We start from the raw sequence: 288,358 nt of genomic DNA on the forward strand, positions 1-288,358 counted from the left end.
AATTTAGATTTGGGTGGCATACTTGGAAGCAGTGTATCCTGGAGCAGGAAGGTAATGGTTTGTCTAACATAGCTGTAAGCAGACTGTGCAGCACTTTATTTGTGGACAGCCAACACAGTCCTTCAAACCTGGTGGTGGACCAAACATCAATACTCCCAAGTAATTAATTCTGCCCTACAAATGGAGGTCATACAGTAGCCCGGACATAAAATATAAATGCTTCATCCACACTCTTTACAACCATGTCTGGAAATCACAAATGTGTTCTAGGCATATTACAAGAAAGATCTATGCAAATTGGATGGAATTCACATAAAAATAATAAAAATTCTTTAGGAGCTGGAAAGAATCAAAAGGAAATGTTACAAGCCTAAACAAATGTTACTTTACTTAGCTTAAGCTAAGCAAGTAAAAAGTTCAAAATGCTTTTTTCTTAACATTCAGTTTGATCAGGAAAATTACTTCAAAGGAATAAACCCCAAAAGGAAAAATAATTATTTGAGGTGATAAAAGCTTATATATATACTTATTTAGGAACTCAGAGAAAGCATATACTGAATTCTAAACTAGAGGTAATTGTCCTAACAGAAAAAAATATAGCAGGCATCTGAAGCTTCAGTATAATGTATACATTCATATATGACAGCGACCAACAGAGATGGACAAAATATTTAATGGAGCTCTGCCATCTCTAAGTTAATCTTAAAACATTTTAAGTTTACTCTTATAGCAACATTCCTCTTTCCTTCTGAATAACAGATGGCTGTTTGTGATCTACATATGTGCTGGGGCTTCTTTCACTTTGTCTGATGCATGAACGAGGAATGCCTCCCATAAGTCAGACTACATGGCAGAAAAAAATGGAGCATCTAAAATTAAATGGCTTTCACTCCTTACCATCCAGCCCCATTTCTGTGATTCATTCACAGAAACCCATTTCCCATTTTAAAACAACAAAAATTCAAATAATAACCACATTCTCATGTGTATTTGGCTACAGAAGTTATAGAAGAATGATAGGGCTTTTGGCAGTTATAGTACTTGAAAATTTTCCATTATGACATCCTTCTAATTACTTATTATTTGAACCATTTGAGCTAACGGTTTTCACACCAGACATATTTCTCAATGGAGACTTTCAACTAAATGCTTCAGCTATTCATAAAAACTAGAATATTAAAAATTATGTTTCACTTGCCTGTTTAAAAGCAATTCTTACAATCATCTACCTGAGCTGCATTGTGTGGAACAGAAATTTCAGAGTACGGAGGGATTGGTAGCTCTTCCTGTAAAAATAAACCTATTACTTTGATTTTTTTAAAAGTTATTCAAATGTTCAACCACTTTTCTTTGTATACTCCACTACTTGCCAGTAACTCTGTTGAACATACCATTTCCCAGAATAGTAGTAATGCTCAAATGTTATATGTCATTACACACTGTTTTCTCTTTTGAGTCCATTCCCCACTTATACAGTCATTAGTGCAAAGCAATAGGCAAAAGGTCTTTAAATTACGCTGGTTCAGCAATGCAAACAACTCTAGCACTATCCCTCAATTATCTAAGACTTAATCAGTTCATCTTAATTAAATTTCATCTATGAAATTCTCACTGTCATATATGCAATCTCTAAATACCACTTAATGCTATACTGTTAACTGCTTCTCAACAATGTGTGCTCTTGTTACACTAAAGTGAATTCCTTATGCAATCCTGTAATTATTTCAGTCTTGACAATAGGTCATTTTCCAAGCATGGAAGGGAACCACAATCACTTCTTGACATATAGAATTCTGTCAGCTAAGAGCAGATCAGAAATCTCATCTTTACAATTAAGTGTTTACTGGGCCTTTTCTTACATAATGCATATGCTGCTTCTCAATTAACTACACTTTCTCAATTTTTTAAAAAAGTGGCATAGTCCTACATTATTACACATTATTTATTTATTAAGTTTTATGCTTAAATTTATATAATTTTCTTGAATACTTATGCATTTTCCTGTAGGCACATTCAGCAGTAGGGTTTTCTGATACAGGGCAACAGCAAGACCTGAAAATATTAGAAAAAAATATTAAAAAAAACCAAAGAAAAGCATAACTTTCAATGAAAACCATTTGAAATATAAATTGCTAAATGGAAACAGGAAACAAAAATGGTCAAAGGTAGTTTGCATTTTCATATAAAGATTATATATATGAGTTTGTACATACAACTCATTTACAGATAGGAACATATACATAAGGCCACAACATATGTTGGAAGGGTTGTCTTTTACACTGCTGTCCAGATTTTTTGAAACAGAAAGCTGTACCATCTTCATGGTACACAATGGGTTTTGTACAATGATGATGAGAACTCATTTATCCTAATGGCGAAAGTGTCTGCATTGATTAGAGGAACCCTTTATTAAAATGTTCAGGGATATACATGCAGTCCTTCTAGAATTTTGATAATCAGGTGCAGTCATGTGCAATAACCAGCAAACATCATATAACCTTTTCCATAATCTCATCAATCTCCATAGTAAAATTTACAAATATGCTCTGTCCTGCTGCTTTCACTGAGAGAAGAAATCCATCTGTCCATTCGATAGAAACTTTCTTTCATGGAAAGTTCATTTCCAGTTTATGTCTAGTCATTCTACATTGAGAGTGTTCTTTGGCTTAAATATTTTTTTCTTCTTTCTTAACTCCAAAGTTTTAGATCTTATCTGTCTCCTTCAAATTTAAGGTTATTAGCAACTTCTATTTATATGCTAACTAGGACTCTATTAAAGGCATTAAATGGGCAGACTCCACCTGGACCCAACTTCCAGTTTTATAGTCCTTCTCTCAAAACAATCCACCAGAACTTCTCATCAGTGATTCTTTATGCTATGCATCTTCCTTTTTTCTCATATGACACTATACTGAATCTTTATATGAAACACAGATTAAATCTGATTATGCTGGTGCTTGGATGACAGTTGGACTGGCTGATCCTGAATGTCTCTTTCAGTCTTGATGATTTTGTGAAATTGATTTAATTTTGGAAAATAATTATTTTATTTTAAAAATACACAGTTATCCAAAAAGAATTTAATGTTTCTACACCAAATATATATATCTTTTTTTTACCTCTATGCCTTTGCATATCCTATGTCATAATTAATTTCCTATGTTCCATACAATGCCCATGGACTCTCATTCAAGCACATTTGTGATTTTCCAATCACATGGCACTGTTCTTGCCCTGAGAGGTTTATTAAGAGTCCTTGCTAGAAGACTTTTTTGATACTTCTAATATTTTCATAATTGAGACCTAGTTTCATTGTCTCATCAGGTTTCCAGGGACAAAACACTGATAGTAATCCCACTGACTACACCTCAGAGCCTACTGCCTAGCCTGTAGCTAGTAACTGAGAATTAAAACAAACAAATACATGTCATTAATTAGGATCTTAAGCATTTTTTCCAAAATACTGTTACCCCTACAAATTAATTCAGCAGCCTAAGAGCCACTTTGAGGCAGTTCGGTATTCACAGGTTGCTTAATTCCTTGCTGTTCATACACTGTCTTTAGATTTATATCCAGTAATATCCAGAGAGTAACTGACTTTCAGTTGGTCTGATGCACATGCATGGTATTGCTTCACATTTTGGCTTTAGTGGGTTTAACTACCTGGAGTGTAAGCAAGGCTTGTCAGAACCCTGAAATGAGGATTTCTTGCACTGGGTGTGTACAGAGCCTCAGAGTCTAAAAAGACTATGGACTGTCACACATGACAAAACAAGTATGCATCTGGCAGGGCAGAGCTATACAGCACAGCACTACATATTTCAGCACGAAGATTTATATCTTCTTCATTCACTTAGGCAGTGGGGCCACACTGGAAAATAACCTTCCTGTGTAATGCAAACAGTCTGACTGTCTAGGCCGGGATACCAACTGGATAGATCACATATCACTCTTTATCCATGCGTCCAGGTTTTCTCCCTGCAGAAACTGTGTTTATGTCACCTGCAAAAACAGCACCCAAGAACATGAGCCCAACTCAGCTCTCATTCTGAAATAACAGCTTGGATAAATCCCCTGACTGAGAGGCCCCTGACTCCAAGATTTTAGATCACAGACCTCAGAAACACTGAACATCCTTGAAATCAACAGGAACTCAAACATGACTGACAAAGTGGGTTTTGAAGTTAAGATGTACTGCTGGAAATTTTACCTTTGTGTATAGTCTAAACTCTTATCATCAAATTTTGTTGCACTCGGCTACTATAAAATAGATATTTGAAAATGTGGATTTTCCCTTGGCCTCCATCATGTGTAGTCACTACATGTGTCTATTTATATTTGCATTTATAATTTTTTGTGAACTGCAGATATCATTTTGTGACCAGTTTTTTTAAGTAGCTACAAAGTAGGCATTAAACAAAAATAAAAACTGACATGTCTTTTGTTTTAGAAAACAGGGCAAACCTTTATTGATTTTACTCTATGGAGAAATTATGACTTAAAAGACAGCCATCAGTTATGCTGATAAATAATACTATTAATACTCAAATTTTGATTGTACAGCTGTTTAGCTGTGCATGATTAGAACCAGTTATATATTCAAGAGTGATTATTTTCATGCAAATACTTGGCTGGCTAATGGGGAGAACAGCTGCTGCTTAGCAACTAGAGGAACAGAGAAAGGGGGTGACTTGCTTTGTAACAGAAAATGGCTTGAAACCTTAAGAGAGAGAACATACAGTGTTTGGAGGTACCAGAGAAAATTAGTGGTAGTGCTGTTTACAAGGATGTTTCCTTTTACAATTACTGACACCCTAGGCAAGCAGCATTTTCAGGTAATGAAGTGTAAACTATAAGAAAATTTGTATATCATATATGCATAACACATGTGTGAGTGAACAACAAATAAAACAACTCCTAAAAACAAATACTGACACACAAATTGAAATGTAGGAAACCTAGAAAGAGATTTTGTGTCTGTCATCTATTGAAAGGGTTAAACCAATTTTCAGACTTCAACAACTTAAAACCATCACAAACCAAGCTTTCTGGAAGAAGTGCTCTTTATTTCTGCTGCTCAATCTCAGTCCCTGCACTGCCTCCTCCTCTGTGCAAGCACAGGTTTTCACACCCCTACATAATGAAGCAGATCAAGGACCTGAGTGAGGTTAAAACTAACCCATATTTCTTAGTGGGATTGCTTTTATCTGGCTCATTTTCCAAGTCAAGTTTCTTGTGCAGCTATTCAAATGTTTGCACTGACATGAGGAGGAGGGCAGGGGACCTCCTGTGACAGCGCTGACTCAAACCTTTACTGAAAATACAGTCTTACCTTGGTGCAACCCTGCAGACAAACCTACTGACTTGACTGCAAGACAAAACTGAAAGCAGAAGTGAGCTGCAGGAAACTAGGGAAACTGAAAAGGCACCACTCAGAAAGCATGCAAGTTCCACAAAAGTGTCTGCACAGGTCTAATGTACACGTGGATTACACTATTTATATCAAAAAGGATATTTTTCAAAAAGGATACTTCCTTTTTTTTTTTTTTTTCTGAGTAACATTCAACATTTTCAGAAATCAAATTAATACCTCATATGAACAAGAAACTGGCTCTAGGTTAGGGATCAATTTTTCTTTCTGATTTCAAAACACGGTTCTCCCAGATTTAATAAACAACATAAAAAATGCTGTAATTTTAAATAGAAGACTCTGCATTACATGCTTTAGCAAATCCTGCTTTATGCTTCCAAGAAGTTAGTTATCTCAGCTGTCTACACTGTTTTACTGTGGGCAACTGTTTCTCTTCAGCAGGACTCCCAGGTATGAACTTGTGCTACATCTCACACACCACACTCATTTAGGAGAAACCAGAATCCACCGGTGGCAAATGTTTTGGTTTATCCACCAGCCCAGTGGAGGGACAGATACAACATCATGTTCTCCTGCCTGTGCAGATGACAAAATACAGCAGTGGACTGGTACACCCCAGCACAGAGGAGGACTGCTGATCTACCTTCAGCTCATGCAGACATCAGACCACATCTGCCAGTGTTCAAAGATATTAACCTGTCAGTGAAATGCACAGTGGTGGGAAGACACATTGCTCAGCAAGTTAAGAAGATCATGTGAACAGAAAGAAAACAGAGCATGGAATGGAGTAACACAAGAACTGTTACTGTCGCTACCAAAGTTCTACAGAAAATTAAGGAACTGGATTAGTGAGGGAGCAGTACAAAATGTATTGAAATAACAACAGTTAGAGATGCTGTTTGTTAACATGCCCCACCAGTAAGCTCCTAGTGATTTATCAGCCTTTGTGAAATCTAAGTATTCATAAGAGTATTTTTGCAGTTCCAAAGGTTTTCCAAATATTAGCTTTGCAGATGTAAACCATTGTCAAAAACTGAAGCTGTAGCTCAGTTATTCTTTAGATACAATGAAAATAATTTGGATTTTAACCCTATTTTAACCACTTCTCTAACACAAGATTTCTTGATCACTAGGCAGTTGGATTTTCTTTTTCTGTTCACATAAAAATGAGTTTAAGGAGGAAAACAGATGTGAGCTAGAGAAAATAAACAGCTTACAAAGAAAGAGTAGGAAACCAGTTACCCTTGAGTAGACAGGCAAGCTTCCTGTTCATTACAATGAAAAAATGAAGGGTAGCAACTGCCTGACCTGTCTTTTGTTCAAATCTAAACCCGAAACACATGTAAGCAAATGCAAAACACGTGTTCTACATATTGGACGTTTGTCAGGTTTTATAGATTTGCACATTTGTCTCATATCATCCAGTCCTGCACGCACATGTATCAGCATCACTCTGAGCGCGTTTGAGAGCATTTGGCCTTTTAACTGGCTCATCTCCCACTCCACAAACTCTTTGGATATTTGCTATGTTTGGGGGTTTTTACCCCCGGATCTGCAGCTCTCAGACAAAGAGATTGCAACAGGAACCTTAAACCTAAACACAAGGTTTTTTCAGCGCCTCAGCCTAAAGTCAATCCTGTTTTATGGTTTTCAATAAAAACCTGCACGAGAGCGCTGCAAACCGCAAAGTAAGCGCTCATAAAGGGCGGAGGAGGAGGAGGAGGAGGCAGCAGGAGCGATGGGGGGACGCGGCCGCTGCGGGGCCGAGCCGCCCGCGGGGACGCGGGACGCGACCCCGCCCCCGCCGCTCCGCCGCAGCGCGCCCGGCCCCGCCCGCCCCCTCCGCGCGCCCGGCCCCGCCGCCAATCGCCGCCGGCCCTCCGCAGCCCCGGCCCCGCCCCCTCCGCGCGCCCGGCCCCGCCGCCAATCGCCGCCGGCCCTCCGCAGCCCCGGCCCCGCCCCCTCCGCGCGCCCGGCCCCGCCGCCAATCGCCGCCGGCCCTCCGCAGCCCCGGCCCCGCCCCCTCCGCGCCGCGCGCTCACCCTCACAGCCCGACGGCGCGCGGGCGCCCCATCCCCTCCTCCCGGTCCCGTCCCCGTCCTCGCCCTCATCTTCTTAGGGTGTTTTTTTTCTTTTTGGCTGGCCCCTGCGGCGTGGGGAGACTCACCTCCCCGCCATTCAAAATGGCGGTCGACCCAGCTTAACCCCGTCGTGTTCCGGCAGCGCTGCCTCTCCCGCCCCATCCGCGGCTCGGGATTCCGCAGCCTCACCCCCAGCCCGCGCGGCCGATCGCCGAATCACCGAGGCCGTCCCTCTCTCCCTCCCTGCCTCGTCCCTCGCCACCAGGGGAGGCGATACAAAGATTTTTTCCCCCGCTCCCACGCGCGCTCCCGCCCAGCCTGCCGAGCCCAACCGAAAGGTGGGAGCGGGGGAGCGCGCGTGCGTGTCGGGAGTGACGGACACCTCCTCCGCTCGTTGAGCCCCTTTCCCCCCCAACACATGGCCCGTCCGCCCCCGTCCCCATCCTCCCAGTGGTTGCATCCGTGACGACATCATCATGGCAACAGCAGCTGCAGCCCGGGGCCGGGGCGCCGCCGTCGCCGCCGGGGCGTCCGCGGGGCACGAGCCCGCGCTGTCCCTGAGGGGCGCGCGGCCGCACGGGCTGTAGGAGCGCGCGGGGGGGCGCGCCGCCGCGCACGCGCCCAGAGCGGCGGCGTCGGGCGGGGGGAGCAGAGACACAGACAAGGCGCGCGCGGGGCTGCGCGCGCTCCCGCGGGCGGGCGAGGAACGGCAGGCGCGGGGAGTGCTGCGCTCGCGCGCGCGCTCGCTGCGGCGGCGGCGGCGGCGGCGGCGGGCGGGGGGAGCCGTGCGGGCTCCGCGCTCGCTCCGCGCTCGCTCCGCGCTCGCTCGCTCGGTGCTGTGCTGGTGCCTCGGCGGCGGCCAACAAACATGTTCTCAGTGCGGATCGTGACTGCCGACTACTACATGGGCAGCCCGCTGCCCGGCCTGGACCCCTGCCAGTCCCGCTTCCGAGAGGCCCCGGCCAAACGGGTGCCCGTCGTGAGAGTCTTCGGCGCCACCCCTGCAGGTAAGGGATGACCCCCGCCGCCGCCACCGACGGGCGGGAGGGGACGTCCCCCCGCTGCGGCGCCGCGGGTCGCGCTGGCGCCGGCCCCGCCGCCGCCCACTCCGCTCCCGCTCTTTGTGGCTGGGTCGCGCCCCCCCTCTCCGCGCCCGGCGCCGCCGCTGCGGCGCGTCTCACCTGCCAGCGGCGGCCGCGGCGGCGGCAGGGCAGCGGCGAGGAGCGGGGACCTGCCCCGGGTGCCGCACCGCGCCCGCCGGTGGCCGCGGGGGCTGCGGGCCGCCGGGGCTTTGTGCGGGGCTGCCCCGGGAGAGCCGCGCGGCTGTGCAAACACCGGGAGCGGCCCGTGCCGCCCTCGCTCCCGGTGCCCACCGCCGCTCTCCTGCCCTTGCCGGGAGCTCTCGCTGCGAGAGGGCGAGCGGACGAGGGGAAGCCGCTGAGCGCGGGCACAAGCGGGACTTGTGCGGCACTTGGGAAGTGCGGGCTCGTGTCGCGGCACGGATCGCGCGCGGCCGGAGGCACCGGTGCTGCACTGCAGAGAGGAGCGTCCTGAGCGCCGGCCACATGTTGCCCCCGAGACTCCCGAATGTCACATGCCACTTCACTGCCTCTTCGCCGTGTGGCCTTGTGCCTACAGCCGTCCCGCGTCTCAGATGTGTTTCTGACCAATGCAGACAATACATTCTCAGAACAAATTCTAACAAAGTAAATACTTAGGAAAATTAATTTTATATGTATTGTAGTTTGCCCATACGTTAAATATTAAATTGGAAAAAACCCTTGGCTTTTGAGATACTCGACATAGTAAGCATCATTGCCTGTGATCTCTACACTTAACGCTGTGTAATACTGACCTTGGGAATTAAGGTATTTCTACATATTTTATTGACTGGCTCGGTGAAAATTATCTATTGATGCACATACAATAAATCTTATTCAAGACAAAAAACATGTAATAAAAGAGCATAGCAGAGGTGTCTTTCCCTTCAGGCAGTTATTATAGTAGAGCAGTTATTTTGTTGTATTTTTTGTCAGCTTGGTTTTTTTTTTTTTTTTTTAATCCAGAATTAACTGTCTTCTCTGTTTAAGCACAGAGGAATGTGACATATTCAAGCTGTTGTGTTCTGATGCAACTACAGCTCCAAATTATTAAGTGAATGAGTGGGATTAATAGATACAACATTGAAATAGTGGGACCTATTTTATTGTAGCTCTAATTCTGCATACAAAGGAGATATTATGTAATAATATTTATGTAATGGCAGGAGTAACTATTTCATGATTAAAGAATGTGGAGCCTGAGGTTGTTGGCAGGTAGCAGGATTTTTGTGCATGCATGTGGTTAACTCATTAAGGCTTATTTGCTTTTAAGAAAATGTTTAGGCTATGCCATATCATGAATGTGGCATCATAAAGTAAACAGTGAAGTAGTTTAGTTGTCCAGCTATTAGGAATACTGTAGGAAATCCCTGGCTTCCCCAACCATAAACTTTAGTGTCAGTTTGCATAATAGAAGTGTTTCTAATTTGTCTTTGTTAGAGAAACAATTCACTAGAGTCTGCAAAAGCAGTGTTACTTGTCTATCCTATTTATTTCCTTTTTAAACTTTTAAATTTTTTTATGTTTTGTACCTTTAGTAATGTTTGCTATTAAGCTTCATGAGCTTCTTACTGCATCTCTGCATCATTTTTTTTTTCCTTTTTAGAAAAGCAGACGTGTAATTCTCCCTCTTCAGAGGTGTTGGACCTAAGCACTCCTTGTCAGAAGTACTCTGACAGTGATTTTCAGGCTATTTCTTGAAAGCTGAAATTTAAAGTGAAGTGTAATCACTTACATCTGCACCGACATTTTCTTTGAGGAAAAAGAAATAGTGAAAACAACTTTTAGCATACTGTCTAAGACAATGGGATGTCCTTATTGTTTGTCTTACAGGCAGTGTGATGCTTTTCTTCACTTGAGTTGGTCTGTGTGGGAGCAATCCTTTCTCATTGGGTTTAATGTGTGTGCCTTGCCTCCAGGAAAGGTACTCAGTTGCCTTGTTTCCTGCATGGCAGCAACCTATTATGGCTGTATTGGCTGTTCCACCTCTATCATGATTAACTTTGCACGACTCTTAGTGTGTTTATAGCTGTGTGCCCAAGCTATGCAGGTAATTGGGAGTCAGGTTCAGAACAGACTCCAAATGTCGCCTGCTGAGTGAAGGGGGTTTGATTGGAATGTGGCAGTGGCTTATGCAGACGTTCAGAAAGTCAAACGTTTGGCACTGCTGTATCCTTATGTCCACCAGCAACTAAGGACAGTGGTCCTGAAGGCACGCACCTGTTCTTGCTGCCCCATCTTCTGCACTCAGTGAAGTGTGAGAATGACAGGGATTGCCAGTGTTACCTTTGAAGGTTTTTATGTAATCTAGGACTCAATAACTTGTAAAGGTTTACTGGTACAATCTATAAAATGAAAATGGCTTGTGGTTGGGAGAAGAAAAAGCCAGACTTTTAATTAAGAGTAATGGAAGGATCAGCTTCTAGAATAGACTGCGCTGGCAATAACATTTGACAACTTCTTTATGTCTTTTGAGGAAGAAATCTTGTATTTGGTAAGACTATGCAAATTCTGTCTTGATGTCCTATATCTTTGCATAGTGAGAACTTGAAAGACGAGGAATCAAAATTTTCTTTAAGCCAAAAGATCTGCCTGCTATATTCTGCTATTTTGTGAAATAAAGAGTAAAATTCTGATTACAGTAGCAAAAGGTAAAGTGAGCTGATTGAGCCATTTCATTCAGTTTTAGCTGTTTAAGCAGACTGGCATGTCTGTTGACATAGTGATGTGGACAAAAGTATAATTTCAGAAATGCTGCAACACTGCCATGGTGGTAATACAATGAAAGCAGTGTTGAATTCATGCTTTATTGTACAAGAGAATAGATATTATCTGATACACCAGTGTTTGTATCTCTAAGGGAGTCTCATAATATTGCTGCTTTTACATAAAAATAATAGGTTTTAATTCACTAGGTAATGCTCAAGTATGAAACAAAGTCACATTCTATTCTCAGGCAGTATGGTCTGCTAACTAGTACTTTTGTAAATGCTCTTTATAAAAATAGAAAAAAACTGAAAAATTGTTTAGAGTGAAATCATAATGAACATTTATTTTGCTGTTACTGAATTGTCAATTCTTGAATTGTCATTCCTGTTGCTAATCTGAATCTTGTTAAGATTTTTGCAACCACATAAATACCTGAATTTATAGCTTCAACATAGATATATTTAAGGTAAGACATATCTGTAATCATAAGTGTATAGTTTTGTTTGGGAAGAGGTAAATTCGATAGATCTTAGTCATTGGATCATGAAAGCTGTGTTGGAAGGGACCCATCAGGATCATCGAGTCCAACTCCTGGCCCTGTGCAGGACACTCCAAGAGTCACACTGTGTGCCTGAGCGTGTTGTCCAAATTCTTCCTGAACTCTGTCAGGCTTGGTGCTGCAACCACTTACCTAGGGAACCTGTTCCTAGGCAAGGAAAACCTTTTTCCTGATACCAAACCTAAACCTTCCTCAATGCAGCTTCATGCCACTTCCTCGAATCCTATCACTGGTCACGAGGGTGAAGAGATCTGTACCTGCACCTCCTTCATAAGGAAGATATAAGACTGCAGTGAGGTCTCCCCTCAGTCTCCTCCAGGCTGAACAGACCAAGCAGATCTCTGTTGCTTCCCATGTGGCTTCCCGTCAGGACCTTTCACCATCCCTGTGGCCCTCCTTTGGATGCTTTCTAATAGCTTAATGACTCTTGTTCAATTTCCTGTTGTCCGGAACCCCCAGGTCCCTATCTGCACTGCTGCTCTCCACCTCCTTTTTTCCTCATCTAGAGACAGAACCAGGATTGCTCCATCCCTGGTGCAGAATCCAGCGCTTGACCTTGTTAAACCTCTTGTGGTGGATGGTTGCCCATCTCACCTATTTGTCAAGGTCTCTCTGCAGGGCCTGTCTGCCCTTGAGGGAGTCAGCAGCTCCTCCCAGTTGAGTGTAGCCACAAACTTACTTAGCCTTCTTTCAAATCCTTTTTCTGAATCGTTGCAAATCAAGCACTGTAAGTCACCCTAAGCCTCATTCCAAATCTATATTAAATTTAGATGGTCTCAGAAGAAGATTGCTATCTCATCTGCTTCCATTTAGCTGGTACCGTGAAGATTTATTTACTGTGAGGTCTGTTGTGGTGTATGGGGGTATTCAAGCTTTGTTTTGTTTCTGACCAGTTCTTGTCTATTTCAAGCTCTTGGAATCTGTCCTCAAGATTTCAGTGACCACTTCAGAACATGTACGTGAATGCTCAGTTAAGTGTTTCTGTCAGGTGCTTATTCAGCTGAGAAAGAACCAAGCCGTAAATCCATTCATAAAAAAAATCAGGGAGACTAGATGAACTGGGTGTCATTTTAGAAGAGACATTAATAAGCACGTTGAGCTTGCTAAATTATCACTTCACATAACAAGATGAGCACAAGTAGCTGAGTATACCACTCATAAACCACATAGGAAATACCTGTTGGTGTGTGATGATGAGTATGGCCAAACAGATAATTGAAATATTAGCAAAAAAAAAATTCATTTTGATGTGAGTGTGATTTGAGGCTGTTATGTGATAAATTTTACAAAAATAGGTTCACATTTTTAAATTGCTTTTGAAGGATGTTAGGCTGAAAAATGAGTGTTCAGTTGACAGGAGGGCATTTGGAGAAGGCAGATTAGGAATTTACATAGGAAAAAGCAGTGTGTCATTTGAGGAGTAATATAACTGCTGTCCTCAACTGCCTCTTTATGTATTTGTCTTGTTTGCAGGGGTTTTGTATTTTACATTATGAAATTGCTGATCCAAGAAAGAATCTTACTCAGGGCATATAAACCCAGTCAAAAAAAATGTTTTTAAGTTACTCTTGTATGTTTCTGATTACAAGTTTTTCTGAGGCTAAATGTAATACAGAGTAGGGGCTTACAGTCAGCAAAATCTGAGTGTATTTCAGGTAGACATCTAAGTTTGGTGCTTTCAGTTCTTGGTTTTCTGAGAGGGGGGAAGAAAAGCAGAGGCAAAAGCTCCAGCTAAAATCTGGCTCCCTTCCAGCAGCAGTAGCTCTGGTATGACTCAGTGAAGGGGCCTGCTTATCTTCTTTCTTCTGTTCTTCCCCCTCCCCTTTCCCCCTTCACTGACCTGGCTAGGCTGTATATCTGATCCCATCCAGTGTCTGTATCTTTCTGTACTCTTGTTATTGCTCATTTGAGAAGGACTGAATTCATTGCAGGATCTTGCTGCTTTCCACACTCACCTCATGATGAACTTTTCCTCTCCCCATTTTCACTACCATTTCATACACTGTCCCCCATAGTGGTCATTCCCTGTAGCTTCTTTAGTTTAGTGTTCACAGATGAGCATCGTTCCAGTTGCTGCTACTTCCCATATTCTGTTTCCCAGAAGCCGGTACTACTTCTTGCTAAGACTTCCACTTTCTTCTGTGGCTTCACAGTGAGAGGATGCAAATGAGGATATAGCCATTGTGGTGAGGCTTGTGCCTTTGCATTACATTTCTACAGCCTTTCCCAAAACATAGCAGGGTGCAACTCTTGATAAAGGGTTGTTTTGTGGGCTACAGCATGGGCTAAAAGATTTTTGTGTTGTACAGTTTAGCTTCACTTCCAGCATAACATTTCTGCATCTTGCACTGACAGGCTTCTCATACTTCTGAAGAACTGTTTGAAAAAATGTCTCATGTATTAAAAGTTTAAAATTTCTAAATTGTTGGATTTTGGTGGAGATGGGGGTTTGGTGGGGTTGCGGGGTTTGGTTGGTTTTTTTTAAGAACCTTCTGGATTTTTTTGTTGGTTTTTTTGTTTGGGTTTTTTTTTTTTTTTTTTTTAAGAGGCATTTGTTACATCCTTTGTATAGATGGCCTGCTGAGTTTTTTGAGCATCAGAGGCTGTCTGAATAAACTGAGATTCTGCTTCACTAGTATGGAACTTAAGTAGCCAGTTTCATACTTGCCTGTATACAACTCACTAAAATTCTGTTTCTTAAATAAACTTTTTAATACTGTGAAAAAATTAATGTTCTAAATAGAATCCAGATACTAGGTTCTTAACCAATATTTTGCTTCCTATTGTAGAGTACCTCTTGGTCAAGTCAATGAATATTTTTGTGCTGATGTAATTCAGTGGAAAAAATACATGCATAACTGACCCTATATGCTTAGAACTCAATCAGCTGCAGACTTCAAAGGGTCCCACAAAGTAGTTGCATCTATATTGAATCTGGGATTGGTTTTTACGATTAGTGTCCCTGGAAGTAGACCAGGAGCTTATCTATCTCAGCTATAATTTCCAGTTCTGTTACATATTTCTTAAGGGTGCTTTTCAGCTGCTGGTTGAAATATATTCTTTTTCAGTGTGTAAAATGAACCTCCTCAAAATAGCACACTAGTCTGAAAATAGTTGTCTGTCTTAATTTTACCAGAGAAGCACATGCATATCACAACTGAGGTTGGCAGGATGAGATGATGTGTAAACACTCAGTGAGAAACAGCTCCTGCTTAGTAATTTTTGCAGTCTGAGTAGACAAGATAAATCTCTGAAAGAAGGAAGCAGGTGTGATAATACCATGCTATCAATTTCTTCTCAGTCTCTCATATTCAGAGTTTCAGTATTGATCATATAATAATACCCTCTGCTACTACTAACTGTTGTCATTACCTTGGTTTTGTCCTTTACCCTTGGTTGACTTGATTGACCTCTGTGTTCAGTGGACCTTTGAGAAGCATGATGGTGAACATATAACCATTTGGAAGGAGGCAATATGAACACTCATACTAAAAGATTTATAGTCAATGTTCTATCACACAGATGAAGCAGCTAAAATTTTTAATAATGATTGGACAGAGTCACTAAAGATTCAGTCTCATGTCACAGAAGACCTGCTCATCAAAATCTCAGGACAATTAGAAGTTGAAAATTTTTTTTCTTCTTTAATTACACCTGAAAGAGGCTCTGTTATCTCCAGCTATTGCAAAGCCAGTATCTCAGCCTCCTGGTCTGTCATCACTGGATATTGAGATGATGACTGATGAACTTGCTTCTTTGCCTTTTCTTCACTGTCTGCTCCTTTATGTTACAGTTGTGTGCATTTTTTAAGTTCCTGCATATATCTCCTCTGCATCACATTTATTCTGTGGGGAAAATTGTTTCACTATATTGAATTATCTCACATTTCAGGAGCATGTTCTTGACAGACAGCAAGGTATACTTGTGTAAAGAAAAGGGTCCCACATCAAATAAATAGCAGAACTGTTAGTACAGTGAAGAAGCTGGTGTCTACAAGCAGTGTTATTTCTGCTACTACACTGCCCAATAACAAAATAATGTGAACAGTAAATTAAGGTTCTTTTATATGTTGACCAAAGTTACAGTTGTGGTAACAATTATAATGTTAAGGCATAGGCTTGGTTAATAAGGGCCAGGGATTGATTGCAAAGATCTGCTGTGAAATATGTATAGTTACACGTAATCACACTATTATTTCCAATACCTATATGTATTCTGGTGAAACTAATAATTCTGAAGAATACAGTGGAATAATCAAGTATGTGAACTTGCAAACAGGCAGTATTTTTCTGCCAGTGATACAGTTAAGACTAAGAATAGAGCCCAAAATATACAAGAACCTCAACAAATACCAGAAAAGTTTGTACCAGATATAAGGACTGTGTGAAATGTCACTTCTTGCATAGGCTTCATTCATGCATGTTTGTTAAGGCTCTTTTCTTTCAAGAGCTGCTTTTTATTGCAGGGGAGTTATAAGGTATGCAGAAGTTTGTGTATTTTTTGGCAGGGCATTTAAATAAAACTTCACACTTGCTGGCTGGGCTGAGCCATATGGCTTATTAAGGAACCATTTGATGTCTGTATGTTGCAGCCTTCCTGTGATCAGTATGCAGACAGCCATTTCAGAGAGCTTCTTCCCCAACTCATATATTTGCAGTCTGTCATGTTGACTGCATGTTTATGAGTTCATGTTATGTTACTTTTGTGTATATGTACATGCCTTCTCTGGTTTCAGGCTGGGGAGTCATCGTCCTTGGAGGCACTAAAAGTTCTTGGGCTGTGGTCCTGGGCAGCCAGCTCTAGGTGGCCCTGCTTGGGCAGGGAAATTGGTCCAGGTGACCTCCAGAGGTCTCTTCTAACCTCAACCATTCTGTGATTACAGAGGTTACTCTTGTCAGTAGTGAGTATCCAGGTGCTCTGTACAGCCTGTTTGTGTTTCCAGGTAAGCACAGTTGCATTCAGAGGATGTGGAAAGGTTGCTGTCTTTAAGCTGATTGCCCTACGGCTTACTGGAAGGTTTTGGTGTTGGTGAAAACTGATTAAGATTTGGAAAGAGGAAGAAAAGAGAATATTCAGTACAGAGGCCATTGCTAACCTGTGTTTGTCTTTTAGTGACATGTTTTTTTCCTAAAAATTAGAGAAAAAGTAGGAGCAGCCCTGCTTATTTATATTCAGGTTGTGCCTCTGTGCTGTTTGCTGACTAAACCAGTGTTTACCACAGAAAAGTTGTGTGTCCTATTTTAGGAGCAATATCAACATGTGGTACTCAGTATGAATATTGAAAGGACTGTGGAATGTTGCACCTAATCCATAATACCTGACACTACACCTCAGGGGAGGTTTACAATAGAAGTTTTCCGAGTTTTATATAATGAGATGTATAATGAGTCTTTCATTTTGTGTTTGAAACTACCTAGGTGGGTTTCTGCATAGCACAGATCTTATTAAGCAGTGAGAATTGGAAACTGAGTCAGCCCTCATGTTGGCAGGTACTGCCTTCAAATCAATAATGAACAAATTTTTATTTCTACCACCCCTATTATGCTTATTAACCAGATTACAGGGCTATTTTCTGGAGTTTTTGGTACAGAAACTTCTGTATTTTTTTTAGAAAAGTTACATATTTAAGCTAGCTAAAATGTTACAAAATACTTGATGAATCATTCTTTATGTTTTTATATGTCTTTGTCCATTGATCATTAAGCAGATGGATTTGTGGCATTCACATTTGTAATCAGTGAAACCTATTTTGCTGTCTGTAGGAAATCAGAAGAGACTACAGGCAGGTTCTTATGCTGAGGTAAAATGAATCTATGGTATCAAATATTTTAGTGTTTGAGGTGTTTGAATTAGCTTTGTGGAACTGACACTTAGCCATCTTTACTGGGGATGACCTGTTTATCTATTTCTTACATTAGAAGTGTGTTTTCACTCTCAGATTAATGTTCATGTCAGAAGGGGACATCTCTGGAGATTGTCTGGTTAGTCCAAGCACCATGCACAAAGCAGGACTTTCTAGAAAATGCCACAATCTAAGTGACTTGCAGTGTTTGACCACACTCACAACACACCAAACCAAACAAATAAAGAAAACCACCAGACTTTTTTTAAAGTTTCTTGTGTTTTAGTTTATGCTCATTGCTTCTTGTCCATTCATTGAGTGACACTGAGAAATCAGACTCACTCTTCTTTAGTACTTCCTATACACATCAATAAGATCTTCCCACTTTGTCTTCCTGAGGCTACAAAATCCTGACTTACTCAGCCTTCCCTTGTATGTCCAGTGTTCCCAGTCCTTAATTGTCTTTATGGCCTGACTCCAGTATGTCCATGTATAGTGCTGGAAAACCCAGACTGCATCCCACTCCAGGATGCATCCCACCAATGCTGAGTAGAGGAGAAACACCTCAACCTGCTGGTGTTACTCTTCCTAATGTTGCTCAGGACACTCTTTGGCCTTATTTGTGGCTGCTTGTTTACATTTAGGACCCTGGGTCCTTTTTATCAGCTGCTTTCCAGACAGTCTGCCTCCAGCCCCTCCCCTGGTTAAGACTTTTCATTTCTCCATGTGGGGCTTGATGGAGTTCTTCCTATTTCTTCAGCCGGTTATGAATGTCAGCATGACCCTCTGGTGTGTAAGGCACTCCTCCAGATTTTATCATATGCAAACTTGCTGAGGTACACCTGTTCAATGTCTAGGTCCTTAATGAAGATGTTGAACAACATTGACCTGAATTTTGACCTCTAAAGTACACATGTGTACTAAAGTACAATGACTGGCCTCTGTGATCCATTATTGCAAGGCTGCTTCTCCACACTTAAATTTCATTCCTTGCTGCATAACAGTCAAATCTGTTTTAGATATCTCCAGTGTTTGTCTTGTTGTCCCTTCTTTCTTTAACATGCCATCCTATGAGATGAAAGTATAAGCACTGCATCTCAATTCTGATTACAGCAAGATTTGTTTTGTAGCATTTATAAAACCTCTATAAATATCTTGGATATGTTATGACTGTGTAACATTAATAAATCCTGGATCTGGATTTTCTGGGTTTTGATGGTATGTTTTACCTGACAGAAAACGAGAGAATTTTGTAAAATAGCTAAATATAAGTCATCATGTGACTATAAAGGTGTTCTGTATTGGAAATACAGTTTTAAATTGTCCCGTGTTTCTCATACTTCAGAAGAGTGACGTATGTTGTACATTTATGCCATGGTAATTCAGGTCATTCTTTTTTCTGTTTTTTTTAGGTTGTGTTTTTTTGTTGGTGGTGATTTTTTTGATGTACCATTCTTGAGGAATTGTGCATTGACATGTACATTTGTAAACCTGCAATTCCCATGCAGAAATTAATTTAGTGTCTTTACAGTACAGAATCCTGTTTTCAGTCTGATGCATTAAAAAATCCACAAGACAAGCCAAAAAAAAACCCAGAAAAAACCCATCAAGACACTTTCAGATAGATGGGAAGAACAGAATAAAGTACTGCTAAGCATTTACAGATTGTGCCAGCATGTCAGGTTTTGGTGAATTTGTGTTCTTATGCCAGCAGTTTGAAATCTAATCAAGGAAATAAATAGTCACTTTTAACCACTGCAATATTAAAGATGAAAGATTTAAGAATCAAAACCAGTTGTCTCAGGCAGGGTACAGATGATAGTGGGGTAGTCCTCACTCCAGAAAAGTTATGTTCTATATAAATGGGGCGTTAAAAGGTGTAGAAAGAATGGTATGTTATAAAAACAGATGGCATGGCAATATTGTTAAGTCATTATTTTGAAGTGGAATTTAGTAGGAGGGATATCCTGAATGGAAAAACAAGGGAAGGGTAGGATGTGTTGAAAGGAAGCCTGGGATCAGAAAGGAATACGTATAGCATGTGAGGTGAGCTGTGGGGTGGGGGAGGTTGGAGGCAGGAGAGTGCTGAGAGCCAAGATTGTGGAAAATATTGATGTTGGAGTTGCAGTAACAGGGACCAGTTATCTAGGGCTTCTCCCTTTTGGATTTGCTTGCTTTGGCTCATGGGGCTGACTGGTCCCCTGAAATTTATCTCTGGACTTGTGGCTGGAGGTACATGAGATGTTGCATAAGGTTTATTACTGCATAAGGTGCAGTGGAAGAGAGAAAAACAAAGTACCCTGGCTGAGAACTGTCCAAGAGGTGTAGAACATAGTGAAGAGCTACAGTATTCTCATCAGTGCTATACAGTTTGTGAACACCTTTTGTATTGCCTACTTTCTTGAAAATTTATATTATTTTTAGGTCAAAGGAAAATGTGAATAAAACAAATAAATATCTGGTGTTCATCTTCCCAGTGTATCAAGAGAAATAAACTAAAACCAGCCAGACTTCAAGCCAGATTTTGCTGTGATGGGTGCAAAAAAAAATGCATCTCTTGCTGGCTGAGTAAGATAGGTGGGCCTGCATAATCTTAGGTGCATATGTAGCAGGTTTCAGAAACAGAACAAAAACACAAATGCTGTGAAAAACAACACATTTCTTCAACCTGATTATCTCTTCTTTGGTGCCAATGGGCTTCTTGTAGCCTGTTTGTTATGTTACTGGGTTACTTCCACAAGAAACTTATGTTGTGTAAGTTTGATATATTGATTAAGAAAACCATAGTAATATCTTGTATTTTCCAGGTTAATCTTTGACCTTTTCAGAATGTTTTCCTCTTATGGAAACCACTAGCAATGCAGTGTTTTATGTTTATTAGTAATTTGCTTCTGTAGCCATCTGACTCATAGTAAGCCATTTAATTACAGTGAATATTTCAATTTTACTTTTTAAAGGATGAGTAACTGCATTTTTTACTTGTAGTACCCAATGACTTGGTATTTGGTATTTTGACAGCAGAACATGTAATGGTGAGAGGCTGAAGATTATGTGTTTGGCAGTAAAGTTGTGGAGATAAAATGGTGGTGGAAAAATAACAGTAGATTAAGAGTGGAACTGGCCAGAGAAACAGGAGTAAGAAACTGATTTAGGAGAAAACCTGGTGACTTAAGATTGTATGGCAGTGCTTTTATTGTCTGAAGATTCATAATTTGGCATACAAGGGTCAGGAGAAGCATATGTAATGCTTAAAACAGTAGTACAAAACTTGTGTATAAAACAGTAGTACAAAACTTGTGTATTGTTACAGCTGCTTTTCAGAAGGCATCAGTTGAAACTTAAAAACTTGACCATACAGTTGAATCTCTACATCAGATAACTTGATGAGTTTCCAATCCAGTGGTTTGCATTTTCTCTCTTCTATATTTAGCTAATGATTTAAAATGTTTTATTGTGTGCAGTATTGAACAAGAGTTTCTTAGTCCCAGAATTTGATACAGTAACCATAACAGTGAATAACTATTGCTTTCTGAAACCTTCTGATTTTGTTTGGCTTGTGTTATGACAAGTGAATGGTCATGTGTGGTTATTTTTTAGTGCTTTTAATCTAGACAATCACTTAGAATTTCAGGGAAGAGACAAGAGAGAGGGGAAAGGACTCATTCAACTCATGCTTGCTGAGCTGAGGAGGCTTTTGCAGGGTGTTCTTGGTATTCTGTTTTTTTGATGAAGGTCGACTCAATCTGTTGTCCTCAAGTAATTGGGTTCATTGTTAGCACAGTGTAATTGAGGTTTCAGCTGTTCTAGAGCTGAAAATAACTACAGCTTCAGACTGTTTTGTGAGCTGCATATTGATGCTGTAATGAGTAACTGAGAAAGGCAGATGATTTTCTACTGGCTGTGTTCTGAATTACTGCACACACTGAAGCTTTGCAGAAGTGTGCTGTTTGGGTTCATCAGAACAGTACAAGAGGATACTTCTAGTACTAGAGGTGGCATATTCCTGTGAGGATAACAGGAGGAGAAACAGATGAAGAAAAAAGAGGAAAAAAAAATCCTTGAGAATTCAAAGTCCATTCCATCTTCATTAATGAACGAATTTCAACTTTTTTCCATCTATACTGTTTTTTTCCGTATTAAAATGGTTTCTTTATTTCTTCAAATGTGAACTGTTCTGTTACAGATACCAGCCATTCCTTAAGGCAACTAGATGTAATGTAATCAGATATATTCTGCTACTCTGAATATAATCTGAGCTCTTCAATGTCTCTAAATTGTATTTAAGTGCACACCCAGAACCATAGTCTTTTTGACTGAGTAGAACCTCGTATAGCAGTTACAAATGTTATGAATACAGTTTTGAACGAAATTTTGCACGTTTAAATTAGATATTATTAATTTTTCATTTTTTCTTTTTTTTTTTTTACATTTAAGTAATATTTGGAAAACTTTCCAGCTGTTGTATTGATGCCCTTCATTTTCTTAGCATTTTCAGAAGAGTAGAGAAGGAATATGTGATAGGGAAATGCGTTCACTAAATCTTTGTGTCAATACCAGAGTGATTGGATATGATAGCAGTCCCATGTCTTTATAGTTCGAAGTGTGTGTTTCATTTGTTAGTGTGAATTTTTCTAGGGAGAATTCAAATGTTTGGGAAAACATTGTTTAGAAATCAGTTCAAGGATGACATTTTTAATTAAGGATTATATTGTCATCGATACAAAATAAATGACTTCTGGTAAACTTCTGTGGAAGTGATGGCAGTTCTTTTTTTTTGTGTGTGTTGGTTTTCTAAACATTCTTAAATATTATTGTTACTGGTGCCACCCAGAATCTCTCAGTGTCACTTTGTTACTTCTTTCTGTGAAACCTAGAGTGCTGGTGAAAGAGAAGGCATGTTGTGCTTTTCATAGTTGTAGTGAATTGAACCTTAATTGCAATTCCAGAAATTCTTTCCAGTGTTCCAGCCAAGGAATAAACAATCAAGTCCTAGTTGTTATTACTATTTGAGTACTAATCAGCTACTTTTTAAAGTAAAATGTTTCTTTTTTTCCTTGTAGCTCTTTATCCTTTAAATTCTGTGTAAAATCTTTAAAAGGACCAATGAGTAAAGTGGATTTTTAAAAATCTACATATGTTCTAGTAGCTGCAACATTGAGAACAAGGAAATCTCCAAACTGACACTGGCGGCTAGCCATGTGAAAGGACAAGGTGCCAACTGCATGAATTATTTGTTTTTCTGGAAAATAGCATCTATATATACTCATCCTGAAGTCAGAAGTAAATCTGGCCTGAGGTAATTTCTGCTTTTATGAGTTAGTTCAAGTTTAGTTCTGAAGTCATGAAGCATAGGTCACATCTGTAGTGAAAATTGCTGCTCTTTGACCATTTTTGTAGTTGCACTGTGGGGTCAAAAGCGCTTTTGCTATTCAGGAATTTCAGTCACATTTGAAAAGAAATTCAGTTGCAACGGGACATCATTTTCTCTCATTACCAAGTTGTGTGTTGAAGTGTTTAGCTTTAAAAAGGCTTCTAAAGATCACCTGTCTTGAGGTTTAGTGGTATTTCTGCATAGGCCCATTAATAAACAAAAGGCTTTACTCCTGACAAGAATAGTTGGAATTGTTGTAGTTTTGTATTAGAATTTGCTCAAGCAGTTAAAAAATATGTTAAAAAAAAAAGAGGGCAAACAGATGTTTTGTGCTATTAGTAAAGAATGTGATGAAAATGGAGTGATCTTTTCCAGAGAAATAAAGTGAAACAAAAGAAATTTTGGATTGAATTAAGACTCAAAATTGCCATTGTGAAAATTTCAAATGAAAGAAAAAAAAAAAAAAAAGAAATGCAGTAGATTATTATTATAATTAATATATATTTAGAAATGGCTTGCACCTTTTTCAGTGAGGCAAATATTTATGTTCTGTAATTGTTTGTTAATGGAATTCTTGATCCCCAGCTATTGAACAGTGGCAGCCACAATAACAGAATCGATGTGTCCAAACAAATGTCACATTTGCAGACTTTTTTTGTTAACACACCACTGTTGTAAGAAACCATGTGTTAGATCTTTCTTTGTTTTAAAAGTTTCTTAATACGTGAGACATCAAGATTTCAGTGGACAATTCATCAGTTGGGTACAAGAAAATTTGTCAGTAGATGATCTGGTTGATATAACTTGATTTTTCAGTAGTATCTAAGAATCACAGTTCCTATACATCTAATATATTTCTGGCTGTCTCTAGGAATTCCATTCTTACAGTTTTTTGGTTGGTTGGTTGTTTTAATAGAAATGTGCTGCAGATGTTTTTATTTAGAACCAGTAATTGGAGTCCTGTGGGGTTTTTTAATGCATAATTGTCACTGGTAGTTGCTTACTTGTAGGAGAGAATAAAGAAAACCCACAGTCTCATTTGTGATTTGTGTATGAGGTTAAGTTTTTAGTTCTTTTTGACCATAATTTTGAAGTGACTGCTATTTTTCATGTAGTCATATCTTAAGGTTTTTGTCTCTGCCACAGCTTCCCAGTTTACATCCTAAACAGAATTTTATACATCAAGACTTGAAAACCTGGTAATAGCAAGATAAATCAAAGTACTTACCATATCAAACCACTGCCCGTTTAAGCAGTATCGCTGTTATTTGGTCATTACTTCGTACATTTACATATTACAGTTATTTTCAATTGGATTCAACTATTGCAAGATAATATTTCCTTCAAGTTGGCCTTGCAGAATTATGCTCAGATTGAAAGCTGAAAGTAATGTGCAGAATCTTTGCAAAGACATTTGAATTTTCTTTCTTTTAATTCAACTCCTGCAAAGAGTGGATTTTGAGTGTTTATCACATACATAAATTGCTTTTTTCTCTGAATGCCGTGTATGTGGTTAGTGGATGACTTTGTCCTTTAAGATGTTTAATCAATTATTAATTTGGTTATTACAGATGTAGAATCAAGTCTGAGGGATTGAATGACTTTTGTACAAGGTCATGGTAGATTTGAAGTGGGATTCATCCTCCTTTTCATGCCACTAAGTATTTTAATCACGAGACCATTATTTAAGATAATGATATGCACTAGTGCTTCTAAGAATTCCTCATGAGATTTGTGCCTTTATGCCATAGTATTTTGTGCAGATTTGTACAGCAATCTAATGAGCAATAGACTGGATACAAGACATTGTAGAATACATATTTTGGAATGTCACTAAACAGAAGGTTTTATTAAAATATTGCATTTTGATGGGAATTAAGGAAGACCCATTTCATTAAAGTTTATGGTTTTTTTATCATGTGCTAAGAATGATTTTGAGGATTCTTTATTGAGAAGTGATTTTCAAGACTCACAGCATAGCATTTTGTGCTCTGAAAATTGAAGTTTTGACTATGCTGTGTTTCCTAATGTTCTTGAACCATATTCAAGTGTAAGTCTACATATATGATAGTGCACTTCCACTTTCTGAAAGAACTGCTTGAAGGATAGTCCCTGACATAGTTTGGCTCACATAGGTCCTTTATTAAGAAAAAAAAAATCCTGGACAGGGAAACTTGGCAGGCAGTCCTATTGGAAAATAATAAACATGCCTCTGCCAGAAGTGTTTGAATTTGATGCAGTCATCTGGTCAGGACTAGTAGCTGCTTAGAGAACTATGAATAGCAACAGTAAAGGCAGAGGAACAATTTTCCTGCAGGCATAGGGTTTAAATGATGCTTATTTGGAAGACTGCCTTTGTCATCAAAGAGTTGGAAACATAGGGGATTTTTCTCTTAAAGTTTTTTTCCTGACGATTAAAATCTCTTTATACTACATATAATTAAAAGGTTTTGAACATTGATTTTAGAACTGTGCAAAAACACTGCAGTGAAAGCAGTGAATTATTGTTCTGGCCAAAGCCAAGACAGAAAATAAATAACTTTACCTGTGTTTCTGTATTTCAAGGTCTTCTGGTGGTTTGGGGCCACCATTCTTTTCTGGTTTTTCAAGAGGAAGTTTTTTAGCTTTGAACAGGCTAGAGCCCTGGAAGTTTTAATTGTCACATTTTCTTTAAGCTTGCACATGACTTATTATTATATTTTCTCTCAACAGGAGGGCTTCAGGTTGTTTTCCCAGTCCACAGACATAATTGTTAATACCATGATGTAGCAGTCACCTGTGTGAGAAGTTCTGCTGGGTCAGTGCTTTGCTGTTGATTAACTTTGTATCAAAAGTAAAATAAGTACATTCAAGTTACTTGACTTGGATTCCAAAGAATCAACAGCATGTTGGTCCCAGTCATATAAAATATTTTTTAAGCACAGATTTTTCATTCTGATTATGGTCCATTTCTTCCAGTTGTCCAATTATTTGAATGCTCACTGGAAAACTAAGAGCAGTCTCATGGCTAGGGTGCTAGAGTTCAGATTTTGTTTCTTCTGTCAGTTTCCTGTGAGGCTTTGGAAAATGTTTCTAATATCTATAAAAATATAATTAGAAGTAAAGTATTGATTTATAAACAGGCACAGTGCTGCACTGGTAATCTAACCTGAATAATTTGAATCTACATTGTCCTGTTTCCACCTTTTGGCCTAATTGCAAATAAGAACATTTTCTTCATTGTCCTGAACTTCGCTATCAGTACTTCCAGTTTCTTCTGTTTTGCATGCCTGAGCGAGTTCAAGTGTGTCAGTTGTTTCTTAAACTCATTATTCATAATTTCATCAGTATTGTTGAAAGGATTGAGTTAAACCTTTCTCTCAAAAGGACCAGGAGCTGAGACAGTGAAATAAATATCATTGTCCAGAATAGAAGTGAAACCACTAGTACTGGAAATAAAATGTGCATAATTTCAATTCTGAAACATGAGAATGGGAAAATTTCTGTTCTGTGGTACTGGTGTTCTCAAGAGATTTTTCTAGACTTGAACTGGGGTCTCTAGTTGAGTAGTGCTCATTGCTTTACGAAACTGTACATTTTGAGAAATGTTTTACTTCTTCTTTAAAAGAGCAAGAGATGATGGCAACTTTATACTTCAACAGCCTAAAGCCATTTACTAATCAGTAATCTTTACAGAGTGGGAGTTAACTGCAGCAGTAACTTTCCAACAGACCTCAGGGACAAAAAAACCTGGAGCTGTGATCCCTCAGTGTACTTCTGAACTTGTATAAACTTCATCATCAGTCTCCTGATACAAGATCATTATTGTAAAGTTGTTGCATGGCTTCAAGAACATGGTCTTTCTTTTCAAATCTTGGAAATTAAATAATTGCTTCTGAGGAAGACTCTTATGTACTCATTTAAGGTGTGTCTTCATTAAGCAGTTAGCAATTAGTGCTCCTTTCGTTCTTCACCAGAAGTGTATTGTATAGTTTCCTTTAACAACCTACCTGTATTTTCAGATTTGGTCAAGCTTACTGATTTTAGGAGAAATCATAGATTGGAATTCAAGCACATTTCTTATTCAAGCTTGTTGTGACTGTGCAGCTAAAATTATTTTTGGGGCTTGTAGTCCTCCAGTCCTCTGGTTGTAGTTCTCAAGGGACATGTAAACTGACAGTATGTGCTAGTAAACGCTCTTGGAGGATCTCAGCATGAAAAGTAGAACATACCACTAGAGGTACATGGATGAACAAAGAGTAGTGAAGATGCGCAGTCATTACAAACACCTGCTAGGTGCATCTGAACACATGTGAATAAAGCAAAAGCTATTTTCGAAGAGATAAAGACTATTGCTTCTCTGACAACAAAAAGAAAAATATGTTCAGTCGCTTCTAGTTCTCTCTGCTTTCTTTTATGGCTAACTTCTACTATTCCAGGAGCTGTAGCATGAAGAAACAATGGTTTGAGAAGGTTACCATATGTGTATTCTGCCACCAGCTGAAATAAAGACCTAATAATAAATGCTTTTTTCCCCAAGTTCTTGGGTAAAACAATCAATCCAGTACAGAACAAGTACGGAATAAACTGATTTCAGATATTTAATAATTTCATCAAAATTTTATTAAAAGCATAAAAATTATATCAATTATAATTAAAATTATATTAAATTACCTTTCATAGCTAGTCTGTAGTGTTATTTGCAAGTTTTGCCTGTTAGTATGGTAAGGAGACTTTATCCTGTTTACTTACTAAGTGTACAGTGTCCTGAGAATTCTTCTCCTGTCCACATTACTCCTGCTTTTAGCTAACATTTAATCATAAATTCTGCACCATTCTTTTTGTTATTTTGGTTTCTTCATATGTATACTAGCCCTGTTTTTTTATGAAAACCCTTAGTCTACATGGACCTTTCATTAATGCAATGAGATGTCTGTATTTGGTTTGGATGTTGCTATTCCAGTTACCAGTTCTACTGAGGAGCTTAATTAAGTCCTCTGGGTGTCTTAAATGTAGATGGCCTCCATCCTATTATTAAAATATGCAACTTTCAAACAGATTACAGATCAGAATTGAGGATTTACTTTGATGCAACTGGATAGTAATGATTATTTTCTCCGTGCATTGGAAATGCAAGTTCTTTGTGTTCTTTACGCATGATCCATTGATGATCTGTTAATCTCAATGGCTTAATATAATAATATGTGAAATTTTTGTATTAAGCTTGTAAAGGTATTTGATACCTTTTTGCAATAATGGTAATTACTAGACATACATTTTCAAAACCTGAATCAATAAAGTTCTGCTAGTGCAACTTTGTATACAGTTTTGTATAATACAAGCTGTTCCTTGCCATCTTCAATTTAAGAATTTTTTTGCAAAGTCAAACTTCTGAGAATAATTGCAGCAATCCAGGAGACATAAGAGAAAGCTTCTTGGAAGCCCTTGTTTTGTGATTTGTCATTTTAACTTTATTTTCAAATGAGATCCAATTCTGTAGTAGTAGTTGCAAGGAAGCATTCAACACGAGAATTAAGTCAATGTAGTTGACTAGAGCTGTCAGAGATCCTGAAACAATAGCTCCTAAAACTGTACCAACCTAAATGCCAGTAGTAGTGGTCCAGAGTACTTTACTGTTTGATTGTTCATTGCACTCTAGAAAGTAATACCATGTTTATGTACATATCACTTGCATTCTGAAAAATGTAGAGCCCATACAAGCTGCTAATCAATAAAAAGAGTGAAAGAGCATACATACGTAAATATTAAAATGAACAGCAGCGAACTTTCAGATTTAGAATCTCTTTTCTGAAACAACTTTTGTAAAACTTTAGACTTGCTAACATAATTAATGTCAAATAGGGATATTTCATGCACATTATAATTATTTTCTTGAAGAAAAACTACCCCACTGCTTTTTCTATTGTTTCATTTTTTGTTGGGCTTAAGGCTAATTGTGGTTGCGATTGGGTGGCTTAAACATTTGTTAAAATACATTTGTGTAGAAATTGGAGTCAAATGGACAAAAACCCCCTTAACTAAAGTACTAGACATTGCCATAGATCACCTGCTTTAGATTACTCTGCTTTGAGCAGGGAGGTTGGATTAGATGGTGTCCAGGGTGCCTTCCAACCTCAACTGTTCTGCCAATCTGTTATATGACAGAAGAATTGCATTTAATATACCTACATTAAAAATGGGTTTATCCAACTAGTTTGTATTTCAGATTTTCTTCTTTGTTTTGTTGAAGTATTTTATCTCATTCTATTGTCTTGAATTAAAATAAATAATACTTAAGTCATTTTTATGTGGTATTTATTAATGGAGCTGTTTCTCAGTTCTGAAGGAATATTATCTATATATATAAATTTCATCAAACTTAAGATATTTGTTCTGCACCTACTTGAAAAAAAAGTGGTCTGTGTTACAAGATCTATTTAGAAAAACTTCTTAGTTCTAGGTCACCACTTTACCTTTTCCATGGTTTGGTTTTCTTCTAATGTCTTCATCAGGCCACTACACACTGACATATGATTTGTGATTCCCTAAAAATGGAAGTGTAATAGTTATTCTATTTGGATAAAGGAGCATTATTTTATCCAGGTAATATAAGGAGAAGCTCAGTACAGCTAATGGTGATGCGCTGTAGTTGCTCATGATGAAGCGTTACAGACTTGTAAAAACCGAGCTGCAGGAGAGACTGGATATTGTGTGAGTAAGTGCTTAAATCTTCAATCATGGAACAAAGGCAAACAGCCAACACTTAGTAAAATTTGCATAGTTCAGATTAGGTTGCATTTGATTGCTGACATTTAACAGCGCACTTAGCTGGCAGAGTATCCCTTCAGAACATTTAAACTGTCAGCTTTGGTGGTCAAAATGAGTAAAATTAAACTAGGAGTACTACAACACAATTGAAAAGGAGAAAAAAGTAAGTAAGTAAATAAATCTGAGCTTGACAGAGCTTTTTTAGTCCCACAAGTAAAATTTTAGAATCAAGACATTTCAAGCATTTTTCCTTATTTGAATGAACACACCCACATGCTCTAACTACTATATATATAGATAAAATGTCTGTAGTTAGAAATGTTACCATGCTTCTGATAGACAGTGTATCTTGTTTTCAGTTGGACTCGTTTTGAGCTCTATGGTAAACATACTCTTGCATATTTTTTGGCATTCTTATTGACACATTTTTAGGTTTTTGTTCTTGTGCTGCTTGTTTAATTGATTGCTCCTTAGCTGTATGCCATGAAATACAAGCATACTGGCTCTTTCTGGCCTGTTAAACAATATCCCTTATAACTGTAGTAAAACTTACTAAAGTAATTTATGGAGAGTAAAGGACACAGGAGAGAACTGCTTGAGAATTTTTTGTTTAATTCTCAGTGCAATGTAAAATTCAAGGTAAAAGTTTTCTGATAGCTGTGTCACGTGATGCCATATGTTTTCATTTGATTTGAATTACATATATTTCAGAGTAAGAGCTGGAGCTTGGTCTTTAGAAAAGCTCAATAACTTTGGCAGTTTCATCTCTTTAAGGAGCATAAATCTTTCACCTGAGAAGCTACTGATAATAATACTTATTTATAGCGAACTGTTTTAGTGCAAGTTGATAATTCAATTTGTTTGTATAAGTAAAATGCAATGTTCATAGAATTCAAGAAAGATGAAGAATAGTGGCAGTCATACATAGTTATGTAGATCACACGGTAGAATTTGAGTGTTCAGACAAAGTGTGGTGTTGTATGTAAGAACAAAGAATGTAAACAAAGTCCCTGGTATGGAAAACAGCGACTGTGAAAAGAATTTCAGGTCATTGCAGACAACGCCTGGGCTAATGTCATTTTTGGTTACGAGAGAATGCCAGCGTTGAAGGTAGCATTTGTGAAACAGATGTGCTAAACAGTGTGATTCGGTGGCATTGCATTTTAAATTATGTAGGAAAAATATAGGAGGCTTTGAAGAATGCTCAAAACATTTTTTCCCCTCTAGAGGATATTACAATAAAATTTTATTAGATGGTATCAGGAGCTTGTGAAGAAGTGATGAGTTCTAGCTTATTAAGAAAATTACACGGAAAAAAACCCTAAAATTCAGGCTAGTGAAATTCAAACAAACACATAGGCAATGAAGAATTCTAGAGAGAGGAATTTAAAGACTTCTGAGCTGCCTGTTAAAAGAAAGTAGTAGCCACATATTCTCCTAAAGATAGATATAGATCTTTCTAGAATGGCTGCTTTTGTCACGTAAGCACTGGACAACCAGGTCTGTAATGTCCTGGAATACAGACAGATTGAAAAAGTCTTCCCCCATAACTTAGAAAAAAAGAACATTAAATATCAGTCCACTGCATCAGTATGATTCAGTGCTGTATCAGTGCAGGGTTGCTTCTGGTTGGGAAATACTGCTTGTAGTTCAGTCTCAGCAATATGGAGTACTAACTACAGGTGCGTGAAGTAGAAAAATTTAAGTTCCAGCTCCCCATTAGGCTCCTTGTGTTACTTCAGAGTTCACTAACCTGAGCTGTGTGTAAACAGCTGACCTCAAATACTGGGAATTTAGATAAAATACATGGGTAGGATAGTGCTTTCTCTATCTTGGAGCTCATGAGAGAACTCACTAGCTTTGCAGCACCACTTTGATGGTGTTACCCTGTAGTAACAGCTCTGCAAACTGTCATAGCAGGAGCAGCTGATATGCTGTAAATTTATGTGCTGGTTCAACCTGCTGTAACTTGTGCATGTGCTCATACTTCCAGGGATGACAGGCAAAACATCTTGCCTGTGCTTTCAAAGCATTTGAGCAATCTGTTACAGTGTCTTCAGCTGGTGTCACTGCCACAGCGGAATCAGAATTTGAAGCTAAATGTAACTGTTCCATGAAATGTGTCCATGGCTAATCAGGGTCTCTGCCATTTTCTTACTATGGGAGAGGGAGATTAGTGTCATAGAGCAGAGGCCTTTGTTGTCTTCCAAAAGCGGCTGTTAAATGCATAATTTGAGTAAATTTTAGCTTGATAAATCAGTTCTTGAGATGTCCTTGTCCTTAGAAATGTATCTGATTAATAATTCAGCATGTGCAGGATTGTATTCTTCTGACTGCTTGTGACTTAAAAGAGAGAATTGCCAATACTGAGTGCTCTCACACGTAGCTCAGGGCATAAAGGGCAAGTGGCTTCTACCTCCTGTCTGCTCTTTCTGGTTCTAAGAGAGAATCCTGTAGTGAATACATGCCTTATAAAATAAATGTGATGTGACTAGAATTTATTTGCTACTTGTTTCTTTCTCCTGTTCAAACAAGATAAGCCATGTGTGGTAGCATTTTGGCCAGTGGCAAAAGCACAGTGTTTCAATTCATAGGATCATTGGGCTTTACTATTTATCCATGATTGGTAAACATTTGTGATACTTAGTATTTTGGCACATGGCTATTTTCTTGCTTCCTTTGTGTGAGGAAACAACTACTTCTCAGGTAGTGCTGGATCTGTTTAGATCTACTGAAAGATTGGGCAAGTGCATTGGTGTAAAAAAGCCACTGTTTAGTAAATACAAGTGTAGTTTGGCAAGCCCAGTCTGTTTTTATTCAACCTTCTTTCTAGCATATAAAAAGTAATGCTGTAAAAAGCATCTTCAGAAGAGCACAGCATCAGGCCAGATGTGGTTTGCTTCTGTAGTGTGTGAAATAGAAAGAGAAAGCCTCAGCTGTTCATTTCTGAATCAGTTGGGTTTTTGTCCTGTTAGTGTTAAGCACTTCAACATTGAGTGTTCTGATCATCATAATAGTCTTTGAAACAGTTATCTTTATTTCTAGACAGATTGAGTTATTTATGGCAATACAGGTATTTCACTGGTATTGATTTAATTTATGGCATTAGGAGACCTTTCCTGGCATTGCCATTGCCCTCATCTCTTTTTGAGCATGTGAGCGCTCATTGCAAAATATGACTCAGTATTGTTTTGGAAACAAATGTTTCCAAATAGTCAGACCCATCCACTGAAAGAAGCTTCCATGGCTTTGGAGATTTCTTATTCAGTCTACTTTGCCCAACCCATGTTGATGAAATACAAGTTAGAATTAATCACTGGAGAATTTTTCAAGTGGAATTGAGAGATAATTGTTGTAAAAGGAGCAGCTGATGTCATCACATTTTGTGCAGGATCCTTACCAGTTACAGAAGGATTGGATCTCTTCCAGACAATGGGCTTCATTTGTTGAAAGTAGATGTCCTTCACTGAATATTCACCAGATTCAGTATTACTCATTTATGTCTATCACAGGGTAACTTCTCCAGCTTGAGTGAATATTGTCCTGGTTAAAGCCCAGTTTTTAAAAGGAGAACTAAGAGAGGAAGAGAGTATTTTTTAGATCACTGCTTTCTGGCAAATGCAGCTATGGGCTTAGTAGAGAGGACTTTCTAGTGACAAACTGTCAAGCACTCTGCACTGTATTTCTCATAACACTTAATAGCATGGAATCAGTACTATTTGCTTGGCAGTGTAAGTTGTATGTGATACTTCTGATTTAACATCACTGGCTTTGATTATTTAAGCTGAACATGCTCCTAATAAGACTTTAAGGACGTGATGTCTATTGACCATTCCTCTGTTTAAGAAAGATGGTGAAATGTATAATTTCATTTAAAATTTTAAAAATATCACAAAGATGTGATTCTCTTTGTCTTTTTTGCTTTGTGTTACACATTGCTGTAAAGTTTCATCATGGATGGTAATAGGAGGAAACCTAATTTATCTGGTGACTATATGACAGGTAAAAAGCAAGGAAACATAGAACATGGTAGAATATATTGGGAGTTTCTTAGAAAATGCATCTCATGATGACAGCTTGAAATTTCCTCCAACTTACTCAAACTTGAGTGCATATAACATGCTCCTGTAAAATGTATTTCTAAATATACATGGCAGGGAATAGTTTTTTTGCTTTCTTGCAGTTTCTGGAAGTAGTTGTGCCTCTGAAACACTGGAGAGATGTTGTCTATCAAACTGCTGTCTTAATGTAGGATGAATTACCTGTTGAAGTGGTCCAGTCTGCTGCTAGTCCCCTTTGAAGCAAGCTGGTGCTTAACTCATTAGACTGCATGAATCGCATGCTTTAAAAAAAAAGTTGGCTCTCTGGACCAAGAAAAAAGATCCGTCTGATTCGTAATAGGTCTGTTCTGACAGCTAGACACATGGAAATAAAATACTTTATTTTTCCCCTCCCTCTCTTCAAGGAACAGCAGTACAGAGAAGCATCTTTATGTCGTCAATGTTACCACAAAATATGTGATACAAGTTTTGGATTGAAGTATACATAGTGAAATGAGTCAAGGTAGGAAAATGCAAATAAAGAGGCTTCCACATATAGACAGAGGATTCATGGGCCCCAAAATACAGGCAGGTAACAAGACAGCTCACGTTGTTTAAACATGGTGTGATAAATACATGAACAGTACTAATTTTGCCCATCTAATATCTGCTAATTTTTGCAGTGATTCTTCTTTTGCTGGAATAATTTACTTGGGACCAGGAATGTTTTAAAAATAATTTTGACTGTATTAGCTCAGTTTGAAGTTAGACAGTCCCTTATTATATGTGGTTCCATTAGAAAAAAGGAAGTTACATTATGCATGTTTGTAGTGTACACAGGGGGCTTGTCTACACAATTTTTTTATAAGCAATGAACTACAAATGGGACTTTAAAGCACTTTTTAAAACTAGAATAAAGGTACTTTAGAAAATAGCCTGTTTTGTAATACACATCCCTAGAGCTATATATTTTCCAGTTAAGTGCAGATGTTAATTATTAGTTGGTTAACCTCAAACTTCTTTGGAGCAAAAATGTAAACCTGGTCACATGGCAAGCCCTAGTGTTGAATTCTATCACCAGTACTTCTTAAAAGTTTTCTTAACAATAGTCTTACTTCTTTCCAAATGTTTAAGTAAGTCTACATTCTTTTGCATGCCTAACTGCAGATTGTGGTGGGTGTGTCTTGAATCCTGTATTGGGTGTATTCCAGTTAGATTGCTTTTGTTCCACTTTTGAATGTGATTTGGTAAATCATAATTCTGACACAGTAACTTTGTGCAGATTTGTTTGAATCTCCAATGCTGAGCCAATTTCTTCTGCTATAAATTCTTTGTGAACTTTCATGCATATTTTTTTTCCTTACGTAGATTTTTATTTATAAGTATAATTACCAAAACTGACATAGTTTCACTTATGGTGGAAAGACCATTTATTGCTGTATGACACTGTCATGTTTTTGGTTTTTTTTAATTGTTTTAATCAGGTTGGGAATCACAGCTGTATTCTGACTAGTAGCTATGATGCAGTAAATCTGTCTTAAAATGGTGCCCTTCAAACTTTACTGATTTTTTTTTATTAATTTCTTTTATATTGTGATCCCATAGTCTTATAGTGTGAACGCATGATTACACATTGGTCTCTTATTCTGCCCATTTATGTTGTCCAGCAAATAACTGCAAAGTATATAAAACTTTACTGGTACATTTCTTGATTGTGAACATCACCACCATCCCCTATTTTTTTTTAATGACAAAAAGGGCAGAAATGTGACTTCTACCATTCAATAGCCATTGTCCTAACTGATACAATTTTAGTAACATTAATATAATTGCTCTAGTTTTAGAAATAATTTGTTTTACACTCTGGATTAATTAGTTCTTTTTCTCCACATGAAACTCAAGTCATGTGATGTAGTTTACTAGTGATAAGAAAAATAGAATTTGTGTCTTGAAAATGTAGACTGAATCCTTTTCTGTTTCTGTTTGGAAGCTACTTGCTTTCTCAGTCTAGTTTGCCAAAAAGACTGTAAAATACTGTCTGTCCAGCTTGCTTTAGTAGTAAGAAACATTTAGAGCCGTTGTTTACTTAAATACATTAGAGCAGTTAGTTAACTGATATTTTCTTCTATTTGCAGAAAAGAATTGCTTTTTATCTCTCTGTGGAAGGGGCACAACATAAAAGCTCTATGAGTGTACCAGCCATTCCTTCCCACTTGTAAGAATGTGGCATTACAGGAATTATTTTGCCTTGCCTTTTAAAGTAGCTAACAATTAGATTATAGTTTGGGATGCTGCATATGCTGTCTATTAGCTGACATTGATACTGTATGAAGCAAGAAGTGTGCACAACTGTCCTTTGTGGTTTTGTGTCCATGTGTGCTGGCACAGTAAGTTGTGCAGTTGTGGTGAACCTGGGGAGCTGATATGTGGTGAAAGGGTAATTGTTTTGCAGGATGAGTTTTTAGCCAGGTCAGTGTTCCAGTTCAGTTCCTAGTGCAGATTTCCAGTCTTGTTCAGTCTCAAAAGAGAAGTGGAGAGCAAGACCAGATGACTTGGACAGCTTAGATTTAATCTGATTTTGTCTCTACTGTATAGCCAAATTGCTTTTTCTAAAGAATGACTTCTCAATGTTATTTCTCTCTGCATAAACACCTGGAAGATGTTTTTGTATTAAAATGCATGGAGTGCGTTTTAATCTCAAAGAAGATTTTAAGATTTTTTTTGTTTCTTTGTTTCCTTATGCTGTATTTTGGTTTTTTTTCATTCCCTTATCTTTCTTTGAGAAATAAAAGGACAAATATTAAAAACTGAGGAACATGAATAGCGAATTTCCAAGTTTGTAAAACTGTTATTTCACTTCTTCCAAGGTATTGTTAAGGTTAAAAGTGGGTGGGGGAAAGAGTAGTATCTAAACATTGAAATGTTTTCCATTTCACTGTGTCCTAGTTTGAAAAGCAAAACCAGTGAGAGGCTCTCAGTCAGAAATGCAATTTATTAGGAAAAGGAAACAAAGAACCAAATACATACAATAGCACAAAAGAAGGACCACAGACAGAGTTAGAGATACAACCTGACACTTGCTGGCTAGGGCGGTGGTAGCAGATATGGTTCTGTCCAAGCAGTGGTCCTGTAGACTGATGTAGTTTCCCTCTGGAGGTCCAGTGTAGAGAAGGTCTCAGCTGTTCCTCTTGGAAGAGGGGCTCTACTTGCTGTCTGCACAACCCCGCTTATATCCTTGATGGCATCGTTTGGCTCCTCCCTCTGGGCAGAGCATCTCACAATAGAATGCTGTGATTTTATCAGTCATGTGGCTAAAAGAACAGGTCCTCCTGGAGGGACTTATCTCTGAGTCACCAGATAAGGAAAGAAAGGGATTGCAGCTCAAGGTGGTAATGGAATACACCCCAATATTATAACCTAAGACACACTGTAATCTGAAAACTTAAACATCTAAATGGACAGCTGTACTATTTGCACTCAAACTCCACTCATAATCTCACCTTTTGATATGCTTGCTGAAGTTGATGTGTGCAGATGCTGAACATGCAGTACTTTCGTAAAACTGGTTTTAAATTAAAGTTTATAAGGAATCTAGTACATTATTCATTCCAGCCACAAGGTGACTTGTACAGTTGTTGCTCTTACAGAGCTGGAATTAGATGAGAAAGTATATATTCGCTACAAAGGACAGTATACAGCACTAGCTAACTCAAAGGTGGTTTGTTTGCCAGGTTTGCTCTTTTTGGCCTGGGCTGATCTTGATTGAGAAGGTTAAATAGTGTGATGGATGTCACTTATGCTGAGGCCAAATGTTGGTCAGTTGTGTTTGGTCGATAGTTGTTCTCAGAACTATTATGTTAGAGCTGATGTTATTCCTATAATAGCAAAGCCTATGGTCATGATACCATTAATGATTTTTTTCTGTATGTTTTGGTAATTTATTGCAGTTTTCTGTAGTTTTAGCAGCAACCTTAAATTTCATTAAATTGATGCTTTCATCTTCAACAGATTTACTTTTTATGTATCTCAAACTTTTTCATTATTCAGTGCCTTACTGTTAATTGGCTTGCTTCTTTATATTGTTTATCAAATTGTAGTAAATCATTGGGGGTTTTAACTGAAATATGAGCTACACCTAAGCAACAAATGAGAAATACGGCTTTATATATGTAAATTTTGATACAGACTTTTGGTCCTTCTGTGAGCTGAGACAAGAAACAAATGACTTTAGATCTTGATCTAGATCAGCAAAGTCTTCCAAGTGGCATCAACTGGTCAATTCATATTGGTTTTTCACCTTCAGAGAAGCATCGACTGGTTTGGTTTGGAAGGGACTTTTAAAGGTAATTTAGTCTAACCCGCTTGCAATGAACAAGGATATCTTCAGAGTTACCAAATTTTAACTAGTTCCCATCTCATCTTTTCCTCATCTGCTGTAGGAATTCTGGAGCCCCTGTTTATCAGTGTTCCATATAAATTCTTGGTTAAAAGTACACCAGGGTTGCAGTCACTAAAAAGAGTAAAAATATGCCAGAAATATTTTTCTTGGTGTGAAACATTAGGATGATTTTCAATAACATGATAAAACACTATATTTTCTCATTTTCCCTAGTAATTAGCACAAGGTGCTCAGTGACTCTAACCAATTATTCGGTGAGTAGGCATAATCTTTTTTATAATTTCCAGTCAAAAATTCAATCCAAATTACACATTCACTCTGAGAGGGTTTTTTCATTGTAATACCAATGTATTTATAAATTTTTTTTGGAAATTATCTGCAAATATGAGCTATGGTAATGATAGTAACTTGTATATGAAAAACTGAGATTTCAAAATGAAAATACTATATTTTAATTTTTTAAGCTTTTGTGGGGTTTCAACAGAAAGTTATTATGGATGTGACAATCTGGTCAGAGAGCAAGAAAGCTAGATAAGTTTTCCCAGAATCAGCCTGGGAGACTTTAGGGAGTTGAAGATAAACAATGTTTATTATTATAAACAACCTGCAGGTGTTGTTTTTCCTACTGTCTGTTTTCTTGTTATTCTCATAAGATTATTTATAAAAGGGCTTCTTGTTAAATTAGCCAATCAGGTAAAATGTATTGTTTAATACATTAAATACACATGTTCTGATACAGGTAGACCTGTATCAGAACAGTGTATAAAAAGAAGCAGTCCGAAGTAAATGGGCATGATATACCACTCAGCCTTCTGATGACTTTGTATTATTTCTTACTAAACAGTGACAACTTACTGTTTAAATTTCTGTAGCATTAGAGTGCTTAATGATTTAATTAAGCATAGAACTACTTTGCCATTTACTAAACCATTTTACCTGTCTCAATGTAATAGAGGCTCCCTCTGCCTTTTTAACATATGACCTACTCAGCATCACAGTAGAATTCCGAGGGAGAGGTGAGAATGCTCTCTGTTTACTACAGTGATACTCATCTGCCTCAATGATGAACCTTTCTGTATGCATTGGTGTCTGCTTCATTGGCATAAATTTCTAACTGCTGTGACAAATGAGATATGCATTATGCAAGTAGATCATTCAGCATGTTGTTCTGACTTGCAGATTTCAGGTCTTTACTCTGTATCCTATGTAGCTAAGATTTTATGAGAGAGTCGCTATCAGTTATACAAATACACTTTAATAATACATGTGAGGAGTCAAAGGCATAACTAATAGCACTTTGTTCTGGCGCTTACTAAGCTTTTTATCAATAGATTGGCCCTGTTCTCCTCCAACACCAATACATCCCACTCTGTGTTTTGTTTTTAATCTCTGTTTTTCTTTTTGCACCGCCTCTTCATGCAGTGTATTTTTGTTTTGGTTTAGTTATGTTGTGGTGGTGGCGGTTTTTAGGGGATTTTATTTGCATTTTTGTTGTTTTCTGTGTTCACTGGATACTGACCATAGAGGTAATGAGAACCTAGGGAGGGGGAATCTTTGTGTTTTAATGCAGTTATTTTTGCTATTAATGCACACATTATTAATGCTTTTAGACAAAACCATCCTATTATTGCTCAAGCATTATTTTTATATTTATTGAAAAACTTGCGTATTATCTCAGTCAGAAAGGATATAGTCTTAAGGCTGCACCACGGGAGGTTTAGGTTGGACATTAGGAGGAAATGTTTTCACAGAAGGGGGGGTGGTTGGGCATTGCATTGGACTTGCCTAGGGTGGTGGAGGAGTCACTGTCCCAGGAGGTGTTTAAGAAAAGACTGGATGTGGCATTCAGTGCCATGGTTTAGTTGACATGGTAATGTTTGGTCATAGGTTGGAGTTGGTCTGGGAGGCCTTTTTCAGCCTAATTCTATGATTCTGTGACACTGCCAGTGTATCGCTGCTATCGTAGATTTGGGGAAAGGGAGAAAGGATGGTAAGAGACAATTCAGATCTTAACAGAGCAATGGAGAGATTAAGTAATCCTTCAGCACATTTTGACATTAGTTTAAAATTGGAAACTAGGTTGCTGGCTGATTTTTTGAAGGAGATCCTTTGTTTTCAGTGCAGAAAGGTAGTCACTAGTTAGTTGTGCTGTGCACAGAATTTCAGCATTTTAAAATATAACAGCCAGCAAGATTACCTTGTAAAATAGGACTGTTTGGACTGGTGACACTACATCTGCAACAGATACTTCTGAGTAATACATCAAAACATTTTTTAAAGAATACAGATACTGCTATAAATACATTGCCTTGGCAAGTGAGGCATCCAATCTACACAGTTTTTCCAGCCACTCTGAAGGGCAGAGAATATACAAGGCAACCACATGAAATAATATGTACAAGACAAGTAGTCTTTGGATACACACTTTCTGTAGAGTGCTCAGATGTTTAATTTTTTTTTGCTGTAGCACTGAAACAGAAAAAGATTTTGTAGTTGTAATCATATGAAGAAGTAGAACAGTGTGTGGGTTCTTAATCATGGTGACAAGCCTAAGATAAGGATGCTACAAAGTCTGGGCATTCTTTGCAGAGACAACAGCCTACTGCAGGCAAATAGCCATGAAAGCCTTCCAGTGCTGCCAAAAGACACTAGACTTTACAGAAGATGAAAAGAGGGGGATGGATGCCAAATTCAGGCTGAGGAAGGAAAATAGTATGTTAAAAAAAACCCTAAAAGAGGAATTAAGATACTTGATAGTATTGCAAAATGTGTAGAATAAAATAATAGCATTGACTGTATTACTGAAAGAGCATTCATTTACATATTTTGTAAAACATGAAAGAAGACAGCATAAAAATAGCACATTTAAAGAATGACAAATGCTGTGCCTGCATTTAGCATCTATAGACTTCAGTGTGCTTTAGTGGATGTTAAGGTCTTTGTTCACCTGGAAACGAATCAATAAAGACCCTGCTTGTTAGAACCGCAGCTGAGGGTGTGGCAGATACCTGAAGACTGTATATGCAGTAGAAACCAAAAAGCTAGAATGTAGATTCTTTTAAAATACCTTGGAAAAGTCCAAAAAGAGCTCATTTCATTTACTTTTGGTTTCAAGGACTTTTCTTCTATAAGACTCTTACTCTATCATGTCTTTTGTAAAGCAAGGAGGCTATTTAATATATTGACAGGCAAAATAAAATAAAACATTACTGTAGTGTGATTTCCATATACTGTGCTCTTTAGTGTGAAGGAAAACAATTTTAAAAAATACTGAAGAATGTTGTAATCTGACTTTTTTCTAATGCTGCTGTTGTTTCCACTGTTCAAAATGGTTGTATTTACACTTGCACAGTACCTCTCAAATTAATCCTCAGTATCTGTTGATGATAAGTATAATTATTGAACAACTCCAAAATTGGAGTGAAGTTTAAAAATTATATGAACAAAAAAGGAGTGGTAACATTTTTGTGTATGTGTGTGATACAAACTTTAGAATTGCTCAGGATTTACAATTCTATTAGATAAATCCAGATTCAAACCATCAGTTTTCAAGAATATGGTTTCTCTAAGTCATGTATGGAACTGCTCCCTCCGTAACTGCATTACAGAATTGACTTTGGCTGAGGATGGGTTCATGGCACACCTGGTGCTGCTGTTGCCAGATGAAAATTGTTTCCTCTGTGTAGCTGTTTGAAAGATCCTGTCATGAGAATCTTTAGGAAAAACTATAATAAGGATTGGAGGTATGTGCAATCTCAACTTTAAAAGCTTGAATGGATCCAGAGCACTTTATCTTTCTGTTTGCTTGCTGTAGTTTCTCCCTGACATAGAAATGTGTTGCATGTTCTGCACCTTCATGCACAACCTTTTTTAGAAGACTCGTGAGCAGGCGTATCTTTCACTAATACGTTTTTAAGTAAGTTTGTTGTAAAGGATAATACTGTCTCCCACATTGCTTAATTATGTAGTAATACAACAAATGGACAATATTTAGGCCATTACATCACTTAATGTGAGCTATGGTAATAGGACTACTTGATTTTAGTCAAGTTTGTGATTAAATATATTAATGTTGCACTGAAAGGTTTTGTTACTTTGGTGATTGAGGCTGTATATTTTTTTTATTAAGTTAAAATGACTTTGTTACCTTTAGTGTCTGACATAGTATGTTTTAGAGGTTGACATCCAGAGAATATCTGTTAATTTGTGTGTGCTGAGCCAGATTTAGCCAACAGCAAAATTTCCATCCAGCTGCTTGCTTGTGCAACCCACCACCCCCAGTCTGGTAATGCAAGGGAGTAAAATAGGAAAAACAGAAACAGTAAAACAATAGGTTGAAATAACAACAGGGAAATTGCTTACCAATTACCATTGCAGGCAAAACAAACTGTTTGGGAAAAAACAGCTGATTTATTGCCAACTAAAATTGATTCAGGTAGTGAGAAACAAACTCAAAACAGCACACCTTTCCTCCCCCTTCCCCCAGGCTCAGCTCTATTTCTAATATCCCTACCCTTGCCATGCAAGCTTACATGGAGAATGGCAGGGGGGTTGCAGCCACTACATAATGGTGTCTGTCTGCCTTCTTCCTCATCATGTCTTTGCTCTGATGTGGGCTCTCCATGGGCTTCAGTTCCTTCAGGAATATCCTTGTGCTCCACTGTGGCATCCTCCATGCACTGCAGGGAATATCTGCTGTTCCATGGAGATGTTCCTCCTCCACTTTCCTCTGACTTTGGTGTTCCCTTTCTTAACCATTTTGTCCACGTGTGTCCGCAGCTTGGCTGAGGGACTCAGCTGTGCTCTGCAGTGTGTCTGTTGGGTCTGGCTGTGTCCTGCACAGGGCCTCTGGCCTCTTCCCACAGCAACCTCTCCTCTGTCAACCACTTGCCACATAAACTTGCAACACAGTTAGTAAGATATTAAAGAACACAGTTTATTTCCTGGGTCATTAGATTCTGTCCCTTACTATTACTGTCACACATGTAGTAATTTCAAAAGCTTACACAGAAATTTGGAGGGTGTCTGTAGTAAGGAAGTACTTCCTTGTAATTTGCTGCTTGTCCAAAAAGAAAAAAAAAGCCTAAAACAAAAAATATGTTAATAATTTCTTTATTGGAATAAAATGTGTGATGAGGATTACCAAGTGTTGCATATTTTCTTATGGGTAGCCTTAGAGCAGTGTTTGTATTTGTGGAGTACATTGTCTAGCTTTCAGCAGCTCAAGGAGTGGGCTAAAATGACAGTTACCTGCAAGTGAGAGATCTTAATGCAAATACAAAACCAAACATTTCAGGAAATATTTATAGAATTATTTAGTTCTGTTTGAAGAATACAGAATGATAAAACAAACAGTATGTGATGTCATTTAGTTGTTACCATAAACTGATGTGACTCATGAGAGTGTGTATACTCTACAGTGTGTAATTTTGGGGAGATTACACAAGCTTGATGTTGTCCAGGAATTTATAGTCAACATTTCTGAAAAGTGGTTATGAAAGATTGTACTGACGAAAAGACTGAAAACCTTATCACAAGGCCAGAGCCAAGGGTTTTTGCCTGCAGTTCAGAATAACAAATAAATTTTGGCAATAATTTGTGGTGCTTTTTCTCTAACTAGCTCTGCAGCTGACAGAAAAATACCTGTTGAGCAAAAATGTTTCAGTAGATGTTGTAGTTCAGGCAAAGAGATGAGTTGTGGCTGGAGCAGTGTACACACATTGCAGTATTTAAATAGGCAGATGACCCTCCTGTAGAAGTGAAAGTTCAGTTACCACAAAGATTTTTTCTTCGAATATCTGTCTGTACACCATTCTCCATTTACATGTGACTTGTGTTACTTGCACCAGGAAAGACCAGTAAGATAGACTTGTGTGGCAGTGTCAGTCTTTAATGAATGGTTGTGGAGGGAAATGGAAACCAAAAGCTGTGTGACTACTCTGCTCCCCCTTTTTACTACTGACTTGTTTTTGCATATTTTGCAAGATGTGGTGAAGTACACCTCCTAAGTTTACCTGAGACTAGTAAATATACTCTTTTATGTTCAGCTATGCTTTGGTCAGTGTGGTCTAACATAGTCTGCCTGTGTTGCTTTCATATGGTTGTGTTTCTTACCAGAATAGCAGCTTGGACTGGGCTGCCAGCCTGTGAGTGCCAAGAGCTCGATATGATAGCTAAAATCTGTAGTTGGGGCCAACTGCATTCACCTCCTTTGTATGTTTTAGCTCATTTTAGCTGGCTTCATAGTGATTTTTGACACTCATTCTAGAAATAGTTCCTGATATTGTCCAGCTGCTTACATGAGTAATCTGTCAATAGAGGAAGCAAAAATAATATTTTGTGTGGGGTTCATTTTATAGATGGGTCCTTAATAAGCAAGTACTTGACCTCACCTTGTGTGTCTTAAGAAAAGAAGAAAATACTATGACTGTTTTTGGTAACTCAGTCATCAGCTTAAATAATGGTTTGTATATAGCTTATCTTTGCTTTTTGAGATATTTACCTTCTTTAGTCTCCATTATTTCTGGAGATACTTTGAAATTGTCTTATCAAACTTTGGACTTTCCTGGTTTTAGTTGGACTGCATAACAATAAATTTTTTGAGTTATATTTCAGTTATTTTTGGTTGGTGATAACAGTAGGGAATAGATGTTCCTTTCTGATGATGTACCTTTGCATCCTGTAAATGGCTAGGCTTATCAGTGGTACTTCTGAGATGGTTTTCTAATGTCTCAGCAGGAATTCAAAAAAGATCCATCCTAATCAATTGCAGTCAGGAGGAGGTAGTTTTATGGATATAATCAGAATATATTTGTTAAATTGATGTATTAAATAAACTGATTCAACTTTTGTGCTTCTTCTTGGGGTTTGCTCATTGTTTATGTGTAAAAAAAAACCAGTGCCTTTCTTACATATTGGACTAAAAAATATATGTTAAAAATTCTCAGTAAGACAAAGATAGCAGCCTTGCTTTTGGAACTTATCATTGATATGTTCCATCACCAGTAATTCCCAATGTAAATTCTAGCCTGAGAGATCTCAAAGGTCTTCTTTAGATACTTCATGGTTCAAAGTATCTAATGGTCTTCAGTTTCGTGTGACTATTGCATTGCTTGCTAGACTGGAGAAGACAGGATTTGGTAAACACATGGTCTCTTAGGCCTAATATTTCAAATGATTAAGACAGCTTATGCTTGATGTAAAAGCTGTCAGTGAGCAAATTAATTGCATGGATGTCAGTTGGAGATGTCAGTAAAAATCAGTGTTTCAGATATAATTTAGCTTGATGTTACCTTAACCTGAGAGGAGTTTGGCCTTTGGAAGATAGCAAATTCAAGGAAGCTTGTGGGATTCTTGTTCAAATCTCCATACTGCCCAGAGATCTGCTTTTCTTTAATCTTTGTTCCCCACCATAGCTTAGGGTGTCACACCAATGTGCATCTAGTTATACAGAGATTTCTAATTTTAAATTAAAGACAAAAAAACCCAGCTCTTCTCCTTCACTAAGGATCCCTGCAACAAGGCTGAGGAACAATCTAATTGCAGTGAGTCAAAGGCCTCATCTTCCTAGTGGTGGGGTTTGTTTGTTTGTTTGGTTGGTGTTTTGAGTTTTTTTGTTTGGTTGGTTTGGGTTGGGTTTTTTGGGGTTTTTTTGTCTTCATAAGAGTTAGAGATATGACATGTTACAAGGAACAGTTACTGGCTAAATAATTATAAATAACCAAACACTCCATTTGGATTTCAACAAATGTAAGGAAAATATTTTTTGGTCCCTTTTACAGGTGTTACTGAAATAAGTGTTTTCCCACACCCTAGGGAAAAACTGAAAGTGTTGGCACAAATATTTAATGTATGTGAAATAAGGTCTTTGCACCCTGTTCTTGATTATGTTTTGAGGATATCTTGCTGCTGCGAGGCCTAATTTCATTATTCTTGTTTCTCTGACATTGAGTATTCTGTAGTATCCAGGTCTGCAACGTGTGTAGTTCTCCCTTTCTTCTCAGTAGTTGTGAAAAAGCTGACTTGTTTAATGACTCTGGGAGAAGATTGAAAGTTTTATTTCATAATTGAAGAATTTACATTAATGTAATATACTACTGAAGAACTCTTTGAGATTAAAAGCATGAACTCTTATATTTCTGAATGACTTAGCAAGAGTCTTAAGGGGGAAAGATCTTCCCAAGTTTTGTTAGGAAAGGGATTTGTCTTCATTAAAGCATTACCTTACTTACCAGTCCATGTATGCTATTTGTTTGCTTTGTGTTAGAGGGAAGGAAGGGTGGCTATAGTTTCATAAGCTATGTTAGCACTAGAAAGTAACTGAGACCTGTGCCTTTTCAGTAGCTCTTTTCTGGTGGTATTCAGTGAGACAGGCTTGACAAGCCCACCCCAGTGAGCAGCATAGCTTAGACTGAAAGCACCATCTGAACTGTGCTCAGGATGCCCGTGTTGTACCTACCAAACAGGGTAGATGATGTACTCCTGTTACAACCTGATGTTGCTCTCTGAAGCCTCTTCCTGGAGAAAGGGTGAGATTGGCCAAGGCACAGGAACTTTTATTGCATGAGGAAATTACTTTGAAATTGAATAATTGAATTCTAATAATATTCCACTTTAAAAAAAATCATTTTGGAATTGTTTTTACAAGAGGATTGTTAGTTTTCCAATTCTCTGTAGGTGTCACTATTCACAGTTCATTTTTCAAGTGTTTTTGAATGTAAGTGGTTCAACAGTTGGTTGAAAATACCAATTTTCTTTTTAAGATGGTAGTGTCATGTCTTTTGATTTCTAATTATTTTGCTTTACTGTTAAAGGAAAGAAATCCCTTATGATTTTTTTTCTGCATCCTGTAGTGATGCGTGATGTGTTTGTGTGCATTCTTCTTCTAATACTTGTCCATGCTTAGTTAGTCCTTCCACTTTAAAAAATTGTACTTAAAGTACTTCTAATAGATTGCAAGTGTATGAAAAGCCATTTGTCTTCCATCTTCTGCATCTCTTTATTAATTCCCAGCCCAAATTTCCTAAAATCTCAGAGTTTTGGCATGCTTCTAAATGCTGCTGTAGTCTCTATATTACTCCCACACCATTGTTACCCAGGGCTTTGCTTAGCTTCTTCTAATGGGATCAGCTTGTTCTGTAGCAGAAGTATCACAGCAAAATATGACTCCATGTAGACCAGCATTGAACTGTTCTCTGAAGTCATATTTATCTAGATTTTGATTTAGTTTTTGTTTTCTAAATATAAAGAAAACATCTATTCAAAATGTTTCCAGCATTGAGTTCAGTTTATGAGAGTTCTGTAGTCAGTTTCTAAATTAAGAATTGCAGCAGTTTGGAACATCATTTATGAAAAGTTAGGTGTACTGTATCACAACTGTAGAACATGTTCTCATTCATTATTGGAAATTAGAGTAGTCAGAATGGATTCACTCAAGGTAAATCATTCTTAGCCAACCTGATTGCCTTCTGTGATCATCTACATGCTTTGTTCAGACAGTTTTCCCATGAGATTGTAAGTCTTCTAGAGGAAATAAATGGAAGCAGTATCTATAGAAGCTCTCCCCTTGATGGAATATGAGCCAACAGGTAGTCATGTATGAGTGGAATTCCATCTGGAACAGATTCTGTTTTCTCTTGGAATATATACACAGACATTCATGTGCTCCTTTTCTATCTTGTTTGCAAGCTTTATTCCTGGACTGGACAATTAAATAAGTTCCCTTATTAATAATGTTCATATTTTTATTTTGTACAGAAATTTGTCCAATTTGATCTTGGTGGGAGAAAGTTTTTAGAAGTTTAAATCAAAGTCAGTGTTTACAAATGATGAAAAAGCACTTCTCTGAGGAGCTTGAATAATAATTCTCACATTGTCTAACTTGTACTGTGAAATTAGGTTCGTAAGTTTGGGCAAGGGGCTGGAGAAGATGAGTTTCAGAGGTCCCTTCCAGCTTCAGCATTCTGTGTAGACTACATCTCAGTTTTATCCCTATCATTCTGCATGGCTGAGCATTCTGGTTGTCAGAAGACATAAGTTCCTGTATCTTTTCATTACTTTATCATTCTGGTTTCAGTTCTCTTCTGATAATATTGAAGTTTTCTATCTTGGGGTTGCTACAAATTTTTCTTGTAATAGGAAAAAATAGAGAGTAACTGAAGGATTATGCTTGGTATATGCTCCTAATAGTAATGTATGGCAACCATCTTCCTAACAGTAAGATGGCAACCATCTTCCAGAAGAAATACCAGACTGACTTTCTTAATATCTCTTTCATTGGTCAAGTATGAAAAATGCTTTATTTTAATACTTCAGTATCATTTATGCCACTTGCTTTTAGAAGTATGGGTTTTGCAGGTGAGCTTTCTTTCTATACTGTGTGAAAATACTCCATTTCTGTTATTTTTGAAGTACTGATTTTTTTTTTTATTATTATTATTATTATTATTATTATTATTAATAATAATAATAATAATCTATAGTGATGTTTAATTGGCAGTGTCTTCTTTTCAGAGAGAATGGCCAATTTGCTCACTGAGTATCCAATAATATCTCAAGGCTTTGTGTGCTGCCTTTTTTCTGTGTTAAAGCAACAATTTTTGTGTTCTTTCATTTACCACTTCATTCAGTGCCTTACAAATACTTGTGACTGAGCCTCAGCTTTACTTGTAGGTGCTTTAATTAGCAGTCTCCTTGAGTCATACTGGGATGCTTGACCTGCAGATTATTAAGCCAGTGCGGACCTCATTCTTTCAGGTCCATGAAGAGGGCACAGAACAAAAACATTTCAGTTGTCTCTGCCATCAGTGGCCAATTTTGTATCCAGAAATTCTGTGGAGAGTGGTCATATGCAGAATCTGCTGTTGAGCACCACTTCCACTGGTTCTACAGATGTGAAGAAACTGATGAACAATTATTAAAATCACATAATCTGTAAGTGGTTGCAGTAGCAGTGCTGTTCTAGTGGTACAAATTTGTTTCTCTGTATCTCCAAAAAGAAACAGGAACAAAAGATTAACATGTTTAAACCATGAAACTCACTAACCTTTTCCCAAGCCAAGTTTTTAATTCATGTAAAATGGCAGGTCTGTGTAGCCTGAAATCCTCAGTGGGTAGATATTTTTTTTCTCCTTGTGACTCTATTGGAAAGAATCTACTAGAATTTTTAATGGGTTAGTGCAAACCATGGTTGCTGTTACTGGAGTCTGGGCTTCAAACTCAATACCGTGATATGTGGTGCACTTTAATGATTTTGCCTAAATGATGGAAATACACGACTGTTCTTAACAGTTAGCAGGATCAGACTTGTAATAATGTCAGTTTTAAGTAAAAATAGCAGTATAACCAAATATCACAATAAATAAATCAATACTATCAAGGATCAAAGTAAGTAGCTGTGTAAACCATGTAACTGAGCAGCTGTTAGCCTAATTGGAGTCTTAGCTCAGCAGTAACTTGTTTGCTTTCTTGGAATCAAAAATGAAAAGCAGCTCAGAATGTGTGTTCTATAAGATTTCCCTGGAGTTAAGTGGTAAGTTGACTCCGCTCAGTCAAAAGCCATAGTGTTTTTTACAGGGTTTTTTGCACATAAAGGAGAGTACAGGGAAAGGGAACAGAAGGAAATAGAAGGAAACTCTGTTTGTACATGTTCTCTTTTTCATTCAACAATAAAATTACATTTTCAGTTCAGCAAGAACTGTTAAATAGCTGTTTAACTTGAAAGGAACCTGAATTTAAGTACAATAAATTTAGATTGTGTCACTGTTCTGTTTATTCTGGTGCTTTGCAATTTTGTCATAAATTACGACATAAAAAACCAAAAGGATTATAAATTAACTATAACTTAGAATACCTGGACAACCATTAAAGCTAAGGTATTTTTTAAATGCGAAAAAACTCATGCTTTTGAAAGGAGTCCATAGCTAGTAGTGCATATAAAAAGTGTAAGTTCAGAACTGATTCTGACTGTCAAATTCTAGGAAGCAAACATCTGAATTTATAAAATTCATGGGGGGATAAACATGTATATTTGTATATACAGAAATTCAGTCTGTATTCCAATTTCAAATTTAGCTTGGATTGACTTGGTTTGTTCACTTGTTTGTTTTTTTTTTTAAGCTGCAGTGAGCATTCAGGCAAATTACTTCATGAACTAGTTTAAGTTTCCCCCTGAACATGATCCTGTGATACATTTTAAAAAAACCTACAACCCACTTTTTCCAACTTAGCAACAAAAATAATTTAAAAAAACCCCAAACGCAAATCTTTCCCAAAACCGACCAACCAAACTTGAATAGAGAAACCGTAGAACTTTAAACAACTATAATAGTAATAGTACTATAATATTAGTTTTCTGATAATTATATTTGGATGGGGGACTCCTTTATTCAAAATTGATCCTAAGTACAGCCATCAGTATACACTCAAATTTGTTGGTGACTTGGTATAGAAAATAAATGGTTTGCTGCCGCTGCACAAATCAGTCCTCTCAGTCCACATGCTACTAATATATGACTTTTTTGACCTTAGGGGGTGAAGAGGTTTCCTGCCATATGAAGTTTATACTGTCCTTTATTTTTACCTTTTAAAAACCTCTCAAACCCGTAGTTCTTAGTTTCTTTAGTTTACCCTTTCTCTTAAGGAATTATTGTTTGAAAAACTTGGTACATAAATAATAAATTTATTCTCCTGAAATATCTTAAAAGACATGGGCAGAATCCGTAGATGATGACTTCAACATTAAGAATGCATATATAGATTGTATTTCAACGCTGATGAGGAGAAATGATGGAGTTGACCTGCAAGAAGAGTAAAATTCACCTTGGAAAATGGACTTGTAGTACCATTTTTTTGAGCAATTACTTTACTTCTAAACATAAATGAAGAACAATACATCTGACCCCAATTTTGAAAAAGAGGCAAAAAAAGCTGTGCTGTTAGTGGGATTTTTGGGCATGCTTTTCATGGGTGTAAAAGATTTGCAGGCAGTCCTCAGTCTGAGGATCTTGTTACTGCTGCGCTTTAATGGACATAAGCTGTCTTCACTAGGTGGCCACTGGGATGTGATTGAGTGTAAATACTTCAGGCAAGCTCCACCAGCTGAGAAATAACCTCAGTTTGAAAGAGTGGAGTTTTGGAAGTCTTTTCATTGGTCTCGTGGACCAGTAAAGTTGTGTTCTGTTCTTGTAGCATTCATCTCTTGGGTGATGACAGCACAGCCAGTTTTGCTGTCCTCATGCACGGAGTTCATCCAAACAAAATGCAAAAGGACATGTACTGCCTATCATTGTGGTGGTGGTTGTTAATCAGAAGCACACGCTTCCTCTACTTTTCTGTGAAAGTTTTTCATTGGCCACTGAGAAGTCATGAATTATTTTGGGGACTGAAAAGGTGGCAAATGGATGGATATGTTGTTGCATTGTGGTGAGAAAAGAACAGATCTCATGCACTGTAGTTGAGACTAGTCTCTCAAAAAATGTATTGGGTTTGGGAGGTCCCAGTCTGTATTACTGTGCTGCCTTGTGTGAATGAGAAGCTCAGACTGGTCTAGCACAAAGGTTTCACGGTGTGTCCTTTCACTGCTCTTGCTGCAGACTCACAGAAGCTAATGCTGAGAAGTAAGCATATTGTAAGAAGTCTAGAAATTTGCATATACAGTAGAAATCTGTGAGGGATTACAGATTTTAGAAGTTGAAAGTTGCCTGGTTTTTTTTTCCACATCCCAACTTATGTCTTAATAACTAGAATACTGAATGGCCTCATAGGTGCTCTGGATGTACTTTTTAATTTCTGAGAGGTTGTGTGATTGATACTGAAACTTTACACAAAAGCTGAGAAACTATTAAGCATCCAACACTTATTCAGTATGCAAAGTTAGTCTTAGATGTTGTGTTATTTCTATAAAGAAAATAATTAGTAGTGAATTCTGTTTTAACACAGGAGTAATCATATCTATGTCACGTAACCACATCTGTTCTGTATTTGTTTTGTCAATGAATCAAGTGTGAGATTTGCTCTACATTAGTACCTTTTGTTTGAAACACACCTGCACTTGCATCATAAATTTATTCTGTCTGAAAAACCTGAAAGTAATATGAAAAAATGTGGCGCCTATTTAGAAAAAGAAAAAGTAGTAATTAGAAAATAAATGTTTACCTTTTATTTTTAGGTCAGAAGACTTGTCTCCACTTGCATGGTATCTTTCCTTACCTCTATGTACCATATGATGGTTTTGGACAGCATCCAGAATGCTACCTTCGTCAGGTGGCATTCAGCATTGACAGAGCACTCAATGTGGCTTTAGGCAATCCATCTTCTACTGTTCAACATGTTTTCAAAGTATCATTAGTATCTGGAATGTAAGTATGACCTGTCAGGAGTTTTGGTTGTTTGTTTTGAATAATTTTTTGCTGTTGTAACTACATAAAAGTACTTTGGTCTTGGATGATTACAGTTCTAATCCTTTTTCATTCCCCACCCATGTATATCTTCATACAGGGCTGTACAACTTTTAAATGACTCTTCTCACTTGCTTTGACCTTAACATAGTTAACAGGTTTTCCCAAAAAACCTTCTTGACACAACCATTTTTTGCTAAATTGTATCCTAGTGTCTATAATTTTGTAAAATCTGTTTTTAGCTTTTTCTGTCTCTGTTGTTAGAGCAGTACTTTCCATGCAACATTTTCTACCTCTGGAATATTCTGTGTTCCCTGAGACTAGGCATGTCTTGTAGGAGCCTGATTCTAGGTGTTCTATTTTTTTTTTTTTGGTTCATGTAAAATTGCCCTCATCGAGACCCTCGAGTCATGTTTATCCGTCTGATTCTTACAGCAGTACAGACTAGGAAGTGGAGGCTCTTAAATATACATTTATTAATCTGTCAAGATGACCATTGTGTTTTATTTGTGTAGCTTTCTATATTGAATGTTGGCATTTTAAGGATTCTTTTAGTTAATTTTTAACTTGTATAACTAAGGGTTGAAAAATAAGTCAAATCATAATGAGTAATAGGAAAATATCCTGGAAAAACACAGGTAATCAAGATACATGCATTCAGTTTTTCATCTTCAAAACAATGTAAATTATAAATTTCAGTATTGTGGAACACTATGTTTTATTTGCTTTTTTTCATGCATTTCTGAAATACATTCTTTCTAATTGTTTAAGTTTAGGAAGATAATACTTCTGTTCCCAGCCAGTTTTGGTGGTTTCTAGCTATTGTAAGTAAATTGGCTGCAATAACTTGTTTTTATTTTCAATCAAAACTTTCTGATGTTTTTACAGTAACAAAGAAGGTCACCTACCAAGTTTCTTGATATTGTTCTTTTTGTGAGAACTATATAAAATGTAATATATAAGTTGTAGTTCAACTCAATAGTGAAAGCTGCACAGAGTAAACAGTTGACAATATTTATTTGAATAAGTGAGAAAAGAACAGGTGGAAATTAGGTGAACCTGCCTCTTTTTCACCTCTCTTGCCTTAGAATTTCAGAGCAGTTGTTACTGAAAGTCAGCTGCTCATTGCCTCAAAGCAGCATAAGAGTGTTTCAGGTGTTTTGTTGGTTTGCATAAGAGGTAATGGGGAAGACCTAAGTGATACACATCTTCATCTTTACCTGGGTAGATAGACATGCTTATTTAAATACTGGCTAGCTTCTTGCTTTTATTTCTTTCTCTTCAGGCCTTTTTATGGTTACCATGAAAAGGAGAGACAGTTTATGAAGATTTATCTTTACAATCCTGCAATGGTAAAAAGGTAAGGATGCAGAAGTGTGAAGTTCTGTCTGATTTCCTTATATTTTGAACTAAAAAGTCAGGTTTGAAACAAGATTCACCTGTAACCTAAAATCTCCAAAATTATTGTCTCATGGTTTTCAAAAACTCTTTAAAATTTACCAATTTTAAACACACCAATAATCTTTTAAAGGAGTAGAGTGTTGTTAGGAAGGCAGTACCAAAACATACTTGCCTTTAGTTGTTTTATGTTTCCTGTAATTTGTGAACATGTAAACAAATTAACATCAGCTTACATTTCCTGTAACTTTTAAGGAAAACAATGTAGCTGTTTTCTTTCATATAGCTTTGTTTCATTTGTTATGAAATAAATTTAGGTAGGCTTTAATTCCAATAAAAATGACTAAATTTAAGATTTACTTGGAAAACTGAATAACTTTTGTTATTTGACAGGTTCTGTTTCTCAATAGAGTTATGTTCTGTTGTATGAAAGTACTGTTGATTTCAATCTTAGTGTCAAAGTAGCTGCAGTAAATTCAGGAATAAATAAGGAGGAATTATTTCCCAAGCATAAACTGAAATCTCTTGAGTGTGTGCTATTACATACTGTAACGTTTTTTAAAAAGGTCCCATACATGAACATAAGATAGGATTGTCTGATTTTTCTTCTAGGCAAGTGAAGTTTTGCATGGTTTAAAATTTCTGTATTAATGGATGACAGGACAGTTGTTTCAAAATTTGAAGCTTCTTATGTTTGAATTACTCCTATCCAAATAAGGACTGACACTTCACTTAAATTATTCTTTTTCTTTTTCAGTATAAAACTTTATTTTTAATCCCAGTTTTTTTGCATTTAGAAATTCGTAGTGCTTTTCTTTGTTGTATAGTTTTATGCTGTTAATTTGAGAAAAACTTTCTGTACCAGTTTATAGTTATCGGAATACTTGCAATTATTTTTTAATGTGTAGCTGTTTAAAAGAGAGGATTTGTCCTTATGCAGAGTTTTAAAATATTGCTTCAGAGTATACAGTATATAGCTTGAAAACATGGAGGACATTTTATGTATCATATATATGTCAACGAGAACTAGAGAGACTTTCAGACTTATTACTGCTGAGTAAGCATACAACTGCCACAGGTCTGTTGAAAGATTTCCATGGCCTATAGTGTTTTTTGGTTCACTTGCAGGAAGAGGATATTGTAGGATTTTTTTTTTTTTCAGAGAATTTGTAGTTTTTTCAGCTGAAGGATTCAAGTCTCTTTTGCCAGTAACACACAAATATTGTATCATTATTAGCAGAGATAATTTTTGTTCATCTGTTATTGCAAAAACACAGTTCTTAAGTTAAAAATGCAACTGAGGCAAAATTTAAAATGTCTAAGTATTCTATATTTTGATAAAGTCAAATACAAATATTTGTATTGTATTTGTATATTTGTTGTACTGAAATAATATTTTATTTCTGTCCCAATTTGTCTTTTAGAGTTTGTGAGCTTCTGCAAGGTGGAGCCATAATGAACAAGTCTTACCAGCCTCATGAAGCCCATATTCCCTACCTCCTCCAACTCTTTATAGACTACAATTTATATGGAATGAATTTAATAAACCTGGCTGCTGTCAAATTCAGAAAAGCAAGAAGAAAAGGTAGGGTGTTTATTTCTTAAGACCAAATAATTGTTTTGAAGGCTAAAAGCTGCCATTATGAACAAGACATCACTAGCTGTCAAGCTTTTGCTTTATTTTGGCTGATGAGTATCATGTTGTTTCCCTGAAGTTTGCTTTCTGTGTCAAAACAAAGTCCATATGTAGCTTTTTTTGCCTCTGTGTGGGGAGTGAGGAAGAGCTTGCTTCCTGAAATGAGATGCTGTGTATCAAGAAATATGTGTTCTGTCAGCAGTGCGGCTGTGACCATTTCACAAGATGACCACACCTCTTTTCTAGAAGATGAAAAATTGTTGATGTTTAGTTGAAGAATTTACATGAAAGATAAAATAATAGCATTGTTGCTTTATTTTCTTGTGGTTTTGATTCTTAAATCAGTTCAAATTCTTTTTTTTTTTGTTGCAGTAGTGTCTTTACAAAATTATGGCTAATGATTTTGCTGTGATGACAATGTTCTGTTCTAAATTAAAATGCTTGAGTTTGTGCTAAAAGTCATTTGCTCTAAGGTAAAATTTGAATTATTAGTGTATGAGCAAAGGAATAATTTTGAGAAATTAATTTGGCATTTCAGATTTACCATTGACATAAAATTAAGTTGGTGAAAACATCCCTAATTCTTCTAAATTCTTCATTATAAAGGAGAGATTACAGTAGGAAAAGTATACCTATGATACATAGTGTTTAGTAAAATAAGTATTGTTTACTTAAATCATAATAGTTCCTACAGCTGAAGCAAAAGTTGAAAGCAACGGTGAAATATCCTTCTGTAAAAACAGAGCAATAATCATGCTGAATTTCCTCCTTGTTTTTATGCATGTATATTCATATGGCAATAGGTTAGCCTATTATACTAGTTGTAACTAATTCTTGTTTGAAAGAAAATACTCTTTTCATACCCAACAATAGGCCACACTTTTTTCTCGTGTCAGAACTGTAGGAAGGCAAAAGCTCTGCCATGGACAGAGCATCTTCAGGAATTTCAGTCCTGAGGAAATACAGTCAGGTACCTTTAATCTTCCAGATGTTCAAATCAGTCTTTTGGAAACATGCAATGTAATTGTATCAAATAGTTGCTTCCATTCTTTTTTCATAGCTGTTTTTTTTCCCTCTTTCAGATGGTAGATGAAAAACATAAGCTGTTTATATTCTTCTTCATAATTTATTTAAGGATGAGAGATCTAAGTCTTGAATGGGAACAAGGGGGTGGAAGAGGAGCATGGGCTGAGACCAGTGGACTTTTAGCTATTCTTACAGGGGAAGAATCCAATAAAATAAAGGGAGAAAAATGACACTACCTTGTCTGGCTTGAACAGATGCTGGCTGCAGTGCTCCTAGGAAGATTCATTCTGCTTTGCATGGCTCCACAGCACACATGCATCAGTAGCCTAAGCTCAGTCTGTTGGAGTCCCCAGGCACAGGATCACTGTTTATTGCTCCTGGCACAGCAGCCAAGTGACAAATGGTTTGTCCCTGATGCAGCTTTACAGAGGCACTGCTGTCAAGAGCCTGTCCTTGTATGGCAGCCCTCTCTGAGCTCAGGCTGTTGGAGTAGTGCAGAAGCACAGCCTCTGCTTACACCTGACACACTTTACCTACCTCTTCCTCAGCCTCTGTGTTGTGTAAGTTCCTTTCAGTCAGGTACAGCTGTATCACACAGGCCAGGCCAGACATTGTTTCTTAGACAACAGTAAAGGCCTTTACCAAAAGATGTGCAGCAAACACTTACCTTACTTCCCTTGCAGATGATGATAATAAAAATGAGTCTGGCAATTAATGTGTTTGTCAGTGTAAGCAAGCAAGCCTCAGGAGCCTGTTCATAGTGGTATTTTTCTCACTGAGATAAGTCAGTGTTTTTGAAGGCTGACAGAGGTCAGTATGCAGATTTCTTGTAGCAGGAACATTCTGCCTTCATCAGCTTGTATCCAGAAGGTGCAGCAATTAATTTCCTCAAATCCTTGTCTTTATGGGCCGTGAAGAAGGCTGCCTATTCATTCATGCACCACATACCACTGTAACTGTTGCAAAACTTCTATTTTCAGTAGCTGAATCTGCTTCTGTATTATGCCTCTGAAAGACCTTGATGTGTCATTGCTACTGTATTTAAAGATCTTTATATCAAGAGTACTGTATTTAAAGATCTTTATATCAAGAGAAGGAATATTTGAGTATCCTTAAATTCCTATCCCTATGATTAATTTTACTGAATAAACAAACTAATGCAGGAATTTGAGCCTCAATTTTTAGAAATATATGAAAACAGCAATGATAGAGAATAAGAAAGGGAATAATCCACTGAAACTGGTATTTGAAATGCATATAATTTTTAAAAATAATAGTATATATTTTACCTATTGGTCTATAATCTTGCATAGATTATCAGATGTATTTTCCTTTAAAATATACAACTATTCAGTCCCATTTCATCAACTATTTCAAGTTGCAGATAAAAAATAGTAAGAGTTGTTTCCATGCATAGTCAGCTTACATTTTAATATGGAGAATTAGCTGATGTGCCACCCAGTAAAAACATGTCTGTGTTTCTTCCTGGACTAGCTGCCCAGGACAAGTCATCAGTTTTGAGCAGCACAGACAGTAAGGTGTGCTAGGTTTCAGCTGGATCTGTGCAAATGGGATCAGACATTCTGTGTTGTCTTTCCAGAATCAGCTGCTTAGGCATGGAATGCACAGACTGTAACAGCACAGGTGTGGCTGAAACGTGAGCTGGCTCTGCATAAGCACAGGAGTGTCTTCACCCCACTTGAATGCCACATCTTTGTGCCATCTCAGTACACTTAAAGAGTCTGATGTAGGGGCAGGGTTTGCAGGAACCTAGTCTGAGTGCAGTAAGCTGGAATATATGGTCTGGAATATATGGAATTGTTCCAGACCAAAGGAAGCTACTGCTCGTAGGTTCTTTTTGTAGCTTCTAAGGTTCTTTTGGCATGGTGCCTGCCAGTTGCTTCTGTAGTAACTTAGGGCTTTTTGCTGCAATGACGTATCCCTAAACCTTATATTCCAAGTAGTGGAATTCACATTGGAAAGACTATTACGGAATTTTTAGAATAAAAATACATGTTCTAATAAATATTTAATTACTGAAGACCTCTGACAATTGAATTAATTGGTGTAACTTTAACAAATGCAGGAGTGTTTGCTATGGCTGAAAAGCAAATTTAATACCCAAAAATTGCTAGTGCGTGACACCACCATAGCTTAGAAAATTCAAGGTTCAAGCTGGTCTTTCAGGTAGAAGTGGGAGACTGAGTAATTTTCAAGCTCTTCTCCCATTCTACCTTCTTCCAACTCAATTCCTGGGCCTTTTTCTGTCTCATGCTATATCTTGTGTATGTTGTCTTTCCTTTCTCTGGAGACTGAGGGTTCAGGTGGAGACCTCAAGGAAGGTAGGAATTCTTCAGAGAGGACTTTACGAGCATGATTTTGGAGCACACTTCCTTATGTGGAGGCCTCTGAGCAAACTTAGTGTTTTCTTTATTTGTAGGTCAGACAATGTCTGCCTTCATTTCAGGTTTCCACTTACTGCTACTACAATTGTATCTGGAATGTATTGTATATTCCCTTCCAGTTCACAAATAAGAAAAACTATCAAGTAGAATTTAGTGTTTTCTTTGGCTTCTAATTTCCATTGAGATTGGAACTGTGGACTCAGGAAATCCTGAAGTTTGCATCAAAGTGTATGATTTCTTTTGGAATTTTCACAAATAGAAGATTGAATTTAGGCTAAGATATGACTAGATTGCAGCAAATGTAGTTCAAATAATGTCAGTGTGTTGGAAGTATACTTTTCTTTCCTATAAGTGTGTCTATGTGTTAGATATAAAATTAGATCATTTATATGATAGCATAGTTAATGGGTGAAGATGATATCATGCAGTGCTATTTCTTCTTTAGGAGCAGGTGGATTGGTAATATTAAATAATAAATGCAGTTATACAATGATATTTGTAAAAAATATTGCCACAATAATTAATTTCTCATTCTACTTTTTCCCTAGGTGACACGTCAGGTGTAAGTAAACATCACAGAACTCATTTGCCAGAAAATTCAAGCAATGTATCTTTCATTGAATGGGAAGAAGATGAAATACCAAGGTCAGCATCCCAGATTTTTCTGTTGCATGCTGTATGTTGCTATATACATTAATTTGCACATAATGGAGTTCCAGTCTCTCATATAAAGGACCCTTATATGCTTTACATGTTAAAAAAAATAAGTAATTATGTGACACAAATTATCATTATTTAGTTTCTCTGTATAGTCTTGGTCACCTGATGCTTTGTGGTTTATGGTTGTAAAAATCCAGCTAGGAAATAATGGGAAAAATTCTACTTTCTGGGTTTTGGAATTATGACTTGGATGAAGCAAGCTTAATAGTTATAGAGAATATTTACACATCAGTTCACAGATTGTGTTTTTCTAATCCTCCTTAACTGACGTGACTTCACTGGTGTGGTCACATCTCAAATCTCCGTTCAGTTCTGGGCCCCTCAGTGCAAGAAGGACATTGAGGGGCTGGAGCGAGTCCAGAGAAGGGCAATGCAGCTGGTGAAGGGTCTGGAGCACAAGTCCTGTGAGGAGCAGCTGAGGGAGCTGGGCGTGTTTAGCCTGGAGAAAAGGAGGATCAGGACTGACCTTATTGCTCTCCGTTACTGCCTGAAAGGAGGTTTTAGGCACGTGAGGGTCAGTCTTTTCTTGCAGGTAACAAGTGGGTCGACAAAATAAAATGGTCTGATGAAAGGGGAGTAATAAATAATAATAAGAATAAATAGGAAGTAAAATAATGTACATAAATTTACAATAATTTACAATAATTAAAATAATAAACAATAAAAGTGCCAGAAAAGTTTAGATTGAATATTAGTTACTTCACTGAAGGGTGGTCAGGTATTGGAATAGACTGCCCAGGAAGTGGTGGAATCTCCTGGTGCTGTTAAAAAAATACTTGCATGTGGTGCTTGGGGGACATGGTTTAGTAGTGTTAGATTAATAGCTGGATGTGATGATCTTAGAGGACTTCTCCAACCTTAATGACTCTATGATTCTATGAATAGTGTGTTACTAGAGAATTTCAGTTTGTCCATTTCAAATGGTAGCTACATAAGAAACTCAGCTTAGAATTTCCATCTCTGTCTCCCATGCTTTTCCTTTTTCCTAGGCATTTTTACTCTACAGTTTGTAATTTGTAATAATTTTACTTCTATAAGAAAATGAAATATTTCTGAAATTTTGGGGGTTTTGGGCCAAAGTTGGGGAGGGGAGAGAAACTTCCAGTATGTGAAGCTACTTTGATTTGTATAGTTTATCTACAGCAAGTTAATTCTTTATGCTATTTGCTAATGATTCGGCAGGTCCTTCTGTCATCTGGTAATCTTCTCAGTCTTTGGGTGGATCCTGTCATTCTTCTCTGAAGAGCTTATTGGGCTCAATATGCCAGACTTCCTGCTACTGTTATGTACTGGGAGAATTTGCTTCCCTAATAGAAAATGTGTGCATTAAACCATACTTCAGGCTTTTCTAGCATGCAAAACTATGAGCTTGTGTTGATTATATCCGATTTTCTGGTTCTATTACTGCTTTAAGGGGATTTTGCAACAACATTCATCTGACAACTTCTGGTCACTTTATGTGCAGTTGTTCTTGGGCTGTTTCTTCTTTTTGGCTGCATATTTCATTCACAGTGCATTTCAACTTCTATTTGGCTTGGTTCCACAAGCCAGCTTACTTAAACATTAAAGGCTGGATCATAAGTTAGACCAGGATTATCTGATGTTGCTTTACACAGATCTGGGGAAGGTAGATAAAAAGAAAGCAAAGTGGTACTTCCTGGCTGTCAAAACTAGAGTGGGATAAGCTCAGCAGAGCAGGAACCAAGGATGCCTCCTCATGGCTGTAACCACAAGTCTTCTTTCCTCCTTCCACACTTCCATGTATACAGCCAGGGTGCAGCACCTCATTTGTACCAGTCCTCCTTCAGCACTCACATATGTTCCAGAAGTGGGATGTTAACAATAATGGGGAAAATACCAAGGCTCTCCATTTCCTTGGTATTTGTTTGCTGTACTTCTACCAGCAGGAATTTATTTCTTGAATGTAAAGCCTGAATACTACATAATATGCCGCACAAATTCTCTGTACACCATATGCAACGATAATGGTAGTTCCCAATACAGTTTCATTTATCATGCCAGTTTGGCTTGTGAGCATTTTGGGATTTATTAGTACAAGATGTTTCTCTTCTCATCCTCTTACTGTTCTACTCCTGAGTTATCCTGCTTTAGTTTTCTGCTGCTAAGATCTGGTTATGTATCCAGTATGTGTACTGGCTTGCCTTATCAGGATATTTCATTACTACACTGCTGTATTAATGAGATGTGACGTAAGCTCAGTCACAGAAACTGGTCTATATTGAGTTCTACACATTTTGTATCAATGCTCTGTCCTTTTTATATAAGCAAGAGGAATTTCACATTTAGTTAGCTCTTAAAATACTTTAATAAATCAGGTACTCATTTATGATTCCTGCAACTGAAATAGTTTACATTTGATACTGTGTTAAATGTTTTTTTTTGTCTAGAAAAATAGTTTTTTTCTTAAGGTGTTCTAGCATGACTGTCTTCCCCATGCTGTAGGACCTACATGCTATAGCCAAGCAAAAAGCCTAAACTTTTCCAGTCCTGATTTTACTCTGTTCTGTATCTGCACAAATTTATTTGCCTGTTAAAATTTCTCCTGGATTATTTGTGGGACTCATCAAGTTAAAACTGTGTTCTTGTAATCAAATCCATACTGTAGTGCCACTTTCATATTGCCTTCCTACTTCCTTTCAAATTTTGAAAACTTGCTTCTAGGTTGGCTTAATGGATCTATAAGTGTCATGATCAGCCTTACTGAGGGTAAATTTAACCCAGACAGTATGAGATACCTATCCCTTTTAATTGTTTCCTGGAATGATTGTTACTCAACTGTTTATATTTTTGCAGGCTACAGCATTACTTAGTATCTGTAAAGCTGCCTTTCTTCCTTTATTTCTCTTTTCTTAAAAAAGTATGCTCTCTATTCCCAACATACGTACTTACTTATCAACAGCTGTATTCATTTCTAGCATCATGTGCAATACCTGCACAGTCCTCTCACTTTATTGTGTAGTCCTTCAAGTTCTGTCCGGTTCAAGTTGAGATACTTAAATGTTTTGTTAATGGTTTAGCAAAATTTTTTTTGCTTGCTGTAATTTTACCTACTGTACTTACTGTAATTTGTCTGCTCTTTTCAGTAGCATCTGGAGTTTCTTCTAAATATCACTGAACTTCTAAATTTCTTTGCTTGTCCTTTATATCAGATATGAAGATCACATCAGTCTTTCCCTACCTTTCAGCTGTATACTTAATACTTGTTCTCTCAAGAAAAAGCAAGAAGGGAAAAGAGACTCAAATGTTGTTTGAGACCACAAAATTTCTAGGCCTGTCTTGTATTCTTAGTGACTAGGATGTCTGTTTGGACTCATTATTCTTTGTGTACATTAAGAATACATTATAGGGATAGTCTAACACGTATCTGCCAAGTCCTTGCTGTAAGTGGCACTTAACAAGTTCTCTTGTTTAAGCAAGCAGTGACAGTGATTGGACATTTCTTGACTTTGAACACAGTATATCACTTGGCTGAAATACAATTCTGGATACCTGGAAGGTAATATGCAAAGTTTAAAAGTTGCATGTGTAACATGAGCGGCATTTTGCTGAGTAAATGCTAGTGATGGCTCCTTATTTCAAAAAGCATTTGAGAACTTTGTCAAATTTTCTTGGTAACTGAACTCCTTTCATGCTAGAGAGCACCTTGCTACTCAGCCTCTTACCGAGAATAGCATTCAACCTGACCATGTCCTGTCTTGCTCCTGGCAAATCTCCAAATTATTGATTCACTGCTATGATAAGTGCGCTGTATTAAGCCAGAGACATTTTTTAAAATGTAATTCTAGAATGATTTTGTTAGACAAACAAGTAGACAAATGTCCGAAATCTCTGCTGCCCAGGAATCCCTGATGTTGAAAGGCTTTTAGGTATAATACTTGCCAGTGTTATTGCACTGAAAACCTACAAAGCCTATCCTAAAATGAGCAGCAGTCACCTGAACCTAGTAGTGCTATCCAACTGTTTGACATCAGGAGTTCTGGACATGAGACACATTTTGTTATCCCACTCAGGCAGCTGATAATAAATGATGAAACACTTCTGTGAGTTCCATTGAGAAAACTTTCTGGTAAGCATCAGACTTAGAGTATCTGCCAGTCAAGTCTACCACTTGGACATGATGTGTTAAAAGCAGAATGATTGGTAGAATGCTTTTGAGAAACACTTTCTTTTTTTAAATCCTAGATTTGCTATTAGACACTAGTTTATATGGAAGTGGAGAGATCTGACAAATAACACTTCTGCACAGTCTAGCAGATATATAACATTACAGATTTTTTGCTAGGCTTGTGACTGTCATAATTGCTTTTCTCGCTTGTCAGCCTGTGCATGTTTTTATTTAGCTGTTTCATTTTTTAATACAATGTGCACATTATTTAAGTAATTTGAACATCCTGAAAACAATGACGTGTTTTCTGCCATGAACAGAGTATGGAAAATCATTATGTGAAATTTTTGAGTCCTTATCAGCACAGTTGAATAATAACACCTTTTAGATACTCCATGGAGTTAATTTTTTTCTCTTGTGTTCCGTTTAACATTACAAATACCTCAAATGCAGTCATTTCAGAACTTGTTTCCTTAGGCTGTCATTAATATTGGTGAATTAAGATATTGACCTTGTTGATTATTTCTCAAGGTTTTTAAGGGCTTTGATCTACCTAGCTGTATGTAGTGAGCATGAGCACTTTTTTAAAAAAGTGTTGAATGTAGCCTTAATTCATTGTCTCAACATCTGAGAAACCAAACAAACCTTGGTAGTTTCTTTGAGCACAAGTTTCATCTGAAACTATAGTTTTTATCTCAGTGGATAGTGTGAACAAACTCTTACATTCTTCAAAAATAAGCACCATTTTCTCTGTTCTCAAAATAATGTATTTGGAGCTTTTAATACAAAAGTAAAATGATTTTGTATTGCAGTTTTTCTCCTAGTGTGTAGGTATAAAAAGCAATTTAAAATTAACTAGTATTAGTATCCCAAATAGCCTAGCCATGGTAACTCAGTGTTGTACAACCCTGATTTATCTTGCTTCTTCAGAGAGAAAATTTCTTTTCATCTGCAGCTGGGTTCCTTCTACACTAACTCACTTAACCCTGTCTTTCATATACCTGTATTACAAGGTTTATCTTGTGAACAAGTCTCTTTACATTCCTTCTTACAAAATGGAACATAGATGCTGTGAAAAGCTTTGCCTGGGACTTGGTAATTTGTCTTTTCTAACCTTGTTCTAGTACAGACACTCTCAAATCATGGTTTTGGCATTACCTAAACCACTACTTTTCTTTGCAAAACTGATGCAAGCAATGTGAGGCAGGTGATTAGTCTGTTGTATGAAGCAATTTGTATTGAACAGGCCACTTCTGAATATCTTCCAAGGCATTACAACTACTAATGACATGAAATAGTTCATATTTTCAATTAACTACCACTGGGAAACTAGACATGTTCTGACTACTTCATGCTGTCTTCTCACCTGCTAAAAACAGCACTGTAGCTGCTGAGGAAATGTGTCAGGGAGAATGGGAAATACGATTACTTTGTGTTTTTTACCAGTATATTGCACACATTTGTTTTAGGTGGGCAAAAGCACCAAACCTAACAGCTGACCAAGCTATTGGCAATACTCAGATGAACCAGTTCCCAACGCAGCATGTAACCATGTTAAATAACTCTACTTCAGGGCAGTTTGTACTTCCCCCTCAGCACCTCATGTTTTTGTTTTAATCAACAAAATTAAAATGTTAGAAGGGGCAGTTAAAGCTGCTCTACTTTCCTATGCCCTTCAAGGGTTTTCCTGAAGTGGGAACAAATGACTTCTTGGCCTTTGTGGCTTAGCTGAATGTTGCAGAAGCTTGTAGTGCTACCGTCATGATTTCAGCTAGTGCAAGTGCCTAGCAGCTCGCCATGACGAGGATGTTAAATGCCAAGCTAATGAACCAGTGGTATTGGGAAGACATTCTCCCAAGTCTAATGAAGAATTTACTGTGTGTCAGGTGTCTTTATTAGCTTCCACATAATTCTTCAGAGTGTGCAGTTTTGACTGCCAGCCCTGCCTTCAGCATGGAAGTGTTAATGGCAACTATAATGATAAATCCTAGATTTGTTTCAGAAAAGGCCTGTTATTATCTCAGTGTTTTTAATTTGAATAATATGCCATGTAAATTGAAATACTGAAGTTTTTGACAGAAAGGCTCCTCATCTTTCTCTCCAACCCTCATTAGCTTTTGGATTCTTTTATTGTCTTTTAAAAGAGGAAATCAGTGAAAGTGGGAAGCTCAGATCTTTGATTTTGTGTCCTCCAGACAAGTCAAGACAAGTCTTTCCCACATTTCTGATGTTACTGACCGTTCTGTATCATGGTCCTTTTTGCTTGTTCCCAGAAGTGTTTTGGTTTTGTAAAGGGAGCTAGCAATTCTTGCAGCCTCTTCTCTCAGTCTTGTTTCCTAGTGCTCTTGCAGTTGTTTGTTACTGTGGGATCAAAATAAAATGTTCAGCTTGCCTCCTGTTCCTGTTGCCCCCTGTGCAGGCAAAGCTCTGTTTGAATCCTTTGATGAGTGAACACCCAAAGTGTGTGACATGAAAAGTATGCATTTTGAGCATATTGTGGGCTTGTTTCCTAGCTGATGGCATGACTGGGAACAGAGGGATGTGATGGCAGTGAATTGTCTTTAAAAGTGTGCATACAATCATCATTAAATGTCATCTAGTTCAGCCCTCCTGCAGTGAACACCTGAAGGAAAACCTTCAATTACTTTAGGTTTCTTAGAGCCCTGTAAACTGACATTGAATGTTTCCAGATATGGGACTTCTCCCACCTCCTATGACAGCTTGTTCCAGCATTTTATCACCTTCATCATACATCACCTTCATCATCACCCTTCTTATGTCTAGTCTAAATTTACTCTCTTTCAGTTTAAAACCATTACCTCTTGTCCTATTGCTATAAGCTCTACTTGAAAGTTGAAGAGCTTGGAGTGGATTTTCAGTGTTGCCCTAAAAGATTTTAAAGGGTAAATGGACTTTAACAAGATGGTTTCTGTTTATTACCTTCCTCCATGGACTCCTTAAAATTTGTTCACTGACAGCAACGGGTGGAATGTCACTGACATTTGCAGATCTGGAAAGGCACAGCAGGAAGGTGATCAGATAATTGTACAGCAATCTTGAATCTGTTTCTAGTATTTCAAGTCTTCATCCAGCCAGCTGTCCTTAGTCCAGCAAGTATTTGGGTTGTTAATATTCCCTTTCTTATTCACCAGGCTAAATAAAGAAAAAACTCTAGAAAAATGAATTTTAAATGTTAAAGTACTTCTGAACTGTGTATGAGAAAGAAAAATCCTTGCCACTGTGTTTTTTGGGTGTATGATCCTGCCTACACACCTAGTCCTATTGGCTGAGTTCTATAGAACATTTCGTCTTGTATTTGAGGAGAAGAACATTATTGTAATTGCTTTAGTACTCAGAGTTATCTACCAACTCTTCTCACAAAAGAAAAAGCTAAACCCTTTAAGTTGAAGGTACAGAGTTCTTATCTAATTAGATTTGAATATGATCATTAGTTTAAGGACTTGCAAGTGAGGATGGGAAATGATAATTCTGCATTCAGTCACTCCTAAATAACTTTAGATATTAATCCAGTGAAAAAACGATGATGCATGTTTCAAACTCAGTGTATTGATAAAATTAATCTGTGGTATTTATGTTGTCACAGCTCTTTAATGTTGAAAGGTGTTGAGCCACAAAGTACCTGTGAATTGGAGGTGGATGCAGTAGCTGCTGACATTTTGAATCAACTCGATATTGAAGGTGAAGTGTTAATAACTTTCCATGTAAAATGGTTTTAGAACAGAAACCATGTTGTCATAGTTCACTCTTCTTTCAAAGCTCAGCTAAATCACAATCCATATTTCAGTGTAAGTGAATCGTTGATCTCCAAATTTATAAAGTTTTAAAAAAATAACTAACTCTAAAAGAAAAGAGTTTATAAAAATAGTGCCTTATCAGAGCGATATAAAGAGGTTTTTGTTAATGCATAATAGAAGGTTTCAGACCTATAGGAAAAATACTAATGGAAATACTAACAACATAATGTGTGCATGTATGCATATATATGTACATACACCTCTATATACATATATACACTACTTGGTGGGAAGACAAGAAAAAGCCAAAGATCTAGATCACAAATAGGAGATCTGGAAAACAAATTAATTTACACCTTAACTTTTACATAATACCAAATCCTAGAGTAAGGCAGGAATGGCAATTAAAAAACAACAGACTAGAATGACAAAGAGATGAAGAAAAGTGTCAGAATCCAGTATGGGGAAAGAATGCTTTGTCATTTTGGCAGATTTCCCTTAATGTATAATTGCATATTTCAGCCCAGATTGGCAGGAACCCTGGTTTGCAAGCTATATGGGAAGATGAAAAGCAGCGACGGAGGCAGAAATGTGAATCTTCTCAGATTAAGCCACCTGAGTCACAAGGTAAAAAAAAAAAAATCCAATAGTGAAACTGTTAATCCAAAACTTGGAATGAAAAGCAAGCAAGAGGACAGAATTTAAATTGGTGTATCATGTTTGGGGGATTTTTAGATATACTGGGGTTTTTTACTTCCAAGCTTAGTGATGGTCCAGTATGTGTTTTCCTGTTTTTAAAGCAAGATGATGTAACCTCGCCTAACAACATCATGATTCAGCTGTCTGCAAAACAATCTAGACAGAATGAGTGATAATGGTAGTTAAGATTGTATACTTTATGATGGAAAGGATTTAAATATCAACAAAACTAAATCTCTTTATCTTGAAGGTTTCCATTGTAGTTTATGCACAAGGGCAGTCCCACTGAATTTCTGCAGAATTATAGCTAAGGTGGTATTAGATTAAAATTCTAATAGGATAGACAAATCCCTGTCTTTATGTCCCGTTTTTATGTAAAATTCATTACACGGGGAAGACTGTGCTCTGCAATGTCATTGCAGAGTGAACAGGCTATTCTCCATAGAACCTAGGCCATATTTCATTTAAAATATGAATATTTGGCAAGTAAGACAGAGGATTGAAAGAAGAAAAGAGGCAGGTTCCTGGCTATGGCAGACTACTTTCTGAATTACTTTTTTCCTGTGTTTCTGTGTAATGTTATTGAGGCTGCATAAGCCAGACTTCTCAAAAGTGTTCACTGATTTTTCTTGGATGCTCACCTTGGGGTAATTGCATTGTGATTTGTAAATCCTGTCAATACTCACAGTTGCGAATGAGATCAGTTGGGAGTATGTGAAGTATTTTAAAGTTTTTTTTAATACACTTGGAAAGTCAGCCCTCGGATTTGGCACTGAAAATTAGCAGGCACTTCAACTTTGAGCCTTTTTCTAATAAAATCAGTAATTTTAGCTGCTCTCTGTGTTGAGAGGTCAAGTAAAACTGAATAACAAATATTTTTCAAATTTTAAAGACCGTGGATTTGTGCCAGCAACAGAGAGTGAAAAATTTTTTCAGAAGAGACTTAAAGAAATTCTCAAGCAAAATGACTTCTCTGTGTAAGTGTTTAGCCATTTGTCATAAAATATAGTATTCTATGCAAACCTTAAATATGCATTTAAAACTTGCTTTTCAATTAACTAGAACGTTGTCAGGATCATTAGACTACAGTAATGGATCAGAGGAGTTCTCTGCTGAGCTAACACTGCATTCTGAGGTACTTTCTCCTGAAGCCTTTCCATGTACACCAGCTAATACAGTAGAAGTGCATGACGATAAACAGATGAGCAAAGGTGAGTTTTTTAATATCCTAATTGTTTAGGCATAAGTCTACATCATAGTTTGGCTGTTCATACTATTAACAGAAGTAAGCCAAGGAAGTTGTGACTGTTAGTTATGAAAAACCAAAAACTAGTTTAGGTTTTTGTTATTGTTAGAGTAAATATTTTTAAAATTGTTACAGCAAATAATGGAAATATACTTGGATAGTAAAATCCATTCTGAAGCGGCTTGCTTATAATGTATTGATGTCTCTGACTCTGAAGTTTTATGCGTTCTCTTCTTTTTTTTCTTTTAAAGACTCCAAGAGCATGCATACTGATAAAGAAGAGGAAGCACTTATTAATGAAGAAGCAATTTTAAACATTGTGGAGAATAGTCAGAGCTTTCAGCCTTTGTCTCAAAGACTGAATCAGACTACAGTTTTTAGTGAGTATGACTGGACTCTCTTTTCTTCCAAACTATTTTATTGTTCCACAGCCTTGTGCTCCATTAGGCTACCCTAAGTAAGAAGAAAGTAAGTAATTTATCTCAGGGAGTTTTCTTAAACAGGTTGAGACATCACATACACAGACACATACCCTACCACCACCAATACATACCTTATGTTTTCTAAGGAATGTCACCAGGACTGTATTTGTAGAGGCTGCTGTGTTTGGTTCAGTAAGCCCTGTCCTCTTGCCAGGTCAGCTCAATGCAGTCTCTTGTGGGTATTGCTCTTCCTTATGCTCCTAGGGCTATAAGGCTAAAACTATCAGAATGAAGATGATTTTGACTGTCTGTCCATGATACTCTTGCAGTTACTGACTGCATCTTTCATACAGTTAAGGTAGAAAACATGCATGTGATCTTTCTTCAGAACCTCAGCTGTCTGGAGATACTGGCCAATAGTAGGTTGATAATGAGAGGCAAGTTGCAACAGTGTTTCCCAATATTTTTACATACAAAGAATGGTTGAAGGCTAAGAAACAAGAAGCAGAATATTTAAGAGGAGGAGAGAAAAACCATTGCAAGGCACAAGGGGGAAACAACCATAAAATAACCAAGAAAGAAACTTGTATGAAAAACTATGAGGTAGAAATAGTTCAAATACTGTAAAGGAGATGAAAAGCACATAGTTCATGCTATATCTCTATGTATGTTCTTTTGTAAACATAATGTATAATGTTAATGTGAACCACACAGTGTGGAGCAGGGAGTATTTAAAACCCATAGTAGTCTCCATTTTTTTTGATGCCTATAGGGTACAAATATGTGCTTGGGCAACAGTATATGTCTGTGGGTAATACAACTTTGAAATCTGTTCTTGCTAAGAAGGGAAGAGCAGATGATGTTAGATTAAGAGTGTAGTGTTCTTTTATTTTGCAGAGATTAGGCAAGATTTTGATTATAGAAGTTTTATAAGCAAGGATTTGGATTTATTGAAAGAATTATAAGAAATTCTTTGGGAGCTGGCAAGCATAAACAGACCTGAGAGGATAAAAAATGACTAAAATAGTATGTAGGGTATGCCTTATGACTTAGGCCCTATGCCCCTATTGATTTGCTCAACCAAATTGAAGTGTTGAAATGGTCTTTTTTTTCCACTGGCTAGGTAATCAAATTGAGATTATATGACTTTTTTTTTCTCTTTCTTTGTCTCCTCCCTTCTTGTCATGCTGATTCCTGGTGTCTTGTGTGACTATGAGTAACATGCTGCATATTTGGGTCTCTTATGCTCTCCCATAGTGAACCAGTGTTCACTATTCCTCTAGTAAAGTTGTAGTGCCACAGGGACTGTGAACCACATGACTTCTGCTCTTCAGTGTGAATTACATCCCCAAGGTTCATATTAACATGAAGTAGATGTTGGAGTTCAATGATGAGCCTCACAAAGGGCAAAGGAGCCAAGAATAGAAAGTATAATTGAAAGTGGGTTAATTCAAAAACTCTGGAAAAGAGGATGGTATCTATTGTAAAGGGTTGCATGGTATCTTGTGAAGCCTTTGGAAAATATAAAAAATGCCTTTTTCACCAATGTTGAGATCTGTTTTATATAACTCTCAAGATCATTATAATCAAATGATGCTTCCTGAGGAAAGAAATTAGAGATTGTAGTTCTTCAACCAGAGAAGGAGAGAGAAGTAATAAAGATGCCTGGTAGACTGGAGGTCATAAATTGGAGGTCAGATGATAGGTAAGTAGGAAGAGAGTGAGAAAAAATTGTGACCTGGAAGGACTTTTAAGGAAAAAAAAAAAAAAAAAAAAAGAGCAGGGACATGCATAAATTACTGTAAGCTTGGGTCAAATAAAAGAAAGATAAAATTTATGTGAGGAGTGAAATCAGGTAAGCTTTCAGTGTTTAGAGAAACCTTGGAATAGAACAGCTTATAGTGACATGAAAAGGGAGCCGAAGCTGAGCATTATATTTAAGAACAGAAGGAAGAAGAGCTGGTCAAAGTCAGCATCCCTTTTCACAAGATGTAGTGACTGAAAGTCCTCAAGTGATACAGAAAAAAGTGCTCAAAGCTAATGCAGCTATTGAGCAAGAGAAGGCAGTGATGCTTCAGAAGCTGGCACTCAAGCTGAAATTAAAGGGGAGAGTGAAGCTTTACTGAATATGAGGAAGTAATAGGAGAGTGGAGAGAAAGAAGTGCATCCACTGAATCTGGTACAATCAGAAGAGTAGGGCAGAAAGAAAGAAAGTTGTCAAAGTTCTAGATATACAGAGCTAGAAATAAATAATAAAATTTGAAAAAACAAGATATGAAAAGAGCTTTATTTCTGTAGTATGCCTTGCCTTAGACATTAAAAAACTAGTAGATTTTAAAATTGTGAGGGGCTTTTTTGTTTGGTTTGGTTGATTTTGTTTTTCTACTGGTAGACTGTAACTAGTCATTTACAAGTAGAACAAAATATAGATTCTACTTGTATGGGCTTTTTCTGCAGTGGGCAGTAGTGCTGATGAGGCCATGATTGATCTGTTGGCTGGACTGGAGAATGATGGATATCAGATGGGACATCAAAAAACACTCTCTCACCATCGTTCTCTTGGAAGCTGGCGAACTTCTCAGAACAGTGATGATGAAGAAAATGAGCCACAGTGTGAGAAAGAAGAAATGGAACTTAGCTTACTAATGTCCCAGAGGTGGGACAGTGGTATGGAAGAGCCTGGGCAAAAAAGGAGGTATATATTTTCTTTTCTAAATATGTTTTTTTTTTCTGCCAGATCTTTCCTTCCTCCCACCTTGTTTTCAAGTATGCTGTGAGCCCAATGAGATGTAAAGAGGTCTTTGTTAACAACATGGAAAAATATGTGCAGATCTTGGGATGGAATGCACATTGTTTAGATGATGATGTGACTCATCAGTGTTATCTGGAAATAAAGACTAAGTGTTTAAGTTTGGCCAAACATAAGCTTCTAGTTTGCTCTTTGAGGAAGAATTAAGTAGACTTTTTGTTCTACAAGTCCAAATTAAAAAAAAACTTTAGCAGTAACTTGCTTGTAAGGTGACACAAATGTTAAGGTGTATTTTGTACATCTTTTACTAAAGTCAATATTTAAGAAGTATTAATATGAAGATTAACCAAGCAACCTGAGGAAAAAACATCCATTTGTTTCCATGTTCAAAGCTTAAATCAAAACATGAATGTTGCTCACTCAGCTTGGCTGCTGAAGGTCAGCAACTTCATTATATATATAAGACCAAGATTCTTGGAACACCTTCTCAGGTTGTAATGACCTTTTGTACAGTCTGCACTGACAGGCATTGAAAGCAGCTATATCCAGTTTCTCTTGACCCCTGCTTTTGGCACACCTTCTGATATTTATAATTTTGTTTGAAGTATGAGGAACTTCACAGACATAATATTTTTATATTTGGGGTTCTTTCCTACATGAGAAATTGCAATCATACTATGTTTCAGAGAACCAGAGAGGTATAGAAATGCTTCTTTTATTTCCCAAACACACATTAAAGTTGTAAGAGAACCAGAAGTTAGGTCATTAGTCTCCTAGTTCTAGAGATAATTGATCTCTAAAGCTAGTTTTCCTATATGACCTTGGATTTTCTATGTTTTTTTCCCTCCAGTAGTCTGGAAAGTTGAAATTTCCATCCAAAACACTTAACATCAAACTTCAGTTTAGTGGTAGTTGCTGTGAAAACCTGTATCTTGCAGAACTCATTAGCTCAGGCACAACTCTGTATAGGCTTGACTGTACAACTTCAGGAGTCAGGTAGATCCAGAATCAATTAACTGCATTCATGCAGTAAAGAATCCTATTTAAAAAGTCAAGAGACTTGATGAGCTATCTCACTAGTATCTTAACTCGCATATGCCTACACCTTAATCCCAGACAGAAAACACTAGGGAAAATGTACATACCATGTGCTTCCACAGGTAGTGAACTTATGTTCAGAGGGAATTACAAGTTCTGTTTCACAGAGATATCTACAGAATTTGGACTGATTTCAGACACAAGCCATGGGTATCTTTTCCCTCCTGCATGATTCTGCTCATGTGTGAAGAACCAGTTTGAGTCTAATGATAGATCTGACTTTGCTCAGGCTCATTCCATCTGTGTGACTTCCTAATGCATCCTTCCATATCCATACTAAGGCTTTTCTGTTAGTGAGTATTTACCAGTCTTACATTATCTTAGAAAATCTATTGAGCTAATGAGGAGTAACCACACCCTTTTGAATTAATTAAATGGCTTGGGTTTGATTTGTATTGAACTGGAGAAAAAAGCCCATCAGGAGAAAAAAGCCTATCAAGACCTGGACTAGTTCATGTATGGTGGTATCATGTGCGTTACATAAATTTTCCTGGAATCCAAACTGATGGGCTTGAATGAGGAGAAATCTGAGTTACCTGCAGAAGTCATCTCCAGTCTGATTTGGTTTACTAAAGTTGACAAAGATTTACCTGGGATTACAGCATGATTCAGGTTGGAAGGAACATCCCCAGTTTTATATTAATTTGCATATCTCACTTAGATGATGGAGACTGTACCTAGCTGTGTTTGTTACTTGATTCTCCAAGTCATACTTTCAGACCTGAGTAGAAATGGTGTGGTTACATTTGAGCCTGTTGTTTCTGAGCTAGCAAATCTGTCCTGATTTAAATTAGCTCTGTTCTGACATTCAGATGTCTGAGGTGGTACCATACACATGATTCATGTGGTCTAACTCCAGTCATAAAAGAGTTCTGCAAAAGTAAACTGTATTTAGGTTATTGTGGATTTTCCTTCCAGTAAATTCAAAACATTTGTGTTTATAGTTTTTAAGGTATTACACAAACTTAAACAAACAACAAACAAATTAAAAAACCCCAAATTTCAGTTCTTTAATATGTATCTAGATTTCTTTTGTGTAGCCACAGAACAGCTTATTTCTGGTAAGAGCTTTGTCCATCTCACACTTTATTTTAAAGAAGAAATCAAATTCCTAAGTGGTTCTAGAGTTATAATATACTGGAGGATTTGTTCTTTGTGGTTTTCTATGATATTCTATAATATTCTTCCTTCCCCTATGCCCCCATAAAGCAAGCACAGAAAATTCATGTAACCTTTTCTTTGTAGATTTGCTTCTTTTTTTTTCCAGTGAATTTATGACCGTAAACATGGCAGTTAACTTAGTAAAAGCAGCTTAAGTATTAACAACAGCTGCTTCAGAATATTCAATGAGAGGTGGAATGAAGCATGGTTTTGTTGGTCATGATTTAGTTAAGCCTGCCAAGAGACATAATTGTTATAATACAGTAAAGACTTCTTAACAAAAAAAGAAACCACAAAAAAGTAAACATCTGTTTGCTAACAGCTAAACTGAAGTAATTTTGCATAGTTGGTTTAGTCTTCAGATTTCAAGCACTTTGAAGCAATGAAATTAAAACGCAGTAAAATTGACCTAAAATTGAACATTGAAATGCTTTCTCTGTATCTTCTTTAGTGAATCCTGCTGTTTAAAATGGTTGGCTACCACTGTTGCCTCTTAAAATAGTAGCATTGAATAATATTTTTACTTTCTCAGTGAGAAATGTGACAAAATTTTTGTTTCTTTCCTTTTGCTCCCCGAAATTACACAGCCACATAGCACCACACTCCACTGAGTTTCATGTTCCCTGTGACTCATGGTGTTTCTAATAGAAGTATTCTGCATCAATTAGTTCCTTCACTTTCCTCCAGGTCAGCTGGCAAAAATATGCATCGAAGTTCAACAGAAGAGGATTCATCTTCGGAGGAAGAAATGGAGTGGAGCAGTAACAGTATGCTCCTAACTAATCTTTCAATACCTCAGTTAGATGGAACTGCAGATGAAAATGGTGGTAAGTAAATAGAAAATCAGCTTTGGAAGTTAAGTCATAGTTCATTTTCATACCAAATTGCTAGTTCTCAAAAGTGCTGACTATTTTCAGTCCTTGTTTCAATTGGAAGGAAAAGTTCTCAACAAAAGGGCCTTGCAGAAGCAGGCCCTTAACATCTTCCTTAAAAAGCAATTGCATTTTGATCTCAATGCCCTCTGTGAATTACCAGAATCTGTTTTTCGTATTGTATCAATGATCCAAAAAAAGACATAGTTTAATTAGTTCTTTGGAAAAAAACAAATATGATATTAAAAGTAATGATTCTGTGGGATCATTTAGCCTCCTAGGATTATTGTAAATAATGAATGTATTTTACTGTATGGATTTAGATGGTTCTTTGCAAGTATTTGCCACACATGCTAAACTACAGTGAGCTTTTGTTTGGGCCTGTGTTTCATTCTGCAGCTTGCATATTCACATTTGGGATTGCATGAGTTTAAACTATGCTGTGGCAAAGCCACTGCAGAAGGAACTGCCTTTCAAAATCTGTAAAAAAATTAATTAATCTGTAGAGATCTCTTGCCATCTTTATAACATGCTGTCCTTGATCAAATAACATTAGTCAATAGAATGCACACTTTGAAGTTAGGGAAATATATAAATAATATAATTTGTTTCATTAGAAAATCTGCAAGTCACATTATAATGTTCTGTTGAGAAAGTGAATTATATGATCTTATTATAGATAACCACAGCTATTCTTTTTTGTTCAGTGGTTAAAACAGAGTTTGTGTTTTCTTTTGTTTTTATAGGTATAATGGTAGGATTAATAAATGATTTTATGTACTGCTAGTATGATATCCTTTTGTCAGATATAAATTGTAATTTCCTTATTTGCCATACGTTCTAATTTATTGTAGTAAGAGATGCTGCTGGCTAAAGAGACTGTTCTTAAGTAATTGTTGAAGCATATTTTAAGTATGTGAAATATCATGTCAGCTTAGAAAGTGTATTACTGTCAACTTTTACACTGATTTCTTGTAATAGAAGATACAGAAAATTCAAAACAGATCTCAGTCCAGATAGTCTAAATTAGAAAGTGCCTATGCACACATGAACCTGTGTCCATATAATCTGACTGACTGACAAGTATTTTTGCAGTTTTTATATCTGAGTAGTCAGATATTTTCCAGGTCTTTGTTGACACTGCCAAACTCCCATTTTCTGAGTTTTCAGTTAATCATCCTCATTCCTTCTGTGGACTCCTACCTTCAAAGAATAATAGGCAGTGTCTCCCATCTGTGTTTCACAGCTCAGGGACTCTCTGTATGCCTTACAAAATGTTATTAGAAACAGACTGGGACTTCCTTTTATTTTTCTCAGCCAGCAGCAAATAAATTGCTAAGCTGAAGGCAGCATGAATCTAAGATGATCTTCAAATTGGTTGAGACTTAGAGTGAAGGCCCAAAGAATCCCCAGTCTAGTACATCAATGTGCAGCACATGCTTCCAGGTCATGTAGCATGTTTCATAACTCCTATCCCCCTTCAGCAATTCAGCTAAAGAGGTGGATACATGAACAAATTTCTGTGTGCGGGGTGCTCTGTGGTACTGCCTCTTTGAAGTGGTATAACCTCTGTCAAACTACTTGTTCAACAAGGTTATGAGCAAGCACACACTTGTTAATTTCCTGCCATATCTCTACATAGTTACCCTCCAATAAATGTGGGGAAAGGATCATTGAAAGAGATGAAAATCAGATACCGTGTGATGAGTCTGCACAGGACAATTTACCACAGCACCTGCTGGTCTCAGAATATGTGGGAACATTGATTCTGGATATAAATCCAGAATCAAACTAACTGGTGCAAGCTTCTTGCATGAACACCTGAATGGGTGCTATATTGCTCTCCTATATGGAAGTGAAGGAAACTACCTATGTTTAGTGCACAGCACAGTTCATACGAAGTCCTTGCCATTTTGTGAAACTTTAGCTACTCTAGCTTTCTGTGCAATGACCTTTCTGTGTGGGGAAGGTCATCTAAATAAGATTTTTGGTTTTCAGAGCCAATGAATATACATACTTCTCAGGGACAAAGCAGGATATAAACTTTTCTAAAAATCAGTCTGTTTTTATATAATTGTCTGAAAGTGATTGTGAAGCCTTCTTTCAGAAAGCCAACATGAAATCTCTGACAATTGTATGCAAGTCTGCCATTAAGGAATAACTGACAAAATGCTTGAGACAAATGTACTGACAAAGTGATTGTGATAAGTAACTCATGTAGTCAGGGTCTCTAGTTGTCATGATGATAAATGTAATATAATTTGCAAGAGTTTTGTTTCTTATTTGGATGGGAAGGCTTTCAGGAAAATACTATTACAATTTTTAATGCCTTAGGATATTTTTTTACAGGAAAACTAGAATAAAATTGCTTTTCTTCCATTTCAGACAATCCTTTGAATAATGAGAGTTCTCGAACTCACTCATCCGTCATTGCAACAAGCAAAATGTCTGTAAAGACCTCAATTTTTCACAAAGATGCTGCTACACTAGAACCCCCATCTTCTGCTAAAATTACTTTTCAGTGTAAACACACAAGTGCCCTTTCTAACCATGTTTTGAATAATGAAGATTTTGTAGAAGACCTCTCACAGCCAAACACAGAAACAAGACCTGAACTTTCAGTCCATTCTCTTACAAAGGAAAGCACTTACTCAGCCAAGTACCCAACTCCATTCAGCAATAGTACCCATGCAGAAAACTCTCACAAAGAGAGTAACAAGAAAGATACTCTCCCAGTTCCTTCATGTGGAAATAATATTTTTGACTATGAAGATGATATTTCATCAGTGAACAGACCAATACCTAGTAGGAAGTACATTAGCATTAGAAAGGCTGAAAAGGATGTCTCTTTTATGCATGTGGGCCGCCATATTGGTGACAACATGTTGAATAAAAATTTATATAACTTTTCTGACATGAGCCACTCCAAAGGTAAAATGTCCTCTGAAGTAAATGAAAAATCTAGCAGTGCAAGTGTAAATAGTTTTTTTCCAGCAACAGCTACAGAAAATTGTGAATTGGTATCTTGTTCAGGAGGCAGTCGAACTGTGGTACATTCACTTGAAAGTAACACTGATGAAGGTGGCCTTAATAAGCTTAAAATTAGGTATGAAGAATTTAAGGAGCACAAGGCAGAAAAGCCAAGCCTCAGTCAACAAGCAGCACATTATATGTTCTTTCCTAGTGTTGTTCTTTCTAATTGTCTCAGTCGACCACAGAAGTTAGCTCCCGTGACATATAAATTACAGCAGGGCAATAAACAGTCCAGGCTGAAACTGAGTAAAAAGAAGCATAGTTTTATCAATCGCCAGGAGCCTGCAACTGCAAATGATGTTGCATCAGTGAAGGAAGTCTGCTATACACAAGGTAATGCTTGTAGTAACATTCCTGATAAGGATAGTGCTTTACCTAGTGATTTAGTTCAAGTTCCTCTTGAGGCTTTTGCAAACAAAATGCCTACAAGTACTGCTAATTACACGGACTGCCAGTTTGGAGATGGATCTCTTGAAACTGAGCAGTCATTTGGACTGTGTGGGAATAAATACACGCTACGAACGAAACGGAAGGTAAATTATGAGACTGAAGACAGTGAATCGAGCTTCGTCGCACACAACTCAAAAATCAATCTACCTCAACCAATAGAAAGTGTTGAAAGTTTGGATGGGTCTCAGAAGTCTCGAAAGCGTAGAAAACTTTCTAAAAAATTGCCACCTGTTATTATTAAATATATTATCATCAATAGATTTAGAGGGAGAAAAAATATGCTTGTTAAATTGGGTAAAGTAGATTCTAGTGAGGAAAGAGTGGTACTTACAGAGGAAAAGATGAATTTATATAAAAAGCTTGCACCTTTAAAGGACTTTTGGCCAAAAGTTCCTGACTCTCCTGCAACCAAATATCCTATTTATCCACTAACACCAAAGAAAAGTCACAAAAGGAAAGCAAAACATAAGTCAACCAAGAAAAAAGCTGGAAAACCACAAAAAACAGGTAGTACAAATATTAAAAGAACTTTATCTTTCAGAAAAAGGACTCATGCAATTCTTTCTCCTCCTTCGCCCTCCTACAGTGCTGAAGCTGAAGACTGTGATTATAACTATAGTGATGTTATGTCGAAGTTAGGTTTTCTTTCTGAGAGAAGCACAAGCCCAGTAAACACATCTCCACCTCGCTGCTGGTCTCCCACTGATCCAAAAGCAGAAGAAATTTTGACCAACCTGGACAGAGAAGCTTTATTTAGTAGGGGGCCCAATATCTACAACAGCAAGACTGTTAATACTAGTGTAGGAAAAACTAGTAGAGCAAAAACTCAGGTTAAGAAGTGTAAAAAGAAATTTTCTAGCCCCACTGTATCTACCAAGAAAAAGAAAAAGATTAATCAGGTTGATAAAACACCAGATGATGGAAAGAAGAAACCTAGAACAAAACAAAAAACGGCCGAAAAAGCGTCCTCAAGAAAACGCGTTGTATTTAAAGATGAAAAAGGAAGTAGTCGCTCTACTACGGAAGTCAAGTTTGTGCTGAAACATCAAGATCCTCATGAGATTTCTTACAACTCTGTCTGCTCTCAGCCACTTCACAACCTCAAAGACAGTCCTCTTCCTGGCTATTCAGCTGGATATCTGCCATCGGCACAGCTCCCTTCAGCTGATGCACAAGGTAATTTGTCAGGCTGTTTTCACTCACTGATGGAAATTGATAAGCCTGTAGATGCACAGTGTTTGCCTGCTCCACGGGAAGACCCTCATTCATCTTTCGCATCTACTCCCATGGCATCTGGAAGGGAAGTACCAAAAATGAGCGCTCAAAAGTCCAGGACTCAGAGTGCTATATTTAGAATGAAGGACTCTGCTCTCATTCAAAACATATTTGATCCATCTAATCACTCAACTCACATGACACAGAATGCTCATATCTCAAAAGATAAGACTTCTCCGAAAGCAGAAGAGATAAAAAATTTGCAAATCAGATATTTGCCACCAGCTGGGAAATTAAATGAAACTCGTGACTCTCTGGACACAGCAAAGATGGATCAGTTACATACCACTAACTATTTGCATTGTAAGGACAGTAATCAACAGCAGGTTTTTTGTTTACCAGAGGCATACAAGCATTCTGATCCTTGTTCTTCTATTCTTAAGCCATCTGAGGAAAACCCTGGGCCACTTCAACTGCCTAAGACCTGTTTTGTAACGTCTTTGAAGAGTCCAGTGAAACAGTTAAATTGCGATCAAAACCAGAGAGGATTTATTTTGGATATGTCACATTTTAAACCAGAAACCACAAAACAAAGGCCTCTGTCAGAAGCAACCATGCAACCAAAGCCCATCTCCCAGTATAAAAACAGGAATATAGTGGCCCCATCAGCCTTTGCTGAAGGACAGTCTGGTCTGGCTGTTTTGAAAGAGTTGCTCCAGAAGAGACAGCAGAAAGCTCAGAATGCCAGTATTGCACAGGAGCCAGACAAACCACAGCTGAGCAAGGGCATACCATGTCCTCTTGAACAGAATAAAGCCATCAAAAGGTCACGGCCAGTCACATTATCAAGAAAATCTCGTTCTCCCAGGAGCACAAAACCTAAAGAAAAAACAGCAAAACTTGCAAAAATGGAATCTTCAAGCCAGCCGATTACTAATCGCATTGATCATTCTGTATCTAATGACAGCCCCATTTTTTTTTCAGACCCTGGTTTTGAAAGCTGTTACTCACTTGAAGACAGTTTATCTCCAGACCACAATTACAACTTTGATATTAATACTATAGGACAAAGTGGATTTTGCAGTTTTTATTCTGCAAGCCAGTTTGTCCCAGCAGATCAAAATTTGCCCCAGAAATTCTTGAGTGATGCAGTTCAGGATCTTGGTTCTGGACAAACAGCAGAAAGTGACTTTCTGTGTCATAATGACCAAAAATCTGAGGAAGAAAAGCAACATTCTTCAAGCACAAATAAATGGATGCGGTCTGGTTCCCTGAGCCCTGAGCTTTTTGAGAAGACCTCACTAGAGAATAGTGAGAACCACTGCCATAGTCAATGGAGGAAAACCATTCATTCTTCAGCTACTAGATCTAGTTTTATTGATACCTCTTGTACCCAAGAGACTGAAGTCTGTTTAAATGAAAAATTCAAATTGAATAGAAATACAGTTAATAAAGAAAGATTTCTTAATCTTTCTCAGCCAACCTGCTCAGACTGGATTCAAAGCCACATTAGAAAGGAAACCACTTTTGAACCCTGTCAACCACTTGATTCAATTAATACCTCTTTTACGTCTTTATTGTCATCACCTGATGGTGAACTTCTAGATGCAGCTTCTGAGGATTTAGAATTTCATGTTTCAGGAAATAATGAAGCATTAACTCCAACTCCAGATAGTTCACCAAGATCAACCAGTTCTCCTTCACAATCAAAGAATGGAAGCTTTACACCTCGTACTGCTCACATTCTTAAGCCTCTAATGTCCCCACCCAGTCGTGAAGAAATCATGGCAACTTTGCTGGATCATGATCTCGCAGAAACAGTTTATCAGGAACCATTTTGCAGCAATCCTTCAGATGCTCCAGAAAAGCCAAGGTACTGTGTTGAATGCATTTCTGTCTACATGTGATTGTGATTATATTAAATTTAATTTTTTCCAGTAAACAATTTTATGCTGTTATGTGGCACAGATACATGAAAGATCCCATCTGATATACATCCATTTGAAGTTGAAAATTACTGTGCTTCCAGTCCAAATACCCATTTTCTTTCATGATACTTCGGATTTTTTATTGCATATTGTTGTAGTAAGTGGGAATGTGCCTTCATGGTTTGTAAAATAAAAATACTGCCCATGGGAATTGCATAGTGAGAAAACTAGTTAGTAATAGTCTGCTTTTCTGTCATCTGGAGGACTGCCTGCAGTGCAGTTTCGAGTAAAACAGAAATTCAAACTCTTTTTCTTCACAGGGAGATTGGAGGGCGACTTCTCACAGTGGAAACCAGACTTCCAAATGACCTCCTCGAGTTTGAGGGGGACTTCTCATTAGAAGGTCTACAACTTTGGAAGACTGCATTTTCAGCAATGACAGAAAGTCCTAGACCAGGATCTCCTCCTCATTATGGTCACTCTACTGTTAATAAAAGAGAAAGTAATAGCCATAAAACTAGCGAAGACAAAAAAATAGTCATAATGCCATGCAAGTGTGCTCCAAGCCAACAGCAAGTTCAGATGTGGCTTCATGCCAAAGAAGAGTATGAACATTACAAGAAATTGCCTAAGAGTCATTCTGCTGAGCTGGCAAAGGCAGATGAGAATTTCAGCTCTGCAGTATTGTCTGAAGAGAAATCTATAGAAGTAATAAAAGCAGCTAAAGGTTTGAATTTGTCTAGCCTGGAAGATGAAAGACCTATAGTGCCTACAAAGAATTCTCCTGCTTCTGTGGCAGAAAATACAAAAATGCAAACCAAGGATACCTGTGATAAGTCTATAAGCACCATAGGAGCTTCTGTAAATACTAAAAATGACACAGACTCTAATAAAACTTCATGTGCAAGCAAGACACACACTACTTCAGCTCTAGAACATGATAAGGAGGAGGAGGAGGAGGAGGAAGATTATTATGTCAGTTACAGTTCACCAGATTCTCCAGTGCTTCCTCCTTGGCAGCAGGTGGCATCTCCAGATCCTAAACAGTCTAGTTTAGAAGACACAGATTGGAAAAATCAGGATATTTTGTCTTCTGTGGAAGGAAATGATGATGGAAGTGCACAAAATTCTCCATGCACCCAAGAGAATATTAGGACATCCTTTGACACATCCCCGTTTCCAGTTAATGAAGATCCTGGAAATTCTGAATCAGTTTGTCTACATAGTACACCCATTGTGCACAGAAAAAGCCAAGATGGAATGCCTGAAATTCTTGGTTTTACTCCTTTATCTGCAGGTAAATCCATAAAGTGATTCTAATAATGATTCGGTAACATTGCAATGTTCAAGACAGTAATGATGTGAGGCTTCGTATCTTACTTATGTAACATTTAAATGTCCATAAATACCAAATTGTAGTAATTGTGCTTTGGATTTGATAAAGAATAAAGGTGTATTTGCTTATATATGTAATATTTCCTTGAAATTGTTAATGAATAGCTCTCTTGTTTCTTGCACGTTGTTTAATGCCCTGACAATGCTATTGAGGCTAAGTAGTCTATCACTGATATGTTTACAGAACCAAAAGCTCAGAAACTGAGCCACAAGAGGGGAAGTAATACTGATGGTCTTCGAAGAGTACTTCTGACCACACAAATGAAGGTACATCTGTACAGAAAATGTTAATTTATTTTATTTTGCGACATATACGCATTTCCATTCTTCCTTCTTTCTTGTTTTTGTCTTTTGCTGTTAAGATCTTGGAAATACATTTAAAATGATGTGGCACAAATGTTGTAGAATCAGAGCACGCTCAAAGTTAGGAAGAAATTTATGAGTTCAATCTGGGGGAAGCGGATGTAAGTTGGAGATCAAGGATGCTGCTCTAGGGTAGTGATATACTAATGAAACACTAAAGAGACACCATGTAAAGATGTTTTTCTATTTGAGTTACAATATCCTTTTTAAGTTCTACTGTGATTTCCCTTTTTTATATACTAATTCCCAGACCTGTGTATATTTATGTGTTTCCATGTGTATTAGTTTTCAGACAATGTTCTAAGCATTTTCTGAAAACAAGGAGGGCAGTTTGTGGTATGCCAGCAGAGGAGAAAGAGGTTGGACTAGTTTTACTTAAACAGTGTTTCTGCTCTCCCTGTTGGAACAGAATGGAAGACTAGCTGCATTACTGGAGTGACCCAATAGTTTTTTCTTCTAAGTTTACTCATATTCACCTGTTTCATAGAGGTACTTAATGTACCTTTAATTCAGTACCTTAAAAAGTAATGACTGAAACAGGGTTTTTTGACAAATTGTTGCTCAAGAGGTAACAGAGAATTGCTGGTATCCGTATCCTCAGAATTCCAAGAAAGCCAGTGTGTATGAAGTTGGGTTTTTTTGTTGGGTTTTGGTTTTTTTTGGTTTTTTTTTTTTTTTTTTTTTGGTTTTTTTTTTTGTAGAATTCTGGGAGTTTTTGGTTGTTTGGAAGGTTTTTTAAGTATTTCAAACTGGCTCTTGCTTTGCTATAAATTTAAATTATTCCTAAAAGGCAGAAAGATATAGCAGTTGTTTGCATGCTGAAAAATGAAATGAGGCAATACTAAAAAGTTGGGGACGTTTTAGTAATTTGCAGTGTAGCATTTGCATTTTCATTGATGAATTTGTATTTAATATTGCCTGTTATATAATACTACATGTTACTCTGTTATATAATACTACATAATACTCTGTTTTCTCACTATCCTATGCCTTTTTTCTTCCCCTACCTGATAAGAATCAATTTGCTGCCCTTGGTGCTCCAAAGAAAGAGACTTCCCAGATTGAAGGACCGTCTTTAAATAATACTTATGGTTTTAAAGTCAGTGTGGAAAACCTGCAGGAAGCAAAATCTTTACATGAGGTAACTTTACTCTTACATGTCACTTTATAAAATTATAATTTATCAAGCTGATTTTATACTGAAATTAAAAATCTTTTTCTCTTGGGTCCCTAAGTGACTTAAAAATTTTATTAGTGTGTGATGTCTGCAGCTTATAAGTAGTTGATCTTCCAGTTTCAGCTTGATGTCCAATGTCTCTAACAGTATTGAACTAGACTTTGCAGTATCTTGGTTGAGAACATGGTAAACCTCCTTTTAAAAAGAAAAATAAGGGAAAAATCAGAAGGAAGAAATACCCTCCTGGTATTTCTCTACTTATTACCTTCTGAACCTGTTTGACAGTTTCTACATTTAACTAAAGAAGAACTTTGCCTATCTCAAAGAAGGTCTCTATATATTTAATGTAGGTGAGTGTTTGGTATGAGGAGAGGAATCAAAAGTGCTGGAGAGAGGAAAGCAATGAAAATACAGTAATGCTGTGTTTGGCTGCTGACATGGTAAGCACTCTGTGTACATATGTGCTCCTAGACAGTCTGCACACCTGGAATTAGCTGTTGGCCAGTTTATAGAGGAGGTAGGGAGGATAGCACTGAGTAAAGGACAAAGGAGAAGCCACAAGAAACCAGTGATCCTTAGGAAAATGGAGATGGAGCTTTGGTAGCAAAATTTCACTCAGTGATGTTTGTAGCGATTTAGCATGCAAATCTAGAGGAAATCTGGCTGCTCCCAGAGCACCTTATGTACACAGAAATACTTCTGATTTTTCCTTTATAATCTGTCCAACCTGTCTATTAATCCATATTAAGAGAAATATTATGCAAGAGAACAGAGCAGCAACATAGTGTTGAAACAGTATTAAATAATACTGTCTTTACTGCAGAGTCAAAACTTGACTGTATGTAGGGGTTAGCATTTTCTAAATGTAAACCATTCTGCAAAAAGCTCTGGCAGTATGATGTGGAAGTTCATTAATGCACTTTGAAAGCAAAGTTAGGTGTTTTCCCACCTTCTTGTAAGACTTAGTCTTCATGCTTGTCTTGTGTGAGGAGGGGAAGTGAAAAGAAAGACCAAGAGTGATTCTTTGTTCTTGATCAGTTCAGAAAAGTGATTCAGCTCAATATACAAAGGTGTTTGAAAACACTACAGGATTTACAATTGTTGAACATCATCTGGTTTTTGTCTTACTTTCTGCTTTTAATAGAAGTATACAGTACTCAGAAACACACTGAATTTTCAAAACTGAGTATAAAGCTGTGTTGAATGATGAGTCTTAGCTTTCCCTATTTGCAAAAAAGTGAGATCCAAAGATGCATGGTTAATCACTTCTGTTAATTTTCAGGTGGAACCTTTTAGTTACAATGTAATACCACCATATAAATGTCTGCATTGTTCACATTTGCACTGACAGTCTTCTCTTAATTTTTTTTTAAGAAACCTGCATAGCAAACTAACATACTTTCTTTATTTGTTGCTAGGTCCAGCACCTTACCCTCATCAGTATGGAGTTACATGCTCGAACAAGACGAGATTTGGAACCAGACCCAGAGTTTGATCCGATCTGTGCTTTATTCTATTGCATCTCATCAGACTCAGCACTGCCAAATACTGATAAAAAAGAAATCACTGGTGCTATAGTGATTGATAAAGGCAGAACACTCTCAAGCCAAGGTTCCTATTTCTTTTTTTCATATTATATTTTACAAAAATGCGATTTCATAGTAATCAAACAGTAGCAAGCAAAATGTAATAGAGTATCTATATTACTACGTATCTCATTTAATTTTGTGTTGTTGAATGGTCATATTAATATGGAGTTTTCCTGCTTATATCTTCCAAAGAACTATTGCATGGGCTGTAAACCACAAATGGCATTTGCGTGTGCAAAATATCCATGTTTGCGTGCTTGTGGACAAGCTCCTGCAGTGTTCTAAAAGTGTAAAGAGGAAAACCTGCCTTTAGTTTCCTACTCAAGTTGCTGGATAGCTGCAAGTAGAAAATGTTAAAAGCAAGACAGTATGTTTTATATTTTACTTAAGGGTTATTTTTGTGGTTTTATCTGATCCTTTTAGGATCTAAACAGGGGCCCTTATTCTATTGTACCTTTTTGGCTTTGTTTAGACCAGTGATACTCAACCTGTGGCTCTAGAGCCGGATGTGGCTCTTCATGGCCCTACAGGCGGCTCTCGCAATGTAGGCATCTGATCGGCGCTCCACTCTATCAGGCAGCGCGGGGAGCACTGAGCAAATGGACCAGCAGTGTGGGAGTCGCTGAAGTTCCCCCTCCCATAGGGGGAAAGAAAAGGAGCTGCTGGGATCCCCCCACAGGTAAGAGTAGAGATCACCTCCCACCCAGCAGCTGTGGGGCAGAATGGGGAAAAACTTGCCCTTTTGCCCCTTCCACCCCTCCACCCCACTCCTTCCTAGCAGCCAGAAGGGATTGAAGACAGAATGCTGCTGGGAGAGAGGATGCTGATGTGTCATGTCGTGATGTATCAATGTGTGGTGGCATTAAGGCAGCATTGTCACACATTGAAGTGTCATGATGGGAAAAAAATCACACCGTTGATACTTGATTTTTATGGTGCTCTACAACTCCATTTTATTAAGAAGTGGCTCTCCAGCTGTTAAAGGTTGAGTACCACTGGTTTAGGCTAGTAAAAAAAAAACCCCAACCAAAAAAAACCTCAAATCAAAAAACATCCCCAAAGTAGTCCTCTTCCTTTCAGGGTTTCTTTGGCAATGTGAATGTGTATCAAACCACAAAATACTGTCTAAAATTTTAAGTGTGGACAAAAACCTACCAAAAAAAAATTAGCAATAAGGCAACAGTTTCTTCTTTTACCAGTGTATTTTTCAAAGTATTGTAGTTACTATATCATGTTAAGCTAAGTTCTTATTATTCTCAGTGAATTTTATTCTGGTATTATATGCTTGTTACTATTTTTAAAAAAATATATTTCTATTACCGTACTGAGATTTTTCCACAGTATAGCCACTATGGCTCCCTAGGCGTGTGTGCCACTGATAGTTTATCAAGAAAAAGCTTTCTGTAAAAGGTCCAATGATACTTTGAAAAAACAAAGGTTCGGATCTGCTTTTGTTAGTGAAATAAAATGATGTGTTTAAATGTTATTGTGACATTCGTTGCTTTAATTGATGTGTGCTGTCAATACTTTCTTGGTTAGAACTTTTTGAGTTCCTGTGGAGTGACTTGACATTGAGATACATCTTTTTTTTCCCCCTTTTGTGTTATTTCTTTGTAAGTCACAGTACTCATTTTAACATTTATTTCTGAAAGCACACTTTTCTTAATTCTTAAGTTCTTAAGAATGTGTCAAAGTAGAATGCCTTTTAAAAACTCCAGTTCCTAAAATCTACATCGTCACAGACATCATACTACCTGTTGTGTAGAGAAAACAGAGTATGTGTTGTGCATTATTCATTTAAAGAGAGTATTTTTAATATGGAAGGCAAATGCTGAGTTCCTACATGCATACAAATTTAGATATTACTCAGACATTATCAATGCGGACACTCTTAATGTACACTAAGTGAGCAGTTACTCATGTTTTTCCATTTCTGTCAGTAACTTAGTGTACTTTAAAAAAAGAACTATACTGTTATATAGCATTTTCATTCTGTAAGGCATTTTGCAAAGCACTACTCTGAGATAGCAATTAAAATTATGTTTTGCGTAAAAACAGTGTGTGAGCTGTCATATAGTCATTTAATATTTCTTATTAAAAGTAATTTCCCAGGAGTTGGACTCCTGTGCATTAAAATAGTGCAATTTCTTGTGAATCAGGTTTGTTTCTAGCTGAGAATCTGTGCAAGATAACTTCTATGGAGAATTTTACAAAGTGAAAAGAGAAAATTATTCCACCCAAGAGAAACAAAATAAATCCATGTGATAATTACTAAAGATACAAATAAGTTGTTTTCCATACTTATTTTTCGTTATATGTTTTATGCTAAAGCAGTATTGTTGACTGAAGTAATGAAATTCCTTCTAAATTGTAACAGGTTTTTTTTACTTTTATTTTCTAGGGAGCAGAGACCAAGCCCCCTTGCTTACAAGATCTGGAGTTACAGGACTAGAAGTCAGTTACGCTACTGATGAAAGAACTCTTTTCCAGGAAGTAGTGAATATTGTAAAAAGGTAGCATATCTGTACGTTCTGCTTTTATTTTTCAGGCTTGGAACAGCAGATTTAGTTCCTTCAACCCTTGCCAGTCTTTCAAATACTGATTTTTTTGTTGTTGTTGTTTCCCTCAAAGGCTTGCTTCTAGAGTGGACAAGCATGGTGGTCTTTGAAATAAAAATACTTTTTGCTTTTCCTTTTCTCTGACAGCAAGAACATTCAGATCCTCTTAAGCAGCTGAGTTACAGTCTTGAAACTTACCAGCCATATAAGTTTCTTATACAACTTTCCTGTTAACCCCAGAATTCATTACACATCTCTTTCTGAAACTCTCAGAGCAGTAGATATTAGGAGTGCTGAGAGCTATAGAAAACTCCTCAGACAAGGAAGAGTTTTCTAGGAACTCTGAGGCAAGACAGGAAAAAACGTGCATGGTACTGAAAGTGCTGCAGTTTAAAATAAGGGTTCGTTGAAAAACCAGTTTCCTTCATTAGTTTTGTCTTCTCTGAATGGAAATCCCCTGCTCCATCAAACTTGGAAAACTGCTGGTTTTCCCCATCTCTACCAAGGCTGGGAAGCCTGTCAGGGAGCCCTCTCGCCTGGTGTGTAGGTGGAACCACAGACGTCTCTCCAGACCTTACTGACAGGTGCAAAGCTGTAAAATTTAAAGGAAAACAAACAGATTTAAACTCTGAGTCACCCTGCTGGAATAGAGGCACAAGAGAAAAAACAAACTAGGCAGAGTACATTTGCAATTCTTTCTCTCTCCAACCAGAGAACCTCTGATGAGAAAGGCTTTGACCAACCCCATGAAGCCAGAATACAAAAAAGTTGCTGAATGCAACCAGCACAGGGTGGGTCCTGACAAAGCAGCAGATCCCTGTTCAGAGAAGACAAAATTCAGGTAAGGAATATAATATTATTCTTCTCTTTCTTGGAAATCTAGTGCTCCATCAAACTTACGAAGATTACTCAGAATGAGAAAATGCCAATAAATGAAGAATTCTCCACCAGTTATGTGGAAGTCTAAAAAGTGACAGGACAGAAAGAATACAGTAGAGAGAACTCAGCAGTTAAAATGTATGTTTATCACTGCAGATCAGAAGTCTTCTCTATCTGTACATGCTTGAAGGCATTACAGAACAAAAAAAAACCATGCAATTTTGGTGTACTTTACGACGGAATGCACCAGGTTGCTGTCTGAGAAATCTGTGCTTATGAGATCTTCTCTAGCATGTGCTAGCATATCTTTTTGATGCAGCAACTTCATCCATGAAGTTAGTTGACGTTTATTCCTGGAAGAGAAAAGGTTTGGTCTATTAATGGAGAGACAGTCTACCATCATCATCTTAGTCTACTTCCCTCACAACTCTAAAATAGCACCTCAGCTACCAGACTTCTGATGGACTCTCAAAAAACTTGGACCACATCTATAGTTGGCTGCTCTTTTTCCCCCTTTATTTTCTGTAGCCTGGGCAAAAAAAGGAGAAATTTCATTGGAGTTAATGTTTTGTATTTCTTAAGCACAAAACAAGTGTCTAGGCCCAGAATAGCTTTAGCTGAAGTATGGTAAAACCATGTAATTAAGAAGTAGTGGACTGCAAAAACTTCCTCAATGAGAAATGAACAAGCAAGCAGCTTTAATGAAAATTAGTAATTATTTTTTTAAACAATCTTCTGTTTATCTTTTTAGTGTTATTTTTATCCAGCACAAGCTAGGTACTTTGGCTGTTCTGGTAGATGCACTTAAAAGTAGGTCTGATAGATTAGAGAAAGAAAACTATCACACCATATTTAAGAAACATTACCACTTGAACTTCATGGATCAACACTCAAAATCACCTCGATTTTCAAGCTGATAATTGTATCAGTATCTTATATTCTGATACGTGCTTTAGGCTCGACAGTAATAGGCTCTTGTGACTGAACAGCATGCCAAGCATGACTGCAGCCTACTTTTGGTTCATGTTCTTGGCCTCCTGGGTGGTTGGAGGGAAAGGTGGAAAACTGAAATTGCAGATTCCTGGTATAATGAATGACATACTGTCTATTCCTGCTTGATTGTCAATATCATGAACAGACTATATCAACTTGTTGGAGCACAGAACAGGAAGGATCTCAGCTGTAGGAGGAATTATCTTACACAGTCCAGTTTAAGAATTCTTGTTCCTATTTCTAGTCATTCTCTTAGTAGTTGGCATGATTCTTCCTCTTGTTCCATATATGTGAAATTGTGGAACATACTTACTTGTTTCAATTTCCAGCCTTCTACTTCTTTGTTTAGACCGTTTGTTTTTGTTCCATCCTGGCTATTGAAAATAAATAATGGTTGATTCTGTAACTTTTTGTCAATACGTGTAAACTCTGGAAGAGCCCAGTAGAAAATTCTGGGTCATTGTTTCCAGCATACAGGTGAAGGACAGGTCATTCCTGAAAAATTTATAACTTTTGCAATATTCATGGCTCATCAGCGTCTTTGACTAGGTTTCTGTCATTGAAAAGTGTTTCTGAAACTTTTTGTAGCAGAGCTAAAGTTATTCTGTCATCACTGAAGATGAGTATTGCTACAGAAAGTTCTCTGGAATAGATGAAGTTGGATTCAGTTAATACCTTCACTGGAAGGTTGTTTAGGCTGTGCTAGGTCTGAATACCACAGTATGGTTAACACCTTGGCATCCATGAAGTAAATACCAGATTAAATGTTCTTCTGTGGATTAGTAGATGTTGTCTCTGATTAACTCTGAGCCCTTGGTGAACAGGAATAAGTCATCTTGTGTTCTAGTAGACCAGAAGAAGACCTGTTTTTTTCTCTGAAATTGTGATCTGTGATTTCATCTATACTGAAAATTCACAGTTTTGTCCAAATACTGAGAAGAATAAGCACCTCTGTTTCATAGAAGTACTTACAAGTGTGAGTACCAAAGTCTATACAGAGACAACTTTAATTTTGAAGGGTATTGGAATACTGAGGTAGGGGGTTGAGAGTCAGGAAAGAGACAGAAAGGAAGAGCAATAAATATGAGTTTGGAGGAGGGAGAGAAGAACAAAAAGCACATATTTGTAAAAAATAAAAGCATCATTAGATTGGTTTTTGGTACCCTGTCTTACGACTGTCTTGGACTTTGAGAGGGAGCTGCAGCTCATTGGTCCAAATTTCCCTTCTTTGGTAAGCTGTCCTCTGGCTGTAAACAAAAAAAAAGGGCTTCAGCTCAAACCTGGCATAAAGCAGCTGAGAGGTAACATCCTTCTAATCCTGTGCAGCTGCTGGGGATGGCCTAGAAGAAGAGACCTCCAAGTTGTAGGCCCTCTGGAGCTGTCAAGAGGGGATTTTTTTTTTCTTGAAATGGAGCCTGAATATGTATTGCTGTCCTAAAGCATTCTGTTGTACTGCCTGAGGTGCTTTCTTGAATAGATCCTCTGCTGATTGTAAGGTGTCAGCTGCACTGAAATGGGAGAAAAAATGGAAGAGTCTTTCTGCTTGAGGAAGTAAGACAACCATCTCTCTGAACCTAAAGGCAGGAAAAAGAGTAAACACATTTACATACTTCCCTAACACAGGAAAGCTGACTGAGGAGGAGAAGGTGAAAGGGAATGCTACAAGAATGTTTGTATGGGGATTTAAAACTAGATAGGAAAACTAGAGATGTGCAAGCCTGATGGAGCAGTGGATTCCCATGAAAGAGAAATTAAACGTCTGGGCCTCTTCTTCACTTTTAGGGCAAATTGTTCTGCTTCTCTTTAAGGTCAGATGCTAGCAGATAATAGAAAAGGGCTGGTCCTGCAGGTGTGAGACAAGCAAAATTTGGGGAATTCATGTGGGAGTGCACAGTCCCCATCTCTCAGACACACAGATGTGAAAACAGGGTGGGCTTGAAACAGAGAGTAGTAGATTCATTGCACCTTGAAACTTACCAGACATGCACAGCTCCTTGTCTCCACTGAAGCAGTTTTTGATACAATTACATGAACAGAGTATAATATAAGATTTTACATAAACATTTTGGGGATAACATTAATGTATTAAACTGTTAATGCTTAATTTCATGTTTTTCTTGTAAGGCATAATGCTAATGAATTTTTTTATTTGGATACAGTGCGTTATATTTCTTCTTCTGTAAATGCTCTAGCAACGACTTCTTCTTAAAATAGAGATATGCTAATCTAACCTTCTTTTTCCAGGCCAGTATCATCTTCATCAGTGACATTTTCCTGTAGAAATCTGTATCTAATGTCCTGTATCAGCTTTATGGATTTTAGTTGTCTAAGGCAAACTGGAAAAATGTTTTCAAAGATTTCAGTTACATGTTTGAGTCACCAAGCATTCTGTTGCTATGCACAGTTACTGCTTTTGTCTGTATCATAGGTCTGGCATGGTTCCCCTCCCCCCCTCTTTTTCTCTTAATCATAGCTGGAAGAAAAATAGCAGTCAGGAAACGCAGACACATAATAAAAGGGAAGGTATTACTGGGAGCTTTAGTGTTCATTCATGAAATTGTCAAATGAGAAAGAGGAAGAGATGTCATAGCAGCATATACAACTTAGCTGGAAAGGAAAATAATTGCCTTTCTTCTCTCTGCAGCATGTATGAGTTGAATGTTAATGCTGTTGTGTTTAAATCCTGCCAGCATAAATGCTGCTTTTCATCTTTGCAGAAAGTGTGGCAACAGCATGCAAAGCAATATCAAGGCCCATCCTTTTAACAAAAGAGCATATGCTGGCAAGCACACCTCTTATTCCTGTCGTGTTACTCCTAGCCAGCAGCTTTCAAATATCAGTATTACAGTTTACTAGTTTCTTGCAGGTGTAGCAGCTGGTCTCATTACAATTTCTTCTAAATAAATAGCTTGAACTGATATCAAAGACCAGTTTCATAGTATACTGTAAAAATTGTGAGGCAGGAGAATGAAACATAAAACTTGTCCTCTTAGCTCACGGCCTGTTGTCTTTGTGGCACCACATGAAAAGGAGAGAGAGAAAGTGAGAGAGACTCACACTTCAGTTAAGCTCACATCAGCTAAACTTTGGGTTTGCCTGTTCATTTTCCCATGTGGAATAATGTACTCTTTTAGCTCCAGACATCTCTTCTTCTCTAATAACAAATAAAATACCATGGTCTCAGCAAGTGCCACACTGGTTCGTTGGTACCACTGGTACACAAGATTGGACTACAGGAGAGGACATTGCTGCATAAATTGGGATGTAATTCATCAGCAAGCAGTATAGAAGCAAGAAACAACAGTGTCTCTTACTAGGTGCATGAAATTTGATGGGCCTCTTAAACCTGTTGCATAAGGTAGATCTTATGCATATGTAGTGCAGGAGTTCAGGGTTATAAATGTTACTTAGTAGAAAGGAGTTCTTCAGTTTACTATTACTTTGTTTTTTTCTTCTGGGATAATTCAGAGATACACTTGTGAATGCATACAGATATACATACAAAATATATATATGTGTGTAACTTACTACACTATCTGAGCAACTCAGTTGCCAGTACTACATTTATTGGTTTTCATGCTTTTAGAAGGATACCACTTGAATCCAAGTTTGAAATACAGACCAGCTGACATTAAAGGACTGTGATTACAGGAAATTCACAGTAAGATTTGACCTCACCATTTACTAGCTACTCTACCTGGATTTTCCATTTAGATAGCTTTGTATAAGTCATATGACTGAAACTTAAACATCTGTATTCCACAATCAGTGTCTAATTAGCTATCCTTATCACCAGAAGGGTTAAACAGAACAGGATCTTGGTCTGCAAGAGGTGGCTAAAAATACAAAAAATGGTTCACCCAAAGAGGCTTTTTTGTTCAATGACAATAGAGACCAGTTTAGAAAACTTGAGATGCCAAAATTAGCTGAAATTAGACACTCCCCTTAATACATGGGTGGTATCTAGTTGGGATGGAAAAGCAAAGTAATGTGCTGTAAAGTGATAACCTGTAAGTCAGTAGTGTGCAATTACAGGTGATCCCTAATGGCCTGGACAAGCAATACTGAATTAGAGACTAGCACACTGCTTTTTTAAAAAATCTTTTGATTAATAAGCTTTCCAAGCTATCTGTAGGTTTACATGAAATTGTGCTAAAATATGTGATACTTAAGTTAGATACAATTTATTTATAGAAGAAAAGGCATGTATCTGAAAACATCATAAACTAAAGGGCTTTTATGTCTTGTCCTATAAAAACACCTTCACATCTCAAGGATACTAGAGAAACAGTTCTTGAGATTATATGCAGATAGATTACAGAGGTCATTTTGTTCATCAGGTTAAAAGGTAATGGGAAGACTACCTCCAGAATTGATAAAATATATTCAGTTGCAGTTAATATAATAGCCCACTAATTTTGTTAAAGTAGGAAGTGAGAAAGGTAATGCCCTGCTTGGGCAAGTTACAACCCAAAACAACTGTCCTTCATCAGTTGATGAAGGACAAACTGCACCAACTCGCTGCACAGTTCTTATTTCTGTTCAGAACAGGTTTATAAGAGAAAGCAAATTTCTGGCATAATGAATATTGTTTTATATACCACTTAAAGAATTCTTCACGAGTTTCTGCTTTACATTTGCATCTGTCATGGAATCCGTCTGTGTCCCGTGTAAAATCTACAAGTATTCTCCATTTTGAATTATGTGATGCCAGTTTTCAAATATGATAACGAATGACTACTTCCCTCATTTTAATTAATCAGTTCTGTTTTGCAACATGCTAGGACCAGGATAGTTTACTTACAAGAATTAATTTGAAAATTTGTTAATTTTTGTAATGTTTATTCTACGCCTATATAAAACATGGCATAATTCCTTTTTATTTCAAAGCTGAAATTGAGCTAGTAATAATTTTGGAGCATCATTTCACAATCATTGTATGTTGTGCAGAGCAGCAAGCAGTCATAACTCTTTTTGGCGCTGATTCCGCTGCTGGAATGAACTGCAGGCTAGCTTCAGTCATTTGTCCATAAATTGTTCCAAGTATCTTTGGGGTTGTACCATTGTCGTAATCCATATTGAGTAAATTTATTCCTTGCACTCCTGATGATCATTTCCACCTCCAAAACCAAATAATTCTTCTTTCAACATGAACACCAGATAGCAAAATACCCCCCAAATTCAAAGTGCTAGTTCTTTTACTTTCTGTAGAATGCTAGAAATAAAAAACTTACTTTAGAATTGCCTGCTTTAGGTAAAAACTGTATCAAAACCATTCCCTCACAAGTAAAAGTAGATGATAAAGGGGATTTTTGCAAATTCTGGCAGGTGCAAAAGCCCAAACTGTAATAAAGAGAGAGCCATGCTGAGTAACAGCATTCAACTATTTTTCACAGAAAGTCAGTGTCCATGGCAGAAGTGTGGAGAAACTCTATTTTGGAGCTGTTCTCAGAGTAATTAGCATCTTCAAAGTGAGTTGTCATTGCCTTTGGCTAGGACACATAAGCAAGGAAGGCAGTCTCCTGATAAAGTCTGAAGTTTCATTTGTAATGTCTGTGATACAAGTAACTCAGTATTCAGGGAAAGGGTGTTCTGTATTCAACGGTCAGGAAATGTTTGTATTTTTTTTGTGTGTTTATAGATGCAAGGACTACAGAGTTCCTGTTCATAATCCAAGGCCTCTGCCCATCCCCTCCATAAACTAATATCTGCAAGCCTGCATTCTGTTGTAGGGTTGGGCATAGACTATGATACAGGATTATCAGCTCATCATCCATCCTCTACCTCCTGACAGCTGCCCTGATGTCATTCAGTTGTATTGAATGCTGCCTACTCTCAAAACCCTTTAGCTGCATTGAAAGAATTACAGAATCATTGAGGTTGGAAAATACACTAAAAGTGATTCAGTCTAACCAAGAAGCACCTATTCATCCCACTGAAACTTCCTTTCTTTTTTTTTTGCTATAAAAATAACAGATATCTTATGTTACTTTGTCTGGTCTCTTCCTGCCCAACAAAATCATTCTTAGGCTATTGAGCAAATCAACAGATTATGACTTGTGGTTTTAATAGTGCCTACTCAAAACTTAGGTGATACTGGATCCTCTGAGCTAACTCCTACCTGTGCTTTGTCTTTAAAGCCACATTTTTTGTCCTTCTGTGTAGTGAGCTCTACTCTGAGCCTGATTGGACATGATTGTGTCAGAAGTCAATTCTGACTTTTTTGTCATACTTGAGCCAGTCAGCTTTTCCAGCTGGAAAGAGATACAGCAGAAAATAAGTTTTTCTTGTGTGTTTTCTAGAAAGAAGGCCATCTTAAATAAAGAGGTTATTTCAGGAGAACTGGTAGATACAGTTGCTTTTCTCTGTTTCAGTATAGATTTCTCTCATCTACAAATTGTAACTCCCAATAAAGGGTCATCATTTGGGACCCGAAGTTCCCTCTGATTACTCAAAGTTACACTGCAGTGTGTGTGACACATTATCTGTAAACATTCCAGTTAACCTTCTGGCAAATTCTGTTCCAATAGTCATGGCTATATTTCACTGCACATCTTTCTTGTGCCAGTAGCAAAGTTTCAGTTTATGCTTCATACTTCCTGATGCCATCAATAAAACCTGATAAGACCTCAGTTTTGTTCTTTATTTGTAAAGACTGAAATAATAGAAGTATGCAAAAAAAATTCCAGTGAAAATATCCTTTCTAAATATTTTTGCCATTGAACGTTACTAAAAATCTTAAGAGATTGCCTGTTTAAATATTGTCTTCTAGTCCAGGTGCTGCTTTCATAGAAACCGATTGTGACTGCATCTTTTTTAAACTCAACATAATTTGAATGCGATCCTGTTTATACTTTGTTCATGGAAAATATTTTTGTAAATTATACAAAACTCATTTTTTTCTTTTCCCCCTGCCTCTCTAGATATGACCCAGACATTTTGCTAGGCTATGAAGTCCAGATGCATTCCTGGGGTTATCTCTTACAGAGGGCTGAGGCACTGAATGTTGATTTATGCCAGATGATTTCTCGTGTGCCAGGTAAGTTATTTTTTTAGGACTTCAGTTCCAGTAGAAGCAAGTGAACAGATTTAAAAAATAAATGCAGAGTATTTCTTCAGAAAGACTTTGTTTGTTTTTCTTACTCCTGTGTTGTTGATAGTATAATCACACACACCCCTTGTGTTTTCCAAATTTTCAAATTTGTGGCATATTCCACTTCTGTGTGTGTCCTGTATCCATGAACCTGGACTTATATTCTGTAATTGTATGTTAAGTTTCAGTTCTTGCAGGTGCTTCTGCTACCAAAGCTTCTTTTGCTTTCCTTGGATTCAGTCATTCAGAGTGCCTACCATCATTTGTGGTTTCTCTGGCTGGAATGCAAGATCATTAAACTTCTCCTGAGCAGCAATTGTTCTGGACAGCTTTGTAATAAAATCCTCACTTTCAATGATCATTCTTTTAGTTTGGGCAAATTTGATTTGGCCCAAGTGCTGATGCTTTCCTCCAGCATTTGTAAAAAAGTCTGTTTAGACAAGAAAACTTGGATGGGAATGGTAAGCCTAGTGCCTCTACTTAGCCAGTCAATAGAAGCCGTCATTCTGAAGAATAATGAACAACTAAACAAATGTACTGTCACATCTAAGAAGTCAGGATGACTTTGTAAAATGAAAAGCTGTCTCAAAAATTTGTTTTAGCTCTTCGAAGTCATCAGGGTGGTGTGGATGAGGAAGATTTTAAAAATCAAAACAGTTGAAAAGGCTGTTTTTACAAGCTTGTACAGAAAAAAACATCTGTACATAAGTTAAATTGCTATGAAGTAAGAAGTCCATTCTTGGTTCTTCTGTTAAAACTTGAGCCTGTTGCTTTCTAATGGTTGCAAAAGCAAATGTTAGGAATTATGGAGCAAGGAAAATACAAAGCAATGAATAAAAATGTAAAAATCTGTAGTGTGCCTGTACCTCAAACACTGAGGTTGTAGCCTCCTCATATCCTTCCCCCCATCAAAGTGAATATAGGGGAACTGGTAAAGATGAGAAGGGTTATCCAAATGTGTCTAGTAATTTAGAAATTTGGGATTCCAGAAGAGACAAAACAGTGTAGGAAAGGTAAAAGCCTGTGAAATATTGAGGGATGTGAAGGAAATTAGAGATTGGATTTTCATGGTCATTTCCAATGCAAGAACTAGAAATGAAGTGAAGCTAGCAAGTGGCAACTACAGAATAGAAGTTGATTTTTAATGTCAGCATTGCTGAATTCTTGAGTTCCTTGTACAAGATAGCACAAATGCTTAAAATGTACATTGCTTTAAAAGGAGATAAATTCTTTTAAGAAGAATCCTTTGGGAGCTATATATATGTGAAATAGATATATGTGAAAATAATATCTGGCCCAAGATGCTGTAAATGGTTGAAAGCTGGAAGAGTTGTAGAAAGAGTGTCAATAACTGCTTCCCCCATTTTGAAATATCTGCCTTTGAGTACGTGACAGAACATGATACTGGGCTACTTGAATCTTTGAGCATACCCAGCACAGGAATCATCTTTTATGTAGTTGTCCTGTGTGCCTGGCCAGGAAAATATGATGTTTTAGAAGCACTATGTTGGCAAAATCCTTCCTGGAGGTTTGAATATTTGTATACTCTTGATGCTTTCAATAAGAAAGCACCAAGAACTGAGTTATAGAGTCCTCCCAGAGACAAGATAACACAAGAAAAAATGTGTAGCTTCAGCTGAAAGTTGTTGGCAGTTGAACTGTGGTGAATTTTTAAATACTTTATGTATGAAAACAGGATCACTTGATAGTTTAAATATGGACAGACCATCAATGTTCATAAGTTTCTTTCTTCAGCACAAAGCTCTCAAATTTATTCTTCGGGAATAATAATGGATTGCATGAACTTGTTATTCAGTTTCCCTTATGGCTCAAGTTGAGATGATACACTAGTTGCAGAATAATGCCTCTGGGTACAGTCTTCAGAAATACCAAAGGTACCGGTACATCTCAAGACTTGCAATGACTGTAGTAAGAGGAACAGTGTTGTAGTCAAAGGTTTTTTAAAACCTCCAAATATCGCAAAGATTTACTGCTCTCCTGTAGAAGTATGGTTGAACAATCTTCAGTTTGGGATGTGTGCCTCTTTCTCAAAGGCTGAGTCACAGTTCATGTCTTGCAGGACAGCTCTGTCTTCACTGTAGTTGATGCAGAACCAAACAATTAGCAAAGCTATTAATAGTACTCATCTTCCTGACACAAGCTCTTTCTCAAGTTACTGATTTTGGCATACACATGAATGGGTCCTCAAAGAAGAAGAGGAACTGTGTGGTTCCTATTGGTAGCCTCTCCGTGTATTTCACAGTCAGGTTTCCTTCCCTACAACTATCAAGTCCCACACAATGCAGGTTTAGTTCTAGTGAAGGAAGTCAGGATTGTAGCCCTTACCATTTTTGTACATGAAGGTCAAGTGGGCATGCAGAGTATAGGCACGATCTGCACAGCACTGATGTTTGTAATGCAGGTGTTCCTGTGCCAGCTGGTAGATGTGTACTCAGAAATTGAATGTATAGCACTTAAAAATGTTTCTAAGAACTGCTATTATTTTAAGGTAAATGTTTAGTTTCTTTTGAAAGAATTGCAGCAGAAAGATGAGAAAATGTTTACACTGATGAGCTCTTCCCAGAAATGTCATGTCGTAAATGTCTTGCATGCATGATCTGTCCAAGTTGTTGTGTTCTCTGTTGCTTTGTGATCTCCTTGTCCATGGTTTTGACCCCATCTGTCTTCCTCTTGCTTTTCCAACCCCTGTGCTTTGTATTTCCCTCCCTTCTTCATGTGCTGTATTTTCAGAACAGAAAGTGCTCCTTTAAGAAGTATGCTTCTCTTTCCTTCTGTTGAAATAAATATGGAAGGGACTTCTCCTTTCCTGTGATTTCAGCTTAACAAAAAGAAAGCTGGACTTCTCTCTGGTTTTGCTTTATTGGCTGAGTCTGGTGCTGCTTCTGCCCTTTACAAGTGAACTATTTATAAGTTATAGGACACATCACAAGACAAGTGCATGCCATGCCTGTGTGTGGTGGCATTTTTTGTGTGGCCTCCTGTTTCCTCCTTTGCATCACAGCTCAAAGTTAGGGAGTGGATAAGAGAGGATGAGAGGAGACTTCTTTTTATTTTGTCTCATGCACTCAAAAGATAGGAGGAATGTCCTGTTCTGCTTCTTACCAGCATAGTTCCCAAAGAGGCTTACCTAGTTCTGGTGATACATTTCCCACACCAGTTGTAAAGTAGAGCAGGTTTTTGTAATACAGTGGTTCTCATCACAGGCAGAGTTCATCAGATGGTGGGTCTCTCTCTTGTTATCACAATAGACTTTGCTGTCTGTTTTTAACCAGCAAGACAATGAAGCAAACTTAATACAGGAAATCTCTTAAACAAGTCAAAAAAGAATTAGGATGACACTGAAGAAAGTAGAACTAACCAATAGTTTCTGCTTCCAGTAAAAAAAAAAAATGGAGGGGGAAGAGGGGGGAAAAAATGCAAGTTCCTCACTTTGACAGGAGATCCAGCATGTGGAAATGAAGAAAAGCAGAAGAAAAAATGTTGCTAGTTGGTGGGGCATTTTTTCCATCCAAACATGGAAAGAGAAGTTGCTGGTTCTCCTCCTTAAAAATCTGAAACAATAAGGAGGTTAAAAAGACAGTGTGCATTTTGTTGAAGTGTACAAAAGGTCTGCTAAATTTTGCCAAGGATCTGTGATTTACCAATAAGGTCAGTAAATGGCGAATGGGTTTTCTTAATGATTTTTTAATTGATATGGCACACATTTGAAGATCAAGATACAAAATTCGTCTGTATTATGTTGTTTCATAGCTGTTCTGCAGCATTTCAGGCAATTTTTACTTCTGTTGTCAAGGGTAAATGTGCTTCATGACTGTCTGAGGATCTAATTGTTCAGTTCTGATCATTATTGTGAAGCAGTGTGTATCCACACTTCTACACTCTCTGTCCAAAATGTTCTGCTCTATTAGCAGGGTACTGTACAGACTGTGCTGTACCTGATAAAGGAGTGGTGGCAGAATACAAAGCAACCAGCAGTTAAAAAATGGGTATGGATTTAGAATTGTGGATGAATTGCCTTAAAGTAATTTCTCTTCCATTAAACTAATAAGAAATAAAGCTGAGGATCAGTGTGTTTTCATAATGGATTTTAGTTTGTGTGGTCCACTTTAAAAAAAAAAAATCTATGTAAACTCTGGAAAAAACACCAGAACTGTAAACTTACAATGACTGAAAAAAAGATAGTTTAACAAAATGTATGCCAAAAAGACTGTCTTCTCTTGTGCTGCAGTATTCCAAAGCATGACAAAAATCAGGGATGGCAAAAGAGGACATATTTCTCTACTTTGTGAGACACTTCTGTCTCACAAAAAGATTTAGAGTACTGCTTCTGCATCTGTATTGGTTCCTTCCTATTTCCTTCTCCCTGTGCTATCCAGAACTCGTGTCTACTTGCTCCCAGTGCAGTGAGTTTGCTTATGAAAGGGACTGAATTTTCTCTCCCATTACCTAGTTCAGACTGTGTAAGATCATTGCAAGTAAAGCCTTGAGTTATAAATTCATTAGGGCAGAAACCACTTTTTTTAAATTTTTTTTTTTTTTTTTTAATGTTGTGCACTACTGCATGCACAGGTGACTCTCAAGTAACATTCAGCAGTGCATAACCAATATATTCACTATGGAGAATATATTGCCTTGGACACTATTTCAGTGAAACCAAAGTAAGAGTTCTCTGCAAAGGGCAAGAGCAAAAAAAAAATGGGGGAGTTTAATTTAGAGATTGTGTGGACTGGTAAATAAATAATTTTGTAGAATCAGCAGTAGTCTTTATGAATTCTTATTTTTCTAGAGAGAAAATTTGAAGAGAGATGGTTTGATCTGGTCTTGACTGTCTAATAACTTGTCTAAATATAGTCTCCTTTAATGTCTTTAGATGAAAGTAAAGAGAACAGATTCGCCACCGAGCTGGATGAATACGGAGCAGATACAATGAGTGAAATAAATATTGTTGGGCGAATTGTCTTGAATATTTGGAGAATGATGAGACATGAGGTAAATTTTTTTAAAGATTCGTGTTTTGGTTTACTGGGTTTTCTAATTATTGCAGACCTTGTTGAAAGTTTCATATAACTTGCACAATTTCTTTCTTTATACACCTTTTCAAATAGAATAGTTTGCCAGTTTGTGAGAATGAGTTTTGTACATCTCTAAACTGTAAAGTACTGAAGCCTTTATTTTTCAGTAGTATTTCTTAATGATTCTCCTTTTCACTGATTTGTGGGTTTTGAGAACAACTTATTTGTTTTAGGAATTTGTCTAGTATACTGCTTTTAGCACATTAAGTATTTTAAACTGTCAGATTTATATTTTTTTCTTTTGTTCCATTTATAACTTTCCATTTAATACTTAATACTTAGCCCAGTCTTTAGAAATCTTGTTCTGACCAAGTTCAGACTTGATCTTTATGAACTACCTAATTTTGCATACTTTTTTCAATTGATAAGGGATGCTTTTTCCTGATTTGTAAATAGCAATTTCTAAGAATAAATAGTAACCTTTTTAACAAAGTGCTAATAAAAAGTTAATAAATTTATTTCTTGCTGTTTTTGAAAAGTAGAGATTTTTAGATTTTGAAAGCAGTCATGCATCTTGACATGTCCACTGTGTTTTTTCTAGGTGAATCTGACAAACTACACTTTCGAAAATGTGGGCTTTCATGTTCTTCATCATCGTTTTCCTTTATTTACGTTCCGAGTTCTGTCTGATTGGTTTGACAATAAGGCAGATGTCTACAGGTAATGATCTATTAATCCATTTTGTTTGCTGATTTTAAGGCCAGATTCGTAACATTGGACAAGTGTAAGGTAAAGTCACAAGAGGAAGAAATAATCAATTTAGCTCAGGCACTAGAGCAGTGTAAATGCAGCAACATGAGTTTATTTACTTGGATGTTCTGTTGTATAGCTATACCCTCAATATTGCAACAAAATATTTTCAGTTACATTTTCAACATACCTGAATAGGTGTACTGTTTGGAAGTTCTGTAGTCTTTATTTTATTTTGTATATACTCATCAGAAGGGCTTTTAATGAACTGCCAGGCTTTTGTTTCACTTCAAGTGCATGTCAAGCAGGCTAGGCTTAAAAGTACTACAAAACAGCACACAAGATGTTAAGATGCTTAAGCTATAGCTGCTTAAAAATACCTTCATGTGACACGTATCACATTCGGCTTTACTCTTCTTGAAGCAATTTGGTATTGTGTGATATGAGCAATTAATGAAACTGAGTACTATCTGCACATTGTTTGTGACATTCATAAAATTGCTGTAAATGTTTCTGTAGCTAAGTGGAAAGGTGGTTTATACAGAAATTATGAATTTATGTTCAGCTGTGGTAGGCATTCTTAATACAGAAAGATTTTTCCACAAAGGTCCACTCAGTTAAAAAACATGTAAAGATAAGAGGAGGTAGTTGTGTCTGTTTTGATAATCCTTTGGGGCAGTGAGGAAAACAGGATATAGTAAGTCATTGCAAGATGCCTTAACAGTAGCTTGCTGTAACACAATGTGTGTATGTCTTTAGAATACCTAAGTGTATATTTATATATGCCACGCTTTTGGAAGAGTTGTATGAAAATGTTCTAGAGGAAAATTATATTTGCTGGTTTGCTACAAGTTACCATAAAAATATATTTGTCTTAAAGAGCAGCACTCTTTGGTTTGTTTATAATGAGGTGTTCACTCTCACAGATGGAAAATGGTTGATCATTATGTTAGCCGTGTTCGTGGGAATCTCCTGTTGTTAGAGAAACTGGATTTGATTGACAGAACAAGTGAAATGGCAAGACTTTTTGGCATTCAGTTCTTACATGTATTAACAAGAGGCTCCCAGGTAAGACATCATTCTCCTTATACTTCACAAAACCAGAATAGTTTTTACAAAATGTTCTAGTTCTTCAGTTTCTTCTCAGTCCATATGTGTATTTTCATAGGGTCACAGAAAGCTGTTAACATGAATTAACATGAAATTGAAACGTAAAGAATAGCCTTCAATCTATTATTGCTGCTTTTTTATCACCTAGTCTCAGAGGTTAAAAATAGGTGTTAAAAATAGAGTTCCCCAAATGTAATCACACCAGTGAATCTCTTCTACTGCCTTCAGGAGCACTAAGCTTTCCCTTTGAGTTAGTATTGTTCACTCTTACATGAGACTGAAAATAAGTGTTTTCTAAAACATTAAGAAATATAATTAATTGTGTTTTAGAAAGAGGAGATTAGTTTCTTTCAGGGCAGACAAAGCAGCATTGAATATCTTCTAAGTGCCATTTCTGGTGCAGCAGACCTGTGGATGAGATTTTACAAGACAAGAGGGGCTCTGGCTTTATCAAGTACATGTCATGCAAGATGTTTGTGGCTCTATTATTTTGATATCAGCATCAGAGGGAAAAGGGAGCAGAACAGAGCAAGACGTGCACTTTGTTTGGGAGCCCAGCAGTCTCCAGTAATACCAAAAGCTTTACTTGCCCAGGTTGTGAGGGATTAGGCTAACTGAACCACTTGCATGGCTACATGTGAGACCTGAGCAGCACCTGAAATGAGTCAGATACTCTGTCATGTGTTACAGCTCTTCTGTTATCATAAGCCAGCCAGGTATGGGAGTATCTGCAGCTGCAGTTTCCTTAACAATTCAATGTTGTTAAAAAAACTTTTGCCAGCTTTTTTCATTGGACTGCAGTTGCCTGTGTCATCTCTTGACCCAGAGCACGTTCTTGTTGCTCTTTCTGGTAATGACCCTATATTTGAGGAAAAGGGGAGCAGGCTGGCAGGCAACATCGGCAGAACCATGGCAGTGTTCAGGAGGTATTTGTCAGTTTAACTCCCCAATCTGGTTTACCATATTATCAGAAAATACCACTGTTGGAGCAAGGCAAGAGAAATGCACAGTTAGGGACAGGGAGTGTGGGGCTGGCATACTGCCAGCATAGATATGCTTGAGCTGTCATGATTGCAGCCCACAAAGACTGTTCTGCCTGTCATTTTCTCAGATGTCTGTGAGTGGGAGTGAGCAACAGAAGCATGCTGCATTTTATGTCCTGACTGTTCTTTTCTCTTCCCTTCTGTGCATGTATGTTCTGTTTCCATTGAAACTTTCTAGATCACAAAAATGGCACTTGCAACAATCCCCAGCTACCCCAAATAATTTTTTTTCACATAGAAGAGTCACTACCCTTTATGAAGATACTTCCCCTTAGCTGAAAAATATGTTAAAATGGAATAGTAATAAGAGCAGATTTCAGATATTTTATTTTTTCCATGTTTGTATTTCTCATTGAGTTTTACAATAACTTTTTAAAATTATTTTTGTTTATTTTATTAAGCCATCTTGAACATTTCTTAGAAGACCAAACAAAATCTAACAAGAGATGATCACAGGTATATATGCATATAATTAGTCATAGATATTTTAAGACCTTGCTGGTTTTTGCACAGAAGTCAGTAGGGCTCACTGAGACAGCTATAAACTCGATTTGAAGGGGAAAGGAATAAGATCAGGCTCTCTAAAGATAAACCTGGGAGCATCACACCAGTGTTTGAGAAAGAGTGTCCTAGAAAAGTCCTTTAGCCTGCTGTCTCAGTGGAGGTAGGGGCTGTAGGTCTACATGGGAGCAAAGACAAAAGGATTATTGATGTGTTGGGAAGCACAGATGCACCTGAAAATGGTCTTGCAGGGATTAGAGCTTTTCCCCCTGCCTAAAAAATGGTGGTAGGATCAATAGCCGAACTGAGGTGCATCTGCACTGGTGCATTCAGCGTGGGCATCAAACAGGAGGCCAGTCCTGGTTTGTATCGTACTGATGATCTGTACAATGGGCTCAAGTGCTCCCTTAGTCAGTTTGCAGACAGCTCCAAGTTGGGAGGGAGTGTTGCTCTGCTAGAGGGTAATAAGGCTCTAGAGAGGGATCTGGACAGGCTGGGTTTATGTGCTGAGGCCACTTGTGTGAGGGTTCTGCCCTTGGCTCCCAACAGCCCCATGCAAGGTTACAGGCCACAGGAAGAATGGCTGGAAAGCCGCCCAGGGGAAAAGGACCTGGGAGTGCTGGTCAACAGCTGGACATGAGGCAGTGTGTGCCCAGGTGGCCAAAAAGGCCAGTGGCACCTTGACCTCTGTCAGAAATAATGTGGCCAGCACCACCAGGTTGTCCCTCTGTACTCAGCACTGGTGAGGCCACACCTCAAATCCTGTGTTCAGTTCTGGGCCCATCACTACAAGAAGGACATTGAGGGGCTGGAGCAAGTCCAGAGAAGGGCAATGCAGCTGGTGAAGGGTCTGGAGCACAAGTCTATGAGGAGCAGCTGAAGGATGTGGGGAATCCTTTACCCTGGAGGAAAGGAGGCTAAGGGCTGACCTTACTGCTCTCTAAGACTCCCTGAAAGGAGGCTGTAGTGAGGTGGGGGTCAGTCTCCCAAGCACCAATAGAACAAGAGGAAATTGTCTCAATTTGTTCTATGGCTGGTTTACATTGGGTATTAAAAAATTTTGTTCTCCAAGAGGATAGTCAGACATCGGAACAGGCTGTCCAGGGTCACCATCCCTGGAGTTAAGAGATGTGTAGATGTGGTGCTTGGCAGCATTGGGTTAACAGTTTGATTTGGTTGATCTTAGAGGTCTTTTCCAACCTAAATTCTACAATGCTCCGAAAACTAGGGAAAAAAAACCCAAAATCTACCTCTTGCCACAACCAGTCCCTGACCACCTTGTCATACATCCAAGTTTATCACTGGACACAAATTAATGTGCAATTAGTGCAAGGCAGCAGTGGCAATTTATGTTGCTCCCTAATTTAACATCATACCCCAACCTCTGTTTAAAGTGCAGGGTCTTGTTAAGTCTGTTGGTTCTGTAAGCTCATGAATAACTTCAAGGTTAAAGAAATTATGTCTAATCCATTCAGTACAATGATTGAATACATAGTGTGTCAGGCAGATGGTCTTTAATAGTGATTTAGTTGCTTACAAAGCACAGGATTTTATAATTACATAGACTTGTTCTTTGATATTTCATGATTTTTCAGTCCCTTGCCACCCATGTATGTAGTTTTCACACCATGTATGTATGTTTTCAGCTGTTTTGGTTTTTATTCTGAATGGACACAGTGCATACCTGCCCATTTGTACTTGTAAAGACTTTACTAAAGCATTGAGTAATACACAGATAAATAGGGCTGGGATTTCTTTCTCTTGTTGCCAGCTACACATATAATATTTTGTGGTATCTTGAACAGGGTGTTTGTTGTTTTATGCTTTCTGTATTGTTTGTGGTATCAGGGAGAAAGCATGACACCCAGTCCATTTACTGCATATTATACTGTGTTTTCTTTGGTGATCTGCAGGTCTGACATTAGTACAGTTTAGCAAATACTCATTCACTGACAGTAGCATGGCCATCCACATATATTGTTGAAGCCTGTTGGATTATTCTTTTTTCCATATATAAAAAGTACTCTGTTTCAATGATAAGGGCTAAATGAAGAGGATACACATGGAAAAGTTCTACTCTATGTAATACAGAGTACAGAATAATAGAACAGTTAGGGTTGGAAGGGACCTAAAGATGATCTAGTGATACAAAATACAATTAAAATATACATTAAGAGCACCGCTGTTTATTTTGGAAAAGTAGTTATTTGTACTTTAAATTTGGGAAATGTAGGTGTGTGTTTGCACTAGTTAATACAGGTCTGTTCTGCACTTTTGATGGTAATGGTTATATCCAAATTATTTTGGAAAAGTAGTTATTTGTACTTTAAATTTGGGAAATGTAGGTGTGTGTTTGCACTAGTTAATACAGGTCTGTTCTGCACTTTTGATGGTAACGGTTATATCCAAACTGTTGTGCAGTACCGTGTGGAGTCGGTGATGCTGCGCATTGCAAAGCCCATGAACTACATTGCTGTGACTCCCAGTGTCCAGCAGCGAGCTCAGATGAAAGCCCCACAGTGTGTTCCCTTGATAATGGAGCCAGAATCCCGCTTCTACAGCAACGCTGTTCTTGTCTTGGATTTCCAGTCCTTGTATCCTTCCATTGTCATAGCATACAACTACTGCTTTTCCACCTGCCTGGGACATGTTGAAAACTTAGGAAAGTAAGTTGTTACTCTTTTTTCATGATCTTTGATTCTGTAGATACTTGAGTGTCTTTTCTAAGGTACTGAGAACCCCTGGTTGCCATTGGAAACGGTGGGCATGTATGAATGACACCATTTTCTGTTACACAATACAGATGATAAAAATCTACCATGTGGGTGTGTGCACATGTAATACACATACATATACAAATCAATTTGTATTTTTAATTAAATGCACTATTAGACTGTTCCTCTTAAAAACCCCTGGAAACAGCTCTGTGCGTGTAACACCTCTTTGATAATTGTGGTGATGCTGGTTTTTAATACTGCTTCAGAATAAATTAAAATTACTATAAATCCACCATCTGTCTTCAAAACTAGACTGGGGCTATTCCTTATTGAACTGTGATTGTTTCTGTATCACTTGTAATTCACTCGAGTTCTGATTACTAAAAATTAAAAGGTAAATTGTGTTATTCTTTGTAGCATCTTTTATTGAGCTTAACAGTTACTCTGTTAATTGGAAAAAGATCTCACTGCTCATTATAATTACCTCTATAAAACAGTATTTTGAAGAATGGAAAAATGCCTGCAATAATTGCTAGGTGTCATCATCAGGTTTTCAAGTTCCTAATTTGAAATTCTGAATTTTTAGGAAGAAAGTGCAGTGTGGTACTTGGTAAACATGGATGGTTTCCATAGGGGATTACAGAATTGAGTACATGCCTCCACTAACTCAGTATTTGGTAATAATTCATAACACAGAGCAAAATTGATAAATAATGCATACATTGGAATTCAGCTATTTATTACTACTTTGTTCTTAGAACCTTCTGTATGTAGCTAAAAAAAATGAAATTATGTTATGTTTGTTTATACCTGAGATTATTCTGTCCTTGCTGGCATTATTAGCATTTTAATGTGCACTGGTGTTTTCGCTTGATTAGTCTGTAAATGAATGAATTGTCTTCATATTTAAATTTTGTCTTTATTAGGTATGATGCATTCAAATTTGGCTGTACATCTCTGAGAGTACCTCCTGACTTACTCTACCAGATTAGACATGATATCACAGTGTCACCCAGTGGAGTAGCTTTTGTCAAGGTAATGATATTAGTACTCTGTGACAGCATTTTTACTGCCTGTTGGCTGACTTAAGATCAAATTGATATTGTAGTTGATATTTTGCTGCAGTGAGAGTAGACAGAAAGGGAAGGTTCATTCTCTCATTTCACAGTGTTTCTGATATTTGTCAAAGTGCTGAACTTCTGGCATCTCAGGAAGTAAAATGTCTTTATGCTTTCCTTCATACTGAAGGCTTATTTCATCTATAATTAAACTGTATTTTACGTGTGCAGTTTAGGGATCAAACAGTAATTATTTGTGTGTAACAATTCATTTTTCTCCTGCCTGTGTAGCAGAAAGCTTTCTTAGACAAAGGGTAATGATTTGGGAAATGAGACTCCCTGGCTTGCTTTCTATTGTTCTCATTTTGTAATGTGTCCTGCTGGCTGGTGTGTGATGAATATGGCCTGGAGCTGTTAAAAATACTTAGGCAATCACCAGCATACCTGTGTTTAATGCAAAACAAAAACTTTAAGTAAAGAATACTTGCAGAATTTTTAAAAGATAATGTTCCTTCAGCATTTAATACTTAAAAAGTTAACAGCTAAATATTGAAGTCCTATTTTAGTTAATAAGGTTATCTAAACATTATCTAAACATTGCATCAGCAGGGCTGATGAATACAAAGAACAAAAAGCTATTTCTTTTGCCTTTAAGAGCCTTGCCTGTACAAATATTACAAGGTTACGTGTAATATTTGTGAGAAAAGCCAAACTGCTAGTAGCTGGGGCATCTTGCTATTTAATTTGTCTTCCTATCAGTGGTTAACTAACAGTTCTCGGGTTTGATTTTACTCTTAACTGTTTATGTTGGGCTTTCTAACACCACGTTTTTCTTTGTTCCCTTTACGGCAGCCTTCAGTAAGAAAGGGTGTGCTGCCAAGGATGCTAGAAGAAATCTTGAAGACCAGGATAATGGTGAAGCAGTCAATGAAGGCTTATAAGCATGACAAGGCTGTGACTCGAATGCTTGAAGCTCGTCAGTTGGGTCTTAAATACATAGCTAATTTTACTTTTGGCTATACTGCTGCTAATTTTTCTGGAAGAATGCCATGCACTGAGGTAAGGGTTGCAGGTAAAAATGTATAAAAATGTTTGAAAGACACTAGTCAGATAACATAATATTATTATTTGAAACAATCTAAATACCTTCAGAAAAGCTGCTTTTATTTGTAGTACTGAAAAGCAGCCACTTAGGATTTATTTGTGATCTTCCAGAAAAATAAAAATGTTGGTTGTCTTCTTCCTGTAGAGAAGCGTTTGGAGTTGGCATCACTATAGAACTGTTTCCAAAGGTAGATTGGATTACAGTTCTTACAGTGGAAATAAAACAAAGCATTGCAGCTTTTTCTTAGTTTTCATAGGAATCAGCAGAATCCAAAAACTAGAAAAAATGATCCTAGCAGTCTTGTCTTCCTCCATAGATTTTTTAATATGTATTATAAACTTCTAAGAAGTTTAAAACAAATTCTTCTTTATTTTAATACTTAATAATTTTTGATCATTTTTCTTTTAGTTCTTGTTATTTTGGGGTAAATTAAATGACCTTTTTATTTATTTTATGCATTTAAACCATGAAAGAAAATATATCATCTCAATACAGTGATTTTCATAACAAGATCGAGCATGGTTAGACTGTGTTTACCAAGAGCTAGTATTTGGTTTAGCAGTAGAATAAAGATTTCCAATCTAACTTTGCAGATTGGAGACAGCATTGTCCACAAAGCCAGAGAAACATTGGAGCGTGCCATTAAACTGGTGAATGATACAAAAAAATGGGGTGCTCACGTTGTATATGGTGATACAGACAGGTAATTAAAGATCTGCTTCTTAAAGTGTTTTAAAATCATAATAGTTCTTCATAGATAGATTTTGCTTTTTTCTCAACAAGGCAAATTTATTATGCTGAAAAGGGTATGTGGATCTTCTTTGGATGTTGCAAAGTGAATAATACCGAGTTTGCTCATGTTTCTTTAAGTGCTTTAAAGGTTTCCTTTTGAAAATTACGTGGAACAGAAAGAGGGGGTGAACTATTTCTTCAGTTGTGAATTAATATAAATCTAATTTACCAAATTATTATTATTTTTGTGCCTGTTTCTGATGCCATTTTTATTTTTGAAAATAGAGTAGTAGGCATTGCACTTTGGGGAAGTCACTGTTTTAAGCTTCAGAAGTGGATACAATTCAAAAGCAGCCTCCAGAGAATGCAAAGATATTATTAGGCTGCCTGACATACATTTTCTCAGTCAGTCTTTCATCTGAATAATAGCCATGCTCTAGGCATATCCATCTCTGTTCCACACACTTCCACACTTGGATAATTTTTCAGCCATTGGGAAACAAAGCTTGTCTGGCTGTCTTTTATTAATAACTTAGGAATCCAGTGACTGATTTTAGCTAGATCTGATAAAAGACTTGACATTTCAAAGATACTGAATTCATAGTGGTTTCATTAAAAAAAAAAAATTGCTGCTGCCCATAGTGGGGGAAAAATGGTATACCAAAGCTCTTTACAATTCTTTCCTGGGAGCTCCAGTTTTGCAGTGCGTGGGAGTGGTCCATTCCCTGCCTCTTCAGACAGTCACAGCATTCATTAGCCCTTTGGCACTCCTCATCTCATGCTGAACACTGAAGTCTCTCAGATTTTTGGTTTTTCTAGCTGAAGAAAGGGAGTACAGCTCATAATGACATCCCTGCCTTGCTACCAGGAAACTATAGCATATGATTTTCAGGAGCTGTGTTGAATAGATTTCCACTCACTTCCTATGTCTGATTTCTTGTAGCATGTTTGTACTCTTGAAAGGAGCCACAAAGGAGCAGTCTTTTAAGATTGGTCAAGAAATTGCTGAAGCTGTAACAGCAACAAATCCCAAGCCTGTTAAACTGAAGTTTGAAAAGGTAAAAGGAAAATAATTTGCTTGAAATATGTCAGGTGTTATCAAAACAACATCAACAAAACAAAAACCAAACAAAAGAAAAGCCCATTAAAAAAGTTGAGGGTAAAAGAGTTTTCTAAACCGTAATGTACATAAGGATAAACAAGTCAGGTGCTGTTTCTGTAGCTATATTGCAAGCTCCTTAATGCTTCAGGGACCTTTTCAGAGGAGCACTACAGTGTGAACAACAAAAAGAAATATTCTTAAGTTCACATCAGTGGCTTGTTGTCCTGGCAGCATCAGGCAGTTTGAATTCCTATCTCATCACTTTTTGGAAATATCTCCCTCAGTTTGGCATTGTATACCTACAGTTGAATCACTGTGTGCAACTTAGCAGAGGAAATGTTCACCGTCCCCAGTTCCATTGCGTTAATTACAAGCCTGATATTTTTCAGCCAGCCTTAGCACAGTTCAGCATATGTCCATGTGATACATACACCTATAAAATGAAAAGTCATAAAAATCCATTCATTAGGCTTTTGGAAGAAATATTAACCACAACAGATCTTTTTTAGAAGAGTAAGGCAATACGTTACTGATTTTGCTGGAAGTTTGTCACTGTAAAGTCATTAGCAAGGTGTTCAGGTCAGTTAGCATTAGTTCAGGTGGTCTGGATATTTCCAAAGTACATACCTGACTCAACAAGGTCCGTCAAAATTTGTAAGCCTGAGGCAGCCTAAACTCACTGCTTCCTCTTCCATGAGAGTCAGGAAGATGTGGTGTTATCCCAGTAACACTCCAAAGAAGAAATTGTTCTCCATTCTTTCATTTGAAAGTAGTCAAGGAATACTTACTACAATCAAGAATAAAATAAGAGGTTGGAGAAAAAGCAAAAGAGACCATGACCCTAAATTTATGTCCGTTCCTGAGAAAACTCTTCTCCAAGCACAGGCATTTAAAAAGCATATTTTCTCCAAATGGAGGTACTAGCAGATTTTTGGCATCTCCTTAAGTTTGCAAACAGAAAGTTCTAAGCCAATACTTTTGCTGGGAGCATTTTCTTCTCTGGTGTTTAAAATGAAGTTGTCTTTATAAGAAAGAAAGATAATAGAGTTACGTTAGAAATGGTGACAGGTGCAATCCAGAAAAGTAAAGGTACTTGCAACAATTTATACTGTGTGTCACTTTCCATCTGAGCTTCAGCTAAATGAAATGTAAAGTGATTTAAGAATGGAACACCACAGAATCCCAACTTCCTCAGCTATCCTTTAAGAGTGCTTTGATCTATTTTATCAGTTGTAGTGATTTAAGAAAAAAAAAAAAAATGCAAGCCAAAAAAAGCCCAACAAACAATCCAACAAAGCACACTATTCCTTAGGAAGCCTTCTATGTTCCCAACACATTCCAGACTGGTCTGTCTTCTTTCTAAACATTCCAGGTCTATTTGCCATGTGTCTTGCAAACTAAAAAGAGATATGTGGGTTACATGTATGAAACACTGGACCAGAAGGACCCAGTATTTGATGCAAAAGGCATAGAGACAGTCCGAAGGGACTCCTGTCCTGCTGTTTCCAAGGTAAAATATTAATAGTTTTCTTCCTGAATGAAATTATAATCTTCTGTTATTTCAGTTCTTATTTGTCCTTTCTCAAAGTTTCTAGTCCTTTAGATTAAGAGTTGCTTTAATTAATCTTCATCTGCTTTTCTTGTGTGAGCTATTTGAAAGATAAATTGAAGAGCTTTTACAGCATTACAAGGATTTATATTTTGCAGTTTATCTTTCATCCCATAAAAAGCCCTTGGCCCATGTAAGCCCTCTCATAGACAATTCTTGATCCAGTTCACTTCAAATGGAATTATTACTGCCAGTAATAATGCAGTTAAGTGAGACACATTGATCTGTCTTCCAAATAGCTCATTTACATAATTCTAGTTCAGCTAAGAATTCCCTTTTTTTCGCCTGTTTATTTTAAGCTGTGTATTGAGAAGTTAAAAAAATTAGGAAATCTTGTTCTTAGCCAAATTAAAAGAAATTTATGCCAGTAAAAAAGGTAATGACATAGAATGGTTTACTAAAGTCATGGCAAAATATTTTAGATGGCAGGGAAAAACATCTTCTCTCATACGTTGGAAACTTCTATAATTGTTGAAAAAAGCACTGGAGTATGGATGTCATGAAAGATGTGGCAAACTGAGGAAAGAGTTGTCCAATAATGTGTTTCTGAATGTCTTTGAGTGGAAGACATCGCAACCTGTTGTACTATCAATATCCTAGCTCACCATTAGTACTTTTTTCAAAGCACTGTATTTGTATTTCCATATAATTTACTGAATTAATTGCAATTAATTATTTCTTATTCAAACATACATGTTTTTATCACCTTTCTCTTTTGGTTGTACAGATTCTTGAGTGTTCTATCAAGCTGCTGTTTGAAACACGGGACATAAGTCAGATCAAGCAGTATGTTCAGAATCAATGCATGAAGTTACTGGAAGGAAAAGCCAGCATGCAGGACTTCATCTTTGCAAAAGAGTACAGAGGAAGCTCAGCATACAAACCTGGAGCCTGTGTACCTGCTCTGGAAATCACCAGGTAATGAGATCAAGAAGTGCTAATCATAGATATTTCTTATCTTGACCTTTATGCTGACAGGTTATGGGTAGGAGCTCATATTTTTTTTTGTCTTGATCTTTGTATTGACACATTAAATAGCAGACTATGGATATTTTTTTCTCTTGACCTTTGTACTGTCAAGTTACAGGTAGCAGTCAGATGTCTTCTTCATATACTGTTGAAGCAGTTGTCCCTGGTTTTCTTCTGTGTGTGAAAAGAGATGGTCCTGTAAAGAGCCACACGTTCAAGAGGAAAGTCTTGTCAGAACACTGTAATAGTGTGTTCACTTCTGTTACTTACAGTTTGGGTTTTGTACAAGGGCTGGACTCTGCAAGATTATTCATCACTCAGGGTTATTAGATATGTTACAGATGGTGGTGGTGATGTCTTTTAGTGCTGTGAAATGCATTACCAGGCATAGTTTTTCGTTTTTAATAAAGTACCTTACTTAAAGTTAATATTTCATCCTGTTAATATCCTTGATCAGTAATAAGACAATGTTCCAGCTTACATTATCTACAAAAGTAGATAATGGAAGCTGGAACATTTTTTCACCTTGCTTAATACAAAAGATCTTCCAATTAAGCTATGCTTCTGTAATAAAACATTGTCAAAGTCCAAAACTGATACCTACTTCAAACTGAATTGTCCTTTGCTTTCTAAGTAAAGGATAATTCAATTTGTAGCAGGTACCATTCTACTGAGCAAGCAGTCTCAGAAAGCAAAGGACCAGAATTTGACCAGAAAGCAAATTGTACTTGAGCTCCTTTTAGTACCCTGGCTGTTCTTTATTAAAATATTTCTTTAAGGAAGTGGTAGCTAGAAAACATGCAAATCCAAGTGACCTGAAACAGACCGTGTTTAGGGTTTGTGTCCCAAGTTCTAAAATTTAGGTCTAATCGCAAGGCAAATTAAAAATGAAACATTTTGGTCCTGTGCTTCATAATAGGCACTGACTCCAGTTGTCTGGAGAGCAGCCCATCTAATCAGATGGGGAAGGTTACAGGCAAATGAACTATGAATCTGCCTCTGGACGCATTCTCAAGGCTGTGTTTTGACAGGAGAATGCTTGCCTATGACCGTCGCTCTGAGCCGCGCGTCGGGGAGCGCGTGCCCTACGTCATCGTGTACGGCACGCCCGGCCTGCCCCTCATCCAGCTCGTCCGGCGGCCCCTCGAAGTGCTGCAGGACCCCAGCCTGAGGCTCAACGCCACCTACTACATCACCAAGCAGATCCTGCCTCCCCTGGCCAGGGTGTTCTCGCTCATTGGCATAGACGTGTTCAGTTGGTACCACGAGCTGCCCCGGGTGAGTGCTTTTGAACAAGTGTCAGCAAGCGCAGTGCGTCTGCGTGCAGTGTTTGCCCTTGTGACTTTCAGTGGAATGAGGTTAATAGGAGGCAACGGCAAAGGTTATTTTGTAAAACAGTGTTTGATGCTCAAATATGTATGATTCTTAGATCTTCTGCATGGTTTTTTTTTTCCACATAGCAGATCAATTTTTTCATCCCTTCTCTGTAGGGTTGATCACAGTCATCTTCTGTTTCCTGATCCCTTCTATAGTTTAGGAGAATATTTTGCCATAACTCTGTATTTTTAGCAGTATATGTATGTGCATCTGTTTGGCCATACCACCTTTTAAATATCTCTATGTTAGATATTAGAACTCCTGTTTTTCCAAAATGTTCTGAAGATCTTTCCTCTGTATACAAAAGGTAGCGTGCCCCAACAGCAGGAACACTTTAAAAATTTGTATCACCAGAAATTTAAAACCAATAATATTCAAACATGACTTCTCTAAAAGAAGTCATTGAGATGCAGGAAAAGAAGCATTAGATAGCTGGATTTTAGTTTGTGATTCCCCTGACAAAAAAGGATGGTGAAAGACAGTGTATTTGCGTAGTTTGGTTATTCTGCTCTGAATAGACTTCAGCAGCATAGTAATACATCATGTTCCCACTGCAATATAGCAGTATAGCTGTATTTCCCAATACAGCCTTGATTGACTTCAATTCTCCTTTTCTTTACCTTTCCAATGGCACCATGGCAGTCACCTTAAGTATCTCCAAACAAGCTGTTCTAAAAAGGTAAAAAGAGCCCTGGCTTTCTGCAAGGCCAAGGAGCAGTGAGGAAGTCACAGGGAGCAGAGCAGCAGGAGAGTGAAGGATAGCACAGAGCAAAAGTAATGCAGCAGCAGGAGTAAGTGCAGAGAACGAACTTCCCAGGGTGATGGGCCAGTGGTGGGGCCTTGTCCAAGGAAATCAGAGCATGAGCTAGTGCCATGGATCAAAGCACCATGGCAGAGCTGTGCCCAGAACTGCCCGGCACAGACACTCAGATGAGGGCAGGCAGCATCCAGAAGGCAGACACTGGAGCTGCAGCCAGGGCACAGATCACAGCTGCAGGAGCAGAGTTTGAGGTGAAATCAGGAGTTAAGCATGTGTGACCAAGGATTTTTCTGGTTACAGTTCCCTGTGAAATAGGGGTTGGGGAGGGTTCTGTTCAGTGTATCATTTCAGGGCTTGTGCTGCACTCTTCAGTGTACTGTGATCTGTGTTCATATTTGTATATGAACCCAGGCCCTGCAGGCCATCTTGCACTTCCTTACTCCTTTGGGAAAAAAAAAGAGTATGTAATCTAGGAATAAGGCAAGCTGCTCTCTTGGAAGTTCATTACCTTTTAATTATTTTTCTTGACAGATTCAGAAGGCTGCCTCAGCTGCCCACACTGAGCTAGAAGGACGCAAAGGCACCATCTCCCAGTATTTCACGACCTTACACTGTCCTGTGTGTGATGAACTGACCCAGTATGGGATCTGTAATAAATGCAGAAGCCAGCCACAGCATGTGGCAGTGATTCTCAACCAAGAAATCCGAGAGTTGGAGCGTAAACAAGAACAGCTGGTCCAGGTATGATTAAAGCATTATCAGATGTCTGTCAGCAAGACAGGGGCTGAAATTTCAAAGCAGTGCATTACTGAATACACCAAACAGAAATTGGAAGTATGGTCCGGGTGTTAAATGTGCTGCAGCTGGTTTGCTTTACCCATTGCTATTGAAGGTGTTACTCTCCTAGACTTTGTGGAAAGCTAAGGCAAAGAAGGGGATCAGAACAGAAGATGCTTTTCTAATTTTCTTTTGATTTTTTTAAGAGTACCTTATATGGTTTGTAGCTTCCTTTTTTTAATGACTTCAATGACAGAGAACTGTGAGAGTGTAAAAGATTCACTCTTTTTTTTTTTTTGCATTAAAATAACAGATGATGTTCTAGAAACAAAAATGTTTGGGTCAGAAAATTTATTTATTTATATGTAAAACATCGATGTGGTTTAGCTTGGAGATTTTCTTGTTACCTTTCCACTCAATAGGAATTTTCCAACTGCTTTTCCCCTTGAGCTAGAAGTCAATTAAGAGGGTAGCTGACTGTGCTCATGAATATATGACTGCAAAACACAATGCCTCCCCTCGTAGAAACATATGCATACACTCACCTAATTTTCATACTGTTATATTTTATAAATAATAAATATTTTAGTTAAAATTTATTTTTAGCTCTAGCACGTGAACCTTTTAAAGACTTGTCTGAATGTCAGTGATATAAATGTCCCTAAATCTAAGCATTGATTTGATAGGTTCTCATGGGGTTGCTAAAAATGCACTTTAATTCACTTTATAAATATTTAATTTCTAAGGTGTGGACTTCTTGCTGTATTTTGTAATATTTGCCCTTATCTGCATTGTGAATGGCAGAAATGAGAAAATGCATGTTCTGGTGTTTTCCTGTGGTACTTTGAACCCTTTGCATTGCTCTTGTTCTGAAGTAAAGCAGAAAGTGGGCAGGCTGGTCCAGCCTCACAGAAGGATCCGTGAGTTTGAGTAGAACATTCTCTTGTCCCTGCAACACACAACAGCTCAGCACGGCCTGGGATCCTGTCCCAAGCAGTGTTTGATGTCTCTGTAAGAGCATCTGTCTTATTTTAGTATGAAGGCATAAATATCCTTCACATCTTAAATTTTTAGCCCTTTGAGATTACAAACTTGCTGGAGCCAGCAGAAAACTGATACAGCATTGAGCTGTACATTATTTTAAACTGCACTCAAAAATTACATGCTCTAAGTTAAAACCATAGACTTCTCCCTTCAACACAAACTGAACTTAGGACTCACCTCAAGCACCATTTAGTTTGGTCCCTTGCATTTAAACCAGTCACAGCCTCTTTCAGAAGAACTAGGATAGATGTAGTTCTGAGATTACAAGCCTGGAACCAGCTGTTAAAATCCTGTTCCTTCTGGAGACAGTTGCAGGCCAGAGGATTGGTATCCCTAAGGTGCCACCCGTGGGACTGGGCCAGGAGGGGCTGCCCCTCTCCAGCTGTTGTCAGCCTGCAGGGATTTGGTGCTGATGCCGCCCTGGCATCAGCATGGAACATGGAAAGGAAAAGCAGAGGGATACAGTTTTTGTTTGTTTATTGATCAGGCTAGGCAAGTGATAGGATAAACTGTGTAATATATTAATGTTACAAAATACAGGTGTTGGAATCATATTTCTAAGATTTTGAGAGAAGTGTTGGAGGCGGTAAATGCTGTAAAAGTTCAAAATAAAATAGCAAAGTAGGGGCCTTTAGTTTCCTAAAGGTGTCTACCTTTGGAAAAACTGTGCCTGCTGCTATTTTATTCCAATATCTTTATTCTTTTATTCATTTTATTTTATTATTGTTCATGTTAAAAGTACTTTCAAGCCGCATTAACAAGTAGTTCCTTGAACAAGGAGAGCAGTGCGACTGCTGTGGCCTGTGTATTTCTGTGTTGGGATTGATTGACTGTGACTAGATCAAACTCCAATTAAAGCTTATCTTGAAATGAGTAATTTATTTTTAGTCCCTTTTCTCTGCAGAGAATAACTGCAGGACAAGAGTTCTGTCTTTTTTTCACTAGGAGACTTTTACAGACAGTAAGATTATCACAAATAGAACACACTGCCCTGCTTAAACCCATCAACTTGTTTACCTTGTTTTTTCAAGTGCCACCACATGCAAGTAAAACTTAATTAGCAGGATTGAAACCCAAGCTGTAGATTCCTGCTGTTGCTCTCTGCCAAGTTCAGTGGGTGATGCTGCCAGCCCCGCACCAGCCGCCAAGTGAGCTGTCTGGCAGCAGCCCAAGAGGCTGAAGCAGAGAAGGGAGCTGCTGTGGGTCCCTCTGTGCAGAAGGGCTGTGCCTATTCTGCTGATACAGGCTTGAGGATTTTAGTAGTCCCTAGTGGTTTATGCCTCGCTTGTGTCATTTTAAATAATTGTTTTGCTTTTTCTCCTGTAATCTAGATATGCAAGAACTGCACAGGCTGCTTCGATCGGCAGATCCAGTGTGTCTCCCTCAACTGCCCAGTACTTTTCAAGCTCTCCAGAGTGAGCAGAGAACTGTCAAAGGCACCCTATCTGCGCCAGCTGCTTGACCAGTTTTAAATGATCTGTGTTACAGGATTCCAGGTGCTATTTTTTTTTTCGTCAGTGTTTACCACACTAAGACTATTGTGCATGGTGCTTTTTCAATTCTCACCTAGTCCAGGATTTCCATTTTAACTGTTGGGTTTATTACCTGGAGAATAAGGAACATTTACCATAGCTAAATTGAAAAAAAAAAAAACCCAACCCATTTGTTGATCTATGAATAGCTCACTTTTTAAGATGTAAAAATTTCTTCTTCATGTTTCTAACATAATGTTTTATAATGCTGATGTTGAAATAGCTCTGTGTAACATCTTGTAAATCCATTTCAAAGTAGAAGTCAAGTTTACTTCCTGGAGGAAGGAGCACTGAAAACCTCTTGAAATGATAAAACCATTTGTGTGTGTTCTTGAACTGTCAGTATCAAGACGTGTTACTTATATATTATCCATTCACTTTATAATTTTGTCTGCGAAATATTTTGTAAATACACTTTTTTACTTTTCAAACAACTGAGTAAAATAATGTGCAATGACTTTTATACAGATAATTTTAAAGTTGGTTGGTATATCTCCTCCTAAGTTTTGCTTGATTCCAAGTAGATTGTTATTTTGATCAGACTGTGCAAACAGTAGTACCATGTGTAGCATTTTGAAACATTATTTTCTAAAAATTGCTGTCTTGCTTTAGCTATTAATGGGGCATTGTGAGGAACTGTGCAAAGACATTTTTGTTACAAACCTGTGGGACTGTTGCAATACTTTAAATATAAAATTTTATTCCATTTTTGCTTGTTTTGTATAGACATTTCTATTGCTTCTAAATATGCTTAAAATATTTTCTTTCCTTATGTACTGTACAGTTAAATCTTATTTGCCACCATCTTGACAAAATGTGTATTTAGAATATTTGTATAACTGTATAAAATGGAAAAGGAATTATGTGGTCAGTGCATTGTTTTCTAAACTGGAAATCATTTTGTTTTAGAAGTTAATAATGGAAACCATATTAAAGTTGAATAAAATGATATGGTAAAAAATTATATGGGTTTTTTTTAATATTTACCCTCAATTTGTTTCCTTCTCTGGCACACACAATAATGTAAAAACAAGACTGCTCAAATCAAAGTTAAATCCAGCTTAAACTTTGGGATCTAAAGCATCAGTACCTTCTCCAAACCAGAAGAGAAACATTTCCAGTTTTACATCAGTCAGAAAAGGACCAAGTTTTAAATTTAAAAGTCCAGAGAAGGTCTGAAAAATAGAAGAAAACTTTATTTACACCAAGGAACCTGAGTGCCTTCTCCAGATAAGAATTTATTACAGTCAAGACACCAGTCAGTCTATGAAATATCACATTACACAGTACAATGTAAAACCCACACCAAGCAAAATAAAAACTATTACATATATAATAGAAAATCCACAGATTGTGATGCACTTGTATGTAAAATAACTCTTAAAAAAACAAAACATCAAGGCATAAAACTTTACCTGGTCTTGCATTCAAGCATTGGTCACGTACAGAATGAAAGTGCTAATGCCAGGATTAAGTGCTTGTAGTACAGTCCAGTACTTGGCAGTGCCTCAGGATAAATAAAGTATTAAATGACACTTAGCTGCAGGAGGTTACCTTTCACACTGGAGCAGAGCACTCAAACTATTCCTGGGTTTGTGGACAAAAATAGGAGTCTTATAAAATTCAGGTATCTAATTCATTGATTAAAATTCCTGTCCTCAACAGAGGAATGGCTTTTCTAGCATAAGCAGGGCAGTAGTAATTTAATACAGCCAAGTAATTTCAACCCCCAACATGTAAGTTCTTGAGCTTTCTGGACAACCTGTAACTTAAAATAGATCTGCATTGTAAATAGATCCCCACTTCAGCTGTATATGCCAGGAAGCAATTTACTTTGAAAGGAAATATAAACATTTGAAAACTGATGTTCATTGTCTGAAAACAAGCTTTGAAGAACACCAAAATCCAAGAGCAGGGAGCTAAGCCTTGGCCATCGAAGGTACCTAGAACTGTTATGAGCTGGACTCATCCTTGGAAATGTACTAGATCTTGTTTTAAACTTAAATTGCTTCAAGCATTTAATTTTCAGTCAGGGGCAGCTCCTGCTATTAAAAGCAAGCTGGTTAGGGGATAAGGAGAACACTTCTGTCCATCTATCCCAGTTCAAGTTTAAGACCAGAACTAAAACAACTGAAGGCTCCAAGTCCTCATTAAGATGACTCTAAATTTAGGCAGGCCTGGAAAGTGACTCTACATAGATAATTCTTCAGCTTCCACTCATACAGCCACTGCTTTTTGGATCCTTTATTTGTGGAAAAGGCTGCTCTTACCTTGGCATTCCAGCCTGTTGCTCCATTCCTACTACATAGGAAATGTAAAAAGCAGGCCTCTTGCTTTTTAAGGAGGAAATGAGTATGAATTGAAGTTATTCACACAGGAGTTAATACAGGCAGTAAAAAAAATTAAATATTTGTTTTGTGCAACATTTTTACATTTGCTGTGAAAATGCTGGTCAGAAACACAAATAAGTGTCCGTATATATGCAGTAGATAAGCTTCTAAGAGGTTACAGCATATTTCCCAATGCAGCTTTGATTTAATTTTCTGTGTTTTTTTAGTACTTGATTATGCAAATGATACAAAGTAAACTATCCATGTAAACTATCCCTGAGAACAGTCTTATATGTAGGACATTCCAATCTGGAATTTCATCAAAACTTAGCATATGAATTTTGGGAGTTTAGAATCTTCCTGGTTGCCCAGTATCTTTATTTAAATAATTTTCTTCTGGCACCATGATCTTGGGTACGGGGAAGCTTTTCTATAGCGACATCAACCCAGGTGAAGGCAGGGGATGGCAGCTCCAGCAGGGAGCTGCCACAGAACAGTTTCCATCCTTTCACTGTGTGTCCTGCGCCTTCTCCCTCCTTCCACCCGTGGGATTTGTCCTCCCCAGCAGCTGGCAGCCCCTACCTCCCACACACATGGAGCAGCGTGCAGGAGGACCATTCCTGTAAGCAAACAGAACCCTTGTGCCACAAGTGACACAAGGCTTCATTCTAAAGTGCGGGTTCATGCATTGCACTGGAAAAAGATACCACAGAAGGAACCCATCAAAAACACAGTGGCATTTAAGTGCCAGTAGCAGGAGAGGGAGGCTCTGCAACATGGCAAGATATTAACAAAAATATTTTCATTACAAGTTGATTCTGGCTTCTTACTAACTTCTCAGAAGAAAAGAAAAAGCCATTCATGTCTAGGTTGCATACTTGTAGGACAAGAGAGAAAACAAAAGCAGACCTGAAAATCCAGGGAGCATCTAACATTCTGTGCTGTTACACCTAGAGTCCTTTTTTTATTAAATGAAACCTCCTAGCAAGAAAAATACTAATAAAAATGCAAAGTTAAAAACCCCAAACAAGAGTACATTCTTATCACACAGTCTTAAAAAATACTTAACTGATTTGGAGTTCCAAGCTGACAAATGGGAAGATTACTGTTCAGAGGCAGATTTTGCCATTTGCTGCTACTTTTTTTTTTTTTTTTACTTTTTTTTTTTTTTTTCCCCTCTTACTGGGAGGGCTCCCTGGCATGGCTGCACCTCCTCAGGGCTTCCTGCTTAGCAGCAATGAATCTTCACATACAACCACTACTTCTCCACTAGGGAGAAGTCCACTATGGAGAGTCCATCTCCATGTAATCCCACAGAGAAAAAACCCAAATGTCACCAATCCAACTGGCCAGGAGCAAGTAGCCAAAGAAAGAATTGTCTCATTGATAATTCCTCTCCTTCTCAAATCTTCATTGTAACACATTGCCCTGTTAAGTCTTGGCACAGGAAACCAGAGAAGTTGTTATAACCTTAATTTAAACAACTGGCTTAAAAATTCCATATATTAAGTAATCTCTTTTACCTGAAGGGAGCCAGCAAGAAAGGTGGAGTGGGACTTTTTACAAGAGCGTGTAGTGATAGAACAAGGGTGAATGGCTTCAAACTGAAAGAGAGTAGGTTTAGATTAGATATCAGGGGGAAAAATCTTTCCTGTGAGGGTGGTGAGGCACTGAAACAGGTTGCCCTGAGAAGTTGTGGATGTCCCATCCCTGGAAGTTTTCAAGGCCAGTCTGGATAGAGTTCTGAGCAACTTTCTCCAGTGGAAGGTTTTCCCTGCCATGTCAGCAGGTTGCTACTGGATGATCTTTAAAGGTCCCTTCCAACTCAAACCATTCAAAGATTACGTGATAATTTTATCATCTTCTGTGTACATTTGTTGATTTCAGTGGCAGTGCCATAATTAAAATCAGAAATGCTTTAGATTATTTAGATTTGTTGCCACTGTTTAGCAGGTTGGAGTTGTGCATTTGAGCAGATAAACAACAGCCCATTTTGTGCCCTTTCTCATAAACTGCTTTTAAATGACCCAAAGGCATGGTTTCATTTGTAGGAAACAACTTCCAGTTTTCTCTTGTCTTTGTCTCAGAACCAAAAATTCCTACAGTTTTGGCAAAAGGTTATTCAATTTAGTGCTGCTGGGCATCACCAGAAATTTTAACTGAACTGATCACACACAACTTTCAAATGCAGTAGAAACATTCCACCTTCACAAGGTAAGAAAATTCAGCACTACTGGTAACAAATGTCTCTCTTCTCATGAAATCATTTTGTGACAAAGCATCTCAGACCTGCACCTTTCACCCACCTCAAAAAACTGAGTAGTCTGAGTAGTCCCCTTCTTTCCCAGTTATTACAGCATCTCTTCCTGGGATGCATGCCTCATATTTAGAGAACAACTCATACATTTTAACAGTTTTGGCCTAGCCAAACATTTAGCATGTTGCCCCTATCACATCACTGACAACCTTCCTAACTCCAAGACATATCCCTGCAGGCTGAAAATGAAAGAGGAGAAAGAATTGGGAAAATCAACATGCTGAGCTCTGCACCACTGTGAAAGGATACCTGAATCACTTGACAACAGCTAAAATTCAACTGCATTTCCATTTTAAAAAAAGCTTTGACTATTCACTCTTCTCCCAGTCAACACTCCCATTTTATTCCCCAGGGGAGCCATCAGCAATCACTGGAGAATTGCCCAATGCATCGTCCAGATGAGGCTGGAGAGAGATTTCAGCTGGAGAATCCCCTGGTATCCTACAGGAGGTGTCTGTCAGAGAGTTTTTTTGCTTGCCATTCATTTCTATTACCTCAAAGTCCACATCGTTCCGCTCTCTCACATGCTCCTCCTCCTCCTCGTCCTCAGGAAGCCTCGAGTTTGACAACAAAGTTTTCCGGGTCTCCCTGTCACTCACTTCTTGCAAGTCACGCTGCTGGGGCCAGTTGGCCAGTTTGTACATGGCAGGGAAGAGCAGCACTGTCACTATGGAAGTGACGAAGGCAGTGTACATAACGACAGGAACGTGGTGGTACCTGCCTTGGAGATAGCCCACCACGACAGGAATGCACATTTCGCCCAGCGCCGCGCCCACCACAAACAGAGACGCCGTTTTTCCTCCCACAGCCGTGTGCTGCTCTATCCAGGCAATGCCGCTGGGGAAGATGGTGGCCATGGATGCTCCGTACACGGCGGTTCCCACCCACAGCGCGGCTCGGTGATGCACGAAGGCCAGGGCTGCCGAGGAGGCAGCAGAGCACAGGAGGCTCGCCACGATCATGGTGGCAGGGGACAGTAAAGCAGCACCGAATATCGCCGCTCCTCTGCACACAGCAAACGTGCCCCAGAAGAGAGAATTCAAAGCAGCTGCTTGACTTTCCATCATCTCGGCAAAGACCATTGCATAAGTAAATACGTAGGAGCCATAAGTGACCTCAGCTCCCACATAGAAGAAGAAGAATACAAACAGGAGACCAACTAGAGGCCAGTGGTATTTGGCAAGTCTGTCCTGCGCAGGAGCCTTTGATTTGTCTCTAGCTGAGCTGCTCTTTGAATACAAAACAAAAAACAAGAAGGAAACGAAGAGAATATAGGTCCCTATGAAAATATAGGACCACAAAAAGCCTTCATTGTGATGGTCATTCAGTGCTGGTGTAGTTGATGCAGCTGACGCTGTCGGCACCAACTTGAGGACAGACTGGTTTGTCTTTTCAGCCCCTGCAAGTTCTTCAGGTTCAGAACTCCTCGAGTCCATTTGAGCCACGATAGGAGCCAGAAATGCACCAGCAGCAAAACTGAAGTGCAAAGCCTGCAAGTGTGGCCCAGCCTCTGATCCCCAGGTATACAGTGCCAGTACATTGCCACCTGCAGATCAGAGAGAAAAAGATTCATTTTAGTCCGAGACCAGACATCATTTAAAAAAACACCAAAAAACAACAAAAAAAAAAAAAAAAAAAAAAAAAAAAAAAAAAACATAACCTATATTACTAATTCACTATACAATAATGCCAGGCTTAGCAAATACAATGTGTAAAACAAAAATTAACTGAAACTCTGCCTTAAATCCATGTGATTACTTGAGCTTTAGGAGGATATTCAGAGCAGTCAGTCAAAACAAAGAGTCACACAGTGGCTTTATCCAGCAGCAATGGACAGACATAACTGTACCAGGGGAGGTTTCAATGGGGTGTTAGGAAAAACTTTTTCATGGGAAAGGATTGCTAAGCATTAGAACAGGATGTCCAGGGAAGCAGTTAAGTCACCATCCCTGGAGCTATTTAAAAGACATGTGGATGTGGCATTAGGGACATGGTTTAGGGCTGGACTCAGCAGTGCTGGGTTAAGGGCTGGACCCGATGACCTTAAGGATATTTTCCCACTTAGGGATCCTATGATTTTATGGTTCTAATTACCCTACTTGACCATTTGCAGCATTTTTCAGCCTTTTTTAAAAAAGGATATTTAACTGCTTCTCATTTCACAATTTATCAAAAGCAACAATGCCCAATGCTAAGAATCAGAGGAACAAAAACAACATTTAAAACTCATTTAACAACATACCAGGAAAAACAACAATTCACTTGCTCCTGATGTGCTGGGCCCACCCCACTGTGTTCAAATGACTTTCCAGAAACAGAAGGGTTTACATCAATACCACTGTAAACACCAAACTATACCACCACTAGATCAACAATAATGGTAGGAAGTAAGATCTCAGAGAGGTGTTTTGAAGTAGTCCTTCAGAAGAATGCAGGAAAACAAACAGTAATCAAATTCCTGTGCTGCAGTACAGCAGCCCTGGTCACTCAGCACTTTTCCAAATCAATTCAGCTTTGCTTTACTGCCTTGCTGTGAGTTTCTTCTGCTACTCCTGCTCAGCATGGGAAGCCTCCCTGGCTCTGAGGTCTGATCCAAGCAGTACACTCACTGCAGGTGTTTTTACCACTGGCTGACAAGATTTTTCCCATACAAAGAACTTTTAAACCAGGTATAACAATCTTACTGGAGGCTCTGCACGCCGTTTATTTAACATGACCTGTGCCACGCAAAAACATCTCTTCACTACAGGATCCTGTGCCGTGCTCTTTTTACATCTTAGCAGAGCTCCCTCAGATCCTACAGCATTAAGGCAGACATTTCACATGTGCAGCCATCACTTTGTTGCCAACCAGCCAGGCCACCCTAGCCAGGCCCTGGCTGGGATGCTTGCAGAGCTGTTTGGATGGCTAAGCTAACACATGAGTCAGCTCTCTCTCAGCAATAACCCTGCCCTGCAGGTGATCAAGTAGTACTCCAGTAGTACCTTGCTGGTCAGTAAGCACCCCCAGGCTCCTGCAGCAGGGCAGCAGAGTCAGCACACGCTGCTGGGACATCACTGGAGAGGTGCCAGGAGTGGCTGCCTGGTGTTGCTTCACCGCACGTGCTACAGCAATGCCAGAACGCTCTGCTGACTGAGGCACTTTTGGGCAGTTCCTAATCTCCATTTGCAAGTATGCCAGCATTTCCTAGGCATCTCTAAGCACCCTTTGCCATGGCCTTGCCTCCTGGTGCAAACTGCCTGCTAAAGCCAGCCCTCCCTAACCCACCCTGTCTAAGCCGTGCCCTGGGACTCGTTCTTCATACCTCCGGTGTAAGTGACCTTTCTGACCACACCTACACTTGCTCTGCAACTTCACCAACACATCTCAGGATCATAGAATCATTTAGGTTGGAAAATATCCCTGAGATCATCTTCCTCCAAGAATAAACCTCTGCTAAGAAACTGGGTTTGAACAGCTTTCCAGCAAAAGTGCTGGATTTGGGGATTTTTGGCCAGGCCATTTGCAGTATGCACATGCCACAGACTTAGAATCTAAGGGACAGAACGAATTTGTATTCCCAGCCACCTAAGCATGGCTGGCCAAAGGTGGAAAACATCCCTTAATTCAGGGAGATGGGCACCATGGTCCTGTGAACTCCCAGCTGCTGCTGAGGCAGCTGTAGGTGGGCAGCTCTGCCAACAGCAGTGTAAGAATCTCAAACACCAAGGCTTTGCTCAGGACAGCTTAGGCCCAGCTAATGCTAATGAACTATATCCTGAACAGCTTCATGTAATGAGCAATTTAAAACAAAACATTGCTTAAAGAGCACAGGGCACTTTATTTATGCCTGTAATGGCCCACTGAACTGCAAATTTATCTTCTCCAGGAAGTAAGAGATACCCCACTCTCCAACCCCTAAAGGAAGTCCTGTCACACACACACACACACACTGGAAGCCTCAGGACCAGATTAACCCGAGAACCACAGCCAGGTAAAACAGCTCCCCTCTTTTAATTCAAGATGTATCACAAGAAAAAGCAGCAACTGTTTTGGTATGCTTGAAGTTTCCAATTCTTTTGCCGAAAGAACCTGGGTCTCCTACCTGTGTCCAGAATTCCCAGGGAACCTCCAATGACTGACATCAAGATTGTCAATAGCAGGGATTCCTTGCACCAGGGTATCGCATAAAGACCAGACATTGTTCCAAGCATGGATAACGCTGGAAAGGTTAAAAAACAACAAAAAACTCATATAATACAGTTTCCATTTAAATAACACAGAAGAACAAGAAATACAATTAAATTAATGAATATTAAAGTTACAGATAATCCTAACAAGTGATGCAATGTAAATACCCCAATCCGTGGTTAGCAGTAGCAGCTAGAAAGTTCAACAAATCATTTTTTAGTTGAAAAAAAATGAATTTCATCAGGACATAAGCCCTGCACGACACATTTCTTTGGCTAAAGCAAAGAGACACTAAGAAGTGTCCTCCTGCTAGGACAATAAGAAGTCTTCTGCAAACTTCTGATTTAGAAATGTGACTTCAGTGTGAAACCAGCAAAACATTGGGTTTGAACAGTGTCAAGCCAGTTCTCTGAGAACTGCACTACATTTAATTTGGCTCCATTTTTAAAAGAACCCAAATAACTAAGCTCTTAAAAATCCTATAAAGTAATTTTACCTTGTCCACTAAGTGATCTTCATATAACGATGCTGACTTCTATTCACATTTTGTTCTCACATGAGAGATGTATTCCAAGGGAATTCTGGAGTTTTAGACAGAACTACAAAATTTCTCATAAATAAATTTAGCAGCAAGTCATTAACTGTATTTGTTTTGCCATTACACTTACAACACACCATTTCAAAAAATATTTTTAGCAGATGGAAATTGTTTTATTACCAGTTGGGAGGAAGTTAAGCAGTTCAATTCAATGCTTATAATTGCCTCCATAATAAAACAACCTGCAATTAATATCTTGAACAGACAGTATTAGGTTCTTAGAAATCTTGTACCAGTTAAGCTGTCTCTATTATTTTTTAAATCAATAGATACAGCAGATACTTAAAACATCAATGGGGCCCAATGTATTTAAGAATTTAGGTTGATAAAAAAAAAAACAAACAACAGCAACAATGTCCAGAACCTTAAAGACCTAAGCAAGATACTTGGAATACATGCCTCAAAACATTTTTGAAGGTGGTGTGCATGCTGAGGTGCATGAGGAAAACACTAGAGATTGGGAATACTAAGTGCAGCTCCTCAGGTGCCACTCTCAAACCTGAAAAGTAACTTCTCAGCAAGGGCTCAGCTGTCCACTTCAGCTCTATGCCTGCTGTTCATGTGCACTTTAAAATCTCCTTGACAAACACAATGATGGTTTCAATTTTTCCTCTATACAGAATTCTTCTCTGTAGCAGTGTTCCAGCAGTTGAAAGATGGGAGGCAAAACTACACAAGCCAAAATCTGTTACAGGCAGTGCTCAGGTGATAAAAATGAGAACAGGTTCAGTAGTTCAAATTGTGGCCTTGCCATAAGCACTACCAAACTGGAAAGGATTAGGAGATCCATCATTTCCCAAGTATTGTTAACAGACAACATTTCTACAGGTGTGTGCACTGATTCCATTACAGAAGGCCAAGTCTGACTTGGCCAGGTGCACAAGGAGGAGGTTAAAGGAAACCCACTCCACAACTGCACTAGCAATGGAAATAGGGATCTCATCTGAGTGACCACATGATTACAGCACGGTCCTTATGGGAGGCACAGTTCCTTGAACTAAGGAGAAGAATAAGCCCTGGTACACATTTTAATCCCTAACTTGGAGCACAAAGGCACTTGAAAGTAAGAAAGACAGGGCTTTACTATTTTTGGTGTGTTCTGAGAACCTCAGTGGGAATGAGACACTAGCACAACTGTAAAAGGAGCCTCTCCTTTCTGGATGCTGAGTGTGGCTCCTGGATGGCTGAATAGCATCGCTCCGCCTGGACAAAGCTGGTCCTGTGCTCCTACAGGAGCAAGTCTCCACCAGAAATCCAGAAAACTGTAAAAATCATCAACTGTGCTTCCTACAGTTTAAATGTTTTCACCATTACAGACAGTAATTAATGTTTCCCACTGTAAGTAAGTTAAAATTTGGCTACGGCCCTCCAGTCAAAAGCCACAGACTTTTGTCCAGTACACAAAAATGATCGTGAATGGTGACTATTAAGTAAGGGAAGGGGAAGCTCCTCACATAGAAATGCGCCTCAGCGAGACTGCTGGAGGTTTCTGCTGCACACGGCAGCCAAAAGAGCTTCCTGTTCCACATGTTCTACAGCCTCGCTAAGAAGCCTGTTACGTTCCTAGAGCACCTACACTGTGCACATTACTTGAGCAAATTTAAAGAAATGCGGTTGTTCTCTTCAGTGGGAACCATTGGTCAATCCATGCGCGTTTTGTCCGCTCGATCCCAGTTCCGGCTGCGGACGTGCCCGGCGGGCCCGGGCTCTGGGCAGCGATGCTGCAGTGCCCGGGGCCAGCGGCACCACCACCGCGGCCACCGGGGGGAACAGCACCGCATCCCTCGCCCCCCCCGTTCCCGGGGCTCGGCACCGCTCCGCAAAAGGCGGCGCATCTCCCGCGGGGCTGCGCTCGCTGCGGAGAAGCACAAGCGTCCAGAGGGCGATGCGCCGTCCGGCGGGGCAGCACTCACCGAGCAGCAGAGAGGCGTTCATGCAGTCGAGGAGCACCCCGCCGACCACCGACCCGCCCAGGGAGCCCAGGGACCGGCCCACGAAGATGTAGTAGATGTCGCTGACGTTCTTGCCGACATTGGCGGCCAGGGTGGGGAAGGTGGGACCCAGCACCGCGATGCTCAACCCCTGCAGGGGAGAGTGCGGGGTCACCTCGCCCGTCCCGCGGAAGCGCCCGCAGCGCCGCGCAGCCCCGGGGCCGCCCTGGCTCGCTCATGCACTCACCAGCCCCAGGAAGGAGGCGCAGAGCGTCCCGGAGATGCACCAGCGCAGCGCCGCGCCGCCGCGCCGCCCGCCGCCCGCCGCCGCCTCCCCCGCCGGGATGAAGGGAACCCGCGGCTCCCGGCCGGCCGCGGCCATCGCTCCCGCCGCCGGCCCCGGGGCCCGCTCCGGGCCCGAGCAGCGCCGCCCCGCCCCGCGCACGGCGCCGGCGGGCGGAGGAGCGGGCGGAGGAGCGGGCGGAGGAGCGGGCGGAGGAGCGGGCGGAGGAGCGGGCGGAGGAGCGGGCGGAGGAGCGGGCGGAGGAGCGGGCTCCGAGCCGGGGGGCGACATCGCCGCTTCCTCCCCCGCCGGGGACTCCTCCTGGGAGCGGGGCTCCCCGCTGGGGAGCGACATTCCCGAAGAGCTGACACGCCACACCGCTGCAAGGCTGTGCCACAGTGCCCGAGGAAGCGCCCTTACAAACCAGCATTTATTTTTATCTGTGTTATCACTCAAACTGCACTCGACCTTTCAGTCAACCGATCATAAACGGTCTTTGACTTCCACAAGGACTGCGTTATGGCACGGTGATAAAGCTTCTCAGAAGAGAGAGCTGCTGGGTCTGCTGAGCACAGGTATTAACACATGCCTGGCATTAAAAGTTTTAAGCATGAAAGCGACATAAATTCCTACCACTCACGTGGAGCAGCTCACAGACTGTGCAACAGGTCTCAGTGCGTGCTCCCTGTCTGGCACTGAGCTGATGTTCCCTGTAAGAAAGGCCCTGAATTTCACCGTACTTAGTAAGTTTAACAAACAACTCAAAAGATAATTCCAAACCGCGCTGCTTTGTTTTGCGAGTTGTTTCTAACAAGAAGATACTGGGATATAGCAGTGCACGGACAGTGAACAACGCATTCCCTTTCTCCTGGCACTGGCAAGCATGTTCAAGTCCCTTGCTGTTCAGGGTAGCCTGGGTGCGTTGAGACATTAAAAGAGTGCCTTGCTACAAGTGCTTGCTACAAGTAATACAAGTAACACTGACAGATATTATTTAAACCTGATCTATCCCACATTCCTACCTTTGGAGGAGTGCAGTCTGTACCATGAGGTATATGCAGAAAACTGCTGAGTTTCTGTTCATATGTCCAGCAGTAGAGACAATTCCAGACAAAAATAATTTCAACTGTAATAGTAGTCACACACAAGTCAAACCATATTTCTACATGTCAGTATTTTATCTTGTTTGAAAAATGCCCAGGCTTCTCACTGTTGTTTTACACACTTACAAATAAGCTTTCTACATTGAGAGTGTAGAAATGGCAACGGCACCCAGGCACTTTATAAAGGTTTTGGGCATCTTTTTCAAATTTTAATTTGAGCTACAAGCAATCTAGGGAATAACCCCAGGTGAAAAGGGAGTATTTAACCCATATAATCAGATATATTTATTTAAAAAATAAATATTTGGCTCTACTACAAAGGAAAGGTGAATGAATTTCTGAGACTTACTGAAGCTGCCAATGAGGAAACACTTCATGTTTCAGGAAGTGAAAGTCTAGGGAAGGTAAGGATAGTCAAGGTAAGTCAAAGGGAAATTGGTAGCAGGCCAGTAAATGATTAAAGGTCCCACTGACTTACACTGGCAGTTCATGGAGCAAAATCAGAATTATTTTAAAACACCACTCAAGCTCATTGTACCGGTTTCCCTCCCTCCCTCAATTTTCCTTCTGCCTTTTTTGAATTCAACTGCTTCCATAAGTTTGATATTAAGCCCCAGAAAATAGAGAACGTAATTTTTTCACAAACAAAGCACCTCAGTAGCTTAGGTTTTTAAATCATTAGTCTTATAATGGGTTGTCAGTGCAATTAGAATGAAATGGGTTGCACCATATATTAATGTAGGATCAAATGTAATGGGGACATTTCAGTCAGACCACAGTGGCAATAAAAGCTGTAAAGACTTTTTGTATAAAAGTCTTCACAGTAGATTCAATAATTATCAGAGTACAACAAAATTACATTTCAAAATGACAGTTTTTACACAAGAGTGTCCTAGGGTGATGTTATGGTGCTTGTATCCCCAATTGTGTGTTCTGTTTATGTTTGGTATTATGTTCTGTGCTTTCAGAACTGATTCTGAAAGTGAAGGTGTGTTTTGCCTTGTTATCAGCCGGTTCACCTCCCCCCATGGTCTGCTGTCTAGAAGAGGCCAGTGCTGGCTGGCTTGCTTTTGCTTACTTGCTTGCTCGCTCGTGCTCCTGCTTCTGCCTTTGCTTATTAGATAGTTTAGCTAAGCAGTCCAAATTTTTTCCCCTGGACCAGGGTTTTTTATTTTTTCCCTTTCCCGAGTATCATGCCAACCTGCTCCGGACTGGGACCTGGGAAACACTGAGGAGCACCAGGAGCCTGCGCTCTGTGATCTGCAGCAGCCATCCCCAGCGCCCAGACCCGGGCGACCACTCTCAGGAAAGACTTTCTGGATTTATTCATCTCTTCAGAGTGGTGAAAGAGTTTTGTTGTCATCTGGTGTTGTAAATTTTTTTTTGGTGCTGGGGAGTGCTTTGTTTGTTAAATAAACAGGCTCTTTTCCACTTCTCTCAGAGAAAACTCTTCCCGAACCAGGTGGGGGGGAAGGGCCGTGAGGGTTTGTTTTCTGGGGTATCCTTCCAGAGGTTTTTCTCCCAAATTTGCCCTAACTAGGACAAAGAGTAAGACTAAAAATGATGCATGCAGTAACAAATGGGGCACTTACCAACTACCATCTTTATTCTGAATAATTTGAGACTGATCACAGTTACTTTAGCACCACAAAAAAACATTAAACATTCATTCTTACCCTTCTAACAAAGCAGAACTTGAAAGACTGGAGTTAAGGCTAGCAAAATGTGCACCCTTTAATATCAAACACAACATACAAAATATGATGTCTATAAAGATACTTAAACATGTCAGTGTTGTCAATATTAGCAAACTTTTTAGTGTAACATCACTCTACTCTTAGCATATGCACTTCCAAAACATTACAATTGTTGACACAAGATATATATAGACTAGAAGGCATACTGCACATATGCCAAAGCTTACATGACTAGAAACTCACTGGCTGGCTGGAACTCCGCTGGTGCTCTGCTTGTCAACAAGGAGGCATGCAAACAAAGGGATCACTTTTTCCTCAGCCATCTCTCCCATTTCAGAACTACACCTCCTCTAGTGAGAAGCAGACTGTTTGTGCATGCCCTGGTGTCATGGTTTGACACTGGCACAATGCCAGGGCCCCCATGAAAATGCAACCTCTCAATTGAATGCTGTGAAATGCGATCAGGAACAGAGCAGAGCAGGCCCAAGCTTAATAACAAAGGAGAAACTTTATTAAACTACTACTACCATAAGAGGGGAAAAAAAAAAAAATTAAAAAAACAACACTAAAACCAAAATGAAAACCTTCCAAAACATTCCTCTTCCCCGTCCCCAATTCCAACAAACCACAATGAGACATAACTTGGACCCCCAGTCAGGTTTCCACCCTTCAGATAATCAATACTCAGTCCATCAAAGGAGAGAGGAGTCTCTCCTGTGCCACAGACCCCCCAAGAAACACAGCTGCCACTTCTTATGTTTCCATGTCACACATGGCACCGCCCGGAGAAGAATTTGCCATGGTGACAACTCTCCTTTCCATGCACAGTGCTCTCACCACAGTGCATGGATGGCTCTTAAGATTTTTCTCTTCAAGGATGCTTTGCAAAGAGGGAAAAAACAACAGTTCAGTTTTTTCATTTTTTGGGACCGCAGTCCCCCCCCATTTCCCCTTGGGGTCGAGGGTCTCGGGAACAGAGATCTTCTTCTCTTCTCTTCTCTTCTTTGAGGACAGGAGCACCACCACAAACCTCCCTAACTTTTTTCTGTTCGCTCCACTTCTGTCTTTTCCCAGCTGAAGCAGGTCTCTTGGCACACTGGCATCCTCCTAAAATACAGTCTCTCTTGGAGAAGATTGGTTCAGTCTATGACTAACAAGAAAAGTCCAGCCAAAAGCCACTCCATCATCTTCCCCCCACAATCTTCTTTTCCTAACATCCCAGGTCCCAGGCTGTCTCTCTTCCTCTCTTTCAAGCTGAGGAGGCGTAGTATTTTCACAGTTTTCATTTCTCAAGGAAGGGTTCTCTGGGGGAACGCAGATTTCTCCACCCTTCCATCTGCAGGGAGCCAGTCCGATTCCAGTCCCTCTACCCTTTGGCCCACCTCAAGCTGGGCCGTATGGGTCCCCTTCACCACCCAGCCACGGCCGGGCAGGGGAGAGGCTGCACTGCACCCTGACTGGAACCAAAGAGAACGAGTTCTCCTGGGAATTCTGCTTTTAACCCCTCTGTGTCCTCAGAGGCGTGTCCACCTTCAATTGGTCACCCCAAAGTGCCAATATCCAACCCTGACCCCTGACTGGATCGACCTCTTCCTTCCGAGAAAATTCCATTCCGTGTCAAACCACGACACCTGGTCAAAATACATTGTATTTATAGATACACACACTCTCTTAATAGCAGAGGGTCCTTTCTGACTTGTGTAACACTTCCAGCTCTCCAAAGGGGAATCCTGGCCCCAGACCAGGCATCGCCCCTGCCCAGAGGGCACGGCTGAGCCCTGTGCAAGCAGCGAGGCTGGGACCTGCCCTGTGCCAGCACAGGGAGAGCCCGCTCTGCGTCAGCCAGCCCCCGTGGATGGCCTGAAGGATTGCAGCACTGATTCCCAACCTGACACAGACCCGCTGGGGCTGCAAGAAAGCACCTCCTGTCCCTTTGGCATGTACTACCCGAGGCAAGGAACTGAGCAGGGCGCTTCTGCTTTACAATGGCAGCGTCCTTTTCTTACACCATGAGCCTGTGATCAAAGCACTCATCTGGTACCTGCGGGAGCTGCCTTCTCTCGCAAGGGCGATGCAGCCTCACACCTCCCACCGCTCCCAAACCTCACTGCTCTGCCAGGCTGAGCCTGCTCAAAGGTTTTATCCAGGGAAGGCTGGAAAGCAGCACCCATTTCCAATGTGATGGGTATCAGCTTGACAAGCCAGTGTCTCTGCTGGGAAGGGGGAAGGTATGTGCCCACACATCGTGCATGAAGGGCCAAAGGAGAACACTGTCAGTTGTCTACCTCACCCGATGCCAAATACACCCTGAAGAAAGGCCACAGAACAGCTACAGCATCTTTGGCTCATGGGGGCAATTTTCAGGGACAATAAATTGTCACTGGAAATAAAATCAGAAAAAGAATTTAAATGCTAATTCTGAACAGACGAAGGCTTGGATGCAAGAAATTCTAACTACATTAAAATTTGAAATCTTGGTCTGAGACATGTACAGGTCTTCAAAAGTAGCCAGGACAAATCCAACAATACTTTACTAGTTACACATTGGATACTGTTGCATAGCTGAGATGTAATTAAGAATCCAAAGGGTTTCCATTATTTCAGACTCTATGCTGAACAATTTTCTTAAGATTAAAAGAATCTCATACCTACTGAAAAAGTATGAAACCAATAAAATCTTGCTCAGAATTAGCATTGGTTTTAAGATCTGGTGTATTAAATAACAGCATTACATAGGACTGGAAATTTCACACTGCCATTTTAAGTGAACCTGTTTCTATCCATTTTCTTCTGAAGATTTACCCTGAGAAAATTAAATGAAAAGAGGATTACTTAGTTTATAGGATACAAGAATAATGTCTATACAAAGTACTCTATGAACTGTTCTCAAGAGAGGAATACATCAGAGTATTTTAAGGATCTTCTTGAATTAAGCTACTATTTTAATTTTAGAATCAACCCCTGTCAGATTAAGGCTTGCATGATTTGAGTCATCAAAATAAGATTTCAGCAGGTTTCCCATGAACCTATTTTCACACCTAAAATTAAATTGCTACAAAATCTTATTTGCATTTATTCAGTTAAAATAAAATTGAATATTCAGTCCTTTTCTCCACTTCTACAATATTAAATATTTTTTAAAATAATTTTACTAAATAGTTGCTATTTGTGTAGGGTTTTTCATGTCTTAGTTTGTTGGGTTTTTTAATAATCGAGTCACCTAATCTAATTTTTAAAACCCCAGGGCATACAAAATCTTTTATTTCTCTCAATAAATTTCTCAGTGGTTAGTCAGCCTCAGCACAAGCAATCTGAGCTTGTTTGTCATCTTACCTAGCTTTAGGACATCAACACTTCATGCTTTTGTCCAAAAAAGAGCATTTGCTACTGGACATTTCCCCCATAGATACAAACTAACAGAAAAGATGCTAACAGAGTTCTTAAACAGTTATTTACTTTATCTTCTCTGAAAAGCCCTTCCCATTTTAGCATTGCTGCAAAACAAGCACTGCATCAGAAACAGGTTTGTTATTCCACCGCCATCACACCAGCACAGCTTCCTTCCCTGTAAATTTTGCTTCTCTCTCATCCCTCATACCACTCACTAGCTGGTTCTACCACAGGAATCACTCCTAAGCAATTAGTCATTGCACCCTTCTCACAGAGGCCACGATTTTTGTGGTTTTGTAGTTTGTTGGTTTGGGATTTTCATAAATTTTATGCAAATATGAGAGTTTGGATTTTTTTAACAGCATGGCAATAATTAATTCATACTATTGATATACCATTTCCATGCAATTTATATATCTTTACAATTATTTTATATACTCTCCCAGATAATTTAGAGATGAAGAGCAGCAAGTTGGAAAGATGCCATAATTACACCAAGATACCTGGTCATAATCCTTTCAAATTGCACCAGTGATAAAAAAAAGCAGCAGCTTTGGTTTTGGTATAAAACTCAGGGCTAAAAATACATGAAATGCAATATCTATGATGAACACTAATTCTTCATAACAGAACAACAGGAAACGAAAGTCTTTTAACACACTTAGCCAACATCATATTCTGCTTTGCCCAAATGGAAAATAATACTGAATAACACATTCTACAGAAACACTCCAGACAAGAGCAGCATTGGCTGTCAGCATCACCTTAGTAATGAAGGCAGTAATTTTAATTAACACTACTATGCATATTTCAATGACATTTTTAGAAGTACTTACAATGTGCCAAAGCAAAAGTCCCAGTGAACCTGAAGGGACCTTGGTTTTCCAGATTGGCTTTTTTCCCCTCCCACCTCCAAGTCCCTCCCCATATGTCTTGCTAACATTTTAATTTTCAATTCTTTTAGACCTCACTCATGCAAAGTAGGGATTGAGATTCTGCAATATAAAAAAAAGCCTGAGCTTTGGTCTACAAATATTTAGAATGCTTTGCATTATTATATTTAATGAACTTCTGTCAGTTGCTAGATGTAAACATTAAATGCAATAGTATTGCTGTTTTATATGGGTTTTCTGAGCAATTTACTACAACACTGGAAAACGAAGAATGAAAATAAAAAATATTATAAAGGCTATTACAAAAAAAAAAAACAAAAAAAAAACAAACAAACAAAAAAAAAAAAACCAGTGTGCCTCCATGGTTTATGTAAAGAACAGTTACTAATTAAAAAAGTACTTAAACACATGTTTTGTCCAGATCACATTTAGTTTACTCTTTGCTATGACAGTTTTAAGTGAGGCAACAAAAATTATTGGTATTAAATGGACCTGAAATAAAAAATGATTAAGTATTCCAGTGATTGCTGAACCATATCCATAGATAAGCAGTGTGCTTATTAGTGTTTTATGATAAACTTAAAAGCAGTGTTTTAATTTCAAAGAATTATGCTTTTAAACATTTTTCAGAAAGATGTTACTTCCTTGACAAATAGTGTATAATACCTAAGAATACATAAGCAATGGGACCATTTGTTTAGGGTGTTAAGCAAGAAATAGGACATGCAAAGACATTTCTTTATATTTGGAAAAAATATGGAGCCATATAATCTACAGGCAATTGAGCACAGCTATAAAGACCTGTAATAAACCTGCATGTTCACTTAGTGCAAAAATCTTTAAATGCTGAATATTGTTTTAATAGCTCGTGTATTTTTCCACATTAAAAATAACTTGGTATTGCACTTAGAAAGTATCCTTTAAAGCTGTCTTGGTTTTACAAACAAACAAACAAACAAATCCTAACAAGTACAACAAAACAATTTGAAATTTAGTCTAATTCACAATACTGCTCCAAAGAATTAGTCAGTACAGTTTCAAAACTATCTACTACTCTGAGGTTTGGCTGAAAAAAGATTTATGAACATACATCTTAAGGGTATTGCCTTCACCAAATAATAATAATAATAATCTATTATACAGCAGCTTAACTTCTGAACGTGTTTGCACTTGGAGCTTGGTTTGAACATATTCAAAACCTGAGCCCATCAAAAATGTCATCCTCAATGTTCTTAGGGCTACTGCGAAAGATGAATGCAAACACAAGTGAGTGTTTCAAAAGTTGTATAATAATTTAGCTTTCTAATGAAACAATCATTTCATATTTCATATTTGTGTTCATGATAGAGAATTACAGAAGACTGTAAACAGCATGATAATCTTCAAAAAACCAGATCAGTCATAAGAGCTACTATATTATCCAGTATAAACACCCAAGGGTGTGCCTGCAGAGGATGGACAATAGACATCACTGAAGAATCCTGGGTCAGTGAAGGAAAAACAGCTTTCACATTTCCAGAAATCAGTTCTGATGGATTATAAAAATATGCTCTTCACACGCAGAATCACTACGCACATACACACTAAAGCTACAAAACTTCAAATACCTTAAAAATGTGGCTTGAAATCAAATTCAAAGACTTGTCAAAAAAGTTCAATGGTATAAAAGGTTCTTGTAGCAGTTTTGTAATTTGAGCAATAGTTCAAGACTTCAGTATTGTATAGTATCTTCAGCCAAAAAAAAAATCTGGTTTCAGTAGGAGGAGGTCAGGATGGTATAGGGAAAAGAAAAGAGCATCAAAAGCCAGAATCCAGTTCTTTGACTGGCTTTTCTGTCATGTCTGACACCAAAGTGCTTTCATTTTCCAGCATTTTCTCAGTAGTTTCTCCATCAACAGGTTTTGTTCTCTCTTTCAACTTCTGCCGTTCATGGACCCAGGGGATGAAACACAAAATAGCTCCTCCAATGAGGGGAGGGACTCCAGCCAGGTAAAATGCCACATCATAGTCACCAAGCTTATCCCGCAGCAAACCTGGGAAGGCAGAAAGTGACCACTCATAAATAAAGGGGCTTCAGGAATCTACAGAAAACAGGTGTGGCTTTGGGTTCAGAAACCCAAGAGCTGGCACAGATTATAACCACTAGAACCTAACAACCTGATGGCCAAACAGAGGTGTACATGGAGGCAGAAAGGTTCCACAGTTGACTTGGAGCAGTAATGGAGAGCGCAGTATGTCACCCCTCAACCAATTAAAAATTGCTTAATTAACATCTATCAAAAATATGCACCATCTTTCCCGCTTGAAAGTTGCTCATTTGAGCTTCTCCAGCACCTGTATCTTGCCATGACTTAAGAGAAATTCTCCTTCCTTTTGATAACAGGTACCTTTGATCAATACGCCCATTTTTCTAATTCTAGATATATTCCATATATTGCATTCCTCGTGGCCTCTTATTAAGAAGTGTGTTTCCCAATAATTCACTCTAATTACTCGCTCCAAATTCCTCCCATTAGTCAAATTCTATTTAAATATTAATAGCTGTGATAGTAGGAAGCCCCAAGTCTGTGCTGTTCTAGCATGCAAATTTTGTCTTTTATAATATTGCATAGTTCAATTATGTCTTATGAAGTACCCTTCACTCACCAAACCTCAGGGTAAATTACCACTAAAAATCATCAGTGGTGAGGATTACAGCTTTAGCTATTTCTATCTCCCAAGAACTTCCAAGTTTTCCTCTTCAAAACCTGTACACCTTGTCAGTCTCCCACCAAAGGATGAATAAAGCCAGCATTCTTACTTATAAAGACCAATTAAAGTGACTGGAGCCTTTATCCTCACAATGATTTTAACATGAGCAAAATTTTGGAATCAAGTTCATTTTCAGGTTTTAATTTGGAGGCCCTCTGTAATACAAGCAACCAATAGGCTGTCACTTGTACAAACTGGAAAATGTCAGGTCCTAAATCCAACTGGAAACTTCTCTATCTTTCTTTTGAGGAATGTTTTACACCTGTGTAACAATGAAGAAGACTGAGCAAACTTTGAAGAGTGCGGTAAATTAATAACCGATGAGCAGCAGGTAAATTTGCTTTATCTTCTCAAGCACACACAGAGAAAATCTCCAATGTCAAAGCTCTGCATGTGGTGCAGGAATGGGAAACATGGCCTAAAAGGTATGCAAACACAGCAACACATTTACAGCTACAAACCCTGCCTACACTCACCTGCAATGGGTGGACCAACTGTCATAGGCACTGACATGAGTCCAAGCAGAAATCCGATGGCCTGGGAGACATCCTGAGCCCCAACGAGCTCGAAGGCAATAGGAGCCATAATGCAAATGAAGCACCCATCAAACAGGCCCATGAAGAGACAGACAGCAACGAGAGCTCCAAAGACATGGCACAATGGAATCATCATAGACATCAGCCCAATAAAAAAAAATGAGGCCACCTAAGTATGAACAAGGAAAAAAATATAAAAATGCATTGCATCAAATTTGCAAATTGTAAGGGACCAGATGAACCTCCTTGCATTTGCAGTGAATTAGATTGCCTGCCTGTATTTACTTTAAAATAATCAGTCTCCATGGATTACCACCAGAAGTTACATACTAATATAAAACAAACATAACTATGACAGGCAAAGAAATTCCACCACCCATTTTGCAAGCATTGAAAATGCAATTATTATCCACTAACCTACAGTGATTGTGTATGATCATTTCTCATACACTAATATGTTTTTGAGAAGTAAGTCACAGAAATATTAAAAGTTTAAGATAGTTGGAATATTGTAATTAAGACTCCTCACTGTTGTAAGTAAAAAATATCAATATTATGAATGGCTATTTCAAGGTCCTTATATTCAACAGAAGTGAAAACATTTAATTTTTATATTAAAAAATATCCTAAGGTACTGCTATAGTCATGCATACTTACAAAGATTTTCTAATACAATCTTAGATAATCTATTTGTTTCAACATAAAAGAATAAAACTGTCTTTCAGCAAAATGAAGCAGAATTAAAAAGAAAATAAAAGTGGTAATAGTTTTGCCTGTGCACCATTCATATGTAAGCACTGGAAACCAATGTTCCACCTAACTGCAATAAAACATCAAGGAATCTAAATGTATCCATGACAACAAATACTCCAGCAGAACGGTAATTCTTTCCTAAGAATTTTTGATTTCCATAAAGCAGTGCAGACAATCCCCACTAGATGCCTCCCTTGCTATTCATTTTAAGAGGCCAAATGAAGGACTCAAAGCTGCCAATATGAAAGTGGATTAAAGCTTTTCCAAAATCCCACACTAACACTGCTAGTTTCTCAAAAAAAAAATATAAGTGTGGAGGGAACGATGTGTATATCCTCCTTCCTCTCCAAGCTTCAGCATTTCTGGAAGCCCAGACTCTTTCTTCAAAATCTCCTTAACTAAACACCTCTTGTATTGCCATGGCCATACCCTTGTGTACTATGCACAGAACTTATTTGACACCAAATTAGTGCCTGTCAAAGATCAAGAAATCCAAAATCCTTACTAAAAAAACACGACTTAATTTTTTCCCTATCTGGGGAAAGCCATTATGAAATCATAATGTGGGATAAAACAGAGAAAGCAGAATGTACAGAATCCCCAAAGGCTCCCAGCCACATGGTAATGAACAGTAATTTCTTTCATTCTCAACTGAAAACAGCCAGCAGGAACTAGATCTTTTCGTAGCATGAAAAACAAAAATTATTGATTCATAAGCTTTGCACCAAAGGTTCCTAGTATCAAAAGCCATACACTGAGTTTCCTACAGTTTTGAAACTTCTGAAATTTGAATCTCCATTCAGTTAATTCTGCTTACTTAATAGTACCCAAAACCAAATCCTTTGCAATCCACAGTTCAGAAGGAATATAGAAACAATAAACACATACCTGTAGATAAATTTTTTTTGCACCAGGAATATAATCTGCCACTCTGCCAAAAACCAATCTACCAACTCCTGAAGTAATGCCCAGACACAGCAGAAGCACTTCTTCTGGCACACTGTCACGAAATCTCTCTTTTACATGATTCATCTGTTTGAAAAGAGAAAATAAATTTGCTTTAGAATTAAAAAGATAGACCTTGGAAAACCTGAGTCAAGTAGAAGTAATCTGTCAATCACTTACAAACTCAGTTACAAATGGTCATCTGACTTACTCTGGTTTTACAGATTTTAAAATGCAGTATTTAGTGCAACACAATAAAAACAATCTGAAATGTGTTGCTGCTTTATCCACAACTAATGAAGTTAAATCAGGAAAACAAGAAAGCTCTAATTAAGAAATAATAAAAACCAAATTAACTTAGACATGTTCTTTCCACCCACTCTTAAGTTCCTAGTGATAGATTCTAAGTAACACAGAAGCCACAAGGGCTACCAAGCTTGCAACACAGCTCAGGCCAGGCAGAGAGCTGGAGGCAAGACAGTGCAAGTAGGAGGGGCCCTTTGGCAGGTCACATCCCAGCATCCATGATGTCCAGGGGCAAGGAGGAAGCGGGCAGAAGCAAACTGCAGTGCCAAGCACAACAGCAAACGCTCCCACGAGAGGGAGCAGCTTCAGCAGCAATGAACAGGGAAGACTGGAAGAATGATTTACCAACCACTTCAGCCTGAAGAACTAAAGCAATTGACCATCGACCACAACAGGGTGAACAATCAGTGTCAGTAATTCCAACTTTTCAAGTCATGGTTAAAAAGAAAATACATACATACATATATATATATATATATATATATATATATGTGTGTGTGTATGTACGTATGTGTATGTATATGTATACATACACCTATATCACCAGGCTGGCTTGATGGATTTGGATTCTCTCTACTTGCACAGTGTTTCTGGTTTGTGTTTTTTACTGTGATTTTTAGTGTTTTTGCTTTTGTTTTTATTTCTTATTCATCCCCAAAGACCAGAAAATTACCCACAAGAGATTTTTTGCTCATTGCTTTTTGGAACGTGCTTGGCAATACCAAATATGCCAAAATGGGCACTAGAAGATGTAGCAATCATTTGCACAATCCTGCAATCTCCATGTTCATAAGTAGTTTTGAACAAGAAAAGTAAACAAGTGAAAGTTCAGGGATGTAAAAAACCAAACAGAAGAAACTGTTTTTAAGTAAAGATGTAGTAAAAACATTTGAGGGACAAGGTAAGCAAAGGCTGATATCACTTCAAACTAGAGAACCCTTAATTTTTTATCTATAAAATGAAAATGCTCTATTTTAGTAAATACTTCTAGAGCAAAATAGCATAAATTCTTTCCTAGCCAGAATGTTAATATACAAGCAGAGCCCTTTTTTTCAACAGGAAAATAGGACTTGCTGAGTAAAATCAATTTTATTAAGCATAAAATCTGTTGGGGTTTTTTTACATGTCATGGAAAGCCTATTAAATCTAATATTAATTTGTGCAATGTAACTGATTTTGTAAGAAAGAAAAAAAACCAAGGAAGTCTATTCTAGTTTTAAAGAAAAACTTCTAACTTAAATTAAAGACAGGTGCTTGCTCTTTCTGTTTTTTCCTTTGCTTTGTAAGACACATCTGGAAACAGAATCTGATGAAATTTTTCATCTGAAATAACATTTAAACATAAAAGAGAAGCTGTTCTACTTACGCCCTTTCTGCCAAAGGAAAAGCTGACAGTTTCCCTACCCCTACCTTTATGGTTTGTCAGCATCTGCTGGCCCAGCTGGCGAGAGAAGCCAAGGTGCTCTTTGCAATTTTTGTCACCTGTTCCAGGTTTCTGCAGCCTCTAGATTGTTTAATTAGCAGGCCTGATCCATCCACTCCCTGGAGGCTTTTCAAGAGGCAAGATAAAGCTCTGTATCTAGATAACTATTAACCCTGCACCTGCAACTGGAGTTACTGGATTTCTCAAAGCAGTGCAGGGGGTGAAATGCTGCCACTCTTTGATCAAGAAGGGAAAATACAGATTCAATTAACTTCTTAAGCAAGAAAGTAACCACTACTCATCCCAAATTTAAAATATCTAAATTAGTTGTTGGTTTAGGGTTTTTTTTGTTTGTTTGTGGGGTTGTTTTGTTGCTGGTTTTGGTGTGTTTTTTGTTTTTTGTTTTTTTTTTTTTTGCTTCCACTACTCTTAAGCATATGATAACCTTAAAAAAAGCTTCCAACTAGTTATAAGGAGAATTTTTTCCCTTAGGAAGGCAGAGGCATAGGCTTCCTTGGAGGTTTTTCAGGACTAAGTGCACAAAGCCTTGAGTAACCAGGCCTGATCTCTCAGAGCTGATGCTCAGATCCTAAACAGCATATTCAATCTTCAGTGACACAGACACTGAAGTTAGCAGCAGCAGTATTAACTGTCTGGAAATACAGTGATTCAGGCCTAATTCAGCACTGTAAGTGTAACCCTAGGTTAAATATAGTCATGAAGTAGCTCAAGCAAGATTCAGATTTCCACTGTTTTTCTACTTTTTACTATTAGAACGACTCAAAAATCCCATGATGAGAAATTACTTGTGAATATTCTCAAGGCATTAATGCTCTCCTCACTGCAGAACTATACAGAATTATATGCCTCTTCAGGCATTGTCTGCAGCAGCCAAACAGGGACCCAGCCACATAAAGGCCAAAGCATTTCAATGTGTGTTGTGCCTTTTCTCAGTAATGTAGCAGCTCCTTCACTCAGGGCTGTGTGCATGCTGAATTTCAGGTCTGATTTTTCCAAATGTAGAAAAGACCTAGTTAGCTCAGGCATAATTATAGCCCAGAGTAGTACAGTTTCTTCATTAGTTAAAAATATAATTCATCCTTGTACAATCCAGTTTTCCAAATAAAGATATATAGACAGTGAAGACCAGAACTGAATGCATCCTTGGCATCAGCACTCTCCTTTATATCTCTCTACTATCAGGGTGACACACACAGATTTTCTTGTCCAAATTCTCATTACTGTTAGAATGAGACTAGAAGACAAAAGCCACTTGGTAGTGGCTACAATGCTTTCTGATACACAGTTCTGGTTGACCTCTCTCCAACCAGCCAAGATCCAGGTTTGTCTGAGCCCTCCCCTTCACTGCACATACACTTCAGCTACATTCACACAGTGAATCAAAGACATTAATCTGAGCAAAGCTGTAGCTCCGTTTTTTCCAAACACAAAGAACCTGAATCTGAAAGAAGTAGTTATGAAATAGTAAGAAATAACTCTGCCAACCACTTTCTTCCCATGTTTATTCCATTTTGGGGATTCCCAATCAAGCAAAGCTTTAGTAGGCTAAATGCAATAGTCTCTCTGACCAAAAGAGACGGCCAATGGCAGCACATAATCTAGAAAACTCTGAACGCATTAAAACCACCATTTTCTTCAATTACTGATGCAAGTCCTGCTGCCTGACACATCACTGAAAACAAGCATAAGGATAGAAGGAAAAGCTTAGGGAGTACTGCTGGTACCATTTGTATACTAGAAATACTATTAACTGCTCCAAATTAAGTTTCCTGAAAGAGTTGAGGGGGTGTAGAAGCCTAGAAGATAAGGTGGCTCATGTGCATGTCTCAAACACTGATAGTCAGATAGCTGTGGAGCCAACCAAGGATTGTCTGTATTAACAGCCAAGGATTGCTGGCAATAACATACTGTGAAAAAGAACAGTGTGTGGCTGGAGAAGGGGGCCATACAAAGGTAGGGCAGCACTTTTCCAGGACAAATGTCCTTGTTATAGCTCCTGGAGATAAGTGTAACAGAACAATGCAAACGTGGGAATGAGGTCAAGAAGCCAATATGGATTGTAGGATGGAATCAGCACCAAAAACCCTAAAACCCCACAACCCATTTCCAGGAAGGTCTATAAGAACAGACTGTGCATAACTTTCTTACTTTCTATGCAATTTAGTTATCTCCAGGCCAGAGAGAAGTAGCTGCATGAAGTCCACGTGACACCCTGGCCATCCCATCAGCTGGATCAACACTGTAGCCAGGACTGGTGATCCCTTTCTTTGCAGTGAGCTGTACTGGATGATTGGAAGATTCTGCTAAGAAGCAGAGCAAAAAGTAACTCTGGATAAGTCACTGTTTCTTCTCTAGCATACCGACTCACCACAAAAGTAGAGGGTAAGGAGGGTGAGAAACAGAAAAAGAAACTCGATTGCCAGCAAGCTTTATAAGATACTGCACACCAAGAAGATAATTTAAGGCAAATACATTTCTAGTCCAGACTCCATCAAATAAACTTTCACTGGTGAGCAAAAAAACAGCAGAATGAGCCAGCAACTCCTGCACTTCCACAGAAAAGATGATCTTCATGTTAAGAGACAGAAATAGCATTACAAATACCTAACCTGGATCAATTTTTAAGGAAGTGCCAATATCCTGAGAATTTCTGTGAAATATTACTTTAGCTAAATGTCTTCACATGATAAATATGCATATACACATCTTCAAGAAATTCTTGCTTACACACTTGCTCCAACTGTGGTAATACCTCTTTATCTCTTGTTAACTTAAATTATGTAAAAAAACAAGGAAAAAATTAAAAAAACAAGGTGATTTATTACATGTCATAGCAAACTTTTCTCTTATTCAACTGAGTAAAGCAGATTAAACACAATAATTCATACATCATGAAGATTCAGAACAAGCATAATCTGAATTTCTTAAGTAAAACAAAACACAACAGTTAACAGGTTAACTGTAAAGCCCATTTAACATAAAAACCCTAAGCATTAAAAATTCAAAAACACTCGAGGCTGACAATTACACAATTAAAATAATTTTGAGAGTTTTTTTTCAATAAATAGCTATTCCTGAAGCCATATGCCCTAAATAAAATTAATGTTTTTTTAAATCTCAGAGCTGTTATCCTAAAGAGCATGTGAAGAAAACCAGTGGCTTGGTGTGGCTTGGGCAGCAGCAGCAAGACAGATAAGGCACACACGCATCTTAGGAAGCTCAAGGTGACTAAGCACAAGGATGCAGAATAAAGTCAGGGATCCACAGGACATGAAGTATTATCTACACAAGGGATGAGAGTCAAATTATTGGATAAAACCCTTCTAAAACATTTTTTAACATTATTCCTATTTGTAACTACAATCCGTGTTTTACAGTCTCAGTTCTATCTGTTTCTTATGGCCTAAAGCAGTGTTTCTAGAGCCTACTTTACTCTCAAAATTCAACTATGTCCAAAGTCATCTACTATCAGAACATCCTTGAAAGTTAGAGGTCAATCACAATAATTTGAATTTCCAGAATAACAGCAGAATTATTTTAAAACATCTAACAGGCAACATCACAAACTAAGGACCAACAAAGATTTGGGGCGGGAGGGGGGGGAGATAAATGAAAATAAACAACTCTAATGTCTCTTATCTAATTTTCCTATTGTCTCAACCATGAAATGAGGCTGATGCTGCAAATAAAAGTGCAAGGACCATACCCCATACCCCAGCAGTTCCATTTGTGAGAACCGACCGCATCACATAAATCCTTGTGGCTTTTACTAATGTAATAAAATGACCAGTTTACAACTTATGCAATTAAAACCAAGCACATTATATGATATGTTACTATTAAGAAATTATGGAATACCAAAACAATGGATTAGGATACCCTGTACAATGCTACTGTCGTGTCCTAAAAGAGACTGACATCCTAGCTCAGCAACAGCATCTGTGCTACTCGTATCACATCTCTCAAAACTAGACTCCTTAAACCATAGGACCTAGGTGAGCAAAATCTAAACAGATTCTCAAACCTCTGTTCAACCATCACAGAATTCCCAGGGCCTCCATAGCACTTCAGTATTAGAGATCCACTTGTGGACATGGTCATAATCCCCTCAGCTTTCACAAACTTGGCTGAAGCATCTGACTCATTCTACTGGGGAACAGAAGGTCTTAATTGTCTCAATTCTTCAAGACAGTCCTACATACACTATCAACTGGATCAGGGCCTTGAGAAATTGAATCAAGTAGTCAAATTTTCATTTAAATCCTAAGGAAAAGATGACAATGATAGTCTCTCCCCCTTATACAGAGATACAGTCCTTACTCAGGATACAAACATTAATGTTCCCCATTTTTTTCCTTCCTAGAGCAACTCAAAACCACTTTTTCCTTTTCTAGGAAATATTCTGCTCAGTAGTAATGAAAAAAATTTAACTCAATTGTCAGAAAAGAACCTGGAAAATAGCTCAGAGATTGATTTTTACTACAATCAAATACAAAGAGCTAGGTTCTGAGATCTCAACTGAAGATTCAAAACACATGGTGAGATATTCACAAGTCTGAATAGGACTTAAAAAGCAAAGAGGTTTTCCATACAGTTCATCCTGGAGCAACTGGACACAAAAGGTGGTCTGTATATGAGAGAAACAATTTGGCAATGAGTGTTTGTTACTTTGTATGAGGACAGCAAGGCAAAATCAGCTGTGATCTCAAACTTCTGGACACATGAAGAGTTTAAAGAATTCAGTTCAAATCAAGAGATTTCAAGTGTCCAAAGAGAGGATTTTGAGTTTACCATTAAAATAGCATTAAAACTTTTAAAAAAGAGGTAACACACTTTGCAATTTACTCTTTGAATTTTTCACTCCATCTGCTATCAGAATAGTTTGTACTACACCAGAGTACATGAAGTAGTGTGCTGTTAGAGACAGATACAAAAAAAATAACAATGAAACTCAGACCTTTCAACCTGCCAGTATTGCACAGACCTGAGGAAGACTGCCTTGCTCTCATCCTTCATGGTCACCATAGTTTGCACCTGAGCATACCTGCTACCTTTTTTTTTTTTTTTCCATTTACTTTTACTTCTAAAAAAACCCACAGGAAACCTTTGGTTTATTCTTGTTTGTTTCTGTTCTTTCTGTACCTATATTATTTGTCTTCAGTACTTATTTGACAAACATATCTAAAATATGCTTTCAATAGCAATTACAAGTAGGAAATGATTTATTTCTTTTCCCACCACCACCCTCAATGTCCAAAGTGCATGATCTAACCAAGAATAAATGCTTCTAGGTCAACATCAAGGAATACTGGAAAAGAAATGGGTGCACAGGATAATGACAGAAATGGGAAAACAGAAGTAAGATAAAGGGGGAAAATTTCACTAACCTGGGCAGTCAAACTGCAGCAGATGTTGAGATCTGAAGGGAGATAAATGCAAAGATTAGAAAAGCAAGTAAAGCACAGGGAACCACTGAAGATTCTGGGTCTCAGAGATATGTGCTGTGAAAAGTGCTTAATAATTACATCAGACCTTTACAAAACCACTGTCTTGTTAGTCTTCCATTGAAGAAAGAAACATGATAGATTAAGTGGATGAGAAAGGTAATAGTGCTAAAACTGACAGCTATACCTAGTTTTAGCTTTTTTATAACACCTACAGTGTAGAGAAATTTGTTTGACACAGTTATGGTTAGTACTGGACATAATTTAAAGGATACTTTCCTACCATTACAAGACTAACTGCAGATTCTGGGAAATAAAAGACACGGTAGACCAGACAACTGACTGATGTAGGAGATCTGAAGAAATGAAGAGGTTTCTTGAACAGCAGCCCATAAAAACAAGTGAATGGAGTGATGGAGACTGGTTTCTTCCAGTTTGAGTCCAGAAACACCCACTGGATATTCAGCATTATTTTACACAACATTCTAGAGGTAGCAAATTTACGACATAATACAAGTGATTCACAAAACAGACAGTACTTACCTTACAAGAATTGATGTGTTATTGCCTTACAAAATGTCTTATGTGTATGCACTTTACTGTGGATATGCAGAGTTTGTACATTAGAGATTTTTGGTTACTAAAGTCCTTAGAGTACACACCAGACTCTTCACCATGTTCTGCCCTCAGACAGAGGAAAACATTTATCTCTGTGCTTCCATTTGTCTTCACCGTGAAATCCAGGGGTGTTAAGAATTAAAAGGAGGAGAGAGGTGTAGGATTATGACTTTACACACAATGCAAAACTTGAACAGCTTCACATACTGCAAGGTAAATCCTTTCTACTATAGCTCCTTGGGCAAGTCTCCCACTGCAGAGAACACAGAGCCACTGCCACTGTCTGTGGACAAGGGGAGAAGCAAAAACACTCATTTCTCAAATGAGGAGATGTCATTTAGAGATGTCATATCTAACAACACTTAGGGAGCACAACATCAGTGTGTTTCCCCCTCAAGGGAGGCTTGAAGAGTTACAGAAATATTTGTAATAAAAGTTATGGATGATGACTGAGGTCTTGCTGGGCAGGACATCAAAAACTGCAGTGAGATTCATCCTATCATAGCTTATCCCAGTAGCTCAGATCTGTCTGAACAGTCCTAGGTGGTTTCTATACCCCCTTTATATTTTTCCAGTATAATTCTTCCTAACGACCCAAAGCTTTTGCCTGAGGAGGGAGCAGTTTACAAGTGAAAAATGTCAATTTTTCTTAACAGGCAAAATAGATAAAATGTGTTGTCCTGAGTAAGTTTTAGAAACTTCCAGAGTATATGGAAGTAAATACAGCTTTCAAATTACAAAGCAAGATTTTCAGACACGTTCCTATGAAAGCTGTAACTACAGACGATCTCACAAGAACTTGGCTCTTCATTTTTCCAAGCTGATTGCACAAGACAACCGTTTTTATTGGCACATATTTTAGGGAGCAAAGGTTCAAAACACACTGAATTTGCACAGCAGAATCTGATCTCTCATTAACAAAAACAAGGCACATCACTGAAAGAGAATGAGAAATGGGCAGCCATTTAGCCAAAATAGGTGGCTCATAAAGAACAGGGCTGAAGGCCGAGTCATCCTTAAGGCTCGATTTAAAAAGGTACTCCAAGATGCTAAAGTAGCTGTAGAACAGTTAAATCACACAAAAGACACAGAACTTGCACTACAGATCAGAGGGCAGGGGGAGAGGAATCAAATCTGGCAAAAAAGTCTTCATCAGCTCTAATCTGTATCAGCAAGTCCTCCTGTTAATTATGTTTCTAAAGCAAAAAAGACTACTTTGCTTATCTAAAGAGCAGGAACAAAATGAATGTTCCAGCAAATGATAGGAAACAGACCAGCAGTGAGCACTGTCTTTTTGTCCAAGGACAGACATTGTGGGCATTAGCACTAGACTCCGCAACTTCAAAGTGACAAACACAAAATTTGGAGACAGATACAACCACCCAGAGGACAGACTAATATTTATCCAAGTTGTCTGATTTTGTGATGCAGCCAAGAAAATGAATTTGTTTATATGCATGAAAAAGTTCTTTTGACTAACATGTACTACTCTACAGCAACTCTAACCAGCTTCATGACTCTACTGTGAATAAAACTGCTTGGAAGCGTCTTTTCTTTTCATTTTGAGAATGAATTTTCTTTTCCAAGAATCTTGGAGCAGAGTCCAAGGTGACGATTTGTTTCTCAGCAGAAGTATCTACCTAATTTTTCCCTAAGCATTAGGTCTGCACACTCACTTTCCTGTTCTCTGGAGGTCTAGATAAGACTATTCCTGGCACATGTAGATTTCAGAGACGCAATGAAGCACTGAATCTTCAGCATCTATGGAGGACATTAAATCCAGTACTTGTTTGCCTACCAAGACAGATTGCCCTAAGCAAGTTGTTGGAAAAAATGGTCGGACACAAGCCATTTTTTCATCTCTTAAACATGAAGCAAACACACAGAACACATACACTCCACATAGCTACTGCTAACCAAAAATATCTACATATGCAAGTATGTACCCCTTGTGGAACATAAGCATGAATAAGCATCAAAAGGAAAAGTCAGATCTACACAGTAAATAAACAGGCAGCAAAGCAAGGTGAGAAATACTGAAATATTTTCCCTGAGCTACTCTGAAGTTTTAAAGAGGACAGGTAGTATCATGGGAACTTTCACATTTTCACAGATCAATTAATGGATAGCTTTGTATATAAGCCTGCAGCACATTTAAACCACAAGCCTAATTTTCAAACATATCTAGTCATTCTTTAGGAGTATTTTCTTCATAACAAATATTTAAACTTGGAAAGGTAAACTCTATCAAGACACGTTTTTATTGCATGATCTACTATCCAGTTGCTTTTTTAAAAAGTACATAAATATGTGTACTTTTTTTTTCAACTACTTGGTTGTTAAATTCAGGTTTTCATCCTGCAAGGTGTCAAATACTATAAATAAGGCAGGACCCATCATTAGCAAGAGGCATTTAATAAAAGTAACTGCTAAATCAAACCATACTTGTAAACACCCAAAGACAAATTGCTACAGGACTGAACCACTGCACTGAAAGTATTAAGATGATATTACCAGTCCCAGCAGTACTCCTCATAGTAGCTGAATATTGCTATATCAAAATAACACAATACTGGGCCCCTTTTTGTGTCATAATTATTATTTTCCTAAATTCATACTGAAACCTGGCAATGACTTCAGTCACTGCTTAGAGAACACCAGGCAGTGACAACATCCATTTTAAGCAGTATTTCTTTTCACTCAGCTAAATAAAGCACAAAAGGCAGCCACATCTTGTAAGCTACCGAGCATGTGACCTTGTATCAAATTTTAACAGAAATGACCTAACAAGCTCCTCAGAATTAAGAATGCATGATCCTGATTGAGTAAATATTTTTTAAGGGTAAGAGAACAACACCAAGACCTTAACATCAGACTGCCGAAAAAAAGAGGTTCTCTGTTTATTATCAAAACAAGCACAGGAAAAGTGGCACAGAGATTAGGTATACTTTCTCTCAAATATACTTCATTTCCTTGTGAGACGGTCCTTAGTAAAAACACTTGGAATGAGCATTTTCCACTGATTCTAAAGATTGCTGTTATGAATTCACAATTTAAACCAAAATAGACTAAGCAAGGATTTTACTTGTCTGTCTGCCTATTTTAGAGAGGCACCAAAAAAAATAAAATCTCAGTCACTAATTTGGACTGATTTTAAAACAGAGGAATAACAACCATTTGATTTAGTAATCTTATGACTTATCAGTTAGTTCTTCAACAATCTCAATTAATGCTGAAAGTATATAATAAACTTAGGTCAAAACTTATTTATAGTCTTCATCTCAACCCAATTCCCAAGATACATGTAATGGAACACCTATCAATGGAATTTGACACCAATTAAATGGGGATAAGAAAAGCTCTCCCTTTTGGTTCTCCCCAGCAAGAGCCAAAAGGAATCTGATGCCTACCAGTCAGGATTCATGTCAAGGAGCTGGCAAGAGTTACCAGCTCCTACCTAGTATGCCATATAATCAGTTTGTTAGTGCATTTAATTTTAAATTAGAGCCTACTTAATGAGCAGGTTGTTTCTTTGGTTTTAACAGCTTTTACTTCACATGGCAAATACAGTGCAAAGAGTTCAATTTGCAAAGACTTGGCTAGTTCTGTTACTTCAAAGCCCAAAAAAGTTTTTACTTCTTTTTTACTACAGGGGTCACAGCATGTATTCTCCTCTCCAACAGGCTTCAGAAAATGCAAGAGGCACGAACAGAGACCAGGGATGGCACAGAAGCACAGAGAGACCCTGGCTGGAACCTCAGGAGCTCCTGAGCAGTGCCAGGCTGGCAGACAAGGACTCCAGACCGTGACTGCAGCACACCCAGGCAGCAGCACCCAGCCACTATGGGCCAAGCAGCGACACACAAGGACCCCAGACTGCCACGGTGCCATCTGTGCTTCATGACTTGGTCAAACATAGCCATTCTGGCAGAAGCTGTCTTTCCAGGTGGGAAAACTGGGGCTTGGTGAGTACAGGTACCAGGTCAGAGGCCATGACATTTACTGTGTTAGTATTTTTTTATTAGGGCACTTGTAACCAGCATCCGTCTCTAGCAGTCTGGCTGGTGTCAGCCACACCTAACACCAGGAAAAATTCAAGAATTTTAATATAACAAAAACTGTCACTTGTCTAAAGATCACATCCCTTTTCCAGTTTTAAAAATACAATAAACAGTGAAATAATAGTAACTTTCATTTTCAAAAGCTGAGGACACTAGTCTCTGGTTTGGTAGATCTACCAGTGAAAAACCTTATTTTTTTCTTATAGCCATTGACTTACTTGTAAGTACACACTTTTGTGTACTTCTGGGGGTACACAAAGTGTGGCTTTTTTATCAAAAGCAGACAAAAACTAGGATAAAAAACATCCAGAGCTATCTACTTGAGCTGAAGTATCTGTGCTGAAGGGCACAATCCATGCTGTGCCTTCATAAACACCGATTTATTCAGATCCACAGGAACTTTAAGTAAAATTGAATATTTATATAAAAGTAAATTAAAATGAAAACTTGTGGGTTTCAGGGAGGGGTTTTGACAAGAACTATTCAGTCCAAGTTTGACTAAGAGCTGAAGCTTCCCCTCTCAAAGGAGGCATACAAAGCCTCTGTCTGCCAACCACTGAAGATTTTTTTTTACAGGAGTAAAGATATTTATTACCATTAATTTTACTGTTCTATCATGGGTGAATAATGAATATTAAAATGACCCTTCTGTTTTCATAGTGAGTTCTACTAGCTCAAGCTCTATCAAATACTCTTAATATGAGGATGTGTAATGGTCTCAAAGCAGCATCTCATTGGAGACTGTGAGCTTTTCCCCACTTTCCCTTCTAAGCATTTTGGTTTACACCACTTCAGTTAAGAGAGCACCACCAGTAAGCTCTTCAAGAATAATTCACCATTTAAGCTGTGCAATGTGCATTAGCCAGCCTGATACAAATCAATGCATCTCCCAGTTGCATCTGAATTTCTTAGTTTAGTAGTATGCTACAGGAAAAAAAAAACAAAACTGCTAGGGAAACAACTCTAGCACATGTACAGGAAATGGCTAATTGACATCTTCCCCATCCCCCAGAAGCCAAAGCTCCATCAGCTGCTGTAGACAGCAATAAAACACAGTTCACCTGGCAGCTGGGAGGAACAGGGTAAGAGGAGCAGTTACATGAATGCTAAACTAGTAAACTAGAAGGCTGAAGTTTGAGAGACAGAAAAATCCATGTATTTTGTTTTCAATAAACCTAAAACATCAATACAATAGATCCTAACAATTGACACTTTAACAAATCTCAATACATAGGAACAAAATTTACACTTCCAATGTTTCCTGTCATTTACTCCTTTGATACTGCACCTAAAACACCTAAGTGGCATTGGCAATGTATGCATCTGAGTACCAAAATAAAGAATTCTCTTTGGAATAGTATAGTATATTTTTCAAATCTCTCTTTTCATTGGTCTCAATGCAAGGTTTAAAATACTTTAACAAAGAACAAAGATTTCAACTGACTTAACTAGTACTTCTGATTAAAGCACTCTTTTAATAAGACAATATCCAAATTAATTTTGTGTTTCTCCCCAACACAACTTGCAATTTAAATCTGGCTTCCGATCACCAATTGTTTCTTAATCAATAACACAAAGGCAAGTATGTATAGTTTCCAAACACATCACACCTAGGAAGAAATGTGCACTTACCAAGTGAACATAAGGCACAAAGTATCCAAAAAGTGCAGCTGGAATCCCTAAAGCCCAGATTCGGTAACTGAGAACTTTGAAAACTGAGAAGTTGCAAATCTTTTTCGCAGGAGGTAATTTGAATTTTCCCTTCTTTCCTCCCTCCTTGTCTTTGGTGTTGGGAACAAGAGGTTTGTATGTAAATCCAGCCAGGAACAGAACAAACATAAGGATGCAAAGGACCCTCAAGGTGTTGAACAGGTTGACAGAGTCGATGAGGACCTTCAGGAGGAAGGGCAGTGACACTGTGAACAAGCTGCTGCCCGCGGTGACAATGCCATTCACGAGTCCAAGGCGCTTCTTGAAGTAGTGCCCGAGAATGACCAGGGATGGCTGGTAGGCAAACGAGCAGCCACAGGCAAACAGGATCCCATAGGTGAAATACAGAGGTTCAATGGTGCTGTACCAAAAGAAAAGAACAAATCATTAGTGGTTGGTAAGGCAGTGGATGTGACAACAAAACAGTTTCACAATCAATCAATCAATATAAGTCACTACTGTAAATAAGAGTTTGTATATACTCATAGTTGAATAGCACTGTATAAGATTAATTCAGCAACTATTCTATCTCCTTCCACTGAAAAATTTCAAAGAATTCACTGAACAGGTAAAAAAAGAAAACTTACACTCAATTATAAATACATCAAATAGTGTGGCTCAAAAAAGTTTTAAAAATCCTTGTCAGGGCAAATAAGCAAAATGTAAGTTCAGCCATTGCTGGGTTTTTGGATTTTTTTTTCTCCCAAAGAAAATGGTACTGTTTTGATTTCTACATTTCTTCACTGTGCTAGGAGTTCAAATGTAATACTGAACTCTCCTCATGAACCCAGAAAAATCAAATAAGCAATTTGTTAAGAAAATAAGGTAACAAATGTGGCAAACATCATTAATACTGAAAAATATAATATTTAAATACTGATTACAAAAATTTCATAATGTAATATGTTAGTAAATTTTAGACTCTTTAGGTATTAACTTTTTTTGACAAATAGTCTCCTTTAGAATAAATATTTTAAATTCAGTGTTTTGATACATATATTGAATATGCTAAGAAAGAACTAAAAAAATTGTTAATAAGGAATTCATTTCATCTTATAGTAAGGTGGGCCTTCATCATAAAGTTCACTACTATTACCATTTACTCAACAAGTGAAATAAAGCAAAGAAATTGTAATTGGTCACAAACATGTGACATCAATAAAAAGTACTTGTGCAAGATTTAAAAGATGTTAAAAGTATGAAGTAACAGCATTAGTATAATTAGTGCAATTAATTATAATTATTAATCAGTATAATTAGTGTTGTAGTATTAGTTAGTGAAAGAAACATTTTTTAACATTTAGATGGAGGCAGGATGCAAGCAATTTTATGTGAGCTTTCTGAGGTGGCACATGAGAGTTTATATAATTTTTTAATGCTGTGTTTACAATGAACACTCATCCCTTGTTTTATCAGTTACCATCTACATTTATAGCACTTCTGGAAAACACTAATATTTTTAATGTTTAACTTTTTTTAAAAAGTATGAATGTTTTATGTAGTGCTGCAATCTGCCAGAACCCCTGTGTAATAAAATAGATTCCACAAACGTCCTATGCAATTAAAGAACTTCTCAGAAAAGAGTATTTGGCTAACCAAGATCTAACCCCAGGAATTCTAAATTCTAAAAATAATTATTTGTGTAACATAGTATTGTCACTTTTTATATTAAACTATCAATTTCTGAAATGGATGATACACAACATAAGCTAGCAGAAACAACATAAGGGGGACTTATTACCTTTATTAATGGAAATTAACCAGGAGATATAAAACCAGAAGTTACAAAATGAGAGGAGCAACATCATACAGTGAAGACAGTGAACTTGTGCTTCCATATGTAAATTCACTCAAAGAGTCTGCAGCATACCATGCATATTAAAATACTGTCCTGCATTATAAACATCTCAATTTCCTAAGACATAGGATTTATATTAAGAAATTAGTGCAATGCAAAAGCAGTAGATCATAGTGACATTTGTCTGCTTTACAATATTTTACTTGTAGAACACTGACTTCTCTATCTGAACTATACTCCTTTAATGAAATGATAACATCACGGTCATAAATCACTTTAGTGTGAGTAACATAATGAAACACCAAGTATGCACATCAACCTGGCATGTACTCTTACAAAAATTCACCTCTGAAAGTGCTCTTCAAAGTTTAGTTAAGCTGAAATATTTGCAAAGTCTTTACAAAACAACTTGCTCTTGCATGTCTCTTCTGTGCCCTTGTTACAGTGGGTATCAAACACAAGAATGATCTTTATCTAGACTAGTGTGGTTTAGTATTCATCACTCAACATACTACTGGGAAGCAAGGCAGAAGAAAGACTTTTCCAAGACATCCTTTAGCTTTTATCTCACATTTCGTAAGAAGCTTCTTAAAACATATCAAGAAGTGGGGGGTTTACTTGTTTGTTTAATAAAATGAATTGTGCCAAATATGTGCACCAGGATCAACCATTCAAATCACAGCAGCTCACATCCATCTGATTCAGAGTACAAGCACAGAAAAGACATTTTCACAAGCTTTTTGCCTGTGTAAATACATTTACACCTAAGTGGAAAGATCTTCTGAATGTAGCTTGATTGTTCCTATGTTTATTCTGCTAAGGGTGCGGAGGAAAAAATCGTCTGAGAACTAGAGGTAACTTAATTATTTTCCTGCTACTCTTTACACCCTGCCTTTACTAACCCATTTCTGACAGTGACTAAACTAAGTAATTTCCTGTTTCCTCATCTTCTACAGGGTACATGCAACAAATCAGTTGCTCTTGAATTTCTTAAGATTTACTCTGACGAAGTTACATGCAAATGAAAAAGTGAAAAGAAACATACAAATTAATTGTAAACTAGAAGAAAAAAACCAAAACAAATCAGCTTTAAATATACTCAATATATGAAGGTTTTCTCTATCTCCGTGTTTGGCAATTGGACCAGCAAGAACAGAAGAAAATATCCAATCTCACTAGAATTTCAACAGCTTCCTACTGTGTTTTTATCACCACTAAAACTATTTCAAAAGGAAATTACAGGGACAGAGCAGGAAGGGAAGACAGCAACAATGTTTATGTACCTGTTAAAAAAAATGTATATCAAGTAAATATATAAGTTTATCCTAGACAATGCTGTTGATCTTATAGCACTAGTCTTACTGTTGATATATTTATACATAGTGGTGCTTGTTAAATAATGTTATTTATAAACATGTTTTTAAAAATACTTTTGAAGCTGAAAGTTCATAAGTCATAATTTGACAGACAAAACCAAACCCAAATAAATCAAGTTTCCTAAAGATAATATAAAGTAGCACTGTTTAAGCCTTCTGTGGATTAGATCAACATTACAACACTAAAGAAACTGATAAAATACTTTGAAAGTTATGAATTTAAGTTTTTTACCTTACAAAAGAACTTGAAAGGAGTCCAACAAGCCCTACTGCAGCTCCAATAACAGCTACTTTTCGACAACCAAACAGGTCTGTGAATATGCTGACTATTGGGGAGCAGAAGAAGACCATTCCCATAGAAAGAGAGCTCACCCATGCTGCAAAATAAAAAAAAATAAAAAAGACAACATTTTAGAAACCAAGTTATTTCAGCTTTCAGTTAATATTTGTTTTCACCTAGGACTTTACGTTGCTGAACTAAAGCTGGGTAGCAACTGGGTAACTATTTTAAAAACATGTTATTACATCTTAAAATGTATTTACTTAGCATGTTAAAAAAAAGCCTAAAAATTTACATAATCAACTAATTTAGATTTCATCATCTCAAAGAATTCAATTAACTTTTTTGTAGCTATAACTTCTACTTTTTTGTTTATAAACACACAGATATTTGTCTAGTAACTAACCTAATATTCAAACTGATGCCTAGGCCATTAAAGATGACTACCTTTGAGGATCCATATCCATTCTGACATAAGTTAGTTCATTTCACCTGACTTAATGCTGGACCTGAACAGGTACAGGTACATTTGCTGAGAAAAGATTAATAATTTTAAAACTTCATTACTAGATGTAGATTATACTGAACATCAATAATGAGTAATCAATAGGCTTTCAGACCGTAATACAAACATTAGGAATGTGATTTTACTTTAGACTAAACAAACTTGAGTTAGTAAACTTCTATCCATAATGTCACTACTTTTGACACTACCTGAGCTTTACAGACATTGTGAAAACTGGACTTGGTTTATTAGATAATTCAGATCCAATTCAGGTGAGTTCACTATAGTTTCAGCCTCAAGTGGGTTTTTTTAGCACAACTAATAGTCACAACTAATATTTTTCATATGTATAGTAGCATATATATTGGAAATGTCCCAGCCTATATGGGAGAAAAAAAAAAAAAAAAAAAAAAAACAAACAAAAACCACAAACGGTCTGAAGGTCTGAACAGGAAGTGGGAAAAGCTGCTAATTCAAAACTAATTAATTGGAAAAAAATACTTTCATTTCATTTCTAATTGTACAGAAGACAGGACAATTCTTTCAATCGGAAAGAGTTTTAAATTTGTGTAATTGAAATTTTGTTTAGAATATTTTTCCTAAAAACATAGCTAACAATTGTTATTCAGTGATGAACGCAAATAAAATTATCTGGAAAAGCATATAACCACAGGACTAAATGAAGTATATCTGCAAGAAGATCTATCACTACCAAGGCTTAGGAGATATGCAGTTGAAGTGCCAATGAACCCTCCACATTGTCTAAAACCTCATCATGCAAGGCACTAAAGACAGCAAAAGAAGCCAACAAGCAAAAACTCATTTCTTCCAGGAGTTTACAAGTATATGAAAGACAAGAGAATAGATAGCTAGAGATAACCAGAAATGAGTACAAGTAACAAAACCTTTATTTTAGGGCAAACAATGCTTTCAACAAACCATGGCCTGTTTGGGGAAGGGAGGGAGGGAGGGATGAGTGTTACTGGGATTTTTTGATCATGTGACAAAATAATAGAGTTTCAAGACACAATCTAAAGAGTGAGGTGCTTTTATGGCCATTTCTTGTGTAGGACTACCCCATACATGATAGCCCTGCCAGCCTTGCACCTCTGCAGCAAAACCTCAAGCTGTATGAAGGGACAGCATAAGACAGTAGGTAGAGCAAAGATCCTCTGACACTGCTTGAATGGCAAAGACCAAGTTAATGAAAGGTCTAGTCCTTCCCTGCATTTGAGGAATGCTCAAGAGCACCTTGGGTGTGGCAGGACATAACTCCTCTGATATCTGTCCCCTAAAGGCTACTGATGGGACAAGACATTATACAAACCAGTTTGTAAACAGGATTCTGAAGGAGGAGATGCTCTCATACAGCCAGTTACAAAGCTTCTAAGAAGTCCAACTTCTACAAGACTCCTCATCCTTTTACTTATCTTTCCCAGAGTGAATCTGCAGTTTTACTGTCCAAAGGAAACTGCAAACAGCAGGGACAGGATCTCCATTTCAGCCTGTCACCTTCCCAAATAAATGGTGGCTACACCACCATGAACCATCCTCAGCACCTCTGCATGATTTGCAGGACAGCACGAAGAAACAGAGTCCCCCTCCTGCAAGGTCAAGAGGCAGCCAAGTCTTGAGAAGCATGCATCACAAGTTTCAAGTGGTATGAAGTTACCAAGGAATGGTTGAACCACCTGCCACCTTCCTGGCCAGGTACAAAAAGATAAAAAGGCAACAGATAAGAAACAAGCCCACCAGAGATGACTGATTTTGAGAATCCAATCTCACATGGACCCTATTCATGGAGACAAAACAGGCAAAGAAAGGTGACATATGAAAACTAAGCTTCAGTAGTGTGCATAAAGTAACAGACTAAATTAATTTACAGCTACAGGCTGTGATTTTATTTCCATTCTCCTTAGTGAAGTCAAGGTTTACAGTGTCTTTTAATGGCCTAGACAGCTAATAAAATAATTGGAATATAAAAAGCTCAAGTGAAGACATTCAGCTCAAAACATTGGTTTTGTCTCTTTATGCTTCCAGGTACCCATGAAAAAACAATGCCTTTTTTATAATTTTATTCTCTCTTCTTATTATTACAATAATAACAGGGCAGAGCCTAAAAGAGAAGGTTTCCACTGGCTTTCAACACAACAGACAGTTAAGATAAATGATGATGCCTTATCTGAAGCATTTCAGAATGGAATGGTCATGTGGGAGTAAGTCCCACTGCAAAAGTGGGAGACCATGCTGCAACCTAATGAAAACTGGAGCCCTTTAAATTATTACTTCAGGTTAGTAGGTTGCTCTCATTAGCCTACAGAAATGTAATTTAGAGATATGGTTGGCATGTCTTGTATGAACAACTTTATTATTTATTGAAAAGAATATTCTTGAAGTTAAAATTCACATCTATACATAGATCGAGAAAATGTACTGCCGTTCTTCCTTTGTGAAGAAACCTTACACCAAAAATAAACAGAACAGTACATGAGTAAATATTTAAATTCCCTAATGCAAATAATTATTGCTGTGATATCTTCATTTTATAAAGAAATTTGTTTCTTTAAAATACATTCAATAGATCCAAGTAATTTTTGATCTCACTTTATTTAAGTAAGTTTTCAAGCACACTTTCTCATGCAGTATGAAAAATGTATATTGAATTGACTTCCACATTTTTTCAAACAGATTTTACAACTGTCCTAAGTAATACAAGAAATTACAAGTGTAGCTTGCCAGAATACTGAGAGCTCTCTAGAGCAGTTATTACATATTAATTAAAGTATTTCTCCTGCAGGCTACTGGCTGCCTTCCTGGCACAAGCTGGCCATATTCCAGAGCTGCTAATTCAGATACTAATACAGCACCTAATTGCTACATATAACTGCATTCATATTCATACACAAAACATTTTGATTACTATAAAAAAACCTTTTTCTACTTTAAGGACTTAAATATTCCTTAAGGCACAGAAAATTAAGAATTAGCTCCTCAAAATATATAATTTTTTGTAGACTTAACAATTCCCAGGCTTCCCTAGAAGATGGAATAGTAGTCATCCTTAAGATAAAAGTATCAGACCAGAGAGCAACTGTTCTGTGCCACTGAAACACCTAATGGATGACAAAAAACTCAAAACTTTTTTACATGTAAGTCACAGCTACATGTTCTTCCCCAATCAGTTCACTGAAAACCTCAACATATATTCTGATATTTCTTTAATTATTTCTTGTGTTCAAAAGTCTACAGCAATGCAACTATATCACACACTCCAAAAATATGCTACTGTTCTACCATGACTCATTAAAAATTAAACCTTATTTTAAATAGTGCCTTTACTATAAATATAGCATCTAATATCTGAGCATTCTCAGAATTATGCCCATTGTCACAGATTACACAACACACATTCATCTGCCAAATTATAAACCAAGCTATTAAATTTATTAGTTCATTTTTTAGAGTCAAGCACTAGGATTTACAGGACAACAAAAACGAAAACATTATTATCATGTTCCATTGGAATGCTTGATCATGCATAAATTTAAATAAAGGCTACTTGTCCAAAACATTCTTGTTTAAAATCAAATTTTTCTAAGCATTACAGTTAGGAACTTAGCAGTTTTATCCTCAAGTGTCTTTCAAGTGGTTGGCTCAACACAGCAGTAACACCCTTCATTCTTTAACAAGCTTCAAGATTTTTTTTTTTTTAATATTTTCCCTTGAGATTGTTCTGGTTGAGAAAGGGAACAAAACGCTGCTGTCCAGAAGACAAGCAATATGAGGCAAGAAAAATAAAGGCACTTAGCAACTTCTAAAAGCTCAATAAGCTTGAATAATATTTAGCTTTCACTAAGTTATTATTTACAATTTATGCAAGCATAAGGAAGCTGTATGTATTCTCCCAGCTTCAAACCATTAATAACTGAGAGACTTCATAAGCCTATTATTATTTGTTTTTCTTTAAATATAAATTTGGACATTACTTGTTTTTCCACTGTATTTTCAATATTCTGGCAATTTCTCCTCCATGAACTGCCAAGCTTCCCTGGAACACTGGTGTATTTTCAGCATCCACAACTTCTTACAGCAAAAAACTCCATAATTTAAATATGTAATGGGTAAAAGACCTGTGTTTTATTATGGCCATTTACACACATGGATATTCTCTTCAGCAAAGCAGAAGATTGGCTACCACAAAAAGATTTGTTATGAGAATAATTTGAGAATTTGAGAGATTCTGTTCTGGAGGAAACAAAAGTAGTGTTGAAAGTTATTTCTGGAAATAATTTGCATGTCTCCAGCTAGTATTAATTAATGCTTTGCCTGTTAAATCACATTTATATGGCATTTAATTTTTAAAACAACAAGATACTTGCAATGCTGTGTAGATCAAAGATTGATTTAGCCCATAATGCTGTTTCTGACCACCACAAAGTACTTGGACAAAGACCTCTGGAAAAAGGGCTAGCATGCTTTTTCCCTACCTACATCCTCCCAATATCCAGCAATAAGCAGCTTAGAAACTGCCTAAGCAGAATGTTGCATCTAACTATTCAACAAGAACATTTAGTTCCATCAATATTACTTTGGCTTCTCTGCTTTTGTTGTAATCAGTTACAGAACATGCTCAGGCACCAGCACCACACTAAAAGGAACTCCCCTTGGCTTTGAACTTACTCATATATAATTCCTCCACTATAAGAAACAAGAACTAGTCATCCCTGCTGAGGTTCCTCTTGAAACCCATGATTTTATATGCCCTAATCAGATCTGTTCATACTATTTTTTTCTCCAAAATGAAGCAACTTTTTGATTCAGTCTGTCTTTGTACAGAAGATGTACTTTGCCCCTTTATATTGAGTACATCCCACTGTTTCTGAGACCAGGTAGCCAGTGCAGCATTTAATAATAAGTTTCTGTGCTAACAATTTATTGCCCAGACTCTATGTTTTAACTATACTTCATTTTATCCCCCCTCTTTTTGTTCTTTCTGTATTGCAGCTGCTTCAGAGTAAATGTTTATAAAACTATCCATGACCTTATTTTCCTACAAATGCTAATGATGTCTGAAGGTATAGATGCCTTTATTTTTACCACCTATTTGGATTACAATTCTTCTCATGAGACACGTACATAAACTGAATTTAATGTGCCATATTAATCACTCGGCAATAACAGAAGAACACAGCAAGTCTAGTGGTCAGCCACCAACACACTCCAGTGTGAGGACACACTAGAGTTTGAATTTGTTCAGCATGCAGAAGACATGCAGCTCAAAATGCATCTAATCGGCACCTCCACGTAGCTAATAGATGATTATTACAGATATAAAGCTATCTTCTTTTCAATCATGTACAGCAATGGGACAAAAACCCAACTGAAACTGCAACAAAGCATATTCCAATTAGATGTAATGAAAAAATCCACCATAAAGGTAGTCAAACTTTAGCAAGTGTGACCCAAAAATGTTGTGGAAATTCCTTTCTTGGGTGTATTTAAAACTTGACTGGACAACACTGAACAACCTGATCTAACTCAGAGGTCCAATGTATTTTAACTTGGCTGGCTTTGAGTGAAGCGTGTCAGACTAGGTAACCAGAGAGTCTCCTCCAACCCAAATTATTCCATATAATTTATGGAACAGTAGTGTTCTGAACCCCTGCTTCTTGAAAAACTGGATTCTAAAGATCATGTTACACAGCAGCAGTTCCTCAGAATAGTAAAAAAAAAAAAAAAAAAAATCGGTTAGCAATACGAATTCCTTCAGGTTAAAAAAAAAACCAAAAAACACCAACCTAGTCATAGTATTAAAACTGTTTTTCCCCCCAAAAAACAGGAAGGAGTTGAGGGTATCCTTGAATTCTAAACTAAATAGATCCTAACAAGCAGATCATATGAGACCTATTATTAAAATTAGAGATGTGAAATTTATTGCTTAGAACTACTGTATCTCCCTCCTGCTGATGCAATTTTTCCATCAGTATTGTATTATTCTTGTTGCCTTGTGCCCAGAAGCACTGGGTTAACCTTTGTCTAAGGTGCTCCAGATACAGTCTCTTTTATCTACTATTTTTTTTTTCCTCCAGGGAAAGCCAGCATTTCCAAAAGAGGGAACTGCTCAGCAGATGTTAGTTACCTAACAGATCAACACAACCATTAGACTCAACAAATATTCCAACATCCTTCCATGTCCTCTGAGAGCCTCTGGAAACTTCCAGCCTCCTGGAAACTGCCACCCCATTTTTATCTAACCTATCACTACCCAAAGACAACATCAAATACCTTGCGCTACATGCTTCACTTACACCCGCCTGTGAAAATTGTTTCAAAACCTGCTCAGTAAATTCTCATGAATTGCAAGGAATTTCACTAGCCAAGGGTGCAAAAGGGAGAGCAACTGGTTTCCACAGTGCTGCTCCTATTACTGAGTAATCCACAGATCCCAGAACAATATGTCAGTGGAAAAGGAAAGCAGATGTTAAAACGCATGTACAGACACACTTAGAATCCCTACTGTGAAAAGTGTACCGCTTCTTCTATCCAAGAGAGAACTGCTGATCCCATTAAAGAAAGTATGTGTTTAAGGACTAAAAATAAATTTATGACCTAATGCTGCCACAGGAAGTATCCTATACTCTGAACTCGGGTTACATGACTACAGCTTTCAGTTTGCTTACCTTCCTGTGTTTAGTTTGCAGATGTCTGAGCTGGGCTCTCCCTTAAAGCAGTACTATCAAAAAATTTTTTTGAATTCTAAATTAAATGAAAATTCTGAAATACTTAGGGCAAAAATAATTTAATGCAAGGAAATACCAACTCTTTTGGACACCAAGGCTATCTTTCATGTGCTTTGGAAATCAGAATTATCTGTAAAGGATTTAGTCAGATTTCCATAAAACACTCTGAGATCATGGTCAACACATGAAGATTTATGAACCAGGAACTAGTGGAAGTATCCAACAGGAATACAAGGCACTGGGGGATTTCCCTCCAACACTTTTTTTCTTGTCCCTGAGGAAAAAGCCTTCTATTGAATAACCTTATTACTGAAAAAATAATGGTTTTTATTATGAATCTGAATCCAATCATTAAATATTAGTCACTGAATCCCTATAAAGAGACAGACAGACACCTTGTTTCCATATCACAAAGCATGAAAGCACAACCTCTGCTTTTTAATGAGATTATTATCAGGCAGTTTGAATTAGTTTATTCTGAATGAAAGACTGAAGTCCCAGATTTTGCCAATAGCTGTAAGCTTTCCTGTTCCTAGGTATAGCATCTCTTCAGTGTATTGCCACTTGACCATCCAAAATGCTACTCCGGGTTCATGTATGCCATGTTGAATTTAATGGAAGAAGGCAGAAGGAAGCATAAACTTGCCAACATGTTGTAACATTGCTGTACAAGCACGGCGTGCCTGTAGGTGTAAAAAACAAGACAAGCTCAGAATTTCTACTGAGGTAACTCCTTGTGTGCATAAGCAGCAGGAAAGCAGAACAGTAGGGAAGAAAGAGTATTCATATACTGACAAAGCATCCCACACTACTGCAACTAGCCAACTATTTAAGTACCTTCTGACTTACACTTGCTGTATTAACACAAGCTTAGGCAGAGTGTTGTAGCCTTTTTTTTTTTTCTCGTAGGCTTCCCCTTTAGCAAAAGGGATAGTAATGGTGAATACAAAGCAAGTACCATGGGAAGCTATCACAAAATTTTCTTCAAACAGGGGAGAAAATATAAACCTGAAACAGTTAAAGATGTACTTGTAGGCCAACAACTCTTACTACTAGGGAGACTGCAACTCTTCTACATATTTCAAAAAGTTAGAGAGAATAAATGCTGAAGTTAGTAGAAGCTAAAACAAAGGCTCTAAAGTAGTGTTAGACAAAATATTGCTGCTATAGATTTTGAAGTGTTAAGCCTTCAGGAACCTTTAAAGGAAGGCTAAAGTAAATGATTAACTGAAAAACATGTGCATTTGGGTTTCATAGCAAACTGAGCTTGACCTTTGACAATAAAGTCTGAAACTGCTGTGGGAGGAAGAATAAACAAGGAACAAATCAATAAGAAATGGCTGTAACCACTTGTTTTTCCATTTAGGAGCCATACAAGAATGTTTTCTGCTGAGACTCTTTTCAAACTACTATGTAATCACATTTTTAACTAACAGCCTAAAAAACTGAGCTCCAGAACTGATTTCCAGGCACATTTTTATCTTTCCTTTCCTCCCCTCAAATTAGCATTGGTTTGTTCATTCATAATTTTTTAAATTCCAAACAGTTGAAGACCAAGAATCATGTTCTGTTTTGATTTAGGATCAGTCATTTTCTGCATAAGGAAGTAGTAGCTATTAACTTCAAAGATGACACTCTGATTTTACAGAAAGATTTAATCCTAACTGCTCTCCCAACCAGCAGCTGCATACATTCCAAACATATCTGCAACCAAACATTATACAATGGTCTCATGTTTTAGAGCTATAGCATAGATTAGACCTCAAGATTCAAATTCCTAAACTCTTAATGGAGCCATCTGTCTTCTTTCTTTCCCTCACCTTACTTGCACTGGGGCAAGACCTGCAAATCAGGTTTGCTCTTTAACTGACACAGGCATTCATTTCACTTCTACAGAAGTCCTTGTGAGACCATGAAGAAAAAGCAGCACGATAAAGAAATCTTACACTTCACAAGTACATTTGGTACACTATTTGAAGTTCAGGAGGACAGACTGCCACCAAGCAACTCACAAACTAACCCTGTCTTTTCATATTAAAAGATCCTTCTGAACCAATCAGGACCCCATCACATGTCAGTAAATTCAGATTCTAACAGCTTTTCTTCCCTGTTTACATCAACATATTCTCCTTATGTTCTGTACATCCCTACAAAATAATCAAACTTTAGGTTTTTAATCCCTACTCTCAAGGCTCAAACTCTTATCTAAAAGATATTCCCATGTTACAAACTACCCTTTCCCACACTTTTCACCTCAAAGCAGTCATCAGTCAATAGGCATTTTAAGCAAGGGACAGACTTGTTACCATAGAGGAAAAGGTAGACTAACACAAAACATTATTATGCAGGCCAAATAAAACAGAAGAACAAGAAACTTTAGGGCAAATCATTTAGATACCGCAAAAATTAAGTATTTTTCAAGGCAAGATCTGATGGTTTAACTTGCACCTGCTTCAGAGGGGAATGTGTATTTGCACATAAACAACAGCGCCTATTTTGCAACACGACTTTGCAAACCAAAAACCAGACAAATGTTCAGAGCAGCATGCCTGCATTTAATATTAAAAGTGCAAACACTGAACTATACAGCAAATTTCTGTCTTTGGCATTTTAACACTGTTTTGTACTATTGTTATGTGGAAAGTATGTTTGACTTTAAAGCAAGGAACCTTCAGCTAAAGTGAGGTGACAGTTAACAAGTTCAGTATGTCTCCTTCATAAAGAAGGCTTTCTTGTTTTTCCACATAATTTTATCAATGCTATCACAAATACAATGCCAAGTCAATACAGAAGTCCAAAACTGGATTATTTTTAAGCAACACTAAGAGTTGGATATTGTTTTCACAGGCTGAAGAAAAAAGGGGATTTCCATGCATTTCATTTTCTTTTACCCACATCTCCTACTCTTTTCCCTTCAAGCACAGAAAACTTAAGTCAAACAATAGGGGCATCTTAAGTTTTTGGACCGCAAACAAATGAATTAAAGTAACCTCCCTTTCAGAGGATTAATAGTGAGAGGAAATCATTTGCATGGAAAGTTTAGTAAGAGCAGACAGCATGTGTGAAGGAATAAATCTTTATGTCAGCGCGTGCCCTTTATATCAGTTACACTCACGTGCACTCTAACCCTTGCAAAAAAGTGAACCAGCCACTATTAACCATTGACCTTGTTCTTCTCTCTCACCCCCATGCAAAATTTTCAAGTCTGCCAATATGACTCACTGGGACAATAAACTATTTCTCATTAACTTAATACCCAGCTACCCCTGCAGTTATCTGTCTGACTTCCAGCAATCCAAATGGCCAGGTTGCCATTCATCTAGAAAACTTGAACAACTTGCTACACTGCACACACAGTGAGTATTTTTATCTTAGCTAAGCAGCTGGATGTGACCTGCTGCATAGGTCAGCCTGACAGATACAGGACACGTGCAATGCAGCTTGTTGAGGTACTCAACAGATTTGGAGTTCACATCTGCACACTTTTGGTTATTATGAACAACAAAGGATTTTTTTTGGTGGAGTCTTGACATTGCAAATGTCACAGGTTGCAGTTATAATCTGGATGATATTTACAGTTAGTAAAGCACAATTTTTTTTTTAAACAAAATGCTCCCGATAAGCTGTTGAATCAAGACACCCTTCCCCAAGATAGAACATACCGTCCAAACCCTATTTTCTGCAAGATCATTAAGTCAAACCAATGGGCAGGGACTTGGGGAAAGATTTTATCTATCTTTAATGTTTGCTTTTCTTTCCAAGGAAGGTGGAAGAGAAAGTAAAGGAGAGTTTGTACACCTACTGCTGAGAAAGATAGCATGGATTGAGCACCAACCACAAAGGGACTTGCTCTTATAATGCCAGCATGCCCTGAGACTGTAAGTTATTTCTAAACATGCCACTTTCCCCCAGTTAAAAACAAGCCATAAATAAAAGTGTTTTCTTAGAACAGTGGTTCCCAAACTTCTTCCCAGGAGGTAGCAGGAGGAGTTGCAGCTGTAGATGCACACCATGCTCCCAGAGCTGGCAATGGTTTCCTGGTATCCAAAATGATTATTTCTGGCTTAAAGAACTGACTCCCTAAAATGCCATGGAGTTCTCTGGGCATACAGGCATGGCATTAAGGGAATTGGAACTACATGGTGTTTAAGCTCACTTCCAACCCAAATTATGCTACGATTCTCTGATAAAAATGTTTTGGGGTTTGTTTTTTTTTTTTCCTTAAGAAACACTACTGAGAAACATGAAAGCAAACACTCCCTAAAATCTATTTTAAAGAAGCACCACACTTATTTCAAGTTAATAACCTAGAGCTGAGAATTTCAATTTGTGGTGGATTAATCTTAGTTAGACACCAGGCACCTACCAAGCCATTCTATAACTCCCACCCTCAGCTCAGGACAGGGGAGAGAAAATAACTAAAGGCTCATGGGTTGAGATCAAGGACAGGGAGACCAAGTCACCAATTACTGTCACGGGCAAAACAGGCTCAACTTAGGGAAATTAGTTTAACTTGTTACCAATCAAATCAGATTAATAAGAAATGAAACCTAATCCTAAAATATACATTCCCCTTCTTCCTGGGTTCAATTTCATTCCCAATTTCTCTAGCTCCTCCCTTGAGTTATACAGAGATACAGAGAACAGGGATTGCAGAGTTCATCACATGTTGTCTCTGCTGCTCATTCCACCTCACACTCTTCCCCTGCTCCAGCATGGGATCCCTTCCACAGGGGACAGTCCTCCACTAACTCCTCCAGTACAAATTCTTCCCATGCCCAGCAGTTCTTCCTGAACTGTTGTGCAGACCCCTACAACATTTTTCACATATGTAAGTCCTCTTTAGCATCACAGGTTCTCTCCTTTATTGTATAGTATTACTTTCCAAAAATTGTATGGTTATGCTTAAGACATCAAATCAGCTCTCAAAATACTGAGCATTCTTACAAATTAAATACTTTGTTAAGTTTTCACATTGATAAAATCCTATCAAAGGTAAGGAGTAATAAAGCCTATATATCCCATATAATAAACAAAAAGTGTGTATAAACAATCATAACTGGAATTAATTTGTTGTATAATGCTTGTACTACATTGCTTATTCTTTGACTATGCATACACCTACTAGCAATTCGTTACCAAAACTGTGGTTAATAAAACCCAAGAACACCACAACACACACCAGTCCATCAAATTTTGGTCACGGTCACAACCTTCTGAAGATTCTTTTAAAGAAAAAAATAGTTTTGCTTGATAAAGATCACACTATCTTAGTAAAAAAACCCATGTTTTTACTGACTCTTTTGCTGTATTCTGGAAAAAATCAGAAGTCCGAAGCTCTTATTTATAAAATAAGTAGGTAAAAAACCCACAAAACTGAGCCAATCATATTGCTGGTTATTTTCCTCCCTTTTTTCACCACTGCCTTTAGCTCTTCAAGCTTCTGGATGCCTGTTTTAAAAAGACTCTTTGTACCTGCAATGAGCAAACAAATGGGCACACAGTGTCCAATATATATATATTTTTTTTTTAAGTCTTGGATTAAAACATTGTTACTTCCTTAATGTAAGCTAGTTTGGGGTTTTTTTAAGAGAAACTATAAAATTCAGTCAAGGAATCCGTTGTCTCCTTCAAATATCTGATGGGAGTTGAAAGATCTTAGGAAGTTTCAATGCCCTACTCCTTTACTGTTCACTGGAAAAACTTTTTATTTGTTGAAAAGAAGCCTAAAATCACCACTCTTCCTAGAAACTAGTAGTCTTGCTAAAAGTGGGCAAACATTAAATACTTTCTTGCAACAACACCCATTTTTCTTCTGTCAAAAACAAGAACTGGTACATAAACAGTACAGATTTTTTCCAGTTATTACGCATACATTACAGAATAGTATAACAGTTATCACAAAAGACAAGCACCCAATTATTTCTGCTGAAGGCTCAATCTCCATGCAAAAACATTTCACTCTGATATCTTAGAATCCCTAAATAGAACATTTTACATATGTTCTAATTTATTTCTATTTTTAAGTGCTTAGCTTGCTACCTAAGCACTAAGTAGCTCTGCTACTACCACCATTTTTACAATCACATTTACTTCAGTCCTATTTCCAGAACTCTATCAATTAAGGAATTACACCGACAATCTTCCACCTATGCAGTTTAATTCCATATGAGTAAGTGAACTATTATTCCCTATTTCTGATTTTAGGGGAAGAGAAGTAGTAAAAATAACATTAAGCTTAACAAAAGTGCTATTACAACAGTAACTGTCACTAGATAATGTGTGAACAGTTAGATTAACATTAATAACATGTATACACAATACATTCATTCACAGTTCATATAAAAGTTCTTACTCTTAAAATTATCTAAAAAGCTCAAGACATAGTGCTACTTCCACCATCCAGTAAATTACAGCTTCTGAGAGAAGAAAAGGGCAGAAAAAGCAATAGAACAAGAAAAAGGATGTTAAGCATATTACATGCAAGTTCCTGAGCAAAGCTTTTGATTCCTGCTGCTCATGGAGTACAGCTCTACTGAGCTTGGCCAAGGGCTGCTGCCAGCACCACAAGTGACCTTAGCAGGTCATGTCTTCTGTCCTGCTGCTCAGTGCTGGGATATGCAACGCAAGATTGGCGGCAGGCACACAGGGGCACAGAGAGGCAGTGGCAGGACGGGGAGCCCAAAGAGCATCCTGCCCTGGCTTCCCCCAGGCCCACACCAGAAGCCTTCATCCCTGACAGCTCCAGCCTGTCTCTATGTCCCTAGGAGCACTGGGGTGAAGGCAGGCAGGAACACAAGCCACAGGCCCGGAAGAGGGGACACTCTGGCCTGTTCTCCCTGGTCTGTCCCAGGAGAGCCTGAGCCCCCACATCCAGGTGTACCTATGCCAGGACACTTTCAGAATGGAGAGTACTGACCTAGGTCATGGGACACACTGAGGGAAAAGCATTTCAGGATTACACAATTAACTTAAGGGACATTTATGGGAGGAACCAGGGAGATGTGTAGGGGTTTTGGGAAGGAACAAGTGTGGAAAAGTAATAATTATGAGAGGGTAAAAAGCATTGCCCATATGTAAGCAGTTTCCTGGCTGGTATAGTCATTTCACCATGCCTTGCCTCTGACCAGCACAGTCTGCTTGCTAAATTCCCATTTAAACTTCTCCTGGTCAAGGCATCTGTGTTCACATCTGAGTGTCTAAAACAAGCACTTGGAAGGATTCACACTGCAAACATGTATACATATATTATAAATACAGCTACACACACATTCACACTACCAGAATTCCATCCTGTTCAGCTAGAGAAGGGAGTAGGGTGACATCAGTAGTGCTGTGTTCATGTGAATGTTGCTATTTGAGTGCCTATCAGTTAATTTGTGTGGCCAACTGTGCACACATATGTACATGTGGTGTGCATGTGCACATGTGTGTGATGGAGTGCCAACAGGAAATATTTTCAGCCTCAGCACTGGCCACACCAGGGACACAAAGCTGCAGCATCTTCATTGCTCTCAGGCTGTCAGATCTGGCCCGAGATCTTCCCAAACACTTAAAACTAGTGACATAGCTAAGTTCAGCAGAGATGGCTAAACAAGACATTTCCAATTCTGAAAGTCCAGTTTTAATTCCACAATCTTAGCAAAGAAGTTTTCATGTACAGTGTCCACTTGGCAACAGTTTGTCCTCCTGAAGAGCCACTGTAACATTTACTCCCACCTACTAGAGAGTTAACTGAGGTGTCATCAGGAGCTCTGAATTGTATCAAGGGGAAAGAAGGCCTTGCACTAAAATTGTAGTGATGTCCCTGTCAGGTAAATGCACAAGTAGCTTTTATACTGATAAAAAGAGCATTATTCCATCATAAAGAAAACCTCTAGGAAGCCCTGCACTTCCTCCCAAAGACTAGCACAGCATAAGAGTTGCTAGGATAGGACACTTTCCTTGCAGCAAATGGGAGGGAGCTCAGCAGCTGTTCCAAATTTCCATGAAGTCCAAGTGTCTACACAGAAAAAAAACCAACCCAAAAACAAAACATTCCCAGGCTTTCATGCCTGATCTCTAAACAGAAATATGGAAATTTGTTGTGCAGCTCGACCTTGACAACATAGCATAATGTAAACTAGGACCAGGTAAAAGTAATCAACAACATTAATTATTAGCATGACTGCTCATGAGTAGTGTTGGAGAATTTTCAAGTAAGACTACAAACACAAGTATCAATCCAACAGACTGCACAACTAATTACTGGGAGCGCAGACAGCAAAAGGACAGCGCCTGTTTTTTAATTACTCTAAAATTATTACAAACTAAACTACAGCAGACATGTTTCTTTAGCTAAAGTGTTTCAAAGAAAAGCTGTTGACACTCAGTATCCCCCAGCCAAGCCAAAGAAAACAAATAATCAAAAGGCCTGATTGCTTTCAATTCAGGGTGCAGACTGGAGCAGAGAAAGCCCTGTGGCTTGTGCTTTATTCAGTGAAAAGCACTGGGTGCCAAAGAAGGATGAAATCAGCAGTAATGTGAGGAGCCTTTGGCAGTTCAAACCTGCCAACAACCACCCCACCAGTTCTCTAAGAATCCACCTTTAGAAGGAGGTGGCTGCTCTTCAGGGAGTTTCTTTAAGGGAAACAAGAAGCTTCACTGTACAGGGAATGCACACTCAGCCCACAAGAGAAAGTGAATCGAGAGCCTGAAACTGAGGAACTGTCAAGTGTTGAGCAGGTTTGTAAGATCTGAGGATCGGTAACTCTGCAGGTATGAACAAGACAGGAGTTGCAATACCAAAACCAAGAAAAGCATTAAGATAATAAGCTCCAACACTAAAGCTAGTGTGGCACTGGAGTCTTGTCTTTCCTTTGGCACCAGCAAGGTAGAGAAAGCAAGAAAAGGGGAAGAAGGAAAACTAGGCAGATTTCTTGGGTGACAGGATAGGAGCAGAAAGATTCTAACAGACTGAAGCCCCATAAAATAATGTGTAGGAGAAGCAGCTACCCAAACAAAAAGGAAGTAATTTTAATAACAATTGAGGCAATAGATCTGAAAAGCATATTTTAATAGCTTAAGGGGTATAGCAGATGAGAAACTGCTATTGTGGAACAGAGGCATATGTTCTTTCCCTTTTTGTACAAATGCAGACACATTAATGCAGAGACATAGAAACATTACAACTAACTGGACAATGAATGGGAATCCCTGGGTGTGGAAACACCAGGAAGAATAGCAAGAGAAAACACCTAGATAAGCAGATCAAAGATCACTGTACATCTACATATCCACTCCTCAAAATACCTAAGTCAGTAAAACAAGGACTACATTTGCACTATAGTAGGGGACAAACTATAGGTTAGGTCACTGAGAGATAATGGTGGCAAGATAAACAAGAGTAAAGATAGAAGGCAGCCAGGAAAGGGAAACAAGAGACTGAGTGAATTCTAATCTCAGTAATGACTCAGAGGTGAAACAGGATTAAGAGATCCTCACCACTATGATCTCCCATAGGGTACAGAAGTCTAAATTCAGCACATAACTGAGCTAAGAAAAACCCAGAAACATGAAGATTCTGATAGCAGGAATCTCCCATCACTCATAGCACCAGGAGGATTTCTAGCAAGACCACTTTGACACATTCATCTGTGTGGTCTGGTTGCCCAACAGCAGGTACTGAGTACCTGGGTAGGACTGTGTGCACAGGGGCAAGGGTTGGTTACATTTTGAGTTGAGTTTTAGGTGAGTTTCTGGGTTGGTTTGTTTTAATTTTAAAAATTGCCTCTCCATCGTCTAATGGCTCACAATGAACTTTGCTTCAACATTATTCATTGTTCAAATGGAAGATTAATGGGACAAGTAAAAGGGGAAAAAAATGTATGCTGTATTAACAGGGAAAACAGTCCATAACTTCCATCATCGTATCATTCAGGCATTAAGGAATCACATATACTAGCTGTAGTACAGACTATTTTATGTCTTATTCAACCTTTCCCACTATTTGAGTGAGGAAAAATTTCACTTCAGGAGAAATTCCTGATTTTCTAAATAGCAAATAACACTAGCTTATTGTGAAATAAAACCTGATGCAGCAATTTAAATGCCAAACCACCCCAAATTCAGTCTTCTTAACGCTGCAATTTAATTAATTCTCTCCCTGGGTATTCCTGGCTTATGAACATCACAATTTAAAGACCAATTCAGATAATTCCATGTACCAATAAAATTATGTGGCATTTTAATACATTCTTAGCCAGTAAGTTACATGTGGTATCTGACATTTAAACTAGACAATGCAATGTCACATGTCACCTGCACCCTTCAGTCATTTCTTAGAATTACTTACTAAACCCAAGGATATGAGAAAAAACTAAGAGCTGATAAGAAGGCAGTGAAAACAACAAAGTAAAGCTTGTTAAAAAAAACAAAGGGAAACTAATTAGGAACAAAAAATTGATCTAATAAATTATTCTGCGTGAATAATGATCAGCTTGTCAAAATTCATATTGTTTGTTCACGAAGCTCACAGCTGGAAACAGGAGGGATACTTCAGGTTCAAGAACAAGGTTCTTTGGCAAAAACTACACAAAGAAGTTTGCACAACTCCTGCCAACATCATGCTTAGCTTGAGGCAACGCTTTATGTTTCAGGAGCTCTGAAGTGAATCAATTAGAAAAAAAAAAAAAACAGTAAAAAACTTCTAACATAGTTACTGAAGTATTCTGGTAGATATACAACCAGTTTACTACTCATAAGAACATTACAGACTTCATATGAGAAATCACAGAAACTTGAAAATAAAAAGATCCAAAGCAATAATGTTATTTTTACATGTCTCTCTTCCATTCCTAAATGCAACTAGAGACAGCTCCTTAGAAGACAGAGGAGAAATTTACTCAAATTGTTCGTATTCAAGATGGCCACTGTCAAACTGGGGCATTCCTGGTTTTCAAAAGCCTGGAAGGAACAAAGCATGAAAGTCTCTATCAGTCTTTCTCCCTTGCCCCTCATCCCCTGTCAAAAAGTATCATCACATAACCTTGCCAAGGCAAACAGATGATGCCATACACTGCAATATTGCCAAACATAAATAGTAGGTTCACTGACAATCAGAACTAAATATTTGCTAGGTGTAAGTTGGTAGAAGCTTAGGACCACCACCCTTTTCATGGCTTTAATATAGCCAGATAAAAGAAAATTATTATTTTTTTAACTATAGGGATAGGAAAAAATAATTTTTTGTTTGTTTGAGAAGGACCCCATCATTTCCATGTGGCGAAGATACAACTACAACTTATTTTCAAAACTACTCCTCAAGAGGAACAAAGGCTCTTCAATACATAATTAGAATTTATATTTTCAAGTAGGTTTTCTGCATTTTGCTAATAAATTGGAATAAAACTTAGAAGAACTTAGAAGAACTTACTCTTTTACAAGATTTATTTCTTTTCTAAAGGAGTACTCTTCTCCCTCATCTAATTTTTATTCTAGAAAGCACTAAAACAAAAGTAGTTCTTCACCACAATGAGGTCACCACCTCTGACACAAGACCTCTTCAAAGCAGCTGAACATCATGAACTTTTGCACATCTAAAAGCAGCTTTAAATACTTATCATTCATCAAGCAGCCATGAATCCTGCATTAAACTTCTTTTGAATAAAAGGATTTAAGAAAACAGTGTTGAGATATAATCACTTATCAAGAATTATCTGGATATGCTAAAGCAACATGCCATTCAAAGTATGTTTAGCATGGAACTTCTAGCAGCTTTCAACAAAGGGCTCATCCATCATAAAAGATTCTTAGAAAAACAAAGTTTCCATCTGATAAGAGAAAAGCCCTCGGAGGTATGAATAAAATAGGTTAAAGAAATGAGGAGGGGTCAAATTAGCATACAGAGAGCAATTACCAGCAACATCCAGAAGGAATCCATTTTGAGTCCCTTGCTGTTTGGCAATATTAACTAATCACCTGGAAAACAGAGACGTGAAGAGACAAAATTTCTCATCTTAAAACACAAACTCAGGTGACTGCAGCTGAAAGATGTTTTTTTGTTTAGTTGGCTTTATTGTGTGTTTTGGGTTTTTTTTTAGAGAGAATATATATGGATGATCTAATAAAGTAATTTACTTTTTAATTTCTCATCAAACAAAAATGGGATGGGACTCCCAAAATTATCAGAAAGCACATTTAGAACATAAGGAAGTATTGATTATATTAATAAATTTTAATGGTGCATCCTCTACCACTGAGCATTCTGAAGTTCACAGGTATTAAATGCAATTGATGTCAGTTGGACTTCAGCCCTCTCCACGTTCAAAAACCAGACTGACCAAGAGCAATAAGGTGTCGAACAGCAGAAATTACTTTTTAAGCTTCATAAACATCAATTACTAATAATTTGTAAGCATCAATTACTAGACAGAACACCATCTTAGATTCATTTTCAGTGCGAAAGTCTCTTACTAAGCATTAAAGACATACAGCTGGTTTTATAAAAGATAACATGTACTAAAATAAACACTTGACAGGTACCAACTTGTATCACATTGGAAGGAGTGACTGATATGGTGAAGGTCAGGGCTGCTATGTGCAGGGACCTCAACGTGCTGACAAAAGGGACAACAGCAGACAGAAGGAATTTAGAGGCAAACGCAAAGTCTTGTACCTGGGATGAAACAACAGGGGACAGTACAGACTGCAGATGAATTGCTTAGACAGCAGGTTCGCAGAAGGAGACACGTGCTGAATGTGAGCCAGCACGGTGCCCTTCAGCAACAAAAACTGACTGCACTCCAAGCTGCATTAGCAGGAGCATTTACCAGCAGGCTGAGGAACACGGGCATTCCATTTTCATTAGGCTCTGTCTGGAGCTGCTCTGAGTTTTCTGCACCCCAGAGCAAGAGACAGACATTGATCTATTGGACTGAGAGCAGAAGACCACCAAGGTAACTGATGGTTGGAACACCTAATGTTGGAGGGAAGACTAACAGATTTGGGGGTTTTCAGCCTTATGAAAAGTTTTGGGAGGCCCAAGGAGTGCAGATCTTATTGACATCTACAGTTACTTAAAAGGCAGAGAAAACATTACTGCAGTGCTCAAGGGTGCCCAGCTATAACACAAGAGGCAGAAGATGGAATACGAGATCTCCATCCAAACTCAGCTGGACAAAAGCCCCAAGTCATCTGATCTGACTGAACTTGATCTGAACAGGGGATCCAGAGATCCTACCCAGCCTATCATTAACACAGACACCACAGCTAGGAGAATTTTCATAAGCAGGGCTATTTCCTCTAAAATCCACTGCCAGTGCGCTTGAAAGGAAAGGTCATAAATCTTCCTTGCAAATTAACAGCAGGATCAGTGCAGCCTTACAAATGGAGGTCCCAGGATGTTTTTATGCAATGAGTTTCTTTTCTCCATAGCTACCAAACACAAGGAGGAAGATACAACAGAAACAACAAGCAACCACATTTTTTGATAAATTAAACATTCTTTAGTTTACCCTAGAGGTTTGTTCCCAAGTGGCTCAAGTTTGTAACAGCAAATAAAATATCAATTTTAATAATGAAACTGCTGCCAGAAAATTACAGAACCTATTACATATTTCAGTCAGCACCTCCCAATTCTCCTTGGGAGAGTTCTCATACAACTGAAGACATTACTTTAAAAGACAAAAGTTGAATTCAATTATTCAAAGATCTTTTAATCAGGTTTAGCACCAAGGCAGTTTATTTTCTCAAGTGCAGTCATGCCAGTGAGCACACTGACACAATGCAATCACTCATTAGCCACAGCAACACAAATCCCATTTTAAAAAAGCAGTAAATCACACAGCCAGGGATGTACACAATAAGTTGTGTGCAAAATAAAAGCCCCCACTGCTTCTTATTATGCCATGTTCCTGGTTTGCATTCAAAAGTTAGGGTCTGGAATTTTTATCAAGGCAGGGGTTGGTCCCTTCTCCCATGCAGGAAGTCACAGGACAAGAGGAAATCTCTCAGGTTGTACCAGGAGAGGATATTGTGAACCACATATTAGGAAAAATTTCTTCCCCAAAAGGATGGTCAGGCATTGAGAATATGCTGCCCAGGAGAGTGGTGGAATCACCATCCCTGTAAGCATTCCAAAAGCATGTGGATGTGGCATTTGGGGACACATTTAGTGATAGACTTAACAGTGCTGGATTAGTGGTTTGGGCTTAGAGGTCTTCTCCAACCTTATTAGTTCTGACTGTGCAATAGGTGTACTGGTTCTTTTGCATACAGTAACTTCTTCATAAAATTCATAATTTGAACCATCTGGTTTTAAAACCAACATTCAAGCACTCAAGAAAGGTATAAAGCAATACTAATTAACACTAAATTAGAAATAAAAAGGCATTGGAAAATACCAAATCAAGGAAGCCTCTACTAGCAGTAGTCCAGGAAACTCAAAGACAACAGTGGGGAAAAAAGCAAAATACTTTTCAATTTACTCTGCTTTTGATATGCTGTACATAGTGCAATACTCCTGACCACCAAAAAATGTCAATAATAAGCCATTTTCCTGTTTGCACAATTGTATTTGTAAAGACCCATAAGTTTGAAATAACATAATTCTGCATTTTGTACCAATTTATTCAAAGACTTTTTTGATATATCTAATTCTAATTAATCTAATATTTTCACTATCAATATTCAATTCTGCAATTACAAATACAATATTGATTTTTCTCCCATAATAGATTTATTTCCACTGTGTGCAGCTCCTATAATTTTTTTTTTTTTTTTTTTTTTAAAGCACTGGGGCTATGCTGTGGCAGAAACAAACCGGCAAACAGTAGGCTGGGTTTGATTCTGCTTTTGTACTTTCCTAGAAGTGTGTCTCTGCATTCAGAAACAGAAGTTCCTGACTGCAAAAGGAAATGCTGTTTCTTTCTTGTGTGTTGAAAGTAAAACATTGTGTATTTGCAGAAAGTACCTGTGACAGTACATAGCTTTTTAACTTCCACTGTTACCAACCCCTGGATGATACCTGGACATTGACTGGAGGAAGGCTCTGAAGCCTCCATGCCCACTCTGAATACAAGTCAAACACAACTTCCATGGATCACAGTTTGTCCCTAAAGAATATCAATAATAGTATCCTTATATATGGAGTCTGCTATATCCTGATATTTTGACAGTAGTTAAAATAAATGGAAAGGGAATAAAGAAAGCTTACCCTTTTAAGCTGAGGAAGTTTCAAACAGAGTTTCCACAATAAAGACTGTCTATAGGACAGAAGTACAGTTCTCACTGACAGGCAGAAACATATTGCATGAAACAAATACTTCCAATCAGAGTACTTAATCCGAGTAAACCCAGGATATTGTTACCACTCTGCCAGAATCCCTGGCATTACATGTTTTGATCAAACATGTAATGTATTAGACATTATTATAAACAGTGCAAAAAAATCTGAATGCCTATATACTGTTATTTGTAAAGACCAGATACAGAACAGGAATTTGAAAGAGAAATACAGATTTTTATAGCCTCAAAAAAATGCATTGACTGCCCATAGCAACAATCTACAGAGACAGAAAATACCAATCAGGATGGAAAGATCCAAGAACCCCTGAAGTACTCCTTAGTTATCCTGCAAATAAAAGGTTTTGAAAATTAGCTAACATACATTTTATTCTACAGGGAAAAGTTTTACATGTATTTGAGGCTTACTGGCTTATCTAGTTATTTTTAGGCTCTGATGTTTCCAGATATATGTGTGGGGGAGGAAGTCTGCTCCCAGACCCAGTAGAAGACTCCAGTGAAGTCAATGCCACTGAGCAGGAGCTATGAATGATAACTCCTAACACCTCCTTCATGCTGCTCTCCAAAGGCAAAGCAGAAGGACCACCAGTGAAAAGCAAGATGACTTTCAAATACCAATACCCTAAAGCCATAAATCACAAGGCCATGCAGTTATGAAGAACTCAGAGAATTTTGGACACTAAACTGCCTAAGTCATGTAAAATGAAGGAAAATAAGGAAAACTGCTGTAATGTCACAGGGTAGACAGTCTAGAGGTAAAAAGCACACGCCTTCCTCTACATCCAAATCAGAGGACCAATCCAAAATAACAGTTACTTCAAACCCAAAATAGTATGGTCATTCAAACCAGCAGTACATAGTGTATCTTACTGCACATACCTCCTACAGTTGTACTGCCAGAAACATTGACAAATTTCAGTCTCCAGCTTAAACTTCAATTGATAAAGAATAGTAAAACTCATAAAAGTGTGTTCCACTCATACGGGTGTCCCAGTTTTGGCTGGGACTAAATGACAACAACGAAGAAGAAATAATATTTATCTCCACTGCATATATTTCTATATTGCAAAGTTCAACTATAATAGTTAGGAATAAAAGACTGAAAGCTCAGCTGCTGTTAATTTGTGGTTAACCATTTTTTTAATAGTTCACTAGTTCTGACATCTCCATAAACTTACAAAACTAATTTCTTTAAGAGCTAATATCTCCTGCTCAGCAAGCAATTATCCCAAGATTAGTGTCTGGTAATTAATTTATTCTCTTCAATGAGCAGAAATAATAGGAATTGGGTTTCTGTGACTTAAGCAGCTCATGCTCAGTTACCACCAGATGCTCAAAGTCATCACAATTAATCAGAGCAGGAAAATACATTAATTGGATTAGGTGTTACTTCTACATTTCCCTCTTTCCAATTGAAAGTGGAGAACATCTTACCTCATTTAACATAAGGTATGTAAAAGTAAATGTAGTAAGAGTAGTAAAACTATTAAAATAACAGAAGAGAATTTCCACTTTCCTGCATTTCTCCTCTGGTTTGAGAGCTCAGAAAAAGCAGACAGCTGCAAACAGAAACTGTAGAATTCATCTTGGCAATTCTCATCAGTAAAGTATCAAGAGCTGATACACACAGGAACTCAGAAGACATGACAATTTGCTGCCAAAGATCAACAGCACAGCAAAATCTTGAGATTAATTGTCTAGATAACATTCTTAAGGAGAAAACTGAACCATTTCAGGAAGGAAAAAACCAAAATTATTCTTCAAGCCATTTTCTAACAGAGCTGCACTGATCTTTCTAGATACTGCCCCTATACAGACAAAAACTGTTAGGAAAAGAAGTGGCTCTTCATTTCTATGCAAATACCCAGCAGTGCCACTGGTTGCCTACACCTGTTTAAGCCAAAACCAGGCAGCATGCTATTCCAAACTGCTTTCACAGCAACTGGTCTATTTCAAGAGAAACTAAGGGAATTACAGAAGAAAACAAACACAAAACAGTCAAAAAACCAACCAAACAAACACACACAGCCCCCCAACACATAAAAGGCAGAATATTCAAGTTAAATAAATGAAAAAACAAAACAGAAACATTTTCATATATAATATGTATTGAGCATATATAAAAGCAAGTACCAATGTGATTATAATCAGGTTTTTCTACATCAAGAGATCAGCAAACAATATCTAGGCTTTCAGATTCAATTCTTATATTGTTTTATTTAACCTCTAATACCAACATAAAAGTAACTACAAATTTCTTGTTATAGCTAAATACCTTCAAGTTTTAACTGCTGCAACATCTTAAGTGGTTTCCTTAGAATAAGAAAAAACATTATCAGAATGATTCCACTTGTACTTGGATATATCCACCTAAAACCTAGTTAAATTATTTACCTATTAGACAGCTTCCTCCTAAAAAACATTCCAAATTTCATTTACAAGTATTTGGTTATCCTCCTGAGATGCAACTAATGCATGAACAAAAGTCTCAAATAGCATATTAGCCCAGCCAACACTTAAAAAAAAAAAAAAATTGAATGGCAGGTACCAACTGGCATCTCTCAGATAATTTGGCAAAGCATTAGGTCCTGCCATGACAAACTTCGGAGAAGCAATGCACTGCTTCAGAGAGGAAGCGATTTGCAGTTTCCAATTTCTACCAAATGTCGGACTCAGCATGAATTCCGTCTCCCAGAGACAGGACATAACGTGTGCCAGCAGCTCTATAACCATGCTAAAACCAAAATTGGAAACAAAAAGGTTAAAGGGCAGTGGAGGGGTGGGGAGGACACACCAAGCAGCTCTATCTTGCCTCCAAAAAAGCTTTACAAGTCTAGATTTACAAGTCCAGTGCTGGTTGGTAAACTACTTCAACTTTCTGGATGTTTTCACACTGATTTTTTTATTCTTCTTTGTAGCCTAACTTTGCTCATCAAGAAACCACTCAATCATACCTGGAAAAGCTGCCTACAACTACCTCATATTTGGAAACAGCTGAAATGGATCCAGCACCTATAAATACAGTCTAACTGTTGGGAGTTATAGAAATTAATTTAAGTATTACAAATACAGGATGAATTCACCTTTCAAGAATAATTCAAAAGTGTTAGCCAAGAAGTCAGCATCAACCTGCTTTCCATATGTCATGAAATAAATTCTAGAGCAATTAGAAGCTGAGGCTCATACAACATCACATGGAAGACCCATCAGCAATTAGAGCTAAATTACTGACTACATACAAGATCAGAGCATCAAAATGTTCCACGGGGCATTGCTTTCTGCATTGATCCTATCAGGCTCTGATAAAACTTCAAAAGAAAGATAACGTTGGCAATAACCCCCTAAATATCCAACTAACCAGGTTTGTAAATGGACCTCTAAGAAGCATGGACTGGTGTGCATGTCATTGCAGATACTGTTAGAGCAAAGACCACAAAGATGTACCACATACTCATAAGGGTATGACAGTACTTTTAAGTGTTCTACAGGACACTGGAGCTGGATTCGACTTGCATATGAAAGCACCTGAGTAAGGATGCCTGTGTGAACGAGGAGACAAAGCTCCCACTAGAGGCAATGTAGATCTAGGCAGCACAGCTTGGGTTAACTGTAGAATTTCAGCCCACCCTAAAGTTAAAAGCTGGCATCTGCCCAGCTGAGTAATTCTCCACAAACCACTAAATGTACTCCACAGACCTCCATCTAGTATCATCTGGCAGCTGAATTCCACACCTTGCCAGTTTTCTCCAGGTGTAACACCACGCTTGCATATTTTGCATCACTGCCTGAAAACGACACCCAACATATCAGTGTAGCAAACACAGACAAGCAGAGCAAAGCTAAAGAAAATAACCACCAATGAAAGCAAAATGCACATTACTGGTACACTGTGATGTCAAGCATCACAGAATGTCTGGCACCAGTGTCTTTTAGGAAGACTGTGTCTTATGTCATTATACATCATGCCTTTCAGCACATAAAAAAACCCTCCAACCATCACATTTGCTTCAGCACTCCCATAGTGACCCAGATAAAAACAGGAAAAAAAGGTAAAGGAGAGGAACAACTATATATAGTTTACCCATTTACTATTTTAACACAGGCCAGATATAACTACTGGGGCCAAAAATGTACATGTAATACTTGAAACTCTCCTTAAATTGGAGACAAGCATATGAACAGACCAGCTCTAAAAGCCTATGATACTGTCTTCTATCACAAAATATTTGTGGTACCCTTGTCTTACACTAAACTGAAATTCATTACTTACAGAATTTCACAGAAACTATGCCCTTTTAAGCTAAACCAGTTGCACATAGGGAAGTGCTTTACAATTATAAAATTACTTCATTAAAAATGGAGAGGTAGCTAAAGACAAAAAGTAACAGCCAAAGCAAATAAGAGTGCCAACAAAGCATAGCTGTAATCAGAAGTAGTACAAGTCAGTTTAGAAGACAAGCACTTACATGAACAAGCAAATCTGCATGGATGCAGCATTCTCAATGGAGGGTGCATTTACTGTAGTCCTGAATTCCACTCATTTCAACTATCTAACACTGCTAAGCCATTCTGTAACTACTTCTTAGCCTCCCACTAAACACTCATTTACTCCCCCAATTACAAACTGTTCATCCCACTATTCAACTGATGTCTGTTTCACACAAAATTATACCCAACCCTTCACTAAAAGGCTGGGCACTTCAGCCACTTATTCAAGAAAAAAAGGACTTATGAATTATATACTTTTACACTTGGCAAGATCACCTTAAAATGAATTCACTCCCAAGCTATGAGTTTTGCACAAAAGACAGGTGGTAGTTCTGGCAATAACGGCATGGAGAGCCTGAGAGAAAAATTAGTTCATGGCCCCTGTGATTTTTCTGTCATGCAATTTAAAATTCATAAAATGCAAATAAACTGAAAGGCAAATCTTATTCTGGGGTGTATCAGGAACAGCATCGCTAGCCAGGCAAAGGAAGGGGATTGTCCCAATCTCCTCTTCACTGGGACGGCTTCACCTCAAGTCCTGTGAGCAGCTTCGAGTGCAATGATATACAAAGGGTATAAAAGGGTATAAAAGGATATACCAAGGAAGGCCACAAAGATAGTGGAGAGCCTATAGGAGAAGCCCCATATGAGAAGGGACTGAAGTCACTTTGTTCATCCTGGTGGAGGCTGATGAGAGACGTCATGGCAGCCTATAACTTTCTCATGAGGTGAAGAGGACAAGTAGACACTGATCTCTTCACTCTGGTGGCTTGAGGAAATGGCCTGAAGCTGTGCTGAGGAGGGGGTTAAGCTGGATATTAGGAAAAGCTTCCTCATCCAGAGGGTGGCTGGGCACTGGCACAGGCTCCCCAGAGAAGTGGTCACAGCACCAAGCCTGACACAGCTCAAGTAGCATTTGGACAATGTTCTCAGGCACATGGTGACTGTTGGGGTCACCTTACTGTTACTCATTTCTAACTATGACCACTCCTAATTATCTCTTAGAGTCCACTGAGCCTCCCCTGCTTCACATTTTCGTTTAGCACACAAGAGAAAAACAGTAACCAGTTTTTAGCCATTGGAACCAAGTTGTAGTATCTTAGTCACAGAAAATCTTCTCTTTCAAAAACCAAGTACGTGTGTTGAAGAGGAATTCCAGAACAGTTCATGGAACACTCTATAGATCTCTGCAAAGATTAAAAAAAAAGCAGAGCCCTACTCTCTTTGTTAAAGCAATGTCATGATAAAAATAATGAAAGTCTTCATTCTAAGAATGCTGCTCGTATTATCCCCATCTTCTGCACAATAAACACTGACCAGTAATCTCTCAGGCTGAGATCCTACCCCAAAGGACTAGCACTGTTTCCAGAGAATTCACACTGCTTATAAACAGCAAGCTGTGAGAAATGGTAAGATTTATCACCTTCAGAAGACAACATAATTTCAATTTGAAAATTTGCTACAAGTTTTAAGTTTCTATTCTTTCCATTCTGATCTTTAACTGAAAACCTAGAGAAATACTGTCCCATTAAGAATCCACACCGTTTTTTGTTTGAAACTCCAGAACAACCACATAGATCCAGATGGAGGCAGTTTTAAAGACATGAGAAAATTTTTCACCTGGGTTTTAAGCTTACCGTTTTATAGCACCCTCTCTTACCTACTCTGATCATGAAAATATGCACCTGGAATGCTGGTAAGTGGGATACCACATAAACAGAAAAGAAATCTCAATTGCTCAGCGACAGTATTCCAAAGAACAAGCAGCAGAGTAGTTTGTAGAATATCCGCCTTTCTCGACCTGTATTTTCCCAATACAATTACCCTTAATAAATAACGCTAAATTACTTACAAAATATTTTAAAATATTTTGACCAATTGCTGAAATATTGAAATTTTCAGATTAAATGATTAATACAGCATACAGTTGCTGACACAGACCTCAATACAGAGACTGAGCATAACATACTTGAAATTAAGTGCCTTAAACCACATATACAAAAGATTAATACTGCAGCATGAGGTAGCTTAAACTGCATGCAACATACTATTTTCTTTGCCTAATAACAGAAAAACAAAAAAAAAACCACCAAAGTCAGAACTTTAGAGTTGAGCCATGTTGACTGCATACAAAGATTAACATTGTCCATAGCGATCTTGAGCAGTTCTACTACAGCCTTCCCACTAATTTACCCAATTCTGTCCCAGACCCCCCACACACCTTCAAGGCTCAGTGATTTCACTGCATGAAACTAAATATTCATTAAATTGCTGCACTATGAACAAAATACTTTGATATGTACAGAGGTGTAAAAAGCTGATAATGCCTCACGCTTCAATTTGTAAAAAATGGGGTTACTCTGATAGGATTAGAAAATACATCCCAAGCTTGCACATTTAAGCTTCCAGAAAACTTCCTAGTGTTAATTTAATTTTCTAGATCACTGCCAGTACCCAGCTGTGGCAGAAATTATAAGTTGAGGGTTCTAATTTCTTTCAAGTCTGGAATGCAATGCTAGGTTTTGAAGAGCCTAAGCTAAATAAATATTTCAAAGGTAAGAAATTACTTGAAGTTATAAAAGAACAAAGGGCAACTTCAAGCTCCCTTTTGTGTGCCAAAATCATAAAGGCTTTCTTTAAAGTACATACCTTCAGTTTTGTCACGCACGACAACTTAATCCAATGAACTCAAGGGGACACAGGCAGTATTTTCACAGATAAATCGAAGGAGAATCCAAAAGTCATCATATAAATAATATCCTCAAGATTCTAAAATATATTATCTAGTCATACTAAATCAACTTTCTGATAAGGCTGTTACTCTGAACTATGACACATACCATTGTCACGTCCAAAATATGCACCACAGTTCAGGCTCTCAATTTCAATCTCACATGCTTTGAGGTTATCAGCATCTTTAGGTAAGGCACTGCTACCACATCTTCCTTCCTCTCATAAAAATAAGCAGCACTGTATAGAAGCACATGTCATCAGCCAGTTCTAACAACTTTGAAACTACTACAGTATGAACCAAATTGGAGCACACTGACAACAAACAGGCTCAGTCTGACCAGTGGAACCCACTGAGATTGTTTCAACCCCAGCATGTTCAGTTACAACACAGAATCAAATTACTGTCCTAGAAATCCCTGGCTGTGCACCGTAAGCACACTTAGTGCTCCCAGATCTTTGGACAAGAGCTACAGGCCTCCTTGGACCAACCAAATAAATTTGTTATACACCGACATCCTTGTTGCTCAACTGCTCACTCTGTATGTGGCTTCGCTGCTCTCCCAACTCTAATCTAGAGCAGACTAAGCAGCTCCTTAAGAGACATGTGGCTAGTACACACCTGGGTACAGAAACCAAACAAGGCTAAGTCACAGCAGTCCAAGGAAAACAGGCAGGTTTAGAGTGCTGACAACAGGAACAAAACAGACAAAAGTCCCCAAAGATACAGCCCATCTCCAACATCTCAACTCACTCAGGATCACTTAGTAATGAATTCTAACCTCCTTTCCTCTTGAATTCTTTGAGTCTTAAGATTTCAATGCAATATAGGAAGTGCTAAAACTAGGACATCGCTAATTAGAACAAACTCTTTTGACGTTGTAGTTAAAGTGGGGAATTTTGGATTTTACTTTCTTCAAAACAAACTTTCCTACCTGGTACACAAGAACATTGTTCCTGTTTTCATACAATGAACTTGCCACTAAGAAAGCTGTGTTTTGGTCCAAAAGAAAGGACTGCTCATTCATTCTAGACTGTAAAAGCTTAAAGATCACAATTTATTTAAAACATTATATCATAGTGTTTTCTCCTTACTCGGTTACAGCACTGATGAAATACAGCTAAAATTTCATGGTACCACTATCAACATACTTCTTTACAATGAAGTAGGAAAACTTATTTTATTCAGTCACTGCGTTTTCTATTTGCAATATTTTTATTGAAGCATCTTGAAAAAATAGCTAAAACCCAGTTTAGGAGCCAGAAGACAATCTTTACTGCATGTTTTACAAATCAATTCCCAGAGGACAATAGCTAGAGACTAAGAAAATTAAATTAATAGTTAATATGTTTTGAATATGTTTTGAATTACTTATTATCCTTCCAATCTACGTTCTTAAAAATGAAAAAAAAAAAAAAAACAACTATTGGGCACTTGGAAGAGATACATAAAGTACAGCTCCGCTGAATAAAGCACACTGCAAGAAGATAAATAGCCAAAGATTGCAATATGTCTGCTTACTCAGAAAAAAGGCAGCAAGGAAATTGCTTTACAACATCCAGTCTAAGTACAAGTCCCTACCATCTAAGTGACACCATGTTCCACAGGATTATAGACATGCTGCTGATAACAAAGAGGCTGGGCTCAACATCCCAGTAATCTCTTCCTCTGTGTGGGAACAAACTAGCACTGATCATTTTTAAATTGGTCCCATCCTTACTAAAGGGTTGCTATTAACTCAGCTATTAGAACCACTCATTCCTATCCAATTCCCATGAAAATTAAAGGCAATATCCAAAACAGCTGCTGCTATTGTAATGAATTAGATTTCTGAAATAAAAACATATAGTACAAGATCACAAGGGAATGTTTTCTCAGAATAATCCTTTCTGTATATATTTTCTGAAGGTTGAACTGCAGTGGTCTAAGGCTGCATGGTTTGTTCACAAAATGAAAGAATAAAAAAAAGTCTGTGGAGGACATAAGAAAGAACCTATATCATTCCTTCACACAAGATCTATTTTAAAACCAGGCAGTTATATTATCAGTGCTACATTAGCTTGGATGCAAACAATCAGTGCATCTCCTTCCCTGGAGTTCACAGAGCAGAAGCAGCTTCAAATTGGGTAATTACTTGCTGAGCATTATAGATGAATGTTTATTGAAAATCCTTATTTTCCTTAGCACTACAAAGCAATAAAAGTTAGAATTTTCTGAATATTTTTCTCACTTCAAAGCATGATCTTTGTGTAGAATTCTACTAAAAGAGCATGGCAGGCAGCAGGCACTCAAACACCTGAGGAGGTGTGTGCTGGTGCAGTATTTATGTTACCAGGTGAGGGAAAGGTGGGAGGGGATCAGCACAAAGCACAACACTGGAGGCAACAATGGACTGACTTTACCTTCTTTGAGACCTTCAAGCTTCAAAAGCCTGAAACACCAGCAATGCCAAAGGTGGAGCAGGTGGTCTGATTACTACTGTGAATCCAGCAAGGGGCTGCAAAGATAAGGGAACTGGAGCATCTGACACAAGAGAGGAGAGGCTGAGAGAGATGGTGTTGGTTAGGTTCAAGCAGGAAAAGCTGCAGGGGACAATCTCAGCATGCACAAACACCCCATGAGAGGATGTGAAGAGACTGAGCCAAACTCTTCTCAGTGGTATTCTGATGAGAAGCAAGAGGCAATGAAACAAATTGAAATAGAGAAAAATCCACTTAAAGGTAAGAAAAATCATTTTTGTTCACAATAGCCAAACATTGGCACTTTGGAGGCTGTGGAGTCTCCGTCCTTGGCCAACTGGGCAAGGTCCTTAGATGCCTGCTCTAGTAGACATTGCTCCAAGTGGAGGCTACAGTTTGTTATTATGTCTAATTAACTCAAACTGGCTAAGAGTTGTCAGTCTCATATTCAGTCAAAGAGAGAAACGGAGACTTTCTAACCCAGGCCTGGGTATCTGTTGGAAAAGAATGCAAATAAGGTTCTTTATCTCTCTTGTTGTTCACATTGTTTATAGTTAAGTTCTACTACTGTGTGTCATGCACTGTGCACCAATGGTGTGCGTTGTTTTCACTTCAGGACCAATAGGACTGGCCTGGACAAAGCTCTGTATAGAGAGCAATACATTTTGAAATAAATCAGAGTTATACTCTCACAGCCTTCTGAGTGGAGTCATCTCATTCCTGTCCTGTCTTAACAGTGTCAAAGAGTAAACAGACACACATATATATATTATGCTATCATAGTTTAAGAACAATGCTTCATACAAGACTAGTAACTCAAAACACAAAGAGACATCAATAATATTTAAATTTCAAGAATGGCCTTCAATAACACTCCTTTCAGGAAGCTAAAGAAATGATAAAAGAAACTGAATATTATCAGGAAATGGAAAGTGTTCAGAGGCAAACAGACTGTGTTGAAAGATGAAATCATGTTTATGGATAGGCAAGCACTAAGCACAGTTATATCTTGCTAAGTCTAAGAAAAAGGTTTATTAATAGACATACATATTTTGCTAACTTCCCCTTTAAACAGCAGTTATTTAAGGGCAACTCAAAAATGAGAAAGGGATCTGAGAAACCTCAAAGAATGGTTGCCAAAAAATGGATGAGTAGAGATGGCATTGAACAGACTACAGGGACCAATTAAACAAAACAAAGTTGAAGAGCAAGATGTAACACACACTGGAAAACTCCAAAGTCAACGAAGCTTCACTGCAAGTACTAATAATAAGCAGCAAGAAAAAAATTGTGTAATGTAAATGATGCAAAATAGACAGTACAATGTCACCATAGTACATCATTCATGCCAAAAAACAGCAAAGCCTCATTTTGTAACATGACACAGTACCTTTCTTGTCCACATTACAGCGAGTTAGAGCAACAGAGATACTGACAAAGAAATAACATTGCAACTATGAAACACATTTCACATGCAACAAAACAATCATGAATAGATTACAGTAAAACTTAGTGGATTTGTATGAAGGATATTTTAGAGGATATAGTTTTGTCTGACAGGCAGCACACCAGAGCTCATAACTTGAGGCATGTGGATTTAATGCAGAGCGGTGACAATTGCCAATCATCTTTAGAATTCTATAGGGATGTTTCATCACTATGAAATTCAAGTACTGCCTCTAAAGAAAACCATAAAAATTAACTGGTAACTAGCTTTCAGAGCTATTAGGAAGATTATTCTCCCTAACAAAGCTGTTTGTTACAAGTTAACCTGCAGTTGGAACAGGAAGAACCTAACCAATGTGAAATTCAATATAAGGAAAAAAAAGAAACCCACAAGAAGACAACCTAAGTAATTACTCTGCAGAGTAGTTGACAAGAGTACAAGGGAAATGCTCCAAAGGTATAAAGACATTGCATGTGTATATGCAAAAACAGTAGTGGTATTAGTCATTCTGGTCTAAACAAAGCATACTACAGAAATTGCCTTCAACTTTGATATGACCCAATCATCATATCAACTACTCCAGAATCCTCATTTACATAGGTATTTATAATCACAACGCCAGGTCAAAGGAGTACAAAAAATGAAACACTATTTATATATCAGATTAGTTTTCAGGTTAGAACTCACTATTGGTTCGCTGCTCTGGTTTCAGTAGCCACACAAGCATGAGAAGGAAAGCAGACTACAGCAACACTGATAATCATGTTCACTATATAAGCAATTCCATAGTTTCCTCATGCAGCCATTTTTTTGTTCAAAACTGAAGTCCAGCTTTTCGTGGAACTACATCCTCCACTGCAATGTAATCCGTATTGACCAAGGTGTTATACAAGTAGTACACTTCCTTGTACCTCACACAAATTATACTTGTGTACTCTGATAACTTCTGATTTACTACCTCTTAAAAAGAAAAGTCAGTTGCTCTCTCATAAGCCATATGACATAGGTTCAGCCTGCCAAGGTTCCCAGTTTACTGGATACAGCAGCCCATAGATTTAGACAGTTACACAACAAGGACTTGAATTACATCAAAATTGCTGATGGTCTTTATCTCTGGAGAAAAACTCATCAAGATACCAAAAGATTCAAGAAAAGAGTAAAGAAAACTTCAAACTATCCTATGAAATTATCTCTTGTAGATCTTTGTAGTCATTCAACATTATCTCTTCAGTATCTGAATTACAGCCTGAATGTGAAAGTAAAATCAGAATTCTCCTTCCTGCCCTGTCAAACTCTCAGCAATCCAGGGCCAAGAGTTGTGATGGTGCCAACAGTGTTGAGCCAGTCAATCAATCATCCTGATATCCAGATATGTCACTAAAGGCTGCACCTAAGAGAGCCAAACCCAGAGGCATATAAGCATACAGATAACCAGTCCAGGCAAGGTGAGGTGGTGTTTTCCAGGAACACTGGCTAAAAAAGCAAACACGTGCATCCAGAACTCTAATAGCAGTACATGCTCCCTGAGCAGGTGATACATGCATGCTGAGGTGTACTCAATACTTGTACACCAGAGAATAATCCAGTAGAGTTACAGAACCAGCATTGCAAATGCATAGAACAACTGCATGCATTACAAAACATAGAACAAGGAGCAATTAAAGTAGTGGAACTAGTAATTTTACCTGACTCTTTTTTAAAATGAAACCTACCATTTTTATCTCTGTTGCCACTGGTATAATAGAATTTATTTGCCTTTTGAAAACAAGTATGGGTACATAATCACATAAAAACCTATATAACAGAGGTAACTATCAAGAGAACAAAACACGGCACTAGATGGGGCTCACACAAATCTCTGAGGTAACAACGGGACTGGCTCAGTGCCCCTCATCCCCATGTGACAACTCCAATAACGGAAAGGAACCAAGTGCTTTTCTTGTCAGACCCTGGACTGGTCTGGACCAAATCCTTTCCCTTCCAGAGTGATCAGACCACAGTTGCATTTGAACAATAGAGACCAACTAGGTCTGCCCTATTTCCAAGGATCATGAGCCTACTGTACTTCATTGCCATTGTTTTTTTCCACCCAATTCGTTCCTCAAACACAATGAGCTATAAACAATGAACAGAGTAGTTTCCTGAGACTTCAGAACACCTTTCTAGAAGTTTTATACTTACACTAGGGGCTTTTCCTCTTCTGGAGTTGTGAATCAAGTAGGTTTTGAACAAAAAATGGCTACACAAGGAAACAATGGAATTACTTATACAGTGCACTACATAAGCAAAGAAATTTGGTTTTTGCTAATATAAATACCAAAATACTGTGTACTATTCACATTCATTTTTTTTTCACAAAAAGGTGTCTCTTGATGGAATTTTTGAACCCTCTATGACCCACAAATTTTTCCATTAATACTCCTAAATCCAGCAAGAATGTTAGTTACAGTTCTTTATCTTTTATATCCAGTGCTGATGCTGCATGCTGTAAACTGCCTTGCTCATACTTTTGGTTCCTTGTAATCTTCATCTGCAAGGCACAGTCACTTCTTGACTACATCTTCCTCTATTCTGCCTCTTCCCTTTTTGCCTTGCACACTGATAAACACCCACCCATCTACTAACACCAACAAAAATAGCACAGACCACAATATTTAGTGCCCTCCCATTTTGCCTTGCATTGACTTTTAAGATATTACACAATGTTATTAAGAGACACCAAAGGCAGCTTTTATTATACCCTACTTAATTCTTCTTTTCAGGAAAAATACCAGGCAAGAGACAACTACTGACTGGTCCCAAAAGAGCGGGTGCACAAAAACCTCTGGCAACACATGTGCTCTTGGCAACAGCTAAGTAAACCTGTAGTAAAAAAAAAAAAAAAAAAAAACACTAACTAACAAACCACAAACAGACCTGAATTTTTTTCGTACTGTGGATCAACAGCAAAATTCCAGAGACACCTGGGGTCCTTAAAGAAATTACTTGGAATACTTGTGCCTCTCAAAAAAAACCAGCATTTAATATACTGGAGAAATCATGTTTTTACAGAAGGATTAGAGTATTAAATTTTGCTTTCCAAAGCAAAGCCCAACAGCAAGAAAACTTTCATTACAAATTCCAGTTTTCCAATTCATTAAACTTGACTAACTCAGTTATCACTGTCAGGTTTGAGCTGCAATCAGTCCAAACACAAGAGACTCAGCAGATTAAGTATCTGAATCAATACCATGGGAATGATCAGGCTAGACTTTTCTCTAACACTAAGACCATAGTGACTCTTCCAGTACCCCAACTCATCAAGGTACTTTCAGGCATCAAAAGGAAGGGAATGTTTTTATCTGCTGTGCTTTTGTGTACAGGAGACTCCATGTATTTGTAGTCCTCCTTCACATGCACACAAGTCAGATAGTCAAGGCAGCTATCTTGCAGTGTTTCCCCCAGTTTGAACCCATCTGGATTTAAAAAAAAAAAAAAAGCAAAATTAGTGCCTTCTGCATTACCCAAACCACAGTACATCTGACAAAGCAAAACTACGCACAGCTATAACTTTTTTGTCCCTCTCACATCGCTTAAAAAGCAATATAGGAGGCGCTGTCTATATTCAGGACTCAGAACTCTTCTTGCTCTTATAAGCAAGATGCAAAACAACTAGGCTCTAAAACCAGGTTCCATTTCCTCCCACCCTACCACCCCCCACTGTTTTCTGCAATTGGGCAAATTTTCAAAAACATGAGTGGAGCACACCACAATCTCACAGACACCTTCTGGAAGGCAGGAGATCATTTCAGTCTCTCGTTGATTATTTTGACTACGGCACTACCACCTAAAGACCTTTTTTATTTTTCAGTACAAGACAATTTTTAAGAGATTGTTCCTACCGAACCAGATACTCAGATAAAGCAATTTTTACGCTTCTGTACAGTGAACAGGCAGAATATCAGCCACCCATTTGCTTCTGCATTTCTGACTGCCCAGGGTCTCCCAGGTCAGTATGCAAATGTTCACAGCACGTTCGCTGAATCTCATTCTTCTCCTGTGCAGGTTAAGGAGCCTAGGCACCTACTTCTGAATGTGCATTTCCCTTCTGAGAAACAGGCACTGCCCAACCTGACGTGCAGATATAGTTTCCCATCTTCCTAGCTCAAGAACACTGGGGAACACACCTTCTGTATCACTGCAAAGTGTTCAAATGCTGGGGAGAACATCACTTAATGCTCCACCACAGCTTTTCAGCTTTCCTGCTTCAGTCTAAACACCTACCCTGGTTTTCTATTTCAGACAAATATAGTTATTAAGCTGCAGGAGGAAAATTAACTTCTTAGTCTTAACATCTCAACTTTAGGCCCACTTATGCAAGTATTAAGGAAGACATAAATTTCAAGAGGTCTGTAACACCCACTCTGTACTGAAAAAGTTTTCTAGAAGGCTTACAAGTCTGCAAGGCTAGACTTTTTTTCAAGAAAGGAACAAAAACATTAAAGACAGTGCTTATTTTTCAATATTTAATTTTAATAATTTAACATTAAATGTAAGTCAACTTTATGTAAGCCAACTTTATTATTTACTATAATAAAATATCATTTTAATTTTGTTCCTTAATTTCAATTGTTGTTATTCCAAGAGCCAAAAACTGCATTTCCTCAACTTACAAAGTCAGAGCACAAGACGCTTTCCACAGAAAACTTCTGTAAAATAAAACAGAATGCATGCTCGCCTCTTAACTAATTGACACGTGTCTAAAGTGCTTCAGATCAGTAACATGTGAGAGTACTGTTAATGTCTTGAAAGTTTCGTAAATACCATTAACTTCACTGGTGAGTTTTGTGACAGTGGTTGCAGCAGTAAATCTGCACATCAAAATGCAGGGTTTGGCAACAGTCAAGCCCATTCTTGACATAATTTTCAGTGTCACTATGCCCCACTCTCAATTAAACACTTAGACTAACCTTTAGGCCAGCGGGGGCAGGGGGAATAAAGGTTTCTGCGAGGAGAAGCGTGCATTGTAACCCATAACGCAAGACAGCGGATGCCTAAAGATGCAGTTGTGGAAGAAGCGAGAGCACACCTGCTCCCCTCCCGCAGCTTCTCCCCCGATCCCCCAGGATGCCGCTGCCCGGGGGCAGGGTTGCGGGCGCGCACCCTGGCCGGGGGAGCCGCCCTTCCCCTCGGGGGTGTTGCCGAGAGCCCCAGCAGGCTCCGGCCCGGCCCGGCCCTGCAGAGGGGTCTCGCTGCTGCGGCCCCGGGCTCGGACACCGACGGCCGGAGCGGCGCCGCCGGCAGCGAGAGCCCCCGGCCGGACCCCCCTGCGCCCGGGCTGCAGCCGGGGAAGGCCCGAGGCGGAGCGGGCAGGAAGCCGCCCCGACCCCGTTCCCGGCCGCCTCTCACCTGTCTTGAAGACCAGCTGCTTGTCGTCGCTGCTGCCGAAGAGCTGGAGCATGGAGACGAAGAGGACCCCGCACGAGTTCTGAATGCCGAAGACGGCGCCGTTGCACCACATGGAGGCCAGCATCACCACCCAGCCCCAGCCGCCCTCGGGGGGCTCCGGCACCGCAGCGGTCCCGGGGCGGCTCGGGCTCCTGGGGGCCTCCTCCGCCCACGGCTGGGCCCCGCTCTCGCCGTCCCCGGGGCACCACTCGCCGCCGCTCTCCCGCCGCGGCTCCCCGGCCGCCGGCGGGCCGGGCAGGGGGGACGCGGCGGCGGGGTCTGCCCCCGCGCCCTGCGGCTCCAGCTGCTCGCTCACCGGCGCCATCCCCGGAGCGGGCGAGAGACCCTGCAGGCGCGCCGCTCCCGCCTTCCTTCTCCTCCTTCTCCTCGCGACCTCTCGTCCCCCGCCCGCTTCAGCCCCTGGTCGCAGGGGCTGCGGGCATCCTGCGGCGTTCCTTCTGTCTGTCCGCCCGCCGGCGTGCGGGACCGAGGGTAGCCAACACACACCCCCCTCTTGCGCCGCGCCGCCGCCGCTTTATTTTGAAAGGGGGGCTCCCTCGGGGGCGTCAGCGACAAGAGCGCTTCCCCCCGCGCCGATTGGCCGCGGGAGGGGAGGAGGGAGGGAGGGGGCCGGGGACAGGCAGGCGAAGCCACGCTCCTCTCCGGCCCCCCCACCCGCCCGCTCTCCGGTGGAGGGGGTGGAGCGGGGCGGGCACGGTGCGGCGGCCGCCCGGGGAGGGGGAGGCTGAAGTCAGCGGTTGAGGGCCGCCGGGAAGGGGGGGAGGCGGGCGAGCCCCGAGCCGGCACGGCGGCACCGCGCACCGCCCTCGGCGGGCAGAGCGGTAAACAAGCCCCTGGCCCCGCTCCCCACGGGGCAGGGCAGCTGCGCCCCGCGCTGTCCCGCCCGAGCTGGGCCAGGGGGGAAAGTCTGAAACTCCCGCCCCGCCCGTTTGCAAACAACCGCTGAAGAGCTAAAGAGAAGCCGCCCCAAAAGGCTCGCCCCCGCCGCACACCCGCACTCGCCGGCTCGCGGCCCTGCCCAGCGCTCTCCGGCCTTTGCGGAGCTGCCGCGCCCCGCGGCAAGCGCTGCCCGCCCCGGCACGGAGGCGCCCGGCTCCAGGGCCCTCGGGGCGGCCGCTGTCCACCTCCCCTTGGGACACCCTGTGCCAGGGGAGACCCTGCGGGAGCTGCTTCTGCCCAGTTGTCTTTCCTGCTTTTCAACTAAGGAAGAGAAAGTACTTGCTCCTACACACCTCTTGACATGTTTCCCATTTGCACAGAGGCATCAGCTCTTGACATTCTGCACCAAGTCTTTGTCCAGAAGCTGTTTCCTAAATCTGTTGAGCTTTCTTAAAAAATTAAAGCTTCCTCCACCACAACATTATATTTTTTGAACAGTTACGACAGAGCAAACAAACCTTTTTTGGTTTCAGATTCAATCTTCATTGCATGTGTTAGCAACGATTAACTTAAACTTTCTGTTGCATAGAAATAAACAAGGACAAAATCCAAGACTGGATCTTAATGTGACTGATCCAAGGGTATATTTCTAACTCTTTACTGAGACTCCCCACAAGGAGGTCCTGAATGGAAGCCTGTGAACTGAATGATGGAAAGTCAAATCAGCTTGAGGGAAGTGCCATGTATTTTTTCCATTTTGGACAGTGTTCAGTTAAGCTCAAGACTAATGCCCTCTCTACATATTTTTTTCAAGGTAATATTTATATACTGCAGTTTCATTTGCGTGTTTCCTATAAACACTACTGTGACTCCCCCAGTTTTTAAGATAAAGGTTGTGTCTTTAAGAAAACCCATTGTGAACATATTGTGTGTAGCTTCCACTTTCATGCATTTCTTAAAAAAATATTCTATTTTCCAGTCATTAAGTTTCTTATACCCTGATTAGTATGACCAAATTATTTTCCCTTTCTCCTCACATTTGAGAATGCACAGTCAGAAAATCATATTTTCCAGTACATACAGTTTTTGTAAAAGTGATGTCTATAACTATTCTGAATGTTTCTTCAATATGCTGTACCTTGTTGTCTATTGCTGTTTAGCTAAACTAAAAAAAAAAATGTAGTATTTATATTTTAAAAAAAATAAGCTCGTGGGGTCTTCCTTTACAGACCTTAACTAGGTATCTAGAGAAACTTTGTACCTCTTTGGTACATTCTGCTCTTCTCAACAGCTAAGCCTCTTCCCTTTTGAGAGAGGTCTCTCGAGATCTCAGCCATGTCCCTAGTAGTTCCCAAGAACAAGAACAATAAAATCTCACTCTTCATAGTCAGGTAATTTCCATAGAAGATGTACTTTTCAAGCAGAATATGGGCAGGTTTGACTGCAGTTTGATTTCTGAAGTTTTTGATTTCTGTTTTTTTGTAACCCAAAGATTCGCAATAAAAGCACTGTTGTTTAAATTACTGCTATCAAAGAATTTTAGAAGTATTATTTTTTTAAAAATATTTTAAAATTATTATTAAAAATTATTATTTAAAATTATCAAAAATTATTATTAAAATTATTATTAATTTTTTTTTTAAATAATACTAACTCTGGAATAGTATGTGAAAATAAAGCCACCTTTTTGGCTCTGCTCTTTGAGCCATGTATGTTCACAAGAAAAACAGTTGAAGAGGAAAAAGAAGGAAGATGAACATGAGATAATCACCATAAACAGTGAAAAGAGGTTACATAGAAGATATACCTTGTATATAGATAACTGCATATGTTTGTTTCAGCTAAATTGTTGTTATAAACAAAAAGAAAAAAATTATAAAACCAACAGCAAAAAAGAGAGAAAAGTGGAAAAGTGGAAAAAAACGAGAGTATGGATAAGCTGAGAAATGTGATGTGAGGAAAGCCTTGGGTTTGTCCAAGATTCCTTCCTGTTTATGGTAATGTGTTTATTTTACATGTTTTATTAATACCCTACAGCTGATAACAAACAGCAATTGTGCACGCAAAAGACATAATGCTCTGCAAACATCTCTATGGTGGTACTTAGGCTGTGCCTATTTTAGAATCAATACATAAAAGACAATGCCAAAGGTGGAATTTGCCCTATCATTTGTGGTCTTTCAAAAGCCCCAGGGGCCAGGAAATGGCATCTTCTGCAACCCTATCTGAAATTCTAGCCAGCTCCCCATTAAACATTGACTCCCTCTCTCACAAGCTATTGAAAATAGACCAAGACTTCAGTAGCTCTCACATGCAGCATTTTCTGTGACCATAAAGAGTATTTAAATTGCCTATGACATTAAAAAAATTACCTATATTGTTGAAGCATGCTGTTAGTGACACACCAAGACAGCTCTTCCATAAACCATTTTATTTTTAAAGCTTTTCCAAGTCATGTAGTATTCCACAAAAGTAAAGTGCACAGAATGCCAAGCCTGAAGAGTACATGTTCAGAGAGATTCATTCTCCCTTCTGTTGATCTGATTAGAATTTGTACTGTAATCAATGAAAACAGCATGCCAACATCATCATAGAGAAAAAAAAAAAAAAAACAGGTCTCCAGTAAAATGCCTAACTTTACCACAGATTTTCAAGAAGAAGTACAGTAGAAGCAAATCCAAGAAAGAAAGGAAGTATACAGAGAGGACATGAGGCTAATATAAAATCTTTTGGCCAGTTAGACTAATGCATGATATTAATGATTAAGCCTTTCTGTTCTTTAATTTTCAACTAGTATTATTAAGACACCTATTCAGCAAAAGGATTTGGACTTAGGTCAGAAAGATGAGATAAACAGGATAACCATTAAAACGCAAAAACATATGGTATCACCAACTGCGTGAAGATCAACATTAGATTAAATCCTATTCAGTAACCAGTGTTTATGCATCTCTCAGCCAGACAGGATGTTCTCCTGATGTTTCAGACTGGGCTCCAGCTGAGTCTTATGAACTACCAGGGCTGCATCTGACTGCTGAGCAGACGAGTCACATATTCAAAGGCAAAACTACAGATTTTACTTGTTTACTGAGGGGAGTGTTGAAAGTGTCTAACCCAAATTTGATAATACCTACAGTACACGTTTTTAGACTGCTATTAGTTGTCAAGATATAGGTTCCCTCCTAATTCCACAACCAGTATGAGAAAGGGAAAGAAAGTAGACTACATGTCTAACTAGTGAAGCTAAGGTAAAGCAACACATCCACACTTCTGCATTTCTTTAAAACACCAATTCCAGACTTAACATTTTCCTCCCTTAAGTTCACCTTATGGCTCAGGTCTGGCTCCTTTGCAAATTAAACTCAGGTTTAGTTTAACATTCAGTGAAGAGTGGATGGGACTTGACCAGCTGTTGTCTGGAATATGGTTGACACATAACTGCTACTATTAAGGGTGGGCAAGTGAAAGAAAGTGGCACTACTGGTCAAAGACCCCTGCCCTTGCCAATCCCCAGCTGCACAAACCTAAATTTTTGATGTCAGACTTTTAGTGCAGGATTTTTCTAGCCTACCTTGTCACTGTCTCCACTGTGAACATCTGATCAGGGATGTCATCCATGGAGTGCTGGTAGGTGGTAACAGGGGCACAAATTACTTCAAACATTAACATTTATGATGAGAGATATGATAGTGAAGGAGCCCAAATGACTAGTTTAGATGTACAAGTGAGAACTCTAGACACCTAAAATTTGGTGAAATTAGTCCCACCTGTGGATATTAAGTTGAAGAACATCTTAAGATAATTTTTATTCTGACCTCAAACATGGAATTTGTTTTAATCCTATTGCTAAATGAGGAAGCATGAAGAATACATTGTCCTAGCATGATCATTCACCTCTCTCTTGGCAGTGAAATAACTAACAGTACTGGCAACATTCTCACTCAGCTTCAAAGTTAACATCTCTTTCAAATGAGCAGGAACTGCTTCAAGCCATTGTTTTAGGATGTCTTCAGGCTTGGTTTGATATCCCTGTGCAGGTCAAGTATTTCATATTGCATGCATTATCATAGGATCTAAGCACTTTGGAGTTCCTTCCCTTGTTTATGTAGATTTAATATCTTCCGGACCACCTTTGCAATCTCAAGATTGCAATCTCCAATTTTGTTTTCAACAAAAGTTTGAAGCATATGAGAAGCAAATATTTTTCCAAATCAACCAGATCAGATTGTTGTCTAGAAGCAGATTTTAGCTGGTTGCTCAGTGGCCACTCAGTTAACTTTTCAGGCTGCTAAAAGCTGAAAAATTAAAAAACTACTACCTCTGACATTACTACCTGGAATGAAAAACAACCGGGAATAGAAGTGGCACTAATCTTGCTCACTTGATTTTTAAGAATTCTAATGTCTATGGAAGTTAAATTAACTTTGTTGATCACTGTGGTCCATTTGTCCCTTTGAAAATGTTTCTGTATTAAAGGCTATAGGAAGGGCTAGAAAGTGGTAGTGGCCCCATTTCATGGTATGATTTACAGCACTGTCAGCATTTTACTTACTAGGTAAGCAAAACTGTGTATCTAAGTGAGTCAATTCAAATATTAAGGCATATGAAAACTGTTAACAAAGTCTTCCATGTGAAAAGTCTACTTGCCTTTGCAAATTGAACAGATTTGTGTTGAGAAGTACAACATTTTAAAAAAACTGAATTTTAAGACTTATAGCAGTTCTAAATACAGCAAAGAATAGATTCAAGCTGTACATATTTGCATGAAAGTATTTAAACTATATCCAACATTAAATATATGGTAAATAATTTCATGCATCTACCTTGCATCTGTTATAGAAGGACTTAATTCCATTCTGTTTTTCCTACTCAAGAAGTATTTCTTTAATATATGAAAGATTAACAAATGCTCTCTTTTTTTTTTTCTTAATTCTAAATTATTGTTGTCAGTCTACATCTACTTTTTAACTATCATCTGAAATCCTGACTTTGAAGTTCGATATTACACAAGAAAAATCCAATCTTTCACAGGTCAGTAAAAAGAAAAAATTGCATACCCTCTTTGGTTCACTTTTTTACAATTGATAGATTATTTAACACACAATTCATCCAATATATGGTAATATGGGTAAAATAGATTTCAGGTGTGTGAAAATGCAACATTAATTTGCAATGACTGTATTTTGTGAAATAAATATAGCAATTCTTGTCAGCACCATTAAATACTTCCTCTCTTTCAAAAGCAGAATTAAATTAATCTTTCTATTGACAGGGATTTTTTTAAAGTTAAATAAATACTGTATCAGTGGCCTTCATCTAAATATGTATTTACTCTGTGGTTAAGTAAAAATATACAACTTGTTCAAAAGTAAGCACATTCATAGGCCCTGCACTTTCTATTTATACTCTGATAAAATCCATCCCTACCAGATTAATGGAATAACCATTTCTTTACATACAAAAATAAAATAAATTAGTACAGAAAGATTTATAGTATAGCATATATTCACACAAATCAATTTCATTAAGGAATCCTAAATTGCCCTCCCTATTACTTAGGCTGAGCAAGACAATGTGCTACCCCTGGCCAGCCTCACCCCCATGAGGAGTACATGGTTACCTTATAGCTGGTCATTTGTAGTGCAGCATTTATTTGAAAGCCAGATGTGAATCGTTCAGGTTCAGTGGCTCCCAGGTGCTCCTTGTCCTCCCTCTGAAACAGCATTTTTCATAACTCGAGAGATACACATAGGCTAAGATTCCTCTCTGGGAATCCTAGATGTATTCCCTAATATAGATAAAATTAATAGTCAATTTTCTTTATCATCAATACAATCTTCCCAATTATTTAAAATAAGGACTATGTAAAGGTCTTGAATTACAGAAGCTTCTGATCACAACACTGTGACATAACAGGTGTGGTATCCATTTTCAGGCAGAATTATCCAGTATATAAAAGGTCTAACCATTTAGGGGTCTCTTTGTGTCTTATAGTTTAGTCAGAAACAGTTTGAAGAAAACACTTTCTTCCTTCTCTCATCAGGGTGAAATCAAGGTCATCTTATTTAAACTCCCTGGGATAGTAATATTTAAAATGAAATTACACTCTACCCAATTATTTTACTAAAACCCTTCAACTCCTGTAAGCTCTTCAAGTAACATCTAAACCTTTAAGAAGTTGCCAGAGAATCACCCTCTGAGGGAAAGCTTGGATGTTCAAATTGGGCCAAATAAGCAATAAGACAATATAAAACCAAGCCACTTAAACCACATGAATAATTCTCAGAGACCTAGAAATCTGATTTATAACCATGCACAGGCAGCGCTATCGTCATTCCACAGTTTACTTTGCTGGAATTTACTGAAGGATACCACTAACAGGATTTTATAATTAATAAGACTAAATTATGTACAATTCTTCTATTAGAGGTAAATTTGCTATGAAGAATAACACTATTAATCTTTAAGTCATCTCAGGTTTCTGAATTATCAACATATGCCTCATATTCCCCCTAAGAAAGCCACCCTGACATAAGGAGGTGATCTTAAAAATAACCTGGGACAATTAGCTTTACAGAAAGAATGTTTGCTGACCTTTAGGGACCCACTTTGTTCCCAGACATTGTAACTTGGTAGTCCCTCTGATCTTAAGACATTTTTCTAACTGCATTTCTGCAGGACATTTGATGTGCTGCTGCCAGTCAGTAGAAAAGCAGGAAGTAAAAGCAGTACCAATCCTTTCTTATATATACCATTACATATCCATATGGAAAAAGTTGAGCAAGAAGAAAAGTAATTATTCTCACAAAGAACTATTTACATATGAATTATTATGGAGTAAAAACAGACCTTTAAGTTGTGTTTGCACATGAATTATTGTGGGCTTACTACAGAGCATTAACTTGAGACCATCTTTTACTTTATGCAATCTAATAACTTGCACCCACATAGCAAATGGGAATAGTTAACCTGGTGCCAAATCTCATTATAGAAACCCTTGTTAAAACCCTGCTCACCTGTATATATCCAGCTTCCTAGCTTCTTTTCTCCTTGGGAAAAAATAAAGTTCTTTATTCAGTGTTAGAAGGGTTGACCCACTCTAATTTAAATACAATTAGCAAGATTGTTGCACAGGTTGCAGTTGTCAGATCTTTATGGCTGGTAATACCTCTGCCAAAGTACACAGTATTTTTTGGTTTCAGTATGACTTTGCAGGACTATTGGGTGGAAAAAGCAGGTTTTCAGTTCTGTAATGAATCCAAGCATAGCCTGGAACTACAGACACAAAAAAACCCCAACCTTGTGTTTGACTTCAGCTTTCACAGTGGGACTGATACTCTGGGGAAACCTCCAAAGGGATCTGAGTGGAACTTTCTCCATTTTCCTTTTCCCGATGTGCAGGATCAGTGTGAGAGAGCTAGACTTTTTTCTAATCAAGATGTGTGCTTCTTGTAAAGATGAGTTGTCACTCTCCTTTTGGAGAGCAATATATGAGGAGATATTAACTGGAAGCACTAGTTGCCACAGGAGGCTTGATGTCTGTTCTCTGGTTAGACATCAGCTTACTCTGGTTTTATCCAAACTCCATCTCCCACATTTCAAAGCTTTGCTGATGCAGAGGCACAGTGTTCCTAACTCTGGATTTCTCAAGCAAATTCCGAGGTGCAGACCCACGTATAACTCAATTTTCATCACCATGAGCCTCTTCTCTCTCCTAACCCCAAACCAACCCTCCTAATTACCTGGATGAATTCCCCCTGCTCTTTCCTAATAACATGGTTTCGTAACAACAGTTTTCAGAAACAAGTTTGTTGTTAAAGCAATGAGCACAGGCTTAAAGCAAGAATTTCTTACCCATTAACATGTAAGAGTTACAGGTTTGTTTGTTTTTTAAACAAACATTTGAACACAGTCCTTGTAGTCTGCCTAAACTATTCACCAACAGCAAATCCTGGCCTTCCTTTGGAGCCTGAGGCCAGACAGCCCCTCCAGACTTCTGCTTCAACTGGCTTGTTTCTGGTGGCCCAGACTCTCCCTCACTCAAGGAAACTCTTTCTTTTCTGACAATGAGAAGGCTTGTAACTCAGGGTGTCACAGAGAACAGGCCACTAATGACAGAAACACAAGGGCAGACTTTGCACACTTCTGGTCTGTGTACAGTAGTAGGGAAAGGACCTTGAGTTAATAACTGTTACACTCTCAGCCTAGGAATGAATTCTCTCATTATATTTGGGTGGTATCAGTACAACTGGAAAGTGAAACACAGTATTTCAATCCGTTTCAAATATTAAGTGTTTAAAAGTAAACCTGGCTTCTTGGCAGGACCCCTAGTACCTCTTCCAATAATTTTCCTTTTTTTCCTCCCTTCAGCCCTCAGTCTTACGTCAGGACAACTAAACTTTGAGCCACATAAAGCTAGATAAAGCTTGCTTCATATCCTATTTATGCTTCTCCAGGAAAAAAGGTCACTGGAAATTATTTAAGGAATTTTTTCCCCCCACACTTACTGAGAACTTCTTTACCCCCTTCTGGCCCAATCATTTCTGTAATGTCAACTTGGGCCCCCTTCTAAACTTCTAAACGCTTCTTCCTCCCTACATTGGGAGTTACCAGTCCTGAGACATAAAACTCACAACATTCCCTAAATAACACATTGTAGTTAGCCCAACAGAGCCATTTCAGTGTGAAAATGAAACAGAAATTCAGGCAAGGGAAAGGAAAATATCAATGCATTTGCCCATTAATCATTGTTCTGTCTTGCTGGCTTTTTACATCATTCCTGATACTTTTCAATTTTACAGCAAAGAACCTAGCTCAAGTTTACATTGATTTTTCTGCAGCAGTCCTCTCTGGGAACCTCCTCCAGAAGTCTGTAATTTAATACATATATTATCTGCACCTGCAGGCTCCTTTTTTTTTTTTTTTTTTTTTCCTTCTGAAATGAAATGGGTCATTTCCCATAGATTTGTAACAGCGGGAAACACCATTTTGTAGTAGCTTTAATTTCAACTTTCCATGTCAATGCACCTCAGAAGCATTTGATGTGCCAGAAAACGTCCCCAGAGCAATGTAGATTCTGCAATACCATTAAAACAGGACCAAAAGTTCCTGTGCTGCTATTTAGACTAGCAAAACAGAGTTAACTGCTGGGTGAACAGAACAGTGTTAAGTTCTTTCCTCCTTAAGGTATGACAACACTGATTTCACACTCTGAGTAGCTCTGGTATCTGATTTGGTAGTAGCTGACAGGAAACCTGAACGCAGGTTTTATGCTCAATGAAATGTTATGGAGACTCAGCTACTGCAAACTCCTCTTTCTGTACGTCCCCAAGGCCGCCTAAGGATCTCTTGTAAAGCAGGAATTGCCATCTGCTGGCCAAGCCGGGAATGGGCTTTGTCCGCAATTCATTGCTACATCTCCCTGACTAAATTTGGAAATGGATTTGAGCAGAGGAGACGGTGCCACTGCCAGCTGAGCCTACCCGCGGGACAGAAGTACGTGCATACTTCTCCAGCCCACGCTGGAAAAGGAGGGGGGAAAACTGTAGAGGAGGAGATGAATTTGGGGGATCTATGATGCTGAAGTATTGATTATAAAATAGATGGTAAAATAGTTTTCATCTGGAAATGACATTTTTTATTCTTTTGAGTGACAAAAAGAGAATGTAGGGGAAACAAAACTCTTGCTGCTGGGAGAGGAAGGCTAAGTCTCTGCAAATTTCTGTTCCCAAATAAAAGCTGCTTAGAGGCAGCAGGGAGGTGCCACAGTAATCCCTGCCCATTCTCAATCAAAATCCTGTATAGCACAGCACAGTAATCCCCTGAGTCTCTTCTCTCATCTGCTTTTTCATAGCTGTGACTTTTTATATCCCAAGCCCTTCTATCTCCAAACTCCTTTCACAAGCCACCTCCCAAACTCGGAGTCAAAACATTTATCCGCATTCTTTCAATCTAGAACCCCTCACATTTTTCATCTTTTCCATCCTTCCTTAAGTTTTCTACTCTCCCAAGTCTTCCTCCTTTTCCCCTAACTCTTCATGCAGGCACAGACCATTCCACTGTACAGCTGGCTTGTAAAGAAGTAACTTCCTCTTAGTATTCCCCAGTCTTAGTGGAGCTATGATAAATGGAGTTCTTCCTATCACTCATATTTTCTAATAGGAGTTCCATAGTTTAAATGCTTGTGTTAAAAAATTGCATCCTTTTATGTGCCATCTATTTTCTTCATTGCACAGTCCCAAAACAACTGTCTTTTCCAATGAAAGAACAGGGACAAGAAAAATGGTGCCAAGCGGTGTCAGGGGAGGTTCATATTGGGTATTATGAAGAATTTGTTCACAAAGAGAGTTGTCCAGCATTGGAACAGGCTGCCCAGGGAAGTGGTTGAATCACCGTCCCTGGAGGTATTTAAAAGATGAGTGGATGTGGCACTTGGGACATGGTTCAGTGTTGGATGTAGCAGTGCTGGGTTTATAGATATTTGGACTCAATGGTCCTCAAAGTATTTTCCAACCTAAAAGATTCTGTGATCTCCATGTCATCCATGAATTCCTGAGTTTTTGCAATATTTTTTTTTCAGTTATATCCTTTCCACACAGAAGACCTAATTATTCTTCCTGTAGAAGTCATTTCATATCTTAAGATCACTTTGGCCTTCTCTATTCTATTGGCTAATTCTGTTATAGCTCTTTTCAAGGTGGAGGATAGGGAGAGCTGAACTACACACAGCAGGCACACTTTGGATTTATACAGAAGCAAATTTTTACACTCTATATCATTTTTCTTGTACTCGTTCTTATTTCCTCATACTATTTCTTAACATTTAATTTCCTTTTTTGACTATGAGCATCAGGATGACTTTTTCCTTTTCTACTACAATTGCAAGGTCTCACTCCCTTTTTAACTGATGTCAGTTTTTTCCATTGTTTGTACACAACAAAAATGCATTCAATTTGTGTGGCATTAAAATGCACCTTCCCAATAGTCTTATGGATATCTTTGCAGGTGCCAGTCATCTTTACAACATCAATCAAACTTCACTGTAACAGGTTATCAATCTACAAGTTATGGAAGGATGTAGCAATAGCTCCCTTAACCATGTCTAACTGGCACATAGAATCATAGGATCATTGAGGTTGGAAAAGAACTTTGAGATTATTGAGTGCAACTATAAAAATTTGACTGCCCTGTCCACCACTAAGCCATGTCTCTAAGCAAGGCATTTACAAAGCTGAGCAAATGCCCCAGCTGCAGCTTTCTTGTGAGGGTCCTCCTGTTTCTACAGCACTTTCATCTGCTGGCATTGCCAAGACAATGCTGCATGTAAATATTCAGCCTCCATCTGAGCAATAATCTAAGAAGATAAAATAAAAAAGAAAGTGTTGCAGAAGTCAGAATTAGTCATGTAAAAATACCTTTGATATCGTACACAATTCTCTTCTCAGAAAGAACATAACAGAACTAGAAAGAGTTCAAAGAGGACAAATAAGCAGTATTTGTCCTGTTTTACAGTTTGTGTGAAAAACATTTAAATTGGCCAAGACAAATCAACTTGGGAAAGAAATCAGTAAGGAAACTGAGGCTTACAAAGTCATGATAGGCATGAAACAGGTGAAGGGAAATGTTTATCTGATAATACTCAAATAAAAGACCTAAGAAAGATCTGAAAATATGATCAGACCTCAAGTTTAGCCCAATAATTCCTGTGCCACTCAACAAAACTAAATTATTAAACTAACCAATACAAAATATTTAAGATGCCAAAACTGCATACTCAACCAAACAATAGAAAGAGTCATAAAAGAAAGATGCAGTAACAAAACACAATAAAAAGATTACTTTCAGCTTGGGAACTTTTCAGATTGTGGATTTCTCTATACCTATAGAAGTATTGAAATAAGGCTCCATTGAGTTTCTCCCTGTTCTTACACTCTTCCCCAAAGCACCGGGAACTTAGTGCAGGCTTAATGCTCATTTTAAACTTCCAGGGTAAAGAACAAATGCAGTTCCACACTACCATAGACACTGCAGTGAATTTTCTCATATTTGAGGAAATCTTAGTTTTTTTCCATCCGGCATGTAAGAGGTAAGTCTTACCTTTGGAAAAGGAAGTGTCTAAATCATGTCCCCTCAGACGAAAAGGACACTTGATGCTAATTGTGTAGTAGTTTTTCACCTTGTGATGTAGGTGGAAATTCAAAATGTGTAGAAGTAAAAGTGTCAAAGTAAAGCATTATGCTTTTAATAAACTGAATTTCTTTATCTTCAACTTACAAAAGAGTAAGGCTGATATTTGCATTATTGCCAATGTTATACCAAATATAAAGGTACGAATATTTCAATGGTGACAAATTAACTTTCTCCTTTCCCCAGAGGTTTTATGCAATGGGAAGTTTGGCCTTTTTATTCTGACTTGGAACAACATAAAGTCTGCAAATATTGTGATTCTGTGAAATTCAATTTTTCCAACAGCTTATTTTTCTCATGGACTGACTATGAAACACCAGCATGTTTGTTTGGAAAAGGAAGGTTCCTGTCACTTGAACTCATTCGTCTTGGAGATATCTTTATTCACACAACTGCTAAACCTTAGTGATCTCTTTGAGATCTCTCCCTCAGCAGGAAGTGAGAGTAGCAGTGAGTTCACTGAGATATTCTGGCCCATGGAAGCTGGATGTATCCCACACCCAAACTATCAATCTAAAACAACAAACCGTCTTAATCACGTAAGTACTTACTTCTTGGCATGTGCAAAACACAAAGGAGGGCTAACATTCCCAAACAAAGAGGAATGCCTGTTCTCATTAAGGGTTTCCCTCAACACAGGGAAAACAAGGAGCAAGACTGAATTCAATACTCTTCTGCAATGCATGGTTGCAAGTAAACAGGAGAGCTTGTAGGACAAGGTCTTAAAGCTTGTTTGTTTTATAAGTAGAAGCTACCACCATTCAGGAAATCCATGTTCAGTCTCTGAACAAGTCTCCAAGTCAAGTGTCTGGTTCAGTGTCCAAGAGGAGACATGGAAAACCAGCTAGTTTATTATTTCAGTCACCTGGCTTTTATTGTGAGAAAACACTTCTGCTATTGCCTTGTCTTAATAATTTGGCTCTTCTTTCTTAACATTCATTTGTTTTGCTGACAGAATTAGGCCCATGCAAACTAGCTCTTTACCTACTAGGTTGAAAAGTTCATCCTGTTCTACTTTTTAATAGAACAGCAAAACTTCCCTGTAAACTCAGCTCCCAGAATTGATTACAACCCTAGTAAAGCTGGCTCTGACCAAATGTTGGCACCATTTTCATAAACCACAAGTTTTGACAAGCTTTTTCCTTCTTCTCTGGTAGCATTTAATACATCTTTTTCTCCAAGCATACCAGTCAGGTGTCATAAATCTGCCACAAGCATGAGTCCCTAAAGAAGCAATAATTACCTTTGACAGAATATCATGCATGAAATCATCTTTAGGGTAGGTTTATTGTGCCCTTTGCACCTCACATGCTGAAAAAGAATTTCACCTTTCACTTATTCATAATATTCATTTAACTATACTTTTTCCTTAACATGGACAGTTTTGTCTACACAAACTTAAGCCTTTCAGTCGCTTAACCACACAGGCCACAGAATACATTTTCCTCCAGGAATTGTAAGAAAAGTAACTAAGAACCTAGTTATTAGGTTCTTATAACTAAAGTATTTTAGTTACATTCTTAACTAATATAACTGGTTATATTAGTTAATATAGCTAATTATAGTTAAACAGCTATTTCATCCTGAAAACAGTAACATAGATAATGCAATTTAAATGAAATTTAAACTATATTTCATAGCTGGAGAAAATAACTAAATCTGCCATCCAATATTTGAGACTCATGCTAAGATGTAGCATTAGATTTCCAAGCAAAACATGCATGAAGTATTTCTAATCATGCTCAGACTAGAATAAGCCAAACTTAATTTTTTATTCAAGTTCATTAAACAAAATCACTTAATGCAGCTCAAAAAATCTTGTTCCTAGCATTGCTCCATAGCATCAGGGGGAAAAGATGTTTATTGAGAAATCTTCATAGTGGAAAAAATGCTTCCAGTTAGACCATAAACCACATAGGGAGTTTTGTCAGAAGGCTATTCCTGATCAGCAGAAGAAGTTTTCTGAAAAATATTTTGAAGACTGCCCCTTAAAACCATTCTGGACCGATTTCTTCATGTTTTGCTAAAAATGGCACAGAGATAACCTAGCATGTTTCTTACAACTGGTGTTGGTCTTTGTTGAAAAAGCTCAGCATTTCTGAGAGGTTTTCTTTGCAAAGAAAATTAAGAACCATCAGTGATTCCACTTGAGTCAACTTTTCCCAACCAAGTGATGCTGACAGCTGTGCCAGCTCCACCACAGCAGAGACAGTAAAGGCTTCAGCCACAGGAAGGTACATGGAAACCACCAAGAGAGACCACACCAACAAGGAATTCATTACTTGCACATTTTATCTTTGTTCCCAAAGCAAATAAGTTTGGTTAGCCTTTGCTATCACATCTGTAAAATGGTGTTAAAAGAGACCATCACAAGGAAAGCAGTTATGAAGCTTACCGGCAAATAGAGGTCCCAAACCCAATTCATTTCCTTAAAACCAAACTCAGAACTGTAATAATTCTCAAACTTGGACACTGTCTTACAAATACTGCTGTAAGCAACAACTCAAGTGGCATGAGTTCCCTTATACATCTCCCATCCTCCAGCCTTTAGCTGCCTCTCCAGTGCAGCAGTGCACATCCAGTTGTGCTGTAAACCAGGTCAGGGAGCTGATCCAGGCTTCAAAGCAAAGCACAGCTCCTTCCCTCTCCCCCATCTGCCTTTTCAAGTGAATTCAATTCCCTGACCTGATTGCCAGTCCCACAAACAGCTGCACCTTCCTAACTCCTTATGTCAGCACTGCTGCTGCACTCCCCACGTGGTGTAATCTATAAAGTGTTTGGTTTGTAGGTTTATTTGGTTTTTTAAAGAAATATTGTTATGTATGACCTACTGCCTCTGGAGAAGGCTAATGGCAGGAAGGGTGGGTATCCCCCTCTGTCTGGAAGGAAAGAGAGAAATGCCCAGAAGTTACCAGGTCTCTGAATCTTTCTTCAAGTGAGCCTTTCTGCACAGCCCTGAAGAGGTGAACATCTGAAATACAAAGAGAAACCCCTCACCCATCAACTACAGAACACATTTGAGTCGTAACACTATTTTCCCTACAATATCCTAGAAGTCCTTAGGTATTCCAAGTATGTTCAGAGAAGAAAGGAAAAAAAGAAAAAAAAGGAAAAAAAAAGTAAAGCATCTACAAACTTCTTTTCATAACATAACACATAAACTTTAACATTTCTTTCAATAACCCTGTTGAGCAAGAAATTATTCCTGTGTGCAAAATAAGCCAACAGGAGATGAAATCTATTGCCTTTTATTAATTAAAATATCATTACTGTTTATTGGCATGTTGCAAGTGCCCTTTGGAGACCCTCATAAATTCTTCATAATAATCTATTTTCAACTGAAAAAAAAAAATTAAATGGCAGCAATGGGAGGTGAGTGCAAGTTCTACATCACAGTCTTTGCAGCAATCTGTCCCAAGACAGACTCCCTGATACAGCAGCTGTGACTGCCCATCTTTGGCAGTGACTCACACCAAACAGGTGAGAGACTCATAAGAACTTTGCTTCGAGATGTTTGGGGTGAATTTATACTGTCCAATATCTCACATTTCTTTGTTGCATTTGGGAGACTAGTTTCTGTCACACAAGAGAACATGACATACCAGGGGAGAGAGGAGACATTTTGCTTGAATATTCCTCCTCCTCACTTCTGTGGTCCCTTCCTCACCTTCTTCCAGAGGAGAGAGCAACTTCCAGGCCAAGGAGCTTGGTTGCCACTGGAGATAAACATTAGCAAATTGCAATCAAAGCTGAAAAGATGCAAATACTCATGGACTTCTTTGGGTTAGGAAAACAGGGAGCCTGTTTTAGTCCAAGGAATGTGCATTTATCTGAAAAACAAGTGGAGAGGGAAAGGGGTTTTAAACTATCTTTTGGCAACAGACGATCTTGGGCCCCAGCATGCCTATCTACAACTAACACAGACAGCTGTTGCTGCAGCAGTAATTCCAGGGAATACAGCAGCATCAGTAGTTCTCCTGCCTAGAGGCCAGCAGCAGAGATCAGTGGTTTAATTTTGTGCATTTAAAAGGGGAAGAAATAATGCCAGTACCTAAAGCAGCCTTAGAATTGATCACAGAGCTCTGCCTTATGTGACAGCCCTTTCACTGCATGCCTGCTGAGAGATGCCTTCTCCAGGGAATACATCTAAATGCTGGGAAACAGGGAGAGAAACTTGGATTCTGAAGTTCATCTTATTTTGCATTGCAGCATTGTATATGCGAAAACTACAGTTTATTGTGCATAAACAATACAAGACAAGAAACTCAACTTCTTGCCAGTGGAAGAAGGCAAACAGTGGAAAAAGGGCACTGCAGATCTGTCATGTTTGTTTTGGAGGCTGTGAGGGTGAAAGAAGTCAAGAGGAACAAGTTGCAACAATCAAAACAGAAGAGAAGCCCTATATGGGCAAACTTCAGGATCATGGATGGAGTGAGAAACCAGATTTCATAGGTGTGGTGTTGCATCACAGAAAGAATTATGGGATTATCAAGGTGGAAAGTTGGGAGAAAATGAGATTCTGTCATTAACCATGCATACTCCCTGTTAAGTTCTACTAAAAACTTTGTGTCTACTTCCCCTGAATTACTTTGTGCTTATCTTAGAGAAGCAGAGTGGGGGGGAAGATCAAGTAAACAGAGTATCACCAAAAGTCGAACAAAACAAGAAATGAAGAGATGCCTTAGAAATGTCTTGATCAGAGAACATCTGCTGTGTTCACTGACTGCCCTGAGTAGATGATGCCCATGTTATTTAGGACAAATTTCAATCCCAGATTACCTACAAATTTTTCACTATGTTCTGTAAAGGTATGTGACAGCAAAGCTGTTCTTCCTATATAGTGTTAGTTATATTCCTAACTTGGAACATCCATCCATTTAGAAAGGCAATCCTACAGAGACTTCACATTCATCAGCCTCATGTCTCCTTCCCTTGTATATTTTTAGGAAACCTGACTTGTGATGCAACTGACCCATTTCTCAGCTATGTTTTTGGATTGCATCTGGGATGTGTCAGTACTGCTAGAGGCACTTTAGCAAAGTTCAGAGGGAGGAGATAAATTGCACTGGGGAACAGGGGAGAACTCTGCACCATGTGTAATACACATGTTAACATGTATTATGTATGGATATGTTATATATATTATGCACAGCTAGCATTTTCCACTTTCTTCTCTTTAATAATGAAAATATCTCTAACAGAGTTCTGCTCTAGTCTCCTTACACTGCTCCTCCCTTACATCAGATAGCATCTAGAATAAGCCTTTTTTCCCCTGGCTGAAGGATGCAGCAGTCAGTGTGACACTCGATGTGTCTGCCATGTCCTCTTTTCATGCTCTTTTCTAACCCTCTCCAGCTGCAACCAAGCAAGTGGTGGAGGGAAACCTTCACAATCAAACCCAGAAAGCACTTACTGAAAACAAATAAGGTTGCTAAGGAACTGTAAAGATAAGCTCAAACCTACCAAACCCAGGAGTTCATATGCTCTTCAAACACACACCACCCACTGCTCTCATTACTTGGTCTGTCACATTATACTAACAGAGAGCTAAAGCTGTGATTATGTGCATCCAGGATAGATACCCAAAAATGTGGGAATCCCAAGAACCTTGCAGGTTTCAGCACTCAGTATCTACCTTTCTTCCTACTTTTTATAATTCCACCACACCTAAAAAAGCCAAAAATACTTAAACTGCAGGTAGGCTGTATATTATACCTGTATCATCAGTTATTTATAATGACAGGAGCCTGGTTACCAGTAGCAGTAAAGCCACAAGCAGCACAACTGGGAAGCATCAGCATAGAGACCAGGGGTCTAGAGAAGGCACAAATTTTACCCTCCTTGCCCTTGCCATCCTGCCAGCTAGACAAAAGAGAGTGTGGGCTTGACTGCCTATTTGCAACTTCACCTTCCTGCACAGGCCTCAGGAGCCACGCTTTGCCCACATGTATTTGCTTCTAACCAGAATTATTACTAGGCTTAACCCATAAATAAAGCTGACTCCTGTGTGCCAGGAGGTGGGAAGATGAAAGCCAGAGGAAAGGGATGAACAAGCCTGTTATGCCTTGCCTATATGCCAGACAACCCCTGAGGCCATGTTTAGGTGTTTTCAGAGTCTGGTGAGCTAGGAGCAATTGAGGTAGAGCAAGCCCCTTTCATCAGCTGCCCTTTGAGTACTGCACATTCTGTTCCTAATGCACACAGCTAAAGAGAAATTGCCCTACACTTTGAAAAAATCTGGGAAATAAGAGCATTCTACTTGAAAGGTTGTATTTAGCCCTCCCATCACCACTCACCTTGAATTAAATCAGATACTGGGAATACAGCCATTGCCTATGGAGCAGCTATGTGGTTGTACCTGCTGAACCCCTGAAATCGCATCAGCCACCAGCCTTGTGGCTTTATCAGTGTTTCACAGCAAGGCTAAAACTTCTCCAAAGGGTGCCAGGTGATCAGGGCTGTTCCTTTCTGCTATGAATAACAGGAGAGCATTTCCACTTCACACTCAAAAATTTGCACCAAAATGGCACTACTTTGAGTCCTACAAAGTATCTATCAGAATACAGTAAGTTCTAATCATTGCTAACAATACAACCTGAAGGTGATTAGAATGCAAAAGCATAACCTAAATATCTTTGCCTCACAAATCTAGCATATTCTGTCTCCCATGTAACTGTGTTTTACCAGTACAAAAAGATATGTATTAAAGGACATTCAAACAGGGTACTCACATAAACAGCCACAGGTCAGGGACACCAGGCACTTCAAATTCCACCTGCAAAGGGCTAATAAATGCAGCTGGGTTCTCCCCACTGACTGATTTTCTAAGCTCAAGGACTTCTCACCCCCTGAAGCTCTAAGTAACCACATTCAGGTGTTGGAAGGTGTAGTAGCCCTAACCTGTCCAAAGTTCCTCTTCATACAAGGAGCAAACCAGCAGCAGCATTAAAAAACCCCACACCAGGATACAACAGCTTCTCTCTGAGGGCTCCTACTGAACAAGTTACACTTTTTACATTAAGAGGTATTATAGATTATAGATGGTCCACAGGATTATAGATGGTCTACATTACTGCTAAAAAGTAAAGTTTTAAAAACCAACTTAAGCACCAAAATTAGCTTCCAAATTAGGAAAATCTGGAAAATTACAGTCTTTTAAACTATGGGCATGCTTTTATGAATTTATAGTATTTTGCTATTACTTCTACAACTCAAACCTTGTAAAAGATGGCATTGCCTGCTAATATAGTTCTTCTACAGCTTTCAGACAAAAGCCTAGTGATTTAAACAGAAAGATACAGTGGGAAATACAAATCTGAAGAAGTTTATGGAATCAATTTCTCAAACACATGGTTATAGATCAGAGAGTTTGGGGAGAGCCATGCAAATACATTGATGATAAATATGTTTGTGCCCCCCAAACGAACCCAAACTTTTAAAGCCCTTCCTTTTTCACACTACAAATTTTATCAAATGAGCACTGCAAGAATGTCATGGGTGGCATTTGCACAGCTGCAGCTCAGCCCTCCCATAAGGAAAGCAAAGCTGCCCAACAACTTCCATCCAGGATGCAGAAGACAATTGAAATAACAAACCACCTATTTCTGATGTGACTCTTCAGCTGATTAGAAAACTAGCAAGAAAAGTATTAAAAACATAAGTAGGATGAGTAAGTTTGCTGTGTTCATGGTAATGTGTGTATACTTCTATAACAATTATGCTTAAAGGGCAAAGAAACAGCTTCCAAAGAGACAAGCAGAATTTTAAAAACCTAGGTTTTTTCTATGTGTTCCAAAAACAGAACACCATAACGAAGTCTCATTAAACTCTTAAACTCTCATCCCTGTTACACAAGTCTAGCTGAGTCTGCACTAACTCATGAGCACAAAATCGGGAGGAAAGCAGGGTACGAAGAAAAAATATCTGAAAAAAATGGACCTTTAGTGGTTGCTTCACATATTTCCATTCCGGACACAAATCAGTCAGCAAAGATTGAAATTCAACCTGTAAAGGTTTCATTTATGCCTAAAGTAAATATCAGGTACTTTGCTACCATGGTGATGACCACAGTAAAAAGCACCTTAAGCACACCCACTTCTGCCAGTGCAATAGTCAGAAGCAAAGCCTGGCCATCACACATGCATTGAGCTCACACTTCAGAAAATGTATTGAGTGTTGCAGTTGTGCAAAACCTGAAATACATAAACAATAAATGAACAGAAAAGTTGTTCATTTATTGTGGTATGTATATATCATTTATTATAATATTATGCAGATAATATTATGCACATTCAATGCTCTGGTCCTGCACAGAATGTGTAAGGGCTGATCTAGGGCTCCAAGAAAGCAGCAATAAAACTAAAGTTTATCATTTCTTATATAAAGTATAAGACGGGGGGAAGGGAACTCAATCCATCCCACTCTGACTGGTTTGATACCAGCAAGAGATGCCCAAAGCCTGGAGAGGGATTGCAGATCAGCAGGAGAGCACTTGAAGGGCAGCACAGAGGTATTTAAGCCTCTCCCACCATCAAGTTGCTTCATTGGAGACACAGTTTAAATGCCTCTATGTTAAAAGCACAAAGCATGGGGGATATTAGGAAGAAATTCTTCTGCGTGTGCCTGGTAAGGCACTGGAACAGGTTGTCGAGAGAAGCTGGGGGTGCCCCATCCCTGGAAGTGTTCAAGTTGGGTATTTGACTCAAGTGTTCAAGTTGGATAGAGCCTTGAGCAGCCTGGTCTAATAGAAAATGTCCCTTCTCATGGCAAGGGGGTTGGAACCAGATGAATTTTAAAATTTTAAAACCCTTCAAATTCACTCTGTGAAACTGAACAGGAAATGAGTCACCTGTTTGACTCCCATATATTGCTAATACCAAGAAACAAACACTCAGCTTTGGAAAACAAAGAAAATTTTATCATATTTTTTTTAATTTTAAATAACCAAGCTCCATGTAAAAGCTCAATACCCCAACGTTCCCTTTAAAATGACAAAGTATTAGAAAGTTTTTTTGCTACAAAACTAAAGCTAACAGCAGCTCAGTCTTTAATGTCTGACAATTTATATTAGAACATATATTCTAAATTTGAAAGTACAAGGAGTTTTCAAAGCTGTCCCCGACTATCAAGCTGACTTTGACTTTTTGGGAGTAGCCACACCATCTTCAGCTGATTTCTCTGCTGGCCTCTTTTTTAAGCCTTTCATTTTCCGTGTCTGCAGTTTACTAAGATCTTGCTTCTGCATGTGGATTCGACCATAAGTTGTACCAAGCACATCATGGGAGATATTCTTTTTCTTCTTGGGCTGTAAGGGAAGAACAATGTTAATATTTCTGAGTACAATCCCAGGAGCTCTGGTGAGAAGCATCCAAAAGTAAGAACTCATACATTGGCTGGAGAGACTAAGATTTGTGCTGTGTGTTCTGTGTGCTTCTAGAGCAGAGCCTGGCTGCCAGCTGAGCACCACAGAAGTACTGTGGCCCCAGGAATGTCAGCTGGCCTCGATGAAAGTAAGCTCTAGTCAAACACACAACAAGTAATACTTCAGCCTTTGCTCTTGCTCTTCTTCACAGAGAGATCTGAAAACAATGCCCTTCCCAAGGTACATACCTTCAGGCCTTTTGGCTGTTTCAGAGACAGCTTATAAAGGTCATCTGAGGCTAAGTGTGTCCTCCTCATAACCAGATCTAATGAAGGTCCCATCTCTTCCAATTCAATTCTGGGTATTTTACAGCCAGATTTCTTCAGAAGCACTCTGGGAGGAAAAAACCAACCAAAATCAACATTGTTTCCTGTGCTAGAGATGTATCCATCTCCTCAACAGGTTCAATCCTGCAGTTCAAAATACTATTAAATCAACTGCTACCACTAATTCTATTATTGAGAAAGGCATCCATCAATAACAATTTATAATAAATCAGTCCCATTACAATTCGAACACATCCAAAATATGACCTGGTTAATGTAGTTTGTTTTTGTTTTTTTTTTTTAACATGACCAGTATAATCAGTATCACTTTCAAAATTCAGCCCCAGTACCGTGAAATCCAAATTACTTTTCAAAATCAAAACAGTACCCTGGGTATGATTAGAAATAAAAATATTCACTATAATTTATAGCAAAATAACTATCTGAAGAAAGTGTTTCGGTTCTTTGTTTTTAAGAATGAGGCTGATTAAAATGATTTTGTATGAATAGAAATCAAAATCACATTGAACAAAAGCTATGAATGTTCACAGTCTCCTAAGGTAGGGAATGACTGTGAGGGTGAACACCAATGCAACAAGAAAGATTTCCTTGTCCTGCCTTTTGCTGGCTTATCTTGTGCATCTCTGTCTGCAGCCTATCTCCTGTTGTTCCCTGGCAAACACCTAAATGAGGAGCTGTAAAAATCAGCCTGAGAACAGACTAAGGCCATCAAGGCTAAGGCAGCACCCAGAATTCACTGAGTTAATTCACACCACCTTACCAGCCAAGCCATGTGAAAGAGCAATCCTGAGCCAGGAGGAGCTCGACAAGGAAGGAGGCAGCAGACCTAGAGCTCAAGTGCTTTTCTTCTGCTGTACAAATTACACTGGAGCTCCTCTACTCATAGCATGTTCTAGATGCAGCTCAAGCCAGTTCAATTTCACAACTACAGATTAAAGTTGACAAGTGTACCAAAACCCAGACAAATAGATAAAATAGATACTCACTTGTAGCTTCTCATGTAAATTTTCCCATCTACAGCTGTGAAATGCAGAACGTACTCTAAACCAGCCAGACGAATACTGGGCACAGTAGGACCTCTGAAGAAATCTGAGAGAGTAAAAGGAAAAAATGGCATGTTTCTTGGCTGAAAATAAAACAAACCGATATCTGTAACAAATTGGTGATGTGATGTGGGCCCATTTTGAAACAGGAATCTCACTAAAAACCCCCCCTACTTAAAACTGCAGCTTGGCCAATACACAGGACAGAAATTTAACATCGCACATTTTGGTGTGCACTGGTGAATCCAAATGTATGTGGATATCCTGACAGGAGTACAGTGACTGCCAGAGATAATTTTGCAGGAATATACATGCTACCTATATATATATATACTTCCTATACACAAGTGCATGGAAAAGAGCAAATACACTTTCAGACAAGTAACGTAGCGTTATTGAGCTAATGTGAATAATTGCATTGTCTGTTATAAAGATTCATCTCTAATATCAGGGGGGAAAATTATCTTATTTGGTGTTTAGGCTAGTCAATGCTCGGACAAACACAGACCAGTACAGAGAAGCCATTTCCTCAGGTATCTGTTTAAAGACATCATTCAAACCTCATACTTAAATCTTAATCATAGCCGGATTTGGAACAGCAGAAAGAGGGATCAAAACCAGTACACAGCAGGTCAAAACTGCACCTTGACTATTTTTCCTACATTTTCTCTCTCCGACTTTGGGAAAAAGTTGAGATATATAATTTCTTTCATATCTCTCTCACAACAAGGTACTTCTGTCCTCTACATAAAGCAGTATTTGTCATTATGTCTAATGTTTTCTCTATTAATAAGCAACACATCTACAAAAATAAGACACTTCAAATACTTGCCCAGTTTGCAAAGAGAACACTGAAATACAGGTTAAATACAAAACAGGCTGCCTCTAGCAAGATTCTTATATCAGGCTATGAAAATATACTGTGCAATCAGAGAGCCTGCAATGAGCACAGCAATCTGTCCAACATATGCAGAGGGTGGAGAAAGAATGTGACCTTGAGCAAGGGAACAAGGTGTGCTAATAAACATGACAGAGCAATGCTGAAACATAAGAGAACTGCTAACAGATGCAAAACACATCACTCTTTTCTGCTCTATCCTGTTTTCAGATCCCTTGGCTACTTGTCTTTTCCTTCACTACCTTTTTGAAAGAGTATCAGCACTGGAGTGACATCCAAAACACAGTTTGCCTGGCAAATAACAGATGGAGTAAGCCCAGGAAACTTTCTTGGTCAATTAAATACTCTCTTATTTCAAGTCTAACTTGTAGTTAGAGGAAAAGTTGCAAATAAAACATTTTGTTCACTCGTCACATATTTTTTTTTCCCTTCAATTAGTTCTCTGCAGGTACACAAGCTTACATTCACAGTGGTTTTATTGGCAACACCTCCCTTTCATATTTTCCTGTGGCATCATACATCTTTCTGCCCACAGGATGATCTCTTCCCATAAACGCAGGTGGTCAGGAATTTGTTTCCTGGCAACACCGAACAGCTGCAGAAACCTTACACTTCAGTACACCCAGAGAGTTGAAGTTTTTTAAACATACTCTTAATTTACAACTCTTGCTTTGGTTGGACTAGAGACCTGCTTTCTCCTTTCTTTCCATTCCTAGTTCTCTCTCCTCCTTGTCCTCAAACATGTTTCCAGAAAGTTTAATTTACTCTTTCATACAGAGAGCTTTTCAGGACCTTTCTATTTACAGATTAATTCCTAATTGATTTTGGAATGTAACTCCTTCTGTATCAATTCATATCCAAAAGCTGGTTACACTGTATTCTATGTAGCCCTGGTTAGCATGAATGCAGTTTAAACATTGCCCAGCCATCCCCTTTCCTGGCCAGAAAAAGCCCTCAAATCTTTTCAAACACTCAAAAATGAGTCCGTGTGAGGAAGGCTGTTTGAAGACCAAAGTAACAGCCAATCTAAAATTGCGCAGATCTGCAAACCAACATTTTAGAAAGTGTATAAGCATGCCCTATAGTGGTCTGGCCATTTTTAGGATAAAACAGATGTGCAATAACAGAACTAACAATAAGCAGGCAGCGTTGTAAGAGTTGAAACATGTTATAGATGCAGGCATAAATAACTATTAGAAATTAATTAAATGCATTCCAAGACTTACATCATTTAAATGAACTACACTACCATGTCGGAGTGCAATGAAAACCAAGAGAAAAAGTGGTATGTCTTTCTCTTCCAGGTCTCCAAAGAAAATGTATCTGTCATTTATTTCTCCTAAACAGCTTCTTCCACTTCACAGTTTAACCATACTATAGCATTTGGTTACCATGAAGACAATAATTCACCCGTGCCCTCACTTTTACCAAGAAACTGCTGTAATATGATTGTCCAAACATGCATAAGCTCTTTTGTTATCACAAAAGCCACTGAAAGCTTGGTTGTTCCTCAGCATGACTGGCATCACACTGCTTTGGCAACAAGAAGCTGTCAGCTATCTGATATTCCCTCTGGGATCCCAACAATACTGGTACAGCAACAAAATATTTGCAGCTGTTGCTATAAATTCTTGTATCTTTCTTAGCAAGAGTAGCAGCTTAAGGGTACCATCTTCTGCAGAAATGGAGCAAGTCACTTCTTCCTTATTGGTTAAGGGCAATTTTAAAGCAGGTCAGATTCATACCCATGAATTGATACCCAAATTTTAATTTGTTAGTGACATCTTCAGGCCTTTATTCTCCTTAAGCTTTTTCTTTGTCAATTGTTTTGCATTTGGGTGTTTCACAGAACTCAGTAGGATAATTAAGACCTGGAGTACTTGGCATATGTTCAAGAAGAAAGATTGGGTGTGGAGTATATTTGACTGCCAAGTCATTAATGGCTAACAAATTGGAGAGGAGAAAGACAGGTGAACATCAAGAGAAACAGGAAGGACTGCTCAGTTATTTGGCAACTATCTCACTATGCCTGTCTGTCACTTCAGCTGTTTGATCGTGGGCTGCTTGAGCACATCTGGATGCCCATCACTGTGCAGATGCCTGAACAAGGATACACTTCAGAAAAAGCACCTGCTTCCTGTGTAAATACTCATTTACAGTGACACAAACATGCAGCAGTAAAACTCACTTATCTTTGCATTTAGTCATCTTCAAAGACGTATAAGCTCAGTTACCACCCTTTCATCCATCCCCAAGAACCAATCAGCTGTATTGAGAGGAAGAAAATTTACTCCTCTCCTGCTCCCTTTCAGTCTCATTCCAGATGAATTATCTTGCTTTAAGGAATAATACTAGGGGAAAAACTTCCCATTTTTAGGGGGTCTATTTCTAAAGAGCAATCATTTACCTAGAAACCCAAGAATTGAACAAGACTGTTCTTATTGGGCCAAGTTCAGTATTTTACCAGAGCTTAAAAACAACCAAAAAAACCAAACAAAAAACCTAATCTACTTTTAAGAAAACTATCAAGAAGAAAAATCACTCCACCCTACTTACTAGATCTAGTTTTTCCAAGCATGAAGCATTTTTATTTTTTAAGTGCCAAGAGACACAATATCCTATAACTTCTATGTCTACATATAGCTTCTTTAAAGCTACAATGTGTGTTACCTTCCAGAGCCTCCAACTTTGAAATAATAAAAAACATCATGCCTGTTTGTTTCCTAAGTTCCAAGCCTGCCTTAAAGTTAAGGCACAACATATCTACAGCTGATTTTCACTGCACCTGTTCTCTCCAAATATCCTAAGCAACAGCATGCTTGTTAGAATTGGTGGAATTTCCAAAAAAAATGCTTTCATTACAAAAACAGAAGCTGAATTGGACTGATTTGACTTTTCTGTAAGCAAAAATATCCCACTTTCTGAACTTAATCCACTGATTTCAATTTAGATACTTCAGAACATTATTTGATTAGAAAAATGACCACCCAGTACAATTAGAAGGCCAAGACATTTTGGAAAATGACAGTTTTCCCACAACCAAAGTTATGAACTCTGATGAATATGAAGTTTCATCTTCAGAGTCTTTTAGTGCATTCTTTTTTTCTCCCTTTAAAAGTCATCACGATTAGTAAACTTTATGTGACATGAAACCTACAAGTGCTCATTCTTGTTTTCCTTCTGTGCTGAACATAAGCAAGCATTTATTGACAAAATAACCTTTCCCAACAGATCATATTATTATAGATCCATGCAATCCTACTGCCCAACTAATCAAAATACTGACCAATAAGAAGGCTCTTCAGTCTTCTGTATTCTTCATTCACATCAAACACATCACCAGCAAATATCAACATAGGTTTTGTCCCTTCAGGACACTTACTGTTCTGTGGAATAAGAATTTTAAAACAACAAAAATTCAGACAGGGAACATATAATTAATTTAATAGCTACCAGTCATTCAACACTGAAAGAAAAAGTGCTGAGACATGTGATCAATAGGGACAGAATAGACCAACCACACTAAATTAAAAAGCAGAGCATAAAATTAACATTCCAGAGTACACAAATTGCCAATCCTCATACACTGCATGAAACACTTCTTTTAAACAACTTGACTGATTTCAGGAAAATTGCAGAAAAAATTGTAACAAAAAAATCCACCAGTAGGCGTCGCTGAAATACTGAATTCCTTACAGCAATTCCTTACCTTGATATCTTTTAGGGATACAAACTTCTCAACGCCCAGCTCAATCATGTCTAGCACGTGGTAGTCAAACATGCGACCTGTAAGAGTAAAAAAAGAAAATCCAGCTATTTAAATATTCACTGAAAACTACACCTATCATCCCAATAAAAACCCAAGTGAGATTTATTACCTATTATCAAGTTGTTAGGTCGCTTCTTGTTATGGGAGCCAAAGAGAAACAGAGAACAATCTGATTTCTTGGAAAAAAACTCCTGCAATTGAAGAAAATAATCAAACTTTTCAGCTGCAGTTCACAGGGTTTAAAATATTCTGCAAAGACATATGGCACAAACATATGAGTTTAGGAGCTACTTAATGAGAAGGGCAACTGCACTTAGCAGAAGAGTTTTGAGCATGTCATGAGTGTTTTTCAGCACTTACGCTAAAACTGACAGCTGGATTCAAGATTCAAATAATTTCTTTTTTTTATTTACCATTGCATTTTAAAATACAAGTCAGGCATTTTTTTTCCTTGCCATTTTATCTATTACCCTTTCTTGTAATTCCTGGTTATTTGTTTTTACACAAGATACTTTCAACCACTTCTCCTTGACTGACAAGTATTGTCAAGCTAGCTACCATTTGAATGTCTCATTGCCATTTCCCAACTAAGCTTTATGCAGCATATTGGCTTTGCCTGACAGCTTTTAAACAAACAGTTAATTCCCTCAACAGCAAGCTAACAACATCTGCACTTGGCACAAGAGTCCTACTACAGAGCAACTTCATGTCAATGTCATTACAGAAGTTCCTTCTAAAGATGTCCAGCTCCAAAGTCTTTTTATGCACTTCTGCCTCCCAAGGCAGCTGTCTTGTGTATCAAGGGTGACATACACACACATACAACTTATACAGTGCTTCCCACAAGTATACACCTGCACTTGGCACTCTGAAGCACAGAAGGACACTTCATCTCCCACCCTGCAACAGCAGCAGCTCAGAGACGACATTGCACTCTGCCCCTCTGGGAGGTCAGAGGGATACCTGGGGAGGCTGGATTAATTGCATGTACAAATCACACACCTCAGCATCGAGTTTTGCCACCAGATCCCTGAGAAATGCTGATTCTAGACAGGCCAAGAACAGAGCAGAGGGGACTCCCCTTGAAACATGTGCTCATACAGTTCTGTTAATCACTGTGTTGATATCTGTGCACTCCCTAATAGTTGTAAATTTTATTAAAGAGATGTAAAAAACTCAAATGCTTTGAATGTGCTCTGCATATACTGCAACAACACACACACTGCAAAACTGTCCTTTTAAAAAAATGCCTCTAGCCAGTCAGCCAGGATTACTGCTAAAGGATTGAAAGAGACTTGGTGAGCTTTTCCACCAGCTCCCCAAGCACCCTTGATGGATCCCACGTGGCCCCACAGATGTATTTGTCTGAGTGGTGTAGCAGATCACCAACCATTTCTTCCTGCATTATGGGGACTTCACTCTGCTCCCTGTCCCTGTCTTCCAGCTCAGGGCACTCAGACAGCAACTGGTGCTGTTATTACAGAGTGAGGCAAAGAAGGCATTAAGTATCTCAGCATTTTCCTCATCCTTTGTCCCTGTGTTTCCCTCTGCATCCAGTAAAGGATGGAGATTCTCTTTAGCCCTCACTCTGTTGGTGATCTAATTGCAAAAATATTTTTATTGTCTTTCGTGACAGTAACCAGATTAAGTTCTAGTTGGGCTCGGGCCCTTCTAATTTTCTCCCTGCATACCCTCACAACATCTTTGTGGTCCTCCTGAGTGGCCTGCCTCTTCCAAAATTGATATACTCTTTTTACCCCTTAGTTCCAGGCAAAGCTCTATTCAGACAGGCTATTCTTCTTTCCTGATGGTTCATCTTTTGGCACACAAGGATAACCTGTTTAAAACTGTTGTAAGAGAAAGCATTGTTTATACTTACCAATGTTGTTTGGTCCTCAAAAGGCCTGGTAATATTTTTCCTGAGAGGAGGAGAAAGAAAAAAGTTTAAAAAACCCAAAAAAAACCCCAAAAAACAGGCCCAGATAGACGCTTCTTATTAATTCTCTGATAATACAAAGTCTTGCATTCTGCCAGGAACTCCAGCAGTAAAGACTCAGTTTGAGTTCAAATCACAAGTCATATTACTACTGCCAAGAACGCTTTAGTGCCATCACTGCTATTCTAAGTACTTTACTACACATTTCCTGTCTCCTGGGGCCTGACCTGCAGAACACCACCACCACTACTACCACCAGTGGCACTATGAGTAACTACCTTTGTCTGTTAATTCATTAAATTTAGACAACGATTTACAGTTGTTTCTGCACTACATTCACACACAGACACTGTGTTCCCAATTCAAACAAGACTTAGAGGCAAATCCTGCTCCGTAACAGCTGCCACAGAACAGGGCTCAGCACCAACACTGATCACACGTAGCTTGTTTCCAGTCTGTTGAAAATTATGATCAGTCATCTTCTGCACCATGGTCATTGCTCAAGCCCCCAGGCTAGCCTGCATCTCTATTTATGCCCTGAAACTATGTCTGTCAGTCAGAAGACTCAAAGATGTCAAAGTCAGATCACTTACCTTTTATACAGTACAGCAAAAGGCTTCTTCACAGCATACTGCAAAACACAAAGTCACTGCAAGTCATCTCTAACATGCACAGCACTGTTGTTTTTACAACCCAACAGTTTACAGGATCACGTGAAACAATAACCATGCATAGCAGACTAGAAGGTACCTCAAAAGGCCTGCTCATAGTAAAACCCTTCAAGATAGTGACAATCTTGTTTCCAAATTAACTGCACAATAAATTATTTGTAGAAATTGAGAAATAAAAAATTAACTGAGAAACAGCTGGAATCAAAGCAATCCCTCTGCTTCTAAGTAGCATAAGAAAAAACAGGAAGAGAACAACAATTTGATTATAGAAGCATAAAAGAATAGGAAAACAATAAAGCAAAGAGAAAAATGAGTGTAGGAACAGCTATAATAATTTGAGCTGTGGAGTTAGGAGACAAGATTGGTAACTTAGTCTCAGGAGGGGCTAAAAGCTCCCTATCAATACACACAGTCAGCTTGCAGGATTCTGGGATATGACTTAGCTGTGTGACACAGTCCCAGTTGTGTACCTAATCCTCTTCATCCTCTTGCTTTCAAACAGACTTGGCAACACTTCACCTCATATACTAGACAAATGTGAAAAAATAAGAGAGCAAGCTCAAAACTTCTGGCAAAGCAGAAACTGGAAGAAAACAATCTCCATTTAGAAGCAGGTAATGACACCTTTGGAGTACTCATCATTCTGAGATTCAGGGTACAGGGAGAGTATGAAAATACTGATTGTGCAGAAGAGACAGAAAATTATAAAAACGAGAGAGGAAGATTGCATGCTACATCCAACAACTTACAATGTCTTTAAGCACTTCAGTCACTGTTAAATTTGCATTTCCTCCTTTTATGAGCATAGCATTTTTTGTATTTTCATTTAGCTTGGGTTCTCTCTTCTCAAGAAATCTTTTTGCTCTCTTAGTTTTAGGCTTTCTGTAACAATAAATTAAAAGTTAAAAGCTTAATATATGTAACAAGACACTACAGAAAACAGTGAAGCCAAACAAGAATTGGAACTAACTATTCAAGTAACTTGTTTCAATGACTCAAACTAATCCCAACCTGCAGAATTACAATCAATGTCAAAAGCCCTGTCTCAGGTAAATGTGTTTTTCCTGCCACTCCTCTTCCTCTCTGTCATTTCAAATTAGCAAAGGTGATTTTACCATCTTGTGCTTTCTAGTTTCTGCTAATTTAGAGCTCAAGCTGTACTAGAATTCCCAGCCTACTGCAAGGCTGAAGGATTCCCCTCACACCAGCTCCCTCAACAAGCCAGAAACTTGCTTGTGAGAAAAAAACGAAGTTCCTCAAAGACCACCAACGACCCCGAAAATAAAAGCTGTTGTCAAGAACCAGGTGAAATACCGCAGCCTTCACAGGGGCACAGACCTCATACATATCTGTGGCTACGTGGCTTAAGAATTACAGTTCTCCACTAGATTATCTTCTCAGTAAAGCATTAATTTATTTTCTTATTTAAAACAAACAATATCCCCACGCCGAGGGATCCCAGCATCGCCGGGGTGGAACGGACTCTGGAGATCATTGCGCCCAAGCCCCCGCCGAGGCAGGGTAACCTGGAGCAGCTGGCACAGGAATGTGTCCGGGTGGGTTTGGACTGTCTCCAGACAGGGACACTCCAGGATCTCCCTGGGCAGCCTGTTCAGCGCCCTGTCACCCTTCACGTGAAGAAGTTCCTCCCCACGTTCAGGTGGGACTTCTTGTGTTTTAGTTTATGGCAATCGCTCCCCATGCTGTCGCTGGGCATTACTGAAACTTCAGAAATTAATTCCCTCAGGTGTACGGGAACACACAGATTCAACACCAGAGGGTCACCACGGTTATTTTAAGCTACCAACTGAGTAAGGGCTGTTTGGCCACCACCAAAAAGACGGCAGCGCTCGGCTTCCTCATTCCCGCACGTTTCCCATAAGGCTTTTCCCTCTGCTGGCTCCCCCACTCCCGCCCGCTCGCGTTTCCCACACGGGTTTCCCGGCACACTCACACCACCCGGTCCAGCGCATCCATCGCTGCCCTCACGTGCGGCAGGACCTGCGGAGCCGCCGCGCGCGTCACGTCCGCCGGCAGCGGGGCGGGGCGCGGCGCATGCGCGGGGCGCGGCTGCGCTCCGCCGTGCCGGGGGCGCGGCGCATGCGCGGGGCGCGGCTCCGCTCCGCCGTGCCGGGGGCGCGGCGCATGCGCGGGGCGCGGCTCCGCTCCGCCGTGCCGGGGGCGCGGCTGGGCGCGCAGGGGCTGCGCTGCCCGGAGCGGAGACCTCGCCGCCGTCTGCTGCTTCCTCCTGAGGGCAAGAGCGGGGGCAGACTCTGATCTCTTTGGTGACCTGTGCCAGCACCCGAGGGAATGGCCTGGAGTTGTGTCGTGAGGGCTAGGATGGATATCGGGAAAAGGTTCTTCACCCAGAGGTTGTATGGTTGCAAAATATAGGGTTAATAATAGAAACAAAAGCTCGACCACTAGAAATGACACTTATAATATTAATAAACTTCAGCATTATTATGAATGTACTCATTGTGTGTGATATACATAAAATATTTTCGAAAAATAATACTGATTACCAGATGAACTACAACAAAGAAACAGCTTCAGTGTAGCACTGAAAAAAAAGGCTGAGAAGGCCAGAAACCAATGCTGCCGGAATACTCCTTGTACATAGGGGAATAAAACCTCACCTACATAGTGCCAGACTAAGCAGCCAGTTAACAAAACCATGGGAAGGTTGCCGTGTTTGCCTTCTGTCAGAGGACAAACTCTTGAAGCACCGCTCTGTTCCCAGTGGCTGAAGCAGCCATAGCAAAAACCCCTCTCTGCAGGAGGCTCAGCTGCCACCATGTGCACCGCAAACCCTCCCTCCAGCACTCAAGAGCCTGTGTATTCCCAGGATCATCGTTCCAGTTATAATTGTCCTCTATCAGCACCACGCAAATCAAGTGTGAATGATGATGTTTTAAAACTTCCATGGTTGCAGTTAAACCCAGAGGGATGGCTGTGTGGTCTCCATGAAACCTCAAATGCAACACTACCATGTGAAAGATCACCACCCAGGCTGGAGGCACACAAGAACATGTTCCCTTTTCTTCCTCTCCCTGCCTCCCTTTCACCAAGAATTCAAATTGCTTCTACACAGGAAAAAAAAAAAAAAGAGAATAATGGGATTGATGGTTTGAAACTGTTGCCATTTTAATGGCTTCTCTTTACTAATGCTGTGCTGTGAAAAACCTTGTAGGTGAGCTTCTCCTCTGATCATTACTAATTAAAGTATTACACAATTATGCTGGAATTAATTAGGTGCTTTCATCCTCACAGCACTGTTGCAGTTACACTGTTTTGAGGGAGGCAGAGAAAAGCAGGAAAGAAGGGTCAGGGAGAAAATGTTTTCTGTTTTAAAATTGATGTGGTTTTGAAAACATTAACCTGAGTGCACCACACACTCAACTGTGATACAGAACAGTGTGTGGCAATATAAATGATGTAGCAGTATCAACCCACAGACTACCTAGGTGGCACAGCATAGTCACATGGACTAGTCTGGGAACCACCGATGCGTGAGTACAGGATCATAAGCATAAAACCCTTCTGAAAAATGACAGAGAGGAAGATTAGAGACTTAGAGACAAGAAGTTACCGTGAGGAAAAACAGGATGACCACACTTCCTTTTGTATAACACGCATTATATTGTACACAAAATGGGAGAAGCGGCATGACAGATGCCTCTTTAAGACCTGGATTTCATTTGCTGACATTTACTGGGGTTTTCAAGACTTGAATGGACAAAGCCCTGACCAACTTGCCCTGAATTTTGAATAGTTGACCCTATTTACATAGGAAGCTAGATGAGAGACCCCCTAAAGCTCTTCCCATATGAATGATTTCTAAACTCCATCAAGGAGGCAAAAGAGACTAGAGAGAATCTAAACTATGCAATTTGATGAGTATTCAGTCAATAAAAGCCACACTTATTTGTTTTCTTTCAATAACTGCAGTACAAAAGCAGAGTATGTAGGTGAATACAACACACAAGGTGAAGCTACAGTTGAAAAATTCAGGTCTTTATTTTAAACAATGGTGTTTCTTTCTTTTTACAAAATGTTTCAGACTGTGCAATACATCAACATTTTTCTAAGCTAGGAGTTTCTTTTAATTATGTAACCATTTCCACTTGTTCAGTTTTGAGGTAGGGATACATACATTTCCAGTCTGTAATTTTAAAAAACACTTAAGCTCTTCCCACTATAATTCAAGCACAAAAGCAATGCACAAAAACATAATGTCTGTCTTTCCACTGTTCATTTTTCAGAGAAGGTGGAAACCATGTCATGGCCTATAAAAGTTGGCCCATTAATTCCATGAAGAAATCCTCAAAAGATCACAGCTAATATCATGGAGGTGCATCCTCTAAGGCAGCATTTCCAGAAGGAAATTCCTCTGCCCCAGAAGCAGAGCTGTCAGGCAGAGGAATAGAGGCATCTATTTCCAAGGTGTGCTGCTTTTCCAGGTCACAGTTCATGTTAGAATTGCCTTTGCCACTCACCTCTCCCTCGGACTCTTCAGTCAGTTTATCTTGGGCCTGAGCTGACTCCTCGGAATCATCCTTTTCAGGCAGAAAACTGCAAATCATATTAAGCCTGCTGTAGGAAAAATCTCTGTCCTTGATCTGCAACCACTCTACTCCACCTGATGTGAAGAAAGAAAACGCTATTAGTGACAAAAGAAGTTAACAGCAGTTTTTAATTTAAGTTCACTGTTAATAAGGCTGAGCCAGACCAACGTCTAAGTAAAAGAATCACTTAGAACAGAAAGATATGTACATGCATCTCCTATTACTTTTCACATACTCATTTACTACCAGAAAATACAATGCAGGACTAAAAAGATCTTTCCTCTGATCCAGTGTGGCAGTTCCCATTGTATTTAGGTGTCTAATGCCACCCTTAGGCTCTTAAAAAAACTTAAACATAAATCAAAATGCAGAGAAAATATTTCAAAATGTAATGAAGAGGATAGAATATTTGTTCACCTAAATATTAGATCTTCTGGCAATAGGTAATGACAACAAGAGAGATAGGACACAAGTTCTTACATTCTCTTTAACTCAAGTGTAACAATAAGTTGGAACAACTTATTGGGGTTGAAACCAACCCCAAATAGAAATGGGATTCCACTCCCATTTTGATTTTTACTCAGTACATGTTGTAAAGTCACAAGATGTTTTAGTTACTTTGTATGCACAAGTTAAATTCCTGTCATGGTACAGAAACAAAGTGGTTTTCAGTACTTATCATCAGTACTGCTGCTCCAGAATAAAAAAGGCCTTTGTATTAAGCAAAATCCTCTCTAGTCTCAATTTGATATTACATATACTATCACAATAATTATTTCAGTTTAATATTACATAATTAATTCTCCAGAGAGAATTGGTATGTGGTGTTGATAAGAATGTTGATGTTTGGCTAGATTCTAGATGACATTTCATTTTGTACCTCCTATGGCCAGTGTCTAGCTGACTGCTCATATTTAAGGCAAAATGGCTATATAGTCTTAAAATATGAAGCAACAACACTGACTTGAGTGAAAAAAGCAGCTAAAAGCAGTAGGACAGTTTTAATGAATACTGCTATATATGGTAGAATACTTAGTATTTGACTATATAAAAACACTGACTGCTGTACAAAAAAATAAAGAAAGCATCTGAACCCCAAGTTCTGCCTACAGAGTGAAAATCAATATAAATGGTCTTCTAGGTATGTCTTTGCAAGTAATTTAAAATGTTTAAATTTAATTTTTAAATTCATTTCCATTCAATTGTAAATTCAGTAAGTACAATTCAGTTCTTTTTAACAATTACAGAGACTCAAAAAGTCATTAGAAAAAATTATGGAAGTAGGGGGAAAAAAAAAATCAAGAAAGAACTACTAAACAGCACCTCAGATTTTAAAACCTAAAGCTAACAGAAGAACATAGCAGGAAGCATCAGCATATGTTTGCCCTGCTCTTACACTTCTTTGTAGTAATTTCCTACTAGCCATTTAGGGAGGCAGCACTGGTCAGAAATGTATTTCATTTTTTAATTTAAATATACATATATGGTGCCTAAAGAAGAAAGTTCCTTTAACTTCCTGCATGCTCTTGGATCAAACACTTAATAAAGGTTGACTCTGCCTGTGGATTAAGCATAATCCACTCATGTCCACATACATAAGAGCAGAATCACTCACCAACATTCTCTTCTCCTTCCTTCTTTTCTGTCAGAAGGGTCCGTGTCATGTTCAACTTCTTCACTGTGTGGCACTTGTATTTCAGCTGTACTTTTTGGTTGCCTTCTGCATCTACTAAGAAGAGAGGAGAAAAAACAACACCCAGACCCCAATCGTTATCGTTAATTCCACTAGCAACTGAAACAAGATAATTATGTTTAATCTCCCCAGCTACTGAAACAAACAGAACATAAAATCACAACAATTACCTTGCTCTGCGTTTTCTTCAAAAACCACACAGGTTCCCAAGGCATCTATGAAAAACAAAGTGAAAAACTTTTAGAGACTAATTTGTATCAGCTGCAGAAAATGTGCCCACTGGCCCAGCTGTGGGAATGTTCTGACTTCCAGCCCCCACACTCCAGAGGTGTAGCACTGGTAAGGAACTTGGAGCAGGCAGGAGTATCTGCTGTCATTGGAGTCACTACAAGGGAGGATCCCAGACCATTTTCTTCCAGACCAGTGTTGTCACCACAGGGCAAATGAGAGAACTACAGATGGCACAACATGTAAGTCCTGCTTACATAGGAGACAACAGCACTTAAAGGCATTTTATATCCCACATTTTTGTCTGCAGTAATACTAGCTGGTACACCCCAGAGTCAGCTTCCAGACATACTTTCCCTGGGAGTACCATGGATGCATGGTTAATTTAGCAGTGAACTCAGCCTGCTGCTGCTCTACATGGTGTTATACAACTACCCAAAACTACAGCATCTCACAGGACCAATTGCAGTAAAACCACCTGATGTTAAGAAAGTTCCTTGGGTCACGTGAAAAGGGAGAGATTGTGTTCACGTAAGTTTTCCTACCTTCATATTCTCCTGCAAATACATATCTGTCCACTTGTAAAATGGGCCTCTCTGTCTCTATTCCCTATGTAAAGAAGGATAAAATTGCATAATGTCAGGTCTGTATTAGCCCAGGTGCATTTCTCACTGTAAAACCAGCAAAGACAGTCATAGTAGAGTCCAGATTATATCAATTCCTCATCATACATGTTCCTTTAAGTATATTAAATAAAAAAAAAAAAAAACCAGAAAATACTCTTTCTGTAATCATAATAAAACCTATGGTATAAAACTGTACAGAAAATGCTCTAGTATATTACAATAAATTCAGATCAAGCTGCAGCCAACAGTCTATATAAGTTAGTGCTGTTATTTCCCCTAGGAAATTAGTGTAACCTCCATTTCAAATTAACAAAAACATAGGTGTTTGCATGCAGATGATGTTATTTTCTAAGCTTCAATTAATACAAGTTCTAGAAAGTGGAATAACTTTAAAATTGGAAAATGCAAAGGGTGAAGAAGTCCAGCATAAGGCATTACATCAGTACCGGAAGTGCCACTGCAGGGTTACAGAAGCTTCTGTGATTACTGTGTGTCTCCATTGTAATGGATTTGGAAATTGTTGCTATTTTGTTTTTTTTAAAAAAGTAGTGAAAGAGTAAGGAAGCACTTCCATCAGCTCACTCCCCTCCTCTAGATTGCAGGTTTTCCAAATACACAAGCCAGCATCCCATTTTTCTTATGTAAGATATATCTATATACTGTATTTTGATTAAAAATCAATGTCTGAACAGAACACACTAATTAAGGCAAAAGGTCTTTGAATAGTACCTTGTGAGCATCAGAATTATTCAGGACATGAAGACAAGCACACACTAAAAGTTTTGAAGATAAGGCATTATGTGGTAAATTGCATAAAATACAAAATATTACACAGGTTAATAGAATTTGTGCAATTTTCCTCTTATACATTTTTGTGTTTCAAAAGTGCATCATCAACAAGATTTAAGCTCTAGGATTCACTTTCTTCTGCATAAATTGAGAATACCAGCAACACTAAGCTAACACATAGAACATATTTTTGTGAGGTTTTTTCCTTCTACAAGAAATAAATACAATTAATAACACATCAGTACTAAACAATAGCATTATGTGTGTGGGGGGGTTACATTCAAAATTTTATTTCTTTGGCTGATTTGCATTCCTTTGTGGACTATGCAGACTTGGAGACCGTCTTCCCCTGATGCCACCAGCATCACAGAAAACTTGCTAAACAGAGTAATACAGAGCAGGCCCTTTAATTAAGGGTTTAACAGCAGTTGTGCCTTAGGAAAAGCCTCAAGGAATGCTTACTCTGTAGAGTGAACCCAAGTAGATGTGGATACAGCCAGGACACAGTATGGACACTATAACCTTTTACTAGTGACATTACAAGGGGCTCTCAAAGTGCATCATTTAAATGAATCCCTCCAGCAGAACCAAAGCATTGGTGGCCATTCCGTCATCAGTATGAATGATACATGTAACAAATTTCAAGAGAATTAGAGGAGATCAAGGAAGGAAACCTGCATATCCATCCAAAGATGAATACTTTATGAATTTTGATTGTATTCCTACTACTGAGACATTCAGAATTGACTTTACCACTCACATATATTGTGATCAGTGGCACACTCAGATGTTCTCTTCCATCTTTTCAGCCTATACTTAGAGAAAGTATTTGCAAATCAGAAGTACTTGTACTATCTATACATCTCTCGGAGTCTATGTAAGTTTTGAAGGGCAAATGAAATCTGTCCTATACAGATAAAGTGATTAAAAAACTCAAAAGGAACAGGACAGGGAAACCAGATTCCTACAATAACCTTACAATGAAGCAAACTACATCCAAAATTGTTTACAAAATGCTTAATACCCAGTTATAATTTAGAAGACTTGAACAATGCCAGGACATATCTGCAAAAAATCCCATTGTAAATACAGTACAAAGCTTAAATATTTTGCTTTACTGGTCTGCTGTATTCCAGTTGTTTGAAGAAGTGTGATTAACAATTATGTTTTTTTAACATGTGCAATACATAATTTAAGTAAAAACTACCTTAGAACTTGAAATCAGAGAAGATACTGGTCCAAGCTTTTATATACTTATGAAAAAGTATCCTTATATTTATGCAATAATATATTCAAAGACTTTATGCTGTTTCTGAAAGAAAGCCCACAACATGCAGCCAAGCACAGGACACATACATAATTTTCTATAAAATATTTGATCTAATGTTATCAACGTCAAGAAATTTACAAGCAGCCTCACTCCCTTGTTCACATGCATAATAACTTACCCCTTTCCTATTCTGCTGTAATCACTCACCAAAATCTTGCACTTGTTTTCACATTTTTCTAAGAAGTCTGAATCAATAATTCCTGATAGCTCAACCATGACCAGTTGCTCCTACAAGAAAAGTTGATCATGTACAGCTATAACAGAACATGTACAGATACTACAGAACTCGGGGGGGGGGAGGGGAGGGGGAAAAGGCCTCCCCAAAATCAATCTTTACCAATAAGAACAGCAAAGACACAGCCTTTCAGGATAAACAGACCCCAACGTGGAGTTTATGCTGCATTTTATCAAGGGACAGAACTCTTGTAATACCCAAGGAAGATTAGTGACCCACTATTCCATAAGAATAATGGACACCCGAATTTCCTGGCCTCTTCTTCCTAGCGAGCAATGGGGGAGCACTTTTTTCACCCTTTAAAAATGAGCATCAGTACGACACTGGGGAGATCCTACAGCACCTTCCAGTACCCAAAGCGGGCCTACAAGAGTTGGAGAGGGACTTTTTACAAGGGCCTGTTATGGCAGGACAAGGGGTAACAGATTTAAATCGAGAGTGGGTTTAGATTAGACACTGAAATTTTCATTAATGCAAATATTTTTTTACTGAAGGGAGGGGTGCGGCACTAGAACAGATTGCCCGGAGAATCTGTGGATGTCCCATCCCTGGAAGTGTTTAAGACTAGGCCTGATGAGGCTTTAAGCAACCTGGTCTAGTGGAAGGTGTTCCTGCCCACGGCAGGGGTTTGGAACCAGATGAACTTTAAAGGCCCTTGCAACCCAAACCCTTCTGTGATTTTATGGCGATAGGAAACAATAGAAATTGGAAACTCGCACTCTGACCACGCCGTTCTCCGGGACGCCCGAGGAAGAACAGCCAGAACCACACAGCTGTGGGGACAGCACCGCTGCGGCTTCTGAGAACCCGCCGGCCCCAGGGAAACGCGCTCGCTCCGTCACCGGCCCCTCCGGCCGGGCGGAGCGGGGCCGGGCCACGCCCCGCGGGGGGCCGGACCCTTCCCCCAGGGCTGGGGAGCGCCTCGGTGTCGGCATCCACCAACCTCCACCTCGTCTTCCTCCGCTCCGTCGCTCCTCCCGCCCTCGCTGCCCGCCGCCGCTGCTGCTGCTGCTGCCGCCGCCATGTCACCAGCGCCCGCCCCAGCGCGCACCACGTGGGGTCCGCGCCGCCATCTTAGCGCGGAGCGGCCCCGCCCCGCCGCCGCGGGCCCGCCCCGCCCTCAGCGCCGCTCCCGCCCTCAGCGCCGCTCCCGCCCTCAGCGCCGCTCCCGCCTCGGAGCCGCCCCGCCCTCAGCGCCGCTCCCGCCCTCAGCGCCGCTCCCGCCCTCAGCGCCGCTCCCGCCCTCAGCGCCGTTCCCGCCCTCAGCGCCGCTCCCGCCTCGGAGCCGCCCCGCCCTCAGCGCCGCTCCCGCCCTCAGCGCCGCTCCCGCCCTCAGCGCCGCTCCCGCCTCGGAGCCGCCCCGCCCTCAGCGCCGCTCCCGCCCTCAGCGCCGCCCCGCCCTCAGCGCCCCTCCCGCCTCGGGGCCGCCCCGCCCTCAGCGCCGCTCCCGCCCTCAGCGCCGTTCCCGCCTCGGGCCCGCCCCGCCCTCAGCGCCGCTCCCGCCCTCAGCGCCGCCCCGCCCCGGGGCCGCTCCCGCCCTCAGCGCCGCTCCCGCCGCGGGGCCGAGCGGGCCCAGCTTCCACTCAGCGCTGTTTTGTGTCACTCCCGTGCGCTCTGCGAGTTTTTCTTGAGGATCAGATATGGTGCTGGAAAATGGGAGTCCCTGAAGTATCATCCTTCCCTCACCCTTTTATTAAAAAAAAAAAAAGGGCTACCAGACACGTCTTCTTATTAGCACAAATAATGTCCTGCTTCTGGTACAGACCATTGGTTTAGAAAGCTTTTATTAAATAATAAAATACGCAGTTAGTTTCTACCATTCGTGTCCTTTGCATGATGCTTTCTTGTTATCTTGGCAGGTTCAAATATACCCCATCAAATACATCCGTCTGACCAGAGTTTCTGAGGGATCTTTGTAAGTGCAGGATGTTGTCCACAAAAATCGGATTTGTTTCCCAGTGTGCATCACTAATTACATCACACGTGAGAGACATTGATGATTTTATTTCAGAGTTCTGCAAGCCTGGGTGCTCAGTGGAATTCCGCAAATTAAGCACAACAGCTATCAAAACCTTTTGCTATTTATACGTTTAGCAAACAAAGGAATTAGTGTTCATTGGCTACATGTTACATAATCCTTGTATTAATCAGTATTCTACCTTCTATTAGTTAATGATTCTCTCTTCTCATGCTGGTCAGTCCCATGGTGTTTCTCTTCCTTTGGGCCGATGGGTTTTTGGGTCAATGATCTGTGAGTTGGTGGCTGGGATCTCCCCCTGCAGAATTACCTTTTACCCACTCACAGCTGGTTCAGCACAGTTGCTGGGTAAGGTTTATTAGTTTCTTCCTTATCTTGGGGATTCTGCTCAATGTCCTTGTGGCCCATGAATTCTGCATTCCTTGTGTCTGCTGTCAGTGGTAAATCCTTCTCCCCAACTTTGTTAACTTCCCTCTGGGTGTGAGATCACTGAAACCTGCCAGGCCCTAAAGCTTAGCAAGGCAATTCTACCAACCAGTAATTTGTCTTTCTAGCACCTGCACATCACTTAGAACTTGTGGGCTGCTGTCTGTTTTACAGATTAAATCTCCCATCTTGTTGGTAAAGCTTGAAAGTATACAAAAATCAAACATTAAAGAACATCCTTTCTTGAGAAAATGTTGCATATTCCACATTTTGGTACAATGTTGCACTCCATAATTATAAGTTTTACACCATTTTTGTAATTTTTGCATTTTCTTTCCATATGCTATATTTCTTATTTTGTATCAAAAGTGTCTATCTACTCATTATGTTGAAGTCATCAATTAAAAGGTTTATTTAAAACTGCTTGCAAGGGGAATTGCTGAAATTTTCTTCCAGCCTCTCCTTAACTTCCATAAGATAGACATAAATGTCAGCATTGCACCATATCAAGTGTTTCACTTGTCCACATAGGTGTGATCTAATGCATTTTTCCTTTTCATAGAAAAATTACAGATCTCAATAATATTGAATAAGTTTAGCAAGGTTTTTCTTTGGCTTTAGGCTTTGCCTCATTTTCTGTTAAGCTTCACATTTTTAATTACTTTTTCTTAGAGCTTATTTTGGAATGTTCCATACTGCTGTGGTAAAAACAGCCCATAAATTTTATTTCTTCTAAATACAAAAAAATATGCTGGGTCATGTTACCTTTTCAGCAGGCAAATTGTAAAGGCTTGAATTTTGACTGCAGGGAATAAAAGCTGTGGAACACATGCTTGGTTTTATACAAGTGTTAATTGTCAGATATTTTAAAATAACTTCTTGTATCATTGTCTGTATTTAGCTTTAGTTTTTGCACCAGGTCTTCCTTGCTTTAGATAAAATTTTTGTTGTTTAAAGAAAAAAAAGCTTTACCTTAATAAAGCAGAATCAACTCTCTGTTCTGAATATTTATTTTATTTAATTAACTGTCATAACTGACAGTGCCTCTGTAATGTTACACAAATACCATAATTCTCTTTTTATAACTGGGGGGAGGTGAAGTGATAAGATTAAAAACTACAGAAAGCCCTCACAGGAATGTAAATGTGTGCCAGATCAGCCTGTGTAAATCATAGGCTGGCATGAACTGCTGTGAAGGAGCAAGTACATTTATTTGCCTTTAAATCAGCCTAAGTGTCCTGTAGAAACCGGGATCATCTCAGTCTCCCAGTTATGGTGATTCAGGGCACGAAGTTGGATGATGGGAAATTTTTGGTGCATTAGTACCAAAGGTATTTTAGAAGTGATTACTGCCTTGTCAGGCTAAATTTGCCGTGGGCATTAGTGATTTACCTTGGTCTTTCCTATCCTGGCAGGAGTATTTTGACAACTTATCTCTTAAAAGAGACTGTCCTCGGAGCCTGCCAGTGAGATTGAACTGCTTGATGAGATAAATATGGAAATACACATCTTGAGGACCCAGATTTTGGGTTTCTGAGGTCTCAGCTAACAGTCCTGTCAGTGCTTGAACAGATTTATGTGTCCATGCTGCCAGAGGCCCGTTCCTTGGTGGCTCTTATGTAATTCTGAGTCAGTGAGAACTAAATGGACAATTTAAAATAAATGCTTGTGTTTGAGATCTACGTATGTAATATGGATGCACTGGTTTCTGTGGGCTCACCTCCAATTTAAACACGTTAATGTGTATTTTATTTTGGGCCACGTAATTTGCAAATTTCACTTGTTGAAGTTCATACATTAAGGGCTGGGGCTATCTATTTAGCAAATCAACATTGTTGCAGTTAAGGTATATTACGGGAAATCAGAGAAAGTTCACTTAAATACGTAATGAAAGAATTCTGGCTTATAACTTTGTCTCATTTTTCCATTTTATTTTGATTTTTATCTTAATGTTTGAAATTCCTTCTCAATCCTTTTGCAGAAGGGAGGTGCCCTTTCTCCATTCCCTCCTGAACACATTACTTTCTTTGTGAGGCCCTGGCACTAGTCTATCTAAGTAAAAGGTTAAATGTTTTGTAAAAGCAGAGAGTAAGATAAGAGTCTTTGTTTAAGCTCTTGTGTTCTTTTCTGTCTGTTTAGATTGTGAGTTTCTCTGGTTGAAAGCCTTTTGTATTATGTGGTGAAAAAACATAGGATTTAGCATTCAAAAATTATAATAGATCATATGTGTGCAAATATACACACACAACTTACATTTAATCTTTTTATCTGTGTTATTTGCTGAATTGACAGCCCTGGGAGAAGGGCGCTGTAGTTCCTAGGCTTATTTTGTAGCTAAAAGCAGTGATGGGACAAAAGGTGATAGCCTGTGGATGTCAGAAGACACTCTCAGTAAAATGCTACCATGTGAAACATCTAAATGCCATAATACAGCATTGTAAGGTGCAGAGAGATAAAGGAGAAAGCTTGTAAGAGACTAGTGTGTCTTTCTGGCTGTAGCTGGGGTTGCAAAAGGTAAATCAGCCCCAGGACAAAGGAAATTTGCTGATAGTATTTTACAGAAGATGATTTCTATTTCTCTGCAGCTCCCTTGCTGAGCCTCTTCAGTTAGGAAATTGCAAGCCAAACCAGCTCACAGGTTTTGAAAACAAACAAACAAACAAACAAACCCCCCAAAAAGTCAAACCAACCAACCAAACAAACAAAAAACCAACCAAAAAACTCCCCACAAAACCCCCACTTGTTTGTTTCCTTAGCACATGTGCCTTTGCCTTTTCTAGAACTCCTTAAACATTATGTAAGGACATCATAGGAATTATATTAGACAAAGAAAAGAAGGGTAGGTACAGTAAGAGGTACAGAGCTGCTTCTATTTACTGGGTCTAGTCTAAAACAATGGAGTGAGATTTTATAGTAGAAAGTGGAGGGGGGGAGCAGTGGGCTCACATTTTTCCCAGTCTTTTGTTTGTCCCCTACAGAAGCATTTCTTGTTGTCTTTGACATCCATCACCAGCTTCGGTTCCAACTGGGCTTTAACTTTCAGGACCTCATCCCTGCATACATGAACAATGTGTCTGTTTTCCTCACAGGTTACCTGTCCTTGATGTCACCTTCTCTATGCTTCCTTTTTGTGTTTGAGTTTGGAGGTGCTCCTTCTTCACCCACAGAGGTCTCCTGGCATTTTTGCCTGACTTCCCACAGCCCTTTCCTGGGCTCCTTCTTCCCTCCAGGGTCTAATTCTATGGCACTCTGGCAGAAGCCCTTGAAGAGACACATTTTGTCTTGTCTTCCATAGGGAAAAAGAGCTTGGCTGTTAAAAGTAATGAATGCTGCCTCCTGCACAGAGCCAGCTCAGAGCTTCAAATGCTCCTTACCTTGGAAACACCCTGAAGAAACTTGGTGCTGTGTCCACATGTGAAAGGGATGCATCTTCATGTCTGTTGGTGACAGGTCAGGAGGAGAGTGGCGTGGCAAAGCTGAGAACTGCTGCAGTGCCTTCAGAGTTCTGAAACAGGGATCCCTCTCAGTAAAACTTGGCAGGTGACAATCTCCTGAAGCAGGTGGTAACAGATAGGGAGTAAATTAAATTACTTTTTATCCAGCTGGATCAGGATGGGATGTCTGTTTATAGAGCTGACTTGCTAATTTGTGAAATGTCAAAGTTTGGGATCTTTTACAGGACCTCAGATAATCTGACATCAATTATTTGAGATAATATGATGAAAATTACTCCTGTTGGATTGAAAGCAGCTGAAAGACCTTGACTTCAAAATTCACCAGGAATAATTATTATTTGGGGCCAAGCTCTTATATAATCCCAGCTGACCTGTCTGTATTTCATAGAATCAGAGAATGGCTTGGGTTGGAAGGGTCCTTAAAGATCACCTGGTTCCAGCCCCCTTGCCATGGGCAGGGACACCTTGCACTAGACTGACTTGCTCAGAGCCCCATCCAGCCTGGCCTTGAATACTCCCAGGGACTGGGCACCCACAATGTCTCTGGGCAACCTGTTCCAGTGCCTAACCACCCTCACAATGAAGAGTTTCTTCCTAATAGCTAACCTAAACTTTCCCTAATTCAGTTTAAATCCATCCCCCCTTGTCTTACACTTCATGCTCTTGTAAAAAGTCCCTCTTCTCTCTTGCAGCCCCCTTTATGTACAGGAATGCTGCTTAAAGGTACCTCTGGAACTTTCTCTTTTCCAGGCTGAACAGCTTTTCCTCATAGGAGAGTATTTGTTTAAAATGCATTTTAAACAAACTGATATAAATGACCCCTGGATATTTTTTTTTTTGCATACAATTATGTAAAACCATAAAGTTATTTCTATTTCATATTTATTCACTGATTATGATCAATGTTCCCATGGCTTACTTTTTATTGAAGTGAAAGATTTTTATTGAATTTTGTTTTGGTTTCCATCTACATTAACACCTTTTGCTTGTTAGTGAAGTTCTGTTAAAAGCAATTTTTACACATCTCAAGAACTGCCAGAGTGGTTTGCAGTGCAGGAAATAAAAATCAGTTATTCAACAATCTACATCAGAAGCATCAAAGTCTTGATTCAGTAAGCTTTTATTGAAATGTAACTTGGCAGCAATTTGGGATTCCTGGTAGTTTAGTGCTTGTGTAGTTATACCCACTGACCTACAGAAAATGTTTCTGACACAGTATGAAAAGTAAGAATCATATTGCTGAAGCCTGAGGGCCAATACTATATGTATTGGGTTTTTGTACTGTGTTATTACTACAAGGTGTAAGAATGTTGCTTTTTCAGTGTTAGTTCATCTTGTGTGAATGAAATCTTAAATGCATTCTGTGTCTCTGAAATAGAACAGTAGTGCCAAAAGTGAGGCAGGACAGAGTGGAATAGCCGCATAAATAAGTCTGGTTGTACAACCAACACAAGAATGCACTGACTCCTGTTATCTGTCTGTATCTCCTTAATTACTAAAAATGTACTGCTCCATAAACATCAAAACCCCCAAATCCAGAAAAAGAGACTAAGAAAAATTAGTATAAATGGGGCTAGTGTGATGCTGTGCATATGAGACAGGGGAGGGAAGGAGAATAAACACCAGGTATAAATTATGTAGAGAAGGCGAAAATAGCCCTTTGCACTACTGAAGGATGTTGAGACAAATCAGAGTTAAAATGAATTCCAAATAAGAAATGTATCTTGCTAGGACTGTAGTATCTAGATGGTGGCAAACATTTCCTGATAAGGAAAATCAGGCACTGTAAAAGAAAACAAAAGAGAGAAGATTGTCTGTGTACTCTTAAGTGCTGTAAGTAAATGTCATGTTGATCGGAGTCATGAGACTAAAATCTTTGTGCCATAAATTCTAGGCTTCTTGGCCTTGATTTTTGATCACCATTGTGCACGGTGATCTGCTTCAAAATGTTTTAATAGTGATGTTGTTGTACTTGCAGTTGATGCACTTGCATAAAAAAAAGATCTGTTTGCATAATAGATTACAATGGACAGTGTCTCTTAAAAGAAACTAACTGCCAAGGAATAAGTTGTTCATACAGGTTAGGAGAAAATGGCCTGTTTCCAAAGTGAAGGGTGACTATTAGTGCATTTTCATGGAAATTTGAAGTATGAAACATATTTCTAAATTATTTGTTGAGGAAAAAAAAACCTTTAAAATCAAAGATGGAAAGTGAGGAATGGAAGTTAGATGATGGTACTGTATTTTTGGGTTTCGAAAAAAGAAAGCCTGTTGTGAGATGTAACACATGACTGGATAGTAGAAGGGCAGGTGAAATGCAACCATTCCGAGTCTCAGAAACTCCTGAGATAAAGATTGCCGGGGAATGAGGAAATACCTTTGCATGCTAATCTTGTCTGTTCTGCTGCTTTTTCCAGGCATTCTCTGTGGGCTGATTTAGCTGACAAGGGTACTAGTGAGGTGGATCTTTGATCTGTCTCAATTTATGCCTGTTCTAGGCTCTCAAATTTGGTTTAGAATGACATACCAAAAAGCTGGCAAACTTGTTACATTTCTTTTCAAAATTTATAAAGGCAAAAATTTATATGAGCTCAATGGGAGATTGGATGAGTACTTGAAGGAGTGATCCACTGGGAATAATAACATGGGCAAATCCTATCAGGCCAAGGACATAACTGAGCTGACAGCTGGGAGCACACCATAGGTATTTGTGTTCTTCACTTTGTGGCCACTGCTGCAGACAGTGAGTGAGCTAGATCCAAAAGGTGAAACTTTTTATGAGCAATAAATTGTGTTTAGCAGCTTTATTTCTAATTGCAGATATTTAACTACACTGTCTCTTCTACAGAGGAGCACAGGAATATAGCAGAGTAGATAAATGACAGCTGATAAAAATCCAAGAGGTGAAAATCCCTGTGAAGTCCCCACCGTCACTTAACATTTCATGACATTTGGTATGCCTACAATTACTACTTTTACTCACAAAGGGATCAGTACTTGGAAAAGGCTGTTATTGAGCTCTTTGGGAATTCTCTGTAGGAAGACTGAAAAGTATTTTGAGTGACTTTTAAGACTTTAAAGCTACCGGAAAAGTAATTTTGAGGAGTTGTGTTCAAATCCAATGCACTGACCCACTGACTACATGTCTTGCCTCTATTTTCAAGTTAGTTCATAGACCAGCTTAGGCAGCACACTGCTGTGGTGATGTTGAAAAACACTCACGTTACCATATCCTGTAAGATTTCATTACTCCATTTCTAGTATACATTGTATTATGCAATTAAAATGCAATTACTTGGAGAACTAATTCCTAAAACTAGCTTTTGTTACAGTACACAGTGCCTAGGGTCATCTGAGGGTACATCCACAAGGATGGGTGCAGACAGTGACAGGTTCACTCTGCCTGTGCCCTGAGCCAGCCAGTGTAGCAGCTGTGTAGCTGTGATTTGTGTGCTGCTGAACCTGAGTTAATAAGGCTGGCTGTGAAACAGAATACATTAGCTTGGGCTCAGAACTGTGCTAATGTGGCCACGATTTCTGGAAAGAAGCTGATCTTATTTATGTCCAGCTGGCTCAAAGCATGAGTAGAGCAAAGAAATGGCAGTCTCTGTAAGCTAGTCAGAAATGCAGGTCAGGAGGTGAAGTGTGAAAGAGTTTATCTATACTTTTATAGCTGCTGTAAATGAAATTTTCACTTTTACATAAGAAAATAAACTCACTACTGACAATTGTCTCATTTAGCTTGCAGTAAGCTCATCATACTTTCAGTATGTAGGAATGTACACTTTTCTAACATACATCAGGACAGATTGTTTTTTAAAAATAATAATTTTAATTTGTTGGGTTTTTTCCCCCTAAAAAAGCAGGTAGGCATTTAAAAAAAAAAAAATTAAAGTTCTATTACCTTTAAGGCTTGAAGACCTTACTATCCTTTATTGCTTACACCTGCAGTGAAGCATAGATGTTTTCTTCCTGGCAACCAATCAAGGGAGAGATACAATTGTCAGCTCAAATTCCAAACTGGACCTAGGCAGCTCTGGAAGGAGTTATTAGCTGTCTGAAAATGCCTCAGCAGCACTTACTGCTAAATTGATCTTTATTTTTTTTCTCCACAGAAATCTGCTCTTACAGGAGAATAATTTGTATTTTCTCATAGGTATTTACAAATGGTAGATAGACTTGAGGCATGTTATACAAGTCTATAATGAAAATGGAAAATACTGAATTCTGATGCATTGACTTTTTTAGCTCTCTTTATTTGCTCTCTTGGAGATTCTGAAGACAAGTTCTTTAGAGTGAGGATCATCTTTTACAGTCAGTAGCAACACATAAATACCCTCTATACATAATTAATTCAGGACTTTCTGTTCCTATTTCTGCTCTTACAAGCATGTGTTGCACTAGGTCCCCAGTGCATCACCTTCTAACACCTTCTTTTGTAGCTAATTTCATAACTTTTTTTTCAGCTTTTGCATTCTGAGTAGCTTATACTGAATAAAATGTTATTGATTGAATGGTGACTGATGCTGAAGTACATTCATCTGAACATGTGCTACATTATATTTTTAAAAGTAGATTGCTATTAAATACTGCTTAATCTGCCAGGGTCTTCATACTGTAATTTAGCATCAAAATTATAGGAGATAAGAGAAGATACCCTTAAGTTTATACTGTCATATCTGTATTTTAATCCAATATTTTTGCTTTATCCTCTTTAAAGGATTGAACACGGCATCCAAATGGCAGATTTAAAAATCTTAGCCATAAGGTCAATCATTAACATCTATCATGGGCTCAGAATCCCCTTGCAAAGAAGACAAACAGAAGTTTATGTTGTCATTTAAATACATATGTACCAGGTACCAATTTTAAGATGCAAAAATACTTTAATTTTGAGGAGGATAATTTTTCAGAAGGTATTATGGTAAACCAACTTTCTGTCTTTAAGTAATAGTTATATAATATTGTACACTTCCACTGTGCATGAAAGAATGCCCAGTCCTTTGGAAGCAGGTGAGTTTTTCCCCTTGCAGAAGCTAGAGTAACACTTTAAACTTGCTCTCCCTTGTATTCAGTGTGCTAAAACACATAATGATGTGTATCTGGCACCATTTCAGTTCCTTTAAGCTTATCCAGCCAGTAACACTCTGGAAACCAGAAAAGGCAAGGTAAAGCATTACAAGTACCCTTCTGTCATCTTCCTTTTGGGAGCAATCCAGATGGAAAGATACTACTGGAAAGACCAGCTTTAGACCAGTCTGGGCAGGGGATTGTGTGCTTGGCAAGAGCTACAGAACTGGCACTGCTGACAGGAGCACTGGTCACTGCCAACATTTCTCTTTTTCTTCAGTTTTTCTAATGAACTCAGAATTAACAGGCAACAACCCTGAATTTGTGCTCAAGAATTTTAGGAACTTAAAACTAATCCTAATCCAGCACTGAAACAAGAGATACTTATGATGAGTATTTTCACTGCTGGAGACAGCAAAAGCTTCAAAAAATATTCAACTTCTACGCTATTCCATCTTTACACTTGTGTCTTTAATCAGTGTCATTTTGGTTACTCAGAAGAGGGTGAGTAGTTCAAATCTCTTGACCTGATTTAGAATATATATTTTTTTCCTTATGTAGCCTTAAGATTGTCTCATCAAAAGAATTCTCATAATACTGTGGGGATTTAGGGTTAACTACAAATGAAGGATCATTGTGCTCGGCCTCTCCATGTTACCACCTTTTCTAACATTCTAGTTGCCACTGGTGCCTCTGTGAAATGAAGTAAATTGCTGTATTAACTGGCTTACAGGATTGTGAAAAGAGTAAGCACTTCCATTCCCACATGCAGTCCTCATGACTCACTAACAGCCCAGGTCTCTAGAAGATCTATAGGTCATATTTCCTTCCCATTTGGTCCTGAAAGCATGTAGAGAGTTGTCTGTCTTCCTGTGTGGTTTCAGATTACATCAGATTTAAGTGTATTCCAGGCTGCTTATCAGTACAGTAAAATCTTGCATGGATTTTTTTTTTGTATGGAACAGAACATCCTTTTAAAGGGGAGACGCATGTGACATTTCTGTTCTCAGCATACAAGTAACCATTCCATTGATTCCAATGGGGTCCCTGAGGTAGCAGAAGGAATGATCCAGCATCTGCAAAAAGGCCTGACTTAAAATCTTCCCATTTCACTCCAGAACACATTAAAATATATCTTTCTGGGGATGGCTAGAGGCCCATTAAGAAAGTGTATGGGATGTATGGTTCCTGGAACAACAGAAACTTCCCACCACAGTCTCAGAGCTCAGGCTCCACTGCTAGAGTGCAATTTGGTTAGATTTGCAAAATAATTCAAAGTGCCTATGGAGTCTTAAACAATCTTGAAAATAAAGGATTCCAAAAAAATAAAACTTAAGGAACTGCTACAAAAATAGTAGTCTAGAATTACTTATTTTTTAGGCATCGTTTATAGTTTTGCATAATTATTTAAATATATAACTGTATTACACATGGAATACATGTGTAATAGAGATTGTAAAAATTTCTTCAGTTGCCATCACAAACTGAAAAAACTGAATATTTTGAGATATTCAGGATGGACTGAACATCTGTTTCTTTAACCATCTATTTTTTTGTCTATTGATTTGCCTTGACTACTACAAGAAATTGAGCAGTGGCTCAATGAGATGGCAGTTACCCAAATTTAGTAAGACTAGCTAGGATTACAATTCTTTAAAAAGGAGTAAAAGCTGGTTTAAATATTATTTCTGTGTCTCTGGACTATTCTGTTTGTGAAAAATCAAACAGGATAGCTTTTTCAAGCAGTTGATTCATTTCTTACCAATGGCTTGATATAGTAACGTGAGCAGTAGAAGAGAAATTTACTGGCTTGAAACGTCTCTGCTGAGCCCTTCTGGGTGGTCTGCATAGTTTAAATATTTCAGGAATGAAGTACTTAAGAGATTACAATGTTAAGAGAGCAGGTAATCAGAAAATATATCTTCCTGTTATGTAGCAGCACACTAAATGGAAGAACTGAAAGGCACAAATATAAACTTCAGCTTTTTCATGTCGTGGCACTTAACAACATAGTACAACTACAAATGAACTTTTTACCATGCTTAAAGCTAGAACATTAAAACCTATGAATTTACAATTTATTATCTGCCTAAAACCAGTGCAAGCACAGCTGAACCAATGAAATATTAACATTAAAACCAATATTAATCAAGAGCACAGACAACTACAACACTGTTTGTTTGTCTGTTTGCTTTTCTGCTTTTACTAGCCCCATCAGCTTCATGCTCAGTATGCACTGAGGTACTGTTGTAGACACTGAGACACAGTTGTAGGCACTGCAGCTTCAGCAATTACACCCTGAAGCCTTTGCAGCTTTATCTGCTTCCTATATACCAGCTTTCACTACAGCACATTAGGGAAAATATACCTTCTGTAAGGGGAATGAGTAATTTTCTTACTTTTCTGTCCTCTTCCTCTAAGCCCCTCCCATATTTCCCAGCAGTATAGGGAAATAAATAAATCAGGCCTTTATTTAAATCAGCAACTTCATCAATACTTTTGGTTTTATATCAGATTTTCCCTCTAAATAAGATTCTAAGATTTGAGTATTAGAAACAATTAAATATTAGAGCATCAAATAAGATGAAAAAAACAACTTCTGCACTATCTGAAAAATACATGTCTGTAAGAACCCTTGAAACTGGTAAATTTGGGCTGTGAGAGAATGTTTGGATAGAGCATTATAGGAGCTGATAATGTGGCTTTAGGAAAAATGCAGTCTAGAAAGAGTACAAGTCTCCAAGCCTAACCAAGTGAACATACAATTAATAGACCTGATGATACATGTCTTGCAGGATATTTTAACAGTATTGAGGATAGTTCAATAATTGAATAAATACACATTCTTCCCTCTCCTCTAAGATAATGCAACTAGCTTGGCTTTAGAACAGAACCATGAAATAAAACCAGGAGAGAAACAACTTTAACAAAAACAAAAACAAAAAAAAAAAAAAAAAAAAAAAAAAGTTTGGATAGGGTTATCATTAGACCACAGCTGGTTAGATTTTAGTTTCATCCTGAAATAGCATGGAATACAAGTGTTACTGCTGCCTAGGCTGTTAGGGGTTCCGGCTGCAAAATATCACAGCAGCTAAGAAATAATCCTTTAGTTTAATCTACCTTTTTATTGCTTGGATTCTAACTTTGTATTTGAAATCTGATCTTTTATTTGGCTAAATATTTCTTAACTTTTAAGGTCAATGCGGTTAAAGATGAATCTAGTGAAGCTGACAGGTACTTAGCAAGTTCCTCTTTGAAAGAAGCAAGTCCAAATTTAGGGACTAGAGATGGCTGTAAAGCTACAGTGGCTGGTGTGTTGGAGCTGTCATATGGTGTGTTTCAATAAATAATCTCTGGCAGGCACAGAGGCCAGTGCCTCTTCTGGAAGAAGCAGATGATGAAGAGGCACCAAATTACTCCAAGTTTCTGAGCAACAACAATGGGTTTGGAACATTTTGTCTTGTTCTGTTACATTTGTGTCATTCCTGTACACACAGAGAGGAAGCTGAAACTTAGTCCTGTTACTGCAACTTTCAACTCTGTTCAACCCTATGTTGGTTTTTCTTTGTTGCTTTATGGCTTTGTTGGTGCAGCAGTTTTAGTAGTGTAAAACAATTACCAAATACTTAGTTTTGCCCAGTAAAGTAAAACAATGAAATTTAAGATGGAAATTAGACTCTGGAGCCAAAAGATCAGTTCTAGTGGAAATAAGAGTTGAAAGCTCAATTTCTCTGGCCACCTTGCAAACTCAAGCCAGAACTGTTGCCCTGTTCTTTTAAAAGTTTTTTAGTTCTTTTAAAAAATTTCTATACCTTCTGATGTTTACATATTTCTACTAGAGTTCGCACACACTGTTCATGTAAATAATGAGTTTTGTATTCTTCTTTGTAGGAAGAGAGAATTGATGGACTATTGGTTTGACCAGTGTAGTTGGAGAAGTGGCAATTTCATCCTCCAATCCACTGTCACTTTTAGAGTTCTATATATCGTGAGGTCAGAAATAAAAGTTACTTCCTTTTGCTCTTTTAATCTTAGTATAACTGTGTGAGTTATTTTGCATCGTATTGCACACAACTTCACACCTTTCTAATGCAGAGGGCAATATTGGATGTTCATATTGGGACCAGTTTTATTTAATATTTTCTTTAATGACATGGATGAAGGGATTGAGTGCACCCTCCACCCTCTGCAAAACTGCAGGTGACACAAAACTGAGTGGTGCAGTCGACACATCTGAAGTATGGGATGCCATCCAGAGGGGCCTGGACAAGCTTGAGGAATGGGTCTGTGGGAATCTTATGAGGTTTAAGACGATCAAGTGCAATGTGCTGGACCTGTGTCATCAGTCCAGGTTGGAGGATGAAGAGATCAAGAGCAGTCCTCCCAAAAGGCCTTTGGGCTGCTGGTGGATGAGAGGCTGGACAGGAGCTGGCAATGTGCACTCACAGCCCAGAAAGCCAAACGTGTCCTGGGCTGCATCCAAAGGCCAGCAGGGCAAGGGAGGGGATTCTGCCCCTCTGCCCTGCTCTGGTGAGACCCCACCTGCAGGGCTGCACCAGCTCTGGGGCCTCCAGCACAGGAAGGACATGGACCTGTTGGAGCAAGTCCAGAGGAGGGATATCAAGGCAATTAGTCATGTGTCACCTCTCCTGTGAGGCAAGGCTGTAAAAATTTGGATTTACTGCCAGGAAAAGAGAAGGCTTTGAGTGACCTAACTGCAGCCTTCCAGTACCTGAAGGGAGCCTACTAGAAAGATGGGGAGAGTATTTACAAGAGCATGTAGTGACAGGACAAAGGGGAATGGCTTAAAACTGAATAAGCAAAGGTGTGGATTAGGTATTAGGAAGAAATTCTTTACTGCAAGGGTGGTGAGACACTGGAACAGGTTGCCAGAGAAGCTGAGGATGCCTCATCCCTAGAAGTGCTCAAGGCCAGGGTGGAAGGACCTTTGAGCAAGTCAGTCTAGTGAAAGGGGTCCCTGCCCATGGCAGGGGGGTTGGAATCAGATGATCTTTAAGGTGCCTTCCAACCCAAATAATTCTGTGATTTTCTGTCTTTAAATGGGCATCTGCCTATTTAGCCCATTATATGCTATTTTGAAATCTTAGTATTTAAGAATAATTTAGAGTGATGGACTGAGAGGATAAATATAAACTAGAAAAAGATGAGTGGAAAATAACAGCAAGGCTACAAATGACATAATTTAGAGTCAGGGATCAGGCAAAGTGCCTGCATAAGGAACTACATGCTACAAAAATGTGTGTTCACGTTCTGGCTAATCCAGGAATGAAAAATGCTGAGTTTATGGTATTCATGTGTCTGATCTGCTCCTAAAAGTGACTGTACATATTTCACTTGTACACATATATTTAAAATTAATGGTAGTTGCCAAAGGCAGAACTAAGCATGTTATTGAGAATGTAAAATTTATATAAAGATATGGCTTTCAGGCAGCTGCAGAAACAAGACTCTCTAGGGCCTGCTTAATTTTTTAAAATCTAACAGCAGTATTGTAAGTGTATAGTATGCAGTAAGTACAATGTAAGTATAACAAGCAATAGAACAAAGTGGAACAATTAACTTGAAATAGTTTGGGAGAACTCCACACCTTGGGAGCATATACTCAGCATTACTTCTGACCTTGGACATTTCGGTATTGGTGGCATTGCTCTTGGGATTATTATTAGGGAAACCTGCGTTTACACAATCCCAGTTGGCAAGCTTCAACATTTCTGCCAACACATTATCCTGCACCACCAAAGCAGAACCCAGACTGACAGCCAGTAGTCATCCCACCCAGATGTAAGTACCAGAGCAGTGTCATCTCTTTGGCATCAACACACCACAGTAAAGATCTAGGATTGAAAAACACTGCTTTTTAGTGCCTATTCAAGTGGCTCGGTACCAGCAGTGGCATCAGCATCTCCCTTTCTGCCCCATGTTGAAAGACATGAGAGTGCTCAGGCACAGAACTGCTCTATGCTCTTCCCTGCCCCTATCATGCTACCTTCAGTCTGCCCATCCCCTCCATCCCCACAGTCTAATATGGAATCATAGAATGGTTTGGATGGGAAGGAACCTAAAAGATCCCCCCTGCCACTGGATGAGACACCACCAGCTTTGCAACCACAACACTGAGCCCTGGAGAACGTAATTGGTGACCAGCCACCAGCTGGATGTGGCACACACCCCCTTCTCTGGGTCTGATGACCCAGCCTGTTTTTTTCACTCAGCAAACAGTGCACCCAGTTTCTCCAGTATGCTGTGACATGGCATCTAAGAATTTACTGAAGTCCAGAGAGACACCATCCACCTCCCCTTAGCCACTGAGCAGGTCAGCTTGACATAGATGAGAAGGTTGGTCAATGACAAAACAGGGCTTGTGAAAGACCAGTCTTTCACAAACACATGCTGGCCCTGTGTATGCTGTGTGGGTGCTCAGTATCACATGCTCCATGACCTTCCCTAGCAACAAGACTGCCAGATCCTCCTTGTGGTCCTTTTTGTAGGTGGGCATCCCATTTGCTACCCCTCCAGCAAACTGGGACCTTTCCAGTTAACCAGGACAGCTACTAAATAATTAAAAGTGGTTTGACAAGCTATTTCACCAGCTCCATAAGTACCCTTCAGAGGTAGATTACTGCTAATTTGTCATGACTGACAATGTTAAAACATGATCTCTTGATGCTGCAAATTGGAATTTTTTATTCTCACAGAATTTGTTAGGCTTTTTAAAAAGTCTTACATACTGGAAATAACTACAAGTTACTATTTACTTTCCAGAACACCATTAGAGATATGTAACATCACAGGTAAGGCTCTGGGTGACTAAATTTAAAGGTTTAGACCTCCAATACCAACACGATACTTAGGTGACTCTGGGGGATATCAGCACTGCTGGAGCTTTGCAGTTGTGATTAAACTGAAGCTGCTCTTCCTGTAGGGACTTGTCACATGAACTCAGTGACTTTTCAATCATGCTGGCTGCATCTGCTTAGCACTGACATTGCTAGCCTCTAGCTTGTGGTCTAGGTTACTATCTAGATTAGGTATCTGCCTACTTTACCTTAAGAGATAAATCTCACCTTGAACTCTCAAAGACAGTCTAAGCTTAAGTGCATAAATGTATGCCAGTTTGTAACTTAGAAGCAGCTGTCTTAATTCAGAAAGCTATTTCAAAATACTTAATGCTCAAGAAAAAAATACAGGTTAAATGTAGACAACAAAATTTTGAGTTCATTTAGAAAAACAGTTTTAGTTTCAAGAACAGCATAACATTTTCACTTGGCTTAAATTGACATGCTGCTGCATTTTAAACTGCCAGTGTGTTGAGACACATCCCCTACAGGAGCAGTGCAAATTAGGACAGTAAGGACACAAGTCTATTTCAGAATTAAACAATCTGGTACCATAAAGAATGAAGAGAGTGAAGGATAGAATTGCTAGATCATCACTACAAACAATTTAAGCGAACTTTTATTGAAGCGTTAAGTTGTGGTACAGATATTTTTAAATGATCAAAGTCTAACACCACAGAAATTATAAACACCATACTCCCCCCATCCTGATCACCCAGATAGTTCAATAACCCATTCAACAGCTTTCATTTTCATAGACGAGGCTTATGCTTCTTTTTGTAAGACGCATTCTTTCAGTATTACTCAAAAAGGGATCTTCAGTCTACTTAAAGGACCTCAAGCCAAAAAAAGTCAGAACAATTGGGACAATGCAAGAACAAAAAAAACCCCATTGAAATATTGGTCCTCAATATTAACACCAAAAAGCATTAATGCCATTTACAGCATGTAATTGATAACATTGGTAAAGAACATCAATAATGTGCTTTTAAAAAAATCAAAATGTTCCAACCACTTGATTCCTAACCAAGCAGACTTTAGTTTAGAAGCACTGAAAAAGTGCTTCATTTATAAATACAGAAGGAACAAAAGAACCATTGCATCAAACCAGGAAGAGTCAAAACATTGCAAGGACAAGAGGGGAAAAATAATCTCAATTTTGTTGTTTACATGCTGGTCTCACAGCTGTTAAAATCCCAATATTTGCAAAGAAACAGCTGAAAGTGTGCCAACCTTTCAAAGCCTGCATTTTAGTCAATATTCATTAAAGTGACTTTGAATTACACTCTTATTCATGCTCCATGAATAGCATTCTTCTTCACTTCTGTCCAGGTGTCCCAGACAGTTCTTTTTCTATACCCTCACTTAATGCCCTCAAGTCACAGTAAGAGGAACCACCTTAGCAATTAGGAGGAAAAAATAGATGAAGTCACAACAATCAAGTACAACATAAGTCACATGCACAACAATGTCACAGGACTGTCACAAGACAGAGGCATTAGCTTTGCTTGGAACGACAAAATGAAGTGACACTGGACCAGTTTAGAAGCACTCTTTACAGTCCGAAGTGGCAGGTCACAAGTTTTACTGAGAATAATCCAAACCAATAAATGCACTCAAGACTGGCAAATTCAACTGCTCCACTAGCCCTACCTGCCAGGGGCTCAGGAGCACCAGCTTCCTGTTCTGACATAACAGGTGATTAGGACAGAAAATGCCTGCTGCCAATATCAACTTGCACTTTACAAAGCTGTCACACAATTATGCCAAAGCACTTGAAGCCTGGCTCAGCCCTTCCCCTATCAAGTCTTGGACCTTCATCAAATTCTGCCATTGTGTGGCAGTGTGACAGCTCGGGGATGTGGACAGACAAATGACCATTAAGGTGAGACAAAATTTAGCCTGCACTAGTACCGATACCCAAGTTACTAAAGGTGAAACACCGATGCATTAGCCCAGTTCTACAGGAGAGTTGAGCAAATTCCTAGAAGCTTTTTTAGAGCATGAAAAGTCAGTCTGATTTAAAAATAAATCAACCACCACCTGTAGTAGCAAAACAATTTTTAACTGTTTTAAGAACTTTCTCCAAACATGAAAGTGTTAATTAGTAATCAGTTTCATTAGAAATCATAGAAGTTCATCAAAAACTGTTTTAGATTGAAATCACAACATAGATTTAAAAAAAAAAAAAAAAGTGTGACAATTTAAGAGAACTGTCCTCAGTGAGTAGGTTGAGGCTGAAGTCTAATGAGGACGAAAGCCTTGTCTGTGGGGAATTTTTGGTGATACTTGGAGAAAAACTATACTGTGTGTAATTCTACCTGAATCATTTTTACAAGTGTTGTAAAGTTTCATACAGTAAGATTTTTCTACATGCACTTCAATTTCACAGCAAGAGTGGCATAGAGTACCTAAACACAGAAGAGAGCATTCATGCAAGATATCTAACTCCTTGATATAATAATGCATACAATTCAAAATGGTTATACTATGATTACACCTAGGGCTTTCCACAACTACAAGGTGGTGGGAGTGGAAAGCATGGCCCCCTGAATCATTAACTAGAAAGCAACCACCACCTTCTCTATGGGATTTCTTTTTGCGCTTTTTCTTCATTCTTAATCAACTGTGCTGTTGCTGGCGATTTTTTGTAAAACTGGTAAAAACAAAATTATAATCACTGAATTGGGCAATCTGGTGATCAAGACGTTTAAACCCCTCAATCTTCTGGGCAGAGGAAAACACTGTGCGACATTTAGAGCTCTAGAAAACAAAAAAGGGAAAGTTACTTTTAAAACTGTCATTTAGAGATGGATCAGCACACTGCATTTCATATGTTATTACTTAGCATGTTTTGAAACTCTTCCTGACAGTGGTGCAGAAAGCTCCATCCCCAAGCAGTAATTCTGCTCCCTAAACATGGTACTGCTGTTCTGTGAACAATTATGGGGGTGGAGCACCTCTCCTATGGACACAGGCTGAGAGAATTTGGGTTATTCAGCCTGGAGAAGAGAAGGCTTTGGGGAGACCTTTAAAGCACCTTCCAGTACCTGCAGGGTACTGGCAAGAGCTGGAGCAGGACTTTTTTCCAGAGCATGTAGTGGTAGAACCAGTGGTAACAGATTTAAACTGAAAGAGGGTGGATTTAAACTACCTATCAGGGGTAAAAAAAAATTCTTCATTGTGAGGGTGGCAAGACACTGGAACAGGTTGCCCTGAGAAGCTGTGGATGTCCCATCCCCTGTCAGTGTTCCAGACCAGGCTGGATGGGGCTCTGAGCAACCTGGTCTTCTGGAAAGTGTCTCTGCCCATGGCAGGGGATAGCAAATAGATGATCTTTAAGGTCCCTTCCAACCCAAATAATTTTGTGGATCTATTATTAGCTGAGAGCAAAGCTATTAAGAGCAGGTGTTCTACAACTGACAGTTGCAGGCAAATCCAGAAAAATGCCAAGGCAAGAAATTCTGCCTATACAGAACTACATAAGATGTCAGTAGAACTCTGGGACTGGGATGCTGCATCTTACTGTTTCTGAAGTCTTCTGAAGATCAGATTTAGTACATATCATAGCACAACTGAAGAGGATTTTTACTTTCCAAAGAAAATACCACTCAACTATAGAGGCAAACTCTAACCTGTTAATCTCCAGTAAAAATCTCTAGCCTTGCATCATTTGTGTCTATATGTATTTCATCAGCTGATAAGCTAATGCAAGAAAACTCACCTGATTAACAAAGAGGGTTGTCACAAATTTTCCTGGCTTGAAAACCTCTACAACTTTTCTAATCAGGTCATCGTAAGAGGTCTGACTTATGTTTGTTTCAAAACTAACATAAGAAAACTCTGGTTCTGGAGTGATGTGAATAGTCCAGTAAGTTCCCTGAAAAAAAAAAAAATAAGGTATTATTACCCCCAAATATTTATTTATTTTTATTTGCCAATGCTAATTATTAATGAGTATAAAACTTACATCTGATTTCATCCCATTCATTGAATACCCACAAGGATTGAACATTGTAGCATCAATAACAGAACCTGGTATCAGGTCACGAATTCCACTCATCTGAAACAAAGTTAAACAACTCTGTTTATCATGCATCCTTATAACATTTGTTTAGATTTACCTCAAAGGCAGAATGAACATCTATTTAGCAAAGAGGATACCAGAATTCTCCCAATTACAAGTCAGTCTGATTACATGTATCACTGCAGATGACCTTGGTTTGCATCCTGTCACTATATCAATAGCAGTGACAAGCTGCAGGCAAGCTATCACACTGCCTCTTACAGAGCCCAGCTGCACCCATGCAGGACAAGGAAACAGCTTAGAACTCCAAAACATATTTACTTTTGCTGCTGAAATGCAAAGTGGAGCTTCTCTTCAACCACTATCCACTAAGTGAAGGCTGTTTACATTTATTCCAGAGTAAGGATATACTAGTTTATACCCTAGGCAGAAGTTCAATCCCAAGCATTTTGATTTACCACACAGTACCTGAGCTACAGCCAAATCTCAATAGCAAATACAGTGTGAAAATCAAAGCCTAAGATGGAAAACAAGATGAAGTCAGTGTACTTGTCAGGAAATCTTGTTCATGCCACATGACTTACCCATCTGGATAAAGGAGCAAACCCATCAAGTTATGCTTAGACCCTAAATCTGCCCTTGCCCTCATCCAATGGCTCCCTGATTTAACCCTGATTTCGATACCTACTTAACCTTTGCTTTCTGTATCTTCAGTCTAAGCCTTACTCCTCATACTCTACATCCTTGAAAGTTACTCAAATTCTGGTTTTATTCCTACTCCTACATTCCTCAGAGTAAAAGCTTCTCATCACCCAAATCACTGCTTATTGCAGTTTTCACTGAAGGAAGGGCATCGAAAACAAGAAGTTATATTCCCCAAAATACTCTTAAATCCATTTTCCTCCCAAAGTATTAACCTGACACTTTCTACCACATCTCTCCTACCACAAAATAAACCTTGTATTAAGCGTTAAGTGAAGGAAGCATTTTGTTGCCCAATTTCCACCATTCCCCAAACTGCTGAGTTTTCAAGCAAACATACACGAGTGACATCATTTGCAGTAACACCATCTTTCATGTAGAACTGGTCCATAACTACTGGGTCAAGCTCACTCATCAGAATTTCCAGTGTCTGATCAGGCTGATTGGATATCCGACTCTCTGGGAAATCCAGGGTGTACAGGTACCTACAAAAAGCACAAACCAAATATGTAACACATATTGACAGCACCAAGTTCTACTGTAAAGACTTCAAACTCTTCACATACATACCAGCAATCAGAGTTCATACGCCCCATGCAATAAGCTGCTCCATCTAGATAAGACAAAAAGCCTCCAGTTAACATACCACATTTATGAACATTTATGCAAAATATTATATTTATTTCTATTTAAAGACAGGGGCCTTTCACAGAACCCTATGAAGTTCACTGATGCAGTCAGCAGCTGTATCAAATAAACAGGCATTTAACTTCAGGGATACAAAGTTAATAACCAGAAAAGCAAGCTTCCTCAGAAATGGGTCTGGACACCCCAGCTAAGCGACTACTATCAGGAAATTGATATTACAGTATAGGTATGCACAGAGAGAAACCCTGGTACTCTTAAAGCCTCTATTAAATGTATTTATTATTATAATTTATTTTCTAGTAACTTTGATGAGTACCACAGCTTCTGTGTTCCTTCAAAAACCTGCCACTTTAAAATTTAAGATTCTTCTTGTAGTCTTAAACTGAATTAAATGCTTAAATTCATGTTTTAGCATAGTAACGTCTCTGAAAAAAGCCCACATTTTTCTTCAGAGTATTACTTGCTTTAAATTATTATCCTAGCTTTTTAATATGGCTTTCAGAATTCTGCACAGTGATTGGCAGTCGGAAGATGACCCGAATTTAGACAAGGTGCTAAATGTCAAGCTTAGTGTAATTTAAATTTTGATCTTGGCAAGCTAGTATCAGAAATCCAGAGAATAAGTATTTATAGCTTTTGACTTTCATGCAAGAACTGCTGTATTCTTGGCCTGGCAGCCTGTACCTATTGTACTACTCATCACCTATCACTTAACATCAACCCTTCACCCAACTTTGCTGAAGTTTCACCAACTTACTTGGGAAAATTTCATTAAGAAACTCTACTTCTTCCTGGAAATTCCTATGTGGGTACTCCTGGTGGGAAGGCTTCATGAAATTCTTACGTGAATAAAAGAAGCTCTGAAAAATAAAGGTGCATCTTAGGTATTGAGTATTACCCATCCACCTTGAATCTAAGAATTTAGAAAAATGCAAGCATTTATCATGAACTTTCACAGGACCTAAGTTTTCATTGTCAAAACACTGCTACCTGTATTCCCATTTCAGAAACACAATCTTCAGTTATCCCTACTTGGATTTCTAAGCTTCAGGAGACAGCTTACTTATAAACTTGCTCTCCACTAGACAGCATGGACACAGTTACTCTTACTCAGCTCAATATAATTTGTTTGTTATCACCTACCAAGAGACAAACAAAAGGACAACTGCTGCAGCAGAGCAATCTTACATTAGTCTTCCCATTATGGGAAGCATACATAAATGTCCAAGTTTCAGAATATTAATAAAAAGAGTACATTTGAAATAGAAGCAAAAAGCTTCTTGTACATTCCAAGGAAGACTTCTGACACCTTACCTGAATTGAGTCAAACCCACTGTACTCCCTAGCAAGCTCCAACAGGGGAACCAGTGCTTGCAGTAAGAGGGTGGTACCACACGTCTTCAAAATGAAACGTCTCTTGGAGACAAACATGCTACTCTCACTGTAAAAGAGGTGTTAAGAATATATTAAGTGCTCTACATAAAACAATCCAGGAGGGAGTTGTTAGGTCTTGGTCCTTATCCCAACCAAATGCATTACTCTAAGTGAACACTCAGCATATGGCATAAACATACTTAGCAAACAGATCAAATCAATAGAATGCAGCTAACATTTGAGAGCTGTTGCCATTTCCCAAAACAAGCACCTGCTCCAAGCATGATATTACAGAGCTGTCACACTACAGGAAAAGGCACATTAGATATCCTCAAACTATCTGAGAAATACAAACATGCTGTGAAGTGGGTACATAGGCACAGCTATATGATATGCCTTATAAGTAAGATACAGAAATTAAGTATATATAAACTAAGTCAGATACTTAACTACAGCCCAGCTGAACTGGAGATAGGCATTGATATCACATCCAGAACATTTAAACACTCTAAGCAAGTATCTTTTCATCAAGTAACTGAACAATGGAGTAAAAATTAGCCTAAGTAACTCGATTTGGAATGCTGTTTACACATTCAAAATCACGGTTAAAATTCATTCAGGATGCAGTGCAATTTGTTACACTTCCCAGAATTTTGTTTTAAATATATGAAGCTTGAAGAAACAAGACTTGAACAGTTTCTTTTACCATCTTGCTCTTAGCACAACCTAGCCCTCAAGGCAGTCTTTTAGAGTACAAAAACTTCAGTATTTGTAATCTGAAGTAAACCAGAGAATGTCAAATGTGTCTGTAAAGCTCATGTACTAAAAGCAAGAAAGTATTTTGCAAGATGAAAAACACATGGCAAAAGTAGTGTCCTTACAACTAACTGCAGCACACATAACAAATTCCAGGGTTCCAGGAAAGCTACAGTTTTACAGATACCCTTAGGTCAGCTGCAAGAGTTGTTCCACTTGATTGTATTATGTGCAATTAAGGCTGATCTAACAATAAGGGTTTTTTGCTGATCTATAAGTGACACCTATAGCCTATTCTGCTGAAATAATATTGAAATTCTGTATTAGGGACACTTATTGACCCATGGATAAAATTAAGTGATGCCACCACAGCTCTGTCCATCATTCTGGTTAAAGGAAAAGAGAAACAGAACTATGAAGAGATCCCTGCAAGCTGTGGCCATCAACCCAAAATTGGATTCTCAGCCAAGCAAATCACATATGACAGCTTTCACTTTTTTTCCCTCCTAGGGACTAAAAGAATGAGCCAATGCCTTACCTGAGTACATAAGCTTCCTGCTTGTCAGTTTTTGTCACACTTATGATCAAACAATGCACATTCTCCAGAAGTTTGTCCCACTCAATCCTGTGAAGAAATTACAGAAGAGCACAAGCAGCAGGTTAAACAAACCAAAGCTTGCTGGAGCCCCAAGTAAAAAGCCCAAACAAGACCAGAGTCCCGAGTTAGTGGATCCGAGAGCACAAAATGGGAAGAGTTTTCATACAAGGACTGACTCTCACAATACAGTAATACTCCACTCTTTGCTTTGATGGCTCAGTAGTCCTCAAAATCTGTTACCATGATCTGCTGCATGTGGAACATCAAGCTTCTAACCAGGTGAGTCAGGATAACCTTAAATCCTGCATCCCACATGTTGGTAACTTAAGGTATGCTTTAGGTTGAACCTCTATGCACTCCTACCACAGTAGTTATTGGCAACTACTACAGCAATAAACTAGTAAGTTATCATTAAGATGTTTTAATTGATCAGCTAAGGGTCAAGTGCATAATTTAACTGAAAAGCTAAAAATATATTTCAATGGCCTGAATTCCTCTTCGACCAACCAGGATCACAGAATTCTTTCATACAGTGCAAACTGTAGCTACGGTACTAGAATTTGGTATGATGGTAGAACTTTGAGTAATATTAGTAAAAAATTGAAATATTATTCTACAAAGAGCCTGAAAAAAATAAACAAAAGTCAAGGGCTCAAATTAAGCCAAAAGGCTTTCTCAAGTACTCAAGAGAAATGACAGACTTGCAAAAAAACTACTTCAGTTGTCACTTCAGTCTACACCAGATTAGTAGAATTAAATGTAGTCAATTTTTCTATAAATAAGACAGGAACAAATACAGCTTCCTGACGTCACAAAATTGCAAGACTGCCAGCTGTCCTACTTCTCTCTGCCCACAGCATATTCCACCTGCAGGTTTGTGCTGGCTCTTGTCCTGAGAGATGTCATGATCCAAGAGATTTACTAACCCAGCATAAAACTAAGCTGCCCATCAGTAGAGCTGGAATAACTGCAGGAGCTAGGAGCACAAAAAATTTGTCAATTTTTCATCACCAAGCAAGCTCAGCTTGCCCATATAAAACTGTCAGCCTAATCCTTCTTCAGGAGGCAGACCTCTCACCCTTTACTGACACTGCAGAAGTCCTGTCTGCAGCTGTACGCCAGGACTGAGCACTCAACTGTTAATTCCACCAACACACTTTCTCTGCAGCTACCAGTGTTTTCCCTTAGAAAACTGGTCTGTTCATGAAGCTGAAGTTTCAGATTCTGTTACATGTATAATTAAAGCATCCACATATTCTTTAGCCTTTCTAAACAGTCAGCAAATACCTTAACTTCTCCCTCAATTAATTAGTTCATTCAAGAAAATGCCTTTTGAAACAAATTGAGGACTTTCCCATTTAAAGTACACCAGAATAGTAATATTTATATATATGATTAAACCAGAACACAGATTAAGAAAAACCTATCCATGGAAAAAACCCTCACAGTCAATGCACAACTGATTAATTTAGAAATTCAGTGATATAACTGATACTTAAAATCAAAGTAAGGTTTACCCCAGTTAGGAATCCTTGATGAAATGCTTTCCTGCAAACATAGACATGACAGCACAGACACTCAAATCTCCACATCAAATTAAAAAGGTTATTTTGAGTGCTCAGCTCAAGTCCCACACTTTACTCATCTCTATACTTATGTCATTGACTGGAGTGAGCTCTGTTCCTAAAACTCAAATGTACATGAAAATGCAAGTGGCTGCTCACCTTAAAAAGGCTGGTAAACGCAAAGAGTGAAATAGTTTGTATTATAACTATCTCTTAAATGCTCCTAGAAAAATCATACAATTTTGCTATTAAGAGTTAGAAAACTAAAGGATTTAGTTTTCTCTGGCTACAGCACACCAGCCTAAGTTGGCCAGCCACTCCTCCTGTAAATTGAACTATGTATTAGATTGTTCAGACCATTCCAGCATCCCTACTGACATCTTATCTGCCATTAAATAAACACCCAGAGTCTGACATTGCATTTGGGAAAGGTGATGAAGAGTTCTCTCATGCTGAGCTGTACTAACCCCATTTGTACGTTACTACAAATCTGATTTTGTACTTGTCCAAGTATTAATGGGCATGTAACTATCTTAGGCTTGGCAAGAGCATACGTCTCAGCCTTCACAAGCTTCTTACCCATTCAGACAGTCAAAACCTCAGCCTTCTGCAGGCAGGTGACATTTTCTTTAGGTATTGCTGTGGTGCAGTTCTGTGCACGCATTTCAGGGAAATGTCCTTCCACACTCCAGATGCATATTAGCAGAGGAAGATGTAACAAGTTTGGTAGTTCAGTGAGGGGTTAGTACAGAACAAACGGTGCGCTATTGTGTGTTAAGTGCAAAGCCCAGAATGCAAAGAAAGTCCTGTCATGCTTGTTGGTGCTACAGCTGGTATTTTGGTACCATGGCTGAAATCCGCAGTTGCACAAGACCTTTGCATATCACAGCTTGCTCAAGTCCTCACTACCACACTACAGAAACCATAGCTAAGCACACACTAAACACCGCAATCAGCCTTTACAGAAATAAAGGGCCAGCTCATAATTTGATCTGTCTAGAGCAGCACTAAAGAAAACCCCACAACCTTTAAAAAGGCAGGATGCTAGGCTTGCTCTAGAAGCATACATAGGCTAACAAAGGGTTGTCACATGAGGGAGAAGTTCTGCAGGGATACTGGCCTGTGTCTGCATTTTAAAGCTAAGTACAGAAAACTAAAGAAAGGCTGGATTTGATCCAACATCATCTAAACAAGATGACCTTACTATTTGGCATGTTCTATTGTTTAAAGCACAGCTAAGGAAGAACATCTGGGACTACTTTGTACCAAGTAGATTAAGTTCACTACAAGTCTAACTCATGTATTTCTTCCCTCTTTATTTTTTGATCCATATAATTGTCATTAATTCAGACAAACAATATCTACCCACACTTGAATAAAGAAACAAAATCAACCTTAAAAGTAGTATTTCAATGGTTATCACTACATGTATTGCAGCCATTCAGTAAGTCAAAATTCGCTAAGTTAGCAATTCAATTATTTGAGAACACTAATTTCATAGCTAAGTTTTAACCTGGAACCAAACCTGCAACTGAAAAAGGGTATCCAAGTAAGACTGATTCTCAATGAAGAGCCATCATGGACTTCTGCTCTTCAAAATTCCCCCTTCAACGATCAATGTGCAAGGCATTACTATTTCCTAAATTATTTCCTATAGCCAGACATCAAAACAATGCCAGTTTGGAAACTGCTTTCCCATACTCAAGCATAGTAGAATGAGAGTCACTGACACTCTCACTGGAAGCAAGTTCTGCAGCAGACGTGCAGACACTGATTTGAGATTGACTTCTCACTTATGTGAGCTCACTGACCATTTCGTTCCAAAGCTGCAAGATCCCCTTTCCAAATTTTCAAATAACTGCTACTTTTCCAGAGTCAAATTAATTTCTTGACTAGGCAAGCACAGTGCACCTTCAAATGACTGTACCTTCTCAGAGAATAGCAAATGAAAATGAAATACATCTACTCAAGTGTGAAGACCTGTCCTTATTTGAATGGTAAAAAGCTATTTGCTCTACATCTGACTAGCAGAACATCCCAAAAGGAAAAAAAAAAAAAAAACAGAACAAGTTTAACAACTTACTCCTGTACCTGTGCTGCAATATTTAGTGCCTTATCAACAGACTTACTGCCAGAGTACAAATAACTTCAATTCAAACTGCCAACCAGGTATGTCAGTAGGGAAGAGTTATTATAACTGAGAAGTAGATTAATTGTAGGAGGCATGCTTCATGAATAGTCAATAGCTGCTCTCAACCAAGTTCCAAAGCATCATATCTGCTCTTTTATTTCAGAAGGAAGTTTTCCTTGATAGATAAAACCATGCTTTTGGCCTCTTCTGAGCCTTTGCCTTCAGGGGTAAAATGCATTCTTTAACGAGAGTCAAGCATACCAGGCACAATACTGCTGTTTCAGGCCAACTGGGAATGTGCTAACAGCAATTTGAAGAGATTAAGAACTACATCAAGAACTCATTCCTATCAGTTACCAACAGCCTCCTCAAGCACACCACCCTGCCACCCCAGTAACAGGAACTTGCTAAGGCAGCCAGACAGCACTGTGAAGAAAATCAGTATTGCAGTAGGGCAAGAATTCTTAGGAAATAAATCATATGGAACTCCTAAAGACAGCTTAAGCTATATACATATTCTTGCATAGCTTTTCATTAGAACAGAATAGCTGACAATTCTACAGTACCATCAGTAAAACGCCTTTTAATCTTGACTATGTAAGACCTTGTTCTAATGTCAAGCATTCAACTGCAGAACAATCTTTTATCCCCTCACCTGTTACCTACTAAGTGTTTTTTAGGAGCCACATAGGTATCAGTTACCTCATTAGCAGGTTAAATAGGCAAATTCCTACCAACACCATGATCCAGACAGCCTAAAACTCTGCCTAAACAGAGGAGATACAGCCAAAACACACAAAAGCTGGCTACATATGAGTGCCAGCAGAGCTGGAACATTGCTTTCAAGCATCCCAAAACAGGCAGGAACAGTACAAACCACACAAAAGTCATGAGTATTTTAAAGCACCTCTCAGCATCTCACGTATTTCTCTACAGACAGCTGCACATGAATTACCTCCTCTTAGAAATATAACATAATTTTTAAATTGCTGTTTAAAATAGGTTACCTTGAACCACTTACACAGCCTGAGATTAGGCTAAGGCCCTTGCAACTCGATAAGTTTACATAGGCACTATCTGAGGGGTGCACAAAAGTGTCACACCCTCTATATGCTCTGAGCACAGATATACAGAAAGACTGTCCACATCTCCCTTATCTTAAACCTAAGAAGCCTTCCAGGGTCATGGACTTAATCTTGAGAGACAGGCACCTGGGAGGAAAATTGCATCCACATTGAAGGTGATTCTATGCAGTACTGCTCACAAAATCCTCCTTACCTAGAAAGTCCCAAGCCAACTACTTAAGAGTGTCACTCCCAAATGAAGCCAAGATATTTCAGCAACAGCACAAAGATGGCCACAGCTGGGGCTTTGAAGGCTGCATATTTCTCCTCCTCCGCTATTGCAATTACATGGAATGGGGACTCCATCCTTTACATCTAAAGACACTCAAGAGTTATTCCAAAGTCTCTCATATCCAAAGACATTCAAGCTGTTTAAGCATGAGCCTCAGAAGGCACAGCAGGACTTACAAGCAGCATTCAACATCTGAGTGTAATTTTCTCCAGAAGGAACACACTGTAAGGCAGCAAGTATCTACCAAAAGCCCCAAGTCTTCCCATTCTCCTGGCTGAGCAAACAACCATTAGGAAAGCCCTTTGAGGAATAGACCAATAGCTGCTTATTTATTTTCTACAGAGTCTCACTAAGAGCCCACACCTTTGCCAGACAGTGACTACCCAAATGCTTCAGCACTTTAAATAAGGTAGGAAAATGTCAGAAAGTCTTCACAAGTCTTCACTTCCTGCGAGCAGTATCAGAATCAGCAGAAGTGAGAATAAAAGGGCTTGTTTCCGTTGCATGAAACCATTCTTTAGTTACAAGAAAACATTTTACCAGTAATTCTGAACCAGATCTAAAATCTAATTGATTAATATCCATTCTGATAAGGGGAAGATTGCACTCTTACATAAGGTTTTCCAGATAAACTTGCATTGCCCACAAAAAAAGCTCCACAAGTGCACACAGAAACCCTTATCTTAGCACAGCCCTGCTTTCTTTCCAGAGTCCCTTCAGTTTTGTTCCAAAGCACTGCAGGAGTAGGAGCAGGGCAGGGCTCATGGCCAGCTTCCTTGCACCTTCAGTGTTTGAGGAAATAGCAGGTAAAAGTGCTCAGGACTGGGGGGAAGGGGCAGAGGTGCAGCAGCACTGCAGCAGTGAGCAGGTTCAGGCTACAGGGTGCAGCACACAGCAAGAATTTATTGGACTCCTATCAAATCCTTGAGTGTCTCAGTGCCTGTGAGCTTTGGTGTAGCACAGGATCAGAATGTTGTATCAGTTTCACCCCATACTCCTCATTGCTGCAGTTTTCTCCAGCTCGTGTCTCCATGTAATATAGACAAATAGGAAGCAGATTAAAAGTCCATAAATAGGCTCAATTTTAGAGTATTCCTCAGGGTTGAATGCTTGAGATATGAGCTTTTAACACTGTCATAACTTATTTATTGTTTAAAACTCCTGTACATTCAAGATCCTGATAGCCCTTCAAATGGAAAATGCATAGCTGCACATCATGTGAAGGAATAAACAGCTTATTTTACTGTGGGGATACCGAATGCACTACATAGTCACCATGGAAATTCAGGGCTTGAAGCAAGTTCATGTTTTTAGCAAACCCTCTGTTTTCCATACATAGTCTAAAGCTTTTTTTTAAAGAAAATATAATGCTTTACAAAGCATGGTGAGAACAAGCAATAAAATTAAAGCAAATTATTTTGAGACCACAAAAAACATTAATTTCATTTCACTACTGGATATAAGCAGGGTAGGCATATGGAGATGCTTGCCAGTAACTATTTCAACCACAAGACATTTCTGCATAATTCGTTAACAAGTCAGCAAAAACACCCCAAAACTTAACAACCAAGTAAAGCTGAAATTCCATCCTTTTTAGTTGGGATCTTTATTGAATGTATTAAAATGACAAAGATCTTTTCAGAAACACATTACACATAATCCAAACTTTTATCCAGAAAGCAGACTTGCCCATAGGAGGGAAAAAATGTGGAAAAGAGGTCTTAATTGCATCAGCTCAAGAACTTTCTTGCTGATTATATCCAGCAAAGACTTTAAAATATTTAATCCCTAACAAGCACGCACAACATGGAAATTTTTAGCTTTGAACACCAGCTTAGTCATTCAGTATATGAATGGTTCACATTTCACTACTAAGCAGGTATTACAATACAAAAGGCAAGCTCAACTGGTTTGCAACTTGATTCTAATTTAGCTATTGTTATACAGTTTCAGCTTTGATTTCAGGTTCTGCTCAACATAAACTAGCACATTCAATCACCTTTGTAGAATTAGCATAGCAGGATACCTTGTACTCAGGACTTTTATTTGCATCTATCAGCTGTAACAGGTAATTGAATTCTGACAGTTTTCCAAAAGAAAATGTTCATACAAGGTCATTTCATACTAGAAACACTTTCAGACACATCACGGCTTCCTACCAAAAAAGTAAGCACCTTAGATTAACATGCCATATTAAGAGCCAATTAACACAGAAGTCTTCAAAGCCTGCTCACAGCACTGACACTGTGTTAAAGACCGCACGTTCAACAGTTAACAGTTTTCATCCACTCTATTAAAACTTTACAGCCTTATCTAAACCACACAAAGGAACTACCCTAGCACCCACATTGCAATTACATTAAATGCTCTGGGTTTAAAAGTTTGAAGTTTTGCAAACACGAGTCTGAGCTGACAAATGGAACACCAGAGAGCATGAATGTGCCAGTGAGGAAAGCATTTGCAGAATGCCATCTCTAAACTACATCTGCATATTAGCACAAAGTCAAACGAGTACTTTCGGAATCTTTCACATTTTAAGTCAAAGACTACAGGACTCCTCCAACACCTAAGTAGCTCACATAATCTGCAAATATTTCAGCTAGGATTTTCCTTCCAGGATTGCCTGGACATTACCTATACCAGCTGTTACCCTGTACCTGTTACACCAGTAAGCCTCAAAGAGCTATAAAATCACATTTGATGATTTTCATGTTAAGTATATTATTTGGAAGGGTCTAAATAGCTCCACAAGTCAAAGTTACACAGATTACCTCAACAACCAACAGATCAGAGGTAAAAATGTGTTCTGCAGTGCTTCTGGTACAGCTTCCACTAACCATGAGCATTCAGACACGCACACACGGGCTATTCATTACTTTTAAAAGAAGGCAGTTATCTGCTCACTGACAATTCAGATTTGTGAATAGCCAATTCTACCATTATATACACATGGGAAATTTCCTGAGAAATACCAAAACAAAGGAAAAGCCAAATAGGATACATCGCTGAATGAAGATCATTAGCATATTCCAAATATTAAATACACTATGACAAGCTCTCTTGCTCAAACTCTGACAAGAGACCATCGGGTAACAGTGATATGCACAAGCAGATCTGAATACACCGAGAGCCTCCAGCAACCAACTGAACCTGAAAAGGTGAACAGCTGACCATACCGAAGGTGAACTACTCACATGAGTATATCCTTCAGATTTGCCCTGTTTGCTTAGGACAAGCCTACCTTGTCCAACTATGTCAGCTGATCCCACCTATATGCCATTTTTATTGTCACTGCAAGCTTGTCCATAGTTCTCAGATTTTACTTTGTACTTCAAGCTCACAGCTACCATTTTCTGACACTTCCAGAACACTATTTTTTGTGGATGTACAGCTGAACCCTCACAGTCAGAAGTCTAAGTATTCCATAGACTCCTAGAATGGTCTGGACTGGAAGGGGCCTTAAAGATCACCTAGCTCCAGCGCTTCTACACCGTCCTCCTCCAAACCACAGCACTGGCAATCTGCAGTCCAGTACATGCCCAGCGCGGCTCCAGAGCCGCCCCGTGTTCCGGCCGGCTCCTGCGCTAACAAAGGCGGCGCGGCGCGCTCCTGGGCGGCGGGCGGGGAGCGGCGGGCGCCGGTGCCGAACACGTGCGCCGGGAGCGGAGCGGGCCCCGGGCCTTCCTTCCCCCGCCGCAGGCGGCGCCGAGCGCGGCGCCAGCGCATTCCCCACATGCCCATTGGGTGACGGGCGCGGCCCGGCCCTCCGCGGCATCCCGCTCCCATTGGCCTCGGCTCCTCAATGGGGGAGAGCGACGGGAGCGGCGGCGCGGCCCGGGAGCGCGGCCAGGACACTCACGTGTAAACCGCGGCTCCAGCCACACTTCTGCTAGGGGAGGAGGGGGCACTCCATTCCCCGCGCCTCCCTCGCTCCGGTGCCCATCGCACCGCCGGGAGGCACGGGAAGGGTCCCGGGTGCCGCCTGCTTCTCTCGGCGAGAAACGCTCTGTGGACCTGTCCGGCTACGCAGTGCCGGAGGTCGCCGCCACACCGGCCACGTGAGAGGAAACCATCAACCTTCGCCACGACAGCCACAGGGATCTCCCTTTGCAGCTCGCACTAACGGGGAGGGAGATTCCTGAGCCCCCGCTCTGCGGGCAGGGATTTCCCGAGCCGTCTCATCCCGAAAGCGGCCGTAGGAGCGGGACGAGCCGCCGCAGAGCGGTGGGCGCCGCTGCCGTGCCCCGGCCGCCAGCAGCACTGCGACACCGCGCCCGCTCCCGCCGCGGCTCCCGTGCTCCGGCCGGCGGCACACGCCCGGCTCCCGCTGCGCTCCGCCGCCGCCACATGCTGCCAGCGGGAACCGCGCGGGGCTGCACGAGGTGGCGGCGCGGAATGGCTTCCGTCCCCGGCACCGCCACCTCCCGCCCGCCGCGCCGAGGGGAGCCTCCCCGCCCGGGGGGTCTCTGGAGGGCGGCGGAAGGTCATCCCTAGCGGGGAGATGCCGGGGCTGTCACCGGGGGAGCGGGAAGGCGGCGGGAGCCCAGCCCCCACCGACGGCCACCCCGGAACCTGCCTTCGCCCGGCGCGGCCGCCATCGCCCCCCAAGGCGCCGCCACACCCGGGCGATTTAGGGACCCTCCCGCGCCGCCGGCCGCCCGCCACGGGCAGCGCTGCCCCTGCCACCGCCTCTCCCCGCTCCCACCCCACCCCGCCCCGGCCGTTCGCGGACCTGGGTATGGTGCGGAGGTCGCCGGACCCCTTGCTCTGGTGCGGCTCCTGCTGCGCGGGCTGCTGCCGGGCGAACCACACCTCCAACAGCTTCTCGGTCCCTTCGAAGAAGTGTGCACCGCTCTCCTTCATGGTGAGACAACTCGGCAACCAACAACCACAGAAATTAAACGACAACCAAACTGCCGCCCCCGGCCGCCACCGTTCGCTGCTGCTGCACGGGCCGCGCTGCTGCCGCCGCCGGGTCCCAGTCCGTCCTGGGCGGGTTTCACCTTCTGGGGGATTTGTGTAATATTAATTAAAAAAAAAAAATAGAGGAATAAGTAGAAGAAGGAAGGGTATTTTTTTTTAAACGGGTGAAAACCACCCGGAGTGCGCGGCGGCGGATGCGGCGTGAGCGTGTGTGAGCGGGTTACAGTCCGAGCGGGGGTGCAGGCGGGCGATGCGGTTCGGTTCCTTGTAGTCCGTGTGTTCCCCTGTTACAGAGAAGAGCGTTGAGCGAGCGCTAGCTAATGTCGCCGGCCATACTGTGTAAGCGAGAAGCCAGTGCGCACGCAGCCGCCTTTATACTCCCGCAGGTATCCGCATCACGCCGGACCGCGCTGCACACTGGTCGGCCGCCGCTCCGGCCCGCCCTTCCCCGCTTCCCATAGGGTGGCGCCGACGCCCGTCGAGGCATATGCCGGTTGCTCGGGCCCCTCCCGCTGCAGCCCTCCCGCCCGCCGGCCCGCAGGGAGCGGGAGATGGAGCGCGGGCGGCGGCGGGGCCGGGGCAGCGCTCGGGGCCGCGGTGTGCTGGCCGCACCGGGAGCGGACCGCGCCGCCCCTAACGTGTGGGAAGCACGGGCTGTGGTCGGCAGGGAGCCGTGCCACGGGAAGCAGGGCTGAACGTGGCCTAGAGACGGCGGGGGAGCATCCCCCGAAACCATTCGGCGCGTAGCGAGGGGCGAGCCCGAGAATTCCAGCTCTTCCGAGGCCGCGGCGGGAGCGCTGCGCCCGCACCCGGCGCTCCTTCCCTCTGCGCCCGCACCCGGCGCTCCTTCCCTCTGCGCCCGCCGTAAGGCGCTTCCCTCGCTCGTTAGGGGAGCTCAGCCGAGCGTTCAGCCGGAGTTCCCGTTCCCTTTGCCCCTTCCAGGATCCCAGTGTGTGACCGAGAAATGGGGAGTGACTGGTACGCGGGTGTGTGGCACAAGGAGCGAGTGACCGGGCAGGGCATGTGCCTCTGTGGGCTCACACTGGAGGGACCGCGGATCCGTGTGCGCGGGTCATTACTCGATAACCTGCGACTCCTTTATTCTACTATTTAGAAGAAATTGTTGAAAACCACATAGATCAACGGTCGCCTATAGCATTTTTTAACGATACTATAGCACATTATAAACTCAGTGTTGCAATACTCCGCAGTCTGAGGAAAGGCTCGCAACTGACCAAATGGACAGAAAACCCCGTCTTCCCCGATGAGCCTGCGGTGCTTGCACTACATGGGACAGGCAGCAGCAGATGGCTGGGGACAGATGAATGAGTCCCTACTAGGAGACAGTATCGGACGGCATAATAGGCAGTGGGCTCTGTCCACCAGCGGAGGAGTGAGTCACTGAGCCAGTGAGTCATTGCCAAGGCAGCTGGACGTGAATCATTCCCTAGGTAGCTGGTTGCCGCTGTATGCTCCCATGGCGCAGCCTTAATAGCTGGCACAGAATCATGTTCTCCAGTGCTGGGGCTTCACTGGTTTTCATTAACCTAGTGTGAGTTGTGACAACTCTGAATAAAAAGGTTTTCCTTTCTCAGCCGTTTGTCTGTACCTCCATGCTGCTTCCTTCCTTGTGCCGGTACAAGCACTTGCATGGTTGTGTAGTGGACTGCATCAAATTTAATGCTGACTACTTAGTTTTAATGATGGTTAATCGTTTTTAATTGTGATCAGCTGTAATTGGCATCAGTTTCCCAGGCCAGTTCATGTCCCAGCTACACAGATGCTCGTATTGGTATAAATAAGAAGCTGTGCTTGGGCATGCACATGAAATTATGGATGGGGAGTGCAGGACCACTGGTTTCAGTACTCACAAGGGATTAAATCTGCTTAAAGTGCTAATAGCAATACATCTGAGAGTTTGTGGACTCAGTCCAGTATTCCACATTTACTTTTAATACTTTTAATACATCCTTCTTTCTAGATGCACAGTACTAGCTCCTAATTCTGTCTTCTGTTGATTTAATGTTCTCTCTAGTTTCCAGTCAGGTGTTTGATCCTACTCGCTTTTTACAAGTGACCGTGTGACATTGCTCCAGCCAGATATATCTTTTTCTTATTATGGAGTCTGTCTCTTACAGAGTTTCTGACTTCCTGATCTTGACTATGGTGTGGTCTCACAGCATGTCTTGGACCACGTGCTCACAAACTTCATCATTTCCTGAAGTCTTGACAGTTCTGCCCCCTCAATTTGTTATTTTTCTGACTTTTCCAATTCAGAACTTGGCACTTGCTACCAGACAGAGTTCACTACAGTCAGAGTGGCCTTAACCCACTAGAGGTGACTGTTGTCCCTTGGTTTTAAGGTACAACAATTGCCTGTAAGAATGCTCCTATGACATTTCAGAGGAGGACAAGATAAAAAAAAAAAAAAGAAATACATTATTTTTTATTTCTGGGAAGCTTCTCAGTGGGATGGATAACCTATGAAACCACATGAAGTATTTGTTTGAATGTTGGAAAAGGAACAATACAGCTCAGTATCACCAACTGACATGAGGAGGGAAATGATCTCAACACTGAGTAAGATGAAATAGTATTTTTTCTGATGTGTTAGAAAAGTAGTAGGGTGATGTAGATTTGAAGCCAGATCACCTAAAAAGATATTTGTATTAATGCTGAAGGCTGCAGACCTTCCTTCACAGGAGTCTGGATTGCTGACAGATACATAAAAAACAGGTGGAGGAGGGAAAGGAGGAAAACAGTGAAAGCTCTTTTTTGAACTTGACTGACAACTAGACATGAACAAAGTATTGTCTGAGAGACAGGCTGAGGTTTCAGGAAGGACAGAAGGAGATTGTTTTGGATTAGGGGGAGGTTCTGTGAGTCAGTGTTGGAAAGATGTTTGCTGAATTCATGTTTACAACTGAGATTACCCAGAGATAAGGGGCGGGACAGGAGCTGAAGAACCAACAGGTTTGAAAATATCCATTCAAAGGGATTGCAGACCAGTTGCAGTTTTGAAATTGTTTTGATAACATTAATCAGGCATTTGAATCTAGAGGAAGAATAGCTTGGGAAGACAGGAAGGCTCAGATATCATCATATGATTGTGAGACACAGGGCCAAAAATTGTTTATGATCTTGTTCCTTTGTAGTAATCTGCTGGCACAAGAGGCTGTAACTGGCCAGGTACATTCCCCTGTGTGCAGGAGGAAATTCTGTGTTACAAAAAAACTGTTGTGACTATTGTTGTAACCTCTTTTTATTTTTTTAATTGTTAGGTGTGCTACGAAGCCCAACAATCAGAGTGGTTCAAAGTTTCTGCCTACCAAAACAGAGCTAAACAGAGCTTTGGGGCAGTCAGAAACAGAATGCAAACCTGTATGGTGCTGAAGCTGCTCCCCATTTTCATTGCTATAACCAGCTGCAGAGCACAGAGCTCACATGGTTCGTGTGAAGCTAATTTGGTCTTACCCATATTCTTGAATGGGGGAAACTTGGTGTCAACAAATAATCAAGTCCAGAAAGAAAGATGAAAAAGTATGCATGTTTTTTTGGTGTTTTGTTTTGGTTTTTTTGGGGTTTTTTTGTATGGAAAGGACAATGATGAATTCTGTTTTCTTAGCCAGTCTCTTTACACTTTCCCAGTAGCACAGAGGGACTGTAGACTTCTTGAAATTTCTCCCTAGGGAATACTCCTTGTGTAGAGGTTTCCTCACTTTGAACAGCTATTTTGAGCAGCTGGAATGATCTATAGGGGCCTGTGGCAGCAAAGTCATTTAGAGCAGCCAACTTACAGGAGAGGCATTGCCAAGAAAAATTGCGATTTGAGTACGGAATTAAAGCCGCCTTTACCAGCCCTCCACCCACCGGGCAGTAACAGATCGTGCTCACTCTTTGTGAAGGAGAACATTCCTTGTTAATATTTATGTAAAAGCTATATTAATGCTAATGCTCTGCATCGCTGCTATGTCACTGTGAAAAGTAAATACTAGTGTGCTGTGAGGGGGAGCACTGCCTTAGTGTCTTCCCCAATGTTACAAAAAGAACAGGAAAGAAAGTTGCTGCAGAGCCAGTGTAGGCATAGAGAAGGCATGATTTTCAAGGCATTTTTTTAACTTCTTTTAGAAACAAAAGCACTCATCCCTACTGTTGCCAACCTGGCCCTGCTCCTCCATTTCCATTTTGATTTGCTTGCCCTGCTTCTCAGGTTTCTGCTTACAGAAAGGACAGCAACCACAGCCAACTTCACAGTTCAGAGAGTCAAAGGTCTCAGAACAGAATTTCTCAGCAAATCTGGGCTGTTCTGCTACATGGTAGAAATTGAAACTGTCATAGCAAAAAGCAGAAATGATCATTCAGTAATGGGAGCTATTTTTAGCTCAAAATAGTGATTTCAGCACCTAATGCTGTTATTACCTACTGAATAAATGGATTTATTACCTAGAACCAGGAAATATCCTTCTAAATTAAATGAGGAAAGTCAACATGAAGAATTGTCCTGTAAAATAATTTTCAGGGTGCCATTATGATTTCCTCTGCAGTTAGTTCAGATTTGACTGAGAGCTGTAAGTGTAGTGCAGCCATATGACTTATTTAATGATAAATGATACTTACTAACAAAAAAGAAAAAAAAAAAAAAAAAAGGGAAGTGCTGACAATTAAGCAACTCCTGTAAAATTCTTTATGTATAAAGTTGTAAAGCAGAATTAGTATAACTTTAATACTTGGACAATGTATGTCTTATTAAAAACATTAAATTACTGAAGGTTCTTAAGGTTTAGTTTGTAGATTCTGTTGCAAATATTTGGCTAATGGAATAATCAATTATTTACATTTGGAAAAGATTAATTAAATGAAGAAGTTAGGATTTTAAATTTTGACCTAGATTATACGTGCTGCTGGTTTATATGTGTTCTTCAGTCCTGGATGCTGGAAATTACCCATTACTTTAGTGATGGGTGTGAAATTTGCTCCTCTCCAGCCACCTGGCAGTAGACCCATGAGCTCACATGTGAGTTCCTTCCAGAAATGGGGTGGAGAAGATGCAGTGTCTTGCATTAATTTTCTTGAGTTCTGTTCTGTCCTTGTTCTGAATGATGCTTTGCCCTACACTCCTGCTGTTGTCTAAACTGACTTTGCTCCCATGATCAGTCAATGTACTCATTAAAATCTGAGGCAAAGTATTCACTTCAGATCAGTAGCAAAGTGCAATTCATATTTTGCCAAGATTATCCTCAATTCCTCTGCACTTTTTATTCCATAGCTCTACAGTCCTTTTCTTTATTGTCTTTTGTTTATGGCGATGAAAAATCTTTTTTGTTGTTTGCTTTTCATATATTTTGGAAGTCTAATTCAGCCTGACTTTAGGTAATTCTCACTTTATCCTTCCTTTTCTTCATCCCCCAGATAACATTTCCTTTGTACTTAAGCATCTTTGCCATTTGGCAAATGTTTTGGGGTTTGCTTGTGGTTACTTATTCAACTAGCCCTCTTCAGTAAAATGTTTTCTGCTTTCTCGAGATGAAGTCCACCTACTTTTGTCCTTTTCACTTCAAATAATTATATTTTTCTCAATATTTGAATTCCTCAGTCCCTGACTTCACAAATACATTATCTGGTTTCTCAAAGCTTGTCTTTCTGAAATTGAGAATATTATTTGCTTTTGGATCTTCTACCAAATCAATTTTTACCTTACCATATTGTTGTACATCTGTCAAACACTCCCTTCTGTCATTGGTCAATGGCAATGCAATTACTATCATGCCTATATAGGTTTTTATGTGTATTTGATTAATGAATGTAATACACTGAATGCAATAATGAATTTAATTCACAAATACAACATAAATGTTTTATCTTTATCTATGAACTTTGCTTAGAAATACCTTTAAGTCAGTTGCAGTTACCTTCAATTTTTATTTGTACCTAATTTACTAAATAATGTTTGAATAATATAATATTTTTCAAAAGAAATATAAACCAGTTACAGCTGATAGTCAAAGAGAAACTGAAGAAAGAGAATTGGGTAATCCTAGTTTTTTCTTATTGGCATTTGTTTTTCAGTGCTCTAAAAACTTGTATCAGCCCTTACTTTGAGGCAGTTAAAAAGTACATGGAAACTGTTGCTTGAGATGTCTTGTAGTTGTGTTCCTGGAAATGAAAAGGCTCACTTAAACTTCCCTGAGAAGATTGTGTTACTGAAGAAGAGAATTCACACATGATCAAAGCTCACACTTTCTCCCCTTCCCTAATCTCCAAAAGCCCCTGGTCGTATCAATCATTTTAGTCCAGTCTAAGGGAAGTCAGTACACAAACTCAGGCCTTACTCCTGCAAACATTTACACATTTAACTTTTAAACTAAATTTGAGGTCAACAAAGTACACAAATCTAAGAAGCAATTAATGTACAGAAGTATTGACAGGCATGACAGAATGAGAGAGGCAGACTCCTGTTAGCTCCTCTGAAAGGAAGGAATGGTAATTGACAATATTATCTACTGTCTTCTGTTACCAGGGTACAGAATAATCAGAACTGACCTTCAGAGAAGGGGTTCCAGGAAAGAAAATTAACTGTGCCCTTTCTCCTCATCCTTGACTTTTCTTGTCAAACCAAAATTTTTTTCTGTTTATTTTTGCAATTGGAATTCAGGCTGCCAGGAATTCAGGTATGTGCTCTACCTTCTTCCCTCCATTTGCCCATGGTGAGGGACCAGTAGAAACATCACAAAGAATAAGATATATTAGTTAAATTAATTAATTGTGTTGGCACATACTGTAGTTTAATACTAAATGAACATATAAGAGATCTTTATTAAAAGTTTCTGTCTCATTTCCTTGATGTAGATTGTTAACAGTTCATATCTGAGACCTTTTAATTATCTTATGATAAGCAGCTGAACTGAGAAAGATGCAGTAGGCAAAGAGAAAACAAAAAATCTGTTTAAAAAAACCTCCAACCCCCAAAAGGTTTTAATATTTTAAAGAAGAGATAAAGCTCCAACTTTCCAAATACCCAAACTGGGCTGTATAGAAAACTTTGTTTGAAGGAACCAGCCTGGGAAAGATGTGATGTAAACCACATGGAGGAGTTTTGTTTAGACAGAGCTAACAAAGATGCATCTCTTTTTTTTTTTATGATCCCATACACAAGGCCTGTGGTTGAAGCTGAAAGGATTTTTGGGGAGACATCACTGAAATGCATGTTTCTCCCAAGAGAACCTAGGTATATCCAAAATTCATTTTTAAGTTGTGTTGCTTTTGTTTTCACTTAGTCTGTCTTTGAGGTAAAGCAAGTTCATTTCTTTCAGACTTGATTGAGGAAAGCCAGGCTGTCTCCTCTTTATGCTGATTGCTTCAGCAGAGATTGATTGTAAGTGATTTATAATCAGCCTTCCACAGGGAAAATTTCATATATTTATCAGAAAATTAATGAAAAAAAATTTATCTATCTTGTAATTGCTTACATTGTTTCTAATTGCTCATTTATGTAAAGAAGGGATTTACAATGGTTATATTATCATCAATTTGAATAAGCCTAAGCATAAAAAATCACCAGTTAGGTCTTAAACTAATGAGAGTTATTCAAAAATAATGAGATTTCAGACATTAATAAATTGAGATTTGACCTCTGGGGTATTTGTCAATGTGTACATTGAACATTTCAAAACTCTAAAAATTAAGTAAGAAGAAAACTTGAGGCTATCACATGACTAGAAATACAAAACTTAAACTAAGACACTGAGAGATACTGATAGGATAAAAACAAAATGGCTCTTTATATGGCTTTGGGCACACTTCTGTATTTCATCCAGAGCAAGAAAAAAACTTTCTTATATCAAAGAAGAGTAGGTAACAGATTTAATATATAATTAGCTGATTTACAATTGAAATAATTTATTCTACTCTGTGTGACAGCATCATTTAAGTATCTCTGTAGGAACGTTCTCTGTAGACAATGCTAGAGCTAAGCTGCTGTCAGCATTTTAAAAAGAAAACCTTTAAACAAAGGTTGTGACTGATTTCTGAAAGTTTCTCTAAGATAAATTGTTGCAGAGAGCATATTTCTGAATGATGTAAAAAGTGATCTGGCTGTTTTGGGAACTGGCAGACAAAGCTGTTACATAGTGTTGTGCATAAATGGAACTGGAATCATAAAACCCAACAAGGTGCTGTCCTGTTTTTCATAACTTCAGGGTTTCTTTTTTTTTTTTTTTCCTTGTGGATCAGTAGTTCCTAATTAATCTGGAATCTACTTTGTGTCCTTCCTTTCCGTAAGTATTTTTTCAGTAGTTTAATACTGCCCCTCCCTCTGTGTTTTCAAAATACTAGCTAAGGTCTAAATTGCACAGCTGCCTTTGATTGCAGCTTTGAATTTGGTGGAAGACATACACAGAACTTTTATACTTACTGCTAACTGCAGGTGCAGGAGCCTTTTTGTCATTTGGTCAACAGAGTATCTCTCATCAGTGATTTCAGTCTCTGTGTGCAATTATATTATGGCATATATGCTGTCTGGTAATGAAAAGACACACCTTAAGCAATACCATCAGTTTAATTATAATAATTTAATTGTTTTTTAAACTTATTATTTGGAACTTATAACACAGAATCATAGACTCATAGCATGATTTGGGTTGGTAGAGATCTTAAAGATGATCCAGGTCCAATGCTCTGCCAGCGGCAGGGACACCTTCCACGAGACCCAGCTACTCAAAGCCCCACCCACCCTTTGAATGTTGCATGCATCCACAGCTTCTCTGGGCAGCCTGTTCCAGTGCCTAACCACCCTCACAATAAAGAATTTCTTCCTAATATCTAGTCTAAATCCACCCTCTTTCAGTTAGAAGCCATTCCTCCTTTTCCTGTCACTACAGGCCCTTGTAAAAAGTCTGTCTCCAGCTCTCTCACAGCCCCCTTTGGGCACTGGAAGGTTCTGTAAGGCGTCCTTGGAACTGTCTCTTCTCTAGGCTGACCAACCTCAGCTCTCTCAGGCTTTCTTCTTCTTTGTAGAAGAGGTGATCCAGCCTCCTCTGATCACCTTTGTGGCTTCCTCAGAGCACACATTGCTGGGTCATGCTGAGCTTCTCTTCCACCAACACCCCAAGCCCTTCTCCTCAGGGCTGCTCTCAATCCATTCCCCACCCAGCCTGTATTTGTACACCAATCCAGGTGCAGGACCTTGTACTTGGCCTTGTTAAATTTCATGAGGTTTGCACAGTGCCGCCTCTCACAAGGTTCAGACAGATAATCTAAGAACTTATTTATCATTCTTTGTATTCATGTCTGTTTATGTCAAGAAAATAGTGTAATTCAGCATGCTAACACTGTTCATTTGACAGGATCACTAAAGTGATTAATTTCTTCTGTTTATCAATTTAATTTTCTAGCATAGTTGGGATACTAAACTTTCCATATTGGGTTTTACAGGAGAAACTAGAAAATATTATTGATATAGACCATCAGTAAGTTCTGCCCAGATTCTGTCTATTTCCTCTGCCTCAGTTTATTGGATACAAATTTCTGCATGTTTCCCTGTTGGTGCACTCGTCTCATCTGTGTTCATGTGCATTTACTTTGTGGACAGTTTTAGGACATTCATTGCTCTGTGGCAAAAAGTTTTGTGGAAAGGCTGATCAGTGTTTTCCTTTGGTCAAATGACTTTCAAGTCCTTTCTTGGCTTTCAGAAAAAGCATGCATTTGAGCTCTTTGAAAGATGACAATTTTGCTAGGAACTGTCTGAAGCAATTGCAGATACCACAAGAAAAATTAATCTCATTTAACTTTTACATGTGCAATGCAGATGTTGATAACCAAGATGAGTCACCCAGGGCTTCCCTTGGTGGTCAGTGTAGCAGAACAGGTAGGTTTAGGTCATGAATCACCCAACATATTTTAGACAAGGATGCATTACATTTTCTAGGTACACCAAAGGATCTACTTGTTCTACTGGAAAAGTAAGTGGACGTGTGGCAGTAAAACTATATGTCCAGTCTGGGAAGAGTGAGCAGAGAAATGAACCATCTGTGCAGGAATAGCAACAGTTTTATTACTCATTTTCAGGAACCCTATAAACAATGTTATAATAAATCATAGTCTATGGAACAATTTATTTTATTAATAGGATTTATTTACACTGCTAAGAATTTTGCACATAGTTTGGATGAAAAATGTCTGCATAAACATCATGCCTTGCTGTTTCAGGGATTGAAAGACTGAATCATCTTTACTGGAGAGAAAATATTAAAAAGTTTCTTAGAAAATTTTTTAAAAATGGTAA

At 38.9% G+C, this 288,358-nt stretch overlaps 6 protein-coding genes and 1 long non-coding RNA gene across 9 annotated transcripts; 1 reads left to right on the forward strand and 6 right to left on the reverse strand.

Annotated features, from left to right (window-relative positions):
* Positions 1 to 1,928: 1,928 nt before the first annotated feature.
* On the reverse strand, positions 1,929 to 7,800 carry LOC110484656 (uncharacterized). The gene is made up of 2 exons (XR_002467790.3): positions 7,539 to 7,800; positions 1,929 to 2,052 (listed from the first exon to the last, which is right to left on the reverse strand). It is a non-coding gene; the product is annotated as an uncharacterized LOC110484656 (long non-coding RNA).
* A 410-nt stretch (positions 7,801 to 8,210) lies between these two features.
* On the forward strand, positions 8,211 to 122,769 carry REV3L (REV3 like, DNA directed polymerase zeta catalytic subunit). The gene is made up of 32 exons (XM_021555506.3): positions 8,211 to 8,459; positions 52,387 to 52,576; positions 53,901 to 53,975; positions 55,438 to 55,598; positions 59,629 to 59,725; positions 67,531 to 67,625; positions 68,204 to 68,308; positions 69,273 to 69,357; positions 69,443 to 69,591; positions 69,878 to 70,006; positions 72,506 to 72,743; positions 75,744 to 75,883; positions 78,314 to 82,499; positions 82,875 to 83,851; positions 84,134 to 84,216; positions 85,328 to 85,453; positions 86,908 to 87,100; positions 89,480 to 89,591; positions 98,432 to 98,547; positions 103,493 to 103,611; positions 104,236 to 104,354; positions 105,311 to 105,452; positions 109,460 to 109,704; positions 110,682 to 110,790; positions 111,666 to 111,872; positions 112,512 to 112,621; positions 113,594 to 113,708; positions 115,125 to 115,262; positions 116,089 to 116,279; positions 117,362 to 117,608; positions 118,999 to 119,208; positions 121,620 to 122,769. The coding sequence occupies exons 1-32, from the start codon at positions 8,321 to 8,323 to the stop codon at positions 121,758 to 121,760; spliced, it is 9,489 nt and encodes a 3,162-aa protein (XP_021411181.2). The 5' UTR covers positions 8,211 to 8,320; the 3' UTR covers positions 121,761 to 122,769.
* A 2,557-nt stretch (positions 122,770 to 125,326) lies between these two features.
* SLC60A2 (solute carrier family 60 member 2) lies at positions 125,327 to 133,803 on the reverse strand. The gene is made up of 4 exons (XM_077781761.1): positions 133,485 to 133,803; positions 133,149 to 133,400; positions 130,552 to 130,668; positions 125,327 to 128,013 (listed from the first exon to the last, which is right to left on the reverse strand). Exons 1-4 carry the CDS (start codon positions 133,801 to 133,803, stop codon positions 126,809 to 126,811), a joined length of 1,893 nt encoding a protein of 630 aa, XP_077637887.1. The 3' UTR covers positions 125,327 to 126,808.
* A 6,438-nt stretch (positions 133,804 to 140,241) lies between these two features.
* On the reverse strand, positions 140,242 to 202,227 carry SLC16A10 (solute carrier family 16 member 10). Its single transcript, XM_021555498.2, has 6 exons — positions 201,595 to 202,227; positions 162,507 to 162,651; positions 159,023 to 159,461; positions 145,461 to 145,604; positions 143,760 to 143,988; positions 140,242 to 142,565 (listed from the first exon to the last, which is right to left on the reverse strand). Exons 1-6 carry the CDS (start codon positions 201,956 to 201,958, stop codon positions 142,330 to 142,332), a joined length of 1,557 nt encoding a protein of 518 aa, XP_021411173.2. The 5' UTR covers positions 201,959 to 202,227; the 3' UTR covers positions 140,242 to 142,329.
* A 21,387-nt stretch (positions 202,228 to 223,614) lies between these two features.
* On the reverse strand, positions 223,615 to 234,808 carry RPF2 (ribosome production factor 2 homolog). Its single transcript, XM_021555477.2, has 10 exons — positions 234,699 to 234,808; positions 233,494 to 233,626; positions 232,667 to 232,704; positions 232,017 to 232,056; positions 230,247 to 230,328; positions 230,078 to 230,154; positions 229,655 to 229,754; positions 225,414 to 225,516; positions 224,329 to 224,473; positions 223,615 to 224,023 (listed from the first exon to the last, which is right to left on the reverse strand). Exons 1-10 carry the CDS (start codon positions 234,719 to 234,721, stop codon positions 223,844 to 223,846), a joined length of 921 nt encoding a protein of 306 aa, XP_021411152.1. The 5' UTR covers positions 234,722 to 234,808; the 3' UTR covers positions 223,615 to 223,843.
* A 1,932-nt stretch (positions 234,809 to 236,740) lies between these two features.
* On the reverse strand, positions 236,741 to 243,317 carry GTF3C6 (general transcription factor IIIC subunit 6). 2 transcript variants are annotated; one of them, XM_021555495.2, is made up of 6 exons: positions 243,157 to 243,317; positions 242,126 to 242,206; positions 239,779 to 239,842; positions 239,176 to 239,220; positions 238,928 to 239,038; positions 236,741 to 237,386 (listed from the first exon to the last, which is right to left on the reverse strand). In XM_021555495.2, the coding sequence occupies exons 1-6, from the start codon at positions 243,235 to 243,237 to the stop codon at positions 237,091 to 237,093; spliced, it is 678 nt and encodes a 225-aa protein (XP_021411170.2). In that variant the 5' UTR covers positions 243,238 to 243,317; the 3' UTR covers positions 236,741 to 237,090. The 2 variants fall into 2 exon arrangements, with proteins under 2 accessions (XP_021411170.2, XP_021411169.2); XM_021555494.2 differs by having other exon boundaries at positions 238,928 to 239,041.
* Positions 243,318 to 243,980: 663 nt separating this feature from the next.
* AMD1 (adenosylmethionine decarboxylase 1) lies at positions 243,981 to 278,459 on the reverse strand. 2 transcript variants are annotated; one of them, XM_021555519.3, is made up of 9 exons: positions 277,889 to 278,459; positions 268,045 to 268,131; positions 266,691 to 266,817; positions 266,134 to 266,236; positions 265,299 to 265,341; positions 265,069 to 265,213; positions 263,970 to 264,062; positions 263,724 to 263,879; positions 243,981 to 248,168 (listed from the first exon to the last, which is right to left on the reverse strand). In XM_021555519.3, exons 1-9 carry the CDS (start codon positions 278,017 to 278,019, stop codon positions 248,115 to 248,117), a joined length of 939 nt encoding a protein of 312 aa, XP_021411194.2. In that variant the 5' UTR covers positions 278,020 to 278,459; the 3' UTR covers positions 243,981 to 248,114. The 2 variants fall into 2 exon arrangements, with proteins under 2 accessions (XP_021411194.2, XP_021411193.1); XM_021555518.3 differs by lacking the exon at positions 243,981 to 248,168 and adding an exon at positions 260,601 to 262,762 and having other exon boundaries at positions 277,889 to 278,456.
* Between the last annotated feature and the right edge of the window lie 9,899 nt (positions 278,460 to 288,358).

Source organism: Lonchura striata, chromosome 3 (assembly GCF_046129695.1).
Source record: "Lonchura striata isolate bLonStr1 chromosome 3, bLonStr1.mat, whole genome shotgun sequence".
Taxonomy (NCBI): Eukaryota; Metazoa; Chordata; class Aves; order Passeriformes; family Estrildidae; genus Lonchura; species Lonchura striata.

What these genes read in the sequence shown, in the direction of transcription:
- GTF3C6 (XM_021555494.2), bottom strand. Translation starts at nt 243,237, where the DNA reads ATGGCGGCGGCAGCAGCAGCAGCAGCGGCGGCGGGCAGCGAGGGCGGG. An exon ending in AAAACAAGTGCAAGATTTTG is followed by an intron (nt 239,843 to 242,125) that starts GTGAGTGATTAC and finishes TTCTTTACATAG; the next exon opens with GGAATAGAGACAGAGAGGCC. An exon ending in GGAAGGAGAAGAGAATGTTG is followed by an intron (nt 237,387 to 238,927) that starts GTGAGTGATTCT and finishes TCTTCACATCAG; the next exon opens with GTGGAGTAGAGTGGTTGCAG.
- SLC16A10 (XM_021555498.2), bottom strand. Translation starts at nt 201,958, where the DNA reads ATGGCGCCGGTGAGCGAGCAGCTGGAGCCGCAGGGCGCGGGGGCAGAC. An exon ending in CTTTCAAGTTCTTTTGTAAG is followed by an intron (nt 159,462 to 162,506) that starts GTAAAAAACTTA and finishes CTTTTGGTACAG; the next exon opens with CACCATTGAACCTCTGTATT. An exon ending in AGTTGGTCCACCCATTGCAG is followed by an intron (nt 142,566 to 143,759) that starts GTGAGTGTAGGC and finishes CTGCCTTCCCAG; the next exon opens with GTTTGCTGCGGGATAAGCTT.
- AMD1 (XM_021555518.3), bottom strand. Translation starts at nt 278,019, where the DNA reads ATGAAGGAGAGCGGTGCACACTTCTTCGAAGGGACCGAGAAGCTGTTG. An exon ending in CAGGAAGCTTATGTACTCAG is followed by an intron (nt 266,818 to 268,044) that starts GTAAGGCATTGG and finishes CCTCTTTTACAG; the next exon opens with TGAGAGTAGCATGTTTGTCT. An exon ending in TGAATGGGATGAAATCAGAT is followed by an intron (nt 263,880 to 263,969) that starts GTAAGTTTTATA and finishes TTTTTTTTTCAG; the next exon opens with GGAACTTACTGGACTATTCA.
- RPF2 (XM_021555477.2), bottom strand. Translation starts at nt 234,721, where the DNA reads ATGGATGCGCTGGACCGGGTGGT. An exon ending in TTTGCTGTACTGTATAAAAG is followed by an intron (nt 232,057 to 232,666) that starts GTAAGTGATCTG and finishes TCCTCCTCTCAG; the next exon opens with GAAAAATATTACCAGGCCTT. An exon ending in TATCCCTAAAAGATATCAAG is followed by an intron (nt 229,755 to 230,077) that starts GTAAGGAATTGC and finishes CTTATTCCACAG; the next exon opens with AACAGTAAGTGTCCTGAAGG.
- SLC60A2 (XM_077781761.1), bottom strand. Translation starts at nt 133,803, where the DNA reads ATGTCGCTCCCCAGCGGGGAGCCCCGCTCCCAGGAGGAGTCCCCGGCG. An exon ending in GGGGGAGGCGGCGGCGGGCG is followed by an intron (nt 133,401 to 133,484) that starts GCGGGCGGCGCG and finishes TGAGTGCATGAG; the next exon opens with CGAGCCAGGGCGGCCCCGGG. An exon ending in GAACGCCTCTCTGCTGCTCG is followed by an intron (nt 130,669 to 133,148) that starts GTGAGTGCTGCC and finishes TAACCTTTCCAG; the next exon opens with CGTTATCCATGCTTGGAACA.
- REV3L (XM_021555506.3), top strand. Translation starts at nt 8,321, where the DNA reads ATGTTCTCAGTGCGGATCGTGACTGCCGACTACTACATGGGCAGCCCG. An exon ending in GTATATGGTGATACAGACAG is followed by an intron (nt 112,622 to 113,593) that starts GTAATTAAAGAT and finishes GATTTCTTGTAG; the next exon opens with CATGTTTGTACTCTTGAAAG. An exon ending in AACAAGAACAGCTGGTCCAG is followed by an intron (nt 119,209 to 121,619) that starts GTATGATTAAAG and finishes CCTGTAATCTAG; the next exon opens with ATATGCAAGAACTGCACAGG.